The 246,756-nt window shown below is 39.4% G+C and overlaps 2 protein-coding genes across 3 annotated transcripts; one reads left to right on the forward strand and one right to left on the reverse strand.

Moving 5' to 3' along the window:
- Window positions 1-29,940: 29,940 nt before the first annotated feature.
- Window positions 29,941-183,942, forward strand: ARHGEF26 (Rho guanine nucleotide exchange factor 26). Its single transcript, XM_068546121.1, has 15 exons — window positions 29,941-30,007; window positions 30,429-31,573; window positions 32,942-32,981; window positions 36,523-36,668; window positions 62,887-62,943; window positions 66,374-66,534; window positions 115,046-115,198; window positions 118,068-118,197; window positions 121,819-121,893; window positions 132,031-132,120; window positions 139,362-139,516; window positions 158,626-158,835; window positions 172,806-172,873; window positions 174,184-174,288; window positions 181,294-183,942. The coding sequence occupies exons 2-15, from the start codon at window positions 30,494-30,496 to the stop codon at window positions 181,434-181,436; spliced, it is 2,613 nt and encodes an 870-aa protein (XP_068402222.1). The 5' UTR covers window positions 29,941-30,007; window positions 30,429-30,493; the 3' UTR covers window positions 181,437-183,942.
- Window positions 183,943-191,467: 7,525 nt separating this feature from the next.
- On the reverse strand, window positions 191,468-240,949 carry DHX36 (DEAH-box helicase 36). Of its 2 annotated transcripts, none has more exons than XM_068546124.1 (25): window positions 240,660-240,949; window positions 227,566-227,690; window positions 226,564-226,795; window positions 224,983-225,021; window positions 223,407-223,577; window positions 221,605-221,684; window positions 220,798-220,872; window positions 220,486-220,652; window positions 218,832-218,913; window positions 214,857-214,997; window positions 214,470-214,572; window positions 213,995-214,082; window positions 211,203-211,258; window positions 209,648-209,712; window positions 208,786-208,929; window positions 206,420-206,537; window positions 205,321-205,419; window positions 200,583-200,756; window positions 200,348-200,434; window positions 199,323-199,406; window positions 197,039-197,138; window positions 196,856-196,946; window positions 194,272-194,392; window positions 193,452-193,604; window positions 191,468-193,050 (listed from the first exon to the last, which is right to left on the reverse strand). In XM_068546124.1, exons 1-25 carry the CDS (start codon window positions 240,900-240,902, stop codon window positions 192,865-192,867), a joined length of 3,024 nt encoding a protein of 1,007 aa, XP_068402225.1. In that variant the 5' UTR covers window positions 240,903-240,949; the 3' UTR covers window positions 191,468-192,864. The 2 variants fall into 2 exon arrangements, with proteins under 2 accessions (XP_068402225.1, XP_068402223.1); XM_068546122.1 differs by having other exon boundaries at window positions 200,556-200,756.
- Between the last annotated feature and the right edge of the window lie 5,807 nt (window positions 240,950-246,756).

The following is a 246,756-nucleotide window of genomic DNA, read 5'->3' on the forward strand; positions in this document are numbered from 1 at the left end:
TAACACCAAGGATTGCTGGCAACAACCAGAAGCTAGGAAGACTCAAGGAAGAATGTTTCCTTAGAGCCTTCAGAAAGAGCATGGCCCTGCTTATACCTTAATTTCAGACTTTCAATCTCCAGGGCTATAAGACTACAAATTTCTGTTGTTTTAAGACAGCCACTTTGTGGTAATTTGTTATGGCCTCCCTAGGAAACTAATACACCATTCATTCATTCATTCAAACACATTTAAAGGAACAAATTTAAAAGTTCTCTCCCTTCCTCCTTACTTTACTGAAATTTTAGTCTTAAGGCTCTAGGGATTATTACTGTTCCCCCTACCAACCACAGGGTCTATAGAAGCCCAAGTGAGGAAGACATCCTTGCATGGGGGGAACTTGGAACAGGATGACAGAGCCTGATGAAGGTGAGCAGGGCTGGGAAGTCAGAGAGCCACCTGGGCACAGAGGATATCCATATAGCAGTAACCCTGCAGGGATGTCAGAGCTGGGGTAAGGAGAGCAAACATGCATAGGAGCAACATCTAGGTAAATTGATTAAGTAAATCTATCAAGGAAAACAAGGGCCAAGTTCCTCACTCAGAGAGGGGAATTACAGCAAAGGAAAAAACACAACTAGAATTAACTCCGTGTTGAACTGGAATCAGTATGAACTTACGGTTTTGAATAAATATAGATAGATATAGAAATAAATATTGATGTAAGTGTGTGTGTGTGTACGTACATCTAGTCCTTAGCTCAATTTTCTGAGAGGGCAACAAGAGCACCTTGCCCAGATCTTGGTTTCTAAATACCATTCTCTACTAAAAGGATTCAGGAACTCCTTGGAAAAATGACTGATTCCAGAGCTGGAACTGGGAAAGTATCAGTATAAGATGATCAATACCAAAAGAAAACAAAAACAAAAACAAAAATAAACAAATGGGACTTAATTAAAAGCTTGTGCACAGCAGAGGAAACCATAAACAAAATGAAAAGACAACCTACAGAATGGGAAAAAATATTTGCAAATGATGCAACTGACAAGGGCTTAATCTCCAAAATATACAAACAGATTATACAGCTTATATAGCTCAATATCAAAAAAACAAACAACCTAATCAAAAAATGGGCAGAAGATCTAAATAGGCATTTCTCCAAAGAAGATATACAGATGGCCAAAAGGCACATGAAAAGATGCTCAACAGCGCTAATTATTAGAGAAATACAAATCAAAACTACAATGAGGTATCATCTCATACCAGTCAGAATGATCATCATCAAAAAATCTACAAATAATGAATGCTGGAGAGGGTGTGGAGAAAAGGGAACCCTCCGATACGGTTGGTGGGAATGTAAATTGGTGCAGGCACTATGCAGAACAGTATGAAGGTTTCTTAAAAAACTAAAAATAGAATTACCATATGATCCAGCAATCCCACTCCTGGGCATATGTCTGGAGAAAACTATAATTCGAAAAGATACATGCACCCCAATGTTCATTGCAGCACTATTTACAATAGCCAAGACATGGAAACAACCTAAATATCCATCGACAGATGAATGGATAAAGAAGATGCAATACATATGTACAATGGAATATTACTCAGCCATTAAAAAGAATGAAATAATGCCATTTGCAGCAACATGAATGGACCTAGAGATGATCATACTAAGTGAAGTAAATCAGAGAAAGACAAATATCATTAATATCACATATGTGGAATCTAAAAAGATGATACAAATGAACTTATTTACAAAACAGAAACAGACTCACTGACATAGAAAACAAACTTATGGTTATCAAAGGGCAAAGGTGGTGGGGAAGGATAAATTAGGAATTTGGGAGTAACATATACACACTACTATATATAAAATAGATAGGGACTTCCCTGGTGGCACAGTGGTTGAGAACCCGCCTGCCAATGCAGGGGACACGGGTTCCAGCCCTGGTCTAGGAAGATCCCACGTGCCTTCGGAGCAACTAAGCCCGTGCGCCACAACTGCTAAGCCTGCATGCCACAGCTGCTAAGGCTGTGCGCCACAACTACTGAAGCCCGCGTGCCTAGAGCCCATGCTCTGCAACAAGAGAAGCCACCACAGTGAGAAGCCTGCGCACCGCAACAAAGAGTAGCCCCCGCTCACTGCAACTAGAAAAAGCCCGCGCGCAACAACGAAGACCCAACAACGAAGACCCAATGCAGCCAAAAATAAATAAATAATAAAACTTATAAAAAATAATAAATCAATAAAATAGATAAACAACGAGGACTGCTGCATAGCACAAGGAACGATACTCAATATTCTGTAATAACCTACATGGGAAAAGAATCTGAAAAAGAATATGTGTATAACTGAATCACTTTGCTATACTCCCAAAACTAACACACTGTAAATCAACTATACTTCAATAAAAAATAAATAAATTATTTAAAAACCTCAAAAAACAATGGAAACGTTACAAGGACACAGAAGTCAACTTGCAGGGGCTCCCATTGACCAAACTGGGGAACTTTGAGCAAAATAAATAATGTTATTAATGGATCATTGAATAAAATGAGTTCAGTTGAATAAAATCAAAACCATGAATCTAAAGAGATACAAGTAAATGAATAAATTGGAAGTTTGATGAAAAACAGAATATTTATATAGATTAAAAGAACTCCAAACAAAGCACGTATAAATTACCAAGTGAAAAGAGTAACTTTACGGTGGAAAAACCTGGCAGACACCACTTTAATCAAGTGATGAAAGTGAAAATCATTGATAATGGGGCAAACTGAAATCATGTGTCACCTGATAGGTGAACACAGCATCACTTCTGCGTTACTCCTGCCGATGATGTACAACCTGAATCTAATTGTGAGGAAACATCAGACAAACCCAAATTAAGGACCATTCTACGAAATAACCAGCAAATAGTTTTCGAAAGTTATCAAGGTCATGAACGTGAAAAACTGCTCCAGAGTGAAGAAGACTACAGAGAAATAACTAAATGCAACACATTATGCCGAAATTAATCTCTGTGCTATAAAGGACATTAATGGGACAAAGGGCAAAACTTGAATGAGGTCTGAGGTTTAGTAACATATCAATGTTAATTTTCTGATTTTGATTGTATAGTGGTTATGTAGGAGAAATCTTTATTTGTAGGAGATACATAGTAAAATATTCACGGGAGACAGGGCATTATATGTGCAACTGTCTCCTAAGTGGTCCAGAAAAAAAAAGGTACTTGCAACGTTTCTTAAAGTTTGTCATTGTTTCAAAAATTGTTTTAAATCTTCTGTATGCAAGGCACACTTTGAGATACGGTACAAAATACCAAGTTCTAGAAGATACAAGACCTGTATACATGGAAGTTACAACCAAGCAAAGAAATTAAGACAGGTGCACATATATATTCCTGGTAAAATTAAATCAAGCCAAGAGTCAAATTTGACTGAAAATTCCTCTACCCTGGCAGCACTCTTGCCATGCCATATATCACAACATGTGTTAAGTAAGGTAATACCCCTTTTAAAAATGATTGCCCTACCTCGATCCAACTTACTTGCAATACTGGATCTGTGAAGAATTCTTTATGCCTAAATCCAATCCCCTGGTAATAGACTAGTGTGGAATTGAAGATATCAGTTTCGCCAACAGCCCAAATTTATAAAGGAATTTATAAGTGAAGAAAAAGGGAGCTCCAGAGAACAGAAAATAAAGAGCTTCTTGTTTCACATTCACTATACCTGTTTCCTAGAAGCATTTATTTTCCGGAGTAGCAATCATCCCCCACAGAAAGCTAATTTCTAAGATAGAAGAGACACTCAATACATTTGCTTCAGTATTTTTCGGGTCTCCTAATAAAGCAACAGGACAGCATGATCACTAGGGGGCACAGCTGGGCTGTTCTCAGGCATGTGCATATAAGGGAATTTATCCAGTTTTATATCTAAAAGTTTATACCATCACTTCACCATTGAAACACAATAGATAAGTGAGTTCATTTCCAAGTAGGTGCCTTGCCTGATACAGATGATTTCGTGGCAGGAAAAAAAAAATGCTATCAAAAAATTAAAGCACTCTCCCATTTCTGGATTCCAATGTCATTTCAGTTTTCCTGGTTCTCATATCTATTATGTTGTAGCATTTAAGATAGGACAGTATGTCTACCCACTTTTGATTTCTGTTTCATTGTTAAGCAACCCCTTTGCTTTTCACAACTTCTAGTCAGCACCATTGATACCATTTCCTTGCTAACATTTTTCCATTTATTTTACATTCAACTTTTTACTGACAATTAATCTCAAAGAAGTTTTTATAAAGACATTCTCGGTAATTCAGAGTGATCATTTCTATGTCCCTCTCACTCCTGAGTTTTGAAATCTTAGTACCTAATATTCTGTAGAAGCGTCTCTTTTCAACTAGATGCTCCTATTTTTTTTTAAATTAATTAATTAATTTATTTATTTCTGGCTGCGTTAGATCTTCGTTGCTGTGCGCAGGCTTTCTCTAGTTGCAGTGAGCGGGGGCTACTCTTCGCTGCGGTGCACGGGCTTCTCATTGCTGTGGCTTCTCTTTGTTGCGGAGCACGGGCTCTTGGCGCCCGGGCTTCAGTAGTTGTGGCACGCAGGCTCAGTAGTTGTGGCTCACGGGCTCTAGAGCACAGGCTCAGTACTTGTGGTGTACAGGCTTAGTTGCTCTGCGGCGTGTGGGATCTTCCCAGACCAGGGCTTGAACCTGGCTCCCCTGTATTGCCAGGCGGATTCCTAACCACTGCGCCACCAGGGACATCCTCACCTAGATGCTCCTATTAATCAAGCAGTTGGGAACAAGAGTTTTCTCCACAGCCACTACCAGGCTCAGCAGCCTGTGGTGTGTGGTGTGTGGGAAGTGGGCTGAGGGCAGGCCCACTGTCAAGGTACCCCGCTTCCACCTGCCTGACCCCTTTCCACCCCCATATCCTATATCCCCACACTCCTGGGCACATCTTTCCCTGGTCTTTCTCAAAAATAATCCAGCTGAAAGCATTTGTGAAGCATCTGAGCAATGCAAGGAGGGGTAGAAAAATGTAAAGAATCACGCACACGTAAGGACCTTATAATCCAGTTAGAAAGACAAAGCAAAAGCCAGGGGAAATGTCAATAACATAAGGCTATTTAATGAGTAATTAATTATTTAATAGCCAGATATTCTAAATTCTCCAGAACAGCATCAATTTAAAATATTCTGACCCATTGTCACTTTATGTATTAAAATAGATCTTAGCATAGTGTTTAGCAGTAACATCATTGAGGCATCTGAAGACCTGGACTAGAGCATGATTTTTGCCACCTACAGGGTGACTGTAGGAACTCTTAATTTCTCTGAACTTCAGATTCCTCATCTGTAAAATGGGAAGCATAGTGCCTATCTTTTAGAATTAATATGAGGATTACATTTTCTGAGACAACATACGGCAAACGTCTAGCTATAACGGGCAATTATATCATCATCACGTTTGAAAGTGTATGTTCAAAATTTTTTATTTGAGAATCCTGTCACCATAGCATGTATTAGGTACTGTGCTAGGCACTGGCTAAAGATGACACAATAACCACTGCCCTCAAGGGCCTCACCATCTAATGTTAATATTAACATTAGTATTATAAATATGTAATAAGTATATTTCTATTATAAACACAGGTAAGTATAAATAAATAAAAATACATATAGAGGAGGCTGCCCCCAAAGTTTTGACCAATAGGAGTGCATGATCAATGAAGTTTAGAGACCACTGACAGATTTAACAACTAATTACAGTATCATGTTAAAAGATTCTGCAGGGGTGTGAATGAAGTGTAATGGGAACCCCAAGATGCATGATAAATCTTGACAGGCTTAAGTGTAACTGGGAATTCACAGTCAGGAAAATACGGGAAGACAATTTCAGGCAGAGGTAGTGAGCGTGGGCTTTGGGTAAGACACAGCTGTGTTGAAATACCAACTCCATCACTTTCTAGCTGTATGACCTCAGTTTTCTCCTGTGTGTATATGGAAATACCACCACCCACCCCAGGGTCACCTAAGGACCAACTTTTGATTAATTAAATGAGATAATATTCATTAGTTCGATGCAGTTTCCTTGCCCTAGGTCTCTTCTTTCCTCCTTATCTCAGAAGGATACTCCTGACCAGATCTCTGCACATACTAGATGGGCGAAGCACATAAGGATTTCTGGAGTTCTGAATTCTTTTGTTATTCCTGCTCAAACATTTGTCTGTGATTCATGCCTGGATTTTTAACCTCTTCTGACCACTCACTTTATGTGGGTTTCTGGGACCCTCTATCTTTCTCTGTACTGTTACTAACTATAGTGGACATTTTTCTGTGCACCCACATCTTTTCTCCCTACTACTGGTAGCAGCACCCTGGTTTCCTTTGGCAACCCACCTATTTCTCATTCAGTCCGTGTGGTTCTGGGGATCCTGGCCAGTCACAGCAGCTTAACCCCTGGTTGCAGCAGTTGGGTCCAAGATGGAACGCAATGTGAGTCAATGAGAGCCAGGCCCAAGACTTACTGGAACTTGGCAAGAGAGACTTCCTCTTTCTTCCAGACTTAGAGATTCAGTTGCCAGAGGCCACCATTAAAGAAATCCTGGCTGAGAGGGAAGCCAATGTAGTAAAGTATAACCAAAAGATAGAAAAGAACAGTTTTCTGAGGACTTTGTTGAGCACCCGGATATAACAGTACTGAAACCAGTAGATTTACTGCTGCATCTTTCCATACTTAAGCCAATAAATTATTTTTTCCAAAAATCCTGGTTTTGATTTTCTGTCACCTGTAACTGAAAGAGTCCTAATAGCGCTGAAGTTCGACAGCCAATCTAGTCTTCTGTCTCCTTCTTTTAGTATTGGCTGACTCCCTAAAACAAATTTTCCGCTTTACTGCCATCATTGACAATTGAATTTAAGTACAGGATAAACCCACCTGTTCTCTCAGAACTGTTACATTTATAATAATTGTGGCAATTTGTCTTATGTTTATGGACTACTTCCACACTCTGAAGCAGGGAATCTACCCACCTCCCTACTGTTTTTAAAGGGCACTGCCTTTAACCACCTTCTCTCACAATCTCAGTGCTACTACTACTACCAATAATAATAATAGGAAGAAGAAGGAGAAGGGGGAGGGAGAGGAGGAGGAGAAAGAAGCAGTAGAGTAGCAAAAATAATAGCTGCCATTTACTGAGCATCTACTGAGTGTAAGGCACGATACCATTGGTGGGTTGTGTTTGGTGGGCTGTAACCATCATTTAAAAAAAATAAAATGGAATAGAATAAAGCAGATAAGAATGGAATGGAATGGAACTGTATAGAAAAGAAAATACTGGAATGCATCCAAAGTAGTAAGAATAAGTATTGTTTTGAAATTTTTTCTTTCCGTTAATACTGTGTCTGCGTGTGCATATGAGTACTGATTTGCAATATAAAGCACATTTTTAAGAGTGGTTGTGATGAAAAAAGTAACTTGTCCAAAGTCACATAGATAGTAATAATAGAGCCAGCTCTAAATCCAGGCATGTGGCTTCCAGCTGACTGTCTCAACAGTATCCCATTTATAGAGAAGGAAATGAAGTTAGGAGGAGTTAAGTAATATGGGGAAAATGATAATAACCACTACATAGAATTGTAAAGATTAAATCGGATAATACAACTGTCTGGTGTATAGCAGAGTATAATAAAAGTTAATTAATCTTGAACCATTTTGGAAGTTGTTTTTTCATGTAACATAATATTATGAACAGATTTTCATTTCTTTAAATACTCTTTTACAGCAGCATTTTAAATGGCTGCAATACATTCCTTTGTATTTGTAATGATTTCTTTGCTTACCCAATCTTACACTGTGAGACGTTTGGGTTGTTTCCATCTTTTTGCAACTTATAACAGCAATTAACTACTTACAGCACAATCTCCATATATAAATATTTCCTTAGGATTAATTCTGAGAAGGGGAATGGCTGAGTCAAAGGGCATACTTACTGTAAACTTCAAAGTTTAAACCAATTTACACTTTACCCCAGCAATTGCTCTTAAGTCTGGCATCTGTTAAAAAGTGTTATTTGTCAGGAGTTTTCTGTTAACTTAAAAACCCATTCGTAGGACAAGTTACTGCTGTCATGGTAAGACCAACCAAGTTGGCTTTGTGCAGAAACTCATCAAAGCATTCCCTGCCTCATCTCCACCTCTCCTCACCCCCATCTCTCTCCTGTCCTTCACACCGCTTTATGTCTCTCCTTAGAGTATTCTGTTTCCTCATAAATAACCAATCCTGCCATCGCTGGATACACTCTCCTGGACCTCAACCAAGCCTATCTCCTGAATGCACAGGAACTGAGCAGGATCCTATTCTATTTCCCAAACATAATCATACTGGGCTGCAACAGTATTGGTTGTGTAATTGCTTTAGCGGTCTCTGGTAGCTATTATTTATAAAGATCCAATACTCTTGCCCATCCTCATTTTCCTAGTGAAGGCTTCCATCTCAGTACCTCATCTTTCTTCCTGGCAGGGGTGGAAACAGGATCCAATCTGGACCTATAAAATAGTAGCATATTCTTCTGGACACAGAAATTGGTCCAGGGGCCAGGCACAAAACACAAGAATCAGAGCCTCCCTCTGAGACTGACATACAAATTTTGAGAGAAGGAACTTCTCTCCACTTGGTTACTAAATTTGATTATGTAAGCCTGGTGCTGCTGGCAGCCACCTTCCCAGCTGCACAGAGGAAGCTTTCAGCTCCAGAAGAGACAGAAGCCAGTGCACCAAGAGAAGCAGAGACGACCAGGTGACATGATTGAACCCCTGCATCCAGCAGTGCCACCAATGGACTTCTAAGTTGAAAAAAAGAAGTTTTTGGCTAAGACAAGTGTACTTTGGCTTTCTGTCTCTAGTAACCAAGAGTCTTGATTGGATGCAGTTGTAAAATGAGTGGTATTAACATATTATTTTGAGTTCAGAGGGGGGAGGTGTATTATATGGTAATAGGGTGGGAATTAGGTCAAGTTTTAAAAGTATGTAAATAATAATAGTTGTAAGAGAATTATCAATGCAAAATACCTCTAAGAAAGTTGTTTGTTTTTAAAGGTAACATAATGAATTTAAATAAAGTGGGTAGAGTGCAGAGACTGGCTATGGTCTCATTTCTACCTCTAGACAGCTACACAGCCCTGGCCAAATTGTATCACCTCTTTAGAGCTTCATTTCCTCATCTGAAAATAAGTGGGCTGAACCGGTTAGGCTCCAGGGTCTCTTCCAGCTCTAAAATCTGTAAACCTCATCCAGTAAAGTCTCCGCAGTTGATCTGTGTCTCGGAAATGTTGTTTGCTGGTTGGCTCAGGCCTGGGTTACTGTCTATTGATGTGGGCAAGGGGGATAGTGTATCAGAAGTGGAGAAAAAAATCAATCTCCCCTGAATGGTTATAGGGAAGAAACTTTGTGTTCTGTTACAAGTGAATCGCTAAAGGGATGTTGCCTCTAAGCTTAAATTATACACAGTGGCCCATCTCTGGGAACCCTGCCTCCCAGGTGATGAGTGTTAAGCTAAAATACCTTTGTTTAGCTCACAGGAAACATTCTGTGCAGGAAGGAAGAAATGAACACATCCCCTCTAAAGTCTGGCTGGAACCAGGGCTTTACCCCCTCTCCTTTTAGTATAAAAAAGTCTGAATTCTAACTTGGGGAAGATGGTTCTTTGGCACACAAGTCCACCATCTTTTCGGTCTGCTGGCTTTCCGAATAAAGTTGCTATTCCTTGCCCCAGCAACTCGTCTCTCGATTGATTAGCCTCTCAGGCAGCAAGTACTGCTTGTACTTGTACTTGTACTACCTGCTGCCTGAGAGGCTAACCTCAGGTAACTTGGACTCGGTAACAAAACCATATGGTTATTACACATCAAGGGAGGAGCAGAATAGATACCAAAGACAGAATTACAATGACCATAACACCTTTAAAAGGCATCTCTGTGTGTCCCAAAACAACCGTGAGGGACAATGAAGCTGTTCAGCATTTCATAAAATTAATCCAGGCTCTTAGTGATAAAACCTTGAGATTTACTGCCACCCTCTCTAAATAAACCTGGCCTCCTCTGAAACAACTCTTACTGCAGAGGTCACAAACTGGTAGGCCACAGATGGGTTTTGTAAGGACCACACATTGTTGGTCCACAGAATATTTTTAAAATTTCAAACTGTTGCCAAGGTTTAAAAAATTGGGAGATTTTGCATTAAAAAAAAAAAAAAATCTGGGTTTCTGGCTTCTCTTGAATCAAAAGCTCTCTCTGGCGGTGCTGAGCCCACATTCCCATGTGGCAACAATAGACTGAAGCTGAGTAGCAGCTGCTCCTTTTAGACAAGGCGTGCATTTTCCAGGCTCCCACAGGTCTCCCTGGGCTATTTTGTACAGGTAAGTTACCTTTTGGCCTCTGTAGACTCATTAGTCTCTGATCAGTCTTAAGGTCTGGATATGAACTTGCCCACCCACTGTGCTCATGCGCTGGATATGGTAACAATAGAGCTTCCCCAGTACTGACCCTGGACGCCAGATGGCAGAAGTGCTGTAAATTGTGGCTAAGAAGTAACAAGTTAATCAAGAGCTACTTCCCACAGGCTCTGCGGAGTCAACTGAGTACCCAATCTAGAACGTAGAACTACGAAAATGGAAAATTCTTCTTTCCCCTTTATTATTATTATTATGGGCTAAAAGTTTTAGTAAGACAAAGTTTTTTTTCTCTTAACTGGCAAATTCTAATCCTGGACTCTTTAAGTAGGAGTAGAAAAAAATCAAGAGTCAAATAAAAGGATCAAAAGTACAAAGGGAAGGGATTAATCTGAGGAATCATAAATTTATATATATATATTTTTTAAAACTTTTATTGACGTATAGTTGATTTACCATGTTGTATTAATTTCTGCTGTACAGCAAAGTGGTTGTTACATACTTTTTCATATTCTTTTCCATTATGCTTTATCACAGGATATTGAATATATTCCAAATAATATGAGTGATATGATATTGATGCTAATAAATACATCCAAAAATGATTTTTAAAAAAATTTAAGACCACTATTAAATATGTATTTATTAAATATCTACCATGTGCCAGGCATCTAGGCAAATATACTATGGTAAAAATTGGATATGCTCTTCCAAACTCCATTAATGAGTGCTTATGTGTCAAAACACGCAACATAAAAATAAAATAAAATTTGTGGGAAATTATAGTAAGAAATTGAAAAAAATCACAGAGACATTAATCTCTCTGTCAGTTTTCTATAGACCAAGTTAACAAATATAATAAACATTATTTAATTAAACCTTAATTAGTATATGTATTGAGCTTTTTGCCACATAGACAGTATATATTCTTTTCAAAAATCCATGGAGCATTTACCAAATGTTGTAAAGGAAACCTTAATAAATCTCAAATAGTATAACTAGTAAGGGCACATTCTTTGACTGCAGTATAATAAAAGTAAATATTTGTAAAGCAAAAAAATACGTAAGTAAATAAGAAATGAAAGTCTACCTATAAACTAAAAATAGAGTGTATAACTATTGAGTCACAGAAAGTGAAAGAATTAATAATGTTATTGAGCCTGGAGCTTGCCTAATGCGCAGCAAAGCCAATCTAATGACAGCTGGTCACGGTATAGAAAAGTACAGTGTTTATTGCAGGTCACCAAGCAAGGAGAATGTGCAGCTAGTGCTTAAAAGACCTGAACTCCCTGACGGCTTTCTGGGAAGGGTTTCTTAAAGGCAGTGTGAGGGAGGGAGCCATGGGGAACGTGATCAACTTGTACTCAATTCTCAGATTAGTTGGCATCAAGGTGAAGTTTAGAGTTTAATCTTCTAGTTTCAACTGGTCTGGGGTCTACAGGCTTGCAGTCAGCAGTTTTCATCTGGTGAGGGTCTGCTTCCTGTAAAAACAACTTAGGAATGTGGGCCAGACCTTTATAGCTTTCAGAGACCTGGGAGTTCAGAGACTCTGCCATGTGGCTGATGTATAATCTAAATTGTTACCAGTTTTCCGGCCCAACAGTTATTCTTTGTTTCTACATCTTCACATTTCCTGATCAGTTACCTCTGGAGCCAGCCCTTTGCAACTCAGGGGAGGCCTGGAAGACCAAAGCAAAAGCCTTTTACTTCAAAAACAGGGTCACAGGGGCTTGTATGCGGTTTCAATAACAGGCTAATTAGAAAACAGTAGTAAATGTAAACATGACAACACAAAATTTAAATTTATGAGAAGTGTACTTGGGACAAAATGCATCTCTTTCAATGCTTTTATTATTCAATAAGAATTAATGAAAACACGTGTGCTAGTTACCTATTGATTGCCTCTCATCTCCAAATTCACCCTTTTAGACAGCTCAGTGAAAATGGACCTGGGCCCTTTAAATATATTTTCTTTGCTAGCCGGCACTGAAGTTGTATCAGTATAGAGTGCTGCAGAAACACTGCAGAAGGAAAGGGGCTTGCTTCCTTGTTCTGTGGTACTTGTGAGGCGGGCTCCTGCAGAGGCCGCAGGTTCTGTAGTGCATGGCAGCCAGCAGCACCCAGAGGTCAGCAGCTACACCCCGCACCCCCACCCCCCCGCCATGCACCCTCCCTTGTAGGTTTTGTAGAGGAGCTCTTCTGCCTCCTGCAGAGCTGGTAGCTTCTCCAGGGCAGGCTCCTGCAGTACTCTCAGCTTCTCCATCCAGTGCTCTGCTCCTGGTGTGTGCAACTGACCGCAGCACCCCATGGCCAGAAGCCTGCCCTAGCACCCACCTTGGGCAGTTCCTCAGTGAAGTGCCTCCATTAAGACGCCTCCCTATGAATAGCTTTCCCTGGCACCCTCAAGGGCAGATTTTTAGCAAACTCCAAGAGGACAGATTTCTAGCAAGTTTCACCAGCACAGCAATACAATGACTTTTCTGCTACCCGGAGAGCCAGGGCGGCATCCCCTTCAACAAGATCTGTATCTCAGCGCCACCCCACGCCCTGGGGGCGGGTTCTTGCTTGGGGGCTCCATCTCAACCCCACGGGTAGTGGCTGCTCCTTACATTTACTGTTTCTGTAATCTTTAGAGTTCTCTTTACTTCTTACTAGAGAATGCATGATTACTTTAATCCTTTGTTGTGGTTAATCATTCTTCATACTAAACTTTCCCTGTGTAAATTATGATATGGTTTCTCTCTCCTGATTGAATCCAGGCCGATACAATGTGTGAACAAACCAAGAAATTGTAAAAAGAACAAAACAAATAAACAAAAGAAAAACACAGACATTATTAAAGATAAAAAGCAGAAATTAACAAATTAGAAAAGGTCAATAGGATTGATAAATAAACTTGAGAAGCATTTGGAAAACAATGCCAAATTTAAACAGACAAACGTATGGCAATGTTAAGTAAATAATAATGCAAAAGTACAGAATATTAATAATGGGACAGAAAATATAACTGATCTTAGAAACAGAGGCAGTTAAGACAAGGAAAAAGCGAATCTAGGAAGATACAAAAACAAACACTGACTCAAGAAAAGCTATAAAATCCAAGTAGTTGAGTAATACTGAAAGGAATATAAAAAACTACCCTCCAAAAAGTGTGGTTCAAGCAGTTTCATCATTAACTTTTCCAGCTTTCAAAAAACAGGCAAGTCTTGTGCTATTTAAACTCAGAGGATAGGAAAAGAAGGAGACTCCTATTCATTTTAAGACTTCTCTAGGTCTCATAGTAAAGTTCAGACAGTAACATCTGATGAGGTGGTAAAATTAAGAGTTACTATAAATAAAGCAACTGATTCAGTGATTTATAGACCTTAAGTGGAAAGAAGGGAAAGAAACTATATTTGCTGAGGTCCCTATGTGTAGTGCCAAAACACCCACTGTAAGATATGCCCTCTGACCATAACTGCCCAGAAGAAAACATGGGTAATTTTTAAAATAATCATAGAATGGGATAGACCTTTTTAATTATGACATAAAAGAAAATACTGAAACCTTTTATTTGGATCAGTAAAGCAATGAGTACATAGACAGTGAAAAGACAACAAACTGGAAAAATATTATAAAATATATAATCAGCAAAGGGCTATTTTTCTAGATATGCAAGTAGCTCATATTCAATAAGGAAAGGATTGACCAGCCAACATTAAAATGCAAAAAGAATATAAACAATTAGCTCATGGTATATATGTATATATATACACACACACACATATATTGTATAAATGTATACACACGTTAGACCTTTGGCCGAGAAAAACCTCCTCTTTTTGCTTATTCAAATTCTATTTATCATGCCCTCAAGAAAGTTTTCCAGTTTTCCCAGAGAACTCCTATAGCATCCCTAACTTGATACTCAATATTAATGTCCCCTCTATTCATCTGGAAATACTAGGAATTTCTTTGAACAAATAATGTATGTATATGAAATAGTTATTATTACCTAAAGTGAAACCAGTGTTTTCTCAGAGTGAGGTCAAAGGATGACCTGCATTAAACTCACCTGAATACTTTATAAAATACAGATTCATGGGCACTGACCCAGACAACAAAATGAAAATCTTCTGGAGACCAGAAGACCATGGTGGCCTAGGCAGGAGCTGACCTTGAGTGCTTTGAAAATTCTTCTCAGGTGATTCATATGTGCACTTGCCTTTGAGAATTCTGCCCCTGTGAGTCAGTAATAAAATGTCTGTCTTTATTTTGTAGAGACTTTACAGAGTGTTTTCCACAAGCATTTTCTAATTCCATATTTACATGTGATCTGGGGATTGTCACAGCTGGTATTATTAGTCCCACTTCAAGATAAGGAAATAAAGTTCAGAGAGATTTAGGGACTTGCTCAGAGACTCACCTAGAAAATGGTGGAGCTCAGATTTTGATTATCTTTTCACAAGTACAAACTCCATCTCCACCCCTTCATAGAAACCCCCTAAAATTCACAGTTCTTCATGTTTGTAGAGCAAACTCATGGTGATTCTTCAGAACAAACTGATGACAACAGGCATAAGTGGCAGTAGTGAAGGATGAGAGCGCCTCTGGAACCCATGGGTCTAGGAGGAAGGAGCCGATGTCACAGATGACAGAGGTACATGATCACACAGTTGTTACTAAAAGAAGGCAGGGCCAGGAACACACCACTACAGCAGGAGACAGCAACAGGAGTTAAGGAAGTACTCAGAGAAGATGAGAGAGCCAACTTATAAAGAAGGGAGGTATGTCTGAAACACAGCCTGAGTTGAGCACAAATTCATATGTGTTTCAAGAACAACTGGGCCTAAGACCTTCAGCGGCAGAGGCAGCAGCAATCATAAGAACAGCAACAATGACCCCAGGCCACAGACAACTGACCCAGAGCTACTGACGCTGTGGATTCCTTAGTCTGAGGTTTCTGCAGCCCGTTACGAAGGTGCTTGAGAATCCCCATCTCAGCAAAACTCCCTCTCTCAACCCACAGCCAGGCCTGAGAGCCCCAGGGCACAGACCCCAGTAGAGGCTCTGGCAGCCTCAGCCCCAGACTTGCCCTCTGATCTCTATGTCAGGGACTTCATGTCACTGTCAGAATGTTTTCCTGGCTTCACAGTCTACCCTTTACCCACAAACCCCTTTAGTGACGTTATATGAACCTCTCCTCCCCTCACCGAGCCCCCATGACCCTTCAGCCCTCAGGTGGAGCTGGCTGTCTACATGGAACTATTCCAGCCCTGGGGCATTTCTGAATTGCTAGGACTCTGTCCACTGAACCCACCTGCTGATCCCCTAGGGAAATCATAATAAAACTTTATGATGACTGTATGTCCGTGAGCTTTATCCATATTGTTGCCTGAAGATGCCCTTTGTTCGTTTTCCTTGCTGTGTAGAAGTCCGTGGTAGGACTCTGCCATATTTTTAGATCCATCTTCTGCTGGTAGATAATTGGGTAGTTTTCAGTTTGGGCCCATTTCAATTTTGCTGTGTTAATGAATTTCTCTTGCATACCTAGGGGTGGAATTGCTGTATATTCAGCTTTGGAAGATAACGTCGTGGAGTTATCTACACAGAGTTAAGCAGTTTCCTCACTCACAGACCATATATGAGCCTTCCGGTTGCTCAGGATCCTCACCATTTAGTATTGTGACTTCAACATTTTTGTCCATCTGTTGACTGTGTGGTTTTAATTTTCATTTCTCTCATGATTAAATGAGAGAGTACTTTTCATATGATTTTGGCCATTAGGAGTTCCTCTAATACGAGATGTGTGTTCAAGTATTTTGCCAGTTTTTCTAATTGATTGGAACGAGTTCTTTACATATTTTAGGTACTAGTCCTTTGCCGGTTACTATCTGTTACAAACATTTTCTTGCATTCTGTTGCTTGTCTTTTCATTCTCTATGGTATCCTTCAATTAACTGTTTTTTAAAAACATACTTATGATGACACTTTTACTCCTCAAGAAGTTAATGATTTGTTCTTTTATTTTAAGAGACTAGAATAACTGATAATTGGGAGGAAAGAGATTAGAGGAAATTGACATTCTGTACCATATTTTTCTGTGATGCTTGAATTTTTATATTGATCATGTATTGCTTCATTCAACAACTGTTTATTGAGCATGTGATATGTGCCATGAACTGCTCTAGGTCCTAGGGATCCATTACTGAACAAAAGAGACACCTGGCCTAACAGAACTTACAAGGTGGGATTCAGTATTGCTTTTATTTTTTAAAAAAAGATATAAAAGACTGATCTAGTTTCCATCAAATTTTCATTTTGAGCTTTACATACCTATATGTAAAAACAACATGGCAAAAAAAAAAAAAAAAAAAACAACATGGCACCGAACTCAGAGGAAACATTTAAGAAGATAAGCAAACCTTTCTGTCAAGGGTTGATTTGTCATTGATTTCAGCAGCAAATTTTCCAGAAAGTATGCTGAAATGTCAGATCCCGGGCCTCTTTAACAGAGACAGTATATAAAGGCATTTATTTTAAAACACCTTATTGTCATGAGTCATCTTAAATCAAAGATGCAAGTTGAAACATGAGTCAGATTCTGGACTGAATTCATCATAGTCATCACATTTAAATTTTTATTTTGAGTCAGTAATATATACACATAGGAAAATAAAATCAATGAGTATGCAAGGAATGTGAGCAAATATACCTCCATTCAAAACCCCGCCCCACCACTGCCATACTCCAGTCCCCTCCCCCCAGGTAGCCACAGTTATCCGTTTCTTTCTTTTTTTTTAATTAATTTTTTAATTGAAGTATAGTTGATTTATAATGTTGTGTTAATTTCTGGTGTACAGCAAAATGATTCAGTATATATATATATATATATATTCTTTTTCAGATTCTTTTCCATTATAGTTTATTACAAGATGTTGAATATAGTTCCGTGTGCTACACAGTAGGACCTTGTTGTTTTTCTATTTTATATATAGTAGCGTGTATCTGTTAATCCCAAACTCCTAATTTATCCCTCCACCCCTTTCCCCTTTGGTAACCATAAGTTTGTTTCCTACGTCCATCAGTGAGTCTGTTTCTGTTTTGTAAATAAGTTCATTTGTATCACTTTTTTTAGATTCCACATATAAGTGATATCATACGATATTTGTCTTTCTCTGACTTACTTCACTTAGTATGATAATCTCCAGGTCCAGCCATGTTGCTGCAAATGGTATTATTTCATTCTTTTTGTGGCTGAGTAATATTCCATTGTGTAAATATACCACATCTTCTTTATCCATTCATCTGTCCACGGACACTTAGGTTGCTTCCATGTCTTGGTTATTGTAAATAGTGCTGCTATGAACAACGGGGCGCATGTATCTTTTTGAATTAGAGTTTTCTTCAGTGTATGCCCAGGAGTGGGATTGCTGCATCATATGGTAGTTCTATTTTCAGTTTTTTAAGGAACCTCCCTACTATTCTCCATAGTAGCTCCACCGATTTACATTCCCACCAACACTGTAGGAGGGTTCCCTTTTCTCCACACCCCATTTAGCAGTTCCTTATGTGTCCTTCAGGAGACGTTCAGTAATGTGCAAACACATAGGAAATACATATGCATTCTGTTTTAACTATTTTGTGCCACTGGGTTAACAAGCAGAGGCTGCAGATTTCTGGGGTGGGGATGGGGGCTGTGATCTGGATTGAAGACAAAGTGACAGCCTCTCCCAAGCTCAGAACTGGGCCAGGTGAAGCTGGAAGGGCAGGGTCTTGACAAAGCCTCTCAGCCCCAGGCTGGCTCTCCAGGCTGGTTTAAGCGACCTAAGGCTTGTTTGGATGCTGCGTGGAGGTGGCAGTGACCTCTATGGGATCCCAGGTTGCACCTCTTCCATCTCAGCCCAAGCTTCAGAGGGCACATTTACGTAGAGGGCTTTACTTCCCCTCCTCTACTCCTTAAAAATGAAATGAATGCTGACATTACACCACTCCCCCTTCCTCCCAGATGTCTAGGCAGTCCCCCCCGCCTCACCTGGCACCATTACACCCTGTGAGGCCTGCTCCTGCACAGCTAGCCCCTTCCTTTGCCTGTCCTCCCCTCAGTTTAGCTTCCCAGGGTGTAACATTGGGTTGATTTCTTGTCCCCTTCTGTTAGCTCATGCCCTACCTGTGGTCTCCTATGCTTCAGGCTCCCTGCTAGGTCCAATAGCCAGTGCTCTGGGAAAGGTACTTTAGATCCATAACACCAGTAGCCTTGGGGGGATCAAGTTAATATATGTGATGTATATTCTATAAATATTCCCCCGCTCTGTACTCCAAAATTCTCTCCAAAACTGAGTTGACAGATTGAACAAATAAAAATACAGAATGCACAGTCAAATTTGAATTTCAGAGAAACCACAAATAATTTTTAGTACAGTATGTCTGGTGCAATCATTAATTTGTATTTAATCTGCCAACTCTATTCCAAAACCCAGTTGAGCAGTTAAATTAAACAGTTCTTCTAATCTGCATGTCTTTGTCCTAAAAACAAAGTTCTAATCCTCCCTTCAATGACTGTGGCCCACGCACAGCAAAACACCCACCAATTTTAAAACTGGGCATTTTGAGTAGTCTTGGGCCAGCGCAGGAAGCATTTCAAAGTGGTTGCTAGGTGGCGGATCTCAACTCTGGAAAGCATTTTTCAAACTCTATCAGTACTGCTTGGTGAGAGTAGCTTGGTAATGAGTAGCTTGGTAATGAGCCCAAATGTGTATGGTTTATAGAGCTTTACTCTGTTACCATTTTTCTTCCATTTTAAAATCTGTAGCAAAACTGAATTTAAATAACCCTTCTAAAAAGCTTTGTCTTTTAAACCAAATGCCAGAATGTCTAGGTAAACACAGAATTTAGTAATCACGGGTTTAATTTATTTCAGCTGCTTTTCCCTGCTGAATTTTTGAGATAGGTAAGACTGGATTTCTTCCAAACAAATCTGGGCAGGAGAAAACTTGAAAATATCGGCCAGTTTTAAGTATCCCCACATGATTCCTGATACAGTTTTACCTGGAGAATGGAGGGCACACAGCAGAATTTTTTTTATCTTGACTTCTCTTGCAAACACCAAATACTTCATACAAAAGGAACAGTGTGGCCTATTCAGATAACTCTTTGTTCAAATTTCTTAACAAACTTCATGAAACAAGAGTTATGATTCTACATACCGTTTTGATAATTCAGAGAAAGAGCAGGGACCAGAAAAGGACAGAAAAGAAGGGGCATAGACACTGGGAAATTATCACCAAGGGAAATTAGTGACGATATCACCCCTAATCCAGTTTCCCCAAAAAGGAACACAACTTGCTTAGAGCATGTTCACCAGATTTCACCATTAAGATTGTATTAAGAGCAGACTTCTAATTATACAAAGCAGAATTAAACCATACCTGTGTCTCTGTTCAATAAAGTATTCTCTTTTACTACCTTACCTGCCCCAGGCATTGAAGAATGGGAACAAAGCAAAGAATTACCGAAATTTAGAACTAAAAGGAACCTTTTTTCTTAATTGGTGCTCAGATTTTGTGAAGAAATAATTTAAATGTTTAAATTTGCTAATAAATGATGTACAATTAGGTGGAACCATATGAAATTGCTGGTATTTGACTCTTTTTGACTTATAAAAATGGCAATTCCATTTGATTCTACCTAATGCTATGCAGATGTTAGAAAAATATATGGTACCTCTATAAGTACTGGTATAGAATGATATCCCACGTAAATGATAAGAACCCCATTATAGGATACTAGTGTGTGTATGGGTGTCTGGTGTATGTGGGGATATATATGCTTGTTTATGTCCCACCATAAATCTGAAAATTTATAAAATACACAAACTGTTAACAGTGAATGCCTCTAGAGGGCGAAGTGGGAAACTAGAGACAAGAGCAGGGGGTATTTTTTACTTTTGTACAATCCCAAGTTTTACCACATGAATGTATTAAAAGTTTAAAAGAAAAAAATAAAATACCAGATTGGAATTAACATATATACACTAATATGTATAAAATGGATAACTAATAAGAACCTGCTATATAATAAAATATTTAAAAAATATAATATAAATAATATTATATAAATAATATATATAATATAAAATATATAAATAAAATAAAATTCAAATAAATAAAATACCAAACCAGCAAGGAAACTACTGTTTGAAGAGGTGAAGGGTTTGTCCAAGCCATGCAGCGACCTCAGACTAGAACCCATTGAAGAAACTGGCTGCTCAGTTGCTTATGTTATCCCTACAATTCACAGAACAACAGTGAACAGTAGCTTCTGGGGCCTGACCAGTTCAGGGAGTCACGCTCCACCTGACCTTGTGGTTTACCCGGGATCTTAATCACTCTAGTTCAATGGAGAGCTTCCCCCCTCAAAACGCAGTGTCACTGGAGGGTCAGTAGATCAGATGTAAATCATTCTCCCTGCAGTTGTGAATTAGCAGATTGGATGCTGCTGGCAAAAACCGGCTGCAAGAAAGAAGCCCTTCCTCTCGAACAAATCTTACCATTTCCTTAGGTCCTGTCAAGAAGAGTCCTGTGAGCCATTTTCAACAAGATCTAATCCTTTTCTCATTATGATCTTTTTTCTTTAGGCTAGAGTAAGAGACAATAGCCTAAAGAACAATTTTATTCTAATTGCTGTTCAAGATAGGGGAAAAGTTAATTAGGAATTCGTTTTATGTACAGTTATCTGTCAGATCTCCTCTGCTCCCCGCCCCACCGCTGTGTCCCATTTTCCCCAGCCATTGGACTGGCCTCATCCAAATTATTCTAATTGAACCAGTGTTCCTCAAGCTGTGCTGAGGAGGGGGAACAATTTCATTTTGCAGTTGAAGAAACTACGGTCTTCAAGATTAAGTGACTTGTCCTCATTCCCACAGTTGGAAAGTGGCAGACACAAACTGAAAACCCAGCTGCCTGACTTCCAGCCAAGTGTCCCTAGTCTTGAAATAAAGCCACTTATTTCTCCCTTTCCCTCCAGCAACTGTCCTATTTTTATCCTCCCTTCTACTGTCAAAATTCCCACCCTTGCATTTAGGTGCCTGTACTAAGTTTTCATGCTGACTGCTTTCTCCAGAAGCCCTGCATGTTGGCTTTTATGCCCACCAAGACGGGAGGGGCTGGTTGAAAGGGCACTAAATGAGCAACATGGCTAGCATTAGATGCCATCTGGTGTTGGTCTTTACTGGCTGTTAGCAAGACCATGGCAGGGGCAGTTAGCAGGATCATACCTACTTTCTTTACTACTGTATCTACAGTGAGCCCAGAGCCTGGTACCAGCCAGGAGCCAAATAAATACTAGCTGACACACAGGACTGCTGATCTGACTTTCCTCTCAGGAACTCTTCCTTTCTAAGGCTTTAGTGTTTCTCCTTCTGATTGGATGAACCCTCTTGGTTTGCCTCCTCTTCCTCTGGACATCATCATCAATTGATCAATCTGTTCATTACTGAAGAACTATAGGAGATAGAGAAAAAACTGACAATGGGGTGCTTACATTTTATGTGTGAAAGAGATGAATATAAATGAATAATGGAATCACAAATAATATCAATATAATGGTGTAATAGTTATGAGGCAGTTTGGAGCAAGACTGCGCGGGTACTTAACCTCTCTGCGTTTTAGTTTCCTCATCTATAAACTGGAGACAGTGGTAGTTTCTACCTCATAAGGTTGTTGTGATGGTTAAGTCATTTAACAGACTTGAAGCAGTTCAACGAGGGTCTGGTATATTGTAAATGCTCAAAAAAGCGTTTTAAAAAACACAGGGTAATATATAAATCATTATTATAAGAGCTGTAAGAGAGTCTTTTTTTTTTAACATCTTTATTGGAGTATAATTGCTTTACATTGTTGTGTTAGTTTCTGCTGTGTAACAAAGTGAATCAGCTATAGGTGTACATATATCCCCATATCTCCTCCCTCTTGCGTCTCCCTCCCACCCTCCCTATCCCACCCCTCTAGGTGGTCACAGAGCACCGAGCTGATCTCCCTGTGCTATGCGGCTGCTTCCCACTAGCTACCTATTTTACATTTGGTAGTGTATATATGTCCATGCCACTCTCTCACTTCGTCCCAGCTTACCCTTCCCCCTCCCCGTGTCCTCAAGTCCATTCTCTACATCTGCGTCTTTATTCCTGTCCTGCCCCTAGGTTCTTCAGAACCATTTATTTAGAAAGTCTTTTTTTAAGAACTTTTTTTCCCAGTGAGAACTAATCAATTCTCAAAACCTCTTTTTCAAATATCCTTTCCAGATTTTTTCTTTGCCATTTTGACTCATCACTTCATTGTACCAGGGATACTAAGCCTGTCCAGGATGTTTAAGGTCTGAGGAAGGGAGAACTGAGGAGCCCCACCTAACAGCGAGCACCAACCAACCGTCCGACGGGGGAGTGAGGCTCTGTGTGCCCTTCCAATCCAGCCTACCCCACAGTTGGCTGCAGCAGCGTGGGAGAGCCCTGGGAGACCCGCAGGAGAAGCAGAAGGACACACCACACCAGCCCACAGAACGGTGAGGAACAGTAAATAATAAAATTTGCTATTTTAAGCCACTAAGTGGTAAGGTGGTTTGTTTCACAGCAAAGTATAACTGAAATACCACCTTTAATTTTGGTACCAGAGGTGGACATGCTAACGTTTTGAATATTACAAATCTCAGTATTAAGTATTTACACACAGCTATTTGCATTTTAAAAAACTCGGGACTTCCCTGGTGGTGCAGTGGTTAAGAATCCACCTGCCAATGCAGGGGACACAGGTTTGATCCCTGGTCCGGGAAGATCCCACATGCCGTGGAGCAACTAAGCCTGTGCTGTACAGCTACTGAGCCTGCGCTCTAGAGCCCGAGAGCCACAACTACTGAGCCCACGTGCCGCAGCTACTGAAGCCTGCGCACCTAGAGCCTGTGCTCCGCAACAAGAGAAGTCACCGCAATGAGAAGCCCGCACACTGCAGCGAAGAGTAGCCCCTGCTCTCCACAACTAGAGAAAAGCCTGTGCGCAGCAATGAAGACCTGACGCAGCCAATAAATAAATAAATAAATAAATTTTAAAAAAACCTCAAATTAGGACATTCTGCATAATGTGTTTAAAAGTAGCTTTTCTCCCCCACTTATCATATTTTGAATTTCTGTATGAGTAATTATATATCTACACTATTATTTTTGGTGGTTGCGTTTTACATCATGATTTACCAGCGAGTCTTCTAATGATAAAGTCTGCTTCTAATCTTTTGCCACCATAAGAAATGCTTTGATGGACATCTTTGAACAATATACTTCTTTTTACACATCAAAGATTATTTCCTCAGGATTATTTCCTGTGTATGGAATTACTAGGTTGAAGATTTGCCTGTTTTCAAGGTTTTGATAAGTATCATCTAATTGCTCTTCAGAAAGGTTGTTTACATTGCTACCATGAATGAGTCAGAACCCTCTTTTGCCTGCACTTTTACCAACAGTGGCTTTTTTTTAAAATCTTTGTTGATCTAATGGATGAAAAACTATGATCTCATTACTATTTTGATTTTGTTATTACTATTGGGCCTGAGTGTGTTTTTATGTATAGAAGGCACTTGTGTCTTCTCTAAAATTTGTATTATCACTCTGCTCATTTTTCCACTGTTATCTTTTCCTTATAGATTTGTGAGTGATATTGATATAATGCTTTGTCTGTTATGTATATATTTAAATATTTTTCTGTAATTTCCTTCCAAGAGAAGATTTCCCTCAGACTTCATGGGTTTAGGTGGATTTTTTTAATGCACAAACAAATCTGTTTATTTTTATTTATTTATTTATTTAATCTCTGACACTGGTGTTATCAGATTTATTGTTTTAAAAGATAGCAAGGTTTAAATATAATCCTTTCAGAGAGTGTCAGATGTTATCCAAGTAAAATCCAGACCCCTCAGTTTATGTAACACACCACATTCTATTCTCCCCATATTTAGCCAGATTTATCTCCCACAACTTCTAAATGCCGGTTCCCTGTTCTTGTGATTTTAGTTTCTGGTATGCAGAGCTCATGGGCTCTGGAGCCTGACAGATCTGAGTTAGGATTCTGACTCAACCACTTTCCAGCAGTATGAGAAGAGCTTTTAGAGCCTCAGCTTCTTCATTATTTAAGTGGAGACAGGATTAATTTGAGATTAAATTAGTTCCTGAAATATAGTTGGCACTTAATAAATATGAGTTCCCAAGCCATGCCCCCATGTTTTTGCTCATGCTGGGACATGTCTCTCAGATGCCCTTCTCTTCTTCTCCATCTCGTGATATTTTACCTATTCTTCTGATCCCCTTCTACCCAGACTCCTTCACAGAGGCTTTCAGAGAACGGAGAGCTTATCATACACCTTACTCAGCTTAGGTGCCTTAATTTTTTATTTTAATGTTTCAGATGTTGTTAATCAGCAAGTTATAAACTTCAGGAAGGCCTGGCCCAGTGCTTGGCACTTAAATGCACCCAATAAGTATTAGTGGTTTAGGACTCCGTGCTTTCACTGCTGGGGCCTGGGTTTGATCCCTGGTCTGGGAACTAAGATCCTGCAAGCCTCGTGGTATGGCCAAAAAAAAAAAAAAAAAAAAAAAGGAATGCATGAGATTTAACTTCAAGGTAATAACACTAGTTAGCAAATTGCACTTTAAAGTTAGCCTAATTATTATTCCAGACACATAATTGGTGATAAGTGCAAATTTGTTTAGTAAATGTAGCGATAATTGGTATCTCAGCCTCTAAGACCCTGTATTATACCACTGAATATTTTAATAGTTCAATATGTCATTGGGGGGAAGTGGGTGAAAGTGGTCAAAAGGTGCAAACCTCCAGTTATAAGAAAAATAAGTTCTGGGATGTAATGTACAGCATGGTGATTACAGTTAACAATACTGTATTGTATATTTGAAAGTTGCTAAGAGAGCAGATCATAAAAGTTCTCATCACAAGAAAAAAAATTTGTAACTATGCAGGGTAACGGATATTAACTAAACTCATTGTGGTAATCATTTCACCATACAGTAAGTCCCCTACATACAAACCTTCAAGTTGTGAACTTTCAGATGTGAACGTGCGTTCCATCAACGTCAGGCATGTGTGAAATTGCACCTTGCCCTCCATCTCCTATTGCTAATAATCCTTCAGCTCTACCATCTCCTACCTCATCTCCCTCTTCCTGTCAATAACTCTTCTTGCCTATTCACTCGATGCCAGCCCCTGTATGCCAGCTGTTGACTGTACTACTGTACTTTTCAAGGTACTGTACTGTAAGATTAAAAATGTTTTTATTTTTTGTTTGTTTTTTGTTTTTTTTAACATCTTTATTGGAGTATAATTGCTTTACAATGGTGTGTTAGTTTCTGCTTTATAACAAAGTGAATCAGTTATACATATACATATGTTCCCATATCTCTTCCCTCTTGCATCTCCCTCCCTCCCACCCTCCCTATTCCACCCCTCTAGGTGGTCACAAAGCACCGAGCTGATCTCCCTGTGCTATGCAGCTGCTTCCCACTAGCTATCTATTTTACGTTTGGTAGTGTATATATGTCCATGCCACACTCTCTCTGTCACATCTTACCCTTCCCCCTTCCCAAATCCTCAAGTCCATTCTCTAGTAGGTCTGTGTCTTTATTCCCGTCTTGCCACTAGGTTCTTCATGACCTTTTTTTTTCCTTAGATTCCATATATAAGTGTTAGCACACTGTATTTGTTTTTCTCTTTCTGACTTACTTCACTCTGTATGACAGACTCTAGGTCCATCCACCTCACTACAAATAACTCCATTTCGTTTCTTTTTATGGCTGAGTAATATTCCATTGTATATATGTGCCACATCTTCTTTATCCATTCATCCGAAGATGGACACTTAGGTTGCTTCCATGTCCTGGCTATTGTAAATAGAGCTGCAATGAACATTTTGGTACGTGACTCTTTTTGAATTATGGTGTTTGTTTGTTTTTTATGTGTTATTTGTCTGAAAAGTATTATAAACCTATTACAGTACAGTACTATATAGCTGATTGTGTTAGTTGGGTACCTAGGCTAACTTTGTTGGACTTACGAACAAATTGGACTTATGAACGCGCTCTCAGAACGGAACTCGTTCGTATGTATGGGACTTACTTGTATATACATATATCAAATCATGTTGTACACCTTAAACTACTACAATGTTATATGTCAATGATATCTCAGTAAAACTGGGAAGAAATTAAAATTTTTTCATTAAAAATATATACCATCAGAATTTACCAGTGGAATGTATCATTCCTAATAGTTTAACATACTGTATTTCTCCAATTCTAAGAAGTACTTTGGTCTCACATTGTAACATCTCTGAAACTGGGATGTGTCTTACTATTAGAGAAACAGCCAATGGCCAGGTGGCAGTCCTGATATAGTTGGCATTGTCTTTGTATTTGTGAACGTGGTTATAACTGCTCGAATTTCATCATTTTACTGAGTTCTGTGCAATTTAATACTACATTTGTCAAAGCCATATGCTAAGAAATGCAGTTGAAGGCGGGAGAAATTGCCAGATGTGTCAGATTAGGTGAAAGAAATTCCAAAACAACAAGAGGCTAATATAACCAATTCATGTATCACACAGGTCAATAGTGAAGGCCTGGAACTTCAGTTTGTCAGAAACTTCCTTCTGGCCATTAATAGAGAGGCTACATAGCTTGTAGTGACATATAATTCAGCTGAACAAGAAAACTATGCTTTTAGTCAAATAGGATTATGCCAGCAGCAAACTTGAAGAATGAGTGTCTGTCTAGGAAGCAAATCCCAGAGACAAGGCTAGGACATCCTTTTAAGAAATGCTATATTATCAATGATATTGTGTGGAAAAACACACTTATTGATGCTCTGTGTGAAAAGGGATTCCGGAGAATTAGACTCTGTGTACAGAATTTGTAGAAATACTTTAATCAATTTATTTTGCTTATATTTTCCTTTTCTAAATATGCACATTACTGAAAAATTTATATCTAAGTCTAAAAGCACTGTTTCAGTCAGTATTAAAAAGATCCTATGTGACAACACATTGTGTCATAGTTTAATTGGCAGCTCTTTTTCTTTCTGGGTGGTACATACAATCAAAGATGTCCTAGATTTGAATAGATGTGGTAAATTGAATGGAGGCTAAAATGGGCAGTAGATCTGTGAATTTCCAAGCTTCCCTTAGTGAAGGAACAGAGCTTGGTGTTTTGTCGTTGTTCTTGTTTTGGTGGGTATTATGTTGTTGCTTAGGAATGAGGTAGGGAGATCCTGCGATTTCTTCACAATTTTCAGTTAGGCTTGTTTGCAGGCAGGACCAACATAATTTGAAGAGAAGCTAGCTTCTCACATCACCATTTACAACTTCTTAACGTAAGTCACAAATTGCATTCTGAATTAGGTAACATTTCATTTGTCATTAGCTAAGCACTTTTAAAATTAAATGTATTATATTTTTCCAATATAAAAGTAATATGGGTTAGTATAATGTCTTATATTAAAAAGTGGGTAGGGTCTGTCCTGGTGGCGCAGTGGTTGAGAGTCTGCCTGCCAATGCAGGGGACATGGGTTCGAGCCCTGGTCTGGGAAGATCCCACATGCCGCGGAGCAACTAGCCCCGTGCGCCACAACTACTGAGCCTGCGCGTCTGGAGCCTGTGCTCCGCAACGAGAGAGTCCGCGGCAGTGAGAGGCCCGCGCACTGCGATGAAGAGTGGCCCCCGCTCGCCGCAACTGGAGAAAGCCCTCGCACAGAAGCGAGGACCCAACACAGCCAAAAATTAAAAAAATAAAAAAAAGTGGGTAGGTATAAGTATGTAAGCAGCCATATTTCTTCCAACCAAAATATTTGGTAAATTTTTTTTAGAAAAATTTCTTATGTTTTGATGCCATTTCTTCTAGTTTACAGAAATATCTCAGATCAAAGTAACATATATTTAATGTACAGTATTTGGAAAGTATAGCAAAGTATAAATAAGCATGAAAAACATCAGGCTTCATCTCACCACCACCCAGAGATTGCCTCTTAATATTTTTGGCCATCACATTCAACCTGTCCAGGGCAAACAGGAGCGCTCAGTGGATGCTCGATACATCCTTACTGAATGCGTGAATGCCAAAAAAGAGAACTTGGAGAACAGCCCATATGACTTGCTAATAGAATTAATTATACAGATCTTACGGTCTAAAAATCATCTGTCTTCTCAACTTTGCCTTATTCTTCTCACACAGCTGGAGCTTGTCCAGGACACAACCAACTTTCTACTACTTGGCAACGGAGCACTCTGGGGCAGTTGGTCATTGTCCTCACATCACTCCTCTCATTCATTCATTCGTTCATTCAACAAATATTTGTTAAGTGCCCTCTATGTGCCTGGAATACAGAGGGGGTAATAAAGAAACATGGCCCCTGCCCTCTTGAAGCTTTCAGTCAAAAGAGGATAAAACAGATAAACATAAAAATGAATATATGATTAAATATATTTGCGTATTGTGGCAAGTGGAGAAAAGGAAGAGAACAGGTGGCTGGGGAAATAAATAAGCCATAATCTGATTCAAGAGGGAAGGCCTCTCTGATGGAGTGACAGGTCAGAAGGTCAAGGAGGAACAAAAGGGAAGATTCTGAGGCTGTCAAACTTTAAGTGGGTGTGGCCTAAAAACAGTGAAGGAACAGGTGTTGCGGGAAAAGACTAGGCTACAGACGTAAGCACTTCCTGTAGGGCCTCATAAGCTATGGAGAGGATTTTGAATTTTATTCTGTATATGCTTAGAAACCAATAAGCTTTTTTTTTGTAATTTAAATTGCGTTTACTTTTAATAGGTAACATTCGCAATCCAAAGTATACAAGATCCAAAGATTATTGAATGAAAACACTCCCTCCCTCCGGCTTCCTAGGCACCCAGTTTCCCCTCCCCCGAGCTGGCTGTAAGTATACCTCCGGAAATACTCCAGGCACAAACAAGAAAACTTATCAGTCTGTAAGATATTTTAAGCAGGGGAGCAAGGCATCGGATTTGTGTTTTAAGACAACCCGAATGCTGAGAGGTGTCTGGCTTTCTGCGTTCAGAGCTACGCGCTCCAGCTCACGCACTTCACAGACCGTACTCTGCTCGGCATTCCGGGTTTCTACCGGGGAGATCCCCCGGGGGCCCAGGGCTTCGTAAATTACATCCTGGCAGGGCTCCCACGCTCGTTCCCACGCTGTGCTCCAGGCAACGGACCTGCGCGCTCGAAGCTCCCACGCCGCCCCCTTCCCGCATCTCGCGGCCCGGAACCCGGGAGCTCGGCACCCAGCCCAGGTGCGCTTGTGTGTTTTTTAACGAGAGACCGGGGCAGCAGCGCAGCGGCTCCAGGATGGCTGCGACTGAGGCGGGCCCGGGCGTGGCCAAGGCTGAGGGCGGGGTCAAGCTTAGGGGTGGAGCCGACGCCTGGTCGGCTGCAGAGCTCTCCAGAGCTCCTGCTGCCGCGATTCGGTCTGGGATCCGGGCCACCCACGGGGCGGTGGGTGCTCTTTGGCCTTGGGCTCTGCAAAGCCCTGAAGGTAAATCCGCCTGGGAGACGGGCAGCTAGAGCGCTAGGGGACCAACGACGGGGGCGGGCGGCTGGCTGGCGGCGGAGGGGAGGGTCCCGCGGCGAGTTTCCCGAGAAAGCTGAACTCGTCCCAAGTTTCTTGCGCATCAGTTTGCACCCGGCGAATTGGTGGCTGTCTCTTTCCGTGCGGGTGGTCTTTGGGCGCGGGAAGGACGCGGAGGTGATTGGATTAATCCGCCAGGGCACAGCCCAGATTTCTGTACTGGACTGCTCGGCGCGGTGGGCGAGTTTTTGCCCCAGAAAGGGCGGGTAATTGACACGCAGTTGGGTCCCGCGCGGCAGCCGGGTGATCCCCGGGCTCAGAGCGCGCGTGTCTGCAAGGCGTGCCTGGTTGTCCGGCGGCAAAGTTCCATGACTTCTTTCCTCTTTAGGCAAGACTCACTGGGTGCTGTTCCCCCCCCACCCCCAACCCGGGGCTGACGCCCGAGGCTCTGCTATGGACGGCAAGAGCGAAGTAGATTTTTCCAGCAACAGCTTAACCACTTTGTGGCGGAGGCGTTCAGCCCCTCAGCCCCAGCTGCTGGGCCGGAGCAAGCCGAGGCCCCAGTCCTACCAGAGCCCCAGCGGGTTGCTGATCACGGATTTCCCGGTAGAGGACCGAGGGACGCTCCCCGCGGCGCAGACTCCGGCCCAGGTGCCCACCGCCTCCGACGGCAGGACGATCCAGAGGAGCCCCCTGCTTCTGTGCGCCCATCGGAGGTTGGTGACCAATGGGAGGACCGTCTCCCCGGAGTACAGGGCTGTTTCTCCTCGGCTTCGACGGCCCAAGTCACCCCGGGAACCTAGAGCGGCGTCGGGCGGCTACGCCAAATCCCCAGCGAACGGCACTGCGACTTCGCTCGCGCAGCAGGCGCTGCACCGCCCGCGGACTCCTCATGCGCCTGGCCCCTGCAGCCCCGAGGGGGACAGGGTCGGATTCCCCGCCAGCCCCCTGCTTTCGCCTGCTGCAAATGCGCTTTCTCCTAATACCGCCTCCCCAGGCGCCCGTTCGCTGTCCGGCCAGATGGCTAAGGACCCTGAGCGGGGACCTTCGAGACTCTCTCCCGCGCCCCACAAAAGGTCTTTGGAGCAAAAACTCCCCCTCCAAAGGCTTCCCTCACAGGAGAACGAGCTCCTGGAGAATCCTTCAGTGGTTTTGAGCACAAACAGCCCCGCCGCCCTCAAAGTGGGGAAACAGCAGATCATTCCGAAGAGCCTGGCCTCGGAAATTAAAATAAGTAAATCCAACAGTCAGAATGTGGAGCCCCACAAGAGACTGCTTAAGGTGCGCAGCATGGTGGAGGGCCTTGGAGCGCCCCTGGGCCCCATAGAGGACGAGGGCGAGGCGGAGAACGACTTGGACAGCCCGGGGTCTCTGCGGAGAGGCTTGAGGTCCACGTCCTATCGCAGGGCAGTGGTCAGTGGCGTTGATTTTGACAGTCCTACCACCTCGAAGAAGAAGAACAGAATGTCCCAGCCTATTCTGAAAGCAGTGATGGAAGACAAGGAGAAGTTTTCCAGCCTGGGAAGGATAAAGGTAAGAATGGGCAAGAGTGTCGCAAGTTAGGCATTCACTAAGCCACAAGTGAAGGTGATGGGGGTGGGGAGGAGGGGCACAGAGGAAACCAGAGGTTATTGTTCTTTTTTAATTCTGTTGTTTGTTGATCAGACCCGTGCACATTTATCTCTTGCCCATTCTGTTGCTGGCAGGCACAGCCCAGGTTAATGCAGCTTCATGGGAGGAACTGAAACTCTTAATTGTTTTAATTTTCTAAGTTCGGGCAAAAAGTGGGGGACAAATGGGGAAAAAAAAAAACACAGAAAATTAAGTATTGGCTGAGTGAGCCCCGAACAGTTTTAATACAGGTAGCTGAAAAGGGGATGGTGGGCAGGCATGGATCTGCACTCTTGATTATGTGGTTGCGCTGCCTGGTGCTTGTTTATAAATGTCAGTCATTCGTTGCTGATTCATCACAGCTGATGCAGGAAAACTGCTTTCCCTTGAGCCTGTTGATTATTTTAATTACTTACGCTAATGATTTAATTTACTGAATTATTTTTTTCAGTGGTGATCCCATACTAAATACCATTCAGGTAAAATGTGAATTTTAAAAGTCAGTTGCCAGATCACAAAAGACATAGTTTGTCATCTTTGCTGTTTTCTGGTTTCTCTCACCGCTGCCTGTGGTTGTATCTTATTCCCATTTTGTGCCCACTTAATCCCTGAGTGCATTTAACAAGTTGGTAGCTGAAAACTTCAGGTTCGAGTGAATGGTGTGGTGTTGCTCCCAGATAAAGGCCTAGGAGCTGTGCTCGTTAAAATATGACTAAATATGACATAAAGAAATAGGGAAAACTAGGGAAGGAGATTTTGGAGTGTGCATGTGCTGTCTTTTCCAGACGCAAGACAGATCTCAGCAATTGGGCAGGAATTCATTTTGGCAGCCACATCTTTTCTTGATTAATCAGAGAGTCTATATAAATGTCACATGTGTAATACACAAGCAAGCCTGTTTTATTTTAGATCCCATGGCCTTAAAGAAGTTCCATAACATTTTATGTGTTTTTTTCTTTTCGCCTCCAACTCTGCAAGTATAGCAAAGTTCAATTTAACAGTGATGGCGAATCATGAGTAATGAAATAAGCTGTACTACTGGTCATTTGAGGATTCTCAAGCTGTATTGACAGAGCATGGGGGATATTGTTCATTTTATTTCCCTTTTTAGTGAGTTGTAGTAGTCATATGAGTGAACTACTCCAGGGATCATCTGCTGTATGCCTTTGGAAATCTAATGAATGTAACAACAAAAAAAAAACTTTTTCTTAAAATAGCTGTATTTTCTGTTTGGCTCACTCATACATAGTTTGCTTTGCTTTTCCTCTTTTTGCTTTTCTTGTTTCTTAGAAAAAAATGCTGAAAGAACAAGGAACATTTGATGGGGAAGGTAAGCATTTGATTTTCCAGACTTTTATTGCTGTTTCAATGTGGAATATCAATTATAAGTTGAAATCCAACTGAAGTTACAAAAACACAAGATGAGAAAAATGTACAACTTCTTCACAAATTATACAGCAAAGAGCTCTGCACTAAGCTAAATTCACCAGCAGTGAGTAAGATTAATGGCATTCTTTGTAAGCAGATGACTTTGTCAGACCAATGTTCTGGGATTTTTAATTCTTCTCTACTGTGGCTCCATCCCCACCTCCCTCAAAAGGTAGAGAAAGAGTAAGGGCAAGCTCTAGCCCTTTAGTTAAAAATTAAGTTTGGCATTTAGATCTTAAGTCATATTTCCTTTGACTTGATGTTCTTTTCCCCATATTTCTACATTTTAATATCATTTCTGACTTCCTGTTTCCTAATCCAGTTTCAATTTGGGGGAAATCTAACTCTCCTGGCTGACAGAAACATACTCCTAAGAATTTCGAACCCATATAATATTTTTGTGAAGGATCTCAAAAATAAAAGCAGCTTTCACCAGGTGTTCAAACCCTAATCAGATTAGCGGACTTCGTGTAAATAGATGGATCCAGTGTCAGTGGTCTGGAAGAGCACAAAGGGAGAAGCCCCAGGTGCAGTGCTTGTAGGGCTGGGGGAGTGTGGTGGAGGTGAGGGTAGTTACTTTCTGTCATGCTTTGAAATGCTAAGATTTCCCAACCTTTAAAGAACAATGAAGAAGGGTATGCCCCTCTATAAGTAAATCTAAGGTAAAACCACCCAGAATTATATCACCTTGGCTGACTACAAAACATTTCCCTATATAATTCTTATAAAAATCAGTTCTCATTGGATCATTTAAACATGACCAGTTTATAAAAGTACATTTACTGTACCAATCTTAGAAGACTGTTCTCTATGAGGAAGAAACCCAGATACAGTACTTTAGCTGGCTGGGATAAATTCAGATTTTATAATTGAGGAACCTGGAAGCTCGGAGAGTTTAGTACCTTGTGCACTTTCACACAGCCAGGGCTAGGACAGAGATCTGGTTCTTAGTCCAATTTGCTTCCTCTTATACCCCCGTTATGACTGTGCAGTGAACAGAGCATCTACCTAATATCGATTTTGAGAGATGCTTTGCATCTTCTGGAATTTGATAGTGGTTTTGGGACCTTTGCCTCAAAGGGTTAAAAATGTCGAGCTTTCTTGAAGTCCGAGGACAGACCTTCATTACAACTAGTTTTATGTTGTTTCCTTTTACAAGGAGCTGTTTCTGTGCACCCTCTCCTCTCTTCTCAAATATGATGACCTAGAAATTCTTTTTCACATATATGTACATGAGGAATGCAGGAGCCTTACAGTTAATGACTAACAAGAATGTAAGTCAGGAAGCTGTGTGGTAGAGTGGTGAGAACCTGTGATGTTGGAACCAGGGGCCTGAGTTCCTGTCCTGCTGCTATACTCATCAGTTGAGTGACAGTGAACAAGACTCTTAACTTCACTGAGCCCTCAGTCTCATCCTGGGTAAAATGAAGCTAATAATACTATTGCCCACGTTGTTGTGAGAATGAATGAATGTATATCAACGATGTGTGCATATATTTTGTGCCACACACTAAGTACTTTAAAGGACACCACAGAGGTGGGGGGAACTCAAGTCTGTACCCTCATAATCTGCTTTACATATTCAGAACAATCAGAGAACAGTAAAATCTTGCATAGATTCCAGTATTGCTTTAGTAATGGTGCATATGGAACATGCAGTAGTTGCTGAGAGATGAGGCAGATGTTTGCTGGCTTCAGTAGATGGGAAAAGCATTTCAAACTCAGTATGTCCCAAACCAAACTCATAATCTTTCCTCTAAAGGTGAATCTCTTCCGGAGTTCCCATTTCCGACTTTTCCATTGTTGGACTCATAGAGCTAGGAAACATCCTTACCACCTTATCCAGTTGACCCCCATATCCAGCCCATCCCCCCAAGTCTCCATTGTCTTTCACTGACCACTTCAGTAGCATCCTAATTAGTCCCTTAAGTAGTCAATATTTTGCTTTTCCAGTCTAATAAAGTCTTTTCCTTTTAGTGGATTCCCATTGCAATCAGGATAAAATACAACCCTTACAGTATGAAACAAACTCAGTCCTTTTGGACTCAGGATAAAATCCAGTTCTTTAACATTGTCTGCAAAACTCTGCTTCTTTGGGCTGTCTGGCTCTTCCCCCTAAACTCACCTTACACCCTTTGTCCGCTAGACACCCATACTCCAGTGAATGACCTTCCTTTGTTCTTCTAAGGTAATATATGTCCTCTTGCCTCAGGGCTTTTACATGTGCTTTTTTTCTGTAGCTCTGTAGTTTCTCAGCTTTCAGATCTTAAGATATTCCTCATTAACACCTCTCTGACCCCCAGACTAGATCATATCCTGCTGACAGTCTGTTCTCAGAGCCCCTGTATGTAAATCTTTGGGTTTGTGGGTATGTATTTGTGCAAGATCATTGTGTCCTCAACTCTAAAATGACTTGCCTTCTCACTTGGAGTAAAAAACCAAAGTCCTTTCAAAGACATTGAGGCAAGTCTGCCCTGTAGTCATCCCAACCCCCAACTCCTATACCTTCTCCCCTCCCTTACCCTGTTCCAGCCACACAGACCTCCTTGCTGATCCTTGTACATATAGATGCACCAAACAGAGTCCTGCCCCAGGGCCTTTGTACTTGCTGTTCTCTCTGATGGGATGTTCTTTCCCCAGCTGTACAGGTGGCTTACTTCCTCACTTCTTTTAGATCTTTGCTTAAATGTCACCTCTGTGAGGGCTTCCTGAACCACCCTTTTTAAAATCTACGTATCACCCCTTGTAACATGCTCCTGCTTTCCCTGTTTTATTTTTCTCCATGGTACTTATCAGCATCTGATATATTATAAAAGTTACTTGTTTATTTATTGTCATTCTCTCCTCACTCTGATGTCAGCTCCATGAAGAATGAGATTTTTATCTTTTTCTGTTGTTGTTCGTTGCTGTATCCCCAGTGCCTAGCGGTCGCTAGCGTCTAGTAGGCATTTTCTAAATATCAGTTGAATGAATACATGAATGAATGACTTTGACTATTTTTCTCATTAAAATTTTAGCTCATGAGGGCATGGGAAGTGTCTTTCATTTTCTATTTACTCTCAGCCCTTGGCACATTGTGAATGTACAGTAAATATTTGTTAAATAGGTAGACAAATAAAAGGGTGTAAATTCAATTTAACCTAAAAAACAGTGATGTAAAGGGACAGGACCTTCATGGGTAGCGGACAGAGACATGGAAACTCTGCTTCAGTTGGCATTTCATGTATGGGCCCTTCCCCTTCCCCTGCAGATGAATTGGGGATAGAGCTGTGTGAGTGAGAAAATCACTTTTTGGTAATGACTCTTCAGTGACAGAATCCATTTGTCTCTTGTTTAACTGGAGACCAAACATCGTATATGTATAAATATGGATGTTTGTTTAGAACAAGTAGCATCATGATGGGGGGGCAATTAGTGACATGTAGGATTTGGTTTTCTTGCAGAAAACGCTGTTCTGTATCAGAACTACAAAGAAAAGGCCCTTGACATTGACTCTGATGAAGAGTCGGAGCCCAAAGAACAGAAATCAGGCGAAAAAATTGTGATTCACCATAAGCCACTGAGGTCCACGTGGAGCCAACTCTCTGCGGTGAGTGTGTACCTTCTCTTTTTCTACCTGCGGGAGTGAGAAGACCAAGTTGTGGACATTATGCCTGGCTGTGGTTTTAATTTTTTCTACCAGTGATCCTGTAACCCTAAGGAGAAAGACTCTTCTTTTTAGATTGTGAAGTATTTCTTGAAACTCTGCAGGCACTAGTGAGAACATGAACTTTGACAGTTCTGATCAGGAAAATTTATCAGGTTTTTATAAAATAAAAGACTGATGTACTATGGACTCTGGAAACTCTTCCTACTCAGTATCTTTTCTTGTTTTCTTTATGGAGTGTGTATGTAGTGGTAGCTTAATATATCCTGAGCTTTACCGTAATTATGGCTATATATACATAGGTATATGTATGACAAATGTATATGTACCTACGCACAACAGGGAACTTATTACACTTCTTCCTTGGAAATTTCATTTGATAGGGACACATTTATATTTTCTTGAAAATGGTTAATGAATGGCATTCTGTTCTGTCTCCCCGTGTGCATCTTTTGTTTGCGAGTGTCTGACACTTACTTTTGTGTGGATGAGTAATTTCTCCTCTCTGCATCAAACATCTTTTGTTTTTAGCCGTAATTTCTTTTCCTCCTGGCTTAACAATGTCACAGTGTGATGCTTAGTTTACTTGATGTGAGTTTGGGTACATCATTTGTGGGCATCTGATGCATTACCAAGTAGGAAGGAATTCCCGTGGCTGGCTTGGGTGGTGGGAGCATTGCATGAAAAACAGGCCAGTGCAGCTCTGTGAGACCTTTGGCAATATGGGAGCAGAAGTGATTCCCTCTTAAGCCGAAATGAGCATTGTTCAGAGTCAGGAATCTCATGTATTTAGGGAACCCGTCAGCATAAGTGAAGAAGTTGTATATGTTGGCGCTCATAAATTTGACCATGGAAATGGGTGCATGTTGATAATGGGGATGACTTCTGGCTCAGGCTCTTCCTCCCCTCTTCTGCCCTGTGTTGGAATTCAGAATTCTAGAAACCAAGCCCTTTCTTCCTGTCTCTCTCACACCCCCTAATTTGGTTCTAAGGAGAAGTTATGTATTTCCAGTCCCCCCACGGTGTGACACCCTTAGTGTTATGCCACAGATTAAAATGCCTACAGGGGCAGAGCAAGTAGTGTTATAAGTGATGCTGGTGAGTGCAGGTGATGGGGAGTGGCGGGGACTGTGGTCCATAGGCCTTGTATGAATTGAGCAGCGGACACTTAGTTCAAACCAGCCCCGTGTTACAGTATTTTCTGATATTTAAAAAAGAGAATACAGAAAGCCAGATTTTTACGAGTATTATCCTAATTCAAGTTTTAAAAAATGTTGTATGAGCCCGACAACACCTATGGGCCAGACTTGGCTCCTGTGCTAACAGTTTGCAACTTCCGTGATGCTTCTGTGAATTTCTCAGTGGTGAGGTGGTATCATCTGTCCACAGAACCGGCATATTGGTAGCCTTATTTCCTAATCTGATGATCTTGTGGTATTATATACCAATGCAGATACTTGGGAAAACTGGTGACAAGGCCCACACAGGCCAAGATGGCTCTAAATGGCTGTCATTCCATTGTTGGTATGGACCATTTGGTAGAAGATTCTCAAGAAGAAAACTGTGGATTTTTTGAGTTCTTTCTCTGGGACAGCAGCTGCGTTTGTTAGCACAGGCCTAAATCCTTCTGTTGTTCTTTGAATGCTAAACAAAAATGTGTACTTCTGTGTCACTTATACTCTGTTCCAACTTAGCTTTAGTACCAAAAACCAGGCTGCCATATTTATGCCTCCTGGGGTTTGGCTTTCATTTAGATTAACAAATGCACATTGAAATAATACTACATATCCTTCAGTACAACTTCAAATATGGGCATGTGTTTTATTTGGCAAAGGATCAATGTGCTGATGTGCTGTTTGTTAACAAGATTGATATCAGAAGACTATCTGGTGATAAAATGTAAAGCTATAAAATGGGTTCTAACTGCAGCGTGTGTTATCTTGGATTTGAGTGTTCCCAGGAGACTTGTGTGTATTTATTGTGTTGGTGGCAATTACATTTAATCAAAGCAGCGTGATTGGACTTTGCCACTTTGCATCACTTGGGCACCAGCCTGCATTTTCTTTGTGCCTTTTGTGTCTCCGTTTCACTTTTAAAACATATTAATTTTTTTTTATTATAAAGTACTTCAAGCATGTAGAAAAATTAAAACTTAAGTTTGTGTAATAGATTTCCAGGTACCTGCCCTCCAGGTACCAGCTTGAACAGATGTTAACATTTTAACATATTTATTTCAGCCTTCTATTTTTTGAGGCAGATTCAGTTAACCATCCTCCTCTCCAGTCCTTTTCTCTTTCCTTCCTCCCCACGGGTCATCACTGTCCTGAAGTTCTCTTCTGTCCTTCCCACGTGGGTTTTCTACCCTCTAAAAAGTTGCAAGCAGCTCTGGCTTTTAGAAAAAACAACAGAAAGCAGCGATTACTTTTTTAGAAGCCTAGCAGTTAGTAAATATCCAGGTTGCAGTTAGGGCCCTAAAGAGAAGAGGCTTCATGAATTATGAAAAATGTCAGGATGTTTTCTGTAAAGGGTAGACACCTCCGTTTCTCTGTCTGACCTTGTGCCCTGATCTCTCCTTGTAAACGGGCTGCAGTGTTTAGGGCAGGTTTTGGAACACTTCGACTTTCCATCATCTTTCCATGCTTAACTTTTAATAATACCAAATAAGTAGGGTAGTCCCCATCCTGTCTTTAACACAAAACTCTTCCTCGACTAAGGCCTTGATCCCAGAAAGGGAATAGGACAAGGGGTTTTCTGGCAAAGGGGTTAGGTCTCAATTTGGCATCTACCTTGACTTTCTACTTGGGAGGGGTGCGTGTGAGCACACCTGTGCATTAGCTGCTGTTGATTGTTTTATTTTGTAAAAATCTCTTATCTTTGTGGCCAACATGTGACTGCCTCCTGAGGTGATGAAACTTTTATCGGTTGACTGTAACGAGCATCCAGTATGCAGGAGACTCTTTAGAAGAGGCACAATTTGCAGTCATTTCTGGTTGTTGTGTAAGGTCCTGAAGCCTTCAGTCTGTATGTAATTTGTCTTAGTGTGTTTGTTTATGATGTGTCTCCTTTGGTTTCATTGGACAACCACGAAAGGTGGTTCTCCGTGTATGGTGTTGGGACAGGTTTAACTGTAGCATTGTGGTCACCTAGGAATGAGGGAGAATTAGAACTGAGTTAGAGAGGCATTTAATTGGGCCTTCATAGAATAGAGAAAGTCTAGGCTTCCCTAGTTGGATTGTAGTGACTTAGTGGTGAACGTGTGTAGCAGTGTGACTTTGCTGACGGGATCTCCATGTAGAAGTGGGGTGTTCTCCATTGTCAGGGACACAACCTGGGCTCCATACTGTCATCAGATGGTGCCAGGCTTACTCTTCCTTCACTTGATTGTCAGAGGATATCGATCTATTCTTCATCAGAAATATAGGATTTCTTCATTCCAGGGAACATAACTTTATGCTGCTCTTCAGGCCTTGGGGAACACTAATATATGAGAAATAAATGATCGTGGTTTCCAGGTTTTAGTTGGTCATAAGTGGAAGAAATTGGAGGTTTCAATTTGAAAAGTCATTTTTGTCCTCCAGAGATCTGTGCCCAGAGACAAAGGAACCTGCCATACACAGGTGAATGGCCCAGCAAATCACCTAAAATGGCATCGTGAGGACTGAGACAGCAGTTCTTGGATCTCTGGGCAAAGCTTGTGGGTTTGAAGAAAAATATTGATTGTATTATTAGTGTGGGATAGAACACTGAGTACCTGCTACAGTTAGTGCTATAGGTGGGTAGCAGCTGAGTCCTCCATGCAAAGTGAACTTCAGGTTTCTAATCAGTTTCATCCTTTAATGGGATCCCGGAAGGATTTACAGTATTACTGAAAATAAAAAATCAATCTTGACTGGAGTGTTTTTGCTTTTTGTCATAACTTGACCCCTCTCCCCATCACGTGCTATGCATTGGACTAAAAAATGACAGTTGCGAAACCGGTGTTTGTTTTGTTAAGTTCCGTGACAGCCCCAAAGCCACACTTACCAGCCATGCCCTGACCCCATTTGTTTGCCATGGGGTGTGTTTGTGTAATTTCCACCGCCTTGACACCCCAGGTACCTTTGACGAGGGTGCTCGGGCTCCAGAGGCAAAAACAAGCACACAGGCCAACTTTCTACTTGGATTCAATACCAAATGCAGTCACCTGACATCTACCTGCTACAGTCATCCTCTTACTGGACTCTTCCTTTATACTTGCTGACACGTGGCTTTAGCAGTAATCTTAAATCATTTTGAATATTGCTTCAGTTTGCTCAAAAATTTTAAACTCTATTCTGGAACTGGTTTTTCATGTTTTCTTTAAAGTACGTCTTCAGCTGTCCTTAGTGTGGCTAGCTAGGTTCATATCTAGAATTAGGACTTTGGTCTTTTGAGTTCTGGAATCAGCTCCTAAAGACACACATAGTTTGCTCTGGTTGACCTTCTGGAACTGCCAAATGAGAAAGGGCGATTTGAAAAATGGCCATTTGATTATCAATGTAATTTCATTCAGTTGAAAACATAACACACTTTGGAGTCTTTAGCAGTTCCATTTGGTGGGACTTATTTTTTTAGAATCTACACCACGTTTATTGTGAAAGACACTGTTTACTACTGAAAATCAGAGCTCAAAAGATGTAGTAAATCTGAATATCCTTCTGTTTGCAGAAATGCTTAATGCATTTAGAGGTCATCGACAATTTCATCCTTTTCCCTTACATTTTCACAGTTGTCTGAATTAATTTTCAGTTGTTCAGTGAGTTGCTGCTTAAAATAATCTCTTCAGTCATAGAATTTTCCATTTACATTTTTGCAACATAGCAGTCTCATAAAATTATTTTTTTACCTTAAATGGTGATTAATACCTTTTATCATATCTATCTTTTATGTTTAAAAAATAGAAAAAACATTCCCATTTTTCACATCTGGCTTACTTTTGGTACTCACAATGTAAACAGTCAGGGCTTTAGACGTGTACTCGTGCACACCGTTAAGTTGGAGAGTAGGTCTCCTGGAGTGTTTGTATCTTTATAAACAGAACTGGAGGTCCATGTGCCTGGGCCTGGGAGCCCCAGCAGAGATCCTGGTCCAGCTAAGAGGGCTGGAGCTGGGATCTGCTTAGCCTGGGGCAGGGAGTGGGCTCTGTTATACTCTTGTCATTTCAGTACAATTAGATTGTGGTGTTCCTTCAACATTTTTGAAAATTGATTTTGACTGTATAAGCAATACATAGCACATGTTCCATGAAAAAAAATTAAACATTTCAGATGAGACCAAAGTCTCTTTTGATCATATCTGCAATCCCAATCTCTTTCGCCTTCTCTGTAGGCAACGCTGTTCTCAATTTGGTAACACGCTTCTTGAAATCCAAGTATGTACATGTAAGGAAAAAATAAAGATTACATGTATTTACATAAATGATATACTGTGCAGCTATTACAACTTGTTTTTTTCCTGAACAGTGTGTCTTATAAATCATTTCACGTCTCTACACGATGATCTTCGGTGTTCTTTCTAGTCTCTGGGTTAGGCTGTAGGATGGATATGCATTTCACCATCTTTCTTTTCTAGGGAGCTATACCTGGTTTGAGAATCTGGTAAAAGTTGTGAGCCATGGACCTTCTCTTTAGAAAAATGCACACACAAGTAGATGTGTAAAACTAGTTTATACTTTTTGTTTTGTTCAGTTTCAGTTTGGGAGTATTTTTTTCTTTTGACTTTATCTCCAAATACTGGGGATACCTCACTGTAGCTCCCTGTGTATTGAGTACATTTGCATGTTGTTCATGTCACCTCTAGAAGTTTTTCTTTTTCTGAATTATAGTGATGGTGGAGCTATAACCCCTTCTGAAAAATATAGAGAGATTGAGAAAAAAACTACTCTGGTTGGAGCTTAGTAAAGGGCAATGGAGTGGTAGATGTGCCAATATTTATATTGTTGATTCTCCGGAGAGAACAATGGGTTGTGAAAATGTGAGTGTGTGTGCCTCAGGCCCTGAGGGCAGGTATGGAGCAGAAGAGACAGGTGCTCCAAGAAAGTGGGAGGACATGAGCACGGGGGTGTTTCGTATTGGTTGGTGTAAGTACAAAAGGAGGTGTTTCAACTGGAAACCTAGACCTGGGACCCAGACAAAGAGGGTCTTATTTCATTGAGCAGAAAATTGATGAGAGAGATTGATGAATGATTCCTTGATTCCCCTAGTCTTTATGGAGGGCCCTCTTCTAGGCAGTGGGGATAGAGCACAAACAGACTCCACTTTGCTTTCATGTCCTCACTGACACCCTGAATGGCAAGACAGACACCAAATTATCCCACATGGACATGCAGAATTGCTGTGTTAGTGCTGTGAAGGACATGCTTGTGCTGCTCTGAGATCCTGTGGGAAGGGCACCTGTCTGGGCAAGATGCTGTCAGTCAAGGGAAGGTGGCAAAGGAGATGACAAGAGCTGCCATCTGACCAGCTACCAGATAAGTGTCAGGTCAGAGTTGTTGTTAGAGGGGCGGGTGCAGGCTGGAGGGGTCCCAAGCAGAGAAAACATCACGTATGCTATGCGGACCCTTCGGGGTGATGGAGGGTCAGAGGATTTGAGAAAAAGTCAGTGCACCTGCAGCTTCTTGATCTCTTTTCTTCCAGCCTCTACCTGTTGGGGGGTCCAGAGGCTCCATCCTTGGGGCTTCTCTTTTGTCTGCACTCCCTTGGTGATCTCATCCAGTCTTGTGGCTTTCAATGCATCATCTACTCTGATGACTTTCAAGTTTCTGTCTCTAGACTGGACCTTTCCTTGAGCGTCAGACAAGGATATCCAGCTTTGTTTCTGGTATCTAACCAGCATCTCAAAGTTAACCTTTCCAAAAGTTGACTTCTGATCACTCCCTTCTCTCCCACCCAAATCAGCTTCTCTCATAATCTCTTCTGTTTTCTCAGCAAATAATGACTCCATTTTCTACTTGTGAAGGTCAGAACCCTTAGAGCCTTCGCTCACTCTTCTCTTTCTCCCATAACCTACTTCCGACTTGATGCAAAGTCTGTTGCCTGTAACTTCAGAATAGAGCTACTTCTCTGCTGCTACCCTGTCACTGTGGAGGTGGATTGTCCCCATTGCTTCCCAGCTCAACTCCCTGCATCTATGTGGGTCCGTTTTGGTCTCTTCTCCGTATAGCAGCTATATAGTTATATGGTTGAATTGTGATCCTGGTAAAATGTACTGAGATATTGTCCCTTTGTTCTGAACCCTCAAGTTATTTCTTACCTCCACTCAAAATAAAGGCCAAGCCTTACAGGGGCCAGTGAGGCTGTGTATTCTGGCCCCTGGTTACTCTCTGGACTCATCCCATGCTTGTTGCTCAGTTACACTGATGTTCCTCCAGTACAAGGTGCACTCTGCCTCAGGGCCTTTGCACTTGCTGTCTCCTCAGCTTACAATAAATAGCTCTTCTTCCAGAGAGCCACATGACTTTCTCACTACCACCCCCTTAACGTTTCTTATCCTCTTCCTGACACTTACCCCTCTAACATACTATGTGATTTACTTTTCTTGTTAATTGTCCATCTACTCCCACTGGAATAAAATCTGCATGAAAGCAGAGATTTTTGTCTGTTATGTTTCCTATCCTATTCCTAGCACATCATTGCCTTACTTACAATAGGCTTGCGGTAAATATGTGATGAATTTATGAGTGAATGTATAAATGAATGAGTAAAGGCAAAAACCTAACCCCATAAGTGAAAATAACAGCAAAAAAACTCAGCGGGGAAAACAGCCAGGAAGTTTCCTATTTGGGGCTATTTGGAGGCTGTTTTTAATTTTTATTTTAAAGGAAAAATTCTCGACAGTTTGGCTACATCCTGGATTTAATAAATGTCTTTGATACATTAGGAAACTTGGTATCTTCATAGTTTAGAACTACCTATGGTAGGTATTTGCATACTACGAAATCAAATTAAATTATAGCCTCCCTCATCCTCCACTTGGTATTTCTTTTGGGGAGGTAGACGGATGCATTCAAGAACAATAGGAGTCTGTAGGAATATAGTGTAATTAGGTAAAAGGAAAGAAGGCTCGGTTACTTTGAGGAGTTCTGAATAACTGTGGGGAAAGGCTCTATAATACTGAGCTTGCACTTGTGAAAATCATCCATTAGATTCTTGTATCTGCCCTCTTGACCTTAAGATGTCCCCTTGTGGTGTCTCTTCTCTTGGTCCAGTGATGGGGCTATTCATCAGAGCCATATCCACAGAGTGATTTGTCTCTATGATGATTGATTAGAGAAATTGTCACCATCAAAATTACTGTTGAATCTTTAAATGTGGAACTAGTGCTTAAAAACTTTTTTCTCAAATTAGGTTGATTTATCCAGAGTACTTATAGCCTGTTGATGTTCTACATGATTAATCCGTACTCTTATGTCTTACAATTATTATGGCATTTATTATCTGTATATCTGTTATCTGGGGGGATAAGGACTGTAGCCAATGGACAGCTTCTGCAGAAGGAAGTATTTTTGCCAGAGAAAGGAAATTGCAGATTATTTTCCCCTTTAGTGTGGGAGATAAACTCTGCTACCCATCCAACTGCAATAACATAAAAATGGAGTAGTTCATATTTGGGGCGGCAGGAAACCCTGCTTCTGGCGGTTATGTGCAAAGGAGTATGGTTGTTGTCTGCTCAACTCATATTCAGCTGGGGTTAAGGTCTCAGTGTGAGCAGGCAGTGCAGATAGCTGTAGCTATGGGACCTGTCATTGGATCATCATGATATTAATTTATTTACATACAGTTAAATTATTAATGCAGTGTTTGCAGAGGAGACTGTGCACCAGGGATTATACTAGGTCATTTCACTCAGCTTATGTCGAGCTTGTGACAATACCATGAGAGCGGGTACTATTTCTCTACTATATATTGAGGCAGCTGAGACTCCGAAGTGACAAATAGGGTTACTCTCCTACTGTTTTCTTTAGGGTCTTGAGGTTACTTGGAACAGAGCCTCTAAAGTTTCGCTAAATAACGGATGTGTACCCAGGGCTCTGGAAGAGCAGGAACCACATTTCTATCTGGTACTTGGCCAGGAATGTGACTCAGTCTCAAAAGTGGCCTGTTGGCTATTTCTTCTCACGAATTGGCTCATTTTCCCTTTTTGCCAGGTCTGTCTTCTCTCCTGAGAGCTCCTGCATACTCAGAGTTTCTGAGTTCTTGTAACTTAGACTTGAGGTTATCTAGCGTGGTCCAGCCCCTCCTCATGTTATCCTTTCAGCTTCCATGTATAGCTACCCAGGTCAATTTCTTTCTTTCTTTCTTTTTTTTAAAACATCTTTATTGGAGTATAATTGCTTTTCAATGGTGTGTTAGTTTCTGCTTTATTACAAAGCGAATCAGCTATATATATACATATATCCCTGTATCTTCTCCCTCTTGCATCTCCCTCCCACCTCCCTATCCCACCCCTCTAGGTGGTCACTGAGCACCAAGCTGATTTCCTCGTGAGATGCAGCTGCTTCCCACTAGCTCTCTATTTTACATTTGGTAGTGTATATATGTCAATGCTACTCTCTCACTTCGTCTCAGCTTACCCTTCCCCCTCCCCATGTCCTCAAGTCCATTCTCTACGTCTGCGTCTTTATTCCTGTCCTGCCCCTAGGTTCATCACAACCTTTTTTTTTTGATTTCATATATATGTGTTACCATACAGTATTTGTTTTTCTCTTTCTGAGTTACTCCACTCTGTATGACAGACTCGGGGTCCATCCACGTCACTACAAATAACTTAATTTCATTTCTTTTTATGGCTGAGTAATATTCCATTGTATATATGTGCCACATCTTCTTTTTCCGTTCATCTGTCGATGAACACTTAGATTGCTTCCACGTCCTGGCTATTATAAATAGTGCTGCAATGAACATTGTGGTACATGACTTTTTTTTGAATTATGGTGTTCTCAGGGTATATGCCCAGTAGTGGGATTGCTGGGTCATATGGTAGTTCTATTTTTAGTTTTTTAAGGAACCTCCATACTGTTCTCCATAGTGGCTGTACCAATTTACATTCCCACCAAAAGTGCAAGAGGGATCCCTTTTCTCCACACCCTCTCCAGCATTTATTGTTTGTAGATTTTTTGATGATGGCCATTCTGACCAGTGTGAGGTGATACCTCATTGTAGTTTTGATTTGCATTTCTCTAATGATTAGTGATATTGAGCATCCTTGCATGTGTTTGTTGGCAATCTGTATATCTTCTTTGGAGAAATGTCTGTTTAGATCTTCTGCCCATTTTTGGATTGGGTTGTTTGTTTTTTTGATATTGAGCTGCATGAGCTGCTTGTATATTTTGGAGACTAATCCTTTGTCAGTTGCTTTGTTTGCAAATACTTTCTCCCATTCTGAGGGTTGTCTTTTCGTCTTGTTTATGGTTTCCTTTGCTGTGCAAATGCTTTTAAGTTTCACTATGTCCCATTTGTTTATTTTTCTTATAATTGTCATTTCTCCAGGAGGTGGGTCAAAAAGGATCTTGCTGTGATTTATGTCAGAGAGGGTTCCTCCTGTGTTTTCCTCTAAGAGTTTTATAGTGTCTGGCCTTCCATTTAGGTCTTTAATCCATTTTGAGTTTATTTTTGTGTATGGTGTTAGGGAGTGTTCTAATTTCATTCTTTTACGTGTAGCTGTCCAGTTTTCCCAACACCACTTATTGAAGAGGCTGTCTTTTCTCCATTGTATATTCTTGCCTCCTTTATCAAAGATAAGGTGACCATATGTGCATGGGTTTATCTCTGGGCTTTCTATCCTGTTCCATTGATCTATATATCTGTTTTTGTGCTGATACCATATGGTCTTGATTACTGTAGCTTTGTAGTAGAGTCTGAAGTCAGGGAGCCTGATTCCTCTAGTTCCATTTTTCTTTCTCAAGATTGCTTTGGCTATTTGGGGTCTTTTGTGTTTCCATACAAATTGTGAAATTTTTTGTTCTAATTCTGTGAAAAATGCCATTGGTAGTTTGATAAGGATTACATTGAATCTGTAGATTGCTTTGGGTAGTATAGTCATTTTCACAATGTTGCTTCTAATCCAAGAACATGGTATGTCTCTCCATCTGTTTGTATCATCTTTAATTTCTTTCATCAGTGTCTTATAGTTTTCTGTATACATGTCTTTTGTCTCCTTAGGTAGGTTTATTCCTAGGTATTTTATTCTTTTTGTTGCAGAGGTAAATGAGAGTGTTTCCTTAATTTCTCTTATAGATTTTTCATCATTAGTGTATTGGAATGCAAGAGATTTCTGTGCATTAATTTTGTATCCTGCTACTTTACCAAATTCACTGATTAGCTCTAGTAGTTTTCTGGTAGCATTTTAGGATTCTCTATGTGTAGTATCATGTCATCTGCAAACAGTGACAGCTTTACTTCTTCTTTTCCGATTTGGATTCCTTTTATTTTTTTTTCTTCTCTTATTGTTGTGCCTAAAACTTCCAAAACTATGTTGAATAATAGTGGTGAGAGTGGACCATCCTTGTCTTGTTTCTGATTTTAGAGGAAATGGTTTCTGTTTTTCACCATTGAGAATGATGTTGGCTGTGGGTTTGCCATATATGGCCTTTATTGTGTTGAGGTAAGTTCCCTCTATGCCTACTTTCTGGAGGGTTTTTATCATAAATGAGTGTTGAATTTTGTCAAAAGCTTTTTCTGCATCTATTGAGATTATCATATGGTTTTTATCCTTCAGTTTGTTAATATGGTGTATCACATTGATTGATTTGCGTATATTGAAGAATCCTTGCATCCCTGGGATAAATCCCACTTGATCATGGTGTATGATCCTTTTAATGTGCTGTTGGATTCTGTCTGCTAGTATTTTGTTGAGGATTTTTGTATCTATGTTCATCAGTGATATTGGCCTGTAGTTTTCTTTCTTTGTGACGTCATTGTCTGGTTTTGGTGTCAGGGTGATGGTGGCCTCGTAGAATGAGTTTGGGAGTGTTCCTCCCTCTGCTATATTTTGGAAGAGTTTGAGAAGGATAGGTGTTAGCTCTTCTCTAAATGTTTGATAGAATTCACCTGTGAAGCCATCTGGTCCTGGGCTTTTGCCTTTTGGAAGATTTTTAATCACAGTCTCAATTTCAGTGCTTGTGATTGGTCTGTTTATATTTTCTATTTCTTCCTGGTTCAGTCTCGGAAGGTTGTGCTTTTCTAAGAATTTGTCCATTTCTTCCAGGTTGTCCTAAAATGGACATATAGTTGCTTGTAGTACTCTCTCATGATCATTTGTATATCTGCAGTGTCAGTTGTTACTTCTTTTTCATTTCTAATTCTGTTAACTTGAGTCTTCTCCCTTTTTTTCTTGATGAGTCTGGCTAGTGGTTTATCAATTTTGTTTATCTTCTCAAAGAACCAGCTTCTAGTTTTATTGATCTTTGCTATTGTTTCCTTCATTTCTTTTTCATTTATTTCTGATCTGATCTTTATGATTTCTTTCCTTCTGCTAACGTTGGGGTATTTTTGTTCTTCTTCCTCTAATTGCTTTATGTGTAAGGTTAGGTAGTTTATTTGAGATTTTTCTTGTTTCTTGAGGTAGGATTGTATTGCTATAAACTTCCCTCTTTGAACTGCTTTTGCTGCATCCCATAGGTTTTGGGTTGTCATGTTTTCATTGTCATTTGTTTCTAGGTATTTTTTGATTTCCTCTTTGATTTCTTCAGTGATCTCTTGGTTATTTAGCAGTGTATTGTTTAGCCTCCATGTGTTTGTATTTTTTACAGGTTTTTTCCTGTAATTATGATATCTAGTCTCATAGCGCTGTGGTCAGAAAAGATACGTGATACGATTTCAATTTTCTTAAATTTACCAAGGCTTGATTTGTGGCCCAAGATATGATCTATCCTGGAGAATGTTCCATGAGCACTTGAGAAAAAAGTGTATTCTGTTGTTTTTTGGATGGAATGTCCTATAAATATCAATTAAGTCCATCTTGTTTAATGTGTCATTTAAAGCTTGTGTTTCCGTATTTATTTTCATTTTGGATGATCTGTCTATTGATGAAAGTGGGGTGTTAAAGTCCCCTACTCTTATTGTGTTACTGTCGATTTCCCCTTTTATGGGTGTTAGCATTTGCCTTATGTATTGAGGTGCTCCTGTGTTGGGTGCATAAATATTTACAATTGTTATATCTTCTTCTTGGATTGATCCCTTGATCATTATGTAGTATCCTTCTTTGTCTCTTATAATAGTCTTTATTTTAAAGTCTATTTTATCTGATATGAGAATTGTTACTCCAGCTTTTTTTTTGATTTCCATTTGCATGAAAAATGTTTTTCCATTCCCTCACTTTCAGTCTGTATGTGTCCCTAGGTCTGAAGTGGGTCTCTTGTAGACAGCATATATATGGGTCTTGTTTTTGTATCCATTCAGCTGGTCTGTGTATTTTGGTTGGAGCATTTAATTCCTTTACATTTAATTTAATTATGGATATGTATGTTCCTATTACCATATTCTTAAATGTTTTGGGTTTGTTTTTGTAGGTCGTTTCCTTCGCTTGTGTTTCCTGCCTAGAGAAGTTCCTTTACCATTTGATGTAAAGCTGGTTTGGTGGTGTTGAATTCTCTTAACTTTTGCTTGTCTGTAAAGATTTTAATTTGTCTGTCGAATCTGAATGAGATCCTTGCTAGGTAGAGTAATCTTGGTTGTAGGTTTTCCCCTTTCATCACTTTAAATATGTCCTGCCACTCCCTTCTGGCTTGCAGAGTTTCTGCTGAAAGATCAGCTGTTATCCTTATGGGGATTCCCTTGTATGTTAGGTTGCTTTTCCCTTGCTGCTTTTAATATTTTTTCTTTGTATTTAATTTTTGATAGTTTGATTAATATGTGTCTTGGCGTGTTTCTCCTTGGAGTTATCCTGTATGGGACTCTCTGCGCTTCCTGGACTTGATTGACTATTACCCTTCCCATGTTAGGGAAGTTTTCAACTATAATCTCTTCAAATATTTTCTCAGACCCCTTCTTTTTCTCTTCTTTTTCTGGGACCCCTATAATTTGAATGTTGGTGTATTTAATATTGTCCCAGAGGTCTCTGAGACTGTCCTCAATTCTTTTCATTCTTTTTTCTTTATTCTGCTCTGCAGTAGTTATTTCCACTATTTTATCTTCGAGGTCACTTATCCATTCTTCTGCCTCAGTTATTCTGCTATTGATTCCTTCTAGAGAATTTTTAATTTCATTTATTGTGTTGTTCATCATTGTTTGTTTGCTCTTTATTTCTTCTAGGTCCTTGTTAAACGTTTTTTGTATTTTCTCCATTCTATTTCCAAGATTTTACATCATCTTTACTATCATTACTCTGAATTCTTTTTCAGGTAGACTGCCTATTTCCTCTTCATTTGTTTGGTGTGGTGGGTTTTTACCTTGCTCCTTCATCTGCTGCATATTTCTCTGTCTTCTCATTTTGCTTAACTTACTGTGTTTGGGGTCTCCTTTTCGCAAGCTGCAGGTTTGTAGTTCCCGTTGTTTTTGGTGTCTGCCCCCAGTGGCTAATGATCGTTTAGTGGATTGTATAGGCTTCCTGGTGGAGGTGACTGGTGCCTGTGTTCTGATGGGTGGGGATGGATCTTGTCTTTCTTATGGGCAGGGCAGCATCTGGTCATGTGTTTTGGATTTGGACCCGCCCCTGCATGTAGGTCGCCTGAGGGCGTCTGTTCTTCGCTCAGACAGGACAGGGTTAAAGCAGTGGCTGATTCGGTGGCTCTGGCTCACTCAGGCTGGGGGGAGGCAGGGGTACGGAATGCGGGGCGAGCCTGTGGCGGCAGAGACCAGCATGACGTTGCAACAGCCTGATGTGTGCCGTGTGTTTCCTGGGGAAGTTGTCTCTGGATCACGGGACCCTGGCAGTGGCGCGCTGCACAGGCTCCCGGGAGGGGCGGTGTGGATAGTGGCCTGCGCTTGCACACAGGCTTTTTGGTGGCGGCAGCAGCAGCCTTAGCGTCTCATGCCCGTCTCTGGGGTCCGTGCTGATAGCTGCGGCTCGCGCCTGTCTCTGGAGCTCGTTTAAGCGGTGCTCTGAATCCCCTCTCCTTGCTCACCCCAAACAATGGTCTCTTGCCTCTTAGGCAGCTCCAGACCTTTTCCCAGACTCCCTCCCGGCTAGTTGTGGCGCACTAGCCCCCTTCAGGCTGTGTTCACGCCGCCAACCCCTGTCCTCTCCCTGGGATCCGACGGAAGCCCGAGCCTCAGCTCCCAGCCCCTGCCCGCCCCAGCGGCTGAGCAGACAAGCCTCTCAGTCTGGTGAGTGCTGCTCAGCACCGATCCTCCGTGCGGGAACCTCTCCGCTTTGCCCTCCGCACCCCTGTGGCTGCGCTCTCCTCCGTGGCTCCGAAGCTTCCCCCCTCTGCCACCCGCAGTCTCCGCATGCGAAGGGCCTTCCTAGTGTGTGGAAACCTTTCCTCCTTCACAGCTCCCTCCCACTGGTGCAGGTCCTGTCCCTATTCTTTTGTCTCTGTTTTTCTTTTGCCCTACCCAGGTACGTGGGGAGTTTCTTGCCTTTTGGGAAGTCTGAGGTCTTCTGCCAGTAGTCAGTAGGTGTTCTGTAGGAGTCGTTCCACATGTAGATGTATTTCTGATGTATTTGTGGGGAGGAAGGTGATCTCCACGTCTTACTCCTCTGCCATCTTGGAGGTCCCCCCAGGTCAATTTCTTGAGAGAGAATCATATAGGCTCAGCCACTTTCCCCCCACTTAAATAGGTCACTTAAACATTTACTGTTATCTCATCAGGTGCTTAAGTAGCTCTTTTCCAATCAGCTTTGGCCTCCATGATGCATGATGGTGTGAAATGTGACCACTTGGACTGCTGCTTTTGCAGAAGCTCTGAGTAGAACAGCTTTTCTTCTGAGGGTGAGTGGGAGTGTTAAGTGACATGACCGACATATCTAGTGTAAATTTACATACGGTGGAGTTGACATTGCAACCATGGTCTATATCAGTGGCTTAACATAATGAGAAATACATTTTACTTGCAAGCCAGTACGTGTGTTCACGGGTGCACATGTCTGTGTATCTCAAACAAAAGCTTTACAAAGCAGAAGTTACGCTTAATACATGCAGTGCACTATGGTATTTTCTATTCCGTCCTTTCTGTTTTGTTACCTTTAAGTAGATGACAATCAGAAATTCTTGGGCTTTATTTTGCTATTCACTAAGAGGTTATAAGCTTGTAGCTTGAAAACGCTGGTATCTGACTGCAAAATTCATTTGTATTCCACTGCATTGTGCTGGATTGGGCAAACAAATCAAGCTGAAAACCAGTACCTGCGCTGCAGGAACTTAGAAGCTGGTTTAGGAGGCAATAGAAATGAAAGGTTTAAGTGATGTTTTTGAAAGAATGTAGGACAAAATGCGAAAATGAATGACACAGATAGATACCATAGAAAGCAGGAAAGGTCAGGAAAGTGCTCTCTAGAGACTCTGACTAAAACTAGATGGGCTAGATGGGCAGAAGAGTGGAAAATAAAAGCAATAGAAGTATAAACTATTGCTTGAAGGAAGCTTGAGATATAGGTAAATCGGAGAACAGTGGTAATTCTGTGCCTATTTCTCAGGTCTCCTCCATATCATAAGGTAATTCCTGTCCAGTGGAACCACTGCGTGCTTTGAACATCTCACGTAAAACATCAGTCCACTTTATTTTTTTATTTTTAGTTTTTTGGCTGTACCACATGGCACGTGGAATCTTATTTTCCTGACCAGGGATCGAACCCGTGCCCCCTGCAGTGAAAGTGCCGCAGCTTAACCACTGGACCTCCAGGGAAGTCCCTATTCGTTCACTTCAGTATCCATTTTTCCAAAACAGGTTTCACTCAGCTTAGATTTTATTGCCAATCTAAGAAACTAACTTCAGTGTCAGTGTTGTTCTAAGGAACTTACTGTTTGGAGGTGATCATTTCTATCCATCTGCCACTTTCCAAAAACAACAAGCAAAAACAAAAGGGCAGCAGAGATGTTGGCACCACCTTTACAAACAGGTGTCCTCTTCTGCAAGAGGAGCCCCTCAGACCTGTTCTGCCTTCGTCAGCCCCTTCCTGACTCACGCCTTCGCTGTGTCTCATCAGCGTCACTGTCAATTACGCGACTCCAGCCAAGTCCTCCTCTGCTCGCCCAGCTGCACACCTGCCTGCCATCACTCACTTTCAACACTGCCTCATAAGCCACTGCCCGGTTTGGGCTTGACCGAAATCTCTCTCATGGTCACCTCTCACCTAAGAGCTTTCCTGTGGGCAGGAACAAAGAAATGCAGGTATTATTGGCATCCGTAAACAGTTCCATTTGCCTGTCCTGCTTGCTTTGTTTCTTTTTTGAGAGAGGACTTTGAAACATATTTTAGTTTCTATTAAAAATAATGCTTTAATTCCAAAGCCAAGAGATGTTTATTATAGAAAAATCAAAAAGTACCAATAGATGAAAAGAAGAAAATAAAAATTAGTTGAAATCCCTCCCATCCAATCACTGTTGACATTTTGGTATATAACTTTTCAGACTTTTTTGTTTTTCTTAATGTGTATTTAGAGTTTTCCTTTTCCTTTAAGCAAAAATTAACACAATAATACTGTCTTATTACTCATATTTTCCCTTTAACAATGTTGTAAATATTTTCTCAGGTCATTAAACCTGCTGTTTTGTCACCTATTTTTTTCTCTTAACAATGTTGTGAATGACTTTTCATGTTATTAAAGTTTCTTCCACAACAACCTTTGTAAAGCTCATATTATATTTCATCAAATAGGTAGGTGTTTGGTTCTTTTAACCAACTCCCTTTGTTAGTCATTAGTTTATTCCTAATATTCCAACTTAAAATCAAAATTTAAGTTTTTTAAAAAAAATTAATTAATTAATTAACTTATTTTTGGCTGTGTTGGGTCTTCGTTTCTGTGCGAGGGCTTTCTCTAGTTGTGGCGAGCGGGGGCCACTCTTCATCGCGGTGCGCGGGCCTCTCACTGTCGTGGCCTCTCTTGTTGCGGAGCACAGGCTCCAGACGTGCAGGCTCAGTAGTTGTGGCTCACGGGCCTAGTTGCTCCGCGGCATGTGGGATCTTCCCAGACCAGGGCTCGAACCCGTGTCCCCTGCATTGGCAGGCAGATTCTCAACCACTACGCCACCGAGGAAGCCCTAAATTAAGTTCTTTGAAACAATTATTTTTGAATTACAAAAGTAATGCAAATACATTCACCTTATTACAAAACTAAACACAACAGTTAAGACTGAAAGTTGCTCTGATTTTACCACCATTCCCAGCCCCCTCCACTGTTCACCGCTGTTATTAATTAGTCTGGTCTCCTCCTCCATATTTTATTAATATTCTACTTTTTAAAACTGCTCATCTTCTATTAAATAACTTTATGGAATCGCCTTTTTCCCCTAAAACCAGTTTACTTTTTATCCTGTCTACTTCTGTGTCATGAGCTTTTCATGTATGTCCTAATGTCATTTTCTCCTCTTGATTGCAGATAGAAAAAGGACAACTGGGTTTCTCTCTCACAGGGAAATAGAGATTGAGTACACTTGGGTCCAGGCTCAGTAGCCCACAGGGGAATGAGGGTATTGAGAGCCACAAGTCAAAGAGAGGAATTTGAGGAGATTCCACAAATGTCAGGACTAATCAACAAGTTAAATTGCCAGGCGCCCTGCTGACAGCTTAACTTTCTCTGCAGCAGGAGCTGGGAATTCAGTTGGGGATGCAGTTTCTGGGGCATCCAGGGGGAGGACCTTAGTTTAAGGGAAAAGTAGCTGCAGGCCACACCTCTTAAGAAATTCAGAAGCATGAGAAGGCAGTGCACCACGGTGGTTAAGAGATTAGTCTTTGGGACTTCCCTGGTGGCGCAATGGTTAAGAATCCACCTGACAATGCAGGGGACACGGGTTCAAGCCCTGGTCCGGGAAGATCCCACATGCCACGGAGCAACTAAGGCCGTGCGCCACAACTACTGAGCCTGCGCTCTAGAGCCCACAAGCCACAACTACTGAAGCCTGCGCGCCTGAAGCCCGTGCTCTGCAACAAGAGAGGCCACCGCAATGAGAAGCCCGTGCACTGCAATGAAGAGTCACCCCCGCTCGCTGCAACTAGAGAAAACCCGCGTGCAGCAACGAAGACCAAACACAGCCAAAAATAAATAAATATATACATACGTTTATTAAAAAAAAAGAGAGAGATTAGTCCTTGGAGGCAGCAAGCAGGCCTGGGTTGAATCCCAGCTTGGCCACTTATTAGGGCTAACGATGATTTAACTTCCCTGTGTCTCCATTTTCTTATTTGTAAAATAGCGATAGTAATAGCTTCCTTGCAGCATTGTTAGACGGTTTAGATGCATGGAAAGAACAGTACCTGGTGCATGGTAAGCATTTGATACATTGGTAGTTGGAGAAATAGATTCAATACTCTGAATCAGGAATTGGCTAGATATAGGATGCTGGTTTACGAGGGCTGGCTACAAAGGAAGTAACGCATGCTTATCTCCTAAATCATACAAAGCACAGCAACTTACTCTTGTACATTTAATGACCTTGCTGTTTGTGGTCTGTCCCCTCGGTCTCATATCTGTACTGAAGTAACTGGGGCTCAATCAGGAATCCTGGCTCTGTCTGCAGAGGGTGACTCAGGCCATTACAGGGTAAAAGCCCCAAGCCCTGGCCTGTCTTATCTGAGTTCGCCACAGTTTTAGCAGACCTGAGGTTTACCTCTGGGAGGCTGGGGGAGCTTGCTGTTTCTTGAGATTCAAGAACTCTGGTGAGGATTATAGAATTAACCTTAACAATGTAGATCAGAGAGGAGATCTGGTTTTTGTTTTTGTTTTTTTTAATTAATTAATTTATTATTTATTTATTTTTGGCTGCGTTGGGTCTTCGTTTCTGTGCGAGGGCTTTCTCTAGTTGCGGCAAGCGGGGGCCACTCTTCATCGCGAGATCTGTTTTTTTTTTTTTTTTTTTTTTTTTGAGATCTGGTTTTTTGAACAAATGAATTAGAAGGTCCCTCCCTGGCATGTTACTTGACATCTTTTTAAATTAAGCATATGATTTTATTAAATGGGCCATTGTCTTCTACCTCTCATTATTCTAAAAAATAGTGTTCTGTTTACCAGCTCCTCCCTAAAAATATGGCACTGTCCCCACCTTGACCTCATTTATCTGATCTTTGGTTATCCAGATCTCTGGCTCTTTGATGTGGAAGTTGTGAGGCAGCTCGTGGCTTAGGTGGACGGTATCTCAGTGATTTCTCGGTGGACATGGTGGGGCCCGAGGCAGCCTGCAGGGACTGCTTACAGAGGACAGTGTTTCAGGCCTGTGGCAGATTTTTCATTTTAGGAACTTCAAACATACACTCAGAGAGCCGCTGTTCCCACGTTGTTGGCGGTGAAAGAATTCTAGCTCATTTATAATTCAGGGGCTATTCGGCTTGTGTTAAGTCTGTAGAAAGGACCTAGGAGTGATTGTGTCCCGTGGTATAATTTTACTTTGCAATTCATTCTCTTCCCACTTGAACTCTTGAGAATGGAAGCCCATGAATAGCGAATCACCAGGAGGCGTGAATAAACCAGTCAATTTTCAGCAAGTGGGTAACTCCAAGTCTAAAGGTCTTAGCTCCAATGGGTATTCAATGGACGTTAGTGCTTTATGGAGCCTGAGTGATCTTGGATTATAAATATCTGATCTAATTTTTAATTGACTACATTTCTGAGCCTTTTTGGTCGGTCAGTCTTTTGGGGGCCCTCCTATTCTGGTTTCTCTGGCTGGCGGTGAAAAATAGAAGGAATGTGCACCTGTCTTATCTAGAGACACTGTCAAGTCACAGAGGGCCTGAGGACATATCCTTGTTTACCCCATAGAAAATTATCATCTGATCAGCCAGGAGACTGGTGTAGTTCATCTTGGCTCTGTCCACAAGTACAGGGCTGACTCTACCCTGTAGATAGGCTCTGTATAAATGGCAACCTCAGGGCTCTGTTGGAGGTGCAGAGAACCTGGCTTATTACCTATTCCACTCAGTGGCGTCAAAGGCCAAGGAATATTGCACAGAGCTCGTGGTTTTCCTAACACAGTTCTTCACGAGGTGAAAACACCTGTAGCTGTGGTGAATGCGGGAGTGGAATTACTACCTAAAGCCTGCTTGTTCCTTTGTGGGATAGTCATCTAACAAGCTCAGATTCGCAAAGTATCAAGAAGGAAATCGGCATCCACTTTATTTTATTTGTTTATTTTTTAACCATTTTTAAAAATTGAAGTATAGTTAACTGACAATGTTGTATTAGTTGCAGGTGTACAGCAAAGTGATTCAGTTGTACATATACATATATCTATTCTTTTTTCAGATTCTTTCCCCATATAGGTTATTACAGAATGTTGAGTATAGTTCCCTGTGCTATACAGTAGGTCCTTGCTGTTTATCCATTTTATATGTAGTAGTGTGTACATGTTACTCCCATATTCCTAATTTATCCCTCCCTCCCTTTCCCCTTTGGTAACAGCACGTTTGTTTTCTATGTCTGTGAGTCTATTTTGTTTTGTAAATAAGTTCATTTACATCATTTTTTTAGATTCCATATATAAGTCATATCGTACGATATTTGTCTTTCTCCGACTTACTCGCCGTCAATTTTAGGTGGAGTATCTATTAATTAACTTTTGGGTCTGTACTTTAGGGAGTTTACTCTTTTATAAATTTCAAAAACTATATCTTGGGTCTAGTAAGACAATATCATATCCATAGATGAAGTATCTTCTACTGTTCTTCATTAGTTTTAGCCAGTTGTTAACTTCTGTCTCTTTTGAACATGGAAAATATACTGGTTACAAACATCATGGGAGGAGAATTTTAATCCAGTTACAGCAGTAAAAATATAATTTATAATTATGAATTTAGGACTGTTATGACATTAGTGAGTTCCCTGCATTCACCATCTTGACAGGCCACATAATATATGTTCATATTTTTCAACTTATGTCAGAACTATAGTTGTGAGCTACAGTTTTGTTGTTTTATTTGAATTAATTTTTATCCACTTCAAATGTTGACAATATTGACATATATTCACACTTTCTCCTTAGAGTCTAGAATCTGCCATGGCAAGATTTGAAGAGTTTTGTGAATTGCTTAGATTATACGAAATCAAGAACCCCAAATGGAATCTAGTTCTTAATGTTTCATTAAACTACTTATGTAATTCTACTTGATGAGATGGTTAAATAAAAAATTTAGACGAGTGAGGAATGAGAAAGTTCAAGTGAGGTCAGAAGAGAGCTGTAAAGGAGTGTTGCTTGGCTACCTGCGTGTTCCCGTTTGTGCTGGGCCAGAGCCACCACTGCAAAATATATATTTAAAAAAATACAAAAAGAGCCTGTACAATTTAATTTCTTGCATTTTAGGTAACAAAATAGGAATCCATTTTGGAAGCTGGTGTATTTTCTTTTCCATACATGGAAACAAGGAGAACCTTTGGAGAATTTTGCTAGATTCTCTTAGCAAAACTGTGCAAACTGCAGAAAACATGTAAATATAAAAACTATAGGTATAAACATATGCTTTATACACATTTTTTTGTGTGCAAAAGAAGAGCCTGGGCCTTCCAATGATTTTTATACTGCAGTTGAGCAATAAGGTCACTGGTTTTGAATAGAAAATTTCCAGAGATATTTACTGTTAAAATCTTTGCACACATTCTTTCTCCTTCTTTCCTTTCCCTCCCTCCCTTACCCCCTTCTTTCCTTGTTTCTTTCCGCTTGACATTTTGCTCTGTGTTTTCATTCTCCCCCAGTTTTCTCCTGCCTGCCTTCTGCCAGGCTCTGTGAGGCCCTCTTTTATATCCTCTCTCCCCTTCTTTCTCTGGTTTCATCTTCCAAATTCTTCGGTCTCTGAAATCATCTTGCCGCTCTTGACCTTCGACCTCCAGGCACCTGCTCTGCTTAATTTAGAGTTGAACGTGGAAGGTCTCAGGTGGACAAAATGCTTCCTCTTGGCTCGGGAGAAGAACCTGTCCAGCCAGGACCTGGAACAGTGGTCTGGCAGCCAGCCAGGACGATCTGGCTCATGACAGCCCTCCGGAGCCAGTTTTCAGGTTCCCCGAATGTGCCCGTTTCCTTCATTATAACCCAAGACTGCTTCATGGAATCTTTTTTTTCTTTTTGGTCAGTTTTGTATGGGCTGCTGGTCTCTTACTGATGACTTTTTGGGGTAAAGGAATATTTTATCATTTTTTTAAATTAGTATTATTAGTGAAAGATGATAATTCTATGCAATTAGTACTTTGCCTTTTTCAAAACTACCTTCTCTCCCCCCTCAGAAGAGCAACTACTTTAGCTGGGGATTTTTTTTCTTTTTCTTTTTGATAGGCTGAAGTACTCTTTATCCCTCAGTAAACTAGCTGTATCTGGGTGGGTCTCTAAGCCCACATGCTTCGCTCTCTTCCCCTTAAGATTTCCGGGTTTGAACTCAGCAGTAGTTGTGGATAGAGATGCCGGTGGCATGGAAATTCTTGCTGGTGACCTCACCTGCAGAGACAGTGGGCATGATGCCGGGATATCGATCTGCCAGGACTTTGTGTCAGGCAGGAAATCCTGTGAAGTTCCTGCTCAGGGTTAACCAAATGGGAGCAGCTCTGAACGGTTTCATTCTTCTGGCCAGTCTCCTCCCTTATTAAAATGTTTGAAGAAGGCTTTCTAGCCATGAGTTCTTGCTGACAGGCTGACCCAGGGTCAGGATGGTGGGTAAGGCATTACAACATTCCGTGATATGGGTGGATGAAAGCAAACATATGGAGACTTGGTACAGACCTGGCATTAGAAGGAGTTGTAGTGATGATCATCCAACCTTAGAAATGGGGTGCCTCTCATAGAAAGCTGGGAATTCCTGTCCCTGATAATGTCATGATTAAGAGTGGGAGCCCTGAAGTTGACAGGCCTGGATGGGGATCCTGGCCTTGCTACCTATTAGCTGTGTGATCTGGGATCCTAAACCTTAGTTGTTATTCCCATCTGTGAAATGGGCATAAAAGTAGTATTGGCTTTTTAGAATTTTTATGAGGATTCAATGGGAACGGGGTATAAAATACACAGCATATTTCCTGGTGCTCAGTAAATGATTGCTGATCTTACTATTTAAGACTCTTTCTACTCTACTGTACTGCTTTCTAACCTTTTCCAACAATCAGATTAAAGGCGGTAACATGTAGTTGTCTTTATTTCCCTGACCCCACAATGTAGAGAACTGTGTACCAGCGGTCTTCACACTGGGAATATGCATCACACCCCAGGGCATTCAGCAAGACCATGTGAGGTGGGCAGGAATAGTGTTAAGGGGACCATTTTCCAGATTCTCAACTCCTAGGTATTCTTTTTTCTAAAACTGAGACTGTATCGGCAGTTAAAGTGTTACACCAGGGTTTGTTTTATTTTTCCAACTTCCACTTTCACAGTTACCCCTTTTGCCATTTTTCTAAAGAAAGCCGTCTCTCTTACCCATATCAAATCTTACTTTGGTGCCCTGTATCAACATGTTAAATCACAGGCACAAGATAAAATGGGTCAATTTGAAATACTGGTTTCAGCAAAGCCTCCTTTAATTAAGCCACCGTCTCACTCAGAGTTGCATTGTCAGTAAAATTTTACTTTTAGGGCTAAATGCATTGTAATTGGAAGTAATTGAGTCATTTTGATTATAGATTAATAATGCTATTTGTAATGATTTTACAATCCAGAAGAGTCTTTATGCTTAAAGCTCATTGGTCACAGAAAATTTTAGAAAATTAAATGTAAAAACCTATTTTTGTGTTAAAGTATGCTAGGGTGACTAATAAGATACCCTGACACATAGAATTATACTAGGAAACTTGGGGGTGTGTGATTGACATAGAAATGAGATTTCAAGGAGGAAGAAGAGTAATGTAAAATCTCCAACTGTTAAGAAAAGCTTATTTATTTTTAAATGGATGATGTTATGCAATAGGTATTTAGTCATCATGGTTTTTATATTCCATTGGATACATTTAAAAGAGTGTAATAACACATGGTTAAAATGTCTAAATTTATAATTAGCAGCAAAATATATCTTTAAAATTCTTTAAGTTTAGGATGAAAATTTGAGATGCCAACTTAAAAATGGGTCTGAGGGAACATGGTTTTTAAGGTTTTTTTTGAGAAGTATGATAGCCAAACGTTTGAAGACCTTTGTTATATTTTATTGCTATTAATTTTTCACACAAGGGGAGGGCACTCTCTTGCTGCTCTTCTTCCTGTGAAGTGCAGGATTTAATTGGTTGGTATTTTGCATATGCCTTACCTTTTGCTAATTAGTCTTTAACTGAAAAACATGAATATCTTTCATGTGCCAGACTCAGTGCCGGGTATATCAGAAGAGACTCCAGGTCCTGCCTTCATGGAGTTCGTAGTTCAGCCTCTGCTCTTTGGGTTAGAGACTGAATTTTGATAGGAACTACAGCAGTCAGGTAAAAATGTGTGGCAGTTGAGATAGGAACCGCAGGGATTCAACTAGGGATGCAATCGTATTACTGCAAGTATGGTACTAGCATTCTTGGTTCTTGTAGGTACTGTGGCTTCTCCAAAGACTATCAGGTTAATATCCTTATTTGTCAAAATTAAATAGGCCTGAAAGACTGCTGAAATTGGGCCAAGGGGACTGCGTTTCCTTGTTTGATTGGGTTTTTATAAAGAGCATTGCTGTTCCACTGAGTCTTTGTGAAAAAATAGTGCTAAAATTACTCTTTCGATGTAATAAGGACACCATATTACTGACCAGGGTTCTGGGCAGTAAACTCTTAGAGTGGTGGCTTCATTTTCTTTATTATCAGGAATTTCTTCAGTTATGAATCAGAAGATTAATTTCATAAGTATTTTAGGAATAGCCAGAACTGAGAGTAGAACAGATTAACTCAACCTGATAGGATAGTGTTCTAGACACTTTTCATTTCTTTAGTGTTGAACTATGCTAATTTATTAGTGTAATTAAATGTCATTTGAGGGGTGTGAGACTCAAAATTAATATGTACTGAATTCAACATTTTGCATAATTTCTCTTAATTCATTTTTGAAGGGCATAGAGTTATGTCTTACATAATAAAGAAGTTGTTTAAGTAAATGCACTCAACTTTATTTTGCTTTTCCCCCTAGGTGAAAAGAAATGGGTTATCTCAGACAGTTAGCCAGGAAGAAAGAAAGAGACAAGAGGTATGTTTTCCACCAAGCAGATGCTTTAGGGTTCCAAGGGGTGCCTGTTATGTTCAGCATTTTCCTTTGACGATGTATCCATTTTGTTTTGTTTTTTTTTTTACAAAAGGAGTATGTGATCATTGTCAAATAAAACTACACATAAGCTCCCATAAAAGAAAATTTAAAATATACCAATGTCATTTTAACTTAACAAAGCACCTAGTCTGCGTGTATTTACACTGGAAGAAATACGTTGAAAAATGAAACAGACATTACTTAGATCCTGGAACTGAAAAAGGATGTTAGTGGAAAAACTGGTGAAATCTGAATAAAGTGTGAATATTTGTCTACAGACAAAATGTAATGTACCCCGGTTAGGGAAGGCCAGCTGAAGGAAATATAGGAACTCTGAACCCTCTTTTCAAGATTTCTGTAAATCTAAAATTATACCAAAATAAAAGTTTACCTAATAAAAAGTAAAACAGATAATAAGAGGGTTTCATAACTTGAAGTTTAATAAATGCAGTTTAAGAAAATTGCTCACTGTAATAATATTGTGAAGTTGTCAAAGTACTTTTCTTCTGTTTTATGCATATCAGCGTGGAGATACAGAAGCTTAGGCATGTACATGCATGTAAATCAATTCCACAGAGGACGTGAGATACCTTTTTCTTATTTCATTGGCCTGAAATAACACAAAAATATAAGGAGGCATTGTAGTGCCATTTTTTTAACTTTAAAAAAACAAAACAGTATATAACATTGGTGTATACGTCTCTGAGAATTAAAAATGTATTACATTTATAATTTTTTTTCATATTTTTATAAAGAAACTAAGACTTTCAATAAAATAGAAGTCCTACATTCTCCTCCTCTGTCTCATTCCCTTCCTCTCCTCCCCAGAGGCAACTATAATTATGAATTGATGTGTATCCATCCAATCATGTATTAGGTATATTTATGTACATATACTTGTGTGTGTCTGTTAAGATGTAGATAAATGATATGATTCTGAACATATGTTTTGGTTGGTTGCTTTTTTTTTTTTTTAGAAAATTTTTTTAAAAATTTATTTATTTTATTTATGGCTGTGTTGGGTCTTCGTTTCTCTGCGAGGGCTTTCTCCAGTTGCGGCAAGCGGGGGCCACTCTTCATCACGGTGCGCGGGCCTCTCACTATTGCGACCTCTCTTGTTGCGGAGCACAGGCTCCAGACGCGCAGGCTCAGTAATTGTGGCTCACGGGCCCAGTTGCTCCGCGGCATGTGGGATCTTCCCAGACCAGGGCTCGAACCCGTGTCCCCTGCATTGGCAGGCAGATTCTCAACCACTGCGCCACCAGGGAAGCCCTGGTTGGTTGCTTTTTACATTCAACATTGTTTTTGAGATTTATCCATGTTAATGCATGTTAATCTAGATCATTTATTCAAACTACTGTATAGTATTCCATTCTCTAAATACTACTTTAAAAAAAAATCTATTCTCCTAGTGAGGGACAAACGGCAGTATTTTTTTTTTTTACGGTTAACATTGTGGCATAAACAATATTTCTCTCTGTTTGTGGACAAATTCAAGAGCTTCTCCAGGGTCCTAGTCCCATTTGAATATTTCTTTTCTTTTAAACCTATTCTGTTTCCCTTATGTTTTGAAAATATTTATTTAGATTTGTGATATAAAAAAGTAATGACTGGGAATTCCCTGGCGGTCCAGTGGTTAGGACTCTGTGCTTTCACTGGCGAGGGCCCAGGTTCAATCCCTGGTAATGACAGCAAATCTAACTATGGTTTCTTTCTGTTCCTATACAGATATTGTCAATCCCTGGTAATGACAGCAAATCTAAATACGGTTTCTTTCTGTTCCTATACAGATATTTTAACAGGTCTAATGTGATTTGCTTTGAAGTAGTTGATGACCCAATTGCATGTTTTAAGTTATTACATTAAACTTATTATATTAAACTACCACTTAGTCATCTTTCCCTGTGATCTACTCTGTATAGTTTATCATATCTTTTTGTTTGAATCTTCACATTTTGGATTTGATTACAAAAGTCTCTGCTTTTGAAAATATGTTTTAGTCATTCCAAGGCACCATATCCATCAACAACCTGAAATCCATTATTTTTGGTCAGGATGGGTGAATTTTCTTTAGTTTGCATTACATTTCCTGGGGATAATTGTATTGATTGAATAGAATGACACGAGATACAGGTTGAATGAGACTCTTAATGTTCTTACTGTTTACTCATTAGATGGTTATATCACTTAAGTCCCTGGAGCGCAACTGAGGTTAGACCAGTATGACTTCTCTAAAAGCTTATGGTTGCTAAAAAGAGAGGTGAACCCCGAGACTAGCACCACTAACCTGACTTACAGAATTATGGCTCACCTTCTGGCAGCGGGGCGTCCACCTGCCTGTGCCTGACTGCTCCCACCCGGCCTCAGCTGGAGCACAGGGTCTCACAGGGAGAATCTTCTGTGCCCTTTGGGCCAAGCACTGAGGGGAGGAACCCTGGAGGTCAAGGGGGTTGATGGCAGTGTTACTAGGGAAGGTCTCCAGGAAGGATGGGAACCTCAAGCCTGCAAGGATGTTCACCACCCCTCCCTGAGGAGGAATTCTCCCTGCCTGGCCATTCTTGGAGAATCTGATTTTGTTAAGGTGCTAGATGAATTCCTTACACAGGGCGCTGGTGTCTCTCCACATATGTGGGTTGGCTTTTGATAATTAATGAACGCTTATCAGTTAAACCACTGTGTGCCTGACACCAAGAGTTTCTGCCGAGGGTCCTTCGCTCCTTCTTGAGACACTGATGAGAGCAGAGAGGGTGGCTTGTTGGACGGAATTACTTTCAATTGTATGAGTTTATATGAAAGAATTCCTGTGGCTGATAAGAACCTTTTGAGGGTAGGTCCAGTCATGCTTTTTAATGCACCCAGAATACTTGCTCTTATTAACCACAAGTTAGTTGGATTAAAACATAGGGAGAGAAAGGAGGACCCACAAGGGAGAGAAGAAATGTATTTGTGAGAAATTTTCTCTGAATCCCAAGTGAGGTCCATAAATCTTCACTGTCCCAGAGCAGCATGCTTTGAAATCAGGGCTGGAGGAGATGACCCCAAAGGTTAATTAATGTCACACTGAGATTTTACGACATGCCCTAGCTTCCTCCCAGAGATTCTGCCCCCTGGCAAAGTGTGACCTCAGGATGCAGTCTCAAGTCATCCAAATACTTTCATTTTCTCCTATTTACACTGTAGGCAGTGACTCTATTTCTCAAAATTTGGGTATATGTGCCTTATATAAAGACAGTAGTTTGGTAATGTTGTTTTTAATACTTATCTTTTTGTATTTTTAAAGATATTATGTTATTCTTATGGCAGAATTATGAGAGCTAGGTTTAATTCTTTAATTGAAGGAATGAATAACACATTTCTTCTTCCTTCTTATCAGGCTATCTTTGAAGTTATATCCTCTGAACATTCATATTTACTCAGCTTGGAGATCTTGATACGAATGTTTAAAAATTCTAAAGCACTGAGTGATACGATGACCAAAACAGAGAGTCACCATCTTTTCTCCAATATTACAGATGTCTGCGAGGCAAGCAAAAAGTAAGTTCACTTTCGTTTGCCTTTGGTCATGCCAAGACGTTACTTATTAACAAACGGCTGCGTTATGTCAAAAGGAAGACATTTAGAGGTGTGAAGTCTCTCATTTGTTCAATTGGCTTTTATATTTATTCCTTGAAATAAATTTTAAGATGTGTTTCAAGGTGTTGATGTATAGACAGATGCTAAGTGTGTAATTAATTGTCACAGAAGACAGTTATATCTACGGTCTCTTTATTCCTTCTCTTTCTCCCTACTTCTCTTTTTTCCCTTTTATTTTTCCTTTTTAATTATGCCAATAATATAACAACATTAGTTGGAAGGAAACAAGGTAACTCACGATCAAACCATTCAGATACAGAAATTATTTCTGTTTACATTTTCATAGTCTTGTCCTTGTTAAGATATGTATACATTATTTTTAACATGCAGTCATAGTGACCATAACGATTTTTACAATTTTCCCTATTTCACTTTCCATAAGTACTATTAGAAAAGTTTCCATTATTATTCTTAATGAGTGCAGGAAGCTCAGTTTGTACACCAGTGGTGAGCTCTTCTATCCTTCCGAGGGAACTACACGGCCTGCACTGGAGCCACGTGCCAGCAGTGTTGAGGCATCCAAAGTTGCTATTTTGGTAGATCAAAATGGATTGAATGTTGGCAGTTTTGTATGGTTGGGTCAAAGGTAGGTTTACTGTACAACTCATGAAGCTTAAGCTTCAAGGCTCCTCATTTGCAAGGGCACCTTTTAAATATTTGCTTTTGTGCCTTATTTTTTCCTTAGAGGGCCTCCAAATTGTACAGGCTTCAGGGCCCACAAAAACAGGATCTGTCCCTGGGGTGAGTACCCCTTGTGAATCTGGACATTGTTCATTTGTCACTTTAGGGAAAATCCAAGTAGGCAGTGACGGTAACACGTTTGTATCCCTGGCTCCGTCGCTGTGTGCAGGTAGATTTTCCTTTTGAACTGCAAGATTGAACATCTGTGCTGAACAGGTTAGGGTGTGAGTTGGGGCCACTGCAGAGGTGCAATTCGTGGTCAGATCAGCGAGCTCTCCTAATATTTTATGGTAGTGACACAACTTCAGAAGCCAGATTCTGCCACAAGAAAAGATCTTGGCAATCTTATTACTGGCATGGATACTTAAAAATATGTGTCCAGAGGACCTGCTGGGCCCTAGAGAACAGGGGCCTGTGGTGTGCAGGTGGTGACACACACTGCAGCTTGGAAGTCCTTTTTCAGAAGCTGGGTCATTGCTTGTGTTCAGCCTATCGGGGTTTTTTTTGGTACCAGTCTTGCCCATTTTGGTAAGAGAAATGAAAAATCTCCTTTCTCCCGTTAGCGAAGGGGGCAGAGCAAGAGCCTTAGATGGTGTGTCCCTGTTCAACAGGTATTCAGATTTCAAAATGAGTCTCTTTCATTTTAACTTGTACTTTGGTTTAACTACGAAAATAAATCTCCATGTTAGATATATCGCTATAAAGAATTATTTCTGTTTTGATAACCATAAAACGTAAGTCATGATTTTAATTAGAATATGTTTCCTGAAAACCACGGTGGCATGTTTTTCACTCCTCTCTGGAATTGTTCTTTGAATCGTGTGGCCATCAGTCCACTTCTCATAGCGTATAAATGACTCTAGAGAAAGCTGTTAGTTCTGATTGTTGAGTAACAGCAGTTCTTTTTTTTTTTTTTTAAATTTATTTATTTTATTTATTTTTGGCTGCATTGGGTCTTCGTTGCTGTGTGCAGGCTTTTTCTAGTTGCAGTGAGCAGGGGCTACTCTTCGTTGCGGTGTGCAGGCTTCTCATTGTGGTGGCTTCTCTTGTTGCGGAGCATGGGTTCTAGGCGCACAGGCTTCAGTAGTTGTGGCACATGGGCTCAGTAGTTGTGGCTTGCGGGCTCTAGAGCGCAGGCTCAGTAGTTGTGGCACACGGGCTTAGTTGTTCCGTGGCATGTAGGATCTTCCCAGACCAGGGCCCGAACCTGTGCCCCCTGCATTGGCAGGTGGATTCTTAACCACTGCACCACCAGGGAAGCCCAACAGCAGTTCTTGAACAGAGTATGTTTTGGGTCCTAAGAGTCTTTGGGCCTCGATAGCACTGCTCGTGTACCAGGCATGCTTCAGAAGGAGCCTGGGCCCCAGCAATCACATCTTTTCTTGGTAGTTGGTTAACCTTGAGAAGGTTGCTAAACCTCTCCAACTCATTTCTTATATATAAAATGGGGATTAAAAACCATAATTGTTTAACCCTGAAATGAGTCATTTTATTTAAATTATAGATGAAAGTTTTATTGTTTTAATTTCACTCATTTACAAAATTTAAATCTCTTATGATTTTATTTAAATGTTTTCATTTCTGTAGTAACTTAAAATAAGAGGCTATTCTGGACATTTTTGTCTATTTTTCATTTTTAAAACAAAACTCAGAAACTTCTAAGCCTGCGTTAAATGATAAGGAAAGAAATATCTTTATCCTTTACATTTTTGTTTTGTTTTTATTTGAAATGCAGTGTTTTAATTTGGAGAGATGCCTATGTAATATTTGATCTCTGTTATATATCAACTAAGAATGATCAGCTTCTGCATGGTAATCCTGTGTCTGTATCCTAATAACTTACATTACAAAAGTTTATTTAAGTTTGCAATACTCATTTCAGATACAGCCTTTTTAAAATTCAAAGTTCTCAGAAGATTTACAAAAGCTATTTCATTATGTAAAGCCTGCTTGTTGAATTTCCAGCATTTGGGCTCCAAGAGTGACTGACTCTCAAGTGGTACTGCCTTCATGTGCTACCCATGAAGGAGTTTCCAGTCTTAAGAAATCATAAAATTTTCATTTTTTTCTTGAATAAACAAACGATCAGTGTCTGAATTATTCAGTACTGATTAAGTGGGGCATTGTTAAGTGTGGCATAATCAAGACTATTTTCATTGCTTTACTTTTACCTGATGAAAAATTGTAGCTATAGGTGACGGGATATTTAGTGGAGGCTGAGGTCACAACATGCTCAACATTTGACTTAATGTGATGTCTGGTCCTCTTTACAGTGGCTCAGATTCTTCACTGTTTTCCAGTAAATGTCACCAAGAAGCCCTTATGTGTAACAGGATGCTCTATGAAAACAAACAGGCAGGGACAAGATCATTCTGATTCTGGGTGTGTGCATTTATCAGTGGATGTGCCTACTGAATTCTTTCCTGCTTTATAAAGAATTGTTCATTTCAGTCAACACTTGTGGAGCCTCCTATTCTGCCAGATGCCTGGATTCTAGAGCATTTCGGCTGGTGGCGTCTGCCCTGTGGCTCTTGGTCCTCAGGGGCCAGTGGCGGCCAATGGAACATCCCCAGTGTGTGTGCAGAGGCATCCTAGGGCAGGGCGCTTACCCAAAATGGGCAGGTTTGGGTCATGCTGGAGGTTATGGGCCTAGGGCCCCTGGTGAGAATCACAGGGGAGGATGAGAGAAGATGGTAATGGCCTTTGTGTGCCTACTGAGGAGTTTTTATTGTTTACTGAAGGCTGGGTGGACACAATGGGCAATTAAGTAGGGGACTGATGGACGTGGTGGTCTGGGAGATGACAGTAGAATGGTGTTTGCATAAAAGAGGAGGTGAAGATGGTGAAAGGTTTGGGGCCATTGCAGTAACACAGCCAGAGATGATGGGAATCCTATAGGAGTCCTAAGAGGAAGGACTTGAAGGATATTCAGAACCTGCAATCCTGAGGACTTGGCAAGAGAGAGGGAGGAGTTTTGTTTACCTCCCAGCTTCTGCCTGGCTGACTGTGGATGGTGGTTGTATTAGCCAGGGTGTAAGAGAAACAGGTTGGGGCTTAATGAGGGAGATAAGGAATTCAATTTGGGGCGAGTTTGAAATGACTGTGGAGCATGAGGGGAAGGTGTCTAGTTGAAAGGAGAAAAAGATTAGAATTCCAGAAAAATCTTGAATTGAATGTAGATTTGAGTCATGTATGTTCTTGGCACAGTGGGTTTAAATGAGATACTAGAGCTTGTAGTGATGGTTTTTAAGTGGTGGTGGTGGTACTGGTGGTGGCTGTGTTTGCCTCCTAGGGGCATTTGGAATGTGTTTTTGGTTGCCCCAGTGACCTGGGGACTCTATTGGCATTAGTAGGTGGGGGCCAGAGGTGCCAGATGTCTTACAAGGGGTAGGAGTGCCCCAGACAAGCATGAATTGTCCCACCCAAATGCCCATTGTGTCCTCCTCGAGATGCACGGATCGAGCAAAATGAAAAAGAAAACCAAGGTCAGAATTTTGGCACAGAAACATTTAAGGAGCCTACGTCGGGGGCGGGGGGTGGGGGGCAAAATTGAAGCAAATAGGGTAAGAAGAACTGCCAGGACCTTTCTCAGGCCCCTTGGCTGTGGAGGGTTTGCCCCTCTCTTTAATGCCTTCCTGTCACCCCCTGTGTCAGTGCCATGGGCAAGCTTTGTAACCTTCTTTAAAGGCATATGCGGAGAGGCAGCTGGAACCCTACTGGTTCTGTATTTGACCCCTCCTACAAAGAGTGCGGCCCTTTTCTTTTTCTTGGGATGATTAGAACTAAATGCTCTAAGTTCAGGCAGTCCCAGTATGCCTTTGGTCAGTGCTAGGGCAGGGCCTTTGATCTCTCAACTCTGGACCTACTTCCTTCTACCTTTGACAGTTTTAACTTCCCTCTGACTCAAATGCATGAAATCTTCCTGGATTCATGGTCTCTCTGTCTTTTAAGGCCCAAAGATGTCCTAAAAACCTAATCATCCCATGAAAAAAAGGGAGTATTAGATATCTTTTGTTTAGAAATGAATAGGCTTAATTCATAACTAAACACCACACATTGTATATGCTTTACCTATTTGCATATATCCTCTGATTATTTTTTTTGTTCTGCTTTTACGTATCTGTGTGTGTTCATTTAGAATAATTTATAGATAGTTGCCATATTAATAGAAAAAGACCTACAAGTATGATTAATTTACATGAATTAGCAACAGAATATGATCTTATTCAATAATTCCACTTGTTTTTAAATTTAAGATCTATTGATGGTAAAAGACTGATACTATGGTAAGGAGATTGCCCTTTGTATAAGACTGAATATTAATCCCACTGCAGTGTTTAGAAACATTAGGGTCTAAGTAAGGTCTTTTGTATTAAAATGTTTTCTGCAAAATGAAAACTAGATGAACCTCTGTTTTGATGTTTTATAAAATGATGTGTTTTTAATCTTAATTCTGAGTTTTCATTCTAAATATCTAGATTATGCTAACAATACTTCATTTGCATTTTTTTCAATAATGGAATATACTGTTATTTGTAACCTCTCAAAATATGCTGCTAAAGAACTTTGCAAGATGCTTGTTTTTCTTGTTTCCATTACAAAGTTAAAATATTGGTATTTCTTTGGGAAGTAATTTAAAGCTAAAACTATGCTGTCTTCAGTTTCTGCAGAGCAAAATAAAACTATCCATCAATGAGCTTTTGTGTCCTGAGGAACTGAATTTGTTCCCAACATATAATGAGCAGCTAATGCCAAATTCTCCAGCTTCTGCTTTGTGTGGAAGAGTAAATTACAGTAATAGTAAACAGACAAAATGGGACTTACCCAGAACTTGCTTCTCCAGAAGATTCTTTTCCCTAATTTAATCAGATTATATTAAAATTGAAATATCATGGAGCACTGGATACTGTTAATGCACGTTTTAGTATTATTTTATAAAATGACTTCATATTATAAAAAATGACATTTTACTCAAATAATGGCACAACGTATCTGCATTATAAAGTGTTTTCTCTATTTGGTAATTAAAATTCTCAACTTTAATGCATTGATAGCAAACTTTCAGAAGTTTTGTAATATTAATATTAGCATTTCGTCTTTTCCTGACTAGTTTGTAAAGCTAAATTTTAAAAGAAAAACATATTAAATTTAACTAGGCCAGAGAGTATGGAATTCCTTATGTTGTAGAACCTGTTTAATTTTTTTCCCTGAAGTAATGGCTGTTGCCATTGTGTCTCATTAGCAAGTGTTCTTTGCTTTCACAATATCCAGTGTAAGTTTACCAAGTTTATTTGGTACCAACTTTACAAAGTTTATTTGGTAACTAAAGCAATTGCCCTATTTCACTTAATGTAACAGAGAAACTTTATTCTTTCTAAAACCAAACTTCTTTAGCTGACATTTGAAAGACAGTGACATTCAGAAGCTACTTTTATGACATTCTTTGACTTTTTCTCTATCCTGAGATGAATAAACAAAGAAGTTGATTTGAAATTCACCTCAAGAACTCTACAGTAATGTGGGTATTTTAGTCTACATTGTTCAGCTTTTACCAATAACTGGTGTCTGAAGTAATAAAGAAAAAAGTAATTTAAGTATCATTTCAAGTAGAGACATAAAGAAAAGACAACAAATGTTTTAATAACAGATGCAGTCCTTTTAGTTAAGACTGAAGGAAAGCAGGGGGGGCATCTGAAATCTTTCTAAAAGTTAGTGCGAGACAGGTGACTGGGTAGACACATGCCCTAATATTCATTCCCTTCTGAAATCCCATTAAAAATGATGGGATAGTCAATGCACAAAGGCACAAAAAGCTTTAAAGAATTAAACAAAAACAAGAAAAGAGGCATCAGGAACAATATTTTGAAACCTGAGAAACATGAGTACTCTCTAAATATTTCAGGAAGTCTGAGAAGGTTTAACTCTAAATAGTTGGTAGTGAGGAAAGCCAAGAAGGAACCAGATTTAAACCCCAGAACCTCTAGAAGGTGCAGGAATTGATGAAGTTGGGGTAAAGGTGTGACTAAAAACATGAGTGTTTTGAAAGCTGGTTTGAGAAATAGGCAGAGCCCAGACCCTCTCTTCAGCACCACACAGCTGGAGGATACCCTGCTTCACCCCAACAGCGAGGCAAAATAGATGAACTCTGGACCAGGAGATCCAGCCCCAAGTGAGGAAGGGACCAACGTACAGGAAACAAGGATATAGTGACAGTTGACACCTGAAGGCTTCTGCCCCAGTCTCCTTTTGGAACGTTGGTAACCAGGTGTATGTGTAACCTTCACCCTACTATTGTCAAATGGTGACTGGCATTCGTTCAAGTTAAGTAACGTTTTATAATTTTCAACAATGGTGTTTATATTCAAATACATTATTATTATTAATATTAAGTTTTGTAGGAGTACAGCACAAATATATAAAACCTCAAACTTTAATAAATATATCCATTTCAATAACATGTTAGGCAAGTACTTATTAACCCTAAATCTTATGTGTCTCCCTCTGTCTAATGGGGATGATAGTATATCTAACCCCCTAGGCTTGGTATAGAATTAAATGAGATAATACAGGTAGAGGGCTTAGCACAGCACTTGGTAAGCTCTCAGATTGCAGTGGTTTTGTTGATATCGTTACTGTCATTTTGATCATCTAAGTCTGGTATTCTGAAATATCTTTGGATTTTGTATTTATTGACTTTGGTGTGTATGTCCTCTAGATTAGCCTTGGCTGGCATTGGTCTAGGACTAGGTTAGAGAACAGGTCTTGTTTTATAAAGACCCTCGCGCAATGGTTTGCATGAGTTTGTATTTAAAGATGACTGTGGCAAGTCTTATGACACTGTAGCGATCGTCTTTATTTTGACTTTGAATGACGTAAAAAATAAACGGGTTCTTCCCTAATCATAATGTGTATTAGTCATGACTTAGTTTAGGACTAAAACCTGTGCTGTTTGCTTCCTCTCAGCCTGGTGTTTGCTTGTGAGTGGTAGATTCCTTGACCCAGGACTTCAAAACAGGCCCCTGACATGCTCCAGCTGCCAACTGGGCCATTCTCCTGGTTATTTTTTTGCAGACATTTGGGCCATTACATGCTTTTTTGCCTTTTTGCATTGCTTTTGCAGGCTCCAAGAGTCTGTGGATTTTGAGTTGTCACATGGAGATTTAAACTTGGATAATGATCCTGGTTGGGACAGACGAAAGTGTTACCAAGCTTAGTCATTAACTGTTATCAATCTTAAACTAGAGTAGAACTTTGTGGAAAAAGAAACAAGGGCTGGGGTTTAGTTGCCGTATTTCATCTGCACTGCATTTGCAGCTGTGGATTTTGAACCATTACATGGATTTTTGACTCTGCCAGTTGTAAGTTAAACAACCGCAGGACCACACAGTTTTTCTGGCTGATGGGAAAGACTTTAATATAAACTTTGTGATTTAGCCAAGTTAAATCTAGCACTTGATTTAAGAACAAGGAAGATGGTTGATGAATTAAGTTTCAAAAGCAAGCTCTTTCAAGCTTTCTGATTGCTTGTTTATTGTGGGATGTTGTCTCTAATTGCTATGCATTAATCTTTAGCTTCTGGACATCAATTTTGTGTTTTTTCCAACACTTTTCATATTTCATCTGATTTAATCCTTTAGAGCGTCCTGCAATGTACCATCATTTCCCTTTTGCAGGTGAGGAGACTGAGACCCCAATTAATTATATGAATTTGTTTAAGATCATTTGCTTAAATGGAATTGAAACTAGTGAGGTTTTGATTCTTCAGAATGCATTCCCCTAGAACATGTTTGCAAAAATACACATATTTTAAGTACAGTTAAGATTTCAGTCTAAAGAACTAAATTTCAGTTTAGGCTTCTGTTAAGGATTACTCATCTGGAAAAGAATTAGGATTTGCTCTTTTTGATGTACATCACCCGTGAAGCTAGTCATGGAGAGTGATTAGACTCTTATCTCATATTTGAAAGTCTTTGACCTGTTAGAATGTGGAGACCTTAAAAGCAAAGAGCAGCTAGTTTTCTGACACAGCTCCGTGGCATATCATAGACATCATCGTCTTGTCATTTCCCTGTGGACATGGTTCCCTAAGTGAAGGATATTTTCCAGTTTCTTTATCATAAGCAGTCTCTGAATGTGTCTCCATGGTTGAAGTATTGCAATATTCTCTAGAAATAAGCCAATTGATTATCAAAGTGCCGTATGTAGTTCCTATCTCATCAGATGCCCTAACGTTCAACGCTATAGTAAAATTAAAAAGACATCCACGTTGCTTATAGTAAACTCCTTAAGCTACTTTTACAGTGATTTGAGAAAGAAAAGAAAATGCATGTTTGGGAAGTGCTGACTGAATTCAGATTATAATCTTCTGCGTCTTTGAAAAATCTAATGTTTCCAAAATAAACTTTCGTAGAAAGTGAGTTTGCAAGTCTTTCTTAGGACTTAAATGAAAGAATTCTTTATCCCTTAGTTGGTAATGTAAATACTGAGAAACCTCATGGCAAAATGTTTTATATTTGAAAATGTCAACTTTGTGTTAAAAGCTGTAAAAATATGATTTTATTAAAAAATTCTGAAATCACTTTCCATATGCTAAGAAGACAGGTGAATACAGTTTTAAATATTAATTCAGTATATTATTACCATACTCTGAGTCTAACTTTTTAAGAATGTGGAGTAAATCATACAAGCCTTGTGATTTTAGATTTTACAAGTATATTTATAGAAAAATATCTTGAGGAAAATGTGTGTCATGAGTGGTATTTGTTAAAGAATTTACCCGATACTTTATCTATACAGTGTTGTCTTTGGATTTCAAACAGGTTTCAGGAAATGATTTGAACTTGGAAAAAAGTTTGGTGGAAAGGTTCCATAGAAATGTCAAGATTGGCTAAGATTGACCTTGTCACTTGTGGGGGGATTCAAACAAAAGTCCCTTTGTAGCAAGAAAACTGTCTCTGTATCGGGAGTTCATTGGAATTTCTTTTCTAGCAGAGAAGTGATATGAGCAACCAGAACAGGGCACAATAGTAGTGTTTGTGTTTATCTGCTGAAGTTGTCCCGCCGTTGTAACTCCTACTTCTCTTCCATCGTGTGTATATTTGATGTCTGACACTTAGTTATATACATACTTAGGTATGTATTTGTGTATATACGTAGATGTCTTTGAAAAATCTGCCAGGAATAAGATGTTTTCCAGGACATCTTTGATAGCTGTTCTCGCAAGTTGAAATTTTACTTGAGTCTGTCCTGTTGAAAAGAGATCAGAAATGATTAAACCGAGAAATCTTTCTCTTGGATTTCACTAAGTAACATTAAGTTAAAAATCTTCAGGAGGAAAGTTTTTTAAACACCTATATACCAAAATAGAGTTACAGATGTAGAAAATAAACTATGGTTACTGGGGGATAAGTGGGGGGAGGGATAAATTGGGAGATTGGGATAGACATATACACACTTCTATATATAAAATAGATAACTAATGAGGACCTACTGTAAAACACAGGGAACTATACTCAATACTCTGTAATGGCCTATAGTGGGAAAAGAATTTAAAAAAGAGTGGATATATGTATTTGTATAACAGATTGACTTTGCTGTACACCTGAAACTGACGTAACATTGTAAATCAACTATACCCCAATAAAAATTTTTTAAAAATCTATATGATTTAGCTATCTTATCTTTAATTTTTGGAGCATCTGATAGAGTCATTTGAGAATTCATGGTTTGTGGGTTTTAAAACACATTAAATATGGGCTGAGTTTGGTTTACCTTGTTTGTGTTTATGCTGTCCTTGGGGGTCACTTGTATTGAAATGCCTTCTGTTTTGAACCTTTGCTTATCCCTTTATCCCTTTTTCTTTTTTAGTCTTCCTGGCCAATATCCAGCTTACTTCCACAGAATAGCTTTTGTGATCAGAATGTAATTTTATTAATTTAGAATATCAGAATTTTACCAATTTATTAATAAACTTAAAGATGAGAGTATCATTTTATTAATATTTCTGAGAGGTATACTAAGTGATCTTCTGATTTTTGCTCCCTTTCCAATTTAGGGAGGAGGGAAAATATAATTCTTTAGACTCCAAACACTCCTCTCCTGCATACTGTTGAATAAAATGTATTCTTCTGGACTCTCTGAAGACCCTGTATTTGGAAACTTAGATGTTCACATTGGAGAAACTTTGGCTTGCCTGTGACTGTTTTATTGCAGAATTTCTTGGCATGAACTTATTGCCAACTTTGAACACTAGTTTTTATTGATCACATTTCTCTTTCCTGAGACCAGAGCAAGGAATCCTCCTAATCCCATCCTTAGGAAGATCACTTCATTCCTCTGCATATCAGTTGCTAAGTGAGCACCGAGCTAATGGTGATCAGAATAACTAAAGGATCTAAAACCAGGGCCCTGAGGTCCTTGCCTACTGTGAGTTTGTTATCACCAGCTCACACTGAAGAATTACTTATTCCGACCAGTGCTTTTTCTACACAGTATATTCTCTCTACAGCATATGAACTCAGGCAAGTTGGTCTCACAGAGGGTGGACTTTGCAAATGCCACCTTAGGCTCAGAAATCTGACTTCCATCAGAGCCTGGATGTGGTTAAACCCTTTTGGGGATGGTATGAAAAAATGCAGCTATACACGTTGCCAGTCTTTTTTTTTTTGTTGTTAAATGCGGGAAAGATTGGCTGGAGGAAGTAAAGATGTGAAGAACCCTCTAACAGGAGGATAATGTAGGAAAACAGTTTTCTGAAGGTGAACATCCAAACTATGAACAACAGATGGGGCAGGGCTGTCTTCTCCTTCCTCTGGGAACCGTTGAACACCGTACTGGAGGAAATGGGGAATGGCATTTTGATAATCTTCGTGGCTGTGTTTCTCTTAACAAGCCTAGAATTGAGTGGTAGGCAGAGCTTGACATAGGGAGCGCTTGACTTGTCCAGAGCCGCTTTGGTCCATTTGAAATACCTGTTTTTCCCTTGTGAGGTCTGTATGTCCTTGTCAAGGGCTGGCTCACTGTTGGTTCCTGTGGAGGAGGCTCCGCTTTAATCCAGGAGACAGTGGGTGAGACACCCCACCCACCACTGCCCCAAATAACACATAACCTGGTGAAGAATTCAAATTCTGCCAAAGCGTATACAGCGAAAAGTCCCCCAGTACATCTGGTTTGTGATGTAGCTTCCAGAGATGTCCTCTGCATATATAAGTATGATTTTTAAACTACAATTATATCCATTTTTTTCCTCTTCCTATACTCCCCAAAATAAGCCAGGGTGTCCTCAATCTAGCTTCTTCTATTTAGGCACTTTAAATGAGTGGTTCCACATGAGTTATGGAATTTATTTTCTTGGGGAAACAGTCGTTATTCTGAATATGAGATTTTTTTATTGAGCATTACATCTTCGTTCTTTAATAAAATATTTTAGGGTGAGTTTTTCAGTGTAATTTGTAGGAGACCTACTGTGTACCAGGCAGTGTGCTAGGCACTGGAAATACAACAGTGAAGATGACAGGCAAGACCCCCGTCCTGGTGATCTAGCGGGGTAAACGCACATGGTACAGGTGCCTGAGAACAGGGTACCCCTCAAAGCAGGACCAGAGCTGGGGAACTGGGGCAGTGTTTTTCCTCTAACTCTTAATTACTTGTCTTTCCTTATGCTCCCTCATCAGATTAATCTCATAAGATTAATGGTCTTTAGTAGATTTCTATTTTAATTTAGATACAATTGACATATAACATTAGTTTCAGATATAAAATGTAATGATTTGATATTCGTATATACTATTGCAAAATGATCATCACAATAAGTATAGTTAAGATCCATCACCATGCACAGTAATACAATTTTTTTCTTGTCATGAAAATGTGTGAGAGCTACACTCTTAGCAACTATCAAAAATACAATAAAGTATTGTTAACTATAGTCCCCAAGCTGTACTTTATTAGCAGATGTTTTAGTTCAAATGTAATTCTGTCTTGTTTCTATTTGTAGAAACCCCACACTAGTCATTTGCTGTTAATTAGTTTATATTTGCAAGTAACTTCATTAGATGGGCAATTTGGATGTATGGAGTGGAGCTTAATAAACTAACATTTCTGCAATATAATTGGTCATTTAACGACAATACGAAGATTTTCTTTTGAAGAATAACAGAGCCTGGGTTATGTCTCGGTTCAAAATACTAAACATACTTCTAGTTTGAGTGCGTAATTCTTTGATTTCCTTGCCTCTGAATTATTTATAAATCTGGGAGATTTGGATGCCTTCAGTTAATCTGGCTTAAGGGAAAGTCATCTTATTTATGCTTCAGGTTTACTAAGCACTCCTTTTTCGTCATGTCCTTACGTAACATTTGGTTTTGTTAAAATTTCTCATGATTACTGTCTTATTTATAAAAATTCAGGTAACTTATTTGAAATGAGACAGAAAGTGTAAAACATGTCAATCATGTTAGCTTGGCTAAGAGATAGCTCACCTGCTGTTAATTTATTTCTCATAGTAAACACTGTGGTACAGCTGAGCTCGGTTTACTCTTTTATTTTGCCTTGTGACTAACAAACTATTTCCATGGAATTTTGGGATAGAGAGGGAGCTTAGAGGCCATCTATTCCATTCTGGGACTTACAGACAGTACCCAGGCCTCACAGCTAATTAGAATCAGAGCTAAGGCTAGAACCTAGGACTTCTGACCCTTGATTCATTGGATATTTCATTGTGGTTTTAATAAGTTATATATTTACATGGCTTAAAAGTACAAGCATATCAAATGATATATACGTGTATTTGTTTGGGTTTTTTTTAAAGATTTATTAATTAATTATTTATTTATTTATTTATGGCTGTGTCGGGTTTTAGCTGCGGCACGCGGGATCTTCGTTGAGGCGTGCGGGATCTTTTGTTGCAGCGTGTGGTCTTCATTGTGGTGCTCGGGCTTCTCTCTAGTTATGGCGCGCAGGCTCCAGGGGGCGTGGGCTCTGTAGTTTGCGGCACGCAGGCTCTCTAGCTGAGGTGCCTGGGCTCAGTTGCCCCGTGGCATGTGGGATCTTAGTTCCCCGACCAGGGGTCGAACCCGTGTCCCCTGCATTGGAAGGTGGATTCTTTACCACTGGACCACCGGGGAAGTCCCTATACTTGTATTTGGAGACGCCTGCTTGACCCCCTCTCCCCGTCGACCCTGTTACCTTTCACCTTCTATTAATGTATTAGATGTCTTGTTTCTGCTTCCAGCATTTCTTTATGCAAATTCAGGCAAATATAATACAAATTAGTTCTTATTGTCCCCCATTTCTTAAAAAGTAGCATACTGACGATATACACTATTCTGCGTCTTTTTTTCTCTCATTGAAGTTTAAATGAAAGCTTTTGAGAAGAGTCTGCGCCTACAGATCCCACTTCATTTGCTACAGTTAGACCAGGACCAGGTTGCTCTATTTAGCCTGACTCCATAGCGTATGACAAATACGGGAACTTAGCTCTGGAAAGACTATGTAGTGAAAAATGATGAGAAATGGAAAATAAAACTCAAGATCGAAAGTTACTGGAATTGCTCTTATTTGACCCAAGGAAGAGAAGGTTGGGGGCATTGCTAGTTTATAGGTGAAAAAAAGAAAGCTCAGAGGGCGGTCAAGTAAGTTACCCATAGTCACCCAACCAGTGGGTGTCTGACTGGGGACTTGCACCCAGATTTTCCTGCCAGAAGTGAAATCTCTATGCTCCTTCTGCATCACGAGCTTGATACCTTTATGAGAGAGTGACATGTATAGTTGATACTCATTATTTGGGGTTTCCATATTTGCTAATTTGCCTCCCACTAAAATTTATCTGTAACCCCAAATCAATACTTGCTGTGCTTTTGTAGTCATTCAGACACATGGTCTATTTAATGCCACATTTTTTGCATTTTTGTGAAGGTTATTTGTTGGTGATTTTGCTGTTCAACATGGCCCCCAAGTATAGTGCTGAAGTGCTGTCTAGAGTGCCCAAGTGTAAGAAGGCTGTGATGTGTTCTATGGAGAAAAATGTGTGTATTAGATAAGCATTGTTCAGGCATGAGTTATAGTGCTGTTAGCATGAGTTCAATGCTTAGGAATCAATAACAATATTAAATAAAATATCTTCAAACAGAAACACACATAAAACAAGGTTTTGTATTGATTAATGGATGAAAATGCTGTGACCAGAGGCGTATAGGAACCTAACTCTGTATTTCCACTTAGGAGTAATGGTTCTGTGTTTGCTAGTTCAGTGATCACAGTAACTTTATAGAACACAACTATCATGAATAATGAGAACAGGCAACACATTCAAAACTTAAGTGGCCAGCTCCTTGCTAGCTCTAGTTGGGTTTATTTCTGCTCATTCTCTCCAGAGGTACAGCAGAAATAATTTCAGTTAGATGTGAGAGAAAAAAATATTCTCAGGAATGAAATAACTCAGGACTGTGGAAAACTACAATTAAGCTTTAATGGTTTATTCTAAAACACTGTAAAGATTGAGACTTCTGGAATGTTGCGAAGCGTAGTGTTACTGACAGCATTAGCATTGTGACTAATGGTGTCATCAGTCTGCCTGGGTTCACATCCCTGCTCTACCTCTTGCCCTGTGTGACCTTGGGCAAACTTCGTAACATCTTTGTCTCTCAGTATGCATGTGTGCAAACTGGAGATGGTGGCAATACCTACTTCTTTGGGTTGTTGTGGAAATTAAATTAGTCAATACATGAAAAGCAGTTAGAATAGTTCCTAGTATATAGTAAGTGCTCTTTAAATTATTAGGATAATTGCACATCCTTGTTTGCCCAGGATAATTTCAGTTGTTGGGTGTAATTATTAATTACTCCGTTCTCACTCAAGAGGTATCCCAGCTTGAAGGATAAACTGTGTGGTGATGCCAGTCAGCTGTGAGGATGATTCTTAATCAGCGGCTACTTCTGCAAATACAAGCTGGGATGATTAATTTCTTTTTCCTCGTCAAGAACGAAGTTGAAAACTGACTCCTCTTAGTTTTGGACAGCTGCTTGGAGAAGAAGAAAAGGAGAGGGAGGGACAGGTTGAGTGTTCAGATGTGGCACGAAGCTGTGTGACTCTTAACTCATTTTGTTTCCTGCTCTATGAAAGAGTGGTCCAGAGTCTGGTTCTGGTACTAGAGTAGAGAGGCCACGTCTTCCCCACTGGTCAGCTTTTTCTCCAGGAGCCAGGAAAGACTTGTAGAAAACACTACTGGTCAGGGGACCTAAGAGATCAGGGTCTTGTTAAGAAAGTTCTCATGAAGTTTGTCTTAAATTTTAGCCTCATGAGAAGATTCAGGGTGCCTATGGACTCCATTTGATGTCAGCAAGTAACACTGGTGACTTATGTTATCACTACTGAAGGATGCCTAGGACCCTCCTTTCTTCTGGAGATCTTTTAGGAAAAGCATTACCTTTCTAGCTGAGATGCTGTAAATACATCGTGATACAGAGGAACAGAAATGGAGTGATGAGCTTTTAGGTGTCCTTCTTCCCTTTGTTCATTCACTGTTGAGCTGTATTTTTAGAACAGTTTTGGGTTAGAGCAAAATTGAATAGAAAGTGCAGAGATTTCTCACATACCCCCCAACTTCCCACAAGCATAGCCTCCCTCACTATTAACATCCCCACCAGAGTGGCCCATTTGTTACAACTTATGAACCTCCATTGACATCATTATCACCCAAAGTCCTAGCTTACGTTAGGGTTCACTTTTGGTGTTGTACAGTCTGTGGGTTTTGTCAAATGTGTAATGACTTGTATCTACCATTACAGTAACATACAGAATGGTTTTCACTGCCCTGAAAATCCTCTGTGGCCTATCTGTTCATCCTTCCCTCTCCCCGGGCCTCTAGCAACCACTGATCTTTTTACTGTCTCCATAGTTTTGCCTTTAACAGAGTGTTGAGTTCTGAAGTGGTTCTTTGTCCCACATGCCCTGTACCTTTGGAGATGGCCGTGAGCCGTCAGAGGCACTGTTGAATAGGCAGTTCGATATGTAAGTTTGGATTGGGGCAGTTTGAAGGGTGAAGACATATGCGGGAGTGGTTGGCATATAGATGGAATTTCAAGCGATGGTGCTGGATGAGGTTACTGGAGAAAGAATGGAGATGGAGGAGAGAGCACCAAGCACCAAGCCCTGGGACCTTCCAACTCTAAGAGATTGGGAAGATGGGGGAGAAGCTGGCAAAGGAGACTGAGATGGAACAGCCAGCGGGGGCAGAAGGAAACCCAGGAGAATGGTGTGCTCTAGAAGCCAAGTGGCATCTTGGTTTTGTTTTTTTTCCCTTTCTATCTTTATAAAGGAAAAAGATCAACATCTTAAGAATGTCATAAGCCTCTTGTGGAATCCTTTTGAGGATGCATATTTTGTACTATGTCTGTGAGATGCAAAGTTCTGCATAGGAAGCAGTAGATGAAGTTGCACTTCACCGAGTAATCAAAGATGTACCTTCAGAACCCCCGTGTCTCGCTGTGGCTTTTGTGCCTAACGGAGGATTATCAGAGTAATTGGCATCACTTCCAAATGGAGAAAAGAAGGGGAGGGCGCTGCACTCTACGTGGCAATAATGCTGCTGTTGAAGTTTCACTGTGGCAGCGGACATGGATGTTTCTTCCTGGCTTTCACTTGTTTTCTGAATGCAGGAAGTACAGGTTGTATTTAAAAACAGGTTGGCTTAAGATTCACACATAGCACAGATATGTTCTAAGGGGGAGCATTTCCACACCCATTTCTTTTTACAAAATGAACCATCCAAGGGTTTTCCTGGTTATTTGTAGTGATTTGATTTGCAAAAAATATTAGCTTTATGAAAACATCTATTGCATAAATAAGGTGCCTGCTTTTATAACTTCACATTGTTGTGTAAGGGATGGGCTGTGCTTTACTATTGTTGACATTGGAGTAAAATGGTTATAAGGATCATAATTTTGCCCTTGTTTATACCAATTTTCAATATGCAGTAGCCAACACCAACATTTGAGAAAAACTTAAGGCTTTATAGCACATTTTACTTATCATCAGAATATGGTGTGTTCAGCCAGGTGCTATTAATATCTAAATATGCCAGTGCAAGAGAATTTATTAGTAAGGTTTCCATGGATTCTTTTCCCCTCTTCCCCCAGCCTGTCTAAAAATTCATTATGGACTTTTGCCAGAACGCTATAAATAATTGGACTTAATTTCCCATCTAGTTTCTTCTGGCTCAGATTACAAATATAAATTGAAAAGACTTTTCTACTGATTTCGACTCACAGAGATTGCATTAAGATTATGAAGTGATGGCTGGGTATGATTTTTCTTCCTTTATTCCTTCTGTAACTGAACTGTGAAAGTTCCCAATTAATTACAGTTCCTACAGAGATATCAGTTATTGCAATTTGCAAACTCCAAAGCCTTTATAATGAAAGACAAACATGTTACCGCTATACATTTGTTAAAATTTGATACTAATTGCAGCAATTAATTCTTCCTCACAGTTTAAATAACATTTTGCAGGCTGATAAAAGCTTATATTCTTTATTTTTATATTAATATGTCTCAGGGGTAGGGATTGATTCGTGCATTAAAGTATTTCTGATGAACAATATGTTGCTCTTCTTAGGAGTTAAATGAAAACCAGAGGTTACGTAGGTTTTTGTTTTTTCCACATATGTGGAGTCTGGGCTTGCAAGATCCTGATACATGGAAGCAAAAGTTTAATGAGTCCTTAATAACTTAGGTTGCTTCTAAATAATGCATACATTTAAGGGGGCGGAAAAGTGATTTCAGAAACCTTTTGACTTGGATGGAAATTAGCATCTTCTCAGGTATCCCTTGGATGATTTGTCATTTGATGATGATAATAATGACAATGTCTGTCACCATTTATTCAGCCTCATGTGCCAGGTACTGTGCTAAGTCCTTTCTATACTTTGTGTTATTTAATCCTTGCCATGATCTATGCAGGAGATAAATCTTTTTTAGTGGATGAGAAGCACAGAGGTTGAGTAAATTGCACCCAAGTAATCAGTACTCAGATACTAAGGGATGAGCCAGAACTCAGAGCCAAATCTGACCCTGGAGCCCTCTCTAGAGGGGGACAAATTCAAATGCCTGTGTTGGCAGCCAGGTCATGGAGCTGAGTAAAGCAGGATGGGTGTGAGATGGTCCTGAGTGATGGGGGTCACTGTACACGGGGGTGTGAGTGCAGTCGCAGCCACTGTGGCAGTTGTGGGGATGTGAGCTCAGTGTTGAGATCTGATATTTCAAGAAAAGTGGGAAATCTGGGTGTGTGGGTGCAGTCTCTTGATTTTTTTTTTTTTTCTTTTTTCACATCTTTATTGGAGTATAAATGTTTTACCATGTTGTGTTAGTTTCTGCTGTACCAAAGTGAATCAGCTATATGTATACATATATCCCCATATCCTCTTCCTCTTGAGCCTCCCTCCCACCCTCCCCTTCCCATCCCTTTAGGTCGTCACAAAGAACAGAGGTGATCTCCCTGTGCTATGCAGCTGCTTCCCACTAGCAATGCCCTTTACATTTGGTAGTGTCTATATGTCAATGCTACTCTCTCTCACTTCATCCCACTTCATGCCACTTCCCCCACTTGCCTTCAATTCCGTCTCTACATCTGTGTCTTTATTCCTGCCCTGCTACTTGGTTCATCAGCGCCACTTTTAAAAATTCCATATATATGCATTAGCATATGGTATTTGTTTTTCTCTTTCTGACTTACTTCACTCTGTATGACAGATTCTAGGTCCATCCACCTCATTAAAAATAATGAGTTAAATTAAAAATAACTCAATTTCATTCCTTTTTATGGCTTAGTAATATTCCATTGTATATATATATATGTGCCACATCTTCTTTATTCATTCATCTGTTGATGGACGTTTAGGTTGCGTCCATGTCCTGGCTATTGTAAATAGTGCTACAATGAACATTGTGGTACATGTATCTTTTTGAATTATGGTTTCCTCAGGGTATATGCCCAGTAGTGGAATTGCTGGGCCATATGGTAGTTCTATTTTTAGTTTTTTAAGGAACCTCCATACTGTTCTCCATAGTGGCTGTATCAATTTACATTCCCACCAACAGTGCAGGAGGGTTCCCTTTTCTCCACACCCTCTCCAGCATTTTTTGTTTATAGATTTTTTGATGATGGCCGTTCTGACCTGTGTGAGGTGATACCTCATTGTGGTTTTGATTTGTATTTCTCTAATGATTAGTGATGTTGAGCATCTTTTCATGTATTTATTGGCCATCTGTATGTCTTCTTTGGAGAAATGTCTATTTAGGTCTTCTGCCCATTTATGGACTGAGTTGTTTGTTTTTTTGATATTGAGCTGCATGAGCTGCTTGTATATTTTGGAGGTTAATCCTTTGTCAGTTGCTTCATTTGCAAATATTTTCTCCCATTCTGAGGGTTGTCTTTTCATCTTGTTTATGGTTTCCTTTGCTGTGCAAAAGCTTTAAGTTTCATTAGGTCCAATTTGTTTATTTTTGTGTCTATTTCCATTTCTCTAGGAAGTGGGTCAAAAAGGATCTTGCTGTGATGTATGTCATAGAGTGTTCTGCCTATGTTTTCCTCTAAGAGTATGATAGTGTCTGAACTTACATTTTGGTCTTTAATCCATTTTGAGTTTATTTTTGTGTATGGTGTTAGGGAGTGTTCTAATTTCATTCTTTTACATGTAGCTGTCCAGTTTTCCCAGCACCACTTATTGAAGAGGCTGTCTTTCCTCCATTGTATATTCTTGCCTCCTTTATCAAAAATAAGGTGACCATATGTGCATGGGTTTATCTCTGGCTTTCTCTACTGTTCCATTGATCTATATTTCTGTTTTTGTGCCAGTACCATACTGTCTTGATTACTGTAGCTTTGTAGTATAGTCTGAAGTCAGGGAACCTGATTCCTCTAGCTCCATTTTTCTTTCTTAAGATTGCTTTGGCTATTTGGGGTCTTTTGTGTTTCCATACTAATTGTAAAATTTCTTGTTCTGGTTCTGTGAAAAATGCCATTTGATAGAGATTGCATTGAACCTGTAGATTGCTTTGGGTAGTATAGTCATTTTCACAGTATTGATTCTTCCAGTCCAGGAGTGTGGTATATCTTTCCATCTGTTTATGTTATCTTTGATTTCTTTCATCAGTGTTTTATAATTTTCTGAGTACAGGTCTTTTTCTTCCTTAGGTAGGTTTATTCCTAGGTATTTTATTCTTTTTGTTGCAATGGTAAATGGGATTGTTTCCTTAATTTCTCTTTCTTATCTTTCATTGTTAGTGTATAGGAATGTGAGAGATTTCTGTGCATTAATTTTGTATCCTGCAACCTTACCAAATTCACTGATTAGCTCTAGTAGTTTTCTGGTGGCATCTTTAGGATTTTCTATATATAGTATCATGTCACTGGCAAACAGTGACAGTTTTGCTTCTTCTTTTCCAATTTGTATTATTTTATTTCTTTTCCTTCTCTGATTGCTGTGGCTAGGACTTCCAATACTATATTGAATAATTGTGGCGAGAGTGGATATCCTTGTCTTGATCCTGATCTTAGAGGAAATGCTTTCAGTTTTGAATCATTGAGAATGATGTTTGCTGTGGGTTTTTCACATATGGCTGTCATTATGTTGAGGTAAGTTCCCTCTATGCCCACCTTCTGGAGAGTTTTTATCATAAATGGGTGTTGAATTTTGTCAAAAGCCTTTCCTGCATCTATTGAGATGATCATATGGTTTATATTCTTTAATTTGTTGATATGGTGTATCACATTGATTGTTTTACGTATATTGAAGAATCCTTGCATCCCTGGGATAAATCCCACTTGATCATGGTGTATGATCCTTCTAATGTGTTGTTGGATTCTGTTTGCCAGTATTTTGTTGAGGATTTTTGCTTCTCTCTTCATCAGTGATATTGGTGTATAATTTTCTTTTTCTGTGATATCTTTGTTTGGTTTTGTTATCAGGGTTATGGTGGCCTCATAGAATGTTTGGGAACATTCCTCCCTCTGCAGTTTTTTAGAAGAGTTTGAGAAGGATAGGTATTAACTCTTCTCTAAATGTTTGATAGAATTCACCTGTGAAGACTTTCGGTCCTGGAGTTTTGTTTGCTGGAAGGTTTTTTTTTTTTTTCCACACACACACACTGTATTTTATTTTTACCAGAGATAAATAGACTGACACCAAGCATTGTACATGGATGACCACAACGAAAGCAACAATGATTGCAATTACCAAACATGAAACACACTCATACTATGTCATAATATTGACATTCAGTCCAGTAATCCTCCACTGTAACAGCTCCTTTACTTTGCAGTGAAAATTGATTTGTATATTCTTTGCCTCTGAGTCCTTGTGGGATTTTTTTTTTTTTAATTCAGACAGAAAGTCACAAAAATTATACTCATCCTCATCAGTTCACTCAGTCCCATGTAATTAATTTTGTTTTCATCTTGATCTTTTGTTAGCACTTTTATGAGTTCCTCAGTTTTTCATTAGAGTTCTGAAAATGCTTATTCATTCAGTTCAGCAGTACAGCCAGTTACCAGAAACCTGTACTTGTCAGAGTCTTTTCCATGAATTTCTTGAAGATGAAACCCTTTTATAGGAACATATTTGCAAAAGCATCAGAGTACACCCAGAACTGTCTGTAAATGACAAAAGACTTAAAAATGACCACAGTTAAAGATGTGATGAAAGTTCATAATAATGCAGTTGACAAGAAAATTAGTTATTTCTGAGATATACATTTTAAAGTAATAACTAGGATTATGACTTATAACATTATACCAGAACATATAAGATTTTTAGAAATTTCATGTAATGTCTGAAACATTTATATTAACATATTTCCATACATATTTCCATACAAATACAAATATAAGATTTTTAGAAATTTCATGTAATGTCTGAAACATTTATATTAACATATTTCCATACAAATAACCCAATGAAAGTTTAGTATTAGTTGTTTTGTTTGTTTGTTTTTTTATACTGCAGGTTCTTATTAGGCATCAATTTTATACACATCAGTGTATACATGTCAATCCCAATTGCCCAATTCAGCACACCACCATCCCCACCCCACTGCAGTTTTCCCCCCTTGGTGTCCATATGTCCATTCTCTACATCTGTGTCTCAACTTCTGCCCTGCAAACCGGCTCATCTGTACCATTTTTCTAGGTTCCACATACATGCATTAATAGACGATATTTGTTTTTCTCTTTCTGACTTACTTCACTCTGTATGACAGTCTCTAGATCCATCCACTTCTCAACAAATGACTCAGTTTCGTTCCTTTTTATGGCTGAGTAATATTCCATTGTATATATGTACCATTTCTTCTTTATCCATTCGTCTGTTGATGGGCATTTAGGTTGCTTCCATGACCTGGCTATGGTAAATAGTGCTGCAATGAACATTGGGGTGCATGCGTCTTTTGGAATTACGGTTTTCTCTGGGTATATGCCCAGTAGTGGGATTGTTGGGTCATATGGTAATTCTATTTTTAGTTTTTTAGGGAACCTCCATATTGTTCTCCATAGTGGCTGTATCAATTTACATTCCCACCAACAGTGCAAGAGGGTTCCCTTTTCTCCACACCCTCTCCAGCATTTGTTGTTTGTAGATTTTCTGATGATGCCCATTCTAACAGGAGTGAGGTGATACCTCATTGTAGTTTTGATTTGCATTTCTCTAATAAGTAGTGATGTTGAGCATCTTTTCATGTGCTTCGTGGCCGTCTGTATGTCTTCTTTGGAGAAATGTCTATTTAGGTCTTCTGCCCATTTTTGGATTGGGTTGTTTGTTTCTTTAATATTGAGCTGAATGAGCTGTTTATATATTTTGGAGATTAATCCTTTGTCCGTTGATTCGTTTGCAAATATTTTCTCCCATTCTGAGGGTTGTCTTTTTTTGTTTGTTTGTTTGGGTTTTTTTTTGTTTTTGTTTTTTTTCATTTCTTTTTTTTAAACATCTTTATTGAAGTATATTTGCCTTACAATGGTGTGTTAGCTTCTGCTTTATAACAAAGTGAATCAGTTATACATATACAATATGTTCCCATTTCTCTTCCCTCTTGCATCTCCCTCCCCCCCACCCTCCCCATCCCACCCCTCTAGGTGGTCACAAAGCACCGAGCTGATCTCCCTGTGCTATGCGGCTGCTTCCCACTAGCTATCTATTTTACATTTGGTAGTGTATATATGTCCATGACACTCTCTCACTTCGACCCAGCTTACCCTTCCCCCTCCCCATGTCCTCAAGTCCATTCTCTAGTAGGTCTGTGTCTTTATTCCCGTCTTGCCACTAGGTTCTTCATGGCCTTTTTTTTTTTTTTTTTCCTTAGATTCCATATATATGTGTTAGCATACTGTATTTGTTTTTCTCTTTCTGACTTACTTCACTCTGTATGACAGACTCTTAACTCCATCCACCTCATTACAAATACCTCCATTTCATTTCTTTTTATGGCTGAGTAATATTCCATTGTATATATGTGCCACATCTTCTTTATCCATTCATCTGTCGATGGACATTTAGGTTGCTTCCATGTCCTGGCTATTGTAAATAGAGCTGCAATGAACATTTTGGTACGTGACTCTTTTTGAACTATGGTTTTCTCAGGGTATATGCCCAGTAGTGGGATTGCTGGGTCGTATGGTAGTTCTATTTGTAGTTTTTTAAGGAACCTCCATACTGTTCTCCATAGTGGCTGTATCAATTTACATTCCCACCAACAGTGCAAGAGTGTTCCCTTTCCTCCACACCCTCTCCAGCATTTATTGTTTCTAGATTTTTTGATGATGGCCATTCTGATCGGTGTGAGATGATATCTCATTGTAGTTTTGATTTGCATTTCTCTAATGATTAATGATGTTGAGCATTCTTTCATGTGTCTGTTGGGAATCTGTATATCTTCTTTGGAGAAATGTCTATTTAGGTCTTCTGCCCATTTTTGGATTGGGTTGTTCGTTTTTTTGTTATTGAGCTGCATGAGCTGCTTGTAAATCTTGGAGATTAATCCTTTGTCAGTTGCTTGATTTGCAAATATTTTCTCCCATTCTGGGGGTTGTCTTTTGGTCTTGTTTATGGTTTCCTTTGCTGTGCAAAAGCTTTTAAGTTTCATTAGGTCCCATTTGTTTATTTGTGTTCTTATTTCCATTTCTCTGGGAGCTGGGTCAAAAAGAATCTTGCTGTGATGTATGTCATAGAGTGTTCTGCCTATGTTTTCCTCTAAGAGTTTTATAGTGTCCAGTCTTATATTTAGGTCTCTAATCCATTTTGAGTTTATTTTTGTGTATGGTGTTAGGGAGTATTCTAATTTCATTCTTTTACATGTAGCTGTCCAGTTTTCCCAGCACCACTTATTGAAGAGACTGTCTTTTCTCCATTGTATATCTTTGCCTCCTTTGTCATAGATTAGTTGACCATAGGTGCGTGGGTTAATCTCTGGGCTTTCTATCTTGTTCCATTGATCTATGTTTCTGTTTTTGTGCCAGTACCATATTGTCTTGATTACTGTAGCTTTGTAGTATAGTCTGAAGTCAGGGAGTCTGATTCCTCCAACTCCATTTTTTTGCCTCAAGACTGCTTTGGCTATTCGGGGTCTTTTGTGTCTCCATACAAATTTTAAGATGATTTGTTCTAGTTCCGTAAAAAATGCCATTGGTAATTTGATAGGGATTGCATTGAATCTGTAGATTGTTTTGGGTAGTATAGTCATTTTCAAAATATTGATTCTTCCAATCCAAGAACATGGTATATCTCTCCATATGTTGGTATCATCTTTAATTTCTTTCATCAGTGTCTTATAGTTTTCTGCATATAGGTCTTTTGTCTCCCTAGGTAGGTTTATTCCTAGGTATTTTATTCTTTTTGTTGCAATGGTAAATGGGAGTGTTTCCATAATTTCTCTTTCAGATTTTTCATCATTAGTGTATAGGAATGCAAGAGATTTCTGTGCATTAATTTTGTATCCTGCAACGTTACCATATTCATTAATTAGCTCTAGCAGTTTTCTGGTGGCAGTTTTAGGATTCTCTATGTATAGTATCATGTCATCCGCAAACAGTGACAGTTTTACTTCTTCTTTCCCAATTTGTATTCCTTTTATTTCTTTTTCTTCTCTGATTGCCGTGGCTAGGACTTCCAGAACTATGTTGAATAATAGTGGTGAGAGTGGACATCCTTGTCTCGTTCCTGATCTTAGAGGAAATGCTTTCAGTTTTTCACCATTGAGAATAATGTTTGCTGTGGGTTTGTCATATATGGCCTTTATTATGTTGAGGTAGGTTCCCTCTATGCCCACTTTCTGGAGAGTTTTTATCAGAAATGGGTGTTGAATTTTGTCAAAAGCTTTTTCTGCATCTATTGAGATGATCATACGGTTTTTATTCTTCAGTTTGTTAATATGGTGTATCACATTGATTGATTTGCGTATATTGAAGAATCCTTGCATCCCTGGGATAAATCCCACTTGATTGTGGTGTATGATCCTTTTAATGTGTTGTTGGATTCTGTTTGCTAGTATTTTGTTGAGGATTTTTGCATCTATATTCATCAGTGATATTGGTCTGTAATTTTCTTTTTTTGTAGTGTCTTTGTCTGGTTTTGGTATCAGGGTGATGGTGGCCTCATAGAATGAGTTTGGGAGTGTTCCTTCCTCTGTAATTTTTTGGAAGAGTTTGAGAAGGATAGGTGTTAGCTCTTCTCTGAATGTTTGATAGAATTCACCTGTGAAGCCATCTGGTCCTGGACTTTTGTTTGTTGGAAGATTTTTAATCACAGTTTCAATTTCATTACTTGTGATTAGTCTGTTCATATTTTCTGTTTCTTCCTGGTTCAGTCTTGGAAGGTTATACCTTTCTGAAAATTTGTCCATTTCTTCCAGGTTGTCCATTTTATTGGCATAAAGTTGCTTGTAGTAGTCTCTTAGGATGCTTTGTATTTCTGCGGTGTCTGTTGTAACTTCTCCTTTTTCATTTCTGATTTTATTGATTTGAGTCCTCTCCCTCTTTTTCTTGATGAGTCTGGCTAATGGCTTATCAATTTTGTTTATCTTCTCAAAGAACCAACTTTTAGTTTTATTGATCTTTGCTATTGTTTCCTTTGTTTCTATTTCATTTATTTCTGCTCTGATCTTTATGATTTCTTTCCTTCTGCTAACTTTGGGTTTTGTTTGTTCTTCTTTCTCTAGTTTCTTTAGGTGTCAGGTTAGATTGTTTACTTGAGATTTTTCTTGTTTCTTGAGGTAGGCTTGTATAGCTATAAACTTCCCTCTTAGAACTGCTTTCACTGCATCCCATAGGTTTTGGGTTGTCGTGTTTTCATTGTCATTTGTCTCTAGGTATTTTTTTATTTCCTCTTTGATTTCTTCAGTGATCTCTTGGTTATTTAGTAACGTATTGTTTAGCCTCCATGTGTTTGTCTTTTTTACGTTTTTTTCCCTGTAATTCATTTCTAATCTCATAGCGTTGTGGTCAGAAAAGATGCTTGATATGATTTCAATTTTCTTAAATTTACTGAGGCTTGATTTGTCACCCAAGATGTGATCTATCCTGGAGAATGTTCCATGCGCACTTGAGAAGAACGTGTAATCTGCTGTTTTTGGATGGAATGTCCTATATATATCAATTAAATCTATCTGGTCTATTGTGTCATTTAAAGTTTCTGTTTCCTTATTTATTTTCATTTTGGATGATCTGTCCATTGGTGTAAGTGAGGTGTTAAAGTCCCCCACTATGATTGTGTTACTGTCAATTTCCTCTTTTATAGCTGTTAGCAGTTGCCTTATGTATTGAGGTGCTCCTATGTTGGGTGCATATTTATTTATAATTGTTATATCTTCTTCTTGGATTGATCCCTTGATCATTATGTAGTGTCCTTCCTTGTCTCTTGTAACATTCTTTATTTTAAAGTCTATTTTATCTGATATGAGTATAGCTACTCCAGCTTTCTTTTGATTTCCATTTGCATGGAATATCTTTTTCCATCCCCTCACTTTCAGTCTGTATGTGTCCCTAGGTCTAAAGTGGGTCTCTTGTAGACAGCATATATATGGGTCTTGTTTTTGTATCCATTCAGCCAGTCTATGTCTTTTGGTTGGGGCATTTAATCCATTCACGTTTAAGGTAATTATCGATATGTATGTTCCTATGACCATTTTCTTAATTGTTTTGGGTTTGTTTTTGTAGGTCCTTTTCTTCTCTTGTGTTTCCCACTTAGAAAAGTTCCTTTAGCATTTGTTGTAGAGCTGGTTTGGTGGTGCTGAATTCTCTTAGCTTTTGCTTGTCTGTAAAGCTTTTGATTTCTCCATCAAATCTAAATGAGATCCTTGCCGGGTAGAGTAATCTTGGTTGTAGGTTCTTCCCTTTCATCACTTTAAGTATATCATGCCACTCCCTTCTGGCTTGCAGAGTTTCTGCTGAGAAATCAGCTGTTAACCTTATGGGAGTTCCCTTGTATGTTATTTGTCGTTTTTCCCTTGCTGCTTTCAATAATTTTTCTTTGTCTTTAATTTTTGCCACTTTGATTACTATGTGTCTCGGCGTGTTTCTCCCTGGGTTTATCCTGTATGGGACTCTCTGCGCTTCCTGGACTTGGGTGGCTATTTCCTTTCCCATGTTAGGGAAGTTTTCGACTGTAATCTCTTCAAATATTTTCTCTGGTCCTTTCTCTCTCTCTTCTCCTTCTGGGACCCCTATAATGCGAATGTTGTTGCGTTTAATGTTGTCCCAGAGTTCTCTTAGGCTGTCTTCATTTCTTTTCATTCTTTTTTCTTTAGTCTGTTCCGCAGCAGTGAATTCCACCATTCTGTCTTCCAGGTCACTTATCCGTTCTTCTGCCTCAGTTATTCTGCTATTGATTCCTTCTAGTGTAGTTTTCATTTCAGTTATTGTATTGTTCATCTCTGTTTGTTTGTTCTTTAATTCTTCTAGGTCTTTGTTAATCACTTCTTGCATCTTCTCAATCTGTGCCTCCATTCTTATTCTGAGGTCCTGGATCATCTTCACTATCATTATTCTGAATTCTTTTTCTGGAAGGTTGCCTATCTCCACTTCATTTAGTTGTTTTTCTGGGGTTTTTTCTTGTTCCTTCATCTGGTACATAGCCCTCTGCCTTTTCATCTTGTCTGTCTTTCTGTAACGGTGGTTTTTGGTCCACAGGCTGCAGGATTGTAGTTTTTCTTGCTTCTGCTGTCTGCCCTCTGGTGGTTGAGGCTATCTAAGAGGCTTGATGGGAGGCTCTGGTGGTGGGTAGAGCTGACTGTTGCTGTGGCGGTCAGAGCTCAGTAAAACTTTAATCCACTTGACTGTTGATGGGTGGGGCTGGGTTAGTTGGTTGTTTTGCCTGAGGCAACCCAACACTGGTGCCTACCTGGGCTCTTTGGTGGGGTTAATGGCAGACTCTGGGAGGGCTCACGCCAAGGAGCACTTCCCAGAACCTCCGCTGCCAGTGTCCTTGTCCCCACGGTGAAACAGAGCCACCCTCCGCCTCTGCAGGAGACCCCCCAACACCAGCAGGTAGGTCTGGTTCAGTCTCCCCCAGGGTCACTGCTCCTTCCCCTGGGTCCCGATGCACACACTACTTTGTGTGTGCCCTCCAAGAGTGGGGTCTCTGTTTCCCCCAGTCCTGTCGAAGTCCTGCAATCAATTCCCACTAGGCTTCAAAGTCTGATTCTCTAGGAATTCCTCCTCCTGTTGCCGGACCCCCAGGTTGGGAAGCCTGACGTGGGGCTCAGAACCTTCACTCCAGTGGGTGGACTTCTGTGGTATAAGTGTTTGCCAGTCTTTGAGTCACCCACCCAGCAGTTATGGGATTTGATTTTACTCTGATTGCGCCCCTCCTACCGTCTCACTGTGGCTTCTCCTCTGTCCTTGGACGTGGGGTATCCTCCTTGGTGAAGTCCAGGGTCTTCCTGTCAATGATTGTCCAGCAGCCAGTTGTGATTCTGGTGCTCTTGCAAGAGGGAGTGAGAGCACGTCCTTCTACTCCGCCATCTTGGTTAATCTCCCCAGTCTCTTGATTTTTAAGTGTTGGGAGATAATTCAGATTTTTTTAAAAAGTAAGTTTATTTTATTTATTTATTTTTGGCTGCGTTGGGTCTTCGTTGCTGCACGTGGGCTTTCTCTAGTTGCGGCGAGCGGGGGCTACTCTTCGTTGCGGTGCGTGGGCTTCTCAGTGCGGTGGCTTCTCTTGTTGCGGAGCACGGGCTCTAGGCGCGCAGGCTTCAGTAGTTGTGGCCTGAGATTTTTAAAAACATACATATGTAGGGCAGTTTCAACCCGTCAGCCACCCATCTGAGACCTCTGGTGGTCACTTTGTTGGTTTGATCATTTGTTCTGAATTAGCCTGAGAAAATCAGTGGGCCTTATGCCCGTGCACAAGGTCACACTCTTGAAGTCCCTCAGAGCCCCTCTCTATCAACTTAGCAGTATTGGAGGGGGAGGAAAGGGGAATATATTTTAATGTATTGAATATTAGGGTGAATGCTTTCACCAGGATTTAGGGAAATTAAGCATGGGGACTTTCAAATATACCTTTGTCTATAATATTATGTAATTTGAGGCATTAAGAAAATACAGTTGTATAATTTTCAATAACACATGCTTATTTCTTTTTATTTTTTCCCCTCTGTTAAAATTAGATGGGTACTCAGTTAAATAATACTCCTTTGTCAAATTTTTGACATTAGAGCAACTAAAGGATCGAGTCAATTTGCCTTTTTTACAGTATTAACATGGGAGTGAAAACAGTGCCCCCTTTTTTTAAAAAAAAAGAACAGGGAAACTTGTATACATATACACACTTTTTTTTTTTTTCGTGGTTAAAAAAATTAAGAGACTTGAGTTGGCTTCTAGGTATTAGTCTGGCAAGGAGGTAAGGCAACTACTGAAAACTGAGAAATGCTTAAAATTAAGAAGTAGCTCCATAAGAGAAACATACCTTGTATAAGCACAGCAAAGAAAGATGATGACGGAGACTATTGTTATGCTGAGCCTCTGGAGGGCCTAGATGTAGTGGAAGTGCCCTCGGCATGCAGATTGGCATTTTACCAGTGAAGGGTCTCCTACTTGTAATGCTTCAAGAGTTTATCTTTTAAAAAATTGAATTTACCACCCTGTGTCACAGAGTAGAGGGTGAAGTCCAGGTTTTGAAAGTCTAAGAAACAGTGACGGCATCCCTTTCATCTTGTTTTAAAGGCCTCTATAAAAGGTCATGGTTAGATTTTTGACCTCTGTCCCCACACCTGCAGCTGCACTTCAATCAAACAGTTCAAGTCTGACTTGGCCTGCGGCCTGCACAGAGAGCTGAGAATGTGAAAGCTGCTTATCGTAGGCCATTTAGACTATTGGAGAAAGAGAGCAGTCATGGTGGTGGCCCTTTTTACCTAGAATGCCCTATGTTCATCAACTTTCCAAGGAAATGAAATCCTTCCCTCTTCTTTTTCTCTTGTTCATCTTCAAGCCAACCTTAAAAAACAAAAAAGTATAAGGAATTAATATACGGAAACCTGAAGATTTATAAAAGAAAAGCAAACCTTAATAAAATTTTATTTTTCGAAGGTCTTGAATTCTTTTAAAATTCCTAGAGATAAATTCTGCATACTTTTTTTATAAAGCTGACTGCCTCCGATTTATTTAGTGTATCACTGATTCATAATAATAATAAAACCTACAAATGATCTTTTGTTTCAGAAACGCCTTCTCATGGAGTAATTGGCTATCGCTGAATTATGACTTTTCAGTTTGCCCGCCCCAGAAGAAAGTATTTATGCTGTATGTTTTGTTTCAGAAAGGAGCCAATGGGGATTTACTTTACATAGCTAAAAGCTAAGGACAGCCCTTGGAAAAGGTACTACTGTTTAATAGAAAGGTGTATAAAACTACTTGGAAACTGTAAAGCACTATACAGTGTCTAGTTAAGCTGTCAGATGTAATAACAGATAACAAGTCTGTAGGTGAAATTTACGTTGGCCTTGTTAACACAGGTGCCCAGGCATTTTCAATTTCTAGAGAAAACTAGAGAAGCTGCTGATATCTTGAGCAGTCACATGCCTCAGCAGGACTTGGATCCTGCAGTCCAGCTCTCCAGTAGCATGTCCCTTCCCCCCTACAGGTGTAGCCGCTCACATTCCTTTTAAACTAGAGACCATCACCTTATGAAGCGGTCACAGTGCAGCTCTCCCTTGAGTAAACCACAAGTAGGCAGTTTCTTTAGTCTTTCTCAAGTTGCTGCAGCTAGCTGGTAGCCTGCCCTGCTTCTGTGGCAGAAAGTAAGTGAGGACAGTTGGGAGCTACTCTTTGGTGAAGTGACCAAAAGCAAGTGTATATGTATCTTGGTGAAAGTCTACATTAGCTTTTGATAGTTGTTTCCACAACTGTGAAGATGTCAATTAAAAAAAAAAAAAGAGGGAAAACTAGAGAATGACAAACTCCCGGCAAACTGTAAGTGGTCACCTCTCTACAATCCAGCCACTGTGTATCCTGGTGAATGACAGTTGTGGTGATCTAGTGTCAGCATTCTTAACAAGCAATAAAAGAAGGTTCTGCAATGACATTGTGCTTCTGCAGGATGTAGGTGGGTGCAGGCAGTAGGCTGGCTTTATAAAATGTCTCAGAGAGCTGGTTAGGAAGGAACCAAGAGGAGGAGTGCATCGTGGGCTTTTCTTACAGGCAATTGTGTGGTTAGAAGCCAGCAGTTAGAGATTTGGTTTGGACAGCTGGGTCTCATTGATGGTTCAGAGGAAGTGGGTGACGGGACCAGAGTTTTTAGAAGGGGTTTTGGTAAGTTCTTTAAAAGTGGATTGAAACAAGGAAAAAAAAAAGAGATGGAGAATACCATGGAGAGCAAAATACCATTACAAAAGATGTGTGTTTGGGGACCAGGGTTTTGGTAGAGAAATAAGAGAAGGAAGGGGTACGGGTATAAAACAGAACACAAACATTGGTGAAATGTGACTGCTCATGGTTTATAGCTTACTGACTGGCAGCAGGCAATGTAGATTTAAGAAGTACACATGCTATAGAAATTTCTTTAAGGGAATAGATAATGTATTTTGCAATCCTAAATTCACTGTTATTAAAGAAAGTTAAAGCCTGCCAGCATCTTGATTGTGGTCAAATGCAAGGTAAGAGTTTTGGATCATTTTGACTCTTCTGGACTCCAGTTGCATCACTGATGCTCTTTGAAAGCTTTATGGGAGGATGTAAAAAAAAACCTTTCTTAGCTTTCTATAAATGAACCCATTACTCACCCTTACGAGGGAGTCTATATGGTGAGGAGGCAGAAGGCTGACAGTTGTCACTTGGATTGAAGGCGTGAGCAGTGGGGCAGGGCTGCTTTGGTGTGGACACGCCGTCTGCCGTTCCCTGGTGTGACTGGGAGATTCTGGCTGGATTCCTCCCCACCGCTGCCCCACTGACCCTACAAAGATGCTTCACATTCCCACATCTCTCAGCCCTTTGGATCCACTGAGTGGTTTCAGATTGCGTTCCTGGGGGCCTGGAATTCCCTGAAGGCACTTTAGGGTCAGCCAAGTTGGGTGTTGGTCCAAACAACTGGACTCTGGGCCTCCTGACCTGGCCTGAACCAGAACAACTCTCGTTTATTTAAATCTTGGGACTTTTCGTAAGAGTCACTTGAAAAGAGAAGAAACACACACAGAATCTGCTCTCTGGGAAAGTAGGAAAAGAGAGGAGAGCTCTATACATGAACAGAATGCATGGATATCAACTTGTTCCCCTTCTGTCCATTTTCCAGCTGCTGCCCTTTTTATTAAAAGAGCTTTATTGAGAGAATGATTCACATGCCATACAAATAACCCACTTAAGTTGTATGATTTGGTGGTTTTTAGTATATTCATAGATTGAACAAACATCACCACAATCAACTTTACGTTTCCATCACCTCAAAAAGAGACACTACACCCATTAGTGCTCACTCCCCATTTCCCCCCAAACTTCTCCAGCTCTAGGCAACCACCAGCCCACTTTCTGTTTCTATGGGTTTAGCTATTCTGGACATGGCATATTAATGGAATCATATAATATGCGATCTTTTATGACTAGCTTTTTTCACCTAACATAAAATTTTTAAGGTTCATCCATGTTGTAACACGTACAAGTCCTTCCTTTTATTGCTGAGTAATACTGCACTGTATGGATACACCACATGTTATGTATGCATTCATTAGTTGATGGACATTGGTCTAGTTCTCCTTTTTGCTGTTATATTTTATGCTGCTACGAACATTTGTACACAGGTTTTTGTGTGAACACACTTTTTCATTTCTCTTGGGTATACACCTAGGCGTGGGATTGCTGGGTCATATGGTAACGCTGTGTTTAACACTTTGAGGAACTGCCAGCCTCCTCTTCTCTCAAGTGGATCACGTGTGTAGACTTGTGGTTGGTCTCCTTTGCCGCCTTCTTTGCACTTGAGTTCAGCCTTCAGCCCTACACCCTGTTCTTCACCCTGCTACCTCTAGGTTACATTCCTAAAATGGAAGAAACTTCTGTGGTTCTCTATTACTTAAGGAAGGAATTGAAACTACCTGAACGTGGCAGTCCGAGTTCCTCCCAGTCTAGGTCCTGGCTACATTTATAATTCATCCTCCAGTTATTTCTCAGTTTTTTATTTCACAAAAATTTTTCCCTTTCCTTCATTTCAGCAAAGACATAAATTGTTATAACAAAGATTTTCACGTATTTTATTTTTCTTTTGATTTCAGTGATCTAAAGATGCGCTGTCTTATGTGGCAGCCACTAGCCTTATGTGGCTATTGAGCACTTGAAATGTGGTTTGTCCAAATTGAGATGGGCTATAAGTGTAAAATATACACTGACTCCAAGACTTAATATGAAAAAAATGTAAAATACCTCATTAATAATTTTTATATTGATCATATTTTGAAAAGATAATGTTTTTACTGTATTGGTAAATAAATTATTAGAATTAACTTCACCTGTTTTTTGTTTTTAACTTTTTTAATGTTACTACTAGAAAATTTTAAATTACTTATGTGGCTCACATATGTGATTCATATTTCTATCTGATAGTGCTAATCTAAACAATTATAAAGTAAAATGTCATTATATTCAAAGTATACACAATTTTTAAAAATTTATTTATTTATTTATTTTTGTCTGTGTTGGGTCTTCGTTTCTGTGCGAGGGCTTTCTCCAGTTGCGGCGAGCGGGGGCCACTCTTCATCGCGGTGCGCGGGCCTCTCACTGCCGCGGCCTCTCTCGTTGCGGAGCACAGGCTCCAGACGCGCAGGCTCAGTAGTTGTGGCTCACGGGCCCAAGTTGCTCCGCGGCATGTGGGATCCTCCCAGACCAGGGTTCGAACCCGTGTCCCCCGCACCGGCAGGCGGACTCCCAACCACTGCGCCACCAGGCAAGCCCACACAATTTTAATATATTAATATTATCATTAAAATGTGTATTAAGCTGAGATGCAAATTTTTGAATTATTTATCATAGTTTCAGTAAAAATTGTTTTCTTCTAAAACATTTACAGTTATCTATTTAAGTTAAAAAGCAAGCTGTGGGCTTTCCTGGTGGCGCAGTGGTTGAGAATCTGCCTGCCAATGCAGGAGACACGGGTTGGAGCCCTGGTCTGGGAAGATCCCACATGCTGCAGAGCAGCTAAGCCCGTGCGCCACAACTACTGAGCCTGTGCTCTAGAGCCCGCGAGCCACAGCTACTGAAGACCGTGCGCCTAGAGCCCGTGCTCCGCAACAAGAGCAGCCACCGCAATGAGAAGCCCGAGCACCGCAGCGAAGACCCAACGCAGCCAAAAATAAATAAATTAATAAATAAATTAAAAAAAAAAAAGCAAGCTGTAACTAATAATGGATTTCAAACTTTGAGATTTTTGAGGAAGTAATGTCTATGGGATGAAATGGGCAAAAGTCATATTGCACAGAGTTGGAATGAATCAGACTTCTTCATAAGGAAGTGACCTTCATGATAATGAAGGGAAAGAGAAATGACTGTGGTAGGATGTAAAATCGATGAGATGGATATTGAACTCTATAATTGTGAGTGGACTTTTTTTTTTTTTTCCAGATGTACACCTTCAGATTCTTTTCCGTTATAGGTTATGGCAAGATATTGAATATAGTTTCCTGTGCTATACAGTAAATCCTTGTTGTTTATTTTCTATATAGTGGTATGTATCTGTTAATCCCATACTCCTACTTTATCCCTCCCCCTCTCCTTTCTCGTTTGGTAACTGTAAGTTTGTTTTCTAAACAATCTAAAAAAATAACACGAATCAACTTATTTATAAAACAGAAACAGACTCACAGGCATAGAAAACAAACTTATGGTTAGAAGACTTTTTTTTTTAATTTAATAAGATATAATTAAATTCTCAAATAATTAGAAATTCAGCTTTATTTAGACTATTTTGATTCAAAGCCAGTGGTCCTTAAACTTCTTTGTGTTGTGGACCCCTTTGAAAGTCTAGCATGAACAAGTCCATTACCACATTCCCTGGGCATAACCTGCTAGTTCCTATCTTTCTTTCTTTTTTTTTTTAACATCTTTATTGGAGTATAATTGCTTTACAATGGTGTGTTAGTTTCTGCTGTGTAACAAAGCGAATCAGCTATATGTATACATATGTCCCCATATCCCCTCCCTCTTGCATCTCCCTCCCCCCCATCTTCCTTGGTATGTACCACTCCTGCCCCCACCCTCCTCTTCTCCTTCCTGGTGGTCACCTAATGTGAAAATCTCTTGCCTTTTTAGAGTGTCTTTTGGAGGACTTAAAAGAGAAAGTGTTTTGTTCTGTTTTTTGTCAGTGGTGTTGATAGCTATTTGTGCCAGCTTCCGGCGGGGCCCCAAGGGAGCTGAACAAGGAGGGGTTCACCTCCATAGGAACTAGATTATAAATGCTATGAAGGCAGGGATTTTTGTTGTAATTGCCTTGGGCTGTGTGTTCTGTGTGCCTAGAATAGAGCCTGGTACCTAGTAGGTGTTCCGTAAGTAGTCACTGAATGAATGAGTAGGGGAGAGAGCTGGGTCTGGAACCTCCAGCTTTCTAGACTTGGTGAAGCTCTAAAGTTGGGCCCATAAGAATCAGGACGCCTGCATGCAGACAGTGGACGTTGGATACTGGGGAGGGAACAGGAGGTTAGAGGAAGGAGAGGTTTAAAACAGATTAAGGGGATGTATTAGTTTCCTATTGCTGCTGTCAACAACTACTCCAGACTAAGTGATTTAAAGCAATACAAATTTTTTCTCTTGTAATTCTGAAGGTCAGCAGTCTGAAGTCAGTTTCACTGGGCTAACGTCAAGGTGTCGCGTCAGGGCTGGTTCCTCCTGGAGGCTCTAGGGGAAGATTTGTTACTTAGCCTTTTCTAGCTTCCAGACGTCACCCGCATCCCTTGGCTTTTGACCATTTCTTGCATCTCCAAGGCCAACTGCATCATGCCTTCTTTCCTCTCTGATTTCTGCTTCCATCCTTAAATCTTCTCTCTGATTCTGACCTTCCTGCCTCTGACCCTTGTGATTACATTGAACCCACCTGGATAATCCAGGATGCCTTCATTACATCTGCAGGGTCCCTTTGACCACGGAAGGTAGCATATTCACAGGACGTGGACATGTTTGGAGGCCATTACTTAGCCTACCAAAGGAGACTCTAAAAATAAACAGGGTGCCCTTTGTGTTTTTGCCAAGTGTGTCTGGGCCTTGCCTGACTTACAGCCTCTTAATTGACATGACTGCTTCCTCACAATGAGTAGGAGGCCAAGGCTAAGAACAGTGTTTATGTATGTTCCACCACTTCTCGACAGCATGTTGTCAGTTTGCTTTGGTCTGTTGCTTTCCCACTCACCAAGGAGGTACCAACACATAGGCCCTATAAAGGACTGAGCTAATCCTCCTCTAATTTTGTCATTGATAAGTACCTATTACAGTTTTTAAGAAGTTGAAGAGGAAGTGCATACCTGTGACTCTGAGCGATTCGGTGTATGGCGGGATGGTATTACACCTGCCCACCCAGACTTAACTGATGGAAATATAGGAGCTAGACTTGCTGTCCTTGAACAGAGTGAACTGCAAAAGCAAGAAAGCCAACTGACCTTAAGAACCTGCTGTATAAAAAAATAAATAAATTAAATTAAATTAAAAAAAAAAGAAAAAAGGAAGCCAACTGGCTTTATTTAAAAGACATGTGGATTGTATAAATTCACACAGGAGGGAAAGGCATTTTCTTGCACCTTAAGTAATAATGTTGACGAGCATGTACCAGGTGCCAGACCATGTTCTAACTACTTAACATTTTTTAATTCATTTAGTCATCATCAGAACCACATGAAGTCATACCATTATTGTTCCCACTTTATAAATGAGGAAATAGGGCGTGGAAACGTTAAGTAGCCTAAGGGTACATGGCTAGCAGAAGAGGAGGTCGGGATTTGAACCCAAGCCATCTGGCTCCAGAGCCTGCACTCTTAACCAGTATCCTGTATACATCTTCCAGCAGTGTGATGTAATGGTACACGATAGCCTTGCTGTCGTAGGTACAGTGCAAAATGGACTTTAGCTGGAAGTGTATTTACTTACAGGTATTGTTATCTAATAGAGTTTACTCATGAGATAAGAGGTCACATATAGCTGATGTTGGAGGAAAGCATAAAGGTTGAGAGAAAGAAAGTGGAAAGCCTGGTCTTTGATATTGGGGAGGTGATTTGGAGGTTTAATAATTGCACGTGCTCCCTTTTCCTGCCTTTGTGCTCCCTTACCGTTGGCCTGTAGGATCTGTTCCCCTGTTCCCGGCATGGTTCCGGCTTCCCCGTGTTGCCAGTGGTCTTTCTTGAGCTGATTACTGCATGCGGCAGGACTGATGGTTGACCCAGTCTTCTCTGCTCGGTTCCTTTCGTTTTCATAAATGAAGAATCAAATTTATTATTATCCCAAATCCACTTAAAACCCGGATAAGAACTTGTTTACCCCATAGATCCTATTCTTTGGCTACTTTGCCAACCTGTGCTAATAACCATCTAAAAAGAAAGTATTTTTAAAATCCTCGATGAAAGGTGAAGGGGAGAGGGTTGTGTGAAAAGGGGCAGACTGGAGCCAGCTGCTGATAAACTGGAGCAGGTTTGAAACATGTCAGCGAAGACATGGAATTCTTTTTCCCCCGTGCAGACAGGCATCCTTTTTCTTAGGAGATTACGGCTTAGGAAACCAACCTCTAGAGTTTTTCAAAATTCTGTGTCCTGGTTCCTTTTTCTTCTTGATGAAGCTGATGGGAGCTGTAGAAACCATTTGCTCCTTTTAGGAAGACAACTTTTGGGGGCATATTTAATAAAGAAAAACCAAGATGCCAAGATCTGGGGCTTATTTTAAATGTTACTCTTCCTTGTGGATTGAATTCTGACTTGAAATACTAAGGGTACCTCCTAAAAAAGGATCTGGAAATAGTGCCTGAAGGCAAACATGTTCTTCTCTGTGCTGATTTTATTCCAGAATGACCAGTTCATAATAGGAAAGGGGGCTTCAGCATGAAAAGATGTCGTTGTTTTATCTGACTTTGTTCCAACGTTCTGTAAATTCATTCCCAGTGCTGTTTCCAAGCAGCAACCAAGAATCCACGTTTTCTGGGTTGGTTTGTTTGTAATTGATAACTTATCCTCCAACTGCATCCACCAAAGGCTCAAGTCTGCTTGCAGTGAATGACACGTGCACAGTGCATCTGTCTGAGTGGGAAATAGGAGACAAGGCAAGGACGAAGGGAGTCAGCATTGCCAGCCAGCTCTCCTGCTGGAGCTACTACGAGTGAGGGTTAAACACAGCAACACCCTTCCAGGCAGCAAAGAGGAAAGGGTCACAGAATTGGTTATGTAACTGTCATCTAAGAAAAGGAAACAGTTCCTCAGAAAGTCATAAATCTTTTCTAGGTTTGGAGTTTTCAAAGAATTTTGGCCAGGCAGTGGATTAGCAAAACTATTCTTGAGGTTACAGCCCTGTGTCTTGGATGCTGTGTCAGGAACATAAACACCCACCTGCCATACTTGCCAAGCAGCAGGGCCATTTGGCACAGCCTTACCCCAGCTCACCCACCTCGTGAGGACCCTGATAATTTAACTCATGCCTGGCAGATCCATGTTTTATATTATCACTGTTCCTCTCCTTGGAAGACAGTACTTTAACAGTGGGGCAAGGAGGAATAATAGGTACCTGGTATTGATTCAGTCAACACGTTTATAGAGTCCTCATTCTTTATTAGGTCCTGGAAATCTAGTGATGAACCAGGCATACTCGGTCTCGGTCTTCACAGTCATATATAAAATCGGGGGTGGGGGGGTGATTTTCTTTTAGATGGAAATGTATAGTTGTGCTCAAATTTAAAAAAAATAATTAAAAAGTACAAAACATAATAACTCAGAGCATCCCAGGCTCATGCATACACAAGCTTTCTTCTCTTCTCAGGACGTTTTGATAAGAGTGCTGGCACATGCTTCCTGTCATTCATTCATTAGAGTGTTATCTTCATTTCTGGGAGAAATTAAAATGTGGATGAGTGCATGAGTAGTGCTGAAACAAAAGAATCAGGTATGCAGAAGGTTACCATGGGAACAAGACCCTTTTCCTCCAGCTTCTGTGAAATAGATTCATATGATAAGTACTTTAAATTCTCATTTTTAAGCAAAAACTTGGTCTAATGATATTAAAATTTCAAGAACTTTAAGCATACTGTTTTTCTATGTTTGTATGGTCCTGTTTCTGTTCCCTCTAGCATGCATGTGATCAGTGAGAGGAAGGACTAAGCAAATGGGAGCCTTAACCGACGCAGGGGAGTCTCCAGGGCACTTGGTTCTGTATTCTCTCCATGCCCCTCCCTTCCCCGGCCCCCAGCTCCACCTTTCTTCTCTGGGATTTGCTGGGTGCCCTGAACTGAAAGCGTCTGTGGGGAGCTGTATTTAAACCTAGCAGGCTCTGTGTTGTGTGGTATTAAGGGTAAGAAAACCCTTCGTTTATCTCTTCACCCCAGTCCCTTCCGTCGTATGTCCAGGTTGATTTTAAAGGCTTTGATAGGATGATAAGAATCTTTTAATAAAAACCATCCTAGAGATTTTAAGGATCAAACAGTAGCTCTCAGGATGGGAATGAGGGCTACCAGAACATTTTTGTTGAGAACGTTTCTTCTCACATTCCCATTTTTAATTCAACCCTTATCCCTTTATTATCAACCCAGAGAGAAAATTTCAGAAAACACTAAAATGGAATGGGAGAAGATGTACAGTCTGCTGGGGAGGAAACCCTGTGAGACCTTTACCAGATCAGGATGTGTAGGGTATTCTCATTGAGAAGCAACAGCCCTGTATTTCTGTTGAATTAACAGATTTCCTATCAGTGTGAGTCTGGTGAAGGATTCATAGATGAGCTTCATCTTGTTCATCGCTGATTTTGATTGATTGATGATGGCTTCCTGGAGTACAGATTCTGCGTGTGGGCAAAGCGCCATAATCAGTGATGCCTGCTGTGGCTTAGTGGTGTTACACTTGCCATGCGTTTGCTCTTCCTGATCTAATGTATTAAAAGAAATTGAGGCTTTAGTGTCAACGTGACCACCAAAACAAACAAAACAAAGCAAAACAAAACCCCAAAAAACAAACAAAAATCCAACAAACCCAAACAAATAAGCCCCAAATCTCACTTATCCACAGCAGAATAGAATTTCATTTTGGTAGAGAACAGAATGTTCTGTCGTTGCTCTGTTAGGAAAGTATTTCCAGCAGCACATAGTTTGCTGCCACTTATCTGGAATATTTCTTTGTTTAGTGAAGATATTTTATTATATAACAGCAATTTAGACATGTGAAACCTGCCTGGTATGTTACATGTCTCCAGCATAAGTGAATATGACCCTCTCTGGTGGGATACTGCAGCCACTTAGATTGACAGCTCATTCAAGTGAGGAAGGTATCCAGGAATGATCTGAGTTTGCTTTAGGCAGATGGATATTAATGAAGGAAAAGTACCTTGAAAGGATGCCATTCCGAGAAAGGCACAGGACAGCGCTGATTATAACCAGAGCCCTGCTTTCTGTGCTTCTCCAGCTAGAGCGCTCAGTGCTGAGCTTCTTAGTGGCCTAGAATCCTCCCTAAATCAGGTGACGGAGGGGCCGGTCTGGTAGGGTTTTCAGTAAGTGCAGCTGGCATTGAAGAAACGTGGGCTGAACTGGGTCTCATTTTAGTGACCCTACTGGACAGGATTGTAAAAGCTTGTGCTGGGAGTTCGTTGTCTTCATTGGTGACTTTCACCGTGCCTCGAATAGCTCTGGGAACTCCGTTTGTGGTCAGTAAATAAATACTGATTTGGTTTACCAGTGAGTAAAACAAGGTAGAGCCTGACTTCTTTGCAGGGGTTACATTCTTGGTAAAATAGCAGCAGAACAGAATTCCTTGAACGGGTTCTGTCTCCATAATTTTCTTTAATTTGTTTAGAACACAAATTCGATGTATTCACCCATCAAATTTTTGGCTGTCTTTTGTATTCCAGGTGCTATGGCCAGGTCCTGAGCATAGAGTGTTGAACGAAACAGACATGACCTCTGTCCTCTAGCCCTTGCTAAGAGAGACAAAGGTAAACAAAATTGTAATATAATTAATTATGATCATAGTAGGTACACCAAAGGAAAAGCACAGAGGTTTATTAAGACATAAAATAAGGGTGCCTAACCCAGCCCAGAAGGGTCAGGGAAAGCTTCCTGGAAGAGGCGAACTTTAATCTGAGACTTGAAGAATGAGTGGGGCAAAGGGGGAGGGCAGCAAGGAACAGGGAGGGCTAAGATGATGACTTCCAGAGGGTTTCACCTGGCACCCATAAAACAGTATTTGTTCATGCTGTGTGATTGGGGATCAGAACAAATTGCTGGCCGCCACCCTCCTGGAGGCTGCACCTAGGGGGGCTATCAGCTCTTCTGCTGTCTTGCACATCTTGCCATGGGATAAATCTCCTGTGAAAGTCTTCACTCTGTTGATGTGTGTAAATTACTTGCTGAGATAGTTAAACAGTTGGTCTTTTTGGAAAGTAATATATTCCTTCTTCAGTTCCAGCTGTTATTAGCCTTCTTTCTGGATGTCTAGGTTGAGGGCTGGCCAGCAGTAACAGAGCAGTGGGCACCTGCGAGCAGAGGCTACAGTAGGTGTAGTAGTTCAAGCACAGGCTCTGGACCCAGAAAGCCTCTGGCTCTGGGTTCAGACTGAGGCTCAGTTGTTTCAAGTTTTGACTTAAGTACTCTTCGCCTTGGTTTTCTTATGGGTTTATTGGCCGTCTCATAAAGTTGGCTTGAGGATTAAATTAGATGAGGCGGTGCATGAGAAGCCCTGGGCTTGGCACGGTGACTGGCGGTCATGGTTACCAATTGTTTGCTCCTTGACATCCACCGAAGCATGTCATCCTGTGCTAGGCACATGGGAAGAAATTTTGTTGGCTGACGGATGAAACCAGATTTGTCGTCTGCATTAAATAAGTTTTAATCTCTTCTATAGTTGGGCGGATTCACTGTACCGTCTTCAAGAGCTCTCAGGAATGCTCATCCCTGACATGCCAATGACATTACCAGTTGAATTTTAAGAAGACTGTCAGTAATGGTATGGGGGCATTTAGCCTCAATCTGTAGGTCTTTTCGGCCTACTACGTGAGGGAGAAAGTGATGCTCGCAAAAGTATATGTGCTGAGTGTTTCAGAAGCGGCTACATCGCTGTTGACTTTGTTCTATCCCTGAAAATGCAGTGCCACCTTTAAGACCATCACTTGATAAAGCAACCACAAAAAGCCTAAAGAATATCCAGTCCCTAGGAAATGCTAGAGGAGAGGTTACAGGCCTTGAGCAAGCTGCTCAAACATGGCCGTGTAGTTCTCATCTTGAAGTCCCCACCTCCTGGGAGGCTGCCCTTGTGTTTCTTGGTGGTCTGACCTTTCTCTGCATAGCCAAGGAGCTCACCCGGGCAGGCTGCAGTCATGTGCAGTGCTCACGTGAAGTATGCGTGTGATTAGGTGGAGGGAGAAGAAGCAAGAAGCAAGCAGTTTAATTTTCCTCTGGACATGTCAAATAGACAGCTGAAAGTATGCATCTGTGAGAATTCAGAGCCACCGGATGCTGGTGATGGTGAGTCAACAGTCAAACAGGGCTAACCTGGGTTTCTGGTTAAGAGGCAGTGCTTCCAGGAGGCCTTTCCTGGTCCATCAGAGGTTTCTCAAAATCTAGACGTTAGCGATGACATTAGAATTCTGGTGGGAAAAAAAAAGAAAGGTTGTGTAACGTGATTGGTTGTAAAACATGATCATTTTGGTAATGCTACAGAGAGGAAATAATGAAGGTATTGTGCCAGAAAAAAAAAATTCATTGGGCTGAAGTAGATTTCCATTAAAAAGTTATCCTTCAAGTAAGCCAAATTGCTTCACAGACTCATTCAAGTTTCGTCTAGGGAACCAGAATGCTTTTCTTTTTGCTTCAGATTTCATTTGGATCTCCAGCTTTCTTGGTTATTGAAATAATACCTCATTCTTTAGTAATACTTTCTTGGCCTGTTTGTAGCTCAGCGCACTTAGTAAAATACGCAAATTTGCCAAAAATAACCAATATAATTTAACATAGAAAGCTTTGGATTATGTTTTAATTATGCCAATGTCTAAATAAAAGATGGGTGGCTTCGTTTATGTTATATTAAAATAAGTAGCATAGATATTTCATTAGTGTTTTGTTTTTAATCTTGTACTTTGGCAAACCTTCTATAGAGATAAATGAATTTTCCTTTTCATTGGGAAATGCCAAGTTACTGTTGTTTTTGGTCATGTAGTTGCATTCCTCAGACTGTAGCAGTTAGCTGAAGACAAGAAATTGGAAGAGATCTTTGCCTCTAAGATATTTATTTCCTAGATTTACATGATAATGACCGTATGAATGGTTTCTTATTTTTTCCATTTTCTTTGAACATTTTCTTAAACGACACTTGGAGCTAAAAGAAATTACAAATACTTTGCATTTATATGAAAACCAACTAAAAATGAACTTGTCCTGATTACATACTACCTAGAATTCCTGTGGCTCTGAATTCTCACACATGTATATTTTCAGGGAAAGTTAAACTCTTTTCTTCTTGCTTCTCCCCCTTCCTCCTAAGTCCCTGTCTACATGAATGGTTTCATGACCCACCTTGATGCCCAGCTAGAAACTTTGACTAGAAACCACAATGTCTTCCTTGACTTTTCCATCTAATGAGTTTCTCTATTCTGTTAACTTGCCCACCAAATTATTACCCTAATGTGTACTCCCTTTTTGATTTCCCACTGCCAAGGCTTTATTTTCACTTGCCCAGATTAGCATCTCACTGGCCTGCTTATGGTCTGTCTCTCCCCACTTCTGTCTCAATTGTCTCCGTCTGATTGGATGGCTTCAACATCTCCAGCAGGTTCTCCTTATCCATAGCATAGATTAAGCCCACGTTCCTCAGTAGACAGTGAAACCTTTATAGTCTAGCTCTGACCCGCTTGCTTTGCAGCCCTCGTTCTCTGCCCCTGTTCCTCCTGTGGTCGACACCTCGCCTCTCTGAACCCCACAGTTTTCCCAACGAGATTCACGCCTGTGCCCACGTTGTGTCCCTGCCTGCAGTGCTCTGCCCCTCTTCTCCCCGTATTGCCATCCTCATCCCTGATGACTCCTCACACCTTTCCTCACCTCACGCCGCCAGTCACCCTGCCCTGCGCTTTTCACTGTATGTTTCTGTTAATAAGTCCTGTATCACAATTAATTGGTTCCATGCCTCCCATGGGCCACTCAACTCTGAATGTCAGGAGGGAAATGATCATTTCTTACTCCACCTTCATTTGAGGAAATAATCTTTCCTTGGCATGTAACTCAGCTTATTCTGTATTGGTTCTTGGTTTTATACTATCATTTCTTGATAGACACTATTAGTGGCAGAGTCAGAGAGCTTGAAAATCCACCTGTGGATATATATCCCAAAGATTTGAAAACAGCGACTCAAACAGATACTTGTATGGGAATGCTAACAGGAGCATTATTCACAGTATCCAAAAGGTGGAAACAACCCAAGTGTCCATCATCAACAGATGAATAGATAAACAAATCATGGTATGTACCTACAATGGAATATTATTCAGTCATAAAGAGGAAAAAGTTCTGGTATGTCCCTTAACATGAATGAACCTAGGAAACATTATACTAAGTGAAATAAGCCAGACAAAAAGTACAAATATTGTATGATTCCAGAAATATCTAGAATAGGCAGATTCATAGAGATAGAAAGTAGATTAGAGGTTATCAGGGGCTGGGGAGAGGGGGAAATGGGGGATTACTGCTTAATGGGTACAGCATTTCTGATTGGGGTGAGGAAAGTATTTTGGAAATAGTGATGATGGTTGCACAATATTGTGAATGTAATTAAAGCCATTGAAAATGGTTAAAATGTATATTTTACCAGAATGAAAAATATATAGTTCATATAATTTAAAAAAAGATACTGCCACCAGCACCCTTACGCATATATGTCCCAACATGTAGTTAGTTTTATACAAGCATTTTTTCTTCCTATATCATTTATGTTTATCATTCTTACCTTCTTAATATATCACACATTTCTTGAAGTCAGGGACCAGTCTAGATAGAAAATATTCTTTAAGAAACATGGTTTTTGTTTGTATAGGGTTTGAAGTTGGATGTTTTTGAAATTCTGAAACATTTTGGAGAGGGTTTGACATTTTATTTGAATCTTAATAAACTCAGTGACAAAGTGACATGAAGTCACTGACTGAGTTTTATTTATTTATTTATTTATTTATTTTTGGCTGTGTTGGGTCTTCGTTTCTGTGCAAGGGCTTTCTCAAGTTGCGGCAAGCGGGGGCCCCTCTTCATCGCGGTGCGTGGGCCTCTCAACTATCGCGGCCTCTCTTGTTGCGGAGCACAGGCTCCAGACGCGCAGGCTCAGTAGTTGTGGCTCACGGGCCTAGTTGCTCCGCGGCATATGGGATCTTCCCAGACCAGGGCTCGAACCCGTGTCCCCTGCATTGGCAGGCAGATTCTCAACCACTGTGCCACCAGGGAAGCCCGACTGGCTGAGTTTTGAAACATAGATGTGTTTTTCTGACCTGCTGTCTAGGAACTGTGTGTATGAACCCTGATCCCATTGGGAGGAAAGCCAAATAGTCCAGCAAAGTGTGCTTTCAGTTGCTCCTCTTGCTGTTTTAAACAAGGGGCGTGGATGATGAGGCCATGTAGATGGGAACCATATTGATTATTTTCCCTAAGTCCCTTTTAAAGGCAATAAAAATGTAGGTGTTTACCCAGAATATAAATAAATTTATTCTTCTAGGAAGTTAAAATGCATTTCTTTGTCTTTTAAGCTCCCATGGAGACTTTTAAAAATAGAATAGATAATGATGACAAGCTAATACAATTTACATTAAAATGAGTTTAATGTACATGTAAAGTTATAAAAATAAGACCTCTTAATTCTTTTATTTGAGTGCCAGGATTTTCTTTGAAAAGAACTGAGATATAAATGTGAGAAAATGTTAGCCTGTGTTTACTATTAATCATCTCATATAAATTTCTGTTGTCTCATTCACTGTGTGCCTTGAATTTTATATTATGGAGTCCACCCAGAAAACTGTAAGGAGCAATGATGTGCTAAATGCTAAAGGGCTTATGGAAAACTAACCTTCCCTTGTACTACTATTCCAGAAGTCAACATTAGACATTATTGTTGGTTTCACCTTCATCGCACTTTTAAAGAAAATGCTCTAGTCCCGTGTGATAGTTATTTCTATCAAGATTTTCCTGCTGCTCTGAACTTGCTCAGTAGGTGTGCTCTAGGGAAGTTCCCAATTTTTAGTGTGCATTCACAGCATCGGGCAATCTTGAGAAAATGCAGGTTCAGATTGGGGGAGGTAGGTGGTGAGATTCTGCATTTCTGATGAGCCATTAGATGTTGCTGGTCACTGGACCACATTTTGAGCAAGAACCCTCTGTTTCAAATATCTGAGTTGATGTTCTGTTAAAATTGGATGCAATCTAAGGTTGCCAGAAAAAAGTACAAGACATCTAAGATGTCCTATGCAATATTTGCACATGGTTGTATTAAAAAATTATCCATTGTTTATCTGAAATTTAATTTTAACTGGACTAGACACAATACACGTGTGTGCAAGTGCACACAACACACACACACACTGGCAACTCTAAATCGCAATCTTCAATCATATACGAAGTCATTTAAATGTCATGTATTAGATTTAAATGATATGATTATTTTTATTTTGAGAGAAAGGACACAGAACTAGGTTTGTTTCACACCTGTTTTTTAGGCACTAACTTAGGTGTTTTTGCTCATATGCTTTTCAATACAGTAAAGTGTGTAAGCATGAACCCTGCCCCCCTCCTAGTATCTAGGGAATTCTTGAAAAATAGTGAAATCTGTACATTCTAAAATATACCTGAAAGCACAGAAATGCCCTGGATTATTAATGTTTTAAGCCAACCATACGAAGTAATAAGGTGTTTATATGATAGATTTAAATCTAGACTATTTTATAGTTTTTTTCTTGTATTTTTTGGTACCGGGTACTGTTGATATTTTCAAATACTATTATACTGTACGTATAATAGTATTACATGAGGATGATCTGTTGTCTATTAAAGCACACAGAAGAAAGTGTAAATGATTTTCTTTGTTTTTTCAGATTCTTTACAGAGTTGGAAGAAAGACATCAGAATAATATCTTCATAGATGACATAAGTGACATTGTGGAAAAACACACAGCATCCACATTTGACCCATATGTGAAGTACTGCACAAATGAAGTCTACCAACAGCGGACACTACAAAAATTGTTGTAAGCAATATTGAATGTTACAGTTTTAATGATCTAATCTTGTTCTAATTAGGTCACATAGATTGATATTAATGGATCTCTTAAATTATATTTAGAAATGCCTCCTGATGATCTATTTTCCAGGGAGAAATTTTTAAGAGGATTGCTTTTAGGGTGAGGGCATTTGATTAGAAAAATCCAGTTTGTGGAGAATTTTGTCTCTAAAGCAATTATGAAATTATAGTTTGTTGCTGTTTTCCTTGTTTCTTTCTTTTTTTTTTTTAATTGCTGCAAGACACGGGGTTGGGGGTGGGAGGGTTGGTGATCAGTGATTATCATTCTAAACGGTGAAAAGATTGTTCTCTAAGCTGTTATCTGGCCATTAAGTAGCCTGAGGCCAAGGTAGAGTTTTTGAGTAGGTTGAACTAGTGCCTAGGAGCCAAAGCTTTCTCAAGTATCCTAATCTTCCTCCATTCAAATGACAACTCTATTCAGTTGTTTATAGGAATTGCTGATTTTCTCCCTCTGGGTAGTTAGGGGTAAGGAGAGCAGGGGAAGGTCTGAAGGAAGGCAGTTTTAAAAAAAAGTTCTTAAAGGCTTTAACTATGAAACAAAAAAGAATTAAACTTTAAATTTCCCCCCATACTTTTTCCCTTTGTCTATTTAGTTTACTGAGCATTTTGTGATGTATATGCTATCTCTATCCTTAAAAGAGTCAGCAGTGGTTCAGTAATGTCTATATTGCCTTCCTGCCGGGGTCGGGGGCTTGTTTATCACAAGGGGCTATCTATTTGGCAGTGCAATTGTACATTGCTGTAAATTCAGTTTGAGGGCTGACTGGCTATTATCATTCTCCTCCCCTCCTGTGAGTCGTGGCATTTATGACGGCAGCATGGAACCCAGGTCAGTTTCTATGCAATGTGTGAGACCCTATGGTGAGGATCGCCTCGTGGCTGCTTGGAGAAACAGCCCCCAAGTTGGTGAGAAGGGCTGATTATGCCCCTTCCCCCCCCCCCCCACATTCTCATTAAAATCTCCTACAGGCAGGGTGGAAAACCCACAGCTGCCAACCCCAAAGGAGGCTATTAGTACAAAGCAGGGTTTGTAGGCACTCCTGACATTTTGTCCTAGATTAGTCTTTGTTGTGGAAACTGCCCTGTACATTGTAGCATGTTTAGCAGGATCCCTGGCCCCTGCCCACAGGGTGCTGATAGCACCATGACACCCCAGTGGTGATAAACAAAAACATCTCCAGACATTGCCCGATATCCCTTGCAGGGGTGGGGGATGGAGAATCACAACCTTCACTTTCCCTAAACTCCCCTCCATCCCCCATGGGAACTGCTGATGTAAAGGTTACTCTGTAACTGTTGGAAAATCCAAGTTACATGTGTGAAAACAAAATCTGGAATTAGAGCTGAATTTCACTTTGTTTTGCAGGATTTAAAAAAAAGCGAATAGGTGCTGCTGTACTTTATGTAACTCTTTAAAAATAAAGGTTTTATTTAAATTAGCTCAACGATATCATCGTTGGAGCTTTCACATGGAAATTAGTAGCTGTGTTTTCAGAAGCTTTGTTGCAGTTGATGTAAATTTACATTTAAGGCCGTGACTTTTCAACTTCAGTTGCCCTTTGCAATCTGAAAACCAACAAACAAACAATGCCCAGGGTGCATCCTAGACTGTTTCATCAGAATCTTTGGAGGTGGGGGAGGCCTGGGGCCTAAGTAATTTAAATATGCAACTGGTTTAGAATTTGCTTCTTTTTTTAACTTCCTAAAAATCTTTTCAAAGCTAGCAGGAAACCTAAAACTCCTCAATTTAAGAAAATGAGATTAAAACCTTTCTGTGTTCTTTCTTTTACTTTGTTCTTCTGGGTATTTCCTAATTTATTTCTAGCGGCCTGGAACCCAGTCATCCAAGTTTCAAAGTGTATTTTTTTAAAAAAGGTTACAATTGCCACTACCCTGCTTCTTGGCCTTCCCCCCGCCCCTCAACATGGGATTACAGGGGGATTACAGAATCCAGGGCCATTGCCTCCCCACCTCCTCCTCACAAGTCACCCTGGAACTCCTCAGAGCTCCCTTTGGGGTGAAGTGAGGTGACAGAGTGAGAGATGCAGTGTCAGGGACCCACTGAAAGTCAGAAGACCTCGGTTTGACTTCTATCTTTACTGAATACTAGATCTTTTATTTGGCAAGTTGGGGACCTTTCTGAGACTCCATTCTTCCTGGAATCCCCTCTTGGCCTTCCCTGTAAGTTATAGGGTGGTTCCACATGAGATCCTTTATGTCGGTGTATCTTGCTAAATTCTGTAAAAATGTTCTGGCAGTATTAACACTGTTCTAATGTCACTGGGAGAGGAGGAATATTCTGGCTGGCATGGTCAGAAGGTTTTCTGTCGTAGAAGCTTTGAAAAAGTCCAAAAGCCTCCTAGTAAGTAAATCCAGTCTGACATTTCTTTCTTAGATTATTATCTCGGGCTAGAGAAGTGGATTAAAACATGTGTTATCTTTTAAATGGAATGTTTATGGATTATCAGATATGAGTTCTAGTATGTATCCTAATTTATAATGTATACATTCACCATTACGATACCATTGCTTCTTCATTAGTTTACTTTCTACTTCTAAAAATTTCTAGCCCATACATTTTCATCTTATTGTTCATATTGTTACCTTAAATTTATATCTCATATTCAGTCTTGACTGTAAAAGGCAGATAAGCCAGCCATCCATGTCTCTCTATGTAATCATGTGTTTATGTTGTTTCTATATTTAAAAATCATTGATAATATATGAATTTATCACAATATTTTATTATACATTTTTTACTTCTTAACTTGAAGGGGAAGTATTTTGAAGTTTTGTCTTTCTTTGTTTTTCCTCAGAGCCACCAACCCATCTTTTAAGGAAGTTTTGTCCCGAATCGAGTCCCACGAAGACTGTAGGAACTTACCCATGATCTCTTTTCTCATTCTCCCCATGCAGAGGGTGACCCGCCTTCCCCTGCTGATGGATGTAAGATGTGATCTGGTGTCTCTTTCCTCTGTGGATAGCTGTGCTGCCGCAAGTCCGATTAAGAAAATTATTCTTACCCCACTTAAATTATATCCCTTCTATAAAATCCCCCAATTAAGTGAGAAGGTGCTATTTGGTTGGAAAGTCCCACCTGTGTCTAATATCTTTGGAAATTATCTTCAATTTAGGCTTGTGGGGTCACTCTGAAGAAGTTAGATTATCCCTCTTTTACTTAACATTTTTTGAAATGGGAAGAATATTGACTTCTTGAAGTCAAGAGTCCCGGGTTCCTTTTCCGGCTGAGCCACTAGGCCCGTGACCTTGGGCAAGTCACTTAATCTCTTTGGGCCTCAGTTTCCTCTGGTTGACCACTAAGGTCCCTTCCCTGTCACATTCCAAGATGATGAGGTGCTTCCATTTCGCACAGGAAGGAGGCCCTCTGCAACGTCACAGGGCATAAACCTGCCCTGTTTTGCATCGCTCAGAATGAGTGAGGAAAGTCCAGGCATCCGTCTTATCTTAGGAAACATGCACAAACAAAACAAGTATGTGATTTCAAATAGTGGTAAGATGTGGCTGGGAGAAGAGTTGAGACTGCCAGGTGGGAAGCACAGCTGGGAGGACAGCCAGACGGTAGCTCAGGAGGGCTGCACACAGGCCGGGCTGCAACTGCAGGGGCATCCGTGAGAGAACGGGGCAGCCCGACATGACTGCCATCCAGCTAGAGGGGCAAAGAGTGTCTTTTTTTTTTTTTTTTTTTTTTAATTGAAGTATAATTGATTTACAATATTGTGTTAGTTTCAGGTGTACAGCAAAGTGATTCAGTTTTATACATACATATTTTTTTCAGATTATTTTCCATTATAGGTTATTATAAGATATATACTGTGTTATACAGTAACTCCTTGTTGCTTATCTATTTAATATACAGTAGTGTGTATCTGTTAATCCCAACTCCTAATTTATCCCTCCCCTGCCTTCCTTTCCCCTTTGGTAACTATAAGTTTGTTTTCTGTGTCCATGAGTCCTTTGTTTCGTATATAGATTCATTTGTACTATTTTTTAGATTCCACCTATGTGATATCATGTAATATTTATCTTTCTCCGTCAGACTTACTTCACTTAGTATGATAATCTCTAGGTCCATTCATGTTGCTGCAAATGGCATTATTTCATCCTTTTTTATGGCTGAGTAATATTCCATTTTATGTATCACATCTTAAACCAGTCGTCTGTTGATGGGCATTTGGGTTGCTTCCATGTCTTGGCTATTGTAAATAGTGCTGCTATGAATATTGGGATGCATGTATCTTTTTGAATTAAGAGTTTTTGTCTTTTCTGGATATATGCCCAGGAGTGGGATTGCTGGATCATATGGTAGCTCAAAGAGTATCTTTTTGATCAAATTAAAATATTTTGGCATAGTTCTACTTTACAATGGATAATATTAATATAACGTCAGTTTTGACATACTTGCTTTTTACAAGTCAAAATATAGGGTAAAAATAAAGCAAAAAATTACAATCGAGTAAGATTACAAAATAAATTCCATTTTCTCGATTCCATTATAAATTCTAAGAGCTATTCTAAAGAAGCACTGAAGTTTAGAAACGAGTGAAAGCGTGTGATCATGGTCACTTTGCTGGCTCTGCTGCACGGTGAGGGGAAGTCTCAGCTGTCATATCAGAATTCAAAGCACCTGCTGCTCTCCAAGGCCACCTCAGTCTACTCCCTTTACACCCTTCCTTGTCCGTTCCCTGTGTTTTAGGAACTTCTCTCCTTGTAAATATTGGGAAACGTGCGGTTTTTTGAATCTAGCTCTGATTTTTTAAAAATCAATATTTATCATGTCTAAGAATAGAATGAAGCCAGGTTATCAAAACTAAATTTTGGCTCTAAAAGGGTTTATTTCCTGAGCCTAATAAGACTTTTATAGAAATAATGAAACTTTGACACATACAGGAAAATATTAATTTTCAAACTTTACTATTTTTTAACAAGAAATGGTTGTTTTCTAAATGTAACATTTCTAGTAATGTTATGAATTTTCAGGATTCTTTCTTTTTTCTTCTTCTGAAAACACGTTTTAGCCGAGTTTCCTTAGATTCTGTATATTCTGTGATCTCAGCCTTTTTTTATATTCTCTCCCTTTGTGACTCTGAGGAAATTGCTTAGATAGATAGGGACTCACAAAATCTAATATACATGTTGTAGGTACCATGGTGGGGGTTTATGCCATGATTGCCCAGTAGGCTCTAAACTTTTTGGGGTCAGAGACCGTTTTGAGATTGTGAGTAAAGCTGTGGTCATTCTCCCTAGAAAATTCACAGTGTGCAAAATTTTACCTAAAATTGAAGTGTGCAAAGAAACTATGGACTCAGGATGCCTGCTCCCAGAGACAAAGACTAGTATTTTTCAAACTACTTTTGTACCCATTAGTGGGTCATGAAATTGATTTTTGAATCATGAGCAGTGTTTTTAAAAAATGAATATAGAGTAGAACATGTGGTATATGATATATACATCGTTCATAATGTGGTTAAATATTATTTCATAAAAAACTTGTTTCATTTTTGCGTGCATGTCTACTGGTTGCAGTGTAAAAGTATTTCTTGCAGGGGGTCATAGTCAACAAATTTTGAGAACCATTAATATAAATCCATTGATGGTACACTCTGTGCTTCTCACATATCACACGTAACAATCCTGACACCTGACTTTCGGATTTATAGACTTGGTGCTCGTCTGCATTTAAGGTACCAGTGGTTTGCTAGTTCCTAATATCTTCCACCTCTGCTGGATGCCTGTTGCCCTAATCTGTTTCCCATGTGTGAGAATCTGGCCACCTGGGCAGAATCTAAATGTACCTAAAACATGGTCTCTTCAATGTTACTTCATTTGGAGATTTAGTTAAGCTTGTTAATTGAGGTGAACATTTTTAACAGTTGAAATGGTTCTGTTGGCTTTGAATGGGTATAGTTTCAAAAGTTTTACATAATTCAGTATACCTTCAGTTGACCTTCTTTGAACTCGATTTTACCATCGCAAAAATAGCAGTGTAAACATATCAAAGGAAAATCCAGCAGCCGTTTTTTTGATCGTTTTATTCACATTATATCATCTGCAAATATAATAAGCTCTAATAATAATGATGATGATGGTGATCATTAATTTTGTCATTCATTGAGAGCCTACTGTATGCCAGGTATTCATAAAGAACTTTGCGTGCATTATCACTTAACTTTTGTAACAACCTTGTGATGTAATTGCATTATCCCAATTTCACAGATGAGGAAACTGAGGCTTATAGAGGCAGGGTAGGTGACTTGCCCAAGGTCAAGTAGCTAGTAAGGAGCAGATCTGGAATTTGAAACCAGGTTCACCCATCTCTGAAGTCTATCCTCTTATTTAACTATCCTCTGGATTAACATGGATCCTGTGCTTTTAAAGACTATTTCCTAGTTTTGTAATCGGATTTTAATGTCATCTTCAGACTCATCCATAGTATTGTGTTCAGCATTGGTAAGTTTGCTACAAGTAAGACTCTATGACTGGACGTTGGTTTTGTTTTACTTAGTACAACAAATCAGTTGATTTTGTTCTTCTTTTACTTGATTGCAGACTATCTGTCAAAAGACACCTAAGGACTCTTCAAAGTATGAAGTCTGCAAAAGGGCCTTAAAGGAAGTAAGCAAGGTAAGTGTTGAGGGGCTCATTACACAGTAATGGGATCACCCATGCAGATCCCTCTGAAGAGAACATGTCTGAGTTGGATGCTGAAAACTGGTAGATTCTCATAGCCATTTGCACACCATTCTTTAGGTAGCTGAAAAACAAAGCAATGTTTGCTGTACTCAAATGAAACGGGTATTTTTACTGTTTCAGACAGTCTTGTCTTAAGGGCCTTTAGGTATCTCATTTTCTTTTGGTGTCTGAATTCAGTAAGTGTTTATTGAGTATCCACTACAGTGCCAGGGGCGATGCCAGCCCCTGAAAATATGGGGATGAATAAGACATCGGTGGTTACTGCCCTCGTGGAATGTGCTGTGTAAAGGGGAAGGCAGACATTAAATAAGAATTACAGTAAAGGATGATGAGTGACGTAAGAGGGAAGAACATAGTAATGCTGAAGCTGAAGCCTGAAGCAAGAGTAGCTGTTGAATTCTCCAAATTCTATAAACATGTTCCCAAAGACAGGAATGTGCTTATAGAATTTGGAGAACTAGAATGTTCTTCATGTGGCGAGAGCCCAGTCCGGGGGAGAGAGCACTGAGGAACCGTGTTAGGGAATCGTGGACCTTATCCTAGGATACTGTGGAAGCTATAAATTCATGTGCTGTGAAGGAGACAGTGGGGATCAGCCCCAATGATGAGGCCTTTGTAGTTGATGAGGCTACAGGTGATAGGGGCCTGTACTGATGCGACAGTAAGATGGAGAGAAGCAAACCTACAGCACTGGGGAGGTAGGCATGGAGAGTGTTTGGGTGGGCATATTTGCGGACAGAAATCAAGGAAAATAGTCTCCGGCTTGTGCAACCGTTTGGATGCTCTTGTTTATCTCTACAGTAGGAACAGAGGGAGAAGCTGATGAGCTCCATTTAGAATGTGTCGGAACTGAGATTCCTATAGAACATCCAAGTCAGGAGCTCAGTGGAGAGACTTGAATTGGAGACGTGGATTTGTGGATCGTCAGCCTAGGGATGATTTTTGAAGCTGGGAGAATGGATGAAAGTACCCGGGAGTGTGTATAATAAGAAGAGTAGTTAGTGAGTCTGAAGTGCAACTGTGGAGAACACCGGACTTCATCTTGTTTAGGGAAAAGGAACCAACAGAGGAGACTTGAAAAACAGAACAAAATGTACCAAAGAAGGAGGAAAACTTAATAAATGGTCTGGCAAATGACATGTAATTTGGTGGAAGGAAGGTCAGCCCCGATGGGTGCTCCTGAAAGAGAAAGTGAGATAATGATTGATGCGTTCACTGGGTTTATTTATCATCAGGTGGGTTGTGTCCTTGCAGAGGTAGGTGTGGAAGCCAGACTGGAGTGTGTTGAGGGATGAGTGGGAGGTGGGAACATGCAGCCAGCTAGTGTAGCTGTTTCAACAATCAGGCTGAGGGTAAGAAGACAAAAAGAGAGCTGTAGTTGAAAGGGAAGTGAGGCAGGGTCTTTTTTTGTTTAAAGATTAGAGAAATGTGGGTACGTTTAAATGCTAATAGGAATATTTAGCTGCGAGAAAACAATCGAAGTTATGGGAATCAATGAGGATACGGCCCAGGGGAGCAAGGCTCATGATTGCATCAGAAGCACCTAAATATCTCGAAGCTGCACGTTACTTCTGAGTTTGGTACATCTTTGTACCACTTTATTGTGAAGCACTTTTTGTTTTAATCAACTTTAAATTAGCTCTATTTTACTTTTCCTTGCCAATAATAACTACAAAATCATGGGTTTTATGAGCTGGTTGTTTCTTTTTATATATATATATATTTTTTTTTTATTGGAGTATAATTGCTTTACAGTGTTGTGTTAGTTTCTGCTGTACAATGAAGTGAATCAGCTATATGTATACACGTATCCCCTCCCTCTTGGACCCCCCAATCCCACCCATCTAGGTCATCACAGACCACTGAGCTGAGCTCCCTGTGCTATACAGCAGGTTCCCACTAGCTATCTATTTTACACATGGTAGTGTATTTATGTCAAACCTAATCTCCCAGTTCATCCCACCCTCCTCTTCCTCCTCTGTGTCCACATGTCCATTCTCTACATCTGCGTTTCTATTCCTGCCCTGCAAATAGGTTCATCTGTACCAAATTCTAGATTCCACATATATGCATTAATATACGATGTTTGTTTTCCTCTTTCTGACTTACTTCACTCTGTATGACAGACTCTAGGTCCATCCACATCTCTACAAATGACCCAATTTTCATTTCTTTTCATGGCTGAGTAATATTCCGTTATATATATGTACCACATCTTCTTTATCCATTCTTCTGTTGATGGACATTTAGGTTGTTTCCATGTCTTGGCTTTTGTGAATAGTGCTGCTGTGAACATAGGGGTGCATGTATCTTTTTGAATTAGAGTTTTGTTCAGATATATGCCTAAGAGTGGGATTGCTGAATCATATAGCAACTCAAAATATTTTTAGTTTTTTGAGGAACCTCCGCATTGTTCTCCATAGCGGCTGCACCAATTACATTCCCACCGACAGTGTAGGAGGGTTCCCTTTTCTCCACACGCTCTCCAGCATTTGTTGTTTTTAGACTTTTTAATGATGTCCATTTTGACTGGTGTGAGGTGGTACCTCATGGTAGTTTTGCTTTGCATTTCTCTAATAATTAGTGATGTTGAGCATCCTTGCATTGTGCCTGTTGGCCATCTGTATGTCTTCTTTGGAGAAATGTCTATTTAGGTCTTCTGACCATTTTTTTATATTAAGAATAAGTTTATCTGTGTCTTAGTCTGTTTCGGCTGCTAGAACAACATACCGTGGACTGCTTGGCTTATAAACAATAGAAATTTATTTCTCACAGTTCTAGAGGCTGGAAGTCCAAGATCAAGGTGCCAGCGTGGTTGAGTTGGGGCCCTCTTCTAGCCACGTTGCAGACTTCTCCTTATAGCCTCACACGGCAGAAGGGAGCAAGGGAGCTCTCTGGGGCCTGTTGTAGAAAGCACTACTGTAAGTCCCCTACATACGAACAAATTCAATTTGGAGAGCACACTTGTAAGTCCAATTTGTTCGTAAGTCCAACAAAGTTAACCTAGGTACCCAACTAACACAATACTGTGCTGTAATAGGTTTATTATACTTTTCACACAAATAATACATAAAAAACAAATGAACACAAAAAATAAAACATTTTAAATCTTGCAGTACAGTACCTTGAAAAGTACGGTAGTACAGTACAACAGCAGCTGGCATACAGGGGCTGGCATCGAGTGAACAGGCAAGAAGAGTCACTGACTGGAGGAGGGAGAGCAGGTGGGAGATGGTAGAGCTGAAGGATCGTCAGCAATAGGAGACAGAGGGCAAGCTGCAATTTCACTCACGCCTGACGTTGATGGCACAGGTTCTGGTTCCTTTGTGGGACCAGATGCATGTTTGCATGTTTGAAATTTCGAAACTTGAAGGTTCGTATGTAGGGGACTTACTGTAGTCCCATTTGTGAGGGCTGTATCCTCATGACTTCTAAGCACCTCCCAAAGTCCCCACTTCCTAATACCTAATATCATCTTCAGAGGTTAAGAATTCAACACATATTTTGGGGGGGGATATGAACATTCAAACCATAGCAGTCTGTCAACCACTTGAATGCATCTCTTGCTCCGTCAGTGGTCTGCATATCCCACTTTGGGAAACACTAAGTGAAGAAACTTGGCCTGACAGGTATGAAATTACCTAAGGTCCTACTGCCCATGGGTCTCTCCTCCAGGACCCCAAATCCTTCGGGGGAGGGGGAGGGTCTTTAGGAGAAGCTATAGTACTTAGATAAGTTCTAGCCTTGGCCATGAAAGAGATTGTGTCAGATTTTGTTTGGTTGTTACTGAGACGTTGGAAAAGAATTCACACAGAAGAGAAAGGAGGAAGGTAATTGGAATTGAATTGAACCAGCAATGATCCTTAATTTTTTTGAGACTTTTACATCCCAGTTACAGTAAACTGCTACATTCCTTCAGGTGTCTCTGGTTCACTTGATTTGACACTGGTTCTTTTAGGTAAGGCTGGCAAAAATGTCATGTAATTGCCTTACCTTGATACTTACTGTATGAAGGACCCTCTGTGAAGAAGTGCTGTTCCAGTGAATTGTTTTTTCTAAGGCAGCGTTTCTCTCTCTTGAGCAGGAGTCATGAATATCAGGATTATTCCCCCAATCTCCCAGCGCTGTAGGGAACTGAGGTTATCAATACAGCCAGCTCAGGGATTCATCTTCTTTTTCATTTGTGCAGGTTACTGATGGGGTTTTATAGATTCTGGGAAAACAATGTCAGTATTTTTAACAAAACGACTCTGTACATAGAGCATTTATGGTTCAAAATCAAAATGCAGAATTTCACTTGCTTCCCTTATCTGAAACGAAAGAAATTGGGAGTTCCCAGTATTTATTTTAGAGAGTGAAATTTTGTATGATGAGGCCCAAGTTTTTAGAACCGGACTCCACCTAAGGCCCTTGGGCAAGTCTCTCTAGATGGTTATTCATTCTTGGGAAAAATGAGTAATATCTTTTTTGGTAATTAAAATGCTAATGAAATTTATTTGCATAGTGTGAATAATACTTCAGTGACATTGTTCCTGTGCGTGGCTGAAATTACGGTGACAACTTACTGAATTTGGAAAGACTTACTGGCTTTGGAAAGACTTACTGACTTAGTCAAACAACTCAAAAACAAGAAAGATGTTTCTATCAAGTGAAATGTGTATTTACTTCCAGATTTTCTGCTCAGATGCTGGGGCGGAGCCAGGGGGAGGGAAATTTCCAGGGAATCGGATAGTTCAGCTGGTGCAGAAGTCATGTCTGGTGTCTAAGGAGTGGTGCTCAGGAGATGGTTTCTTATGCCAACGAAATCATCCCTGCTGCTCTCTTTTATTTACTCTCCCGTGGAAAGAGAATAACTGCTTTAACGTGCACCTCATAAAAATTCTACTTCTGTTTGGAGATAATATTAAGTTATAAGCTTTTCTCTTAGTGGCAGAAGAGCCAAGTTCTCTTGAATCTTTTCCTGTAACTTATTGCTTCAGCTATTTAAAAGAGGTCTCTAAGCTGTTTCATTAAGTGAGGAACATTAAGTTGCAGAACAGAACAAATAGTGTAATGACATCTAGGTAATAAAATGTGTTTATATACATATGTATGTCATCAATTTATAGAAATAGTACCCAGAATCATACACATCAGACTTTCAACCGTGGTTACTGATGGTAAAGGGAGAGGAGTGCAGAAGGGAGGAATTAATACGATTTTTTTCCTTCACTCCAAGTACTGCTCTGAAAGAATGCATTTAAGGTTTACAAAGATACATTTTAAAAATAGCGTACTAAGTGTCCGTTACCAAAAATTTGAAAAATTGAAATAAGAGAAAATAAAATGTATCAGTAATCTTGTCAAAGATAGTGACTATTGCCATTTTACGGCGTGTCCTTCCAGTGGATGTAAATGTACACTTACACATGGATTCATGTGGTACCCATTTCATTTACTCTTCTAAATAGTGCTGCATGGACTATGGCCTTACATAAATGATTGTGGCCCTCTGATGATTTCTATTGAAAAGTTTCCAGAAATGGGTTTATTGGGGGAAAAAAAGGTAGGTATGATTTAAAGACCCCCAAGTGCCTTCAAGGAAAGCTGTCCCTGTATCCATGACAACCAGAAGTATTTCTAAGTGTCTGTCTTACTGTGCACTCCCCAGCATCCAGTATTCTTTTCATTTTTGTGAATTTGATAGATTGAAAATATTTTATTTTTGTTTTAATTTATATTTCTCCATTAGAGAGATTGAGTTCTTTTTTTTCCACATAAATTTGGCCTAAAACAAAAAATTCAGCCAAATTTAATAAAGCTTTGACAGATGCTGAAGGAAGGCACAGCTTTAATATGCGGAGGCTGATTTTAATAAAAACACTATATCCAAATTAGCGCTTGTCCCTTCAAGATAGTCATTAAACAGAGTCCACTGATGATACCATTGCTTGATATATTTGGGGGGAACTTTTTTGTTTTTAATACGCCTTTGGAGGTGGCGGCTGGTGGAGTCTATGTTTGGAAGTTTAGGAAATAAAGATTATAACTTTATTTTCCATCTTCCCTTTCATTTTAAAGTGGGATAACTAAAAAGGAATTGTCCCCCCCCCCCCTTTTTTAAGTGGCTTATAAATGATCTCTGAAGGCAGTTTACACATTAACATTTGCTGAGCGTTCCTTGTGTGTTAGGTACTGGGCTGGGCACTGAACTAACAAATACGGAAATTTCACAATCTCTGCTCGCCAGTCTTTTTAGAGAGGTAATACCCAAGATGAGTCCTGAAAGACAAATAGGGGGCTGTAAATCTAGTTAAGAAGGAGTCAGCGGGACAGAGTGGGGTGAAGAATGTTCAGGTAGAGGGAAACACACATGCAAAAGTGCAAGGGACGTGGAAGAGTGTGCGGCTCTGAGCAGAGATTTGGTAAGACTGAGGCCCAAGATAAGAGAAGCAGGAAGTTAGGGATCACGTAAGTAGGTGCCAGATCATGGTCTTGCTAAGATTTAATTCTGAAAGCTTCGAGGAGCCTTTTAAGGATTTCAAGCTGAGGAGTTTCATGATCAGATTTGAACTTAGGAAGATTGAAAATGTCTTTCTGGATGACACGTAAGGGCAGGGCAGAAGTGATGGCAGAGAATTAGGAGGCCAGTAATCCAAAGGGGAGGGGGTTTGAGCCTGAGTGCGGGGACAGGGCTGGTGGATGAGTGGACAGCAGGACGGCAACATTAAGGAGACTTTATGAACTGTTTGGATGTGGAGGACAAAGGCGCGGGAGGCATCTGAGTGGTGAGGTCCCAGCTTTTTGGCTTGGGGAAGCGGATGATGCTGGGATTGATCACTGACATGGAGAACACTGGGCCGGGGGAGGGGGTGATAAAGGTAGTGTTGAGGTTTGGTCGTTCCATCCTGAGTGTGAGATGGCTCTGGGGGACCCGAGAAGAGATGCCATCCAGGTAGTTGGATGTAGAGCTTAGGGAACAGACCAAGTCTGGGAGCACAGATTTGGGAACTATGAACATATATTCTTCAAGAGAAATCATAAAAATGCCCTGAGCAACAGCTGCTTGATTGGATTTTGTTCTGTCTTAATCCTTTTAGGATATATATATTATTTTAAAGTCACTTTTTTTTTTTTTTTAAAGATTTTTTGGATGTGGACCATTTTTAAAGTCTTTATTGAACTTGTTACAATATTGCTTCTGTTTTATGTTTTGTTTTTTTGCCACGAGGCGTCTGGGATCTTAGCTCCCTGACCCGGGATCGAACCCGCACCCCCCCTGCATTGGAAGGTGAAGTCCTAACCGCTGGACCACCAGGGAAGTCCCCCTTTTAGGATATTTTAATTGCAGTTGCCCCTGCCCAGCCAGGATATTTTCTGCGCCTAGCTTTGATCAGGTGCAGCCATCAGTCCCTGCATCAGTGAACTCCTCAAGACCATTCAGACCTAAAGATATGCTGGAACTGAAGATGGGTGTACCCTTGAAGCCTAGAATATCTGTTAAGTGACTGGAGACGTCCAAGTGTCCATCAGTGGGGGATTGAATAAATACACTGTGGAAAGCACATATGGTCGTAGCATATGTTGCATCCTATCACTCTGCTGAAAGCCTGCTGGTGGCTTCTCTTTGCACTTAGAACACAATCCACACGCCTGAAGAACTTGCATGCTTTGACCCTGGGCTGGTCCTCTAGTTTGCTCTTGTGCCATTTTCCTGTGTCAGGACCTTTTACTTTCTCAGGCACACGGCACTTTCCCAGTGTCAGCCCTTTGCTCCTGGTGTTCACTCTGCCTGAACCAGCGCTCTCCATTGATTTGGGTGCTAACTCCCTTTTTTCCTTCCGCTGTCAGCCTAAATGACCTCTCAGGAGAGGTCCCTGGCTCCCTCCTCACCCTCCTCCTCCCAGACCCCCTGTTTTTTTTTTCCCTTTAAGATTTCAGCCTGTAATTATTGTGTCTGCCCTATTGTGTAACCCTAGCATCTGACACCTACCAGGTACAAAATAAACTTTTTTTTCAGTGAATGTTATATTTATAAGGCGAAATGTTGGCAAGTGAAACACTTAAGTCACAGACAAGCATTGAATAATCCATTTACAAAAATTAGAATTTCTGCACATTATATGTGTGTGTTTATATGTTCATATAAGCATAGGAAAAAAAGAGAGAGTGTATAACCCATCTGGTTTCCAGTTACCTCCATGGAGTAGGATTAGGTCAGAGCCTTTTATGGCCTGGTTTGTTTACTTACGTATTATCATTTTTTTTTTTACAGTAAGCATATGTAACTTAATAAAGCAGTAATATTAAAGTAAATCTAATCAGAATTTCTAGCTTCGTTTTTAACAATCACATGTCTTTATGGCCAATGATCCTTGTTATGGACAAGTTTTATAGCTTTTTCAGTTAATAAGAAATTGGAAATACAAAGTTTGTTTTGGTTTAGGCCAGTGAACTAATAATTATGTATTAGGTACAGTGTAAAGGAGAAACTCCTGTGTGTCTCCTCTGTGCTCAGTACTCTACTCACAGAGCACTTCATTTTCTGACCCTTGTGGTCACCAAATGTGTGGGGTTTTTCCCCACACCAAGTAGTTCTGCTGTACCAGCTGGGTGTCTGACTGTATTCAATTCAGTTCTCACTCCACCTGGAGATACAGCATCAGATCCCACAGGATAAGGGCTCAAGCCCGCCAGACTACACCCCCAACTTCGTTTCAGTCACTAATCACAAGTCCAGGTTGTTACCTGTGTTTCTGACCCACTGGCTGTAAATCAAGTTCCCATGACCCCCTCCTCAGGTTTGATTAACTTGCTAGAGGGGCTCACAGAACTCAGGAAAACAGTTTACTTACTAGATTAGTGGTTTATTACAAAGGATATTAAGGGATAGGAATGAACAGCCAGATGAAGAGATAAGGTGAGGTCCAGAAGGATCCTGAGCCCAGGATGTTCTGTCCTCATGAAGCTTGAGATGCCACCCTCCCAGCACGCAGAAGTGTTCTTCTTCACCAACCCGGAAGCTCTCCAAATCTGAGGTTCAGGGATTTTTATGGAGGCTTCATTATGTAGGCGTGAATTATTCAACCATTGTCCAGTAGTGATCACGTTATCTCCAGCCCCTTTCCCCTCCCTGGAAGCCTGCAGGGCTAAAAGTTCCAGCCTTCTCTTTAATCACTTGGTTGGTTCCCCTGGCAACCAGCCCCATCCTTAGGGGCTTACCAGAAGTCACCTCATTAACATAAACTCAGCCGTGGTTGGAAGGGGCTTGTTATGAATAACAGAAGATACCCATTTCACTTCTGTGCCCTGGAGCTATTTCAGGAACTGGTAGCAAAACTAAATTATAACCAGAGATGCCCCTGTGGCTCTTCCGTAGGAAATTACAAGGGTTTTAGGAGCTGTGTGCCAGAAACCATGGACAAAGACAAAATATATATTTTGTTTATTATAAATCATGATATCACAGCTACTCATCAAAGGACTATGAGTTCATTCTGTTTGTAGATAGTTCAGTAGTTCTAATTAAACTGAATTTCCCTTAGCTTGACCATCCTTGAAGAATCATTGACCATTAGGTTCCAATGGAAGGCTTTCCTCTTCTAGCATCCAGGTTACTGGTCACATGCTTTGCATGTAGCATTCTGCTGAGAATTTGCCTTTGTAGTCAGTGGTCTGCCCTCAGCTGCTCTGATATGAAGCGGGGAGCGAGGTGCAGCTTGCTCTGAGTTTGGTGATGTTCCCACGGGTGAAGGCGAGCAGGAGGGGCAGGGGAAAGGAGCAGAATGGAGCAGACTGGACCATGCGAGGAATCTGCCGAGTATATGTGGAGGGCATCGTGTGATAATGCACAGAGGATGTGTGTCCCTGAAAGTCCTCAGGACGTTTTTTTCCTCCGTCTTCACATCCTGATGACACCACTTCCAACTGGGTACAAAGTCTTGACTGTGTGAAACTGTGAGTTCTTCAACCGTCTGGAATGAGTCTCTGGAGATTCCACAGTGCTAATTATTTCCTGTGAGATCTGCATTTGAAAGTGAGGTTTCTCTCCTTCACCTCTTAACCCTCCCTATCATTCTCTGTTTCCAGTTGGTTCGACTCTGCAATGAAGGAGCTCGGAAGATGGAAAGGACTGAAATGATGTACACAATTAACTCTCAGCTGGAATTTAAAATTAAGGTATTCGCTCATACTTCTTCATAAATAGATTTGTTACTGCTCTTGCTTAAATCTTATGTGAATAAAGAGATAGTTGAGGGCAACAAAGTAGAGAGGAATTTGCTTTTCACAGCAGGGCCATAAATTGATTACAGAGAGGCTGGCAGGGGAAATAGCAGATGCTTTGCTTTGGACAATTCAGCTCTTGCTAATACCAGATAAAGTGACCTTTCTCTAGGCCACAGACTTAGGTATTATCTAACTAGCACTTTCTTTTTTCCCTAGGAAGACACCAAACTTGAGAAAAGGGTGGTTAAAAATAATAGAATTTTAGAATAGAAAGGAGATTTCTTTAGTATTCTCAAAGTATCCTGCAAAACAGTGGTATCCCACGAGCTGGACCAGGGTGTTCTCCTAAATCAAATAAGGACACTCCTTTCTCAGTTTGCAAAAAAGGATTATTAGTGAATTGTTCTTTTCAAATTTGTTTTTCTTCCATAATTCTTTTTTGCAAAAAAGGATTATTAGTGAATTGTTCTTTTCAAATTTGTTTTTCTTCCATAATTCTTTTTTGCAAAAAAGGATTATTAGTGAATTGTTCTTTTAAAATTTGTTTTTCTTCCATAATTCTTTTTTGCATATGTGCTGCCTGTTACTGCTTGTCTCATACTGCTCAGGGGCAGATGACAGGATGAACAAAGAAGGAAATAACAATTAATGGCGAGGCTAGGCCACGGTCAACTCCTTTGTTGGCTCACAGTTCAAATCTTAATGGATGTGAGTGCTCATGGTTGTGATTCTGTTTCGTTTTATGCCACTTGAATTTAATTAACCAACTTAAAGCGGTCATATGTTTTCATGGTGAAAGTGTTCCTAATTTGTGCAGTGGGATTAGAGCGATTGTGGCATTATGCAGATGACTCTCTGCTGTGTCATATAGTTTGAGGGCCACTGATATAGTACAGCTACACCCTTTTATTTTATAAATGAGGAAAATACAACCCCGAGAATAATTAATTGTTAACAGGGTCATTCGGCTCGTGGTGGCAAAATCAGGACTAGGGTCCAGACGTCCTGACTTGCAGATCAGTGTAAACTCTTCCACTGTGACACCCTGACTATAAAGATTTAAATGCAGAAAGGTGATCCGTGATTCTTCTTAGAAAATGATGGATACTTGCTAAAAACAGCGTGCACATGCACGCACACACACACTTTAGTTATTATACCCTCATATAGAAATTTACGGCAATTTCAAAACCCATTTTTTCCCATCCTTCACAAAGAATCCTGTCCTTCACTTTCATTTGTTTCTAAGTATTTTAGAAAATATATCTATACATCAAAGGATTTTTTTTTAATCCCCTCCTTTTTAAAAATGATAAATCTCTAACCGTTTCCATTTTAAAAGTTGATAAATCCCTTCCCTAACCATTTTTCTTTTTCTTTCTTCACTGATAATCAGTTGGTTTAAGATACCTTTAAGCTCTGTTTCTCTAGAACCACAATTAATTTGTAACTGAAAAAATGCTTACCCCAAGGGTTCTTAAAAATAAGTGATTAACATCAGTTGAGTGCATGAGTTTTTGGATTTTTGTTTCCTCTTGGTTCAATGATTAAAATTGCAAACTTAAAGGAAAATATTCTAAGTTTAGATTTATAATGAAGGACTTAATTCAGACCACTTAGAAATACTAATACAACCTTAGGACCTCATTTCTATAACACTTTATGGATAACAGTGGACATTTTTATTCAGTTCATTTCAAAGACGAGAAAACAGATGTTCAAAGAAGTTAAGTGTTTTGTCCAAGCACATGCATTCTTTCAACAAATTTCATGAGCACCTTTGTGGACTGAAGTGGGAAAACAAAAGCATAATCCCTGCCCTCGGGGAGCTTACCATCTAGTAGAAGCCTACAGAAATACAAAGGAGTGAGCCAAGTCTACAGCTGTTATGGGAGATAGAAGAGTTTTGAGAACACCAGCAATGGAGAGGGCGTGGCCGGCCCTAAGAAAGAGGGACAAAGGGGTGGGGAGCTTGTAGCAGCCAGGCAGGGCTTTATACTGGAGGTATGCTTGAGCTGATCTTGAAAGGAGAGAGAGAAGGGTCTTCCAGGAGTGAAGAGCAGGAACAAATGCACAGGACATGGTTTCAGCTGCTGTAGCCCAGGAATTGCACATATTCAGTGGGGTGGAGGGGAGCAGGGCAGAACTAGCACTCATGGGAAGGGCCTTGTGTGCCAAAAGAAAGAGCAGAGCAGGATCATCTGGGAGCCACTGAAAGTTCTAAGCATGGAAGTGACACAGTCAGATGTGCATTTAGTAAAGATGACTTTAGCATCATAGTAAAACGCCTTTTAAACTTATTCCAAATCCAGAAGTCATTAAAAGGAAAATTGATCGATGTGAAAATTTACAAATTTCTCCCTAGAGTGAAAATTAAAGGGCATTTAAAAAGTGAAAAGGGAAATAGGAAACTGGGAAAAAAATTTAGAACTCACATATAGGTAAAGGGTTAATATTCCCAACATATAACCTCAAAGTGATAAGAAGAAGATAAGGAAAAAATCCATTAGAAAATTGCAAACTAGAAAACTGTTGTCAGAAGAGGAAATACAAATGACTGTTAAACGTCTGAAAAGATGCTTTACTTCATTCAGAAGAAAATTGCTAATTGAAATTAAAATAATGTATTCTACCACTTAGATTTATAAATAATTCAAAAGTTTAATAAAACATGTTATCAGTGAGTTGTTGGGAAAGCCATGTTTATCTGTTGCTCATGGGAGAGATTGTTATAACCCCAATGGTGGGCAATTTGTCAGTAACTATCAAAATTACAAATGCAAGTTACTATGACCCAGCAATTTTACTTCTAAGAATTTATCCTATTGATATACTCATGAACGTATAAAATTACACACACACACACATATATAGACATACACACAAAGTTACTGATATGGCATTGTTTTGATTGCAAAAGATTAGAAACAACCTAAACATCTATCAATAGGGGACTGATTAAATAAATTATAGTACACCTAAATTATGTAAGACCACTCAACTTAAAAAAAAATGAAGAATTTTAGGAATCGATATGGTATGCTTTCTGTCTTATATTATTAAGTGAAAAAAGTAAGGTGCAGAACAGGAGGAAAAAAAGAGTATAAAAGTTGCTTATGTGTAAGAAATCTCTGGAAAGTTATAGAAGAACAATAACAGTTGCTACTTTGTAGGGGCTGTAATCAGTGGTTGGGAACTGGGTAGATGAGGAACGGGGTGGGAAGGAGGTTGTTCACTTAATAGTTTTTCATAGGACTTTTTTTTTTAACAACCTCCCCTTCCCACTCTACACACATACACCAGATTCAGTTTATTATTTTAAAAATGTATTACAGAAGCTATGTGGAGGGTAAGTTGGGCATGTAATAAAACCGGAGGCAGAAAACCAGTTTGGAGACTGGAAGCAGAGGCGGAGAGATAAAGCAGGATGCCTGGAGGAGGGCTGTAGCTGTGGTACTGCAGGTGTCTAGTCTGGTCGACTGGATGGAGAGTCACACCATCCACCTAGGTAGGGAATCCAAGAGGAGGAACGACCCTGAGGGAAAGGTAACAGGTTCTGTGTTGGTTCTATTTGGTTTATGGTCCTACCGTAGCCATTATTGCCATGAAAATATTTACTGAGTATTTACTATGTGCCATTTTCACATAGTCTCATTGAATTCTCACAGGAACCCCATGAAGTATCTAATTATTATTCCCATTTTATCGTTGAGGAATTCGAAGCTAGAAATAGTAGATTATTTGCTCAAAGTCATACACCAAGAAGTACTGAAGCCTGGATTCAGATCTGCGACTGACTGCAGCGTCCACATTCTTAACCATGGCAGCAAAATAATGCTAGTCTTTTTCTCATTTGAAGGGGATAAAAGCTTATATATATGTGTGTGTGTGTGTATTAGATATTTATGTATGTATGAATGTATGTATGTATGTTTACTTACATGTGTTTTTCATTTTTAAATTAGTAAGTTTCTGGACGAGTATCATGTGCTGCACGTGGTAATGTGAGAGGGGTGAGGAGAGCCCACCGGATCGGCACGGGAAGCCGATATAAGTTAAGAGCGTGGGCTCTGGAGCCAGCCTGCCTGAGTTCCAGTTGTAGCTCCACTACTTACTAGCTGTAGTACTTTGGGCATTACTTAACTTTCATTTCTTAGTTTTCTGAACCGTAAAGTGGGACTGATAATGGTACTTTCCCTCATGGAGTTATTGTAAGGATAATTAATGGGAGGGCAGAGTGGGGAGAGACTGCTCAGTGCATATAGACTTTCTTTTTAGGGTAATGGAAGTGTTCTGGAAATAGTGATGATCATTGCACAACATTGTGAATGTACTAAAAGCCGCTGAATTACATGTATACTTTAAAATAGCTAAATGATACATTTTTGTCTCAATTTAGAAAAAACTTGCTCTTCCTTGTCTCACTGGCCCATAAAATTAGTTAAATTTTATGCTGAGGCTGGTTTTCTAGGATGCTAAGTAACACCAAAAAGAATGAAAATCTTTTCTCCATGGGAATTATATCCATACCTTTAAGGATGTGTTTTTGTTCATGAATTTCTTTTCTTATTTTTGATTCACACCTGGATTCTAGTCTTAGACTAAGCTTCTAAACTGGGAATTCACATAGGAGCAATTTGGGCTACTACGATTCTTCTAAATATTTTGGTCATTTTTATAGCGTCTTCTTTTTTTTTTTTTCAAATTTTTTTTTTATTATTATTATTTATTTTATTTTAGTTATTTATGGCTGTGTTGGGTCTTCGTTTCTGTGCGAGGGCTTCCTCTAGTTGCGGCAAGCGGGGGCCACTCTTCATCGCGGTGCGCGGGCCTCTCACTATCGCGGCCTTTCCCGTTGCAGAGCGCAGGCTCCAGACGCACAGGCTCAGCAATTGTGGCTCACGGGCCCAGTTGCTCCGTGGCATGTGGGATCTTCCCAGACCAGGGCTCAAACCCGTGTCCCCTGCATTGGCAGGCAGACTCTCACCCACTGCACCACCAGGGAAGCCCTATAGCTTCTTCTTAAAAGAAAGCCATCTGAATGAGTTTAATCTTTCAACAATAAACTGAAACAAAAAACATTTATGATATCAGATTTTTGTTTTTTAAAGAAGCATAGACATATTGCAAGCCACTGTCAATTTTAGATACACATTGGAAATTTATTTTTGCCCAGTGGAGTATGAGATGTTCATAAAGCTCAATCTTTTTTAAGACCAAGAGTTAACTGAAGCCTGCGTGCCTAGAGCCCCTGCTCTGCAACAAGAGAGGCCACCGCAGTGAGAGGTCCGCACACCGCAATGAAGAGTAGCCCCCCCTCACAGCAACTAGAGAAAGCCCATGCACAGCAACGAAGACCCAACACAGCCAAAAACAAAAAAAAATTTTTAAAAAGAAAAAAAAGACCAAGAGTTAAAAAAACTTTTTTCCCCATCCTCTAAACTAAGAACAGTCATAGGGTGGCATTACATAATACTGTCATTGGTTTAGCCTATACACGCAATAACAAGATAGCAGTGTGTTTCCAGTAGTTGCAGCCCTGTGGCAGGACCTAACCTGACTCTGATTATTTGTGGTGACCTCTAGTGTGTGCTGGTGAGTTCCTCCTGAGTTATCTAAGCAACCTGTCTGTCACCTTTTAAGTCTCAGCCATAGTCTGATTTGAGATTTGGAGGCTGAAAACTACATGAACTCCTTTAAATAGCCAGTTTTGAAATTTTGAGATCAGCCATACTGTTTCATCTTCCATGTTAAATCTTCAGGAAAATAGTATGTAACTGATGAGCAACCTTCTTATAAACGTCCTTTATAAATTAAAAAAATATGAAATCCTTTCTTAGCGTTCTTATTTCCTCCCTAATATCCTCAATTTCCTTTGGCTATTTTTAATCATTATTCTCTGAAATGTATGAAATTTGGTTGCACCACACTTACTAGAGTCATCTTTTGTGTGTCCAAGAACTTTTGCGTATTTTTATGGATGTCGTTTTTTCAATCAGATTTTTGGCAGTTAGCATTTCTGGTAACTTAAAAAAAAGAGCTTTCAAGGGTAAGGATTATTCTGAGGTTTTGAGAGTTTTCCAGTTGGAAACTGTAAACTGAATAAAGAAAAGACAGTATGCAGTTCCTTGAATATAGCCTTTTCTATGAGATTAAGATGGATTATTCTGGAAGAAGTTCATTTTCACAACCAGAAAATGGCATGATGCTTTCAGGGATGAACTTCCATGAGGGAAACTACCGTAAACTTAAGAAAAGGTTTTCTCCAGAATACAGCTAAGTAGATAATCAATAGACAAAACATACGTTTGCAGGGTTTTTTTCTTTCCTTTTGAATAAAGTTTTTTTAGTTCATGAATTGAATGCAGACTTTTTAATTTGTCTCTTTTTTTTTTTTTTTTTTAAAGCTGGTTTTATTTATTTATTTTTATTTTTGGCTGTGTTGGGTCTTCGTTTCTGTGCGAGGGCTTTCTCTAGTTGTGGCAAACGGGGGCCACTCTTCATCGTGGTGCGCGGGCCTCTCACTCTTGGGGCCTCTCATTGCAGAGCACGGGCTCCAGACACGCAGGCTCAGTAATTGTGGCTCACGGGCCTAGTTGTTCCGTGGCATGTGGGATCTTCCCAGACCAGGGCTCGAACCCGTGTCCCCTGCATTGGCAGACAGATTCTCAACCACTGCACCACCAGGGAAGCCCAATTTGTCTCTTTTTAACCACGGCTATCAATGTTTTTTTCGTATGTTTGGATTCTGATTTGTGATATTCAAAATGACTTCAGTTGATACCAATAGGTTTCCTTTTGAGACTTTTCAGTTTTAAGTGACTCCTTTTCCTTTTGAGGCTTTTCAGTTTTAAGTGACTCCTTATCAATCTTCTTTTTCAGTTAAGAGTTAATGGAAGGGTAATAATTTTTGGTTGACCCAATAACATTTTCTGATTGAGTTTTAGTTTTTATATAGGCAAGTTAATATTAATAGTTTTTTATATTAGAAAATAAATTGTTCTTTCTGATTTTCTCTTGGAGAATGTGCTATCCTTCTCTAACTGTATTTCACTATTATGTACCTGGTAAATACACTATTATATAAAATAATGATGTATCATTTGTTTGAATGTAAGTTTTATACTTTACTTTCAATAATCCTAAAAGGACTTGACTTTGGCTTTGGGTACTGAGTGTTTCTCTTTTTGTAGCCTTTTCCTCTAGTCTCCTCTTCCCGGTGGTTGGTCAAAAGAGGTGAGTTGACAGCCTATGTGGAAGACACTGGGCTTTTCTCAAAAAGGACGTCCAAACAGCAAGTCTACTTCTTCCTCTTTAACGACGTGCTCATTATCACCAAGAAGAAGAGGTAAGCCTTCTTGTGGCGTTGATCGCTGTACATCCAGTTTTGAAGCTCTGTAATTCAAACACCTGTTGGAGGTGATCATCCTTTAAAAGCTTGAGATGTCAGGTGTATAGTTTCTACACATGGACTCATACAAGCCTCTGTGCTTCATTTTTTTAAAATTACCTCTACAGTGAAGACTTGAATTGTTACCAGCATCATTATCCTAGCCAACTGCTGCTGGGCTTTTATAGCGTGCAAACCTCTGTTCTAAACATTTGACAGGTTTATGTCACTGGATTCTCTTGACATCCCTGGGGAGGCAACCCTCTTAATATTTTCGATCAGCATTTTTCACAGTTCTTCTGCCATAGGACCTTTGTATAAAACAGACAAAAGTTGCTCCGGTTGAGAACAAGCTGGGGTGTGACTCTAGCGCTTCTTGGAACTTAATTTAAAATCCACTGCTCTTAAAGATTGTTAGAAAATCTTTAGAAAGATTAGATTTTTTTTTTTTTAGAAAAAAGTTTCCCCGTGGCTGGGAGGATGTTAGCAATACTCCAATACTCCCTGCTTCAGGGAAGAAAGTCAATCCCTTGGTTGGCAGAGTGTTTATTCCTCTTACTTCAGACTTCTGGTTGTGGAGTCAGGTCCTTCTCCAGAAGGAATACTGTACAAGCCTTTTCTTTACAGCATTTGTTCTAACTGTTCCCACTCAAAACACACACACACATGCACATACACATACACATACACATACTCCCCTTAGCCCTTAGCTCTGCCTTTCTCTAGGGAGCATTCTTTATTAAATGTACTCAGTATGTGTTGGATTATAAAATATTTTCCTGCTGTTTCTCCATAAGTAGTCCATCTTTCCTAGAATATGAACTTAGAATGAAAATATAAATCTGTGGTTTGTTATTTCCACATATGAAGGCAATGAAGGTAGGCTGAATTGCTGGCATATGATAGGAATAGTAGTAGTTAGTTCACAGGGTGCAGTTTAGACAAAGTAAAGAGAATCATGGAAACAGGCTTCTGTGAATATATAAAATTAATGCCCAAATTTATCATGAAATGTTTATTCGAATTCTACTTCTGAGTTGCTGACATTTTAGCTTGAAAGTTCAAACTAAATTGAAACAGAGGTTGAGCTTTTCTTTCTGCTCCTTTTAATCAGACTGTATTATGAATTACTTCAGCTGCTTGGCTGTCGAGGTGACATGAAAACTTTGTATGGTCTGCCCTGAAGAGCCATAATGTGACGATGATGAATCCATAAAGATGCTGATGATTATTTTTCATACTTAGGAAAATAGGGTTCCCATAACTTCAGGAAGAGATTATTTCTCTTACCTGGGACAGTTTAAATAGTTCTAGTAGCTAAGTAAATTTTATAAATACAGATTGGAGAGGAATTATAATTTTTGTATTTTTGTGTTTTGTTGGTTTCCTATGAGATAGCATGTTTCTTTGGCTTTCTTTGCGATGTTTTGTTTTTAGAGGAGGGTAATTATATATGACTCTTCAAATGCCAGAACTCTTGACTTTTAACATCTTCCAGCTGTTGAGATATTTGTTCTGTCTCAATGGACCAAAAGCTTTCACTAAACTTTTGATTTTTAATGATAAAATATACATTGACAGTACCAAGCCAATTTTAAATGTAAATGTAGTTTTGCTTATGGTGATGAAAACATTAAGGGTATTTAAACCAGTGTGTCACAACTTTTATTCTTTTTTTTTTAAAAGGAACAACGTTTTTTTAAAAAATACTTATTTATTTATTTGTTTATTTGGTCACACTGGGTCTTAGTTGCCGCACACGGGATCTTCATTGAGGCATGTGGGATCTTTAGTTATGGTATGTGGGATCTTTAGTTACGGCATGGAACTCTTAATTACGGCATGGAACTCTTAGTTACGGCATGGAACTCTTAGTTGCAGCATGTGGGATCTAGTTCCCTGACTAGAGATCAAACCCAGGCCCCCTGCACTGGGAGCGTGGAGTCTTAGCCACTGGACCACCAGGGAAGTCCCACAACTTTTATTCTTGAACTTGCCTAGAACCCAATAAATACAGACTTTTGAAAGTTAGAATTAAGATATATGCTATGCTACTTAGCAGTGTACTTTGCCCTCCACAGGAGATTTTGCAATTATATTTAATGTTGCACTGTGAGCTATCCCATATTTGTTTCCTTAGATATATTTGCACTTCTCTGTTAATAAAAGAAAGAAATACAGCTTCGATGGAGAGGGCAACCCTGAGTACCTAACTGCCTTTACCAAAACTGGGGTTTTCTTGCCTTTACCAATTAGCTCATCATATTTCTAAGGTGCTCTTGACTCCAAGAATAGCATTGGAGGTTCAAGTTGTTTATGACCTGAATATTTGGTGAGGGTGACAAGCAGACCACAGAGTCTTGATAAACAGGCTGGGTTAAAAATGTACAGTATGCACAGCCGTATTTCTGTTATAGCTTCAAGGAGCCAGCTACAAATGCTTTGCATGCCAGAGACAGCCATGAAGGAGATACAGCAGCTTTGAGCAAGGCAATCGCTTTGGCTTGGCTACGAGGTACAGATGAAAGATAACTGCCTGTGCCAGCTCTGTAGGACTGATCCAACCACCCACTGCCTAAGTATAATTCTAGGATTCAGTCAAGGAGCTTAGCTGCTGGGTCTCCAGTGGTTTTCAGCTTCAGAGAGGCTCGCTGGGTACTGGGAGGGACCGCTTGGGAGGACATTTACTCTTCCTCCTCCTGTCCAGTCTGGCAGATGGTTTATGCTGAGATGGTTTATGCCGGCGGATGGGATGAGTGGCTACCTCGGCCCTGCAGTGTGTGTGTGTACCACTGCTAGTGCTTGCAGAGCGGCTAGTGACCATGCCCCTGTCTGCTAGGACAGGAATTTTCACTCTTTTTTAGACTATCAAAAAGCAGTTTAAAGTTTCCATTAGCTCTGGACTGCTTGTGAGTCACCGTATTGATAGTCTGTTCTGTCAGATTTCAGAAGGATAGGTGATCGGTTTGACTACTTTGGATGAGAAAGTGAATTCTTGGTACTTGAAGCTTTGACTGCAGGTTGTCTGGGTACTTCTAGAGCAGAGTTCTCAACTCGGCACTATTGAAGCCCTACAGTTTGTTGTCGTAGGGGCGCCCTATGCTGTGTAGGATGTTTCAGCAGCATCCCTGGCCTCTCTCTACCTACTGTTTGCTAGTGGCGCCTCCCTCCCTGTTGTGACAACCAAAAATGTCTCCAGACATTGTCATATGTCCCCCAGTTGAGAACCACTATACTAGAATGATGGCAAACTGTCAACCAGGTTTGCCTTCAGAGGGAGGAAGGTGTGCAAATCTATCAGACCTGACACAGCAGTAGCAGTAACATTGTAATAAAAAAGGAATAGATTACCATGTTGTACTCATAGATTAATGAATAATAACTTGTTATAATATCCAATTTTTGCCCAGCGATAACTTATAATTAGTTATCCATTACAGTGCGCAGACTACACCCCGATATACAACCGTCTGGATTAAGTACCATTGTCCCTGGTTTTGAAACGTGAAAACTGAATTCAAGACCTAAATAGGTTCAAACTCACCTTGCTTATTTTGCAAGGTAGTTAACTGTCTTCTTGTCTCATTCAGTGCCTTGTATCTGGCTTAGGTCTTCCTTTTCAATTTCTTCTGAAGCTAAAAACAGCCTTCCTCCCTGTAATAGTTTCTACAGCTGCTGTAGCAAAGTACCATAAACTGGGCTTAAAACAATAGGCATTTATTCTCTCATAGTTCTGCAGGCAGAATTCCGAAATCAAGAAACTGGCAGGGCCATGCACCTCCGAAGGTGGTGCTTGTGGCAGCGTAACTCCAGTCTCTGCCTCTGTCTTCATCTGGCCTTCTTGCCTCCTGTGTCTCTGTGTGTCTTAAAATCTCCCTCTCCTTATAAAGACACCAGTTATTGGATTTAGGGCCCACTCTAATTCAGAATGGTCTCATCTTAACAGATTCTGTCTGCAAAGACCTTATTTCCAAATAAGGTCACATGGACGGCACCAGGGGTTAGGGCTTCAACGTACTTTTTGGAGGACACAGTTCAACCTCCTATATTCCCCGGCACATCACCACTGCCTCACTTAAACACAGAATGAAGAAATGTGCTGTAATGTCTTAGCTAGTTCTAGAACACACTTTTTTTTTTTTAACATTGATGCCATTTTTCATAGATTTCTGAATGTCATCATGGTCATGTGATGTGAACAGCTGTATTTGGAGTTTTCTCAGGTTACCTGCATGTCCCAATCTCCTTCCAACCTGTTTCTTCTCCAGGGTCTGTTCCCTGCTTAGTAAAGGGCACCTCCATCCACCCAGTTGATCCACAGTAAATCTGAAAGCCCACTTTGTCCTTTTCCTCACCATGCTCCGCATCCGTCTAATGCCCAGTCTTCTACTCACAACGAAACCGCTTCTTTCCTCACACATTGCCACGCCCTTGTACCACCACCTTGAACTCGCCCAGAAGACACACCTAGCTGGCTTCATGCCACCATCCCTCCATCCATTTACATTCCATAGCCAGAGTATGCTTTTTAAAAGACTCAGTTTGTCCTTTGCAAACAGCCCTTCCATGGTCCCACCTTGCACTCACTGAGGCATTCTAGCCCCCAGGACCTAGCACGTGCTTCTTTCTCTGCCTGGAATACCCTCCCTACCTCATAACCCTGTTCCACCCCAAATCTTTTCTAGGCAAAGTCCTTTTCATTCTTTAGGTCTTAGATTAAGACCACACATCCACTGGGAGCTCTTATCCATTCCTCTAGAGTGGGTTGATTTCCGCTGCTCTGTGTTCCCATAGAACCCTGCACTTTCTCTGTCATAATATTTGTGTTACTATGTGTTCATGTCTGTCGTGTTGACCTTTGCATCCTCAGTGCAGAGACTGCGCCTGGCCTGTAATGACCATTTAATAAATATTTGTCAAATGTGAACCAATCATCTAGATGGTTAAATATAAACAATTTGAGTGACTGCATTACTCAGTGGGCAGGCTCCCCCCATTCCACACCCAAGTTAAAATTTCTTTGAATTCTCTTTTATTTTTAAAAGACATGTGATTTTTGTATTCTGCTCCATTATAGATTCATTTTTAATTAATTTTGGTAAAAGCAAGTCTGGAACTTTATCATGTGGCTTCTCACATCTTCTGGAGTTTTATCTATAAACTTATCCATAAATGACAGGTAACCTCAATCTGAAAAACACTTAGGATTGTATTTGCAAAACTGTGCTCTATAGAGGAAGTTATTTTTTTTTTTGGCTTGCTTTTATTTTGTACTATTGTGTCAACTAATGTTTTGAGCTACCCATACAAAAGGGTTTAAGCGATAAAAATGTTGAATTATCACACACACACATACATAAGAAGTCAAGTGAGTTTGGAAAACCCTGCATACTCCATTCCCCTTTGGGAGATTCACTATTGGATCATTTAGGAAGGCTTTTGGCTACAAGTAACAGAATTCCCAAATAGCAGTGGCTCAAGTGATTAAGACATTTACCTCTCTCACCAAACATGAAGACCGAGGGTGGACAGTCCGGGTCCAGTGGTCACCAGTAACCCAGCGCCTTCCCATTCTTCAGCTGCACTGTTCTCTGTTCACTTTTTGCCCCTGTGCACGTAGCTTCATGGTTGCAGGTGGCTCCTGCAGGTCCAGGCATCATCATTTCATTCAAAGACGTAGGAGGGAGACAAGGGTGAAGAATAGAGCCTGGCCAAAGGGACTCTTTTTCTCAAGTGGCTTTTCTTTTTATCAGCAGAGGAAAACCTTTCCAAGACAGTCTTCAGAAGACTTCTTTTTTTAAAAAAAATTGTTTATTTATTTTTGGCTGCGTTGGGTCTTCCTTGCTGTGCTTGGGCTTTTCTCTAGTTGCGGCGAACAGGGGCTACTCTTCATGGTGGTGCGTAGCTTCTCCTTGTGGTTGTTTTTCTTGTTGTGGAGCATGGGCTTTAGGTGCGCAGGCTTCAGTAATTGTGGCACGCAGGCTCTAGGGCGCAGGCTCAGTAGTTGTGGCTTGCGGGCTCAGTAGTTGTGGCTTGTGGGCTTCAGTAGTTGTAGCTCGTGGGCTCAGTAGTTGTGGCACGTGGGCTCAGTAGTTGTGGCTTGCAGGCTTCAGTAGTTGTGGCTCGTGGGCTCAGTAGTTGTGGCTTGCGGGCTTCAGTAGTTGTGGCTCATGGGCTCAGTAGTTGTGGCTTGCGGGCTTCAGTAGTTGTGGCATGTGGGCTCAGTAGTTGTAGCTTGTGGGCTCTAGGCCCACAGGCTTCAGTAGTTGTGGCACACGGGCTCAGTAGTTGTGGCGCACGGGCTTAGTTGCTCCGCAGCATGTGGGATCTTCCTGGACCAGGGCTGGAACCCGTGTCCCCTGCATTGGCAGGCGGATTCTTAACCACTGCACCACCAGGGAAGCCCAGAAGACTTCTTGTATCTCACGTGTCAGTCTTGGTTCACAAAACTTTTCCTTATAAGGGAGGCTGGGAAAGCAGCATACGGCAGGGGAATCGGACAGCCAGGGTTGTTTTAGATTAGCTGTGAAGCAGGGAAGGAGGCAGTGGTTCGATAGTAGGTCGTTCCAGCCACAACTAGGAAACCCTCTTTTCCACAGAACACCAATTAACATGGGTAGTTTGGAATACAGGAGGCGTTTTTTTTTTGGCCACTCTGTGTGGCTTGTGGAATCTTAGTTCCCCAACCAGGAATCGAACATGTGCCCCCTGCAGTGGAAGCACGGAGTCCTAACCACTGGACCGCCAGGGAAGTCCCAAGAACTCTTTAAAAGAACTAATACATTGCCTTTGAGATAAATGGGGCTGGGGGGTGGGTTCAAAAAAAGACAGAAGTGACTGGAGATTTAGAACCCACTTCCCCTTGGCTGGTATTAGTCCTCCCGCTGTGGTTCACGTGAGTATCTCATTGGTAGTGCGTTTTTTCTCCAGTCAGCCCTGCTGTGCCCTTACAGCTGCAGATAGATTGGCCTGGTCTGGGTGTTAGACACAATACCAAAAGAATGCAGAAATCTAGTGTAGTCTTGTTATCCATACCAGTAAACGTAATCGTGTCCTGATTTGTTTCTTTCATTCTTCTCCTGGATTCTGTACCCACAAATGATCTAGCCATGATGTTTTTGGGTATCCCTATAGTTAGATGAGTAGTAATAGTAATAATGATGATAAGTGCCTATATTATTGCACGTTACAGTGTGCCATTCATTGTGCTCAGAGTGTATATGCAGTATACCGTTGAGTTATCACAGCAACCTAGTATTATTTCCATTTTACAGATGAGGACACTGAGGCAGAGAGAGAGAAAGTCTCTTTTCAAGGTCTCTCATCAAAGCCAGGATTCTAATCTGAATCTTTGACTCTAAAACCATCTCTCTTAACAATTTATGTTCATTACTTCTCAATTTCATTTTTCTGGAATATTTTCACCTTTCCCCTATCCTGTAATGTTATTGGGAAAAATAGCCTAGAAACTTGCACCTTTTCTGTTTGCTTTGATAAACAACTTTTTCAAAGCAAGATTTTGTTAAGTGAATATTTTTATAGTTTTACTGGTCGTGGGAGAAAGTTAGAAATGGTACCAAACTGCTTTTGTGAGCTTTTCTCTACCTTTAGCTAATTTAGTGTCGGAGTGTGGGGAAGAGCATTTCCTTTTCATAACATTTCCTTCCCACAGATATTTAAGAAAGGAGCTTTCCACTTCCTGATTCCTAGTTCCATAAATATTGTGTGTATTGACATAACTTGAACTCTGTGACACATTACAAATCCTCGGGTTTTAAAAGAAGGATTTTCTGTAATAGAATTCTACCTGATCATTATCAGGAGTGCAGGGATTTAAGTTAGAACTTGCATTTTCCTAAGTAGTTTGAATGCCCAGTAGCTTAAAGCGGTGCAGACTCCCTGGAAAGGGTCATGGCCTGATTTGGCCCCATTTTGAGTTTTTCCATTTTGACAGCTTTCCCATTATAGAAAACTGAGGCCGCCTGACATTGTCCCTCTGTCTCTGCAGAATAAACTCCTTCCTTGGAAAATTAACTTGAGTATCTTGGGTAAAGAAAAGGCAGTAAGACTCTGACTCAAAGCACTTTTATTCCTGGAACATAAAACTTGGTTGTTTCTGACCACTTGGATCAGGTCCTAAGATCAAGATGGAGAGATGAGGTGGGAGAGAAATGAGAGAGCCCCCTTTCCTCTTCCTGCTTCTCTTTTACTCTCGCCGCCCCACATACCCTTGATCCCCTGACATCGTGAGTAGTAAGAGTATTGTCTCCTCTGCGTCTGTAAGAAGAGTTGATGTTGCCATTCAGTGTCAAAAGCTTCACCAACTGAGAAGCACAGTATCGATGTCTGGGGTCAGACAGAACTGCGCTCAAAATCCTGGCCGTGTGACCTTGGGCAAGTTGCCTTTAATCTCTCAGTCTCAGTGTTCTCATCTGTAAAATGGGGATAACAATGTCATCATCTTCCTGGAATGTCAATGAGAATTAAGTGAGATAGTGCACACAAAGCTCTTAACACAGTGAATTGTCCCTGCTGAGGGACTGATACCTGCTGCATATCATCATTATTCCTGGTATTGTGTATCTCCCCAAAGTTTTGGTGCAAATCAAATTATTGCTCTTCTGCTTCTAGAATATTTTCTTGTTTAAAAAAAATGGTTTGAAACCTTAAGCCACTGCTACACAGCTGAAGGTTTGGTGCACTCCAAGGCCAAACCTGGATTATGGCCTCTGAAATATGGCCTTAGGAATAATTACATTTAATGCCATGCCTCTCCCTTCCCATCCCCCATCAAGAACCCATGTCAGATGGCAAGTGAGTGAGAGATAACCATTGATCGACTCTTAATCTTTTATAAGTTGTTATGAATCATGTGTACATGTTTGTAGTAGCGATTTTCTTGTAACATCCCTCATATCCAATTAGGAGACACTATAACTTCGTGGCTGACAAAAGTGAATTCAGTATATTTTTCCCTTTATTCAAGGAGGTCAGTGGAGATAAACCTGGATTGCAGTGTGGAGATTACTCCCATAATTTGGAGTCACCAGCTTCAGAAGCTGCCTACTTTTTCTTCAGAGCTTGCTTAGTTCTGGTTATGCCAGAGAGGAAGCTTCAGTAATGTCAGACAGCCTCTTGGACCTGCCCATCTCCTCTTTGTCAAGGACCATGGGTTCAGGATGTCCCGTGGCAGCCAGGGAGGTCCCAGGTTGGAGAATCTGGAGATCCGTGGTGACAGGAATGGGGGCTTTCTGGTCCTGTTGTGGATTATCGGCCATCTTTCTTGGTGACACTGAATCACAACAGATCCTTACCTTACCAACAAATGTGACCGTCTTCTCCGCTATTTGTTATTTTCTCAACAATGAAATAGGAAGCGTATGGCATGTTTTTTTTTTTTTTTTTCCTTTTGGAAGTCTAGTCTTTAGTCTGTTAAAAGAGTCTTTTAAAAGCTGGCTATGCTGTAAAGTGGTCCTGAGCAATGTATTGATACACCTGAAACTTACATAATAGGAAGAAAATCATTAAGAAAATGAATTGACAAACCACAGACTGGGATAAAATATTTTCAAATCATACTTGATAAAGGACTTACATCCAGATTACATAAAGAATTCTTAAAACTCAAAAGTAAACCAACTCAATTTTTAAGTAAGCAAAAATTTGAATAGACATTTCTGCAAAGATCTCCAAATGGCTTTGTATATGAAAAGATGCCCAGCATCACCAGTCATTAGGGAAATGCAGGTTAAAACCAAAGTTAGATACCACTTCACAGCCACTAGGATGACTATAATAAAGACAAAGATAGTGTTGGTGAGGATGTAGAGAAACTGGAGCCCTAATACGCTGCTGGTGAGAACGTATTTAAAATGATACAGCCACCTTGGAAAGTGGTCTGGCAGTTTCTTAAAAAGTTAAGCGGTTTACCATATGACCCAGCAATTCCACGCGATGTTGCATCCTAAGAGAAATGAAAACTGTTCACAAAGACTTGTAGGTGAATGTTTGTAACATGCGTGTGGCATGTTTGTTAGTCTTCAGAATTATTTTGAGGAACTGAGCAAGTAAGTCTGAAATCAGTCTTTGGGTAAATATCATGCCTTGTTTTGCTGGTCGGAGCCCCTGCCAAATTATGAATTTCTTGACACAGGTATTTAGCTCTAATTATGCTTAGTCCGCTCACTCATTTGCAAAGCACCTGTAATTCTTAGGCTTTTAACAAAATGCCAGGCAATTTAAAGGCATGATGTTCTGCAGGAAGATTTGAAATAATAGCTAATAACATTTACTGATTGTAAGCCAGGCATGATTGTAAAAGCTCTACATGCAAAAAGATAATAAATGTATTATCTCATTTAATTCTCCCAGCAATCCTAAGAGATGGGTATTGTTATCCCCAGTTTACATATGAGAAAACACAGAGAGGATCAGTAACTTGCTCAAGATCACAAAGCGAGTGAGTGATGGAACTGGGATTCTTACCAGACATTCTCAATCAAGTCAGTACTCTTACCTGTTACACTGTACTTTATTACTTTAAAATTGTACATTTTTCTACTAAAAATTTGTTTAATTCTAAAACCAAGATTTAAAATTGAAATCAACTTCAGTCATGTGAAAAAAGTGTCTCAACCTCTTAACTCAAAGTAAATTTCAGCATAATCCAATCTCCTCCATCCTAGAAATGTTTAACTAGGGTATTCTTATTCCAGTTAAGCACAAGATCAAGTGTGGGGATTTAGCAGTCATGTTTTCAGAGGGGGAAGAGAAACAAGTTGAAATCTGCAGAGGAAGAATTCTTGTACGTGTCTTGAAGGGAAATGGGAAGAAACTCTTTGATTTTATAAAACCCCACGGACTTTTGTGAATCTGCACATGGGGAAAATGGCAGAGTCATTATAAATCCCTGAGAGAAAAACAAGAGGGTCTAGGAGAGGATCTTAGAGAATGGCCATAAAAAAGGATGACTTAGAACTGTTGCAGAAGGCATTAGAAGAGGAAGATAGAGTTTCAGGATGTCACAGGGGCTCAACCTCATCAAGTTCTGTAGATGAATAGTGGTGACATCCAGTCACTGGATTTGGTAGGGTGTTGGGCCACCATGACTTTGGGGAGCAGTTTCACTGGCATGTGGGCAGAAAACGCAGGCAGCTGCTAACTCAGGAGACGTTTGTCTTTTGACGAGCAGATTCAAGTAAAGATTTTTTTCAGCACAGGGAAACTGTGAATGTTTTAAACAAAGCCTATGGAAAAAGAGCTACCGACTAGGTGAAAAATAAATGTTACTTTTGACGATAGAGCCAGAAAATCATTGTGTCTTGTTTTGGATAATCCTTGCTAGTATCTTTTCTTTTAAGTTTAACTCTTTTACAAAAGGAAGAATTGGAAGTTCTCCTTCCAATCTGTCAGATTTTGGCTCTGAAAGAAAGTTCCAGAACAACGCAAGGTGGAAGGTGAGACAACTTACAGATAAGGCTGACTTGAGCAGGAGGGTAGGAAAGCTGGTCTTTATAGTCTAACCCTTTTTCTCGTTTTCCCCATCTCCATCTTTGCTTTCATATTCCTGGTTCCATCTTGGTCATCTAGCCTATTTCTCATTCCTGGTCATCGTCAATAACGTAAGATGTTTGCTCATAAGGGGTAAGGTGGGAACTCTTCCTATGGTATTTGCATGTGTGAAAGCAACCCCCTGGTCACAAGGCCCCACAGAAAGACCTGTTCCATCACTACCTCTTCTTCATGACTGTTATGTACCCAGAGCTTGGACCCAAGGAAGTACCCTGGTTTATGGAGTGAGATTGGGAGCCAGCTTTTTAAAATTTTTCAGATGTTTCTCCAGATGTCCCAATATTATTTGGTGACTAAACCATCAATATTCCACAGATGTGAAATGTCACTTATATCATGTAGTAAATTCTCAGATGTATTTGGGGTCAATTTGTGAAGCCACTGTTCTGTTTCACTATCCATCTGTCAGCTAATACCTATCAGTCTCAGTCTTTGAATTACTGTAGCTTTAAAATATGTTTTTAATATATCATATGGCCAGTTCACGCTCATTTTCTTTCACAATCTGACTGTTCTTTCATGTTTATTTTTCTTCATGTTTTAGAATCAGCTTGACTATTCCCCGTCCTTGCTGCCCCCCAAAATCCTGAGATTTTTTTCAGAGAGATGGTGGTAAAATTATATATTAATTTAGGAAGAATTGATACCTCTTTAATATCAAACTTTTCTATCCATTCAGGCCTTCTTCTAAAGTATTTGAAAGCTGTCTTCATATAGGAGAAACGTGTTAAGTTTAATCGTAAATATTTTGTGGGTTTTGTGTCTATTATAAATAAGATCACTTCTTCCACTATATTTTCTGAGTGTTATTCATTCATATATGGAAAAGACATTTATTTATTCGTTTGTTTCTTTATTTATTTAACTAGCTGCACCGGGTCTTAGCTGCAGCCTGCGGGATCTTAGTTGCGGCCTGCGGGATCTTTTGTTGTTGTTGTTGTTGTGGCATACGGGATCTAGGATCTAGTTCCCCAACCAGGGATCAAACCCAGGCCCCCTGCATTGGGAGCGTGGAGTCTTAGCCACTGGACCACCAGGGAAGTCTCAGAAGAGCCTTTTTCTTTTTAACCCAGCCACTTCAGTGAATTCACTCTTACCTTATAATATATTTTCAGTCAATGATGTTATATGCAAATAATCAGTTGTTTATAGGGCTAAAAAAATTCCATTGCCCAAGAGTCCCTTCACCTGTACCCTCAGGCATCCACAGACACGTGGAATGATGATAGTCTTCACATCTATGCATTTATTATTAAAATTTTTTTTACCTTGAATTGCAAAATATTTCAAACATACAGAAAATTATCGAACACTAACATGCCTATCATCCATAAATTTTTTGCTATATCACTGTCAGATCTCTTCTTTTTAAATTTATTTATTTATTTATTTATGGCTGTGTTGGGTCTTCGTTTCTGTGCGAGGGCTTTCTCTAGTTGCGGCAAGCGGGGGCCGCTCTTCATCGCGGTGCGCGGGCCTCTCACTATCGCGGCCTTTCTTGTTGCGGAGCACAGTTTCCAGACGCGCAGGCTCAGTAGTTGTGGCTCACGGGCCCAGTCGCTCCGCGGCATGTGGGATCTTCCCAGGCCAGGGCTCGAACCCGTGTTCCCCTGCATTGGCAGGCAGACTCTCAACCACGGCGCCACCAGGGAAGCCCAGATCTCTTCTTTTGAAACAAAAGCCCTGATATAATACTGCAGGTATACCTAAAGCCTCTTCATCATCATCCCTTCTTCCTCCGCCTCCTTCCCAGAGTAAGTCCTGAGTGGAGCTGGGTGTCTGTCACCCTGCACTCACTACTGAGTATGTACATACGCAGCTTTGGTATTCTAAAACTGTATGTATGTTGTATGCAGTTGTAAATACTGTCCTGATTTAAAAGTAATAAATATATGCCCAGTATGAAAAATTCCCACCTTTATAGAAATCTGTGGGAGAGAAAGTTCAGAGTGCTCCGTAATAATCAGTTTAAGAAATCCACTGTTGGGACTTCCCTGGTGGCACAGTTAAGAATCTTCCCTGCCAGGGTTCCAGCCCTGGTCTGGGAAGATCCCACATGCCGCGGAGCAACTAAGCCCGTGCGCCACAACTACTGAGCCTGCACTCTAGAGCCTGCGAGCCACAACTACTGAGCCCGCGAGCCACAACTACTGAGCCCATGTGCCACAACTGCTGAGCCCGTGCACCTAGAGCCCGTGCTCTGCAACAAGAGAAGCCACCACAATGAGTAGCCCGCGCACCGCAACAAAGAGTAGCCCCTGCTCGCTGCAACTAGAGACTAAGTCTGCATGTAGCAACGAAGACCCAGTGCAGCCAAAAATAAACAAATAAATAAATTAATTTAAAAAAAAAAGAAATCCACTATTCACAAAAAGGTGTATCAGTTTTCAGCCCATGCTGTTAGGTAGCATGTAGTAGAACCAAACACTATCGAGCTGCTTAACAAAAGAACGCCTTCCAAGGGAAGAATAATTGAGGTACTTATTTACCACCATATCCTGTTCTCTACTGATAGCTTTTTATCTTGTTAAGAAAAGAAAGGAATCTCAACAAAGGTTACTAGGACTTTAAGTGGGTTTCAACAGGGAGACCCATCATTGTTTATACCACAGAGCAACAGGCTTGTATAGATTTGATTGCTGCACCTGATAGGAACCTCTGCTTGCACAAAGCTGCCGCTTGTTTCATGAGCAGCTGGTAAACTTGGAGCCCGTCTGAGACAATCAGAGGAAGTCTACATATAAACTTCTCCGTGCGAGGAAAGGTGGTTTTTCCATTTGCCTTTTTCTGAGCAGTTTAACTTCCTAACTGCATGATCCAAATTGTTTCAGAGACTATGTAAACCATATGTTTGCTAAATGGAAGAAACAAACATGGGGAAGTCTGATTAGCATCAACTTCCCTAGGAAAGGAGCATCTTTCCCAACCCAGCTGAGCTTGCTTTGTACTTACTGGACACGGGTGGGTCGGCGGAGGAGGAAGTGGGGTTGTAAACGGCTGCATCTGACTGTGGATTCGCTCCTCTTCCTTCTGCTTAAGCCCATATTTTAACAGTTATCCTTCTGTATTAGCATGAGAGAGACAGTAGGTGCTGGCTGACATGAGGAGAATGAATTTCACTCAGTATTTAGCAGATTTAGAGAGGGGAAAATATTATTTGGAACCTTTATGAGATTAAGTGTGTGAGTGTGTGTGTGAGAGAGCACAAACACGCTAGCAAGAGTGAGCTCCTTTTCAGTTTTTATTCCATTGGGTTTGAATAATAGCTGACAAGGATGAATCATCAACTGACTTGACTACTGTTAAATCAAGTTTTTTATATTAAATTCATTAAAGGAGTAGAGAAGAAGTTGTGGACATTATGTATCACATAATGAAGACGTTTGCAGGTCTAGATGAAATAATGATATTGGGTGACTGCTATTGAATCAGTTAAAAAAAAAAAGCAAACTTGTTTCCTGCATCCTATTTTGGATACAGAGGGCAAAACAGTGGGAAAGTTCTGTGTCCAGGCACATTCAATGACCCAGATGTGCAGATGTGTAGACACGGATACCTTGAGGTGAACTCACATAGCTATAAATAAAGTGGCTGCCAGTTTCATCCAGTATCATCCCAACTGGACACCTGAGAGAACCACAGGTATAAACTGGATCAAACGGTCACCCTAGGTCTTAATGGCATTGCAGTTGTCATGGCTCAAGAGAACAATTAAAAAAACATTCTATTGTCTACTTCTTCTGTCTCTAATTACCCCCCGAAGACAAAGATTCAACACATTGATGAAACAACAGTAGCTGGTATTGTTTGTATTTAGGCAAACACTGGTTGTATTTAGGCAAACGCTGGGGGAAATATGAACTCTGAAAATTAAGAGGGAAAAAAAGACTTAACTAGTTTTTTCATATTTGTTTACATTAGTTTCCTGTGAACTCTTCGTCTTGAATTCTACTGGGGACTACCTAGTAAGTAAAGCCACTTTATGCTGAAGACTTTTTGGAACTTGAGTCATCTTGAATGATGGCTTTATAGCATACAGAGTTCTTTGCCTTTTATTTCTTTGGGAATACAAAGAATACCTTTGCAATGTCATTATTTAGGGCACTGCCTACATACCCCATGTGCGCCACATTAAGGAGCTTGGATTTCTCTGTCTGAAGCAGAATTATTTTTAACTGGAAATGGGCGTCTTTAACTAAAAGGTCATCTTTTTTTTTTTTAATTATTATTTTATTTATTTATTTATTTATTTATGGCTGTGTTGGGTCTTCGTTTCTGTGCGAGGGCTTTCTCTAGTTGCGGCAAGCGGGGGCCGCTCTTCATCGCGGTGCGCGGGCCTCTCACTATCGCGGCCTCTCTGGTTGCGGAGCACAGGCTCCAGACGCGCAGGCTCAGTAGTTGTGGCTCACAGGCCTAGTCGCTCCGTGGCATGTGGGATCTTCCCAGACCAGGGCTCGAACCCGTGTCCCCTGCATTGGCAGGCAGACTCTCAACCACTGCGCCACCAGGGAAGCCCCAGGTCATCTTTTTAAACTTGTGAGTTGGACCAAAAGAGTAACTCAAAGGTGCAGAGAGAGGACAGTAACAAGCAAGTCCTTGTTCATCTTGTTTTTGATGTTGTTGTTGAGGTTTTGCTTTTGTCTTTATTTTTTACTTTTTGGTTTTATCCTGAGTTCTGGGTTTTACTACATCTGTGTCTGAGCTATAGACAATATTATAAGCTTTACTTGCTGTATGGTCAGGCCTCTCAAAATGGCTGTTCTCTTGTTCTCTGTACATCCCCTGCTGGAGCAGTGCCACCTACACCTTACTCACAGGAACGTGCTTGCCCCCTGCCCCAGCTAGTGATTGTTCTAATCATCAGGCCAGAATGATTCCATCTGCTAGTTTATTAAAGAGAAACATCTACCCTCGTGATGGTCATTAACCTGAGGGGCTGTGAGTGATGTGCCCCAGCTGCTGGTCTCCCTGGTAACTGATAAGCCCACCTGGCGTCACTTCCCCCTATAAATGGTAGAGTCCGTCTCCCCTGCCCCAAGCAATGAAGACTCCTGCCCTGTCCCGCCCGCTGTCTGCAGCACAGGCCGCGGATGTTTCGGATGTGTGAGATCCCCTCTCCAATAAACCACTGATGTCTCTGTCGCTGTTTCTGAGCTCTTTCTTCGGTCTCGAGGCTGGGCAGCTACGAGGCTTGTAGGCCTGCGGGGTGCAGCCTGATACCAGCTTTGCCAAAAATCGACTGCTTTGTTTCTGGTAAACACGGTCTTTTAAAAGTATAACATTGTTTGTTTGTAAAGTGTATTACCCTGCTTCCTCCTTTTATAAAAATTATGTGACCTTTGATAAGCCTCATTTTGATATGAGAAATATTTTATATATTCTGAGTATGGTTGTGCTGGTCCGTCGGCAGTCTCAGGGGAGCTTTGGAGGTGATCTTGCCATGTGAACTTTCAGTTAATACAGATGATTACCCTAGCAACAAACAGACTTGATCAATAGGCAGTATTTTGCTTTTATAGATGATATAACTGTGTTTGCCGGTTTTGGAGGGGGAAGAATCTATCAAACTAAATTTTAAAAATGATTATAAAGTTTCTAAAGAGAGTTACAGGGAGTGGTTGACAGGCAGATGCCCACCACTGAATGAAAAACTTTCTAAGAAATCTTGAACAAAATGGCCTATTCCGAAATTCCTAGTATAGTTGGGCACAAGGATTTTTTTTTATCTCTTAGCTCTCCTGAGTTCATACATTTGCATTTATTATTAAGTAAGGTAATTGTCCAATATGGTTCCTAGAATACATTAAAATGTATTGCATGGTCATCCATTTACTCAGCAGTTATTATTGAGCTCTGCTGTGTTCAACTGAGAGTACAGATAGAGAATAGAGGGGGAGGTGTATCTAACCAGAGTTGGGATTTGCCAAGGAAATGAGTGTGTCTGCAAGGAATGATTGTAAGTAGGTATCAAGAAATTCAAGTTGGATAAGTGAATAAGCATGAATGAGAGGACACGAAGGGTTTAAGGATGGAGGGAAAGGTGGTGGAGTGAGTGGGTTGTAGGAATGGTGGGTTAAAATTGTTGAGGTTGAGGATTAGAAGAGGTGAGTCAAAGGGATTGGCGGGGCTGGTTAGACAGGGGTGTTTGACGTTGGGATTGCAGAGAGGTTGCAGTTGGTGGTAGTGACAAGGTTGATTGTTGAAGGGGAAGTCAAGGAACTGAGAGGCGGGGGTAATGCAAGGATTGCCACATGGAAATTCAAGGAAGTAGTGTTGGAGAGTGACAGTTAAGCCAGCAACTAAACGCATGAGTGAGGATGAGGCATGATCCAGGGGCCTGGAGATGACTGTGATGATGAGATAGAGACTGATGGCATGAGCATCAAAGCTGGGGACCTTCTGGGAGGAGGAAGCGATCATTGTCTAGGAGTAATGAGACTCAAGCAGACAGAGAGCCTTCAGAGCAGCCTGTGCTCTCTAGAAGAGCCAAGTGTCTGTTAAGGCAAGAAGGTAAAGGGAGAGTTCAGAGAGGGGGCAGATTTAGAAGATTTTGCTGGATTCCCTAAATGAGGTGCATTTCCAGAGGGTGCAGTGGGAATGCTTCAGCCGATGGGCTTAGGGAGGTGAGGCCCGATTAGGCATGTTCACAGCACTGTGCAGGTGAGAGTACCTTCAGGGGAATGAAGAATACCAGGCGGTCTTGGGCATAAGCAGGGATAGAGGGCGTGGCGGGATCAGTGCTGGTGGTTTCTGAACAGGTGGTGAGGCCATGCATGTTGGCGGGAAGGATGGGTTGGGCGTCTTGCCAGAAGCAAGCAGACCTCTGGGGCTGGTCTTCCCTCCTGTGCCTGGTGGTTTGGAGGCTGCGAGTGCAGCTTCGCTACCCAGAGTGTGAGTACGTTTGGGACGACCTCTATCCTGCGGATGGGGGGTAAGGCTGGGGAAGTATAGCTGTTCAAGCCTTACCATGATGCATGCCTGTCTCACTTGTTGCACGAAAATGCCAGGAAAATGTAAAATAAAACCTAGAGGGTTTAATAATTGTTTTTTTTTTTAATTTTTATTGGACTATAGTTGATTTACAATGTTGTGTTAGTTTCAGATGTACAGCAAAGGGAATCAGTTATACATGTACATATATCCACTCTTTTTTTAGATTCTTTTCTCATATAGGCCATTACAGAAAGTTGAGTAGAGTTCCCTGTGCTACACAGTAGGTGCTAATAATTGTTTTTAATATTGCTTTTATATGTAAGATACAATTTAGTATACTACAGAAAAAAATAGTAATTAACAGGTTTAATTTTGGAGGGTTATATTGACACGTAATCAGTAGATATAATTCAGAGTCCAATTCCTATTTCAAAATAAATCATTCTCTCCCCGTCCTCCTTCCCTCCCCTGCCGCCTTCCCCCAAAATGTGATTTGAACACCGATAACGTCCCAGCCTCATCCACTGAATTACCGATAGGTTCTTTTTCCCTCTTCCTTACAGTGAAGAAAGTTACAACGTCAATGATTATTCCTTAAGAGATCAGCTACTGGTGGAGTCTTGTGACAGCGAAGAGCTTAATTCTCCTCCAGGGAAGAACAGTTCCGCAGTGCTTTATTCAAGACAGAGCTCGGCTAGTCACCTCTTTACGCTGACGGTCCTTAGTAACCACGTGAACGAGAAAGTGGAGATGCTGCTGGGAGCTGAGACTCAGTAAGTATGTGCGAGGAGAGGGTTTCAGAATATCTGCTGTCGGTCTTCCCGACCTGATTACCCTTGGTCCGCAGACTCCCTAAAAACAGTAAACTCTACCTACTATTTATTTTTGTATTGATTACCTGTTATGCACCAAGCATAGGTCTGGGTGCTTTATACAGATGCTCGCGTCTTCTCACTGTGATCTTCTCAGTGTCCTGAGAGATGGATATTGTTATTTTCATCCCCATGACTCCTGATGGATGTGTTGTGCTTTTAAGTGGTGTGCTTTTATATTTACAGAGTGTTTTAAAAATCATTTTATTTTAATCATTGATAAAATTATGACCCAGGAGCCCTAGGAATATGACCTAACTGGTAGTTTGATCCTAGGCCCTGAGTTTTCTTAGCTACTGAAATTGAAGTCATTTTGTTATCACCTGCCTTCGACCAGGCAGCAGAAAGACCAGTGATTTCTGTCAAAAGAGATACTCAGTTTGGGGAAATATGTTTGTTGCAGGAAGGGGAACCCCTTCCAGGGTCTGAGAAAATGGGCTCTTGTCTAACACTTGGAAATGAATTGTCTGAGGAGACATACGTACTGACAAAGCAAAAGACTTTATTGGGAAGGGGCGCCTGGGCGGAGAACAGCAGGGTAAGGGAACCCAGGAGGACTGCGCGGCCATGTGGCTCTCGGTCTCAGGTTTTATGGTAATAGGGTTAGTTTCTGGGTTGTCTCTGACCAATCATCTTGCTTGTGCCCATACTGGATCTGACTCAGGGTCCTCCCTGGTGGTTCTTGCATCTCTCAGCCAAGACAGATTCTAGCATGACCGTTTCTGGGAGGTTGGCCCACATTATGGGCTGGCATCTCCTCCCTCCTTTCGGCCCCTCCCGAATTCTCCTGGTTAGTTTTCCACGGCAGCACCATGTCCTTATTAGGACCTCCTGTTGTGAGACAACTCACGCAAGTGGTTATCGTCGTGCCTGGCCAAGGTGGGCAGTTTCAATCAACGGTTCCCTAACATGTTGACGATCCCTCTTTCCCATCCAGAGTTTATGCAGAGGCAGAAGCCATCCTGTTTGTGCCTGCAGTTTCACCAGCAGTTAGTAGGCAGTCCATCCTCACACAGGATGAAGGGAAGAGGGCTTAATTGTCAAGTCCACCTGTGCTGCTACTGAACCAAACTTGGGTCTGCTTGCCCGTGCACAGTAAAGCCAACCTGCTGACACCGGGTTGTGGTGAAGGAAAGTGCAGTGTTTATTGTAAAGGCACCAATACAAGGATGGGCGACTCGCACTCTAAAAACCCCCAAATCGCCGAAGGAAAGGCCACGTGAGGGAGGGTGGTCCCAGGGTATGTGATCAGCTCGTGCACAATTCTCTGATTGGCTGGTGTTGAGGTAACAGGGTGGTTGACATTATGAATCCTTAGGTGCCAGTCGGTCTGGGGGCTCGTGGTCATCAAGTAGTTAAGTTCTTCCATTTGGCGGTGGTTTTAGCATCTGTAAAACAACTCAGGAAATGTGCATCAGATACTGTTACCTAGGTACTTCAGAGGGGAGCAAAAACAGAGGGTTTTGGCGGGGTCGGGTGGTGTCTGTCTTGGGAAGGCCCTGTAGGGTCCTGTTTGGTTACATTGCGATTTTGTCCATGTAGAGATAGCTGACCAATTTGTTTGGAAACTGGAAACCTCCCCTTAGAACAATCATCATAGGCAGGTATTATGTTGGGTCAGAGGGTGGAACAGTGGAGGGAAAGGAGAAGTTCCCTAATTCTTGGTCCTCTGAGGTTCCTACGCCGTCTCCCACTTGGCTCCTACGTGGTGTGATTCAAATGGGTCAGCAGCTCTTGAGTAACAACCCTAAGGCTGTAACAGAATCTTAGCGAAAGCCAACCCGAAGAGATCATCTCCACTTTCTAAGAGTATTTTAACAGGGTCCCTGGATTGTTAGAGAGATATAAGAAAAGAAAAAGAAGGAAAAAAGCCGTCCACATAAAAAACGATAAATGCTCATTTCATGTTTTTGGCACTAGAAGTAACTTTTCCAAGGCTGAAGAAAACCTAGAGGGGCAGGGTGATAGAAAGCTATTTGAGATTTAAAAACAGCCGAAAGAGAGTATTCCAAATGCGCTCAAGAGCTAACAGAGGGAATGAATAAGAAAAGGAGCGGCGTCCTCTGTGTTTGTCTATAAAACAAAGAAATACCTCTTCCTAAGGTCCCAGAATTCTTCCAGGAAACTGCTGGAAAGCCCTGCCGCATTCCAAGGATGCTCCTCTGTGTTTTCCCCTCTGGGGAGGGCACCTCCGGTGGGTGCAGTGCTTGCTGGTCTGTGCAGGTGACCAGCAGGAGACACACCCAAGACCAGGGCTGAGGAAGGCATTTCTTTGACTCTAAAGATGGTTAAACCCCTTGGCCTGTGAAGACAGACCTAGACCTCTTCTGTTTGGGGAAGCCTCTCTTAAAAAAAAGAGAATTTAGTTAAGTCTGAGCTTTGGATCTTAAAGGACTTTAAGGATGAAAAAGTCTTAAACACTTTGGAGATTACTGCTTGTTATAAAAGAATTCTCAGAAATGAAGATGTTATTTTGTCTTTTCTAGTAAGGGAGAAAGTGTTGTTGGTTTCGCTTTACGTTTTCCTTTTCTCTGTGTTTATAAGGATTGTTTGCTCTTTATCAGCAGAGCTTTTCCTGACTGTCTCATTCATAATTTATGTAATCTCTACTGCTGGTTTCTGAGATTATTCCAAGACAGTAGGCAGTAAACCGGAGTGTCCAGTTTTTACACCAAGGCTAGATCCTTTCCTGGGACGTTCTCCACCCTCTTGCCTTTTGATCTTGCCATGGACTGAATGGGTGTTCATTTCCTCAATGAGAAATGTTCTCAGAATATCTAGTTATGTCACCCGTAAACCCGTGGGTATGACTCATATCTGTAGTTCTTTCATTAATAGCAAGAGAACATTCCAGAAGGGGCAGAGGGGCGGCTGCCTCCTTGGGTACGGAAGAAGTGACTCCCTCACTCCCCCCCCCCCCAACTCAATTACAGTTAAAGTAAATAACTGGACAAATACTTTTAAACCTACAAGGCATAAAGTATCATTGGTGCTGAAAGAAAGTATATGACAGCCAGGATGCACTTTCCTTAAAACAAAACCAAAAAAACCCAATCAGCGTTTAAAAGTCTAACGAGTCGTTACATGCTGTATTTGGAAATGTGCAGGCCAGCTCTGGGTTACCTGGTTTTGAGCAATCAGAGTTTAGGCCTATGCAGAATGTTTTCTTTGCTTCTAAGATTTGCCAAATGCATAGGTATGTTTTTTTAACGTTTCTCTCTTTCATGGTATACATGGTTAAAGTGGTCCATTAGCAAGCTAGTTGAGAAGGTTTTCACCACCACCCACCCAGGCCTTGAGTAATTGCAGAATTTCCGACCAGTCGATTACATTCTTTGGCTACTTATTCTTTGGTTTGAAAAAGAATAGGGTTTGTACCTAAATATTTACCTTCTTTGAAAAACTGTTCCATGGTAGAGGCACCTGGGACTATACGGAATGTAAAATCAACCGAAGGAAGGGTGCAGCTGTTTGGCACAAGGACGGTTCAGCTATTATCAGGCAGTGAAGTTGTGGAAGAACAGATCAAAAGCTTTGATTATATAAAGAATGCAGAAAAGCTCACCAAAAGGAAATGGGGCAAACGCTTAGTGAGCATCTGGGATGTGCCAGGCACAGGGCCAGCTAGAGAGCATGAAGGGAGCCTTGGGTGTTTCTAGAGAAGGATGGTGCTTCAGAGCTGAAGCATGTAAGTAAGATGACTGTACATCTTGGTTTCTTTGGGATCAGCGTTATGTCTGTTGTTCTGGCAAAAATTAAGAATAGCACCCTCTTTGACTTTCCAAAGTGTCTTTAGACGATAAAATATGTTGTGACCCTAATTATAGGTCTGTAGTCCAACTCCCTCAGTTTTCTCCCAGATGTAAGATGAGACTCAAAAAGGTGAAGTGATTTGCCTAAAGTCACGCAGGAGGTGAGTTACTGCCAACATGGGACTAGACCTTGACCTTCCTGAATCTGATCTTCTTTCTAATAACAAATTTTAAGCTTCTTACTGAGAAGCTGCCATCTCGGAGACTGTTCCGCCCCCATCTTGCTGCTCAACTTGGCCTTGTTCTGGCTCTGGAAGGGAAACTCCAGGAAGCTAGTTGCTATTAAATGTGAAATAGTACTAAAATGTGACTTTTTTAGTTGATAGACTTAAAATGAAAAAGTTTGTGGTAAATTTAAGGCATCATATGGTTTGAAATATTTTATAATAAAATGCTGAATAGATGTTGCATCCCTCAAATTATCTTCCATTTAAAAACTTCCTTTCTTGTTCCTTTGCCTATGTTTTTCCTACTTCCTGGAATGCCCTTCTCAGAACTCCTCGAATTACCAAGTATCTTACTTCTCAGGGCTCAGGCCCAGTGCCAAGTCTTTCCTCTACAAGGAAGCCCCCTCAGCGCTGCTCCTGGTGATCTTGTCCCCGAGAATTCCAGGTGCTTGCTGTGTGTGCCCCTCTTGTTAGTTCATTTTTCTCCTCCTGTTTTCTGTCTTGCCCACCCTCTGCTGTACTACTGCTGGCCCCCAACCCACCCCTAAGTCTCTCCTTCCCTTTACAGCTGCACTTCTCAAGAGAGCAGCTTTCATTTCTCCCTATTTACTCAGTGAATTTTTATTGTGCACCTGCATCCTTTCAGGTGCTATTCTAAGTGCTGGGATGTAGCGGTGAACAGTGCAGAGACCAGATCCCTGCCCTCTGGGGGCTTCCGTTCCACCGAAGAACCTATGCCTGTGTGCCTCCTACCCTCAAGGAGGTGACTTTGGTGGCACTGAACTTTTGCCAGTCTGCCTGGGCAGATGGCCTACAGTGAACTGGGATGGTGGGAAAGCATTTCTTCATCCAATTTTAAAAATAAATAAGTGCGGGCTTCCCTGGTGGTGCAGTGGTTGAGAATCTGCCTGCCAATGCAGGGGACACGGGTTCGAGCCCTGGTCTGGGAAGATCCCACATGCCGCGGAGCAACTGGGCCCGTGAGCCACAACTACTGAGCCTGCGCGTCTGGAGCCTGTGCTCCCAACAAGAGAGGCCGCGATAGTGAGAGGCCCGCGCACGGCGATGAAGAGTGGCCCCCGCTTGCCACAACTAGAGAAAGCCCTTGCACAGAAACAAAGACCCAACACAGCCTAACTAACTAACTAACTAACTAACAGTAAAGCCAGGAATGTATTCCGGAGTGTTAAGGGCTGGGATGGGGATCTGTGCTCTAAATTAGATGGCAGAGGAAGACTTCTCCAGGTGACATTTGGGACTGAGCCCTGAGTGCCTGGAAGGAATCCATCCATGGAAAAATGCAGGGCCAGAACGGTCCGGGCAGAGGGCCCAGCAAGTGCCAGACTCCTAGGGAAACAAGTTCGAGGCCATCAGACTTGGCTTGAACGTAGTGAAATTGGCTAGATCAGAATAAGCCAGGGAGAGAGTGGGTGGTTGAGAGGCTGGTGGAGCCCAGAGCGTTTTAGAGCAGAGTTATTCCAGTGTGGTCTGTGGGCTGCCAGGCCTCAAACCGCTACTGGCCCGGCTTGAGGGAAGCAGTCAAAAACTTATAGCAGTTTGACATTTCTGCAGCATCAAAGCACGTGATTATTTTATCAGTAACTCATTTTTATTGTATTTGAGAACACCTGGTCCACAATGAACTGGAGCAGAGGGGGTCGTTGGGGGTGGTGAAGACCAGTTCTTCATCCCAGATATTTTGAGAAGCACTGGTTTAGAGCCTCCTAGGCTGGAATGCGGAGTTCCATGGAAGACTGGTGTGGACACAGGAGTTTCAGTGGGGAGAGCAGTTAGGGTCCTGTTGGGAGTCTTTTAGGGTCCAGGGGAGTCTTTTAATGATTTTTTAAAACTTATTTATTTTTGGCTGCAATGGGTCTTCATTGCAGTGCGCGGGCTTCTCATCGCAGTGGCTTCTCTTGTTGCAGAGCATGGGGCTCTAGAGTGCAGGCTCTGTAGTTGTGGCGCACGGGCTCAGTAGTTGTGGCTCACGGGCTCAGTAGTTGTGGCTCGCGGTCTCTAGAGCGCAGGCTCAGTAGTTGTGGCGCACGGGCTTAATTGCTCCGCGGCATGTGGGATCTTCCCAGGCCAGGCCTCGAACCTGTGTCCCCTGCATTGGCAGGTGGATTCTCAACCACTGCGCCACCAGGGAAGTCCCAGTCCAGGGGAGTCTTGGTGTTGGGATGGAGTGTGGTCTGTGCGAGGAGATGGAAACCTAACATTGTGGAGGTGGAGACAACAGGAGCAACTGAAGGACAGGATGAGTTGGGGTGGCTGTGAGTGAAAGAGAGGAATCGATGATGCTTTGGGTTTTTGGCTTGAGCAGCTGACGCCCTATATTGAGTTACTCCTTGGTCGTCTTCAGTATGGCGTCTTCCCCTGCCACCCAGTTAAGGGCGCTCCATCAGAAGATGAGCAGTGGCTTCCTGGGTACCACACCCAGCAGTCCAGTCTTCCGCTTTCTTTACCTCTAATATCATTTAATTTTGTTAGCTGCCCAGCTCTCTGACACTAGTCAACCCCCTTTCTGAGATGTTCTCAAGCTGTTGTGTGTGCGCCCTTAGTTTTTCTCCCACATGTAACCTTGCCTCTTCACTTCCCCTTCAGAAATGCAGCCTGTCTGGAACCAGTCGCCACCAGCACGCTCTGCTTTCCCTGACACACACATATCTGTAAATGGTACCCTTGCCACCATTTCACGGTACCCAGTCTGGAGACTTGGTGTCGTTTCTGTTGCTTCTAGATCTGAACAGATCCATCCCGGACTGGTTCTTCCTGTATGAAATGCTGTTGCATCTTCCCGCGTGTTTCCATCCCACTACCTCCTTCCCAGGGCAACCCATACATCCTTTGTCTTTTGAACCACCCTCAAAGCCTCCTAACCGTTCTTCTCTCCAATCAGGTTTTCCCGGTTTTCTTACTAATCCCCACACTCAGCGCCAGTTTTGTCCTTTTCTCACTTTGTATGTAGCAGGTTCCCAATGAATAGTTTTTGGAATTGCCCTACAATTAATAAAATTTGCTTTTCTGTATCCGAGGCAAGGTAGACTAGCAGCAGCATGTAGAGAAATACTGCTCCTCTATCAGTCTCTGTTCGCTGGGGTTTTTGCTTGTTTGTTTTGTGCTGCTAGAGCAAGTTTTATCTAAATTCCACTTGTTTTTCAACGTTTGCTGTCAAGGGTGTGGTTAAACTTCTTTTTTGTAGCATGTACCTCTAAGCCATACTGTGTTATATCTGTTTGCTTGTTAAAGATCTTAAGTCACTGCATTATTAATGAGACCAGTGGTTGGTGGAAAATACAGAAGCTTACCCTTGATAAAAGGACAAGGGAGGAATGTTTTACTAATGTCACTTTTTCCTCTGGGCCTTGCAAGAGGAATGTTCAAGGCCGAGAGCCCCCTTTGTTCTGCCTTCATTAAAATGAAGCCCAGACAGCTGCAGCTGGCACAGAGCAACACTGTGGCAAGTGGCGTCCTTGGCTTCCTGCGTCCATAATGGAATTTGGATGGCATTTGGGTCCAGCCTGTGCAGAGATGAGACATAAGGACACGTTCAGTAATGAACGAAAACTTTCTTCACCTCTTCTATTTAGCTATGAGATATAATCACCTTCAGCTGTAGGCAAAGGCCCTTCTCAAAGTTTCTGTCTCACAAATTGAACCAGACGCCTAATAGTCCTCTCAGCCATTCTGACAACCCATTCCTGGGCCCTCCTGATAAAGGGGCATTGTTTGCGGGCAGTCTTTTGCTCTCTTCCTGCTTCTGTTGATGATTTAATTAACAGGAAGTAAATAGGATGGGATAAAATTGTAAATAGTACGTCGGACATACTCTTCATCCTTTAAGAAAAATCCGCATATAGAGATCACAATTTGTATGGAAAAAAAATGTATTTATTACAGATTGTAGTATTTTTCTCTTCGTTGAATCTGGAATCTGTGTCCAATAATCTTTTACATTTGTACAGTGCCCGTCAAGATACTTAAATCTTTGGTGATTCCTCATCACTGACCTCCAGTAAAACAGGAGAGCAGGTGATGGTGTAGGTCTTTCTTCCAAGGAAACAGGTAGTTGACCCGCTTAAGGTTAACTTCAGGATTCTGGACCAGACTAGGTCTCATGAGCTGTTTGATATGATAAACAGGAAACAGTTGATTTAACTATATAACATGTCATGGAATCTAAATTTCTCGACCTCTTAGTGGGCTAGGGGAACTACTTTGCTTTGGTTAGATTTTTTAAGTTAGTAAGTTGAGCTGGTGTCCAGCTTTATAAGGCTCTGTTGCACAGCATTCATGAGGACGATTTTTGCCCTGTGGGTCTTCTTTAATGGATCAGCTTATTGATCTCATCTCGTTGAATTGAATGTGTGAGAGAATGAACAAAAACAGCCATCTCCATGATCCTATTCCTTAGGAAGACTTTTTTCCCAAAGGCCATGGGTATAGGAGTTTCAAAAGGAACCATAGGTAAAGTTGTAGGCTGTGAAAAGGAGCACAAAAGGTATACATCTGGTCAAATGCCATTTTCAAAGGGATAAAAGGAAGGTTAAACAGCAGCTGAGGTCTCTTCACTTCTACTGAAAATCCAGGGAGACCCCCCCCCCTCCAGTGGTGAAGCCCTTTGTGGGCGTTTGTTCCATTCCGTCTCATTCACAGTCCTATCTCTGTTTCACACCCTGCTTTCTACTTTCTTAGTGTGGATCTGTGTTTTCTAGCAGATGCCTGGTATTCAATGCGAAGTCCAGCTTGGCTGTATCTTCAACCTTTGTGCAATTAAGTTTAAACCTACGGTGCTTAATTAATTATGTGAGGGACAGGACAAGATACTGTGACAGCTGACTCCTGAGTGGGGAGCTGTAGGTGCATCATTTCATGCCGTGCATAGAGAAAGGACTGCGCTTCCAGATGTTTATGTGGCAAGGGTCTCTTCTCGACTCTCAGATGGGTTTTTAGAGGGCGCCATCCCAGTACGTCGCACAGTGTGTTGGATTCTGTGTGCGTCTGTCTTTCGCTCTGTCTGCTCCCTCATTGAAGGAAGGCTGTGGAGAGCAAGAGGCCCCATTTTACTCACTTGGCAGCGCCAGCCTGGCACAGGGCTCCTGCAAAGGCAGGGACTTGGTGAATGTCGTTTGAAGGAAGGAGGGGTGAGGAGCGCCTTAGAAGTTGATCTGCCCCGGGTCCCCATTAGCGGCATTGCTGATTCTGGCACTTTGGGCAAAGGGAAATCTCAGTAAGCTGGGTGTGGCATGGATTGTGAATTCGTGTTGATTGTCTCACCTCGTCCCTGGAGAAAATAGCTGTGTGTGTGTGAGCCTTGGACTTGATATCTAAATTTAATAATGGGTATGTCTAGGCCCGGGGTTTTCTTGTTCTTAGAGTTCCATTTTATGTGGAGTGAGCCTCGTCCCTGCTTTAGAGATGCAGTGCTTTCCGCCTCGTGATGGGAGGGAGCTCCTTGGCATGGCTCTTGGAAGCCCTGGGTAATGTCGTGCGGTTTTGATGGCATCTCAGAGTGGGTGGGACTGATTCAATTGAAGCCATTTCAAGAAGCGGCTCCTTTCAGCGAGGCAATAAGGACTGTCTTGCTCTGTCCTCTGGAGCCCCTGGGAGGGGCCGCCACGTCGAAGGGATGCCATTAGCATCCAGGCAGCATGCTGCAGGAGTGAAAGATTTCACCTGGACTTCTAGAAACTGGCTGCAGGGTGAGGCTGCCGCTAAAAGCGGCCACTCAAATGCCCGAGACGGTCCACGGCTGGGAGATGTGACTTGAAGGACTGCAGACAGCAGTTAGGGCCATGTGAAGATGTCATGGTAAGCCAAAGATGAGTCGGACATGTCTGGGTATGGCATGTGGAGACGCAAATGGGTCGTTCTAGGTTACTTTTGGCGAACTGCTCTTCCATCCTTAAGATATTGTGCAGCTTTCAGTTGCCTTTGTACTTTGGAAATTCTAGGTGAGCCTGAATTTTAAAAATCTTACCCAACGAAGAGATATCAAAGATTTAAGTGTTTGCTTGGGATTATCTGAAAGGAGGTTGTGCTTTACTTGTTCCTTATAAAACCACCCTGAAGCCTTTTGTCCTGTATTAGAGAGAGACAAAGGTTCTAAAAGCAAGACGGTGTCATCAGTTTTTACATAAACTGTGCATATTACTACTTGACTCACCAGCTCGACCAGGGCCCAGCCTCCTTTTCTTCTTTTAAGTAAGTCTGTCTTTCAGCAGACTGCAGTTTCCACCCTTCCTGCCGTCCCTCGTTATTTTGTGAGCACCTGCTAGGGAGCACCACTTCTTTGATCCCCGGCCGCCTGGCTTATACTCTGACTCTACCACTTAGCAGTTTTACTGTGAGCAGGCACTTAACAGTTCAGACTTCAGCTTTGTCCTCTGAAAAAAATTGGGAATAATAACGGTAATATTTGCAAGACGGTTGTAAAGATTAGACTAGATGGTACTCGCCAAATACAAAAAAGCACAGTACCTGGCATATATGTGATCCCCTATGCTATTTAGAACAAGATCCAATTACTGTCCTTGGGGAGTTTATGGCCCAGTCAGAGAAACAGACAAGTCCATAAAAGATCGGGGGTCAATGAGTAGTAGTGATTTATCTGAGGTCAGGGTTTACAGAGCTCCTGTTATGTGCAGGCAGTTGTGGAGATAAGGTGCCTGGCTTCAGGAGGCCTACAGCTGCCAGGCAGTGTGACAGAGCTGTGCAGAGGGGGGCGTGGGAACAGGATTATCAGGAATGGGATGGGGACGGGAGTGTGGGTTCACGCATCAGAGGCGGCCACCTGGAGGAGGTGAGGCTTGTGTTTTCAATACTGAGTAGATGTGTTGAATAAAAGAAGCCAGATACCAAAGTGGACAACATTACAGGATTCCATTTTCATAAAGTTCAAGATTGGCAAAACTTGTCTATGTGATGGAAATCAGAACAGCAGTTACCTTTGCAGGTTATTGATTGGAAAGGGACAAAAAAGGAACCTCCTGGCACGTCTGTGTCTTGATCTGTGGGCATGTGTACACGGTTGTACCTAAGTAAACACAGATCTATATACACTGAAGATTAGTGCAGTGTTTTATTTTATGTGTGTGTTCTTCAATAAAGCAATCAAATAGTGATGATGAGTGGACACAGCTCGGTAAAAACGGGGAAGGTCGTACTTGAGAGTGAGAAGAACAGATAGGAAAGGTGTGGAACAGCGTGTCGAGTTCCAGACTGTAAGAAGTCTGCTCTGTCTGGATGGAAGGATGGATACATGTCGGGGAGTGAAGATAGAGTGATGGTGAGAAGCATCTTTTAGGTGCAGGCCGTTGCGGGAGAAAAAAGAATTTTTTTTCTCCAAGTTTTTTTGTTTAAAGTACCAGGCATAAAGGCATCCCCTTTTCTTTTTTTTTTTTTTTTTTTTTTTTTACTTTTAAAAAAATTTTAGTTGATTTACAATGTAGTGCCAATCTCTGCTGTATAACAGAGTGACTCAGTTTTACACGTTTCCATTCTTTTATTACTATTCTTTTCCATTATGGTTTATCCCAGGAGATTGGATATAGTTCCCTGTGCTATACAGTAGGACCTGTTGTTTGTCCATTCCAAATATAATAGTTTGCATCTACCAACCCCAAATTCCCAATCCATCTCTCCCTTTTCCCCCTCCCCCTGGCAACCACAAGTCTGATCTCTGTATCTGTGAGTCTGTTTGTTTTAGAGATAGGTTCATTTGTGCCATATTTTAGATTCCACATATAAGTGATATCATATGGTATTTTGTTTTTCTCTTTCTGACTTACTTCACTTAGTATGATAATCTCTAGGTCCATCCATGTTGCTGCAAATAGCATTATTTCATTCTTTTTTATGGCTAATATTCCATTGTATATATGTACCACATCCTCTTTATCTATTCATCTGTCTGTCGATGGATATTTAGGTTGCTTTCGTGTCTTGGCTATTGTAAATAGTGCTGCAATGAACACTGGGGTGCGTGTATCTTTTAGAATTTGAGTTTTGTCCGGGTATATGCTCAGGAGTGGGATTGCTGGATGGTATGGTAGTTCAATTTTTAGTTTTCTGAGAAACCTCCATACTGTTCTCCATAGTGGCTGCACCAATTTATATTCCCACCAACAGTGTAGGAGGGTTCCCTTTTCTCCACACCCTCTCCAGCATTTATTTGTAGACTTTTTAATGATGGCCATTCTGATCCGGGTGAGGTGACCTCATTGTAGTTTTGATTTGCATTTCTCTAATAATTAGTGATGTTGAGTATCTTTTCATGTGCTTTTTGGCCATCTGTATGTCTTCTTCTTTGGAGAAATGTCTATTTAGATCCGCCCATTTTTTGATTGGGTTGTTTCTTTTTTGATATTGAGTTGCATGAGCTGTTTGTATATTTTGCAGATTAAGCCCTTGTTAGTTGCATCACTTGCAAATATTTTCTCCCATTCCATAGGTTGTCTTTTCGTTTTTTTTTTTTAATTCTCACTTTGTGTCTTTTTTAAAAATTATTAGCACCTTTAATTATTATTTATTTATTTATTTATTTTTTTGGCTGTGTTGGGTCTTTGTTTCCGCACGAGGGCTTCCTCCAGTTGCAGCAAGCGGGGGCCACTCTTCATCGCGGTGCGCGGGCCTCTCACTATCGTGGCCTCTCTTGTTGTGGAGCACAGACTCCAGACGCGCAGGCTCAGTATTTGTGGCTCACGGGCCTAGCTGCTCTGCGGCATGTGGGATCCTTCCAGACCAGGGCTCAAACCCGTGTCCCCTGCATTGGCAGGCAGACTCTCAACCACTGCGCCACCAGGAAAGCCCTCGTTTTTTTGTTTTTTCTGGTCTCCTTTGCTGTGCAAAAGCTTATAAGTTTGATTAGGTCCCATTTTTTTTTTTTTTTAATTCTTATTTCTATAAGGCCTCCCTTCTTAAGAAGGTAGAGTGGCATAGTAGCAACTGACCTTCGTTTGGGTCGCTTACCTCCGAACTTCTATGCAGTCTTCTCATCCCTTAAACAGGCTTTTGGGAAGCTTACAGGAAATAATGGATGTCAAGTGCTGTATCTGCCATGTGAATGCTTCTTAAAAGATTTTCAAGTGTGTATGTGTGTGTGGTTTATTTAATCACAGTGCTAAAATACTTGAATTTCCAAATCAAAAACCTGGTTACTATATTATGGAGTAATGCTTGCTCATCTGAAACTTTTGATCCTTTAGTTAAGTAATTATTCTGTTTCATGTAATTGTAGCTTAGTATTGTTTAAAAGCTTTTGGTTGTTTCTTACCTTAAAAAAATTTTTTTCCCTGTAATCATTAAATTATTTTAAGCATTTGAGAACAAAGAATTTCTATTTCACTAAGGCTCATATTTGGCAACATTTGTTGTATGAGGAACAGAACAACTTTAATTTAATGTCAGGTTTCTCATTTATTTGGAAATGGGTTGAGTGTGGGGGAAGGAGACGAGGGGAGGGAGTGGCGAGAGACTGATTTACTAGGATTTTTAAAAATGAAATTTACTTTTTTGAAATGTTAAACATCAGATTGTGAGCGTACGAAATATCTTTTTGTGATTATAATGTATTAGTGTAATCAGATATTTGTTAAATGTTAAAATGTTATATGAGAGATTCCACTTAATAACAAGCTAGATTCATTCAGAATCTTTTGACAATGACTCATTTGAGGCCTATTTGAGATTTCCCAGATGATCATTTTTATTTTTATTTTATTAATTGTTTTCATTTTTAAATAACTCTTACCCTGGCTTTGAAGGCCAGCCACTTACCTCTCTAGAGAATGTCTGCCCTGTTTTCAGGGAATGCCTTTGCATTCCAGAACATACTTCATTCTGTGTCTAAGCACCACTGAATCTCTCAACCGGATCTGCCCTCTGTGTTTAGGAGCGAGCGAGCCCGCTGGATAACTGCCCTGGGACACAGCAGCGGGAAGCAGCCTCCGGACCGAACCTGTAAGTACCTGGAGGGCTGTCTGCTCTGGAACGTGGAGGGCTCTGCCCCCTGCTGGTCGCTGGGTTATTAGTGGTTAACCTCCACAGTACCTGCTTTGTAAGTTTTCTCCAAGATTTCCTTCCTGCTGCCCCACCTCAGCTCTGGATGCTCCCTGCTTTGGAAGTCAAGGGGACTGAATTCAAAGTGCAGTTCTTTGCTGTGTAAACAAACATGGCAGATCACTGCATATCCTTTCTGAGCCTCTTAAATCATCTGCAAGTTAGGTGCATTATTATATACAACATGGGGTTATGATAGTGAGGGTTTAAGTTAAATTTACATTGAAAGCCCTGCTTATACTGTAAAGCTCTTAAATTTCTAGCTTGTTTATGGGCAACAGTAGCATGTTTAAACCTTCTCTATACTGACAGTGTGAATCTAAGCTGAAATGGATTTTTAACCTTAAGGTAAATTACTTTACCCTTCCTTTTGACTTTTTTTTTTTAATTAAAGTAATATTAAAAAATATATTTTATTCTTCTAGGGAACTAGGAACTGGTACAGTAAAGATGAGTGTCATATGCTAAGCATCTTGTTATGCTGCTCTGGATGATTCTAGCTGGAAGGTCAAATTCAAAGAATTAGGGCAGCAAAAGTGGATATTCTGGAGCACTCAAAAATCATAGTTTTAAGCTTAGAGTCAGAGCTAAAGTGACTGGTTTGAAAGTTCTCTGGAATCAAGTTTCATATTAAAAAAAACAAAGTAAAAACTCAGGCCAGCCAGTAGCAAGTCACTGAAGTAAAAATTGATTTGTTATGATCGAGAATTTGGGGGAAACTAAAATGTTTTCTAACTAACTTTTGCTTGGAGCTCCTTTTATTTCTAAACTTCTCTGGCAGCTTTTATGTGCTGTTGGGTGGGCTGGGGGAGCACCCTGGATGAGAGCCAGGAGAACTGGATAGATTTTGGATTTTATCCTCATGGCCTTGGCACATACCTGATCTATCTTGACTCAGTTTCCCCAATGCACAGTGACTGTTTTCTGCTCTATTGTGTGATGTATCTAATGACTTCTTATCAAGGCTATTTTTGAGGGGATTCATGTATCATAGAAGGCCTCTCTCGATTCTGAGCTTCTAAAATCCTAAAGCTCTTAGCCAAGTAAGAGAATTCCTGGGAAAGATTTTCTGCTTTTTAGGAGTCTACCTTGTTTCTATCTGTGCTGGCTCTGATTGCACAGAAAGACTAAGTGAATGCAGATTATTGATTTGTACCTGTTTTGTTTTCCCACTGCTACCGGAAGTTCATTATGTCCCCTTTCGCCCTCAGCACTGACCCAAGTGGAAATCATTAGATCATTTACTGCCAAGCAACCAGATGAACTCTCCCTGCAGGTGGCGGACGTGGTCCTCATTTATCAGTGTGTCAGCGATGGTGAGTGGGAGTGTTCTGATGGGGGCGCTGGTGGTCCAGTGTTCAGGGTCTCATTCTGTCATCAGTGCTCATATTCCCCATCCCTTTGGTTTCCTCATATGCACCTGCCTCTCCTTTATCTACACTTTATTGCTTCTAAATGTTTTTTTAATAGGATGCAGTCACATGGTTGTTATTCAAAAGGAACATGAAATGTTTTCCTTCCTTCCCAGTCCCCCAGTGACCTAGTTCTCTCTCCAGAGGTTCTTCCTTCCTCACTTAGAAAATAAAAGTCAGTTGGGAGACAAGATGGCAGAGTAGAAGGACTCTAAGCTCACCTCCTCTCACGAGCACACCAAAACCACAGCTAATTGCTGAACAACCATTGATTAAAAAAAAAAAAAAAGACTGGAACCTACCAAAAAAGATACTCTATATCCAAAGGCATGAAGAAGAAACTTAATGAGACGGTAGGAGGGGTGCGCTCATGATGTAATCAAATCCCATACCCCCCTAAGTGGGCGACCCACAAACTGGAGAACAATTATATCACAGGAGTTTTCCCACAGAAGTGAGAGTTCTGAGCCCCATGTCAGGCTCCCCAGCCTGGAGGTCTGGCATATATAGGAGGAGGAGCCCCCAGAGCATCTGGCTTTGAAAGCCAGTGGGGCTTGAGTGCAGGAACCCCATAGGAATGGGGGAAACAGAGACTTTACTCTTGGGAGGGCTCACACAAGGTCTTGTGTGCACCAGGACCCAGGGCAAAAGCAGGTCTGGCCCAGGCTCCTATGAAGTCACTACCTGTGGGTCTTGGAAGGGCTCCTTGGAAGTGGGGGTTGGCTTTGGCTCGCTGTGGGGACATAGACACTGGTGGCAGGCATACTGGGCTACATTCAACCACATGAACAATCCTGGTGGATGACATCTTGGCTCATTAGTACCAAGACCTGGCTCCACCCAACAGCCTGTAGGTTCCAGTAGTGGGACACCTCAGGCCAAACGACCAACAGGGCAGGAACACAGCCCCACCCATCAGCAGACAGGCCGCCTAAAGACTTCCTGAACCCACAGGGACCTCTAGACACACCCCATGACATGGCCCTGCCTCCAGAGGGCCAAGACCCAGCTCCCCCCTACCAGGGGCAGACACCAGAAGCAAGAAAGGTACAATCCAGCAGCCTGCAGAACCGAGTACACAAATGCAGATCAGAACTTACCCTGAGACCAGTTGGTCCCTGGCCCTTGGGTGATGAGAGGGGAGTGTACTGCTGAAACACACAGGACATCCCCTATAGAGGGCCACTTCTCCAGTGTTGAGAAACATAACTAACCTTCCTCATACGTAAAAATACAAATAGAAATTTAAACAAAGTGAGATGGCAGAGGAATATGTTCCAGAAGAAACAAGATAAAAGCCCAGAAAAACAACTTACCTGACGTGGAGATAGGCAGTCTACCTAAGAAAGAATTCCAAGTGATGATCGTAAAGATGATCCAAGAATGTGGGAAAAGAATGGATGCACAGAGCTAGAAGTTACAAGAAGTTTTTAACAAAGAGTTAGAAAAGATAAGAACAACCAAACAGAGTTGAAGAATACGGTAACTGAAATGAAAAGCGCACCTAGAAGGAATCAATAGCAGAATAAATGAGGCAGAAGAATTGATAAGTGAGCTGGAAGACAGAGTGGTAGAAATCACTGCCACAGAACAGAATAAAGAATGAAAAGAAATCAAGACAGTTCAAGAGACCTGGGACAACATCAAATGCACCAACATTCGCATTATAGGGGTCCCAGAAGAAGAGAGAAAGGTCCTGAGAAGATATTTTAAGAGATAATAGCTGAAAAATTCCCTAACACAAGAAAGGAAACAGTCACTCAAGTCCAGGAAGCACAGAGTGCCATACAGGATAAACCCAAGGAAGAAGACACCAAGACACACAGTAATCAAATTGACAAAAATGAAAGATATAAGAGAATCCCCGTAAGGTTATCAGCTGATTTTTCAGCAGAAACTCTGCAAACCAGAAGGGTGTGGCATGATATATTTAAAGTGATGGAAGGGAAAAACCTACAACCAAGAATACGCTACCCAGCAAGGTTCTCGTTTAGACTTGATGGAGAAGTCAAAAAAAGCTTTACAGACAGGCAAAAGCTAAGAGAATTAGCACCACCAAACCAGCTTTACAACAAATGCTAAAGGAACTGCTCAAGGCAGTAAAGAAAAGGCTACAACTAGAAATAAGAAAATTACAAGATGGGAAAGCTTACCGGTAAAGGCAAACGTACAGTAAAGGTAGGAAATCATCCACACAGAAATATGATATCTAAATCAGTAATCATGAGAGGAGGAGAGTACAAATGCAGGATATTTAGAATGCATTTGAAATTATTAAAGAGATCAGCAACTTAAAACAGTCATGTATATATATGGACTGCTATATCAAAACCTCATGTTAACCACAAACCAAAAATGTATAATAGATATATACACACAAAAAAGAAAAAGGAATCCAAACACAACACTAAAGATAGTCATCAAATCACAAGAGAACAAAAGAGAAAAGAAGGAAAAAGACCTACAAAAACAAATCCAAAGCAATTAACAAAATAGCAATAAGAACACACATATCATTACCTTAAACATAAATGGATTAAACGCTCCAACCAAAAGACATAGGCTGGCTGAATGGATACAAAAACAAGACCCATATACAGGCTGTCTACAAGAGACCCACTTCAGATCTAGAGACATGTACAGACTGAAAGTGAGGGGATGGAAAAGGGAATTCCATGCAAAAGGATTTCCAAATCAGAAGAAAGCCGGAGTAGCAATACTCATATCAGACAAAATGTACTTTAAAATAAAGACTGTTACAAAAGACAAAAAAGGACACTACATAATGATCAAGGGATCAATCCAAGAAGAAGATAGAACAATTGTAAATAGATATGCACTCAGCATAGGATCACCTCAATATATAAGGCAAATGCTAACAGCTGTAAAGGGAGAAATTGACAGTAACACTATAATAGTGGGGGACTCTAACAACCTCACATCAATGGACTGATCATTCAGACAGAAAATCAATAAGGAAACACACGCCTTATATGACACTCTAGACCACATCGACTTGATATTTATAGAGCATTCCATCTGAAAGCAGCAGAATACACATTCTTTTCAAGTGCACATGGAACATTCTCCAGGGTAGATCACATGCTGGGCCACAAAGCAAGCTTTGGTAAATTTTAAAAAATTGAAATCATATCAAGCATCTTTTCTGACCACAATGCTATGAGATTAGAAATCAACTACAAGAAAAAAACACCAACATGTGGAGGCTAAACAATATGCTACTAAACAACCAATGGATTTCTGAAGAAACCAGAGGAAATCAAAAAACACCTAAAGACAAATGAAAATGAAAACATGACGAGCCAACCCTATGGGATGCAGCAAAAGCAGTTCTAAGAGGAATTTATAGTGATACAAGCTTACCTCAGGAAACAAGAAAAATCTCAAATAACCTACCTAACCTCACACCTAAAGCAACTAGAGAAAGAACAAACAAAACCCAAAATTAGTAGAAGGAAAGAAATCATAAAGATCAGAGCAGAAATAAATAGAGACTAAGAAAACAATAGAAAAGGTCAATGAAGCTGAACGCTGGTTCTTTGAAAAGATAAACAGAATTGATAAACCTTTAGCCAGACTCATCAAGAAAAAAAGAGAGGGCCCAAATCAATAAAATTAGAAATTAAAAAGAAGTTATAGCTGACACCACAGAAATACAAAGGTCCATAAGAGACTACTACAAGCAACTATATGCAAATAAATTGGATAACCTAGAAGAAATGGACAAATTCTTAGAAAGGTACAATCTCCCAAGACTGGACGAGGAAGAAGTAGAAAACATGCACAGACCAATTACAAGTACTGAAATTGAATCTGTGTTTTAGAAACTCCCAATAAACAAAAGTCCAGGACCAGATGGCATCACAGGCGAATTCTACCAAACATCTAGTGAAGAGTTAACACCTATCCTTCTGAAACTATTCCAAAAAACTACAGAGGACAGAACACTTCCAAACTCACTCTGTGAGGCCATGATCATCCTGATACAAACCCTCAGCTAACATCATACTCAATGGTGAAAAGCTGAAAGTATTTCTTCTAAGATCAGGAACAAGGCAAGGATGTCCACTCTCACCACTTTTATTCAACACAGTTTTGGAAGTCCTAGCCACAGCAATCAGATGAAAAAGAAATAAAAGGAATCCAAATTGGAAAAGAAGAAGTAAAACTGTCACTGTTTGCAGATGACATGACACTGTAAATGACACTATAAATAGAAAATCCTAAAGATGCTACCAGAAAACTACTAGAGCTCATCAGTGAATTCAGTAAAGTCACAGGATACAAATTAATACACAGAAATCTGTTGCATTTCTATACACTAACAGCAAAAGATCAGAAAGAGAAATTAAGGAAAGAATCCCATTTACCATCGCATCAATAAGAATAAAATGCCTAGGAATAAACCTACCTAAGGAGACAAAATACCTGTACTCTGAAAACTATAAGACGCTGATAAAAGAAATTGAAAATGACACCAACAGATGGAAAGATATACCGTGTTCTTGGATTGGAAGAGTCAATGTTGTCAAAATGACTCTACGACCCAAGGCAATCTATAGATTCAACGCAATCTCTATCAAATTACCAATGGCATTTTTCACAGAACTAGAACAAAAAATTTTACAATTTGTGTGGAAACACAAAAGACCATGCATAGCCAAAGAAAAACAGAGCTGGAGAAATCAGGCTCCCTGACTTCAGACTATACTGTAAAGCTACAGTAATCAAAACAGTATGGTACTGGCACAAAAACAGCACATAGATCAATGTAACAGGTTAGAAAGCCCAGAAATAAACCCATGCACCTGTGACCACTTAATCTACAACAAAGGAAGCAAGAATACACAATGGAGAAAAGACAGTCTCTTCAATAAGTGGTGCTGGGAAAACTGGACCGCTACATGCAAAAGAATGAAATTAGAACATTCTCTAACACCACACACAAAAAGAAAGTCAAAATGGATTAAAGACCTAAATGTAAGACCAGATATGATAAAAACTACTAGAGGAAAACATAGGCAGAACACTGTGACATAAATAGTAGCAATATCTTTTTGGACCTCTTTCCTAGAGTAATGGAAATAAGAACAAAAATAAACAAATGGGACCTAATTAAACTTAAAAGTTTTTGCATAGCAAAGGAAACCATAAACAAAATGAAAAGACAACCTATGGAATGGGAGAAGATATTTTCAAATGATGCAACTGACAAGGGATTAATCTCTGAAATATTCAAACAGCTCTTACACCTCAGTATCAAAAATACAAACAACCCGGGCTTCCCTGGTGGCGCAGTGGTTGAGAATCTGCCTGCCAATGCAGGGGACACGGGTTCGAGCCCTGGTCTGGGAAGATCCCACATGCCATGGAGCAACTGGGCCCGTGAGCCACAATTACTGAGCCTGCGCGTCTGGAGCCTGTGCTCCGCAACGAGAGAGGCCGCGATGGTGAGAGGCCAGCGCACCGCGATGAAGAGTGGCCCCTGCTCGCCGCAACTAGAGAAAGCCCTCGCACAGAAACGAAGACTCAACACAGTCATAAATAAATAAATAAATAAATAAATAAATAAATAAATAAATAAAAGAACGTGAATTTCAAAAAAAAAAAAAAAAAACAACAAACAACCCAATCAAAAAATGGGCAGAATATCTAAATAGACATTTCTCCAAAGAAGATATACAGATTGGGCCAAAAAGCATATGAAAAGATACTCAACATCACTATTTATTAGAGAAATGCAAATCAAAACTACAGTGAGGTCACCTCACCCCGATCAGAATGGCCATCATTAAAAAGTCTACAGATAAATGCTGGAGAGGGTGTGGAGAAAAGGCAACCAACCCTCCTAACACTGTTGGTGGGAATATAAATTGGTGCAGCCACTATGGAGAACAAGTATGGAGGTTCCTTAAAAAACTAAAAATAGAGCTACCATACGATCCAGCAACCCCACTCCTGGGCATATATCTGGAGAAAACCACAATTCAAAAAGATACATGCACCCCAGTGTTCATGGCAGCACTATTTACAATAGCCAAGACATGGAAGCAACCTAAATGTCCAGTGACAGATGAATGGATAAAGAAGATGTGGTACATGTATACAATGGAATACTACTCAACCATAAAAACGAATGAAATAATGCCATTTACAGCAACATGGCTGTAGCTCAAGATTATCATACTAAGTGAAGTATAAGCCAGACAGAGAAAGAGAAATATATGATTTCACTTACATGTGGAATCTAAAAAAAGATAAATATGAACTTGTATACAAAACAGAAACAGACCCAAAGACATAGAAAACAAACTTACAGTTACCACAGGAGAAGGGTTGGGGGCAGGAGGGATAAATTAGGAGTTTGGGATTAACATATACACACTACTATATATAAAATAGATAACCAACAAAGACCTACTATATAGCATAGGGAATTATACTCAATGTTTTGTAAAAACCTGTAAGGGAAAAGAATCTGGAAAAGATATATATATATAACTGAAATGCTTTGCTGTACACCTGAAACTAACAGAACACTGTAAATCAAATATACTTCAATAAAAATAAAGTAAAAAATAAAAGTCATGTTCTTCCTACCCAAAACATCATCCCTTTCTGCAACTCAGCCCAAGCTCAATACTCTCCTAGACACCTCACTTCAGGGCCTCCGATCATGTTCTGCCTCTCATCATGATATGCCATTGATTCCCTCTTGAAACCTTCCCCCCTGTTCCACCTCTCTCTCACCTTGCATCATCCGTGGTACCCAACCTGGGGCAGGATACTGCCTCTGAAATTTGCCCATATCGTCCTCCCTCGGAGCTGAACAGTCAAGATTCATCCAAAATACCTGGTGCCCCATGAGGACTCTGCTCTTCTTTGCAGGCTGGTATGAAGGGGAAAGACTGCGAGATGGAGAAAGGGGCTGGTTTCCTATGGAATGTGCCAAGGAGATAACATGTCAAGCTACAATTGATAAGAATGTGGAGAGAATGGGACGTTTGCTGGGACTGGAGACCAACGTGTAGCCTCTCTGATGGTATTTTGTCACTGGGAGATTTGCACTACATCATGGTGGGCTGGTTGGTTCAAGGCCGGTTTTGATGTTAATTTTAACACAGCCTATTTAATTAAAAGAAAGGAAACACTTGCCTTTAAGCTTGCCAGGTGGTTCTGTTCTCCCAGGAGAACAGCTACTGGATAGTTAGTCCACGAAGCTCAGTTTGTGCACAGCAATCCTTTTGCAAACCTCCTTAGGTAAACAGAATGGCTGAGCAGTCCACTTCAGGGATCAGGCAGCCTCAGCTACTCCTAGTTGTATCATGTTCTGGCATAAGAAATATATATATATATGTAAGATGCTAAGATGCTGTATCCTGGTTTTCTCTATCCTCACTTAACCAAGGATGTATACTATCCCTCTTTAAACATCTCCTTCGTATGGTTCTTCCAGTATTAGCAAGGTTTTATGTCTTTAAGGAATACCCAGTTTTGTAAATATTGCTCCTGCCTCTTATATTTTAGATCTGATGCTAATGCTTTCTTGATTTCAAAAGGAACTGGTAGAGTTCTGAAGGTGAGCTCAGTTTTTCTAAACCTCTTCCCAGGAAAGGGAAATTGACACTTGAATTTTTTCCTCCTCTTTCCTCATTGGAAGGGGGAAGTAAGGCGCCTTACTTTAAAGATTTTTTTAAAAAATCCATCTCACCCAACTCCAGTCTTTGGTAAGTATATTCTAATAAAACGTAAGTTACTCTAACAACATAGAATTTAGGTGGTTCATATATGTGAGAAAATCCTGAATATAGGACAGGGGTCGTACTTTTTTAAAAATAGACCTACATGAGATGATAAACTGACGTGAGGCTGCTTTGCCTTCAATAATGTAAGGTTTTTGACTGTTCCTACTCCCATTTCCAAAAGGAAATTGGCTGAAACACATTTTAACAATCTCAAGGAAGATAAAATTGGACCTTAAAAGGTATCAAGAAGGCAACATGGTGTACCTAATTGCAACATAACATTTTGACCTTAATGGGAACTCATCTTATTTGCACTAAAGGCCTTGCTTGCTGGATTTGAAGTCTCTCGTAACTGCAGGTGTCTGTAGAACTTTATTTCTTCCACTAGTGCAAGGAGAGAGAAAAGTCATTGTAATAGTACGTTTCATAAAGAGGGAACTGGAGGGTTTGGAAGAGTGAGGGGAGGAGTGATTTTTTTTACTGGCAGCTACGTTCCCTCTCTACTCCATTCTCTTTTCATGGAGGGATAAAACCTGGCAAAGGGCACATCATTCAAGGACTCAGATCCATGTGTGACATGTCCCCAGCTACTGACTGCCAACCAGTTACTCAGTTGTGAGTAACTTTGCAGAAGCCCAGTGCGGGAGGGGTGTGCGCTCAGCCCACATGCTCTGTGTCCTGTCCCTGCAGCAGTGAGCCTGCGGGGGGCACCTGTGGCTGCCTCGCCTGTGGATTGCTCTCCTTTATCAATGCACACATTTCTGGGTATAAAGACATGCCAGGCCCCGAGCTCCTTGAGTTCTGGGCCAGTCTGTCAATGGAGAATAGCAGTGGACCCAGCAAGCAAGGTCTCGGGTTTGGTAAAACAAGAAATCTATCTCCTCTTTGATGTCACAGAATTTTTGGAGGAGAAGCTAACAAATTAAAATCTAATCTAATGGAATGTTTTCATTTAGGAAGGAAGGTAAATGTGTTGCTTGCAAAGAGACCATTTCGTATTATTTTTGCTAACACACTGTTGACGCTAAAAAGCAACTATACGAATCCTGTGAATTAATTTATCAGTAGAGATGGTGAACAGTTTTGGAAATATGTGCATCTTATAAATCGGAGCCTATTTAGCAAGCAGGTTAATACTGTTATTAGATAAAATGTTGTTTTATGGCAGGTATGAACTCATTCACAATGTTTCAGTTCAACCGTGAATTGTCGTTTTTACATGACACAGTATTGTTTTTCAAACTTAGTAGCTTCTCTGAATTGTACAATGACTTCATTCAGTGACCTGTGGAGAACAAAAAAATTCAATTTTGTCCCAATGAATTGCGACTGCTTATACACATTTGGCAAAATATGTGAGTTTATAAAGATTTTGTATATACTTGTTCTTTCGTGCTGATGTGATTTAATTTACTGTAGGATGTGTTCATTTAAGTACATAGTTTGCTGAATTTTGGGCCAAATCAGAGTTCTACTCAAAAGGTATCTGCAGCTAACATTGAAGGTGTCTGATCTTTCTTTGTTGGGTACATATGGGCCTTAGCTGCTCTAGAAGGCTGGGGCATTTTTAAGAACTGGGCCATCCTGTTTCTTCTTATAGTTTCCACAAAACTGCATGACTGAACAGCTTATCTCAAATAGTTTATAGCTTCCTAACTGCTGTTGACCCTTGGAGTATATACCTTATCATTCATTTTGGCCACTAAGTATCTGAACCTTTGTGCTTGGGACATTTCACCACCTTGTGAATCTTGGCGGAAGACAAAGAATGACTCTGTGTTATTTTCTTTTCCTGAATAAAATTTCCACAAACTTAGTGGCTTAAAACATTCCTGTATGGTCTCACAGTTCTGTAGTCAGAAGTCTAGGATGGCTTGGCTGGGTTCTCTGCTTAGAGTCTCACAAGGCTGAAATCAAAGTGTTCGCTTAACTGCTTTCCAGCTCATACCTGTTATTTGCAGAGTTCCATTCCTTGTGATTGTAGGACTGAGGCCCGTTTCCTTGCTGGCTGCTGGAGGGTGGGGAGATTGGAGGGTGCTCACAGCTTCCAGGGACTGGAATTCCTTGCCACGTGGCTCCTTGCATCTTCAAGGCAGCAGTGGCGTGTTCAGTCCTCCTCACACTTGGACTCTCTCTCATTACATCTTATGCTACCAGCTGGAGAAAACTCTGCTTTTAAAGAACTCATATAATTATATTAGACCCATAGAATAATTTCCCTTATGAACTCAAAATCAACTGATTTGAGACCTTAATTAGATCTGTAAAATTCCTTCACCATGCAGTGTAACCTAATCGTAGCTGCAACACCAAGGAAGCAGAGATCATGGGGATCATCTTAGAATTCTGTCTACAACACCCTCTATAAAACCTTAAAATGCTAGTTTTCCAGCATTCTTTGCAGCTAAAATACAGCTATGTGATAGGATACATAAATCAAAGGCACCTCTGTTGGATTTTCGCTCAAGGTAGTGACAAAAGAGGGGAGAGATGGGGAATATCATCTTTGGAAGTAGCAGGATGCATCCTCCTCTTTGGTCCCTCCTCCATCCCAAATTACTGCTGCATTTTCCTTGGACTCTGGAAAGCAGCAGAGAGGCAGTTGTTTGTTTGGTAGACTTGCAGTACTAAATAACACAAGTCAGAGTTGAACAACACAGGTCAGAGTTTAGTGCCTACCATAGTCTCCATTGTGGGTTTGGTCTCCAAAGGGCTTACTCTGGAGTGAGGAAGTAAACCTCAAGGACCTCGAGCTTCACTCTTCAGGCTTCTAGCATACCAAGGTCCTGACAGGAGGAAATAAAACCTTGCTCTGGAGAAAGCTATCATCACCTTAGTTCTCAATTATTTCCAAAAAACAAATTCTCAAATGAAAGGATCAGCAAAAAAAAAAAAAAAAAAGAAAAACAAAAACAAACCTCTGAGAGACAGCATCTGGATACAGGAAAAACAAAAACAAAAAAACTGACACATTCACAGGGACTCTAGATAGTAAAATCATCAGTAAAATACAATTGCTACGTTTATGGAGATAAAGCCAAACTTCAAAAAGCAATGTAGAACTAACAACCACAAGAAGTGACAGAGAAAAAACAACTAGAAATTATGGAACTGGATTTAACATCAGATTTGATAGTTAAAAGATTCTGGTGAACTGTAAGAGAGGCTAGAAGAAACCTACAAGGAAGCATGAAGAGGAGAGAGATGGAAAGTGCAGGATTTAACTGGAGTCTCAGAGGAGAGAGAGGGGAAGGAGAGGGAGCTTTGGCAAGGAAACTAGATCTTTATAACCTTGCTCTGACCAGTCACAGGATGCAGGCTGTGGCCTTGGGTGAGGCGAGGACAAGTCCTGCAGAGGGCTGGTGAGTGAAGGCTGTCATCTGGTGGCACTTCCAGCAGCTAAGGGAATACCATCAGTCCTGATGGAGGATCTGGGCAGAACATCACAACATTCACTACCTGTAGCTATGTCAGTATTAGATAAAACAAGTCTGTATGACTAGGGATAGAGCCTACATAATGATGAAAGTTTCATTTAACCAGGAAGATACAACAATTCTAAATATATATTCTTCCAACAATATGGTCTCAATATAATAAGACAAAAATGAGCAGAAATACAAGAGTTAAATCAAAAGACACAGAATGAGACTTTAACACACCTCTCTCATTTGATAGGAAAAATAAAAAATCAATGAAGGTGTAGAAGCTTTGGACAAGAATAACATAATAGGCTTATATAGGACACGCTGCAATTTCAGCATATACATTCTTTTCAAGCACATGTAGAATATTTACTTTTGACTACTTCCTGGGTCGTAAAACAAGTTTCAACAAATTTTAAAGGATTGACGTTATACAGAGTGAGGTCTCTGATTACAACATGATTAAGTTGGAAATCAATAACAAAAATTAAGAAATACCCATTTATATGGAAACTCTGACCTAAATTTAAGATGCAAAACTATAAAACTCCTAGAATACAGGAGAAAATCTAGGTAATCTTGGGTTTGGAGAGGACTTTTAAAATATAACACCAAAGACATGATCAGTGAAAGAAAAAACTGAGAAGCTGAACTTCATTAAAAGACAGGAGAATGAAAAGACAATCCACAGAGTTGGAGGAAATCTTGCAAAATATACCTGATAAAGGGTTGGCATCCAAAATATACAAAGAACTCTTAAAACTCAATAATTAGAAAACAAAACACCCAATTAAAAAATAGGCAAAAATCTAGAAAACTCACCAAAGATACACAGATGGAAAATAAGCATATGAGAAGATGCTCAAGATGAAACATCATTAGTGAACTGAAAAATTAAAATGAGATACCACTACACACCTATTAGAATGGCTATACAATCCAAAACCCTGACAACACCAAATACTGGTGAGGACACAGAGCAAGAGGAATTTGCACTGACTGCTGGTGGGAATGCAAAAACCACTGGGAAGAGTTTGGCAGTTTCTTAGAAAACTAAACACTTACCATATGATGCAGCAATCACACTCCTTGGTATTTACCTAAACGAGTTTAAAACTATGTCCACACAAAAGTCTACACACAAGTTTTTATATCAGGTTTATTCATCATGGCCAAAGTTGGAAGGAACCAAGATAATCTTCAATAGATGAATGGATAAACTGATACATCCAGACAATCGAATATTAACCAGCAATAAGCAAAATGAGCTATCCATGAAAAAACGTGAATGGATTTTAAATGCGTATCACTAAGAAAAAGTTGCCAATGTAAAAAGGCTATACACTGTATGACTCCAACTATATAACGTTATGGAAAAGGCAAAACTATGGAGACAGTAAAAAGATCAGTGGTTGCCAGGGGTTCAAGGAGAGGAAAGGAGGAATAGGTGGAGCACAGAGGACATTTTCAGGGCAGTGAAAGTATGCTGCATGGTTAAGTTATGGTGCATACCTGTCATTATATCAATACATTGATCAAAGTATACAACACAAAGAAGCTGATGTTGTAAACTATGGATTTTAGTTAATAATGTATTAATATTGGCTCATCCCTTGAACAAGCGTACCAAGATGTTAACAAGAGGGGAAACTAGGAGGGAGTAAAGGTGTATACGGGAATTCTGTACCTCTGCTCAGTTTTCCTGTAAACCTAAAACTGCTCTAAAAAAATACAGTCCGGTAATTAAGAAGTTCCTCTAACAAAGGAAGTGGCAGAAGTGAACTTGAAACATCAGGAACAAAGAAGGAACAACTGAACAGGTAAACATTTGGGTAAATATAATAGGCTATCCTTAAGGTTTTAAAATGTTAGTTGGCTGAAAGCTGTATTACATTGCCTGATACGGTTGGTTCTCAACGTATGTAAAGGAATTATTTGGGAAAACTAAATGGTGGTGTCTTTTTTAAAAAAATAAATTTATTGTATTTATTTATTTTTGGCTGCGTTGGGTCTTCATTGCTGCACAGGGGCTTTCTCTAGTTGCAGTGAGTGGGCTTCTCATTGCAGTGGCTTCTCTTGTTGTGGAGCACGGGCTCTAGGCACGTGGGCTTCAGTAGTTGTGGCATGCGGGCTCAGTAGTTGTGGTTCACAGGCTCTAGAGCGCAGGCTCAGTAGTTGTGACGCACGGGCTTAGTTACTCCACGGCATGTGGGATCTTCCCGGACCAGGGCTCAAACCTGTGTCCCCTGCATTGGCAGGCGGATTCTTAACCACCGCACCACCAGGGAAACCCCAGAGTAGTTTTTAAAAGTGACCTAACTATATGTTTGGAAACACATTTAAAATGTAATTATATAGGTAAGTGTAGAGTAAATGAATGGAAAAATAATATCAAGCAAATGCCAATCAAAAGAAAGCTGGAGGGGCTATACTAGAACAGATAAAGTCAACTTCAGAGCAAAGAAGATTGCCAGGAACAAAGAATACTACATCACAATAAAAGGGTCAATCTGTGAGGAAGACATAACAACCCTAAATGTTATGTACCAAATAATAGAGCTTCAAAATACATGAAGCAAAAACTAACAGAACTGAAAGGAAAAAACAGACAAATCCATAATATAGTGGTTAAAGGTATAGAACAGAACACCATCAAGGAATGGGACCTAACTGACATTTTTTAGCGAACACTCCACCCAACAACAGAAGATTATACTTTCTTTCCATGTAGATATGTAATATTCACCAAGACAGATCACATTCTGGGTCATAAACTGACAAATTTAAAAGAACAAATCATACAAAGTATGTTTTCCAACCAGCATAAAAGAATCAAACTAGAAATTAACAACAGAAACACCACAGGAAAATCTTCAAACACTTGGAAATTAAACAGCATACTCAAACAATTCGTGGATCAAAGAGGCAAATATATAAAGAAATAAAAAACACACTGACTGAATGCCATGAGAATACATCAAAACATGTAGTTTGCAGCTAAAGCAGTTCTTAGAAAGGAATTTATGGCACTAAAACACTTAAATACAGAGAAAATCAATGAAACAAATAGCTAGTTCTTTGAAAAGACGAATACAATTGATACACCTTTTAGCAAGACTGACCAAAAAAGAGACTATCAATGTCAAGAATGAAAGAGCACATATTGTTAGATTCCAGAGATATAAAAGGGTAAGAGGCTATTCAAGCAACTCGACATAAATTTAACAACTTAGATAAAATGGGCCAATTCATTGAAAACCACAAACTACCAAAACTCTGAGCAGTCTTAAAGGTTGGCTCTGCAGTGCTTCCACATCAGCTGTCTTCCTTCGCTCCCATGCCTTTACCCACACCAGAAATGTTTTGTATTATTATGCCCTATTCATCATCTCATGGTGGATGTGCAACCTCCTGACATCATGGACCCCTAAAACTGGTGCTTTTCTCTTCCGGCACTTGGTAACGGTGGTTTAACTCTTGCCACTGTACTAGCCAATTGAAGAGTGGCACATTTTGCCATTTTAAAGGTCAATGAACTTAAAATTTTCTGCAGCTCTAAAATTCATAAAGAATAATCCTTCCTCTTTTTAATCAGATATATCCCTAAAGCCCCAATTACTTAACGTATGAGGTGGAAAATCGAAACACACATATAAGTATATAACAACCAAGGAAAATGGCAAGTAAGCACATGAAATATGCTCATCACTGATTATTATATTCAATAGAAATAACAAAACCACAACAAACTATGAGACTCCACATCCATTAAAGGCAAAAATTAAAACAACAAATAACTAAAAATACCCAAGTACTGGTGAGAATTTGTAACACCTGGAACCATACTATATGGAGGGTGGGTGTGTAAAACATGGTATACCCACTCTGTAAGTCAGGTTGGCAATTTCTTATATGACACAACAATCCTAATCATAGGTATTTACCCAAGAGAAATGAAAACATCTATCTACACATAGACCTGTATACACATATTCATAGCAGCTTTATTTATAATAGCAAAAAACCTGAAAATAACTAAGAAGTCCATCAACTGGTGAAAGACTAAACAAGCTGTGGTACAACCATACAATGCAATACTAAATAATAAAAAAGGAACTAACTTCTGATATACACAGCAACATAAATATCTCAAAAGCATTATGTTAAGTGAAAGAAGCTGGACACAAAAGACTACATATGGTTCCATTTATTTGAAATTCTAGAAAAGGCAAAACTAGTGACCAAATGGTTGCCAGTGGGAGCAAGGGATTGACTGTAAGGGGAAAAAGGGAGATTCTTAGGTGACAGGAATGTTCTATATCAAGATTGTGGTGATAGCAATTACATGACTTTATACATTTGACAAAATTCACAGAATTACACTTGGGTAACTTTATTATATATAAAATAATATCTTAAAGCTTATTAAAAAAGAGTTTGTAACAGCGGTAACCTTTTTTTTAATATGTTGCACTTCCAGATACTCTATAATGAATATGTATTTTTAAAATCAGAATAAAAATGCCATGTAAAAACAATTAGCATATTATAAATATATGATTATACTACATGATCACAGTTACTTAAAAATATACACAAACTCAGAGCTAAAAGAGGGGAAGGAAAATTACCATTTACTTTGGGTAATGGAGTACTAAAATAAATTCTTCCTATAGCTCTTCTATGATTTCTAACTTGTAGGGTGGACCTTGTTTTAAAAATGAAGAAGTGAAAATCACTTGCAATATTGGTATAAATGTATCTAGAGCTTTTGCCCAAGTTAATAAATTAGGAAGGTGTCACATGGACTCACTTTTCGAAGCCACTTCTTAAAGATTATCCAGTAGTTTATTTCTTTCGGGTTTTTTTTCTGTAAGTTTCTGTTTCAGGGTCATTTTTTTAAAGAGTTAATCCTTGGTATCACTCAGAATGGTGAGGCAAATAGTTTTCTTCGTAATTTAGTATCTTATTCTTTAAAACTACCAAATAACAGATAGTTCTGAGACCTGGAATACATTTTTCACTAAGTAACACCCTCTTCTGTAAACAAAAGAAAAACATAAATAGCACCTTCAGGCAAAATTTCCATCTTGACTGGCTATAGACAAGACATAAATTGGACGTGATAATAACTCCTTTGATCTCTCTGAGTAGCTCATCTATTAAACAGTTCTGCAGAAACATTTTCCCCATTTATGGAGATTAAATATTTGTCTATGAACATGGAGCCAATTAACTAGTAATCTGTTTTTACAGATTTTTAAAATGCTTTCTGCCAAGACCGTTTTGGCCAACTGACTGAATTTAAACTGGATAGTAAAAGCAAGCCAAAAAAAAAACAAAAAAAAAAACAACGCACAAACATAAAAACAAACGTTCTTATAGAACAAATAGGACCTAATGATCACCTTCAGTTTAGGGGCAAAACTAATATGCCACAAAATGACCCAGTACAAGAATTCAGTGAGAGGCAGATCACTTTTGGGATACTAGCCAAGAGAATGGACTTAGAACACACAAATACATTCAAAACCCTAGGAGGCAATGATAGGTTGACATACATTCCCAGAAATGGAAGCAGTACCTGAACCAGTGCTGTTAAGATCATCATAGAATTATCAATCAATCCCAGTCATCATACGATACTCCTTTCCTTTGGCTTCTTTGGAAGGCACAATAAAATCTGTAGTTTTTAGGGTGCAGCAGGATGTTCTTCCCATGTCTCTTTTTGCAGTATTTCCAGTACTACAACTTTTCTCAGACACAGGGTCAAACTGTTAGATCACAAAATAAGTGATAGAAGCCTCAGCAAACAACACTCAACATTGGATAGTATGTGTTTCAGTTAATACCCTTCTGCCAAGTTATACAAAAGACCCTACTAAAAGTGGCTAAAACAAAGAAGGGTTTATTATGTCAGAATAAGTCCATGTGCAGGGCAGTTGCAGAGTTTGGATAATTCAACAGCTCACTAGCATTATCAAGGACTCTGGTGATTTCCACCTGCCCGCTGAGCCAACCTTGTGATCCTAAGAGGGTTGCAGCAGTTCCAAGTGCCAGAGTCAGACAAAACAATATCCAAAGGAGGAGCACAGAATTTCCTTCTTTAAGTCTTATTAGTAAGGAAAATCTTCTCAGATGCCCCCGTGCAGATCTCTTCTCAGCTGCCATCAGCCAGGACAGGTTCACATAGTCATGCCTCATCAGTTACTTATAAGGAGAATAAGACCATGCATGATTGGCTTAGAACAATCCAATTCACCCTTGGGGAAGAGGGTCCAACATCCCTGGGAACAAGCAAGCAGGAAGGGAGGGACAAAATGGCTGTTGGACAGCAACCAAGAGTATTTGTCAAAATCTGACAGGGCTGAAAACATACAGTACACGTCACACTAGCTTCCACTGGCTGAGAGGGTAAAATAGCACTCAGAGCATGGGGAAGAAAAGTCTAACATAATGGATTGTTATTAAAAAAATGTTTCAAATAATAACTATAACTTAGTACACAACACATGCCAGGCACTAGTCTATGCACTTTACGTATGATAACATATTTAATCCTCATAATTGTTACCTGTATTTTACAGATAAGGAAAAGGAAACAGAGAGAAGCCAAATAATTTGCCTAAGATATGTGGTACGTGACGGAGCTAAAATCTGAACTTAGATAGGCTCTAGACCCATGCTCTCAATTGCTACATTACACTGCACAGCGTGATGTAAAAGTGGTACAAATATATTCTAAGATAAAAAACCATCAGATAAACCAAGGGATAGGTGGAGATGCAGAAAGCAACCCAAAAAGCTAGCTGAGATTTACACACTGTACATTTTATTAAATACTGGGCTTTATTACAACAAATTTACTTCTGATGGAAGTTTCATTAGAGGAGATGTGGATGTGTTCAAATTCTTATTTGATACTGCTTTTTGGCTAACCATTCTATTTTTACTGATTCTATACTCGGTCATTATGGGCAGAGAGATTAATATTTCATAACAGAACAAAGGAATTTCTCAAGTGGTACAACATTCAAAATATATAAGAGGAATACTCTCAAAATGTGGACATGACCACTACAGAGTAACTGTTTTTTATGGTATATTTATAATAGCTACAGATGACATTGTTAACTCATGCACATTAAGTCTTCATTTACTACCTACTGAAGGTTTCTACCTTACACATGAAAATTACTCATGTCCTGGGGTTTGACATCTAGCCAAAAGTTAAACCATGATGGAAAATGGCTATCAAACTGGCTTTTCAGGGCACCACAGAAAAGCCGTCAGCTGTAACATCCATCCTGAAATCGTGGTGGCAAGTTCCTGGGAGTTGCTTTTTCCTGCGTTTTGAGCAAGTCTATAATAGCTGAGAGTACTGCACAGTCTCTGGATTTAGTGTCCTTCCAGTCTACAGGATGGGGACTTTCAATCTTCTCTTGCAGAAGGATATCTAGTTCCTTTCTTAATTCCTGAAGTTGGAAAAATTATACATGTTCAACAAAGGCAGGTGTACTATTCAAACAATGTAATAAATAAAAATGACTTCAGCTGGTACAAGAAATTTAATAAGCTATTACACAAAAAGACTGAAATATCTAATGCGCAACTAACTAAAGTGTGGTTATGAGTAGCCAACTTAAGTAAAAAAATTCAAACTTTTATCACACTGAGCCATTCAGAATGGTTGGTCTGTAACTATCTCAAAAAACAATTCAGAAAAACTATGAATCAATTTCTCAACACAATTTCCTCTGCTGAAATAAAGCAAGAAATATTTAACGTAACATGTATAACACTTGGAAGAACAAAACCACAAGACCACACACTAACTTGTATGCAGAATCAAAGACAATCATGTAAAGTCCGTCACCTTAACAAGATGGGCGATTCTTGCTGGAGACTGAAAGATGATCCATTCATCTACAGCAATAGTTTCCTGATCATTATCCTTCTGAATGGAAATATCACCTCCGAAGAACAAGAGACAGTATGGAGAAACTTCTGTGCAGTCATACAAGTATATCTATAATGAGAATTAAGGCAAATTAATACATTAACGAGTCTGAAAGGATTATTGCCACGTTAATTCAATAATATCACGAGTATCAATCTATTAGTGCTTTCCTTCTAAAACAGGTACTATCCTTTTAGTGTAATTACAGAGACTAAATTTGAAGAAATACCATTTAAACAAGCCATTCTTAACTTCAGAGAACAAAGGAGTTTTATATTTTTGTTTCAATTCAATCAATAGCACTATTCTGTACAAAATATTTCCTAAGTGATAAAACCAAAACACTACTGTAGCTGAAGTTCTTTTTATTTATATAGTAACAGAATTCCCACTTAATATTCTGACCAATACTTGTATATTGACAGGCCAACAAAATTCTTTGAAAAGTGTAAACTCTTATATACCATAAAATGCCAGTATGTCTTGAAAGCAGGCTCTGAAAGAAAATTATGCAAATCAAATAACCACCCCAATTAATTAAAACACAAAGATCCATCATGACAGATCTGCACATTAAAAGTATAGGTTATCTGCTTAAAGAAGGTATAAGTAATGTCAGAAAAAAAAATTTTTTTTAAAGAAAATAAATTTTGTTTATAATTATGAAAACTATACAATTTAAAAAATACAACAAGACTGTCATTCAGACCCATGGTTCTTTTATGTATTCACTTACGCTACTTGTTCTCATCTTCAGGTGATAGATAAGCCAGTTGTAGTGAAACTCTGTTTGCTCCACATTAACGGATTTAGGATGAATAGCAACTAGTCCATCAGTTTTTGTGTAAACTTTCACCCTTTAAAAAAGTTAAAATGTAGTTTTAAAAAAAAACAAAACAAAACTCTGGAGGATTCCAAACTAATCCCAGCATCAAAACAAACTCCACAGATGAGTTCAATTTATTTTTGCAATATAAATTTCCGAAGTTTTATTTTAATAAGACATGGAAAAATAATTGGCTAAATAAGAATACTCTAAATCATACAACAAATCCTTTTCTTATAGATATAATTACTCAACATATTAGAAAGATGACAAAATATTCCCTAATTATTAGTATATATACTATACCAGTAAAGTACAAAAAATGAAATACCTGATATAATTCTAAGTGAATCAGACCAAGAGAATAGTCTGTACATTTTACTGTAAATCATGATACTGATAAACAGCCATCAATTTACAGAATAACTCTGTGAAATGATCTAAAATTAAAAATGAAGAATTTTGCTTAAAAGGGAGTTAGCTAAAACTGGTTTTTAAAAACCTATTCTAAAATATGTTTTAAATGGTCTCACATTCACTGAACTCCCCCCCACCCCCACCTTCAAAACAGGAATACTTGGAATAAATGTACACAGCTCTAGTTCAGTCTCTCCATTTTTAGGGGGTCCTTCCTTTGACAGTCACAAAAATTTTACCTCAACTTGTAGGAGTCTTTGATTAATATTATTCAACAGGGAGATGTCTGATAGTTTATATAGTCAGTGGTAATTACAGCATAAAGCTGATAATCCATTAATCCTTCCTCTTTGTTTTTAAGAGCATCTTTTTCATGGTTCTAGGAATCCATAATATGTCTACCAAAATCTGAATCACAGTCATGAGCCATTATTCAGAATAAAATCAGCAACTGTTGTTCCTCACCGCAGTCAATTTAACCAATGCCATCCTGCAACCCTACATCACCAGAACAACAGGGTCTGGCAAACTTTTTCTATACAGGACCAGAGAGAAAATATTTTATGCTTTGTGGACCCTCTGTCACAACTACTCAACTCTGCTAGTGCAGCTGGAAGGCAGGCACAAACAACATGTGAACAAACAGGCACAGCTGTGTTCCAACAAAAACTTAAAACTCTTAGCCAGTATGCCAAAATGTGGTGACCCCTGCACGAGACCAAAAGAAAGCATAAACCCAAAGAGAACTACCTTTCTTTCATAAAGCCTTCCCAGGACGGCAGAGGGATATATAAAATGTTTGTATTTCAAGGAGTCTCTCTGTTAAGCTACCTGTAAGTTTAGGGATAGATATGAAGAAGAATTTGACAAAGTGCTGATGTCAAAAAAGTACTCAGATCACTTAAAATGTGTATAGTCCAACTACAGTGATTAAAATTCATGTAACCCATAACCTTCCACGTGAGAATAGGGTTTCTCAACATCAGCATTCTTGACATACTGAATTTTCTGTTGTGGGGACTGTCCTGTGCATTACAGAACGCCTAACAGCATCCCTGACCTCTATGTACTAGATGCTAGTAGTACATATTCCTCCATTTATAACAACCACAGATGTTTGCAGACACTGTCAAATGTCCCCAGCGAGGCAAAATCACCCAGGTTGAGAACCACTGCACTGCTGTACTCTAGGCTATCTTTGAGGTCTATATTTTTTCATGTTTACAGAATATCCAACTTTTTCATTTAACATCAGTTCAAATATTTTATGTCATATACAGTGATGTTTTATATGCCTAACAGAAATGCCATATAATATGGTCTTATAAAACCATAATTTCCCACTGCTACTAGACATCTATGTTGTTTACAATATACCTGTCAAAAAACATTTGGAATTACTTCCTTAGAACATATTAAATTAAAATATTCACTTATGAATCCACGGGGCCAGTGACTATTTTAATGACTGCTGATATATAATTTTAATCTAAACTGTCTTCCAAAAGGGTGGCACCAATTCACATACCACTAGCCATTTGTGACTTTCAGTTTCTCATTTTCCTCACTGGAATGAATTCTTCTACTGGGCAAAAATATGCCTTATTTGTTGTCTCCAATTATACTAAGGCTGACTCTATTTGTACATACATTTAAAGTTTTATTTTATTTCTCAAAATAGTAAAATCACCACAATTTTATTCAAAGAGCTCAAGTAGAAAATTACTTGTTTTAAAAGAGAGGGAAAAAAATCCTAATACAAAATTTACTCTAAACAAAGTCCACCCAGGCACTGGTTTTTAATAGCTGGCTTACTGTTCTCATATTTACATTGCTATTATATTTCACTAACATTCTTTGTGAAAAATGGGTGATGAAGGAGCAGACTCCAGGGATGTGCTATGAGAGAAAGTGATGCCCATGGTAAACAGTTTGCCTTCTCTTCAATGACCAAAAGTAACAAGAATATGGCCCGATTATCAGTAAGAACAAATGTACAATATAAGCCCTGTTGCAGTAGAGGATTTCGAAAGTTTGAGAGAACTACAAATAAGTCATAATAATCTTCAATGCTTACATTTTTCTTTTTTTACCCAAATTTAGTCGGATTTTAGCAACTTTGGGATATAAACCAGCACAGATGACAGCTTTAATTATCTTCTCATTATCTATTGGGGGTGGGAAGGTAGAGAAAAAAAAGTAAAATACTGATACAACTGACAACAGCAGCAAGTTATTTGCACTGTATTTTCTGCTTTACCTGAATTTATATTAGATTTTGGATCTTTAGGATTTCTACTGCTTACAAATCCAGCTCCAAGAAGATGCTCAGCAAACTGCCCTTTCATGTTATGCAGCATCTAGGGAGCAATGGTAACAAACAGAACTAGAATACCTTTCACACAAATTTATAGGGGTTATGAAGCATGTACTCATAAATAAATTTAGCTTTGAGCTTTCCCTGCTTTATGAAACACTTTTGCAAAAATGTGATGTTTTGGAGCAGGGCTTGGTAAAGTACAAAATTTATAAAAAGCTGTTTTTGTCAATAAAGTTTTATTGGAACAAAACAACACCCATTCATCTACACACCATCTTTGGTTGCTTTTGCATTATAATGGCAGAGGTGAGCAGTTGCAACAGAAACCGTATGGATTGTAAGCCAAAAATATTTATTGTCCAATCTTAAGGCTTGCCTGCTGTAGGGAATAACAACTGATGTTTAAGGATTACTTCAGTTTACAAAAAGGCTCATAATTTTCAAAATTGCTCTCTACCCCATATTTTGAAAAAAAAAAACACAAAAAAACAGTAAAGCATAGAGAAAATAACCAACATTCATATATGTACTACTGAAAATTAACTACTGTTACATCCTGGCACAAGAGCTTAAGGCCTGTTTCTTGTCTTTATTTATAAGAAAAATCACTCTTTGGGTAAAAATGATACATGACTCATTATAAAAAGCATTCAAGTAGTACAGCAAAGTACAAAAGAAGACTACCCTAATCTCAATACTGTCAGAAATATCATTAACTAAGTAAATAATATTGCAGACACTTACTATGCATTTATACGGACAGAAGGATTAGACAAAAATGCTATCCTAACAATGCGATAACGTAAATACAGAAGCTGTTTTTATAAAAGCATTCAAATTAATTTTAGTTCAATTTAAGGAAATAGAAATGAAACTGAACTAGATGAATCTTACATTTTTATAATCATAAGAGATATTTAATAAAGGATCCTTGTGTGCTTAAAGTAAGATTATGAGACATAAAATTGTCACATTTAAGTATATATCCCTTTTATGAATTATGCGACTTTAGTTTCCCCACCTACATTCTCTTATAACTGACTCTCTAGGTCATCTCCTGGTTTCTATCACCATTATTTTATTTATATTGTTCAGGATAATAACCTTTATTCTGTATCCATAATTCACAATACTGTTTTGCATTTTTCCATATTTAATTTCAGTATCTACCACCAGCTGACTTAGCACGTACTCTCCATTCCTGAATTCTTTCTGATTCACTTCTTAACAGGCAGCATTTCACTGTCACTAAATATTTCAAGATCAACTCATGGGTGCAGTATCTCAAGTGCTTTCTTGAATGCCTGTCATTTTTTATACTTGAATTAATATCTTGACTGGACATAATATTCTCAAAAAACACTTGGCTGGATTCAACCATCTTTTCATACTGTACTTCATTTTTTCCACTTAAGGGAAATGTTCTTACAATATATCTCTAAATACATATTCAACTACTCTTAAATTTTCTACGTAGAGACACCTATTACCTTTTTTTCCATTGGCTGTAGTATCTTTCAGAGTTATTACCCTTCTTTTCATTCTGTCAATGTTTGGGCACTTTTGATTAAATATGCTAGATTCTGGATTCTTTTACCCCCGTAGATTTGTTAAATCTATGCCACAAAGATGGAGTGTACATGTAATGGGGGAAGGTGAGGATACTTCTACTCCCACCGGCTTGAGATCACTTCTCCAGTTCAGTGCAGAGTCTGAAGTCTGATGTGCATCTGCCCTGTTAATGGTTCACTTTCTTCTATTTCACAGATGCCTCCTGTCCAGTGTTTTCTCACTACACTAAGTCAGCTGAAGATAAAAATACCTACCCAAAAGTTAAAGAAAAGATACTCGCTCTATCTGAGATTTTAAAACAGATTTTAGGAGTATTAGTGAAAATTTTCAGGATGAATCATCAAAATGGCAACTAAAGTGTGGGTGCAGGAACAGTAATCGAGCCTCTCTGTGTTTTCCTGCTAAACTCTGGACTCATTTTTTTTCTTAGCCATTAGTTTTTTGTTTATTATGCTATACACCTTTTCTTGTTTTGTTGCATTGACTTAATAAAGATTCCTTTTATGATTCTGTATAATGATTCAACTTCATAAGACTAACTCACACAAAAGTTAAGCAAAAACTTAACTTTTTGCTATAGATTTGACTACACAAAATACATATAAGTCCCTAATCTAACATATGAGAATCACTTCAAAACATTCACCATTACCTGCAGTGTGTTTGAAGACAGAAAATATTCCCAGCAATAGTCTTTTTCATATCTGAAACCACGTTGTCTAGCTTCTTCCCAGCCCTATGAAGAAAAGTATTGATATTGTTCCCCAAAGCAAAGACTGCTTACCAGTTTGTCTTTATTTTGGCAATAATTTTACCTTCTACTGATATTTCATTTTCTTGTAAAAAATTCAAAGAATCTCCAAATTAACAAACTAAAAAAACATAAACTTCCCATGATCCTAGTTGTTAAGAGATAACCAAAACTGAATTTGCAGACCTTTCTTTACACAAAAAAGAGCAAGTTACACAGCAACATACTGTGCATTTTACATAAAATAGCATCATTCTGTACATGATTGTATTAATCAAAATGAGCACTCTGTTGAATACATTTCAATGCTATTATATATTTTCAACTTCAAAAATATATTGTTTTATTTTGCTTTAAGCTAGAGAAGGAGGGAAGATGGCAAAAAAGAAAATACTGAATGAGCTCAAAGGAAAAAAAAATATAAACTTTCCCATGATAGGTAGTACAAAACTGAGACTAGAACTACAGTAAAAAGATGCTGTCTCTATACACCAAATTACATTTAAATGTTGCAAAGATGGATGATAAATGTTTATCCTCGGATAAGCCTGTCTATAAGAGGAAAAGTCTCTCTATCCTGAATAGTGTACATGACTATCATGCTCTATCAAAAATGTTAAATCTGAATACAGGTATAGTTTATTAATGAACAAAAAGGGACCTTCTGTCATAAATGTCAGTAAGACAAAGATACAAAAGAATAATAGCAAATAAAATTTTAAAATAAATTGTTCACTTGTTCTATTGTTATCAAAACACAAATATAGACTTTTTTCAAAAAGGGTAAATGTAATGAGCTATCACAAAATTGAAAAATGATGTACAAATTTTTTCAAATGTTCACCCAATTTTAGGCATTCTCACTTAGCAGTTTATTCCTGATAACTACAATACAGATTTTAAAAATTTAAATATATTCCTTTTACCTCAAATGCATTCACAACTGTCAGGTGATCACTTTTAGTATCCTTTGCCAATTCCTTTCTTCTTGCATCTGCGACCTTTTCTTTTCCCTTAAAACAGATGAAGGCAACTTAAATTGCTCTGATGGTATATAACAGAGAATGGCATTCTAATAAAAAGCCAATGAAAAATCTATCTAAGCAAACAACTATCCTGTGTATCTAAAAATACCTGGCCTTTTACTTGTATCCTTCTTACCAATGGAATCACAAAGGGATCTCTGAAGCTAAGACTAGCAGCAATGGTGAGCACCGGGTCGAGGCAACAGAACAGAGCTCCAAAAAGAATCATTTTTCCAATGTGTGGCTCAACTGGTAATCGTGCTAAGTGGACTCCAAGAGGTGTCAATTCTTCTTGTTTATCCAAAGCGTTCTGTAAAGTAAGAGTTTATGTTTAAAACACATTGTAAGCACCACATTTTAGTTTGCTTAAGAAAAAATAATAGGCCACTCTTAAGTCCAAATGCCCTAATATTGTTCAGCTTTAGTTCTCTTCATCAAAACGTAAGTTTGCAACATAAGTTTTGAGGTCAGCAAAGGTTAGAAACTTATTTAAACAGAAACAACTCGGTTTTACTATAAATGCTGGAAGAGAAATGAGAGAAATAACACACCAGTAAGTCTTCAAATAAAATCACCCAGTAAAGTACAAGAGTTGTAGGAGAAGTAAAACAAAAAATGAGACACTATTACATATTTGGAATATAGAATGCATAGCCCCTAGATTCTAGTACTTTACGAGACATGAGACAGGACAGCAAGAGATAAAATATTTATCTAGAACCCCCCAAAACAGGGGTGACTTCTGCTCTGATTACGTAGGTAATTTGATCCAATCATCCTACTGAGCACAGATGGAAAAGCTGCTTGAAGACTGGGGAGTTACAAAAGAATTAGAAAAATCACAAGTCCAGGATTAGGGGAGGGACAGAAGTCCAAGGAAGTGAACCCAACATTGGGGCATCTTTTCCCAGAAGAAGCAACATAAATCCTCTCTGGAAGAAATTACCATCACCCCAAGCTCCAAGTTTTTATCTACAAAGACCTCTGTAAATACAATGTCTAGTACACATTCAAAATAACAAGATTTGAACAACAACAAAAATAATAAAAAATATAACTCAATTGCCCCCTCTCACTGGCAACCAACCACTAGTTTGTTATAGGGGTGGGAGAGTGGGAGGTACAAACTACTGGTGTAGAACAGACTACAAGGATGTACTGTACAACATGGGGAATATAGCCAATATTTTGTAATAACTGTAAATGGAGTGTAACCTTTAAAAACTGTATAAAAATTTAAATTAAAAAACAAACCAAAAAAATATAACTCAAATGTCTCATCAGACAAAGATCTCTACTAAACATTTATGGAGGAAATAACCTCAATCTTATAAAAACTCTTTCAGAGAATAGGAAAATAAATAAATAAATAATACTCTCAACTTGTTTTCTGAGCCTAGCATAATCTTGGTACCAACTTGACAAGGGACATTTGGAGAAAGGGAAACTAAATAATCCTATGCATGAGAAACTCAAAATAAAATAATGGCATATTGAATCCCAGCAAGATAGGTTTGTTTCTGGAATGAAAGTTGGTTTAACAATTGAAAAATCAATGTAATTCAATATATTACAAATTAAACATAAAAAACAGCATAATTGTATAATCTCATTAGAGGCAGAAAAAGTATTTGATAAAATCAATTATCCATGCATGATAAAAATCTCTTAGTAAACTAAGAACAGAAACTTCCTTAATTTGATAGTTTCCACCAAAAATCTTCAAAAAACATGCTCAACGAATTATTGACAGCTTTTCCTTTGAGAATAAGAACATAAGAATGCACACTATCATAACACTTCTGCTCAACATTGTACTAAGGATCCTGGACGACAGCCGGAAAGGAATAAATAAAATTGCAATTATTTATAGATGTGACTGTGTATTCAAAAATCTACATATAGTTATCAGAGTAAGTGGGTTTCACAGCATTGATGAATACAAGGTCAACATTCAAAACCAGTTTGATTTCTGTATATCAGACTCACAAGAAAATGAAAAATTTTGAAGTTTGAATATAATCCAAAAATACCACAAACCAAGATATAAATCTTGAAAAAAGTTCTGTAATACACAGAAAACGCTGAAACACCAAGAGATTAAATAACTAAATCAATGGGAGAGATCATGTTCTTGTTTGGTAAGACTCAATATTGTAATTCAGGCAGTGTGACACCAGCTCAAGATAGAAATATACACCAATAGAATAAAGGTGAGCCTACAAACAGACAAATAAATCCATAGACACCTGATCTATGACTATGGCTGCAGAACAAAGAGGAAAAGGATGAACTTCTCCATAAATGGTTTCAGTCAACTGCTCTAAAAATTTTGATTCCTACCTCACCTACACACACAGACACACAAATCCATTGCAGATGGATTATATAGCTAAGTGTGAAGAAGAAAACAAAGTTAAAACAATATATCCTGATGACTCCAGGGTAGAGAAAAACTTACTAAAGGACAAAAAGCAGTAACAATAAAGAAAAAGACTGATACATTTGACCACATTAAAATTAGGAATTTCAGTTTATCAAACCACTGTTAAAAAGTGAAAAGGTAAAAATACAGACATGTGCAATACACAGCTGACAAAAGGCTCAGATCAAGAGTACACAAAAAGTATACAATGACCTCCTACAACATAACAGAAAAACAGGCATCAATAATTTATAAATGAGACTATCCAAATGGGCAATAAGCATAAAAAGCTGCCTACAAATTCAACAGTAGTCATGGTAATGCAAACTAAAGCCACAAAACTACTACATACCTATCAACATGCTTAGAATAAAAGACTACAGGTTGGTGATGCTATAGAGCAATGAGAATGCTCACCTACCACTGACACTGGTAGGAGTGTAAGTAGTCTGACAACTTTGGGAAATGGCTGGGCATTACCTACCAAAGTTAATCATACAAATACGTTATGATTCAGTGAATTCACTCAAGTGTACACCCATGAGAAATACTTAAACACGTGCACCAAGAAACAATAAATATTGAAGAACAGTCATAGCAGCACTATATGTAACTGCCTCAAATTGGAAATAACAAAAATGCCTTTCAGTAGTCATATAATAAAATATGGTAAAGAAATGAAAATGAATGAACTATAGCTAAAAGCAATAATGCACATGAATCTCACAATGTTCAGTGAAAGAATCGAGAACCCCGTTCCCCCTGCAAAAAAAAAAAACCCACATCCTGTGTGAGTTCATGTAAAGTTCACAAAAGGCCAAGTTAAACTGAGCTCTTTATAGAGATGTATACTGGTATGGTAAAACCATCAAGAAAAACAAGCAAGAGATTACCATTAAAGTCATGATAGAGGTTATTTTTGAGCCTGAGAGTAGAGTAATTGGGTGAGGGTAGGAAGTTGGTTTTTAGGATACTGGAAATGTTCTTAACTTCTTGACATGAATAAAAATAAGAGTGCTCACTTTGTGATAAACCATTAAGTTGGACATTTTTGTTTTGCTCTTTTACCCTGGATGGGCATGCGTATTGCACAATAAGAAGTTTTTTTTCAAAATGTAGGCTTCAGACCCTACTCTTGGCAAGGATTTTCCAAGCCTTTTCACAATTTCGTTGCCTACAAATGGCTAAGTAAAGACTGGTTCTTAAATTCAGTTGGGAGAGAAGAAGTCATCCCACTCGGGCTTCAGACTCCAGCCGTCCTCTGGTTGTCTGTCTCTACCACAACTAATACGTTGATTCTCTGATCACCACGTAGCCCTCTACTGCTGTTCTATTCGATAAAATTCTGGAGGGGAAGAGAGGTCAGGAGTAAAACCGCACTGCTCCCTAAAATACCACTAACCTCACTAAATCTAATCCAAATTCCAACAAAGATGGTCAGGTAAGTTACAATACTTTTCATTTAAACAACTTAATACTCACATTAAGAGCGTATTTTTACATGGACCAAATTCTCAAAATTATCTACATGGATGGCACAAATAAAATTGAAATACGTAAAATACATCTTAAGCATCCTCTAACCCAGCACTAATCAACAGAACTTGCAGCATTGACAGAAATGTCTATTTCTGCACTGATTATGTGGCAGCCACTAGCCATATGTGCCTACTGAACATCTAAAATGTGCAAGTGTGACCAAGATACTGAATTTGTAATTTAATTCAAAATTTAAATTTAAACAGTCACCTGTGGCTAGTGGCTACTGTGTTGGACAGCACAGCTCTATTCTTTCTCTCCACTTTGGGCATTAACTCACTCACTAATTCTCTCCAGTCCTGTGCCGCTTCTCAACATGGTCTCGTGCAGGGATGGCCAGAAACTAAGTGGTCACTTGACTAAGACACTGAAACTAGTTCCTCAAAACACTGACTTCATAAAAGAAACTAAGGAAAAAAGCTGTAAGAATAAAATGATAGGTAGGGGGATAGGATATTTTGGAGAAAAGCCACCTACTAGTATTCCTTCAAAGATAGAAGAGTTGCCTTTATAAAATGTTCATACTGTCATTAAGTTACCTGTATTTGACAAAAGCTCTAAAAACATTATGGTAATCAGAAAGAGTAGAATAAAGCAACCAAATTCATTTCTAGAATACAAATGAAGAGGACCAGTAATTGAAAGATTTCAAAATTTTATGTAATTTAAAATCAGGCCTATAATGAAAAAACTTGTGTGGAAAGAGCCCAGTATAAGGAAACTCACAAAGGTATCATTTTATAACTTTCTAATTTATATTTCATACTCCAAGCCGAATAGCCAAAGAGTGAATCAATTTGGCACTGCACATTCATTGGCCTACCTTGCCATAATGAAAGTAAATTTTATAATTAGCTGGCTTACTTACTTTAACACTCTAAGTTAGAATTTTTAAAAAAATCAAACTTACCAGTTCCATCAGGTGCTTTATGGAAAGTAACACTGCTTCATTCGATGGTGGATCCATTAGCCTACTCAGAAAGTAAGCAATTCCACCTAGCCTTAAAATCTGGGGAGAGGCAAATATAATTAAACATATATCATATATTGACATAAGAGTTTAATCCTGCCTGTGTCACTGACTCAAAATAAAGCATCAAACCTATACATGATTTTCAAGTTAGTTATTTTACCAGAATAAGTAAAAATTATATTTGTGATTCTATAAAAACATGTTTAAAGGCCAACATACTACCTTCTAACACCCACCAACTCTATTAATGAGAAAAGTAGCTGGTTAAAATCTCAACAAACAAGTTGATTACCAATTACCTTCAAAATAAGGCAGCTAATTTTATCAAAATACATTAAGATGCTGAAAAAATGGTAAGTAGTCTATAATGAGGGATCTTAAGATATAATAACAGTAGCTAACAATTACTGAACACTTACTATGTGCCAGGCACTGTTCTAAGAATTTTATATGAAGTTAATTTAAATAACTTGCCCAATATAACAGAACCAGCTTGCCACAGGATGATTTGGGATTCAAACCCAGGTAGTCTGGCTCTAGAGCAGTATGTAATTAAAAACTGTTTAGTCAATATCTGATCAAAGCTTTAAAAAATATAATTTATAGCTGACCTTTTTTGAACTGCATGGGTCCACTTACACACAGATTTTTTTTTCAATAAATATATACTTGCATTTTTATTTTACAGATTTTTAAATTAACTAAGCATGGGGAAAGGTTTGTGTTCAATTAGAGGTCACAATATGTAGAATCAAAAGAACTAGGGTTTGAGTCCTGATTCTACTTAAACTGTTTAACTAACCACCCTTGGGTGAGTCTTCTATCAATTCCTTTGTTTTTGAGGCAGAAAAGGTAGCAAGTGGATTTTCGGCAACCCTAATCCCCATGCTGTTCAAGGATCAACCGTACTAACACACAGAGAAAAACAAATGCATGGTAAAAATTCTTTCTGGCAGATTAGTATACTACTTTCCTCTATCAAAGATGCTGAAAACTAGAACCCTATTTACTTTCTTAACTCTCCCAGCTAATTTACCTTTATTTGTAAACAAAGTTCTTCCAAAGGCGTTCTCAAAATTTCTGGCAGTTGATAGTCATCTAGAAGGCTTGCTCTAAGACCATTATACAGATGATAGCAATGACCAGGTTGAACTCTTAAAAAAAAAGGGGCGGGGGGTGTATTATCAGTGACTTTTTAGAACTCCAGAGAAAAGACTAGGCAGGGGAAGTAGTCAATATTTCTTTCAAGCCACACCATAACTAATTTACTTGTTATTTCATTTTTATTAATCACAAATTCCTTCTCCCCACCTGTTTTGAATAAGCTTAAATCCATTAACCCTAAGTCCTAGTTCTAAAAGATACAGGATTGCCTCCCCCTACCAATAATTTGGTTCCCTGTTTCTATCTTACAGATTCCAGACTTCTATTCACAATAACAGCAGTATACGTAGGTTAATCTCTTTGGGCCTTGTGAGCATTTTATGTAACAAATCCCGGTATTATGTTAACCTGTCTATATTATTTTAAAAGCTTTTAGGTATGTGCTATTTATTGAGTTCTCAGAGGGATGTTGGAAACGGTTATTGTTTTCATCTAGTGACCTGAATGATACTATTCTTTGTACAATGTTAAGGACAGACATGAAGAGGTTAATGAATTCATTCATCTTCAAGCAGAATAAAATATTTCTGTAGGCGCTTGCTGTTAAAGGAGGGGGAGGCCCTTTTCCTATAGGAGTAAATTAATTCTAAAAATCTTAGCTATTTCTGTCACGAGTCTACAAAGACCCATTATCTATTATATTACATGTCTGCAGAAACTAAAAGTAAGAGGGTCTCCACTGAGGACCACGTAGTTAATATAGTTTGCTCTGGCCTTCAACATAATTATCAATCTAATTAGCTTTGCTAAAGGAATTTATATCTAGAGAGCCCACAAGGGACTATTTTCCATTTGAATTAAACACTGTGTGTGTATATATACATATATACGTATAACTGAATCAGTTTGCTGTACACCAGAAAATAACACACCACTGTAAACCGACTATACTTCAATTAGGAAAAAAACCCACTGTAATTCCACAGTTAACCTTCACCAGGATAGTGGGGATGAGGAATTAGATAAAATGTAATACTTGATTTACTCTATTTCCATAATTGTTTTCATGGGTCAAATCTTAAGGCCTAGTGTGTTGACTATTCATTTATAAAAGTGTGCCAAAACCCATTCACCACAGTGAATACTTTTTGAATCAGTATCCAGTAGTGACAGGTCTGCATGGGAAAACTCCAATCCTTCTAGGTCCCCAATCAAGGTATGCCCTGGTTAACTGATCAGAAGGTACACTTTGTGAATTAAGCCGTGACTATGCTCAACAGCACCAACTGCATAATCTAATAAACTACCTGGAAGTCAAGTTATACTGGGATAATCAGCAAAGATCATAGCCAGTGAGTCAGAGCTTTAAAGATATAGTACCAACTTAAAGGACTGATAAAATGGTCTGTAAAATTTTCTTTCAACTCTCCTTTCCTTACTTAAGCCAGTATTTGAAGATTAATAGGAATCTTTTTATTCTACGTGTAAGAGGCAAAACAAAAACTCTCTTCTAAAACTCCAGACATGATTCTACTACTCATATGAGTAAGGGTATAAAAATACTGTGAAGTATGCATTACAACAAATAATAAGTGCAATTATTTGTGTTAAAGGCAAATCTTTTCTCCTACCATTAAAACAGAGATATTTCTATTTCTTTTGCTATCACCACATCAGTGGGGAAAAGGTATTTTCCCTGTGCTTTCATTGGTAACTGATAGTGAAAAACCAGCACAGCTGTGAAGTATACTGATGAGGAGCCCAGACTGTGGAGCCAGACTGCCTGGCTTCAAATCCTGGCTCTGCTACTTACAAAACTGTGTGACTTTGGACAGATGACTTAATTTCTTTGTACCTTAATTTCTTTACCCTTAAAATAGAGATAATAACCTATACTTCATAGCACTGTGGTAAGGATTAAGCAAGTTAATGTATATAAAGTATCTATGAGATGATCTGACATTCAAGTATTATTAATAGCTATCATTATTTGTAATATATGCTTTTTAAAAAGAAACACAATTATATGTAATATAGCTAATAACATAAAGAATATTAATTTTAATTAACCAGACTGAGGAATCAGAGGTAGAAATATCATAAAATAGAAAACTTGGTAGATAGTTTTTCCAAAGCAACTATGATTAAAACAACTTTCCCATTTAAAAACGTGCTGCAGTTAGTTTTAAAAAATATGAAAGGTAACTGTCCTAAATAAATATTTTAAAATGCCACCAACACATTTTGCTACACAAAATTTTTTTGCTTTTAAGGCTTCACACAAAAGTCCCACCTTACCTTCCAGCTCGACCTTTCCTTTGTTTAGCATTAGCTTTACTAACCCACTCGGCAGACATTGTACTGATATTGTTCTGTGTGTCAAAGTGTGTCTCCTTTATTTTTCCTCCATCTATTACATAAACTACATCATCTATGGTAATGCTGTTTGGAAAATAAATATATAAAAAATGTTAAAAACACATGAAAAGTACATTAACCGATAACAGGCCTACAAACAGGGATTTTAAAGCATTTTTTATTGAATCAATTTGATTTTTAGCAGTTCAGGATTTTCACCACTCTTCCCAGTTACCAACGTAAGGGGGATCAAGCACCAAATCACAGGCAGCATCAGCAGCTTCAGTGGCAGCACACAGGGCCAATCTTACAGATCATGTGCTAAATTCTTATTTGCCTACAGCCAAACTGCACAGCTTGCCTGAGGACTTTTGTACCTAGCTTTAGGAGCCCTCCAGTTCCATGATTTAATATCAGTTTCCACAGAACAATCTGCTGCCGTGACCATACTGGTATAATAGTACCTCCAAGGGAATACATTTTAAATGCTGTATATAACTAATTACCAAACTACCAAACAATTCTACTCCCAACCAGAAAAACTGACCTCAGTTCCCATGCTTCTTTAGGAAAGCGTTAAAACAACCACTTAACAGGCTATTTCTAAAGGGACTAGAACATTAGTATAGGTTGAAAAAACCCCCACAAAACCTATGTTCACTACCATAACTAAATTAAAATAGCTTTACTTTTAAGAAATTACAAAGTATTTTGTAGAAGAAAAAGATTAAAGTATGTTAATAATTTATGGGGCTCAAAACTAATGTAATCAACAGTAGTTGGTAATTAAAACAATTTTTACCTAGTCTCTGCAATGTTGGTAGCAATTACTATTTTCCGAACACCAGGAGGGGTTCTTTTAAATACCTGTAAGAATAAATACATCAAAATCCCAAAAGTAAACTAATTTCTGATACATCATTCTTGCAAATAGAGGAATTACTTCAGGTACTGTTCATTTTTAGCAATTCTGTGTTCACTGACATATATGCATCTAATATTTATAGATATATTTATAAGGTATACATCATCTTCAATACCACAGAATTCCCTTTTGGTAAATCAAACAATCTCCCACAGATGTCAGCACCTTACCACAAACAAGATTTCAAATGACATGTGATAATTTAAATATAGAGATAATTTGAATTTATAGATATTTAAATAGTATATAAATTACTAATGATATTTAAATATGATAATTTAAAATTTGTTTTTTAACAAATGCTGGAGAGTATAAACGTCTTACTGTATAGTCAAACTTTTAAGGGAGAGGGACAGAAGTTTAAAGATAAGAATTATGAATTACCCAAAATTATAAAGGTAAGATCACCAACCAACCAGGCAGATGCCCAATCGTCAGAATGAATGTCAGCTGGCTGTGCCACCGTATACTAGCTTTCTGACTGGACTGGATTTTAAAAATAAATCCCCTTCACATGGTGAATCCTACAATGTCATGATGGCAAGTATCACCTTGGCCGAAAAGCAAAAAAATGCATAAACTTATCCCCTCGTTCATAAAAGTAATAATCAATAAATAAAATGTTGTTTGCCCATCTAGTCACATATTCTCTAGCAAAGGAATAAATAATTTATGGTGAGGGTGTCAGAGATGGCAGTACCTCCACACTGGATACAATTTTGTCCAATCTTTGGAATCAAAAGTTCTCTTTCTTTCCTCTTCTCTTCCCTCAGGTATGCACTCTGTATCTAATCCAGCTGGCTGAGCCTTACTCAGGGCTAAGGTACCAGCAGAAAGGATATTAAAAAGCTCTCAATAAAAAATGTCAAGATATTTTCTTACAAAGAGTGGAAAAATGGATCCATCTCATTCTACCAGGAACTGCAAACACTAGAAAATCACCTTGCCTTTGAGAAAGCAGTGTTCATTCTAACTAGAGAAATCCCTGCATCTGACATAGCCAAAACATCCAAAACCATAATAATACATTATTGAAATCTCATGCCTGCAAATGTACTAATTCTGTTAAATCAAAATTTCAAATATCAAGCTGTACATGTCACAGATTATTAACTTCTAGGTTGAGTTATTTTTATTGGTATTCACATACTTTTTTCTTTTATTCAGGAAACCCAAACAAGCTCTTGGTAAAACCAATCTTTAAACGTTTCCCTAATGCTGACAAAACTAATCTGATTTGTGGATTACCCTCTCTTATTCAACTTTTTGTACAATCATTCCCTGAAGACTCATTTGCACAGGTTCTCAAAGAAGTATTTTTTTATATGGATTACTATTTGAAAATGTGCCTTAAAAAATAAAAGAAAATAAAACCTACAATAAGCAGTCCTTAAAGCCTGCCACAGTTTGAAAGATAAATTTAACAACATACCTGTGTCTGGTTAACTGTAGGCATCAGTGAATGTAAAGGTATAATAAGAAACCTGTCTGAAAATTAAAAAGAAAATTAAACTTTAAGACAAATAGTTGCAGAAAAGCTCCATCAAAAAAATATGGAACAGGGACTTCCCTGGTGGTTAAGAATCCGCCTGCCAATGCAGGGGACATGGGTTTGAGCCCTGGTCCGGGAAGATCCCACATGCCGTGGAGCAACTAAGCCCGTGCACCACAACTACTGAGCCTGTGCTCTAGAGCCTGCGAGCCACAACTACTGAAGCCCACGCGCCTAGAGCCCGTGCTCTGCAACAAGAGAAGCCACCGCAACGAGAAGCCCGCGTACCGCAACGAAGAGTAGCCCCTGCTCTCCGCAACTAGAGAAAGCCCACGCGCAACACGAAGACCCAATGCAGCCAATAAATAAATAAATAAATTTATTAAAAAATATATATATATGGAACAATGAATTCAGATGCTAAGCCACTTGATAATCAGACCAACTTTATTCTTTTTATGTTCTTGTTAATATTTTTTTGTTAATTCTAAATTCCTAAAGAATGCTTAAAAAAGTTGGAAGCTCTCTTTTCAAATTATACTAAAAAAAATAATTAACTCCATTCCCACCACTAACTGAAGACCAAAGGATTTTGCTTAATATGGATGAATATGTTTGTAGACTTTGGGTAATCCTACTTTAATCATACAAAGAATATTTAAATTTTTAAAGCAAATTACGTACTAAATTTCCATGTCCTACTTAAAAATAATGAAATAGCACTGGTTAAATGTAATACATTCCAAAAGTGACCCACATTTAAAAAAAATAATTGTTAGGAATATAAGAAGTTTTAAGTTTCAAAATGAAGTTGCTCAAGCCCATTCATGATTATTAGCCAATAGACAGAAAGTTTGATGTAGTACGGTAATGGGAAGGAGAAAGAATGTTAAGGAAGCAAGGGTAAAATTTCAGTTAGATATAGTTACCAAAGTGCAACCTGACTTACATCTCCAGCAAGAGTGTCCAAATGACCCCTAGATAGCTGTATTTCCCCCAGATAAAGAACTGTTGTTATTCAAAGGAGATACGGTGCTCCCCCATAGACTCTCTATGACCCCCCCTGAACTTAAAAAGCAGTAAAATGCTGTCAAGCAATTGGTATTGCTAAAAAAGAATGCTCTTAATTACTTGTCTCTGTGACACGATATGAAATACATCAACTCTAAATACTTAACTCGAATTGAATCAAGCCTTCAGATATAACTTCCAGTTTGCAAGGGAATAGAGGTAAGAGAGGATCAAATGAAATGATACCATAAAGATTCAGACAGTTCCAGAATGTTGCAGACCTAGTCTTTTCCACCATGGGTAAAGTAAGGGGAGAATGGGAGTGATGTTCTAGAACTAGAGTAAACGATCTATCAGTTTGACTTTTTCTATAGTCTGAGCAAGCTAGCTGTGAAAGACACTTTAGGGGAAAAAATGGGAAAATCTGATTATAGACGATTATCAGATGATGTTAAAGATTAGGTATGTTAAATTTTTGAAAGATTTCCGTTAAAAGAAATTAAGTTGGTGGTGGAAGTATAAATTAATACCTCCATCCCTGAGAATAACTCAATCAGAAAGTTAATCAAGTCAATTATAATAATCTATAATGTCACACCCTTTCCCCACTCCCCCCAAAATGATCTTCCCTGCATTTTTTTTGGAAAATATATACACACCCTTATTTTTTAAAACTAAAAGTAGATCATACAATAGTGTTTATGACGGGGAAAGGAGAGGCCAAAATTGGAAGGTTCAGCCAAAAAAGTATTCCAATTGTTTAAAAAACTAATTCGGTTGTATAGTTCAATCACGGCTATACTTTTTCTATAGAGAAAGATTATCAATGACAAGGAAAAGAGAAAGCAGTATTTCATTATAGAGGAATCATGGTGATCAGATAAAAATATTTTTCTGGCTAGAGAATAAATAATTCTAATTATAAATAATTTTAATTATAGAGAATCCTTGAGGGCATTACCATGATGGGATTTAACAAAGAATAAAAAATATTTTAGCCAATAAAATTAGATCGAAATATTTTTTAGTGTTTTGTAAAAAATAAAATGTATCAAAAGCACTTCAACAGAGTAAGGTTAGGAAGTATATTCAGAACTATAAATAGAATTTGCTTTGCTAAAGTTAATAATGACTCCTGAAAAAGCTTTAACTGAATTTCATAGGAGAAAAATGTTCCCATGCATTTCTCTAAGATGTAAGAGGTTATACCTCTCAAAACATGCTGTTAAACAATCAGAATCACCTAAGGACTTTTTTTTTTTTAATTCAGATGTTCAGGTCACATTCTTATATTTTGGGATCTGGGTATCTGCATTTTAAAGAAGTGCCATGGGTGACTCTGCTGTATAGTCAGCTGAGAAATAGTGGACTAAGGGATAAATTCAAACTTCTTTTCTGCCCAGCTAAATGCAGAAGTGAGTGAAAAAACAAAAACTCCAAAGCCAGCATCTTAACTTTATGAACTCAATTTTATTAGGCAAATTTAGGAAGAGAGGAAAAATAGTCTCACCATAATACTAAATAAGGAACTTCACTACACACCTACCATCTTCATCTCTGACCTAGAACTTCCAAGAAAAAAAAAGAAAAAAAGAAGATACAACTTTTGAAAAAACCCAAGCTGGACTAAGACCACCAAGCTCAAATGAAAGAAAATAACCAGGCTACATATGATTCAAGTACCACTCTTGGAATTAGAATAAAATGCATTTCTATAATACCTGATTTAAACATCACTTGTGACATCAAGAGATCATGTAAAGTGCTGATATTGTCCCAACCTGGTAGAAAGACCAATATTGCACCATCCTATATGGAGGGGAAAGAACCATTACAAAGGATCACATAACAAAATACACTAAGTACAATTCTGTGCACAATTAAGTCTTCATTAAAATTATACTAGCTCAAGATAACTTTAGTTACTAATTATAACTAAAGAATATAAGTTCACTTTTTAAAAATAGGATTTATAATCCAGACATTTCATTTGTTTAGTCTTTTCTTCAAACAGGTCAAATGTCTAAATCTTTTGGTATTTTGAAATTCCTATTTCTGGTGTCAAAAGCCATTTCTTCCATAGGTTTTTTTTTTTTTTTTTTAAAGCATTTAAGAAAATTTTCTTTTTTCATGGCCTTGATACAAAAATAAAATTGAAATTATATTTCAATTCTGAAACTTAAAAACAAAACTAACCTCTTCTTCCAAAACAATGTATCGAATAAGGGCAGCAATCAAATTCAGATCAACTTTATCATCATCCATCATTCCTATAACATCTATAGTGCTTGGAGAATACCTATCAAAGTCAAATAGAAAGCCATGAAATACTTGATAGTTTCCTGAAGTTTAACTTGCTATAAAATCTTATAATTAACTCAATCTGCAAATGGGAAAACATAATCAATAAATAGGAAAGAATTACTGGGATTATGATAGTGTTTACAAGTCAAATCAGTATAGTATTCAGCTAGAATATGAGACTTGCAATGCTATCCTTAAATGCGTACAAAATCAAGACAATCCTGCTTTTTGTTTTAGTCATTTAGCCACCGTGTTCACTTTCAAACAAAACGGACTTACTTTTTTCTCAATTCCCTTACATAACCTGGCCAGCGTTCTTTATAGATTGCTTCTTTTTCTTCTTTTTCTTGTCTATTTACATGCCCTTGCATGAAACCCCTCTTAAACTGGGATCGGTGTTCTTTTTGTTCTGGAACATATCTAAAATAAAAACATTCTTAAATAGCTTCACTTTTTTGAAACTCTGGTTTTAGCTAATATTCAATATCTCTGACTTTTTTACATTTAGGATTTTAAATTTTAAAGAACATCTTCACTATCCTTTCTAGTGAATGCTAGTTAAATATAAATTTATTACCAAGTATTAACATATAAAATGACATTTTAGATAAAAATCATTCTTCTCTATCAAAGTATATAAACCTCTAGATCATCTTCAGCAATAAAAATTTAAAAATAACTACAGTAACTTCCATCTTTAAGTTTGAATTTGCTTTTAAATCAAAAGTTAACATTAAGTCTAAAACAACAGTTAATGATTGCCTAGAACACTCAAGATTTTGAATATAGGAGGTTTCCAAACCTGAGTGCACATAAGAATCCCCTGGGGAGTCTGTAAAATAGACTCCTAAATCTTATATTGTGATTTGGATTCAGTAGGTCTGGCTGGGGTCTGCTAATCCAGGAATTTTAATTAGTGCCCCAGGAGATTCAGACGGTGTAGAGATCTACAGACCCATGCTTGAGAACTACTTAGTTCTGCTCAGTCTCACAGACATAGCTAATGGCAGAGCGAGAATCAGCACTCAAATCTCTTATGTGTCAGTCCAGTACTATGCTTTGACTCCACCATGCTGCAGTGACTGCTAAAAACAGAGGGCACATCTGCCCAAGAATGTCACCTACCATAAGTGGGTTCTCAGAAGCATGGGAGTAGAGAGGGACAAAGAAAAATGAACCTACACTTTAACCCCAAAGCCCCTCAGAGTTTACCTAGAGGAGAGCATCTAGATGGAATGGGGGATTTGGAGCATGGGCTTCGCGAGTCAGACAGAATGGGACAGATGTCCTTGCTCTGCCATTGACTAGCTGTGCGACCTTGGGCAAGGTATAAACCTCTGGTCTTTAGTTTCCTTATTTGAGAGATTAATACTCTTTTAACAGTATTGTATGAGAATTAAAAAAAAAAAAAAAGTGATAAAGCACAGTGCCTGACACATAGCAGACACCCCAAAAGTATTAATCAATCCCCTTCCTTATTCAGTACCTGTGACCCAGGATTCCCCTAAGTCTTCGATACATATAGAGGCACCAACGTGAGGTAGGGCAACCTGAGACAGAGATTAGTCTAGTCAGCAGGATGGACCCACAGTTGGCTCCCTTCCCAGCAATTCCAAAAACAGAGGTAACCTTTAACCCCCCTCCCCAAGAACCCAATCACAACCCTCCGTAACACCTCACCTACTTTCTTCCCTACTTCCCTGTAGTGCAGCTCTTCTTCTGGGAAAGGAACAGCTGGGGGCCTCTGCTGAAAACTTCTATCCAATGACTACCCTACTTCACCCCCACTCTTAGGCTGGCTAAAGAATGACAAGTGCACAGATACCATCCTTTTGCTTCAAGAGACTCCCCTTAGCTACAATTCCTTGTACATTCCCTGCCTGATGGGGACCTTAAGAAAACAATCCATCTTTATGTAATTTTAGATTACTGATCCCTGGAACTTTGTTTTTATTGTCAAGCTGTTGCCTATTATCTTAGAAAACAATTGGTAAATGTGCTATGGTAGGAAATGGGACACATGGTAGAAAGTGGAATTGAGGAGGGAGAGCATAAAAATTTATAAGCACTGATGATAAAACCAGAGCATGGAAGACCAACATACACTTTCACTTTTAGATGTTCCCCCCTGACATACACACTTCCCTCTTCGCTACACTGATTTCACTGCTTTCCTGACTTGTCCAGCCTACCCCTGCTTTATAAACTCATTTCCAACGTACTCTCACTGCCCCAGAACAGGTCAATCACACCTTAGAGAAATAGCTTGTGTGTCTCCCTATCTAGATATAAGTTCTGAGGGTGTGTAATGAGCCTTCCGCTTGTTTGATGCTCAGATCTTAGTGCACAGTGCAAGCCATAAATTTAGTTGAAAAAATATTTGTTAAATAAAGCCCTTTCAAAAGCTGACTTTTCTCCATGTGAAATATGCAGCAGGATCTTTGTTCTCACCTTCCCACTATCACTTCCTGATTTTCTCCTTTAACAAGTAAGCTGTGGAGTCTTGAAAAAAAATCTCAGCACAAATGTTTCTACATCTGTCCATATATTTTTCAGATGTTTACTACAGGCCAGGCACTATGCTATGCACTAGTCACAAAGATGAACAGGACAAAATCCTCGACCTTGAAAATTTGAAATCTAGTGCAAGACGCAAATATAAAAAGATACATTGCATGGCAATAAGTGTTATAAGAGATATCACAGAAGTGCTCTGGGAGTCCTGTTGAGAAGGTAACTCACTCTGTGAGAGGCATGAGAGAAGGCTTAATGGGCAATGAAACTGGGATTTGTTCTTACATAACAGTTTATAGATGAAAAGATGAAGAAGGTGGCAAACGTAGCTCTAGAAGGAGGAAATAGCACGTAACAAAGCATAAAGTCATGAAAGAAAGGGCACAAGCTGGCAGACTAGAGAACAGTGCATTTAGGATGGGCAGACCATGGGATGCATGAGGCTAGGAAGAGAGGACAGGGCCAGACTGTAAAAGAGCCTTGGGGTGACAGGCTAAGGAACTGGAATCTGATCCTATGGGGCTGTGCTTTCCCAGCCCTTTCTCATCAAGGAATACTAATATAATTTTGTACGGCTCCTCGAGAAGCCTGCTAGCAGCTAATGACCAGTGCTGAGGGGATCAATAACTTGGGCGTCAGCTGAGGTGCTCTGCTACAGGCCATAACAAACCCGTAAAGGTTCCTCAGTTTTCAAAAAGAAATCTCAAGGGGCGTGCCCTAGGGGAGAAAGCTCACATGACCAGATTTCTTTGGAAAATAGATGGCAGCAGTTTTAAGAGTGAAGACCACAGTGCCAAGAGAGGAACTATTATATTAACACAGGAGAGATAATAAGGACCTTAAGTAGAAGAAATAAAAATGAGAAGGTATGTTCAAGGAGAAAGCTCTCAGGGTTTTTGAGGGGGAGAGTGGGATGGGATATAGAACGACTGAGAGTAGTCTGGTTACTGAGCATGTAAAGCAGGTAACATATCCTGGTATGTAACTGCTTGATAAACACCAGCTCTTCTGATTTACAGCTTAGACAACTGGGGGGGAGGATAATTGGAGTAACCATTATAATAAGGCATACTAAGCAACACAGATTGCTTTAATTTTTTGGTGGAAGCATGGCGGAAATCAAATATAAGATCATGATTTTTGTTTGAAAAGTGTGGGGTTCAAGAAATCTGTGGTACTGCAATGCTGCTGAGTATAGTGTTAGATAACAAGTTTAGAATTCAGGAAGAGCTTCAGTTCTGAAGCTCTAGTTCTGCAAGCTACTGGAAAATAGTTCTGAAAATTTGGAACTATGGTCATGGAAAAAAGATTTAACAGTGAAATCATAAAAGTCTGAGAAAAGTGTAAGTGAGAACTCTAGGGGGAAATCATATTTAAAGGGTGGGGAATGGAAGCCAGCAAAAGAGAATGAATACCAGGTAGGAGAACCAGAAGAGAGATTCAGCACTAAACACAGAGGTTCCCAAACTTTACTGCCCAGGGGTCCTTAAACAATACTGATGCCTGGCTACCAGCCCAGACTCTGTAATATAATTAAGGTATGAAGTGTGAATGTGGGTTTTAAAAAGCTCCAGGTCATTTTAATGTGCAACCAAGTTTGGGAATCCCTGATTTAAGGAAAAACAATGTTTTAGAGATGAGTTTGAAACAGTTTTAAGGGTGAGTTTCTGAGACTAAAGTTTGACAAAATAGTGACATGTTATTACTTTTAATCGCTTTTAGTTCCTAATATTTACTTACCTTATTTTTTCAATTATATCTTCCAAAAGATACTCCACAACCGGAAAAGTAAAACCAGGTATATGTATCATTGGACAGTTACCTATCATGGTAGATAAAACATAAATCTGTACTTGAATGTTCAAAAAAAAAAAAAAAAATAAAACAACTCAACAGACTGTAAATAGCATAATGACTCCATTAGTTTTAACTTCAGAAAATGGTCCTGAAACTTTTACAGCTCTACCTTATTTTTCCATATCTAATTTAATAAAACCAGCAGTCTAGTGTGCACTCAGTATCGATTTACTGTTACCAAACTGTACACACATCTCACAGTTCTACAAAGTAACCCAGAATAGCAAAAAATAGAGTATTTTAAGTTGGATTCAAGACCTATTAAGTCTATTTCTCTTCATCACTGGCCAAGATGGTGCCATCAGAACCTAAGTTTTAGTGAAATCTACATAAGAAACATAACCCCTGTGGTATCCAGAATTAGGGAAAGAAAAAACATAGTTAAAGCAAGACCTAACCAAATATTAAACTGTTGCTTACTATTTTAGAATCATTAGTTAAAAAATAAGTCTCTTAGTATTGTTATTTAAATGCTATTTAGGTTTTTTGTATCGAACAAAATAAACCATATACACTGTAAACAAAGGCCAACACTGTAGACACATATCAAAGTATCTGAGGTGACACCAAACTTTGCCTCTGACTTGCATAAGTTTACTCAAAGTTAGTTCTGGATTTCTCATCAAAAAGGACTGAGACAGAGACAAAGACAAAGTATAATATGCTCAACTAGTCTCACAAGGCTTTGAGGGTCAACTGGGCTGAATACAAACACATTAAATATAGTTCTATTCCATTTTCATTCCCTTTTCTCCTCCTTGTCCCAACAATTTAAGCAGGAGAGACAGTGAGGCATAATTTTAGAAGAATGTACTCTGCAGCTAGTCAAATTTAGTTTCTTTTTTTATTTTTTTTGGCCACTCTGTGCAGCTTGTGGGATCTTGGTTCCCTGACCAGGGGCTGAACCCAGGCCCCAGCAGTGAAAGCACTGAGTCCTAATGGCTGGACTGCCAAGGAATTCCCTCAAATTTAGTTTCAAATCATCTTGACTCTCTGTTAATTATGAAACCTTGGGTAAGCTACTTAACTACTCTGAGGCTGTTTTCTCATCTGTAAGAATAAGAATAGCACCTACTTCACAAGGTATTATGAGGACTGATGAAGACATGCCAAATACACTACCTGGCACATTGAAGGTATTATTCCATAGTGGTTGCTAGTTATTACTGTTATTAGCAAATTGCCACCCTAGCCTGTGATATTACATAAAAGCCACAGAAGAATCACAAAAAAAGTTTATAAAATTATTCAAATCTGTGGTTTGACTTCATTGATGTCACCTTAATTATCTGGTGGAAGCACCAAAAGGCTACAAAGTCTTCACTATAAGAACAGAGATGATGCCACCGTTTTTTAAAATCAGGCCCAATTCTCTGTGAGACTAGAGGGTAGATGAATATTCAAATAAAATGAACTGCTAAACATTTATTTTGACTACTCTGTACCTAGCACTGTATTAATTTTCTTTAAAAAACTGTTTCTAAATTCAATGGCTTTGTGATAACTTTCTAAAGTAACAACCATAAATTTTACTCACCAAAATATTCTGAAAATTTCTCAGCATTCAATGTTGCACTCATCAAAACTATTTTCAGGTCAGGTCGATAATTGAGAAGATCTTTAACAACAGTCATTAAAACATCTGACTGTAGATTTCTCTCATGGATTTCATCAAGCACGATATGACTAACACTGGACAAATGCCTGAAGCAGAAGTGTAAAGTTCGTTACTCAGCACAAAATTCAAAAGCAGAACCATTTTACTTTTACATAAATTAATAAAATCCAATTTAATAATTACATCTTCTGATAACATTTAACTAAATGTCCTGAGTTGAAACATACTCACTGGTCTGACTGAAGCCACTGAAGGATAATTCCTGTCGTACAATATAAGATAGAACCCTGTTTCCTTGGCAACCGACTGTGAATGAAAGACATGGGTTAACTCTTGGTTTTCTTTACTAATAAATTACTTAAGTACCACAAAAGTTTAAAAGAATATCTTCAACTTAAAAAATGTTTTCAGTTTTAATGAAAAACTTCATACTTAAATTTTAGTTACTGGAACCCTTACAATGATAGAGTAATGAGACATACTAGCTTCAAGTTCATTATACATTATTTCTGTTATGATATAATGTTAATGATTTCTTTTTAAAAGCAAAAGTGCTACCATTCAGAAAAAGACCAAATATTTAGGGAACTAAACTTCTGTTCAGTGATTAGAAAATCAATTCATTTAAAAAGGTAAATGGAACCTTGACCTGCAGAGAAGGACTAAAGAAATACAGTGGAATGGCATAGGGGGTTAAAGACACAAAACTAAATTCCGTCAGGCAGTGGCTGCATGATGGTATCAAAATATACAGGAGGTCAACTCCTTTTCAGGGTGAGTGATGGTCTACTAACATATACCCAGGAAAAATGTTATCTTTCTAATCATTCCATAATGTAAAAGACATCTTAAAATGGCAATCTGAATTTGGGTTAAAAAAATGATTTTGTGGGTTGCAAGCCTCATATGTTGCAGTTACTTTAAATGTTAATTCTAATAGCAATAATCAGCATAAAAATAGGGGAAAGATCTTTCTTTTGAATCTCTAACTTCAAAGTTTCACTAAAATCTACCTGTAAACAAGTGAACATTCTTTACCTCTGCAGACGAATTTGGTATCCGGTACTATTACCATTGCCACAAGATTCTGCCCTTTCTGCAGCCACTCTCTCTGCAACCTTTAATTAAAATAAAGTACAGTTACAAAGAAAACATTTCCTTTAGAGTAAATATCGTGAACGCCTATGAAAATGTGGCTGCTGAAAACACTAACCATTAGATTTTCAGAATTAAAAAAATAGAAACAGATATTAAAATCTGAGGTATCTAAAACTGTGTCCCTTAAGAGATGAAGATTACCTGCTTCTTATGTTTACTTCTCATTTCCTCTGAAATTCTCCCTCATAACTATTTTCAAAGCGACTTTCTATAAACCCTCTCTACCTTTGTCTTTTTTAAAAAAAGTTGGAAATCGTAATCTAAACTTGTAAAACTTGTATATAATTTGAGGGTAAACATACGTTGATACTTTTTTTTCATTTGTTTCTTTTTCGTAGAGATTGGTAGGCTTAACTTCTAGTTCTTGGTTATGTTCTTAAAGTTATGGCTGCCAAAGATAAGCTCTAGACAGATGAAATCTTATAATCCAACACTGATCTGTATAACTAAAAGTAACCAACAGTCATCTAGTGACAGAACAGTGATTTATGAGGTTAGAAATAGAAAATGACATGATTAGTTTTTAAGAAATAATACTTCAGAAGGAAAAGTTTTCAATCATTCTATCCCATATAAACTGACTTGGACCATTACTTCACTTTTTACTATTGATTAAACTGCCCATTCAAATATCAACAGATCTTGGAAAAATAAGCAAATAAATAACCTAATTTGCATTTCTCCTTACTGTCAATATATACAGTCATATATTAGTGAAAACGATAAGATTAGATTTTTAACTTAAGTCAGGCTATATAACAGTGTTATGACAAAAATGGCTTATTTTTCACCATTCTATGAACCTATGCCATTTCTAGGAATATCGTCCTCCCATAAAGACTGCTGCTTTACTTTTTTAAAACTAGTATGTCTTAGAAACCACAGTTTAAAATGTATATAGTAGCTCCTACAAAACACTGCTGTAATTGGTAATGCAGTTCCTGACCAGATTCTGTATTAAATGACTTAGAGATGTAATAAATAGTACTATCATAAAACCAAATACAACCATAAATCTTCATAATTTAAATTTACACACAGAATTACATAACACTGAAATAAATGTACTATACACACTGAATGTTGTAAGAAACCCCAAACATTTTTAAAGAACATATAACTCATATATTTAACTAGATCACCTAACTAAACACAAACAAAAAATGTTATTTGTAATAAACATGTACTTATACCTGCTTCATGATAAACCTGAAACAATGCCTTATTTTATGATAAATTCCCTCTTACTCAATTGCATTAAAAAGTCAGAAATACAGCTACCACCACTCAGTGTACTTATATACGGAAAAAAACAGAGAGCCGAAAACAGTACTGAATGAATCAAGGAGTAAAATGTAAAGCATCTAATGATGCAGATTATTTGAAGCTCCTAATTAATTCTATAAACATTATCAATTTTTTGTTCTTTTAGTTTTATACTGAAAATTGTCTGGATTTTTAATTTATCTTGAACTCCTAAACATCTATTATCAGTAACAGAGAGAGGTCAATTTTTTGGGCTTTACTACCAAATACTTGTTAACCAAATTTTGCTTTTATAGCAACATATCTTAAACCTAATAAAAAATCACCCTAACCTTCAAAATCAGTAAGTTCTAGCAGGACTACATGGGAGAATGGAAAACAAAGTGGGGAATTTTAAAAAGTGAGAGATTACTTACTGAAATGGCACTAATTCTTCTTGGCTGAGTACAAACTATCCTGCATGCAGATCCTTTTCCTCTTTCAATGTAGTTATCCAAAATGAACTGAGTAACTTGAGTGGTTTTTCCACAACCAGTTTCACCACTTACTACTGTTACCTGATGGTTATCGATCATATTTACCAATTCCTATTTCAAAAGGGAAAATAAGTGAAGGACATCACATGTTGACTAAGTCTGAAAAGATAGTTACCAAAATCCTACCAAACTGAAGGTAATTGTTTTTAACAAGCATATTAATACTTTAAAAATTCTGTTATATGCAATGCTGGCAGTTTGGATATCTGGATCTACCAGTTTTCAAGAGATAAGAAGCACCAAATTATAAAAAGAACAGAGCCATGGCTCTGTTAATGAAAAACACACTGACAAGAACAAGAAGAGACAGCTTATAAATCCATACATAAGAATTAACATAAATTAAAAAGAATGGTGACATGTGGGGCTACTGAGTACAAGGCAGATCCCCTGATACCTAAAAAACTACGAGGAACATTAAGGATTTATATCATAAATCATAAATATGGCTTTGTCTGCAGGACAAGTTTTGTATACTGTTTTCAAGAACAAGGAAGAGTATAATTTAAGACGATTCTCTTTCAAATAATTAAAATAAAGACAAGTTTTAAATACCTAAATCAAATGACTAAAATTCAGATATCTGGAAAACTGCCTACTTGGGAAAGATCTTCTTTCTTAGAAGGTTTAGATAAACACGAATATTTTTAAAGTAATATTCACCATACTAACAAAACCATCCCACTACTTCAAAGGGGTGTCATGAGGTATCTTTATCTATGAAACAATCTAACATGAAAACCCACCATTTAAAAATTTCTTATCTATTCTACCACCTCATATATATCAGAACAAGTTCCAAGTTTGAACACTGAAATTACAGCTGGCAAGTACTGAGAAGTAGAATGTGACTCATTCATTCAACAAATATTTACTGGGGGTCTGCAGAATGTTAGGCACTGTTCTGAGTCAAGAGGTACATAGTGAACAAAACAGACTCTGTCCTCAAGAACTTACACTGCTAGGAGGGGAAGACACACATGTCAGGTGGTAGTAAGTGCTATAAAAAGGAAAGAAAAATAAAGGAAGGTTGAGAAGTCAGAGAAGGATGGGAGACTATATTATTCTACATAGGGTGATTAGATGAGGAAACATAATAAGTTAAATAAAGCACTGTATTTTCAACAGTGCCCCAATTTTAATTAAAATATTTGATCTCAAATTAAGAGCAAGGGTTATTTATCCAAAGCAACTTACAAGTGAAAATTCTATTTTTAAACTCATGGACATATAAATATGAGAAAACTTCAGGAAAATTGGTTCAGAACTGGGTTTTTTTTTTTTTTTTTAAAGTCCTTCAACAATTCAAAGGAATAAAATGAACTTCCAAGAATATCCTTTAGGGAAAGGTTCACAAATTTATATTTCTTCTTGATATAGAAGAAAATTTTTTTTTTTAAAAAAAATGTATTTAAACATTTTGCAAATCAAATTAAATAGTGTACATTCATTTTACCTTTTGCATTCCATATGAAGGCAGCTTTTCCCTGAAATGCTGAAATTTAAAAAAAAAAGTTTATTTTTTTACAAAAGAAATGTAATCAAATTATAATCCTGGTAAATAGAATATATCATAGATATATATGCTAAGAGTGCAAAAGTATTTTTTATTACCTCACAGCTTATGTGAGGTGTCAAGACTTAAAAAAAAAAGAATTTCTATAAAAAAGAACTAATGAATTTAGCAATGAGATTATAAGCTGTCTGAGGACAGGGCATGTCTTATTCAGTCTTTGGAAAACACAGCAGAATGACAGGCATCTAGCAAGTAGAAAAATAATGTTTAAAAAAAATTTATAACTGAAAGAAAAATAAGGCATATTACCAAGGATTAAAAAGTTGAACTCTTAAACACACCTAAATTTTAGACTTCGTTTTGTTACGAGCTGTGCAACCATACATAGGTCACTTAACCTAAGATTCTTTTTCCTCCTCTGTAACAGCCATGCGTAATCTCTTGTACAGGGCTGTTGAGAGGTTCAAATGATGTAGTACATGTGAAGCTTTTACAACAGTGCCTGACCAAAAGGAAGACCACCAACTGTTTTTGTTTTGCACATTTCTTCTTTCTCTGAACTAGATTACTCATCTTCAATAATATTTTAGTTCTGTCCTCCATACAAAGCAAACAGAGATAGTAGCTAACTCTTCTTGCTCCCAAGGCTATAAGACAACTAAAATATTCTGAATTAATACATCTTGAAATCTCCTGTCCCCAAATCATATTTTCACTACAAAGGCATCAAAGAGCTACACAATTTGGTCCTGGATAACCTCAGCTGATCTGTTCTAATGAGGATATCCAACCTTCAGTGACAGTCAATAGATCCTTTCTTTCCTACAGGAGATGTGATAATCTGCCTTTCTCAAAAATGGCAGTACATATTTGCATATTAAAGACATAGCCCTCAGAATTCCCTCAGTATTTTCTCTTAAAAAAAAAATGTGAACATTTTATTACATCTCTTTCTAGAATATCCATAAAGAATTCAATTTTATGTTTTATCAGGAAGGGACCTTAAAATATCTTGCCTAGCAGGAAAAGAAAATACTGGAAAAACTCAGGAGAATTTCAAAATTTAAAGACACCTCTGTCTTTAAAGTGTTGGTGAACGTAAGCACATCATATAACTTTTGAGGAATTTTAACATCTGTAAAACGAAAGAGTTGGATTAGATGTTCTAAAACAAAAAACTTTACAATTCTAACCACCCTTGTCTCTTATGACATCTCACTAAAATGGCCTAGAATTGTTAAACTTAAGAGTGATTTTTTTTTCACTTGCACTACCATTTCTCAGATATTTCTTCCCTTCACCATACATATAAACTATTGTAGATGAGACAGGCTACTTATGTGTCATTCCATTCCCACTACTTTTGTGTACTATAAGGGGGAAAAAAATTCCCAGAGGATGGCTTGTTGAGCAATCTCACTGATTTATATCAGGCAGCTACCTCTAACCATAAATACATTTTTATCAAGTGTCAGAAGACATGACAAGTAAAAATTTTTCCCCGATCTTGCTTTCCATTACCTGCATTTCAATATACCGAAGGTCAGTTTTTTTCTTTTGTAAATCTTCCAATAATTGTTGGTCTAAAGTTACATCTGGTTCATTTTCTTGCAAGAGATATTCAGAATCGCGGTCAATATATTTGTCCCTGATTCTAAATGGCCTCTTTTCTTGATTTATCCATTTTTTTTCCTGATCCTCAACTTTCTTTACTGAGTTTGGTTTGTTCTCAGCAGGAGCTTCAGTCCCATATCTATTTTGACAAAATAAAAAAATGATAAAGATTGAATGAAGAGCCACTCAAGCCCTGAAACAAAATAATATATGTTGTTTAATGATTTCAAAGTCATCAAAATCAAAAGCCTTTATTCTTTTCTCTTAGTAGAGCAATTTGAAAATACTTAGATTCTTATAACGAACTCAATTTTCTTCCGCCCTACAAATAAGACACTGCCAGATAGGTTATTCCTTGTGGTAGTTAAAAAAATAAAAATCCACCCAATAGTCATTCCTCCATTGCAAAGACTCACAGTGTTTCTCTTTGTCTAGTTTTCTGAGCCATGTTTTATTTCACAACTTCATTTTCCTGCCACCTTTTCTGAGCTATAAATGGGATGCTACATTACACGGCCCCAGAGAAACTACTTCTAATTTGCCCCTGATGATACAGTTCCTATGATTTTCCTAAAACAGCAGCAATTTAACTTCTTACAGATCTCCTCCACAAGAAAATTCCAGAAATACAAAGATGATGGGTAGGTAGAAATAACTAATAACTTCACCAACATCCTATATAGACAATTCCTACCATTTAGATCTCCTGTGGGAATAAATATGCCACCTAAATTTTTAAATCTTTCACCAAATTTGCTCAATCTACATAAGAAAAAAGATTACTTTGAGGCTAAATTTCACTTATAGAAGAGTCTAAAGATGTTATTTTTAATATCTTTTTTTTCCGGCCAGTGCTCTGAAAGAAGTGTCACTCTTTGTTCATTTTTAAAAGAATACTTTTTGTTTTACCCGTGATCTTCAGGAGCAAACCAGGATATTTGTGCTTCCGAATCTTTATCATTCTTAGCTTGCACAGAATGTAGCAGCTGCACAATTTGTTCTTCTCGACGTTCATCCATATGTACCACAGCTCTCTATTTAGTGCAAAGGAAAAAGCATCCTTATCAACGTGAGAAAGCATGTGCAAAATTATTTGACGACTAAAAAAATAAGGGCAAAGTAACGTGTTCAACAAACATATATAAAAGAAAGTTAAAGTCGCCCCACACTTGCTCTCTAGACCCTTTTCTACTATATGTCTATAAAATTAGCTTTACTATTACCAGCAAAGAAATCATATTTATGTCACTTATTAAAACTCTGGTTCCCTTACTTCCTACCTTTGCATAATACTGTTACAATCTTTTCCTTATCTTAAATTTTAAAAGATACAATTAAATTTATTAAAACCCAAATGTTCTAGTAAAAACTGCAAATACTGTTTTGGTTGCAATGAGCATTTTAAGAGCATTTAAATGTCTTACATTAGGAGGAGGAGTAAATTGGGAAGTAAGAAGGCTCAGCTCAGAGGGAATAAATAAAATGATCAGTGCTCACGAAAATAATATTCCAAACGATGCAGTTACCTCAGAGAATGAGATTTAATTAAAGAGACACCAGAGAAAATATGAGTTAGATTGTTTTCTTAGTATAGACTACATGGAAGAGAAAATATGAGTTACACTGTACACAGTAAGAACAAGAACTTTTAAAGACTGCCCTTTTATAACTGCAAATTATGATTAGCTGAATAATAAGTAAACACAGTAGGTAAAAAAGAAGAGTGCATAGATTTTTTTCCCCAGGTGTGCAGACAGGAAAGATGGCCAAGTTATTGAATGAAAAAAGCCAGATGCAGAAAACATGTGCAATGAGATCTTGCTTTCACCAATATTAATTTTTAAAAAGGTTATTCACTTTTCATATTCTATGCCTTTTGCAGTATTTCTTCCAGATATAATTCTGGCACATAGTACATACCCCAGAGAAGTCTATCAAATGAATGGATGAATCTAGCTTTTCGAATGAGCATATATGACTTTTGTGTTAAACCATTTTTCTCTTTAAACAAGTAAAACACACACAAAAAGACTACACTGAGATCTCTGGGGAATTCCAGAAGACTTCTGCTGATAAATTATTAAAGGATTTACTAAAAGCATCATTATGCTCATACACTTAAAAGCTCCAATACAGCAAAACTCTAGTTGATAAGAGAGCATTAGGAAATTACAAACTGCAGCAAAACCTATTTACTGACAGACAAAAATGTCCAAAATTGTAAGTCAGAAAGAGAAAAACAGATCAATATGATACAAAAGGAATTTTTTTCAACACCCATGTGGCTGACAGGGTTTTGGTGCTCTGGCTGGGTGTCAGGCCTGTGCCTCTGAGGTGGGAGAGCCGAGTTCAAGATACTGGTCCACTAGAGACCTCCCAGCTCCACGTAATATCAAACAGCAAAAGCTCTCCCAGAGATCTCTGTCTCAACTCTAAGAACCAGCTCTACTCAACAACCAGCAAGCTACAGTGCTGGACACCCTATGCCAACAACTAGCAAGACAGGAACACAACCCCACCCATTAGCAGAAAGGCTGCCTAAAATCATAAAGAGGTCACAGACACCCCAAAACACACCACTGGACATGGACCTGCCACCAGAAAGACAAGATCCAGCCCCATTCACCAGAACACAGGCACTAGGCACCTCCACCAGGAAGCCTACACAATGCACTGAACCAACCTTAGCCACTGGGGACACACACCAAAAACAACAGGAACTATGAACATGCAGCCTGCGAAAAGGAGACCCCAAACACAGTAAGTTAAGCAAAACGACAAGACACAGAAACACACAGCAGATGAAGGAGCAAGGATAAAAACCCACCACACCAAACAAATGAAGAGGAAATAGGCAGTCTACCTGAAAAAGAATTCAGAGTAATGATAGTAAAGATGATGTAAAATCTCGGAAATAGAATGGAGAAAATACAAAAAACGTTTAACAAGGACCTAGAAGAAACAAAGAGCAAACAAACAATGATGAACAACACAATAAATGAAATTAAAAATTCTCTAGAAGGAATCAATAGCAGAATAACTGAGGCAGAAAAATGGATAAGTGACCTGGAAGATAAAATAGTGGAAATAACTACTGCAGAGCAGAAAAAAGAAAAAAGAAAGAAAAGAATTGAGGACAGTCTCAGAGACCTCTGGGAGAACACTAAACTCACCAACATTTGAATTATAGGGGTCCCAAAAGAAGAAGAGAAAAAGAAAGGGACTGAGAAAATATTTGAAGAGATTATAGTTGAAAACTTCCCTAATACGGGAAAGGAAATAGTCAATCAAGTCCAGGAAGTGGAGGGAGTCCCATACAGGATAAATCCAAGGAGAAACATGCCAAGACACATATTAATCAAACTATTAAAAAATTAAATTCAGGGGCTTCCCTGGTGGCGCAGTGGTTGAGAATCTGCCTGCCAATGCAGGGGACACGGGTTCGAGCCCTGGTCTGGGAAGATCCCACATGCCGCGGAGCAACTGGGCCCGTGAGCCACAATTACTGAGCCTGCGCATCTGGAGCCTGTGCTCCGCAACAAAGAGAGGCCGCGATAGTGAGAGGCCCGCGCACCGTGATGAAGAGTGGCCCCCGCTTGCCACAACTAGAGAAAGCCCTCGCATAGAAACGAAGACCCAACACAGCCATAAAATAAAAAATAAATTAATTAATTAATTTTAAAAAACAAATTAAAAAAAAAAGAATCAGAAGAAACATTTAAAAAAAAATTAAATTCAAAGAAAAAAAATTAAAAGCAGCAAGAGAAAAGCAACAAATAACATACAAGGGAATCCCCATAAGGTTAACAGCTGATCTTTCAGCAGAAACTCTGCAGGCCAGAAGGGAGTGGCAGGACATATTTAAAGTGATGAAAGGGAAAAACCTACAACCAAGATGACTCTACCCAGCAAGGATCTCATTCAGATTCGATGGTGAAATTAAAACCTTTACAGACAAGCAAAAGCTAATAGAATTCAGCGACACCAAACCAGCTTTACAACAAATGCTAAAGGAACTTCTCTAAGTGGGAAACACAAGCGAAGGAAAAGACCTACAATAACAAACCCAAAACAATTTTAAAAAATGGTAATAGGAACAAACATATCAATAACTGAAATGTAAATGGATTAAATGTCCAACCAAAAGACACAGACTGGCTGAATGGATACAAAAACAAGACCCGTATATATGCTGCCTACAAGAGACCCACTTCAGACCCAGGGACACATACAGACTGAAAGTGAGGGGATGGAAAAACATTTTCCATGCAAATGGAAACCAAAAGAAAGCTGTAATAGCAATTCTCATATCAGACAAAATAGACTTTAAAACAAAAGCTATTACAAGAGACAAAGAAGGACACTACATAATGATCAAGGGATCAATCCAAGAAGAAGATATAACAATTGTAAATATTTATGCACCCAACACAGGAGCACCTCAATACATAAGGCAAATGCTAACAGCCATAAAAGGGGAAATCGACAGTAACACAATCATAGAAGGGGACTTTAACACCCCACATTCACCAATGGACAGATTATCCAAAATGAATATAAATAAGGAAACACAAGCTTTAATGACACATTAAACAAGATGGACTTAACTGATATTTATAGGACATTCCATCCAAAAACAACAGAATACACTTTCTTCTCAAGTGCTCATGGAACATTCTCTAGGACAGACCATAAGCTTGTGTCACAAATCAAGCCTCAGTAAATTTAGAAAACTGAAATCATATCAAGTATCTTTTCTGACCACAATGCTATGAGACTAGATATCAATTACAGGAGAAAATCTGTAAAAAATACAAACACATGGAGACTAAACAATACACTACTTAACAACCAAGAGATCACTGAAGAAATAAAGGAGGAAATCAAAAAATACCTAGAAACAAATGACAATGAAAACACAACGACCCAAAACCTATGGGATGCAGCAAAAGCAGTTCTAAGAGGGAAGTTTACAGCAATACAATCCTACCTAGAGAAACAAGAAAAATCTCAAGTAAACAATCTAACCTTACACCTAAAGCAATTAGAGAAAAAAGAACAAAAAAACCCCAAAGTTAGCAGAAGGAAAGAAATTATATAGATCAGAAATAAATGAAAAAGAAATGAAGGAAACAATAGCAAGAATCAATAAAACTAAAAGCTGGTTCTTTGAGAAGATAAACACAACTGATAAACCATTAACCAGACTCATCAAGAAAAAAAGGGAGAAGACTCAAATCAGAAAGACTCAAATTAGACTCAAATTAGAAATGAAAAAGGAGAAGTAACAACTGACACTGCAGAAATACAAAACGACCATGAGAGACTACTACAAGCAACTATATGCCAATAAAATGGACAACCTGGAAGAAATGGACAAATTCTTAGAAACGCACAACCTTCCAAGACTGAACCAGGAAGAAATAGAAAATACGAACAGACCAATCACAAGCACTGAAATTGAGACTGTGATTAAAAATCTTCCAACAAACAAAAGCCCAGGACCCAATGGCTTCACAAGCGAATTCCATCAAACATTTAGACAAGAGCTAACACCTATCCTTCTAAAACTCTTCCAAACTACAGCAGAGGGAGGAACACTCCCAAACTCATTCTACAAGGCCACCATCACCCTGATACCAAAACCAGACAAAGAAACCACAAAGAAAGAAAACTACAAGCCAATATCACTGATGAATATAGATGCAAAAATCCTCAACAAAATACTAGCAAACAGAATCCAACAGCACATTAAAAGGATCATACACCATGATCAAGTGGGGTTTATCCCAGGAATGCAAGGATTCTTCAATATACACAAATCCATCAATGTGATACACCATATTAACAAACTGAAGAATAAAAAGCATATGATCATCTCAATAGATGCAGAAACAGCTTTCGACAAAATTCAACACCCATTTATGATAAAAACCCTCCAGAAAGTAGGCACAGAGGGAACTTACCTCAACATAATAAAGGCCATATATGAAAAACCCACAGCCAACATCGTCCTCAATGGTGAAAAAGTGAAACCATTTCCACTAAGAACAGGAACAAGACCAGGCTGCCCACTCTCACCACTATTATTCAACATAGTTTTGGAAGTTTTAGCCACAGCAATCAGAGAAGAAAAAGAAATAAAAGGAATCCAAATCGGAAAAGAAAAAGTAAAGCTGTCACTGTTTGCAGATGACATGATACTATACATAGAGAACACTGAAGATGCTACCAGAAAAGTACTAGAGCTAATCAATGAATTTGGTAAAGTAGCAGGATACAAAATTAATGCACAGAAATCTCTTGCATTCCTATACACTAATGATGAAAAATCTGAAAGTGAAATTAAGGGAACACTCCTATTTACCACTGCAACAAAAAGAATAAAATACCTAGGAATAAACCTACCAAAGGAGACAAAAGACCTATATGAAGAAAACTATAAGACACTGATGAAAGAAATTAAAGATGATATAAACAGATGGAGAGATATACCATGTTCTTGGACTGGAAGAATCAACACTGTGAAAGTGACTATACTACCCAAAGCAATCTACAGATTCAATGCAATCCCTATCCAACTACCAATGGCATTTTTCACAGAACTAGAACAAAAAATTTCACAATTTGTATGGAAACACAGAAGACCCCAAATAGCCAAAGCAGTCTTGAGGGAAAAAAACGGAGCTGGAGCAATCAGGCTCCCTGACTTCAGACTATACTACAAAGCTACAGTAATCAAGACAGTATGGTACTGGCACAAAGACAGAAATACAGACCAATGGAACAGGACAGAAAGCCCAGAGATAAACCCACACACATATGGTCACCTTATTTTTGATAAAGGAGGGAAGCATATACAATGGAGAAAAGACAGTCTCTTCAATAAGTGGTGCTGGGAAAACTGGACAGCTACATGTAAAAGAATGAAATTAGAACACTCCCTAACACCACACACAAAAATAAACTCAAAATGGATTAAAGACCTAAATGTAAGGCCAGACACTATAAAACTCTTAGAGGAAAACATAGGAAGAACACTCTATGACATAAATCACAGCAAGATCCTTTCTGACCCACCTCCTGGAAAACTGGAAATAAAAACAAAAATAAACAAATGGGACCTAATGAAACTTAAAAGCTTTTGCACAGCAAAGGAAACCATAAAGAAGACGAAAAGACAACCCTCAGAATGGGAGAAAATGTTTGCAAATGAAACAACTGCCAAAGGATTAATCTCCAAAATTTACAAGCAGCTCATGCAGCTCAGTATCAAAAAAACAAACACCCCAATCCAAAAATGGGCAGAAGACCTAAATAGACATTTCTCCAAAGAAGATATTCAGATTGCCAACAAACACATGAAAGAATGCTCAACATCACTAATCATTAGAGAAATGCAAATCAAAAGTACAATGAGATATCCCCTCACACCGGTCAGAATGGCCATCATCAAAAAATCTACAAACAATAAATGCTGGAGAGGGTGTGGAGAAAAGGGAACCCTCTTGCACTGTTGGTGGGAATGCACATTGATACAGCCACTATGGAGAACAGTATGGAGGTTCCTTAAAAAACTAAAAATAGAACTACCACATGACCCAGCAATCCCACTACTGGGCATATACCCTGAGAAAACCATAATTCAAAAAGAGTCATATACCACAATGTTCACTGCAGCTCTGTTTACAATAGCCAAGACATGGAAGCAATCTAAATGTCCACAGACAGATAGAGTGAAGTAAGTCAGAAAAAGAAAAATAAATACCATATGCTAACACATATATACGGAATCTAAAGAAAAAAAAATTGTTCTGAAGAACCTAGGAGCAGGACAGGAATAAAGACGCAGACGTAGAGAATGGACTTGAGGACATGGGGAGGGGGAGGGGGAAGGGTAAGTTGGGATGAAGTGAGAGGGTGGCATGGACTTATATATACTACCTAATGTGAAATAGATTGCTAGTGGGAAGCAGCCGCTTAGCACAGGGAGATCAGCTGGGTGCTTTGTGACCACCTAGAAGGGTGGGATAGGGAGGGTGGGAGGGAGACGCCAGAGGGAGGAGATATGGGGATATATGTAAATGTATAGCTGATTCACTATGTTATAAAGCAGAAACTAACACAGCATTGTAAAGCAATTATACTCCAATAAAGATGTTAAAAAAAAAAGAAAGAGAAAACCAAATTATCGTATATGAACGCATGTATGTGGAACCTAGAAAAACGGTACAGATGAACCAGTTTGCAGGGCAGAAATAGAGACACAGATGTAGAGAAGAAACGCATGGACACCGAGGGGGGAAAGTGGCAGGGTGGTGGTGGTGGTGGGATTAATTGGGAGATTGGGATTGACATATATACACTAATATGTATAAAATAGATAACTAATAAGAATCTGCTGTATAAAAAATAAATTTCAAAAATTCAAAAAATAAAGTCCAAATTTTTTTGCTTTTTAATAATTGTACTACATAGAAATCTTTTTTTAAATGGTTAATAAATTAGACTAATGTATCTTTTCTCCGTAGTATAGAATATGCCCTCTATACTAGGACTGGAAGCTTGCACCTGGTTTCTCCTGGACTCTACCCTATGCACCTTTACCTTTGCCAATTTTAATCTGTAATAATTTGCTGTTGAGAACAGCTACTGTGAGTACACCAGCTTTTCAGAGATTTGTGACTCCTTCCAGTGAATTTCAGAACCTGAGGGTGGTCTTGGGGACCCCCAACACAGAGGATCACTATCAGAACACTTTTGCCCTATGCTTTAAATTCTGTACGTCTTCAGTACATATTAACGTTTACTGCTCTGTGTACTTACACTATGTTTTTTCTTGGCCCTCAGAAATTTAAGAATCCTCAGCAGTACTTTGATTAAAGCCTCCTCTGAAAAGGAAGCCCCAGGACATAAAGTCATCCTTAAGCACAGGTTCCTTAATTTTTACACCCTTTGCAAACACCTCAAGGGTTCATAGCCATAGTTTCATTCACTTTCAAAATGGCAAAGATTAAGTAATTTAAGACTGATTGCTTTCCCAATGAAACTCATTCACGCTAACGCATTTCTTCAACCAAAGAGAACTTCACATTTTGAAGCTTTTACCTCTACTAGCAGAACAAAGTTCTCCTCCTCACCTTGTTAAATGAATTTTAGATATCCAGAAAAAGGTGGGATGACTGAAAAATGAAATAGCCCCTGAAAATTTTATACTTTTTAATAAAAACATAACATACACTTTTTTTAAAAAAATTATTTTCAACGTGGTTCTCTGCACAATGAGCCCCAGAGGCTGTGGGCAGTGAATTTAGGAATGCTGAAATTCCAAACCTGGATCTAGCCTGATTCTCTGTAGGTTATCTCCCTCCTAACCTTCTTCCAGTTCCATCATCCTTTACACCTCACCCCCTGCCTGAAGAATCTCAGAATCTCAGACACACATTTTATGGTTCATGACTCTTTTATTTTATCAAGGCATTTGATATTTTTATTATTTCCCCCCCTTTTGGACATCTTCAAATATTCTTTCTGCTTCTAACTGGAAATTCCTAGCAAAGGAGACCCTCAATTATATCCAGCAAATTGTCTTTCTCATCAGCTTCTAATTATCTGTAACTGCTTCAAACTTTCTCCATTCTCTGTAACACACCCATACCACTTTCCTGTTCACCCTCGACATTTTACACACGATATTTCATACAGAAAACAAAACCCAAAGGAAAAGTCCTCAATCGCTTGCCACCAAACCCAAACCCACCTGTATCAGAACCAATCCTTTGCTCTTTTCTTTCCTGTTAAAATGGAAGAGGAATACATTTTCCTAGTTAAAGTTAATCTCTCCACTTAAGCCCTGCAGCCTTCCTTCCACCTCCTCAGGGGTATCTCCGATTAAGATTTATCTTCCTTTCCTAGATCTCTTTCTCTCTAGTAGTCTTTAGGCCGTATATCAATATTCTGGTTTGCTTCTTTACAGATATAAGGCAGAACTGCATTTCCCATGGCCATGTGAATGGGAATTTCCAGGAATCAGGGGCGATTTACTGTATCCCTCCCTGCTGCCACCAAAAACAGTTATGCTCCAGATGGGTGGGAGGCTATGTGGACCTCATTCTCGTGAGAACGCTAGCGAACTCCAACGGTCAAGTAATGTGAGTAGAAAACAAACCTTTGTTGTTATCAGCCATTAAGATCTGGGGGCTGTCTACTACTACTGCATGATAATTTAGTCTTCTCTGATATATTTACTTTTCCTCTCCACTGGCTCCTTACCATCAGTACATGAACTTGAACAGCCAAATCTCTTCACTTTTAAAACAATAAAAACAAAAATCCTGTCCTGAATTCTCCCACCCCTACTTTTCCTCCTCCTTCTCACAGGAGAACTGCCTGGAGGTACCCCCATTTCTTCCTCTCTCCTTCTCTAGCCACTCCAGTGCAATCTGGTTTTTACTTCCATCACTCCACAAAAAGGGCTCTCTCTCATCAAGGTTACCAATTACCCTGTTGCTAAATCCAACACACTCTGAACTCTTACCTCACTTGACATCAGTACAGTGTTTGCCACTATTGATTACTTTCTTTTTTTCATATACTCTTTTCTCCCTAAACAATACTCCTGGATTCCAAAACAACATCCATCTCCTTATTTTTCTCTCTGGCTGTTCCTTCCTAGATTCTTTCAAGCTTCTCTTGCTCAGCCCATACCTTAAATTTTCTTGTTCTACATTGCACAGCCTGAGTGCTCTGCAGACCAGCAGTACTGACATCATCTGGGAACCTGTGAGAAAAGTTGAATCTCTGGACCCACCCCAGTTCTACATTGCTACAAGATGCCAGGTGATTCAGGTTTGAGAAGCAATGGTCTACAGAGTTCAGGCCTGCACCCACTCCTCTTCTCATTCACTTCTATATTACAACTACTATCCATAGGCCCACAAACTGTCAAATGTTCACCTGCAGTCTAGATTTCTCTAGGCATCAGGTCCGCACAGCCTTTAACTTCCTTGAAATCACCACTTGTATGCCCTATAATATCACACTCAGCGTGCTTAAGCTGAGTCCATCGTCCTCCTCCATCAAGCTAGTTCTTTATATAGTCATTAGTGTCATCCATTCACACCTGCCTTCCCCTTACCTCCAGATAAAATCATTTTGAGTCTACCTCCTAAATCACTTTAAGCTGTCTGCTTCCCTCCATCTCCACTAGCAACGTCCTAATTCAAGCTGTCATTTCTCACCTTAATTACTGCAAGAACTACTTAACCCGTCTCCCGGTCCCAGGATTGCCTCTTTTTCAATCCATTCTCTATGCTGCTACCTAGGGTGAATTTAAACACAAATCCAATCATTTCATGTTTTGCTTGAAACGCTTTAATGACTTGCCAGAGTTCTTAAGGGAAAGAATTTCAAAGCCCTGCTTATTTTCTAGTCCAGGAGCTTTCATACTGCGATCTGTAAAATTAAAGGCTCATGACCAGTATTAATTAAAAAAAAGGGCAGAAAGGTACAAACAACAAGAACAAAAGCCCCAGGGCAATGTACAGGTAATTAAACATTATTTTATGAAACTTTTTGTTCACTTACACACGTGTGTGCACTGGGTTGCAAATTAAAATATATCCCTTTTTGTAGGAAACAGTCAAAAGTGTAAAAGCCACTGCTCTACCCCCCTTCTCAGTTCCTTGAACATGGCCTTCCTGACCTCTAGGTTGTGGCACATGCTGCTGCCTCGGCCTAAAAATCTCTTTCCAAGCCCCCAAATCACAAACACAGACATACTCTGCTATCTTTCAAGTTTCAGCTTAAGGGTTACCTCTTCTGGGAAATCTTCTAGGCTCTTCCTAATTTGAGTTAGGGGATAAGCCCACATGCTCCTTATTATAATTCTTTAACATTGTATTCTAACCGCTCTATAGTGCCTAACACACCACAATTCCTGTAAGGTAGGGACTATATCTAGCTTAATACAGTGCTTATGATACTGTTTCAAATATATTAGATCCTAAAAAATATCTGTTGAAAGAATAAGCATGCATCCTTAGAATGCAGTCACTTTGTAAACACAGGTATTACTTGAAAGTAAAAGCTATAGAAATTCTGACTGGGAAGCAATCACAAAGGGCTGAACGTGATCAAAGAAAGAGGTAGGATGAGCCAATTACTGAAATATGATATTTAGTAGAGAAAATGGAGAGATACATTTTAGAGAATGATATGAGAACTATAATAAAAAAGTAAAAATAAAAGTATGATTATAAAAGCTTTAATTACATCTTGGGAACATAGGCTCAGAAAGGTAAGTACATAGAGGGAAACCTGATATGTAGAAGCCAAATTGCCAAGATTCCTGGAAAACATGTTAGGATGCACTGAAACGTATGAGACTGAGACTCACTCACTGAGAACTGACTTGGCTTTCAAATTGTGAGCTAGAGAATGAGATGATATAAGGCTCTACAAAAGACAGACTTAACGGGGAGTACAAATAGGAGACCAGTTAAGAGCCATGGACAGACAACAAAACAGTGGCTGGATCCATGGTAATTGCTGTGGAGATAAGTGGTTAGATTTGAGATATATTAAGAAGGAAGAGAAAACAGACTTGCTGAAATGAAAGAGAAGAATCAAAAATAAATCTCATCTTGGCCTTGGCAAGTGAATAAATGGTAGTGACTTTTACTAAAATGCAGAAGGTTTGGGGAGGTGGTGGAAATCAAGAGTTTAATTCATAATGACCCACCGCACAACTGGCTTCAGATGGAAATAATAATGAAGAATTTTTCCTGATTTACTTAACGTTTCGTCTGTTTAGTTCTTACTTTTCCCAACTAAACTGTAAGCTCCTTGAATATCATACTTCTTCAGACCCCCATAGCAACATGCATAAAACCTTGTGTGAAAAAAGGGGTAAATAAAATTTGATAAAGAGTTCTTAGGAAGTTACTCTGTACTAATCACTCAATTATTCTTCCAATTTCAAGATGACTTAGATGTGCCTCCCTTTAAAAAAAAAAAAAGTTTGCTCAATGAACAAGTTAATTTTTAGTTATTGAAGAAATATATTTTTAAAGAGAAATATAAGTTGTGAAGATAAATAGATAATGCCCCCCCCAATTCAACAAAAATGACATGGATAAAAGAAAAGAAATGGAATGATTTAAAAACAGAAGCCTAAATGGTGATTCAATTACACTCTGTATCTAATATGAAAGATGCTTTTAAAGTCAGTAAAAAGCTTTTATAAAGCTTATATTAAGAAAACTTCGGTTTAATCACATATATAATAATTACTGGAACAGGCCACTCAGGGAACTTTAATGTTTCCTTTACTACAAGTCTTCAGGATACAAATCAAATGGACAATTACCAACCTGAAGACAAGGGACTAAGCCAAATCATCTCTTGAAATTTCTTCCACTTCTAGGATCCTAGGCTTCCTTCTCAAAGAGGAGCTGCTAATCAGCAGAAACCTCCATAGCCCAACGTAAAAACAAAAAACCTGTGTTTGTGCCTATTTTAATACTAAGTGGAAGTTGGAGTACTCTTCTGAAGGATCTACATTCAAAATAGTGCTTGATAGTTTTTGTTCCGCGCAAACCAGTGTCTAATGTATAAAGCCGTAATTTTATAGCTCATTAGGCAAAGAACTTAAAGTGACATTAATTATACTAAGGGATAGGGTAGCCAGATATACTATGACAGTGACACCCCCAAAAAGTTAATTTCGGATGGACCCTGAATTTAACATTTGTTTTATCCCCAGTTCTCACGTCTTTTAAGCAAAGTATACACTCGCATCTAAATCCCAACTGCTTCAGGTCAGATGCGCATGGCTAACGTTCACCGCTATAATATCGACTACTGGAAGCTTCAACACTTGCACTTCACAAAGCACATGCACCAGTTAAAAAACCGAAAAGGAAAGAAAAAGTTAGGGGTCGAAGGATGGAAAAGAAAACCTGTCCCGCTTCATCTCCCTCCACTACCGAGTCTCAGATTACCTCCTGCCTCTCCGCTTCCTTGTTCTTCTGGCCTTGTTTCTTCGCGTACCACAAGCCGATTTCGCGGCCTTTCAGGTGCCCGGGATGTCGGCCTCGGCCGCCTCGACCACCCCCTCCTCCGCCGCCGCCACCTCCGGAGCCTCGATTCCCTCCGTGGCCCCCTCCATAGCTTCCTCCATAACCCCCGCCGGAGCTGCGGGGCCCGCTATCGCGGCCCCAGTTCTGCTGGTAGTCATAGCTCATTGTCCCAGCAGGTCAAAACTCGTGAGAACCTGCAACCGCTGGAAATGGCGACCGGGCCCGGAAGCGGGTGCGCGTCCACTTCCGCTTTGCTTCCGGCGCCCAGTGCAAGAGGGAGGGACGTTGAGCGTCACGAGCAGCCGTTTCCGGTGACGTCACGGGCCGCCGGCCCTGGAGGTCCCCGGGTTGGATCAGGTGAAATCTTTGATGTGCTCTCAATTGTTTACCTTTGTACCTTTGGAGGCAGAGCCAGCAGGAGGCTCACAGGTTTTCTTTCCCGACGCCCAGCATGTGAGGAAACGGGTTTTGGGTTTTACTTTCTTATTTCTCTTGGTAAAATCAGGAGTTTGCTTCCCAGTAGGCCCTGTAAACGTCGACTGGCGTAGTAAAAGAACCTGTGGATCGAATGCTTTGTCTCCTAAAGTCCTCAAAAAAATGAAATGAATTCCTTTTTTTTCCTTTTTTTTTAAAGTGGTTATGTCATGAAAACAGCCTAGCATCTGTTTCAAATCTATAATTAAGTATAAAAATGTCCCTGCCTCTTTTAAAAGGTTATCATCGTTTACCACCTTTATCCAAAGGCATAAGATGAGCCTGTGTACCCAAATTCAGTGCAGGGCACTTAGGCAATTTAAATAAAACAGCAGCTGAAGATTCCTACGTTCATGTGAAGACGTCTATTGTTGATTAGCACAGGCTATTCTTGTATAATCAAGTGGCTGCTCCACATAAGCTTGCAAGTTTACCAGGGAATATCTAGTTCATTTACACATGTGACTGATTTAAAGGTGCTGGGAATACTCACTGAACAAGAGAAGACTGGCATCAGCTTTTATTTGCTTACAGTCTTGAGGAGAAGATAAAGGCTAAAGAAAGGTGTGTTGTGAGTTAAGGAAGGAAAATGCCATATGAAGGGTTTCAGAATGCATCTCTGTGGCAGAAAAATTATTTTGAACAGAGGCATTTGAGTTCCTGAAATCTCTTATCTGCCTAAAAACAGAGCCTCCCAAAAGAACTCAGAACTCTATTGTCATAAATCCCTTCCTTGGGAGAGGAACCAGGGAAGATTGACTTTTGTCATTGGAGACTGCAAATCAGCACCACACCTAAAAAGACATTATAACAAAGCCAACATATTTTCCATCTATTCTCATAAGAGCTCATTTATCTTTCCTAAAAGTCATTTGTTTTCCCATAAATACCGTTCTCCTCCTTCCCTTCCCTAAAAGATGGTATATAAGCCCCAAGTTCTCACCACTGCCTTGAGTCACATTTTTCTGTGAACTCCCATAGATATGTGATTATATCTGTTTTATCCCTTGCTAATCTGTTTTTGTCAGTTTAGTCTGCAAGTCTCCAAGAACTAAACATGGGAGGGTAGAGGAAAAAGTACGCCTCCGCAACAGCCATGAGATGTTACAGCAAAAAGAATTTAATTTTGGAGTCAGTCAGTTAGTTCTTTCTAAGGAATGAGAGGGTAAGCAGTGACTGAGATAAGTAGACTTTAGCCAAACTGATGGGGAGGGAAGAGATTATTACAGGTGGAGGGAATGATGTGCGTGAAGAAAGATGATAAAATGTTGGAGAGTGGGAAAATTCCACGCTGAAACTTAAGAGACTAGTGGTGAAGGCCAAAGGGGTAGAAAGGAGCCTGACCATAAAAGACCTTACATGCCACAGAAAGAACAATAATACATTTTAAGTAGGGGAGTGATTACTTTGACTGCTTTGAGTAGAAAGGAATGGAGGAGGCAAGAGTGGATGTAGAGAGACTAGTTAACAGGCTGTGGTGTAGGGGAGACAAAATGGGATGACAGAGCAAGATAGAATATGGGAAGGACTGGCATTGAGATACTAGGAAAAATAATTGTCAAGATTTAATGATCCACTGGATGTAGAGAATTAGAGGAAAGGGTCAGATGGCTCCCAAGTTTAAGATTTGAAAGATGACCTAATGGAAAGGTACCATATCCTGAGATATGAGGAACATAGGACGAGGAAGATTTTGGGGGGGTTGGGGGAGGGTTGAGTTAATGTGTATAATTAACACTTGTAGAGTTTGAGGTGCCTGTAAAACATACAAATTGAGATGTCTAGAAAGCAGTTGGTTATATGAGTTAAAGACGCAGAGAGAGCAGACTGAGATTATACATTTTGGGAGTTCTGGCAAATATTATAGGAATGAATAATTCCAATAAGTGTACCCATTGGGCACGCCTGACATGACAAGTATGTGAATTGTTCAGTAAGAAAGACTGGGTAGTCATATTGGAGATGGTAGGGAAAAATGAGAAGGAAATAGTGTGGATTGTTTGAATGTTTTAAAAGAAAAGACACCAGAGCTTGCTCTGTCTTCCCTCTGAAGAAAGGCCATGTGAGGACAGAGGCTGTCTACAAGCCAAGAAGAGAGCTCTTACCAGGAACCAAATCAGTCAACATCTTGATCTTGGACTTCTGTCTCTGATGAAATGGTACTTTAATCAGTGAAGCCTTTCCTCACTAAAATATTTGAAAAAGCACTCCTTCTGTCATTATCCCTTTATTCTAATTTTTCTTTTCATTTTTATTATCTCTGGTGCCTATTTTCTGTCAAAATACTTAGCATTACCTGAGATGTATACATACACATATACATATACATATACATATACATATACATATACATATACATATACATATACATGTATATACATTACATATGGGTAGTGAAGAACTTAATCCTATCCAAAGAGAGGGCTGGCCTTTGCCCTTCTGAGGAGGTAATCTCTAAACCCTTGGAATGTTACGCCTGATAGGAGTGACTTTGTTTGGAGGCCTTGGACCAGCCAGACAGTAACAATATGATTTAGGGTGGAGGCTTTGAGTTAAGCTTGACCTTCTGAGGAGCTGGATACTGAGATCACTCTTATGAGCAGTCAACCATGCTTACCCTACTCCTACCATGATGAAGCCCCATTAAAGACTGGACACCAAGATTCGTTCCTTGTTGGCAATACTCCATGCGTTTTGTCACACATTGATGCTAGGGAAGTACTGCTGTTCCTGACTCCACGGGGAGAGGAAAACAGAAGCTCCACACTTAGGCCTTTTTTCTGGATTCTGCTGTATGTGCTTCTTCTCTTGGCTGATTTTGATCCGTATCCTTTCCTTGTAATATACCATAACTGTGAATATACAACTTTCAAGGAGCTCTGTGAGTTCTTCTAGTGAATTATTAAAATTGATAGTGGCTTAGGGAACACCCTGAACTTGCACGTGGTGTCAGAAGTGAGGGGAGTCTCGCGTGGACTGTGTGCTCACGGTCCGTTCACAGTATATATGTTTGTTTTGGTTTTGTTTGCAGTTATAATCCTATGTACCTAGAACTATTTTTAGCATGAAATAGGCATTCATTAAATATTATGATGACTACATGAATGAAAGTAGCTGAATAGTATAAGAAATTAAGAGAAAATCTATTTATGAAATCCAATACTACAGAACTATGTTGAGAAAAAGCTTCCAAGTAATGCATAACCAAGCCTTTTTTTTCTTATTCTAAGTAATACTGTGATACTCGCTGTCTTCAAAATGGTTGCCTCTGTCAGTCATAATTCTTGGAAGTCTTTGGGATTATGTAGTACGTGTTTATATTTTGGGAAATCTTAGGTATTATATCTTTTCAGTTTATAAGAGCCACCACCAGATGGTGATATTTTTATTAGGTAAATAGTTTTTGTTTTCAGATACATCAATTTATAGAGAAAAGAGATAAACTATATGAAATAGAGCATTTATTAATAATGAGAACAATATAACAATGCAAAGGTAAGATATTTAAATATAGCACAAAGTATCTATAAGGGTATGTCCTATACCAGAATGCATTTTTACAATTGTAATCACATTAAAGAGAAAGTAGACTTTATACCTGTGTAGCTGAACCATCCCCTCTCTTAACAGGGATTGGTAGGAGCTGTTCATGCTTAGGCATAGCCCCCTGTAGATTTTTCTCGTAGATCCACTACTGTTGCCTTGAAGTTTGAAGTGTTACAGGTTAGTAATGTGATGCCAAAATCTGTGGCTTTGCGGTAAATAATCCTGGTATTGTATGAATACGTCTGAACTTTTAAGTGTATCCATTATACAGTTAATTCAACAACCAAGGACAGTTAAATGGGGATACAATATCCTAGGTTATTTGTTTGTTTGTTTTTCAATTCCCCCAGCACAGGCCCAAGTCCAGTGAAAAGAAAATGGAACACAGGAGAGAAAATGGGTATTACTGTCTTCCAATCCAATCCTTGTATTCTTTAAATCTTGTTTGTCATCATCTTCTCCTCTCCACTCAAAGTACTCTGCAGTTATAAAGGATTTGTCTTTCTGATTTTCTTCAGTTTTATTATGATTCTGTTTCTAATTTCCTTGCTGCCAGAAATTATACTTTAAGCAGCAAAATCACTTTTCTCTTTTATAAAATTATACATCTAAATTTAATGTATCAAAACCTACCTTTTACAAAGCATTACTAGAATATTCAATTCAACTTTTGCTTTTATAACAGACATTTAATGCTGTTGATTTATAACATCAGATTGATCTGGCCATTTGTCGTTATGTTAGATTAACCCTCAAGTTTGGAGATTAAAAAGTATTACCTTAAGTTAGATGTATTTGTAATGAGAATACATCTGAATTTGAATTTATATGTTATGCATTATTTGAGGCTTTCTTTACAAACATGACTAGTGGCATTACATTTGCTTCCCAAGTTTAGATAATGATATATTGAGAAGTTAGGTGAAAGATAGGGAAAGTCCATTGAGATAATTATTTTGAAAATAACTTCTTGGTAGCAAAATAATCATCTGAAGATAAAACAATCTGAAAGCCCATGTCAAGTTATTTAGAATTCTGATTCAATATAATGAAATAGAAACCAGAATAAATCATTTAAAAAATGATTCACTCAGTCTGTAAATAATAACTAAGATATGTGAGTTGAGAGTGTACAAAGTTTAAAACTGTAAAATGTCAACTCAATAACTTTGGAAAATAAACATTTAGGTAATACATTCAATATATGTTTACAGAAAGATCAGAATAAAGCAATTTGAGGAAAAGTCACTTCCTAATTTTTTTTTTTTGAAATATACATTACTAATATTCTGACAAGGTGATATCTGCATTTTTGCAATGTAACATATTTAAAATTAATCTTGATATGTATACCTCACAATCACTTAATAAAGTATATTGAATTGTTTCTTTGCTTGAGATACACATATCTTTGGGAAGGAAATGAAAAAGCACCTAAACTTAGAATAATACGTGAACTAAAATTTTCTGTGCTTCAAGAGTGGCGAAGAAGGTTTGCCATATCTGCCTCTTTAGAAACAGATACTTTTGTTTGGACTTAGAGGATTTTTCCTCTGCTCTGCCCAGAAGTTTTTTAGTCTACTTGGGTGCACCTCACAGAACTTAATCTTACAGTGTATTTCCCTAGTTTCTGTTCAAATAAACAAAAGAATTCTGGAAATGATAAGTATACATCTACAAACTTTTCCAATATGTTTAAGAGCTACTTCCAATTGTACTTCTAACATACAACATACTGTTTTAAGAGCAGTCAACTTACTGAAAAGGTGAAAGGAAAACCCTCATATTTAAGAGAGAAAGAAAAAAAAATTCAGTAAACAATTTGTATTTTATAGAAATGAAGGGAACAACTATTTACAGACTAGGGACATGCATGTTTCAAAGTTGGAAGCTAATTTGCCATTTTATACAGGAGTATATTTCCTAGACATCAGTGTAAAGCTAAAGCAGTAACTGTAATAATAAGCTTGCTTTGCTAGCCACATTTAGGCAAGCCTCT

Source organism: Eschrichtius robustus, chromosome 6, assembly GCF_028021215.1.
Source record: "Eschrichtius robustus isolate mEscRob2 chromosome 6, mEscRob2.pri, whole genome shotgun sequence".
Classification (NCBI taxonomy): domain Eukaryota; kingdom Metazoa; phylum Chordata; class Mammalia; order Artiodactyla; family Eschrichtiidae; genus Eschrichtius; species Eschrichtius robustus.

Coding starts and splice junctions, on each gene's coding strand:
- ARHGEF26 (XM_068546121.1), top strand. CDS start 30,494: ATGGACGGCAAGAGCGAAGTAGATTTTTCCAGCAACAGCTTAACCACT. Junction 139,517..158,625: donor ATTATCACCAAGAAGAAGAG/GTAAGCCTTCTT, acceptor TCTTCCTTACAG/TGAAGAAAGTTACAACGTCA. Junction 174,289..181,293: donor TTATCAGTGTGTCAGCGATG/GTGAGTGGGAGT, acceptor TCTTCTTTGCAG/GCTGGTATGAAGGGGAAAGA.
- DHX36 (XM_068546122.1), bottom strand. CDS start 240,902: ATGAGCTATGACTACCAGCAGAACTGGGGCCGCGATAGCGGGCCCCGC. Junction 214,083..214,469: donor ACATTGTTTTGGAAGAAGAG/GTTAGTTTTGTT, acceptor CCCTCCATATAG/GATGGTGCAATATTGGTCTT. Junction 196,947..197,038: donor AAAATCTAATATAAATTCAG/GTAAAGCAGAAA, acceptor CACCCCCAATAG/ATAATGAGAAGATAATTAAA.